The following is a 288358-nucleotide window of genomic DNA, read 5'->3' as shown; positions in this document are numbered from 1 at the left end:
CCCCTCTCTCTCTCCAGGTCCTAACCATTCAATGGTCCTAACCATTGAAACCATGCATGGTTTCAAGTCCGACCTTCTCTGGAATACTGCTGAGCCTCGCTCACCCCAAAGCTGGAGGAGTATATCCAACAAGACTGCACCACTAGCCCGATGGACTTCTCTCCCCATTGAGATGAAACTCCTCCAGCGCTGGAACGATGTTTTCTGAAATTCTGCGCATTGCAGTCAGCACATGGCCCAGAGCCTGGAACCGGGAGCCCAGAGCAATGAAAAGAGAACTTGGACTTTGCACCGAGGCTGACCTGGGTTTAGGCTTGGGCTGACCTGGCTGTGTGCGACCTTGAGCAAATTACGTCTCCCTCCAGGCCTCACCTTCCTCCTACATGAATATAGGAATAGCAGAACCTATCTGGAAGAACTGTTGTAGCTACTAAATAAGATAGTGATTGTAAAAGCACCTAGCAGAGCGCCCAGCACAAAGATAATTTCTTCTCTTTTGTAAAATAATTATTTGTTGGGACGCCTGGCTGGCTCAGTCTGTAGAGCCGTGCAACTCTTGATGTTGGGATGGTGAGCTCAAGCCCCACGTTGGGCATGGAGATTATTTAAAAATAAACAAACAAGGGGCTCCTGGGTGGCTCAGTTAAAGTTGAGTTAAAGCCTCTCAGGGATCATCCCCCCCCCCCCCCCCCCCCCCCCCGCGTTGGGCTCTCTGCTCAGCAGGGAGCCTGCTTCCCCCTCTCTCTCTGCCTGCCTCTCTGCCTACTTGTGATCTCTCTGCCTGCCTCTCTGCCTACTTGTAATCTTAAATAAACAAGATCTTTTAAAATAATAATGATAAATGAACCAGTAAATGTCCAAAAATCCCTTAACTCTGCACGTTATATTATTTATTAGAAACTGCACTATAGGGATACCTGAGTGGCTCAGTCGGTTAAGTGTCTGCCTTCAGCTCAGATCATAAGCCCAGGGTCCTGGGATGGAGCCAGGCGTAGGGCTCCCTGATCAGTGGAGAGTCTGTTTCTCCCTGTCTCTCTGCCTCTGCCTGCAGCTTCTCCTGCTTGTGCTCCCTCTCTTTCCCAGCCCCCTCCACCTCTGACAAATAAATAAAACCTTAAAAAAAAAAAACCAAAAAACCCACTGCAACGTACAAGCACTCTGCTCATAAACATTGACAACAGTCTGAGGAGTTTGGGAGATTCCCGTCTATACGGCCTAGATTCGACTGGTGTAAGTGTTATCGTTGTTGCTGGTGCTAATCTGGAGAGATGTGTGTTGAACATGTGAGAGGCAGAGAAGGGGAGTTTGCTGGTCAGTCCTGGACCTTGTTTATAAAGTCGGTTATTTATTAAGCCTTTAACACTTGCCAGATTGGGCCTCCAAAGCAAAGATTGTTGTCAGCAATCCCGAGCTGGGAAAACAGATCATTCATGCTCTGTGTGCCTCCTGGAGGCATTTCTCTTGCAGAGAAAGGAGATAAGGCACAGTATTTGCGATTGCCTGGCCTTGAGTTTTTTGGATCCCTCCCCAACACAGTCTCCTACCACCCCCCACCCCAAAAAGCCTATCCGTGCCCTGGACTTCCCTGTGTCAATAAATGGTACCACCATCTGCCAGTTCCCAAAGCCAAGTACCCAGAAGTTGTCCTTGCTTCTCCTTTCCCTTGTTCCAGATAGGTCCTTCAGGAAGTCCTGTCAGTTCTATCCCCACCTATCTCTTAAATCCATCCTCTTCTCTCCGTATCCCTCCACCAACCTGGTCCAAGCCCCTGTTGTCCATAGCTTGTTAGAAATGCAGAGTCTCAGGCCCTGACCTAAACCTAGAGAATCTGAATCTGTGTTTTAATAAGATCCCCAGGTGATTCGTTTGCACATTAAAGTTCAAGAAGCACCCCAAATCCTGCAGGAAACTAACTGGTCTCCCCCTCTTTCTGGCTGCCTCTAATCCATTGGTTTGGGATCAGATCTGCCAATCCCCACACTGCTCTGCGTAATTATTTAACTCCACCCCTCCACGTGGCACCAGATTGAGATGTCTTATGATTCTTTTTTAATGCAAGACAAAGACAAGATTTCCAGCTTTCTCCCTGGGTTGCTGAGGGAAGGCATTTTAGCTGTTTCATTAGGGGATGGGGGACCCCTTTGAGGGTCCTAACTTTATGAAGGGTTTTAGTTCTAAGCCCTCTTTACAAGTAGGTCCAACCCAGTCCCTTGTCCCAGCACAAGCACAAAAACTCCAGCTCATACCCATTAGGGTTTGCATTCTGGAACTTTCCTCCAAGCCCATTCCCACCTCCAACCAGCCAGAATCCACTTGGAATGATCTTGCCATGTTTTTAACTCCTCTTTAACCCTCTGGCCCAAGATAATTTGGATTTCTCTCCATCAAACTCAAATACACAGTTCAGTTTAGTTTTGTTTAGCTTTTTTTTTTTTTTAAGATTTTATTTACTTATTTGACACAGAGAGAGATCACAAGTAGGCAGAGAGACAGGCAGAGAGAGAGAGAGGAGGAAGTAGGCTCCCTGTTGAGCAAAAAGCCCAATGGGGGGGGTTGAGGGGGGATCCCAGGACCCTGATGTCATGACCTGAGCAGAAGACAGAGGCTTTAACCCATTGAGCCACCCAGGCGCCCCTAGCTTTGTTTTTTAAATGAAGGCAATTCTGTGTGTTTGTGGCGGGGAGGGGTCTCTAGTGATCCAATTTACCCCATTACCCACCAGAGCCACCTTTAAAACTGAGATCAGATCCCATTTAAAACAGATCAGTAGTTTCTCTTCATGTTTAGGAAAAATCCAAAATCCTGAGTAGGCAGTCTGGTCCCTGCCTACTCAGCTCTTCAGCCATTTACACCCACACAGCCGTCCTTTCGTCCTTTCCGTATCCCCCATGCCGAGGGCTTTCTGGCCTCTGGGCCTTTGCACTGCCTCTGGCCTCTGCCTGGAAAGGTGTGCCCCCACCTCACACTGCCGGTTCCTTCTGCCCTTCAGGTTCTAGCTCAGATGTCCCCTCCTAAGAGAAGTCTGTTCACCCCCTTCTGCCCAACATGTTCAAGCTCAAGCGTCCTCCCAAGTCACTCTGAGGTAACTGCTCATCAAAACCTATAATCACCTTGTATGTTTGGATGTTTACTTTATGTTGTCCTCTCTGGAATGTAATTCCACGCGGTCTCAACTGATGTAACGCCTCACAGGTGCTCATATTCGAGAAATGAAGCTGTGGAAAGAGCTGTGGTCTATGGCTGTGTCATCCACTACAACGGCCACTAACCACACGAGGTTTCTGAACATTCAAAATGTGGTTAGTCCAGACTGAGTTGTGTGCTCAATGCAAAATACACAATGGATTTCGAGGACTTAAGGTGAAAAAAAGAATGTAAAGGGCACCTGGTGACTCAGTCGGGTTAAGCATCTGCATTCGGCTCGGGTCATGGTCCTGGGTCCCACATCGGGCTCCCTGTTCAGTAGAGAGCCTGCTTCTCCCTCTCTCTCTGCCTGCTGCTCACTCCCCCTGCTTGTGCTCTCTCTCTCTCTCTCTCTCTGTCAAACATATAAATAAAATCTTAGAAAAAAAAAAAGAATGTAAAAATACCTCAAAAATAAATTCTCATATTTTTACATGTTGAAATGATAATATTGGGGATCATTGTGTCAAATAAAATTTATTTTTAAAATTAACTTCACCTCCTTAAAAATAGAGGATTTTAAATGATGCTTGTGATATATTTCTATCGGACACTGCTGTCCTAAGAGTGAATGAAGTCCATGGAACCCAAGACGATGGCAGGTATCATTTGAGCTCACACCATTTCTGTTTGTTCGAGTAGTCTCCTTCATGCTTCTGGGAGGCCCAGTGATTTGGGAAGCCATTCATTCCACGACATCTAAACTCATTCCTGACTGTGTTGAGGGATGGACCACCTCCGTGGGGGGAAAAACAAACAGCCCCATCAGGCTTTGTTCTTAATGCTACTCCTAAGTGCTGACGACACCCCTGCTGGGTCCAGCCTCCAGGGGAAACAGTGGGGAACTGATTGACAGCCATTAAGAAAATGGAATCGAACATCTCAGATCAGACATCGCGGTGGAATCTTTATTAAGCAAGCCCTTGTCGTCCTTCAGCTAAGAGGAAGGCTTGTTTGCCTTAAGGAACTTCCTACTTGGGATTATGTGATAGTCTCCTCTCCTATTTAATATTCCAGAATTAGAACTGTAAAAGGACGCTATTGTGGAACTGCTTGCCATTCATTAGGTGTGTAGGCAAGTTAGTTAACCTCTGTGTCCCTCGGTTTTCTCACATGTAGAGTAGTGATAATAATTGCACCTACCTCACCGAGCCGGTAAAGACAAGGGGGAATACCAAGCAGTGCCCTTAGAACACTGTTCAGTACACACTAAGTGTTTGATAGAGATCAGCTGCTGTCATCACGATTGCTATTTATGTTTCATATGAAAATTTACATAGGGGGCCTGGGTGGTTCAGTTAAGTGTCTCACTCTTTGTTTTGGCTCAGGTCATGACCTCAGGGTCCTGAGATGGAGCCCCCCCGGTGGGCTGGGCACTCTGGGCAGCATCTGCTTGTCCCTCTCCCACTGCTCCTCCCCCTGCTCTCTCCCTCTCTCTTTCTCTGTCTTGAATAAATAAATAAACAAAACCTTTTTTTTTAAAAATGTTAAACTAAAGCTGAGAGATGTGCTTCTTATCACCCCACACGCCCGAGAGCCTTTTCTGGAGGCCGGTGATGAATCCATCCAGAAACATTTTGTGAAGAACCATTCAAATGAGGACATTTCTGCTACTGTAATGGTCATAAACCATTTTGGCTGTCACGCATACATACCCTTTTTCTTTCTTTTTTTTTTTTTTTAAAGATTTTATTTATTTATTTGACAGAGAGATTACAAGTAGGCAGAGAGGCAGGCAGAGAGAGAGAGGAGGAAGCAGGCTCCCTGCTGAGCAGAGAGCCCGATGCGGGACTCGATCCCAGGACCCTGAGATCATGACCTGAGCCGAAGGCAGCGGCTTAACCCACTGAGCCACCCAGGCGCCCGCATACCCTTTTTCATAGCCCCCCAGTTTTCTTTTGGGAAATAGAGCTCCCCTCCCGATGTAAGTGCACACCTCTCTCTGTGTCCAGGGACCAAATGCGGCAAGCACATGATCTAAGCTGCTCCCTGGACCAATGTCCGCCTGGGCACCTTGCCTAAAGGAGAAGGGGCCAGTTCCAGCTTAGTCTCTGCAGTGGCAGTGGCCTAACCAGGCGGTCCCTGCCGTGAGACCATTGCTAGGGCTCTCGTGATCCAGCTCTAGGGTCTTTTTCCTCTGAGCTGCCTGCCTCCATGCTATTCTTCTCATCCTTTCCTTTCTGGGTAACTTGATGAAAGTCAGTTTCTGTTGCAACCCAAAACCCCACTGATAAAACCCTTCTTCCTCCCTTTTCTCTCTCCCTGTTCCCCAACCCACCCTTTTCTTTGGATGCCACCAGAATAGAGAGCAGAGCAGATGGTCAAAGGAATTGTACTTCTGTCAGTTCTTCCATCAGATTTGAGGGTGAGGGAGTGGTCCGTGCTCCATCAACAGCCCGAAATCATAGGTCTTCTCGCCTGCAGCTGAAATGTTATGACCACAGCGACAGCATCCGATGTGGGAAGTCAGCTTTGTAGTGAGGGAGACAAGGTTCAGGTCTCAGCTGCCCCTTCTTGGTTACATGACCCTATGCAATTATTTTATTTCTCGGATGGTCTGTTTCCTTACACGTCTACCCACACACACTCACATCCACACACCCATGATGGTGAGGGTTGGTAAGGCTGGAAACTAGGGCAGGAGTTAATGTTGGATCCCAAGGCAGAATTTCTTCTCCGGAAAACCTCAGGTGTTGCTCTTCAAGACTTCAACTGATTGGATGAGTCCCACCCACGTTATTGAGTGTAATGTCCTTCACTTAACTGATTGTAGCCTTCACTTAACTGATTGTAGCCACTAACCACACCAGCAAAGCTCTCACAACACCTAGATCAGCGTTTGAGGAGCTCGGTACTAGAGCCTAACCAAGTTGATACATAGAATCATCATAGGGATCATAAGACAATTTTGTATCCTTGAGGGTAAAATAAGAAATGCATATAAAGGGGCACCTGCATGTCTCAGCTATTAAGCATTGGCCTTCAGCTCAGGTCATGATCCCAGGGTCCTGGGATGGAGTCCCACATGGGGCCCCCTGCTCGGCGGCAAGTCTGCTTCTCCCTCTCCCACTCCTCCTGCTTGTGTTCCCTCTCTCCCTGTGTCTCTCTCTATCAAATAAATACATGAAATCTAAAAAAAAAAAAAAAAGAAATAAAATAAAAGAAATGCATATAAAGTACTTAGCACAGTACCTAACATTTAGTAGATACTTAATTAGATGGTAGACACTATAACAGGCAGGAAAGAATAATGTCGTATATGCAATGTCTTGTACTCTGGACTGTTCTAAACAATACAAATATAATACAATACAACATAATTAACATTTTTTAGTTTTTTTAAATTATTTTTTAAGGTTTTATTTATTTATTTATTTATTTGACAGAGACATAGTGAGAGAGGGAGCACAAGCAGGGGGAGTAGGAGAGGGAGAAGTAGGCTTCTTCCTGAGCAGGGAGCACGATGTGGGGCTCGATCCCAGGACCCTGGGATCATGACCTGAGCTGAAGGCAGACACTTAATGACTGCGCTACCCAGGCGCCCCAAATATTAATTCTTAATTTACTCTCCAGCAACCCTAGGGCTCAAGTGATATTCTTTAAATGATGAATTGGAGGTCCGGGGAGGCTAGGTAAGTTGCCTGAGGCCAGATAGCTGGTATGGTAAGCCCCATGCATGGAATTGTCTCTCTGAATCAACTCCCCCCCCCACCCCTGCTGAGCCATTTCCCCAGGATGTACAACCCAACTCAAAATCTTCACCTACAGTGTGCCTTGCCTTGTCGTTTTAAGTAAAGCCTCACCCAATCCCACAAACATGGCCAGATTTAGCTGCCAATATGTTTTAGAATAATATTTTAGGGTAGAATATCCTACCCAGTGACCCTCCCCGCTTCGCTCTCACCCCCTACCCACGATGATAAAAAGCCAACACCTTTCCATCTATGAAGATTTGGCAGCAGTCCCCACACACATGACGAAGGGCTCCTTCTGCCCACTCCCACCAGGAGCCACACAGAACAAATGAACTTTCCAAACAAAGAAATGTCAAGGCAGAAATAAAATCACTGGTTAATTGTGATTTTTCTGGAATGGATGACTATATTATATCCTGATCAAAGAGTTGGAACCACTCTTGTATTTAGATAAAGGCTTGTTAGAAAAAAAATGGCCATAAAAGAAGGCTCGACACTATGGGTACTTCTCCCAAGGCCAGTCTCCACTGATATGGGCAGGTGCCCAGCAAGTGTCAAGGTGTCAAATTTTGGTCAAGTCCAGGACTCTAAGACTCCAGGAATGCCCCCTTGTGTCTACAGGTTCTTTCAGGGGACCCCAAATTCTTCTTCCACTGTAGCCATTAAAGCCTTCAAGCAGCTCCCCTACCAATTTGCTAGAATCTTCTCTCATAGTGGTGTTTCTTTGTATTTTGAGAATGTGCGGGAATTTTTTTTTTAAGATTTTATTTATTTATTTGACAGGGATCACAAGTAGGCAGAGAGGCAGACAGAGAGAGAGAGAGAGAGGAGAAAGCAGGCTCCCTGCCGAGCAGAGAACCCGATGCAGGGCTCAATCCCAGGACCCCTGGATCATGACCCGAGCCGAAGACAGAGGCTTTAACCCACTGAGCCACCCAGGCGCCCCTGTGCTGGGAATTTATAAATTAACTTATATTAATATTAATCTAGGGTGCTTGGGAGGCTCAGTCGGTTAAGTGGCTGCCTTTGGCTCTGTTATGATCCTGGGTCCTGGGACTGAGATCCATGTTGGGCTCTCTGCTCAGCAGGGAGCCTGCTTCTCCCTCTCCCTCTGTCTGCTGCTCTACCCACGAGTACTCTCTCTCCATCTCTCTGCCAAATAAATAAAATCTTTAAAAATATATATTAATTTGTGCTACTAGTCAGTAAGATTGAATGCCATGGTGAAGATGTTTAAAATCAAGGGCCAAGGAATTCTCTTCTTTTTTTCAAGATTTTTTTTTTGAAATTTGAGAAAGAGCGAGAGAGACACAGAAGGAAAGGGAGAAGCAGACTGGCCGCTGAGCAGGGAGCTTGATTCAGGGCTCCATCCCAGGACCCTGAGATCACGACCTGAGCCGAAGGCGACACCCAACTGACTGACCCACCCAGGCGCCCCAACAACCAAGAAATTCTTAAATGTGACTGCTTTTATTTGGGCAGAAGACAATTCCATATGGTGGGTGTGGGATAGTAAATTCATAAGCAGACATTCCTATGTGTTACTTTCCTCTTGGAATAAGAAAGATCTCCCACAGACCATGGGCCATGCCTGGGTGTAACCATGAAATACAGACAGCTCATCTTTGTCCAACCTCACTTTTTATTTTTAATGCATTTTTTTTAAAGATTTTTAAAATTTATTTGACACAGAGAGAGAGAGAGATCACAAGCAGGCAGGCAGTGGGGCGGTCCTCTAATCTAGGACCCTGGGATCATGACCTGAGCTGAAGGCAGAGGCTTAACCCTCTGAGTCACTCAGGTGCCCCAGCCTCACATTTTTTAATCTCTCCTTGTTCCTCCATGACGTCAGGCTTTGTCTCTTTTCCCCAGAACCTAGACTTGGGAGCCCCAGATCTCCATACTGGGGTTTCTAGTTGGGCAAAGAGCTCCACTAGGTGACAATTCCAGAAGTTACTCTCTGCTTCCAGATCAAGCAGTAGAAATTGGGATTCCAGGCTGACATGATCCTGAGATCTCGAGAATTAATTTGGTAGAGCTTGAATGATACCAGTTACGCCCTGGGGTTTGGCTTCTCTTGTGTCTTTATCTGTCAATGTCAGTGTCAAATTAGGGAGAGAAATGAAATAGGACAAGCCAAGGGCAGCCTTTCTGGGAGTTATGCCAGGCTGGCAAGATAAGGCAGTGTGCTGGCAGGAGGTCACGACCGGGTCAGATGACAGAGAAAGAGGTGTGTGCAGGGAGAGAGACGGCGCTTTGAGTCCAGAGGACTGAGTTAAGGTCAGAGGTCGGGGGGGGGGGGTGATAAACTGGTGTCAGCAATTCAGAAACCCAAACTGGAAAAGAAATGTGTGGTCTAAGGGTGAGCTCCAGGCCAGTCACGGAGAGAAACAATCACAATGCAGCCACGCTTTCCAGGCCTAGGGACAGAGAAGAAATGGAGCACGTGAATAGTAGGGGAACACATATATTTATTTATTTATTTATTTATAACTTTATTTATTTATTTATTTATTTAACAGAGAGAGGGAAAGAGTACAAATAGGCAGGGAGGCAGGCAGAGGGAGAGGGAGAAGCAGACTCCCCGCTAAGCAGGGAGCCAGACGCAGGACTCAATCCCAGGACCCTGAGACCGTGACCTGAGCCAAAGGCAGGTGCTTAACCCGACTGAGTCACTGAGGTGTCCCACGAGGACACATTTCTCTCATTCTCATTCCTGTCAGCGCCTTCAGCAGCACAAGGGTCCCTGCAAAGACTTTCCTAACCTATCTCCCAAGGAGATAGGAGGCCAGAGGAGTTCTCAAATGGTAGCCACTGAAATCAGTGGGAGGGCGACCGTGAGGCTCTCATTTTTCCCTCTCCGGCCTCCGGCCTCCATTCTGCAAGGTTCCCTGGAGGAACCCCCACTGTCCTCACAGCAGTAAGCACTCGCTTCCTCACCAGCAGCCCTCACAGGCCAGGCAAGCTGTCCCCTCACCACACGCCATGTGCCCGGCTCTCTGGGGGACCCTCAGGAGACTTACGTTCTGGTTTTCCACAGCAGTACCTCAATTAATGCATCTTTCCCTGCCTCCTTTCCCTTCCCTGTCCCACTTGCCTGCATCTGTCCTGGCCTTTCTGGGACCCCTGCCAAATATACTTCTCACGCTAAATTGCCTAACTCAGGCTGTGCTTCCAGGTGACCCCATGGTACGTCTCCAACCAGCCTATCTCCTTGCCTTGTCACTGGTGACTCTTCACATAGCAACCCGAGTAGCCTCTGATAACATCCAACAGAGCAGGTCCCCGGACTTGCTCAAAACTTCCCAATGGCTTCTCCTTATGTCTAGAGTGAAAAGGTAGAGACCAGCTAGAGAGCTGCAAATGTTCTGAGCCTGGGTCATCTGGGTGTGTTTGCACGGGCATAAACATATATAAAAATGGATAGGGTTGCACATTTAAGATATATATACAGATAAGATGTGTGTAAACTACAGCTCAATAAAAAAAAAAGTGAGAAGAAAAAAGAAGAAGAGAAAGAGGACAATAGACTGAGGAGGAAACTAGAATTTTCTAGAACCAGCTCAGTTCTCACGTTAGGCCTAATTAATATCAGAGCTGCTATGGATATGTTGGCAAAGAAGAACAAGCTGAAGCCGAAAAAAGGCTCTCGCAATGATTTATTAATTGCAAAGGGAAAATGATAGCTTCATAGTAAAAAACAAAAGCCACCAAAGCTAATATCCCCAATACAGAACCAACATCCTACGTCCACTGATACGATGCCCGAAAAAGGACACAATATCACTTTACTGATGTTTCTGCCAAAAAATGCAGAAGCTGAATCTGATCATGAGAGAAAACCAGACAAGCACAAACTTAAGTACATTATACCGCATAACTGGTCTTTAATCTTCAAAAATGTCAAAGTAAAAAAATACAAAGACAGGCTGAGGAGCTATTCCAGATTAAAGAGATGTGATAATTTAATGCAGTGAGTGATCCTGAAATTCATCATAGACCTGGGAACATATCTATAAAGGATATCATTATAATAATTGGGAAAAAACTTGAATATGAATTACCAAGTAGATGACACTTTTGTATCAATATAAAATTTCTTGATTTTGATTCTCACCGTGGTTATGTGGTTATTTTTAGGAAACATACACTGAAATATGCAGCTATGAGAGGGACACGATGTCTCCAGCTTACTTCTTTATGGTTTAGGAAAAAAGGCAGGGAAAACAAAGCAGTGGGGCAGAATGTAAACAATTGGTGAATTTGACTGAAGGTCATGTGGGTATTCCTTGTCCTATTCTTACAACATTTCTGTAAGTTTCTTATTTGTTTGTCCACTCACATTTCTGTAAGTTTGAAATGACATCAAAACAGACCGCTGCCTTCAGCTCAGGTCATGATCTCAGGGTCCTGGGATGGAGTCCCGCATCGGGCTCTCTGCTCAGCAGGGAGCCTGCTTCCTCCTCTCTCTCTCTGCCTGCCTCTCTGCCTACTTGTGATCTCTCTCTGTCAAATAAATAAATAAAATCTTAAAAAAAAAAAAAACAAAACTATCCTTTAAAACAGAGTGATTCTAAAAATCTAAAGCAAAGCATGATGATTTAATGAACAAAACAACATCTGTCTATATAAATGTAAAGACTTTTTTTAAAGAAGAGGATTATGAATTATGTCTCCCTTTCCCTGTACCATTACTGTGGGAAGCGCAGGGCCAAGGCCTGGTTTACCAAGGAAAGGGAACACCATTTCTGCCCAGGGTAATATGAATTTCCTGGCTTGAGATAGGAAATGAAAGAGGCACTCTTGGACCAGCATATCTGGACAAGCAAACAGAATACAACAGACAGCTGAAGGACCAGGCCCTCAGCTTCAGGGATTTCCTAGCTAACCTAATAAGACATTACAACATTTTCTTCAGTAATAATAGCATAAAAAAAAAAAAAAAAGTTTCTGCAGCAAAGGACTAGCCTGAGACCAAGGTCTGTTCGTCCTGAAGTGACAATATCTCAGAGTTACACGCTAAATGTTAAAGTTACATGCCTTGGAGGAGTTTGTTTGCTCTGGGTTTAAATGCAGGCTCCACCACTTATGACATGGATGGCCTTGGGGAAGCCCATTTGATCCCTGTGGGCCTCAGTGTACTCAGCCTTAAACCAAAGCTTTCAATATATCTACCTCTTACCCTACTTTGAGAAATAAATGAGAGAATGAGCAACAGGCACTCAGTACCATGGATGCCACATAGAAAGTGTTCAACGTGGAAACAAAAATATATTTAAAAACAAAACAAAACAAAACAATCCTGCGTGCCCAGGTTGTGGGGTCAGTTAAGCACCAGAGTCTTCGTTTTGGCTCAGGTCATGATCGCAGGGTCGTTGAGATGAAGCCCTGCATTGGGCTTGCCATTCAGCCCACAGTCTACTTGAGTTTCCCTCTTTCTATCCCTGTTCCTCAAAATAAGTAAATAAATCTTCAAAAAATAATAATAATCATCCTAGAGTCAGACGTGTTTGGATAACTGGTTAGGGGCTGAAGCATTTCCTAAGAATAACTTATAATATTTATTGAATATTTACTCCACACCTGGCACATGGAAGACTTCACATCATTTAATTTTCACAACCACCCAATGAGATAAGCATTGTTCCTATTTTACAGAGGAGAAAGTAAGACGGAGGATGATTAAGCCACTTGCTGGAAGTCATGCATCTAACAGAGTTAAATCCACTCTAGAAAGTCAAGGCAACCTAGTTTGGTTCAAAGACAAAGGGGTGATATGAACACAGCCAACTCTCTGTCTCTGAGATTGTCCTTTAGCAGGTTACCTGGCAGGTCCTGACCTTTACTTGGGGATCAAGTGGGCTCCAGGGTCAAGGGGGCAGCAACAACTTTTGAAGAAAAAGCCATTGCTTATGATACCCCAACCTGGGCTCTAGAAGCTTAGACCACAAGCAAAGATGACTCAGAAATGGGTCTGGCTGCAGCAGGAAATGGTCTTCTTGGCACAGATAGAACAGGTCTCAACACTGGGCCCTGGCAGCCTCAGCAGAGATGCTGACAGGCATCAGCCGCCATGTATCTTTGGTTGGTATCAGCAGGAAACACCTGGTGACAAGCTGGATCCCAGAGCAGGAAGACAGGGCTAGGGTGGGAGGGTAGGACAAGAGGACCAGACCTAGCGACACATATTAAGACCACTGCCGGGGATTCCGATTCCAGTGGGAGAGGAATCAACCACAGCTGGACCTCTCCAGGGCAAGTGGCAGGAGACCAAGCAGTATTACTGCTGGGTAAGAGGATTGTATTTTTCAACCCAGATCAATGGAGGCCGGACGATTAATTATAGCTTACATATCAGAGTAGGATTCTGACGCTCACATTATACTAGCCAGACAGTAGACAATCACCAGACCATTCATTATTCTTATTTCTTACATTAGTGAAAGGTTCAGGGTTTGTCTAAGAGCAGTCTTCATTTAGGTCTTTGCAAACAGCGTTGAATGAGAAATGTCCTTACAGGTCTGGGATTATACTAGACCTAGAAGGGACTTTCTTGGGGTGAGACTTGCCCATTGAACCTCAAATACATGACTTCTTCCTCTTGGCTGGGTAGGAAAAAAATAAATCTCATGGGCTCTAACTTTTAAAACAGGACATTGCTGTTTTTAAGACCTGCATTATGGGTAAGAATAAAGACAATGCTTGCCCACTGGGGCCCAAGGACCACCATACCAGCTTCTTAACACACTAATTTACATGCAGGCTTTCTTATGTACCTGGGTATGCCTAAGACCTCCCCTTATGCACAGTGATCCAGGCATTGTTTTGTGGTCCACAGGGGAGAGAGACCTTACAATGGCAAAAAACCACAAATTCCAAAAAAGACAACTGGTAACTTGCATTTGCCAACAAATCAGATATACCTTTGAAACCAGGGGGAGTTGGGATACTCTGAAGAAGAAAGGGGAGCATGAGGTTGAAGATCTATGAAGTGGTCATGATGGTGGTTCAGAAGAATAAAATATTCTAAATCATTTCTGTTGGTTTGGTTTTTTGGTTTTTGTTTTTATTTTTAACGTTATTTTTTATTTATTTATTTGACAGATAGAGATCACAAATAGGCAGAGAGGCAGGCAGGAGGTTGGGGAGCAGGCTCGCTGCTGAGCAGAGATCCCGATGTGGGGCTCGATCCCAGGACCCCGAGACCATGACCTGAGCCAAAGACAGAGGCTTAACCCACTGAGCCACCCAGGCGCCCCTGTTCATTTGGTTTTAATGGAATAGGTGACATGACTGATTTTGGAGTAGTTCGTTTCCTCATCCCCTTCTGTGATCCTGCACAACCAAGGATTCATTTGCAGCCTGGATCCTAGCCAAGGGTAACTCTTGGGGAGGGGATGCGGGATACAGGTGTGAGATGTGTCCTCTACCATGCCCGATCCCCATGGCCACAGCGTGGATGGAGGCAAACAGATGGTCCTTTGGTCCTTCAGTCCTTCAGCTAGGCGCCCCAGCTGGAGGGGATACAAAGAAGGTAACAGCCTTCCACATAGCAGCCCAGTTCTTAAAGTCTGAGCATTGAGCAATTAAAGAACCAAATACTTGGTGCTTGGCTTTAATAATGAAGGTCTGGGAGGGAGAGGCAGGCTCAGACAGCTCAGGGAAAACCAGTGGGAACTGAGAAAGAGGATTCTGGCTGACTGGGAACTGTTCCCACAGCCATTCCAGGCCATCAGGACCCCCATTCCTTAGAAGGGAGATGGGGAGGTGCCTGCTGCGGGAGCCACTGTGAGGCTGGATCATTCAGAGCCTATAAATATGTATCACACTCCACATCTAGGTCTCATTTCAGAGTGTGGTCTCTCTCACCCTTAACAAATCCTTTTGTCATTTTCAAAAAGTCTCAGCCTAGAGAAAACTTCTACTGTTACAAATGGACATGTAGACCCAAAGAGCCATGCCTGCTAGGGTCAAGATGCTAGTGGTGACAGAAAGCAAAACCCCCCAGCTCTTATCCCACAGAATATTGTTTTAACAAAACTAATCTCCATCAGGGTGTGCTAGGTACATGTATACGACATTTTTCTTATTTTTATTTTGTCACTCGTGTGTGTGTGTGTGTGTGTGTGTGTGTGTGTACCAGTCAGGAATCTTTCAGTTGCCAATGACAGAAAACCCAATTTAAACTGGCTTAACTGTCCCTGGGTGGCTCAGTGGGTTAAAGCCTCTGCCTTCAGCACAGGTCATGATCTTGGGGTCCTGGAACCGAGCCCCACATTGGGCTCTCTGCTCAGCAGGGAGCCTGCTTTCCCCTCACTCTCTCTGACTTTCTCTCTGCCTACTTGTGATCTCCATCTGTCAAATAAATAAATAAAATCTTAAAAAAAGAAAAAAAAAGATATGCTGATTGGCCTACACCAATGAAGATCCACCCCTGGAGCTGGGAATGGGGGCCGCACACCCCCAACCACGTGGAATGTGGAGAGGGAGTGATAGATTCCCCAAGAGAGAATAGGGATGCTGTTGGCTAAGGAAAGGTAAATGAATGCTGGAGAAGCAAGCAACGAAAGGTCATCTCTACATTCTCTCCCTGTCCCAGCTACATGGCTGAAAGCACCAACCGGAGCCAACTGCCTGGGTTGGAATCCTGACCCCAGGCTCATGTATCGCGTGACCTTGGGCAAGTTACTTAAGTTCTCTGTTTCCGCCTCTTTAAAGTGAGGGTAATGCTGGTATCTGTCTCATAGGAGCATGGTGAGAATGATAGAAGTTAGTATTTATAAAGCAGTTGGAATAGTGACTGGCACTTAGCAAGCACTTCTAACCATTTGACAAATAAATGTGGTCAGAACTAGTGCACGATGGTGCACACAGCAGGTGGCCCAATAAATGCTTGTAGAATGAATGGAGTAAGCGACAAAGCTGGCAGAAGTCCCACTACTTTCTAGATTTTTCTCTCCCAGCCCCTTCATCTTTTAGGGTTGGCCCTCCTGCTCCGGGGTCCGTCGTTCAGAAACTGTTTTCCCAGGAAAGTGGCAGCTGGGCAGAGATGGGTACCCCCCTTTCCCCGCATTCTATGATTAAGAAGGCACTGCCCCAGAAGGCATCATTAGAGCAGCAGCCTTTCCTATAAATTGACAAGAAATCTGTAGGGAGGATCCTGGGGGCCCATCAAGGCACTTCTGGAATAAATGATCTACATGTGTCACGATCATCTGTATGACGATTCAGGGCTGGTTTCTCCCCAGCCTGTGACTTTTCACGCTTCTCAAGCTGTATAAAAATGAACTGTAATCAGGCTGATCTATAGATAGACAGTTCCTGTTTCTGAGCCTGCTGAATGAGGGTGGGTGTGTTTATACATTTGCATAAAGCTGATGGATGTAGAGGGCTCTGGTGTTTTGTGTTGCTTTTTTAAAGAGGGGATGGGGTATCCTCCCAGAAGTGGAGCCAGAGAAGGAGAGGTGGAAATAGGGGTGGAGAACATTGGGAGAGAAGACAGCTTTTCCAAACGATGAGGAAAGGGAGAATAAACAGAACATAAAGTTTATCAGTGGTTTGTCTGCAAGGAAAGAAGGAGCTGGTCGAACAAAGAAACTGACCAACAGGTGAATGTGAGGGACAGAGGAAGGCGGGTATGATCTCGTTTTTTCCTGTCTGCCTCTTTCCTGACGTTTTCCTGTATATGCATTAGGGGAAGATGGAATCGGCTCTGTTTTCTATGTACAGGGATATTTAGATATGCAAATGAGCACAGCTTGTTAATGAGCCAAGGGTGATTACACTGCGGGGAGCTGCCAGCCCCGCTGAACAATAGGTAAAGGGATACCAGGTGTCTTCGAGGGGGAAATGGATTATTCTGAACACCCTCCCCGCCCCTGCCTCAATGTCACAGACACGTCTGCCAGATCAAAGCGGTGGGTCAGTGTCTTCCTTTTGTTCATTCTAGCTCCCAGATTCTAAATCTAATAAGGTAAGACAAGAAGTGGAAGACCAGGTAAGACTTGGGGTCTAATCGGGAACTGCCCCAGAGGCTGCTGAACTTGACTTGCAAGCAAGAAGGGTGGACGGGCGGCCAATGAAACACGAGGCTTCCTCAGCCAGGAAGAACCGCCTGCCAGGTGTGCGGCAGAACAGCGGCAGAAGTCTGTCCCCATGGAGTGGGCAGGTCCCTCGGTGCTGCTTCGGGCAGCATTTGGCTCGAAGATAGTGATTGGGAATCCACATGCTTTTCAGAAGTCAGGGCAAAGTTTTGCAGTGGGAAACAGAAAAAAAAAAAAAAAAGAGTCTGCTTTGGATTTCTGGGGCGAGAGGCTCAGCATTATTGAAAAGGGCATGGACTTTGTAATGATACAGATGTGGGTTTGTTGAGCCCGATCCATTGGCTCTCTTGTATCCATGGACCATGGCTGACTGGGTGCACAGCTAACCCTCCCCTGTTGATAATATGTGCCCTGTTCCATACTATTGTCCTGAAACTGCTGGCAGATTGCCTAGCACAGGAGGCAATTCCAGAAGAATCTTGTGCGCACTCACGCAGATGCCCAGCCTGGACAGCCTGGTCAGGAGGAGTGTTCTAAGCCCTGCCCGCTCAAGCAGGATCTGCAATGCACTCTCTGAGTTCTGAGTTCTGAAAGCAGCAGAATAGGACACCACCATTTCCTGTCAGTTTCTCCATCTCCATGATACCCAGATAAAAAGCAAGGGCTTTTATTTTTTTTTCCCCCAAAGATGAGATGTCTCTGCTTGGACTCTTCCTTCTTTCCTTCCTTCCTCTCTTTCTTTCTTTCTTTCCTTCTTTCTCTCTTTCTTTCTTTTTTAAAGTAGGCTCCACCCATGTGTAGCCCAACACGGGGCTTGAACTCACAACCCTGATATCAAGACCTTAGCTGAGATCAAGAGTCAGACACTTAACTGACCAAGCCACCCAGGCACCCCTCTGCTGGAACTTTCATAGACCCCCATGAGAGGCTTGAAACTATTTTGCAACAGCAGAAGTCTTTGTTAGGTCCCCTCAAATCTCCTCCATCTGCCACGTGCCTGGATTGCTGCAGGACAAGGACATATCCCTAACCTTCTGTTAAGGACATCGACTCTGCACCTTCTCATGACAGCATTACTCAACCCTGTCTATAAATATGGATGCTATGCTAACAAGACTTATTGCTAATTTAATGGCAGTGGAGGCTTGCATGCTGCACACATACACAGAGAATGGTATTGAAAATGGGAAAGATAATGAGAGTTTAATAAATGGTAATTTGCTCCTTGCTGCTGTGTATGTCAGGGGTTGGGGAGGGTTGGGAGCCTTCCAGAAAGTGAAATTTAGATGGTGGGTCTACCAATGAGGCTTCATTTTGATTCTAATATTGCCCAGGACTAAAGTTCATTCTCATTTACCTACAAGAGATACTCTTCCCTGAAAATGACGCCCCCTCCAGTGGAACATGAGTCAGAGAAAACTACTAGATCAGAGGGGACCAAATTTTAACTAGAAGTCATAGAATGCAGAGGTCAGGGCTCCAGAGACAAAGTGAGCTGGGAATTAAAACAATTATCTGGATTATTCAGGAGTGGGGGAAATTATCATTTTTGCTTGAATAAGTGTCTGAACTATCCAAATAATTGTTCCCACCCTCTTTTTGGTCTAGTGGCAAAGACGTGGCCAATAGACCCAGTAGCAAAGAATGAAAGTTGTGGGTAGCAAAGAGAGAGAGGACAGGAAGGCTGGTTAAGCCTGAAGCCCCCTGGCTCCCCAGAGGGTGGTGGGCAGAGGCGGGGCCAGTCAGGAGCTGGGGTGGGAGGTCCCTTGGAGTAGGTGGCAAGAAAGTAAACAAAGCTAAAACCAAGGCCCAACAAACCAGAAATGCAGCCTGCAGGGGACTGGATTTGGTGTGGGAAGTCAAGAAGCTGCAAGATCAAATAAAACAGAGCCAGAAGCTGGATGTGTGAATGTGTGTGTGTGTGTGTGTGTGTGTGTGTGTGTGCACGCACGTGTGCACATGTGCACACACACGTTTAGGAAGGGTGAAACTGTCTACACCAGAGGTTCCCAAACCGGACTGCACATCACATGCCCCTACAAGCTTCTCAATACAGAGTCTTGGGGTCCTCTGGTAGACCAGAAGTGGAATTTGGGGGGCAGGGGTGCACTGCTGGTGTGCAAGTGGAAAGTATGATGTCATTCAATGGACCTTGGAAGTCTCCCCTTTTCAAAGACAGCTACTCTACTTAAATGCCCAGTAATCCATCCCTTGAGATTCATTCATTGCCTCCTTGTGTGTTCATTTGTCAAACACAAATTTCCCTTGGAAGGCAACCCAAGTTTCCAAGACTGCCATGGTAATTAAGAAGAGTTAATTGTTGGGGCTCCTGGGTGGCTCAGTGGGTTAAAGCCTCTGCCTTCGGCTCAGGTCATGATCCCAGGGTCCTGGGATTGAGCCCCGCATCAGGCTTCCTGCTCAGCGGGGAGCCTGTTTCCTCCTCTCTCTGCCTGCCTCTCTACCTACTTATGATCTCTATCAAATTTAAAAAAAAAAAAAAAAAAATCTTAAAAAAAAAAAAAAGAATAGCTAATTGCAGTGGATTTCAAATTCCACAAATCATTTTCTCCTTTCAAGAGATGGAACTTAATCTCCCTCTCCTCAAGTATGGGCTGGACTTAGTGACTCACTTCTAACAGAATAGAACAGAAGTGATGGTGTGTAACTTCCAAGATCAGGTCATAAAGGGGATGGTAGCTTCTCTCTTCTTCTCCCTTCTGGATTGTTCACTGGGGGGAAGCCAGCTGCCATGTAATGAAGACTCTCAAGCAGCCTATGAAGGTGTCCATGTGGTGAGGAACTATGTCTTTCTACCAACAGCCATGTGAAGAAGCCATCTTGGAAGTAGATCTCCAGCTTCCAGATCATCAAGCTTCCAGATGACGCAGCCCCAACTGACATCCAATGGCAACCACATGAGGGACTTGAACCAAAACAAATTCCAGGGGAGCCACTCCTGATACCTAGCCCTCAGGAACTGAGTTACCTAATAAATATTTGTTGTCTTAAGTGGCTAAATTTGGGGGTAGTTTGTTGCTCAGCAATAAAGAATACACCAATCATAGCTGAGATTTACTGAACATCTATAGACATATGTTAACCTACTTAAACCTCATAGCACTCCTATGACATAGTTACTATTATCAGCATTTTTTTTTTTAAAGATTTTATTTATTTATCAGAGAGAGAGAAGGGGAGAGAGCGAGCACAGGCAGACAGAATGGCAGGCAGAGGCAGAGGGAGAAGCAGGCTCCCCGCTGAGCAAGGAGCCCGATGTGGGACTCGATCCCAGGACGCTGGGATCATGACCTGAGCCGAAGGCAGCTGCTCAACCAACTGAGCCACCCAGGCGTCCCTATTATCAGCATTTTTAAGATGAAGAAACTAGGGGCGCCTGGGTGGCTCAGTGGTTTAAACCTCTGCCTTCAGCTTAGGTCATGATCCCAGGGTCCTGGGATGGAGCCCTGCATCAGGCTCTCTGCTCAACAGGGAGCCTGCTTTCTCCTCTCTCTCTCTCTGCCTGCCTCTCTGCCTACTTGTGATCTGTCTCTCTGTCAAATAAATAAATAAAATCTTTTTTAAAAAAAGATGAGTAAACTAAAATTTTCAAAGTTTAATGCGGTGGATACTGGTTAGACGCTTTCCTGGGTAGGTGCCACCACTCCCCAAGTGCTGAAAGTGTTGGCTTCTAGAGGCTCCCAGGTGGCACAGTTGGTTAAGTGTCCAACTCTTGGTTTTTTACTTAGGTTGTGATCTCAGGGTTGTGGGATCGAGCCCTGCATCAGGGTCCACACTCAGCATGGAGTCTGCTTGAGATTCTCTCTCCTTTTCTTTCTGCCCCTCCTCCCCTAAAATAAATAAATCTTTTTTTTTTTTTTTAAGTGTTGGCTTCTAATGACTCACAGCCTCCCCCCTCCCCAGAGAAATGTTCTTGGCTGAATGGATATGATGTCACCTGGCCTTTTTCCCTATCGTGACGACCATCAGCCAATGACTAACAGTGATGGGCTGGGACTCTACAAGGTGGGACTAAACTCCATGTCACAATTTCTTGTCCAGAGCTACCTGTGGGGTCAGTTGCAAGACTCTTGGGATTGGACCCTTGCTCAGATCCATCAGCCACCCTTCACCTGCCTCCCGCATCCCATTTTTTCCCAAGAGCACTCTCTCAATAAATCAAATGTGCTGAAATCCTGTCCCAGGCTCTGCCTTGAGGGAACCCAACCTAAGTAATTTGCCCAGAGTTAACCAGCCTGGATTTGTACCCAGCCTGGCTGACTCCAGGGTCCATACTCTGATTAGAGAAACTAATATCAGTAGATACTGAACCTCTAGTCTACCATCAGACAGGTGGAATCTGGCTTAGTTTGGATTTTCAGAAGTGCTAGTCCTGCCTACACATGTCACAGATAACACCACATATAAAAGCCAGCCCCCCACCCCAGCTCCATGGTCTTCATCTCTTAGCACCCCCTGTCCTCCGCCCTTAACAATCTGATCCTCATCCTTGCCACAAGTTTTAGCCTCCTCCCTTGGAAAGAATTTAAACTTTCATCCCTGTAAGTGGTTGAATTGTGTCCCCCACAAAAAGATATGTCCCAGTCCTCACCACAGGCCCCTGTGAATGTGACCTTACTTAGAAATAGAGTCTTTGCAAATGTGATTAAGGTAAGAATCTCAAGATAAGATCATCCTGGATTTAGGGTGGGCCCTAAGTCCCAAAACTGGTGTCCTTATAAGAGAAAGGGTAGAATGGAAACAAAGAGACCCAGCGGGGAGAGCCTGTGAGGACAGGCAGAGACTAGAGTGGAACCAGACCCTCAGGAGCTCAGAGAGAAGCAAGGAATGGATGGATTCTCCTTTAGAATATCTAGAAGGAATCACCCCGGTGGATAGGTTGGTTCCAGTCTTCCGGCCTCCAGAACTATGAGAGTAAGTTCCTGTTGTTTTAAGCACCCCCATGCCCTGGGTTGTGTCCAGTGTCATGGCAGCCACGGGAAGCCCTCTTGGTGTTACTAAGCACACGTTTATCTCACTTGGGTCTAACCACAACCTTGTGATGTTTCTTAGGTAGGACAATGTTATTATTACTCCCTTTTTCCTTTCTTCTTCTTCTTTTTTTTAACAGCTCAGGAAAAGGGCCCAGGAAATTTATGTGATTTGTCCAAGGTCCCCCCAAGAGCCTGGAATTTGGATCTCTGGATTCCGAATTCTGACCTCTTTAGTCCTCAAGAGGAGACTGGCAGGAATATGACAAGGACACTACTAAAGTCGGCCTGTTCACTGTCTACAATCCCTCACTTGACAATGTCAATACTGATTGGGGCAGGCAGGGAGGTGGGATCAAGCTTACCACCCTTCTGCTTTGCACAGAATTACAAGAGACCTTTGAGAGCATCTAATATTTTCCATAAACTGCAGCAGCAAAGCCTGACTTAAACATTGAAGTGACCCCTTCAGATCCTTAATGATGCTGTAAACACAATCCTGGTGTGATTTATACAACTATTAAGATAAACATTACTACCCTCAGTGTATGTTTACTTGCATAACACAGGCACAAACTTACCTGAAATGTGCAAAACACGAAGCATGATGATAAAGGCAGGGAAAGGGGCTGCACACAAAGGAACAGGTTGTTTGCATGTCTTAAGGGCGTCTTTTTTTTTTTTTTAAAGATTTTATTTATTTATTTGACAGATAGAGATCACAAGTTGGCAGAAAGGCAGGCAGATAGGGGAGGGGTAAGCAGGTTCCCCGCCGAGCAGAGAGCCCGATGAGGGCCTCCATCCCAGGACCCTGGGATCATGACCTGAGCTGAAGGCAGAGGCTTTAACCCACTGAGCCACCCAGGTGCCCCAGGGCGTCTTCTTCTAAGGAGAGGTGGTCTTTCAGCCCTGAAGCCCTTGCCTTGCTTCTCGGTTTGGAGAAATGCCTCTGTGGCCTGATGCCCAGCTGCCACTCCATCCATGAATTTCAAATTATGCACGGAGAAGCACTTTTAAAAATGCTCTCCCCGACCTTTCCGCATGGTTCAGCTCACATGGAAAGCCTCACTTGGGTCTTTACCATTTCTCATGTCACAAAGATATCTATAGGGCCTGGGACCGCGGGAGGTTAGGGAGCAGAAGAGGGGCAGGATCAGATTTGTTAATCACATCTTGAGGCATGAGCTTTGGGGGCTCTATTGAAAGGAGGCATGAACCCAGGGCCTGAATTTAATTCATCTTCAACATTACAGTTCTTTGATTCGCTACGTTTGTTCATTATGTGAGACAGGACATTTGAGAAGAAATTAATTAGGTTCTAGCCAATGCCCAGGGGTCAGGGGACTCAATGAAGGAGCAATGGGAAAGAGTTTGCTCTTGTCCCCATCTTGTTCACTGTGACAACACCTGGCACACAGAGCAAGCTGGAAATTAGTGCAGAAGGAAGGGGGACAGAAAGGAAAGAAGGGAGGACAGAGGAGGAGAAGAAATTCTAAATAATCCAGGGCACGCAGAGACCCAGCTTCAAGCCCCAGTTCCACTACTTACTGGCTACCTGACTTTAGGAAAAATTTCTTCATTTCTCTGAATCTCTATTTCCTCCTTTTGAACTGAGGATGACAGTACCTTCCTATCATGAGTCTTACACAATAGCTCTCATATAAAAATATCTAGAACAGGGCCTGGCACGGATTAGGTGCTCTATTCTATAAATGTTTGGTCAATGAAAGAAAGGAAGGAAGACGGAGTGAAGGAAGAAAAGAGAGAGGAGGTGGGGGAGGAAGAAGGAGGAAAAGAGGGAAGGTGGTAAAGCTAGAAGGAAGGGAGGAAGAAAGAAAGACCAGTTGTTTCCCTGTGGATAAATGGCCCTGGAGCATGGGGGCATCGGTCTGGCACACAGAGCCAAGTCAATCACGTCCCCGGGAGTGTCAGTGGAGTGCTGCCTGCCTTGTTATTGATGTGCCAGATCTCCATCATTTACCAAGCATACTTCGGGGATTCATTGCTGGGGAATTGCAGCCTGTAATGTGCCAGCTAGTCAGACAACAACAGATAAGAGGAGCTAAGGCTGTAATTCCTATCTCATCGACAGCCCCTCAACAAAAAGAGAAAGAACGGTTCAACCGGAAGCTTCCATTCAAAGTCAGTAACAGTAGGTTGCCAGGGAAGCCATGGGTGCAGGGCAAGCAAGAAGTGGGCAGGAAGAAGGTGAGGAACCAGCCCCAGCTCTTTGTACCAGCCATGAAACAGAGGGTCCAGTCAACCTGAGCACCATGAGCCTGCTTGGATTTTAGGCAAATGATTGAAATTTTCCAGTTTAGAGAGAAAAAAGTGTAAGAGCTTACTTCTTTCTCCTTTTCCGCTCAGGACCTTTGGAAGATCTACAGCTGTGGCACATGGAACATAAAATGTTTCAGCTGCTGTAGAAAAGAGTCTGGTGGTTCCTGAAAAAGATCAACACGGAATTACTTGATGACCTCGTCATTCTGCTCCTAAGTTGGAAAGAGATTCTCAAACAAGTACATGCACGCACACATGCATAGCCAACGCAACTCACAATGAACGAAAGGGGAGAACAGCCCAAATGTCCATCATCGGGTGAATGGAAAAACAAACTGTGGTATATCCACAAAATGGAGAAGTATCCAGCCATAAAAAGGAAGTACTCACTCAGGCTACAATACCGATGAACCTCCAAAGCATTATACCAAGTGAAAGAAGCCAGATGCGAAAGATAGGATTCCTTTTAGATGAAATCATATAAAAACGAAAAATGAAGGGATGCCTGGATGGCTCTGTTGGCTAAGTGTCTGTCTTCCACTCAGGTCATGATCCTGGGGTCCTGGGATGGAGTCCGGCATAGGGCTCCTTGCTCAGCGGGGAGCCTGCTTCTCCCTCTGCCTGCTGCTCCCCTGGCTTATGCATGAGCACTCTCTCTCTCTGACAAATAAATTTTTAAAAATCTTTTTTTTTAAAGAACATGAACTCTCCAGAATAGGCAAATCAAGAGAGACTGAATGAAGATTGGTGGTAAAATTAATGTACTTATTTTATTCATTGATTTTATTTATTTAGATTTTATTTATTTATTTGACAGACAGAGATCACAAGTAGGAAGAGAGGCAGTCAGAGAGAGAGAGGGGGAAACAGGCTCCCCGCCAAGCAGAGAGCCCAATGTGGGGCTCGATTCCAGGACCCTGGGATCATGACCTGAGCCAAAGGCAGAGGCTTAACTTACTGAGCCACCCAGGTGCCCCCCAATGTACTTATCTTAATAAGTGCACAAGAAAAAGAAAATTCCAATCCCATGGATGGGTATAAATGAAAGATAGGTCTCCCTTCCACACCCGGCCTTCAAATTTGATGATTTCTAGAGACTTCTGTGTTCCTTTCAGAGATATTTGAAGCCTTTGCAAGTATATGTATATAATGGAAGCACACTATATTCACTGTTCTGCAACGGAGAGGTTTTTTTTTAAGATTTATAATTTATTTGAGAGAGAGAGTACACGCATACATTATGGGGAGGGACAGAGGGAGAGGGAGAGAAAAACCTAAGCAGGTTCTGTGCTCACATGGGGCTCAATTCCACAACCCTGAGGTCACGACCTGAACCGAAATCAAGAGTCTGACGCTTAACCGACTGAACCACCCAGGCACCATCGTGGTGGAGAATGCTTTTAAATATAATTTCATGGGCCTTAATCCAGATCCAATCAGAATTTTTAAGGATGGGCCCAGGATCTGTTTTTACAAAGCTCCCCAGGGGCTGTGATTGTGCAGGTGGTTGGTAGGGATGGGGCTGGCCCAACCTGTGGCTTCCCTGCCACTCCTGGGTTCCCTGCCTTCATCTTGGTTGGCCTCCTGGGGTCTTCTTAGAGCTCGCAGTGTGTATGGTCCCTGGCCCTCTGTTCTGCTCCTTAAACATTCCTTGTGCTCACCAGCTCCCTCAGATCACCTTCTACCCCTCCAGGGACTTGGCTCCCAGGGATCCCAACCCACTGTGGCTTGCTAGTCTCCCAACTACTCAAGGCCAACTGTGGCCCTGCCTGTTGGCTTCTCTCAGGCCATTGTCCAGGATCAACATCTTGGAGGCTGGCTCTCTAGAACCTGATGGAATTCTCCCTTTTACTCTATTGGTACCCAATGTGTAAGACACCAACTCACAGAAGACCGATTGACAAATCAGAATATTAATTAGTTTCAAAAATGTCTACCATTCCTTGAGCCCCTACTATGTGCCTGGCACTGGGTTGGGCATTTCTTACAATAGCTCCCTTAGGGTAGATCTCATTAAAACCCATTTTATAGGCAAGGAAGGAAACTGAAGCTTTAAGAGGTTAGGAGCTGACAGGCAGGGGTGCCTGGGTGGCTCAGTCAATTAAATGTCTGCTTCTGCTCAGGTCACGATCTCAGGGTCCTGGGATCAAGCCCCACATTGGGCTCCCTGCTCAGCGGAGAGTCTGCTTCTCCCTCTCCCACTACACCCCCCCTCCACCCCAGCTCATGTTCTTTCTCATTTGCTCTCTCTCAAATAAATAAAGAAAATCTAAAAAAAAAAAAAAAAAAAAAGCCGGGATGGGGGGGGCGGGAAGGAGTCGGCAGGCTAAGAAGTAGGGAAGCCAGTCTAACCCTACAATCCATATTCTTTCCACCATGTTGCTCAACGGTCCAAACCCTGGCTGTCACAATGAGAAGTAGACCTCAGGAACAGGAATAAATATGTCTGTATCCAGCACAGCCCTTCCTGCTGGTGAGCCCCTAGAAACTCAATTATAACCTGAAGATGGGAGTCAAGGAAACAGAGCATCCAAAAGTATTGTCCACAAAGCTATGGCCACAGTAATCTTGACCCACAACAAAACTCTCATCTCCACGGAACTGAATATTGGCATCCCCCCATTGCTGTGAACCCTCCCTTTGCAGAATGCCAGGTAAACCCTGGCAGATTTCTGTCTTGTTTCACTTCTATCAACGTACTGACCAGCCCGATCAGTGGGGAAAACAAGCTTTGGAGTCTGCGAACCCAGGTTCAAATCCCGGCTCTTCCATTTATTAGCCATGTGACTTCAGACTCAAGATGCCTCACTGCTGCTCTGCCCTCCAGGGTCTCCCCATAGCAAATCCTCCAGGATGTTAGCACAGTGAATGTGTGTAAAGCTCACAGCCGGGGAGGTTAGGGGTGCTCCCCGCCCTCTTGCAGACACAGCGTTCCTCCAGGCTCTTTTCTTCTGCCACATTCCAGTCCCAAGGGCTGTCTCCAGTCATGTTTATGGGACTTGGGTAATTCTTAATCCTCTCTGTCCTGGCCCTCTCTCCCCTTTGCCCTCAATCCAAACAGGCATATGATCAGGTCCTGGCCCAGACACAGGGTAGATATAAAAAGGACATTGTATCTGAGACAGGGAGCTTGGAGCTCCTCGGGGGTGGATTTCTACCTCCCACAGCTCACTAATAAGGCTTGGGGTGTCACATGGGGACACGTGACCCCCTCCACCCCCACCCCCAGCCCAGATGGCCTCCCATCTCACTGCAGACTGGACAAGACCCCTGGGACAAAGCAGCTTCCCACTGCCAGACTCCCAGTTAGCCTCACGGCAGGGCTTACCTGAAATGCGGGGTGGCATCTGAATTCATAAATGAAACTGTCTTGTATGCCTAATCATTATCATTATTCCAAGGGATCCTTGGCCGTGGCTTATATTCACCAACCAGACTGTGTCTGCTTAAGATATGGGGCAGAACTAATCTGCTGAGTGTTTACAACATGCTAAGTGAATTATACATGAGTTATTTCATTTCGGCCTCAAAACAATCTTGGGGGTGGATACTGTTCCTATCCCCAGCTCACAGACAATAGCTAACATTTATATAACACTGTGTAGCAGGTCATTTGTTAGTACTGTAGGCTCATTAACTCATTCTATTATCACTGCAGTCCGATAGCATAGGTACTCCAGATGACTCCCTTGACTGAGACTCAGAGAGGTTGAGCAAGTGGTCCAGGTCACACAGCCAGCAAATGACAGAATCTATGGTTCGAGCCCGGGCAGTCTGGCTCCAGAGGCTCCCGGCACTCTGCTGCACACCCTCCCGGCTTTCTCAAAGCAGGTTCCACATGTAATTTCAGCAACCCACGGATACCATGACAAATCAATAGAGTTTGAGCCAGATGAGGCCTGGCTCAGCCATACAGGTTCCTGAGGCGCTGAAGGACAGACCACACTGATTGATTTCTCGGCTGAGTCTTTAAATGTCAGCATGTGCGTGACCACCTCAGACCTTGGGCACAGAAATAAAATGCAAAAGGAAAGGGCATTCTAATGCGGGGAATGAGAGGGAGGCTGGGCAACAGGAGAGCAACGACCGGGGATACACATTGTGCGGGGGCTCGTAGGCATCCTGGGCCATGGGGAGGGGTCCCTTGTAGGCAGTGGGGGAATAGGAGTGGGGCGGTGGTGGGGGGCATTGGTGAGAACTGCACCCTTGACTTTGGGCTGCTGGGAAGCCATTTATAGCATGACACCCACCCCTGAGAGCCGGGTCTTAACCTGATTTAGCTCCTCTATCTGTATTGATCGGTCACTGTTAGCAACTGCTCATTTAGACCAGCCTGGCTGCTGGAGCACAGCTCATCATCACAGATACAGTGTGGAAGAGCAAAGACAGCTCACCCTCCCTCCCACCCCTGGAACTCACCCAGACCCCCTCCTGTCACCAGGCCCCACTCCAGGGCCCTCCCAGCCTGCCTGGTTCAATCATTCACCACTCTAGGAGCTGAGGGGACAGACCCACGCATGACAGAGATGGCCCCACCTACTCTCATGCAGCCAGCCTGGAAGGGGAGACTAGCAGGACAAGGAGGAAATAGGTACATACCTAAGATGAATTTCAGATGTGTTGTGTGCAATAAAGAAAATAAAATGAGGTGAGGCAAGAGAATATTGTGGGGGTCGGAAGGGTGGGGAGAAGGCAGCCCAGGAAGGCCTCTCCAAGGAAGTGACATTTGAGCTGAATTCAGACCATTCTGAAATCTAAGGAAAGAGTTCTAAAGGCAGAGGGAACTGCAGACGCAAAGGCCCTGTGGCAGGAGCAGACTCAACCTTTTGGACCATGAGAAGATTAGTGTTGTGAATGGCAGAGAGGTAGGTGGTGAGAAGCAAAAGGAGGGCAGGATCAGATGGGCCCCGGACCCCTGGTGCTCTGTCCCTATGGGATGGCAACCCAGGTTCATCACCAGGAGTCGACACCGATGGACCTCTTTCTCCTCTTCCCATCCATGTTCCTGGATACGACTTTGGGTTGACCTCTTATGGTTGTAGTCTGCATCAAAGATTACAGAAAGGAGATGACTCTTGCCCAACCCTGCCTTAGAGGGAGATCCAAAATGGGAGGCTCAGAAAGGACCCTTGGGACCTTCCCCACCACTTACACATCCAGATCTGCCCTAGGCCCTGTCTCCAGGCCTCTGCTCCTGCTGGCCCACCATTGGCAATGACCTTGCCCACGTTCCACTTAGGGAAATCCTTCTCATTTGCCTAGCATAAAAGATCCTGACTCTGTGTAGCCTTTCATGACTCAAATCACATTTAATTGCTGGGCTGGGTTTGATTTTTTTTTTTTTTTTTAAATGTTGGGCTGGGATTTGTTTGAAGATCTATTTGATCTTTCATTTCCTTTTGTCTTTCTTACGTTATAGTTTTCTGAATACCTGTCTCTTCCATCATACCGCAAGGTCTGTGGAAAGCAGGACATCAAATATCCTGGCTGCGATGCTCTAGGTGACACACTGAGACTTTCCAGACTTCTGCTTTCTTTGATTCCCGCAAACCAGGATTTAATATCAGAAATTTAGCAGGAAGTGACCCAGGGAAGCCCCAGAAGGCAAATGGAGGAGTGACACAGAGAAAGGCAGAACCCCAAAGAAGGTGCATTACCAAGAGATTGACCACACTGGACACCTGGAATTCAATTCTGCTGGGCCACCTGGGGAGACAAAGGAGAAAACAAGGGCACAACTTGGCTGAACATGGTGATCAGTACGGTTAACTCAGTTCCACCCATGGAGATTTGGAAATAATTGGTCCGGGGTGTGACCTTGGCATCAAAGCCTTTTTTTTTTTTTTTTTAATTCCCCAGGTTATCAAATACACAGCAAAGCTCAAGATCACAGGTGTAGTACACACCTGAGAGCTGAGTTGGGAGGTAAAAAACATGGAATGTTAGCCACCAACTAACTCTTCATTCACTGCTGATTGAAGAGCTACTTCCCAGCTTATTCCGTGAGTGGTCTTAGCATGCGCCCTTGGCCAGAAAAAAATAAAAATAAAAAATAAAAACGAAAACCCCAAACTCCCAGATGTTGGTAGTCAGCCGTCTTGGGGGCCTGAGGGTGAATGTGGGTAAGGTGTGGACAGCATTGCTACACCCTTCATCTCGAATATGGGGGCTTTTTAAAAATAGTGAATTTTTGAGAGGATTAGCGAATGTCTGTTCAGTGCCGGGCACACAAGAGGCCCTCAGTAAATGTTGGCATTATGATCTCTGCCACTGGTTATTGCCGTATTCCCTTCGGCACCCGGCCTGGGGCTTTGCACAGTGACTGCCCAGTATCAGATAATTACTGATACTCTAAGACAGCTGCGCTGGAAACCTGAATCGATGGGGCTGCTGGGACGCATCTTTCAATTCTGCAGTTCCCAAGAATCTGAAAGAGCATCTTCCCCTCCATGAGCTGATACCTTTAACCTTAGAGGCACACTGGACTCACCTGAGGACTTGAGGAAAAAATCCGCATGCCTGGGTCCCGCCCCCAGAGAGTTCTGATTTAATTGGTCTGGGGTGAGGCCTGGGCATTCCGGATTTGTGACAGCTCCCCTGGAGACTTGCATGGTGCAAATGTGGTGCTTATTACCCAAGGGTGGGGGTATGTGGAATCAGGTGGAGGGGAATCAGGTGGAATCATTGGCAGTGGGGGATGAGTAGGGCTAGAATTATGGTATAATTCTCCCCTCCATTCCATCCAGAGCCTGCCCCATCCTCTGTGTCCTGAGGCTTTCAGAGACTCCAATGTCTAGAAAAGAGGCGGGATTGGGACCCCAGTGGGCATGAGCCTGGCTGTTCCCCTCTCGAAGGGTGGGCACTCACCAAAGCAGGTAGCTTCTTGCTCAGGCTGATGTATGTCCTCCTGCCCCATCTGGCTAACACGGCCTCCAGCCCACCTTGCATGCCCCCGCTGGGTGTCACACCTGCCGGGTGCTGAGTGAGGGGCAGAGGCACAGGGATGTCCCGGGCATCACCCACCCGGCTCCGGACGGGAGAAAAAGCAGAAAGGTCAGGGGACCTCGGTGGCAGTCGGTCTCTTTGCCGTAGGGCACAAAGGATGGGAGGAAAGTACTTAAGGCTCGTTCTATAGAAACCCTTTGAGAGAGGTAGCGATTAAGACCTCTCTATTCAAAGGGCACCTGGGTGGCTCAGGCTGTTGAGCGACTGCCTTCCGCTCAGATCATTATCTTGGGGTCCTGGGATTGAACCCTGCATGGGGCTTCCTGCTCAGTGGGGAGCCTGCTTCTCCTTCCCCCTCTGCCCTTGCCCCTGCTTGTGCTCCCAAGCACGTGCTCCTGGGGTCTCTCTCTCTCTCTCTCTCAAATGAATAAACTTTTAAAAAAAATCTTTAAAAAAAAAAAATCTCTGTTCAAAAACAAAAAGGGCACCTGGCTGGATCAGTCGGGAGAGCATACGGCTTGGCCAGGGTTGTGAGTTCAAGCCCCACATTGGGCATGGAGCCAACCTAAACAAAACAAAAGGAACTGAAGTCATCAGGGAGAAGGATGGGATAAACCAGTCTCAGAGCCTTTACGATGCTCCTTCCAGGCACTGTACCCACATCGTTCATAAGAGTAGTCACAGCTCACCCAAGCTGCGGGCCTGCTAGCTGTCAGGACTCTTAAGCGCTCATTTCATCCCCATTACTCCCACGATGCAGATGCTACTGTAACCCCATTCCACAAACAAGGAAACTGAGACTTGGCAAGGTGGAATGACTCACTCAAGGTCACACAGGGGTGGTGCCGGGAGCACAGCCCAGGCTGCTGGGCCTCCTGCCTTAACCATGACATCCTCGGACTCCCATCACCTCCTTGCCTTCCTACAACCCAGTGAATGAGCTGTTGAATTGTTCTTATAATCAGAGATGGAAAAGAGCAAGGAAGCCACGGTCACACTGTGGGGACAGTGCGGGCTCTGAGTCTAGTCCTGGCCTTCCTGGTTCGGAAACCCTTCCTGGTCCTTTGCCCCGGCCTGTTCCCATGGACCCGCCTTCCTTCCCTGCTCCATCCTATTTGGACAATTCTAGGCTCTCTTACTCATCTCCTCGCTGAAGACCAGGCCTGTGCAGCAGACCCCTCCAGTTGCCTGCTTAGCCTCGTGAGGTCTCAGCCACAGCCAGGTCTCCTTCCCCACTCGATGAGCTCCCACAGTCATCAGGTCAGGCCCACTCAGCCCAGAATGGACATCTCTAGCCCCACAAGAATGGTGCCAATGGGTAGGCCCTAGGATGGCCTGATGTTCCTGCCGGGGTGTCTTGCTGTGTCCCATTTCCATCGTATTTTTAACCAGGGCTGAGGGGACACTGGGAAAGATGTGTTTTGCCGGAGTGAGCCCAGCCCAGCCGGTCTCAGGCACCCACCAGCTCCTCATACCCCACTGGGCAGAGAGAGCAGGACTCTACCTCTCCTCCTAGGCTTAGATCTCTGTTCCTTCGCGAAAGTTCAGGGTGGCTGCTTTGCACGCCAGTAAAACACTGTTAGCAATCCAAGGGCTTGTAATGAACCAAATTATGCTGAATTAATTGGTTGTCATTAGTAGTGTCAGGGAGGGGGCTGGGAAGCAGCAGCCTGCGCCGAGCCTGGGAAAGAGAGAGGAGGAGGCAGGACAGCCCACAATACAAAACGCGCCCGCTGCACAGCTTGGGCGGGAGAAGAATTCCTTACTGTCAGCTCTTGCCAAAATAGCCAAGGCACAGCACACACTCTCGCCTCTGACAGCACCTCTCTTCTGAAACTGGACTCCCAGCCTGTGGCTTGGAACACTGGGCCTCCAGGTGCTTCTGTCCCTGTTCACAAGAGCCATGACGCAGCCTTGATGATAAGAAAGGGGCCGTACCAGCCCCCACTGCCCTGGCGGGCCTCAGGGTCATATTTCAAAGGAATCAGGAGGCCCCATCTCTTGGCTGTACATCCTCCTTCCTGCCCTGATGGAACAGGCAAGTGAGGAGCCCCCAAGCTGGTAATCACGTCTAGTTAAGGGTTCGCAGGAAACAGAAGACAGAGGCTCAGAAGAGCGCATGTGATCTTGAGATGGGGCAGAACAGCATTGGCGTAAGGACAGGAGCACCTGCCAGAGGGATTCAGGCCCAGAGGTCTTCTCCTGCCTCTGCTACCGACCAGCTGCGTGGCCCTGGACAAGGTCACTCCCTTCTCTGAGCCTCAGTGTCTTCAACTGAGGAGCGTGGAAATGAAGAACTAATGTTAATCCGTGGGTCTCAGACACTGGGAGAAGGCAGTCCTGCAGCCACCACAAAGATTTAGAAATCTTTGTATGTGTCCTACATACACATGTCTGTGCATGGGGAAAAGGATAGTCTCACACTCACATGTACTATTGTTTTTCTTTTTCTTTCTTTTTTAAAGATTTTTATTTATTTGAGAAACAACAGTGAGAGACAGTGTGAGCAGAGGGAGAGGCAGATGGAGAGGCAGACTTCCCCGCTGAGCAGGGACCCCGATGTGGGGCTCAATCCGAGGACCCTGGGATCATGACCTGAGCGGAAGGTGGACACATAACCGACTGAACCACCCAGGTGCCCCCTGATTCTATGTTTTCTAATATCAGGAGTTTAAAATCAACCTGGTAATTCTTTTTTCTAGAACGAAGATAAACGAAAGTTTACCTTCAAGTTTTTTTCTTTTCATAGGGTGGGAATGTGGAGGGAGAGCCTACAGGAGGAGTTAGCACAGAAGTCGGAGTAGTGGTTTCCTCTGCAGGCCTGGAAAGGGCGCAGAAGAACCTCGTGGGCAGCAGGAATTGCTCTGTATCTTGATCTGCCGGTAGTTACATGGGACGCATGTGAAAATCACTGAGCTGTTCAACCATGAGTTATGCGCTTTGCCGTATGTTGATTCTACCCTGTTTATCCTGATGTGGTTTTAAAAAGGGAGTGAGCCGTCAGTTCAAAGGGTACAAAGAACAACATCACAGGCAGGGACGGCCCACATCTTTCCCTGGGCCGGGTTGTTTCCTGTGAGGGTATACCTTGCTTGTACAAACGGGGCAAGATCTGTTCTTTCCTGAAATCATGCTGGGTATGGATCATTTGTTTATTCATTTGAGAGAGATAAACCATGCCTTCTTTGAACCGGGCCCTTATAGAAGTCCCTGGAGATGAGAGAGGGTCCCTGACCTCAAGGAGCTACATCAACCCTCGCCATCTCCCTAAGCCACCTACAATATACACGGCCAGGCTCTGTGCCGTCCCACCTAAAAGCGCCCACTCAATCTCAGCTCCCTTCCTCGAAGACTCTGTCAGCAGAGGTCATCTTAAAGTCTCTCTGAGGGCACACTGGGAAGCTCTGGCCAGATGATCACCGCTAGGGAGTAATCCTCTTTGGCAAGCAAAACAACCTCTACTCCTTTATAAACCTGCTCCTCTCCAAACCCTCTGACCAAAGCCCCTTGGTTTAACTCTAACTGGGTGGTGTTGCTGGTTATCTGTTTCTGTTTCTCTAACCATGAACTTCTGGAAGACCGGGACTTGCCATAGTCATCGTTGTGTCTATTACATTTACTGCGTGCCAGATAATGTGGGTATCGCCGAGTCTGGCACGTGACAGTTGTTCACACAGTTGACTGAACGGATAGGTGAGTTTACGAGTGGATAAATGGGTAGAGGAGCAGCGAGGCCCGGAGTGGCCACACAGCAGGCCGAGGGTCACACAGCTGTGGCTGGACCACGGGTGACGCTTGTCTGGGCCCACCTTTCTTCTCTTGGCAACCAACAGCCACCCCATAAAACTTTTTGTCTATCCCTTTGAAACGGTGAGTGTGATTTACATCAGCTATCAGGCAGCAAAAATATGGGCCTTCCAACTTTCATTGCCTTTTTATTATTCCTGGTGATGCACAGAAATATCATCCAAAACATTAGCAATTACTTTGAAGGTGCGTGTTCCCGAGGTGCGGGGATGGGGCGTTTTCTAATTTGATAAGTCAGGGTGTTTCTGCCAAGCGGGTACGGGAGCCTCAGCAACACTGGAGCTGATTCAAAAGCAGAAATGATCTTTCAGGCCTCATTTTCATCTCCATCAGCACCCTATCAGACACCTAACGCCCGAGCCAGTTCCCATCCATGTATAATTTATACATTTGATTTCAATAGATTAATCTCTGCTTCATTCACAGGGAGGTGGAGCAGGGAGCGCTCCCTCTTTTATTTTTCATGGTGAGTGATCATGTATATTTCCATAGATTTCATCCTGCTTCCGCCTGGAGGATGATTTTTTTAAGACTGATTCCAAACTCATTCTCCTATTTATTAAGTTTTTAAGAATAGGGGGAATGGTGGCCATGTATATGGTGATTTCGATTTCTGCTGGGGGTGGGCTCGTGGCAAACAGACCAGCCTTTCACCTCCTGAGGTTTAGGGACAGTCATCTACTTTGGGGCTGGAACAGGGATGCCAGGAGAAGGCTGAAGCCATGTTCTCCTGGCACCAGGGAGCCCACTGACCTCCGACACAAGTGTAGTTCCCCATCCCCTAAGCTCCCAGGGCCCTGCTCAAGTAGCTTAAGTAGGTCTCCTGGAAGAAAACCAGAACACCACCAGACAAAGACTAAATGCTATTTCTGAAGCCCAAAAAATCCCCATAATGCCAGACTCTGGGATGTTTCCCTTTCTCTCGATTTTTCTGCCCCATTGTCCCCTATGATAATCTAATCCAATTTTGGAGTTCCAGAGTTTCAAGAACAACCTTGGCCGAGACAGAACCCCCCCTCTCCCACCTCATACCCAAAGCCTCTTTTCAAGGGACTCGTGCTTCTGTGTACACTAACAACTTCCCACCTGGCAGTCCAGCCAGAACCTTCTTTCTGAAAATTCTTCCTGGTGCGGTATCGAGGCGGGTGAGATTTTCCAAGATGGCTGCAACAAGGTCTCCCATCCCCTGTGTCCTTACGCAGTGACACCGATGATTCTCCCATCCAGAGACGAGGTCAAAGTTTCCTCCATGCAGGTCTAGACAGACTTGTGACTAGAAGTCACGGTTTGGTTTCTACTTAGTTCTCTTGGAACTCTCATTCTTGGAGCCCAGCCGCCATGCTGTGAGGAAGCCCAGACCACAGGGAGACGCTCCTGCTGAGATCCTAGCAGATGGCCAGCATCATGTGAGCAAGGAAGCCTTTGATGTGACTCCAGCTCCCATCTGACTGTAACTGTCCAAGTGTTCCTGGACAAGAGCACATGCCCGAGGCCAGTTAACCTATAGCACCACAAGAGCTAATAATAAAATAATCCTTGTTGTTTTAAGTCACTATTTCTGGAGATGATTCATTTCAAAGCAACAGATAACTGAAAGATTCCCAGGGAGCAGAGCGAGGAAAGATAAAAGTGCGCCTCCCGCAGCTTTTCCACCTCCCGAGCTATAAAAACACCCCACATTTATACGAAATCACATGCACGTGAGTGCCGGCTGTCGCAGATCCTCCCTTAGCAGACGTTTGGAAAGGAGGACAAGGTGGGGAAGAAAGAGAAACAATATCCATTCGGTGCCTGCCATAGATGAAGAAAGTGACTTCTTGCCCATTACACAGAGGTAGAAACGGGATGTCCGCAGCAGTTAAGTGACTTGAATATGGTCACACTGGTCTGCATACGTAGCCTATGGTTTAAAATACTTTTGGTGGAAAGAGGTGCTCAGTACATATCAGCTGAATGAATGAATGAGTGAGTGAACGCACTCCGCTTGCCTTCTCCCTCTGGCCTTTTCCTGGCAAATTGAACAGCCCATGAGACAACCCACCTGATTTGCTTTTCCTAGAAAAGGGAAGAGAAGGCAGAGAATGGCTCTGAGCTGAACCTAGGACCCCACCATGGCTGGTCTCACAGAGATAGGCTGGCTTTCCTGCCAGGTGACAGTTGCCATCCTGTCCTGTCTCTCTGGCTGGGGCCTCGGGGCTACCTCCTCTGGTCTCAGCTCTCTCGGAGGTTCGGCTCCCTGCCTGGGGTCCCGGCTGCTCCTTCAGGCGCACCTCAACCCCATCCTGGCTGTGTGTGCCCTCTCCGGTGTCGGTTCCCAGGACAACACTAACACCATGGCGATTGCCACCACAGACAAGCAGGGCAAGCAGACTTCTCTGCGCGAACTTGTCCTCTCCAAGCACAACTGGAATCAGAAATAACTTTCTCCATCGCCACAGGCATTTAAGGAAGGCTGCAGGCCCTGTGGCTTCACTGCCTTTCCCTTGCTCACTTTTTAACCACCCCAGACAATCATATTTTTCCAGGAAAGAAGGAGAAGGCAAACATGCAGAGGAAACGCCCCCAGACCACGAGGACCATGGGCATCTACCATGCCCAAGCACTGTATAACGTACACATATCCTCTCATTTGATTCTCATGACAATGCTACAAGGTACATATTATCATTATTTTACAGATGAAGAAAGTGTGACTCAGAGAGGTTAAGTAATCTTCCCAAAGTCACCCAGTTACTGTGACCTGGAGTGGATTTCAAGCCCTGCCAAGCCTGTATCTAAAGCTCTTTTCCCCTTTCCTGGAAAGAGAATCCTCTTGCCTCTGAAGCCTTTGGGACCATTACAAGCCCAGGGGATAACCCCATCTCTGCCATCCAAATATGGACCTAGGGCCATAAACACTGGCAAAGATCACAAGCACCTGGCTCAGCCCCGCCTGCCCCCTCACCTCCCCCGTCACCCCTTCCAGAGAACCAGGAAGGGACTGGCTGGGAGGCCTTTCCACAGGAAGGAGGATGCTCTCTGAAACTGTCCAGGTGTGGCCTTAATAGTTCACAACCCAGCTGTACCCTTGGTTCCCTTCATGTGGTACAGACTGTTTCACCACATTCAGGCCTCGCCTTGAACCTTCAGATCATTTCCTCCAGCTGCCCGTGCCTGGCCCAGAGGCAGTGCCCCACCCAGGGAGCTGGAGAAACAGCGGCTCATTAGTTTGCCTCCTCCCCTCCTCCCCTCCACTAGGACATGAATCACTTCCCTAGAGGGGACTCCACAGCCCGAGGGTGAATTGGTGACCTAAGCACTCAGTTCACTAGGTTCCAGGCATCCCAAAACGCCAATGACCTTTTCTTTCCCTTTGATGGGTTAATGGGGGGCTTCTGGGTCAGAGGTCCCACCCCCAGGCTCCCAGACCCCCATTCCATCCAGGTGCAGAACCACTCGGGCACATCAAGGGATTCTAGACTCTATAAATGGCACAGGTTAAAGTTTTCTGCGTGTGTTTGTGGTTTTTTCCCCATGGGTACCCTGACTGGGCCCAAGATGCAGAAGCAGAACCCTGATTCTGTATCGGGCCTCTTTCAGCTTAGCCATCCTGACGGCAGCAGGGTAACTCCATGCATCCTCTCATTCACACCACCCCTGTCCCCTGCCTCGGGGGTATAGCAGAGCACTTCATTCCTGGTCCCTTCTCTCAGCTGACCTGTATTTCCTCCTGTATCAGAACTTTTTAAAAAAGATCCTCGCTGAGCTCCTGATTTGCAGCAGGTCATGCGCTAAGTGATCAAGAGGTACTGTCTCGGGACGCCTGGGTGGCTCAGTTGGTTAAGCAGTTGCCTTCGGCTCAGGTCATGATCCCAGCTTCCTGGGATTGAGTCCCACATCAGGCTCCTTGCTTGGCAGGGAGTCTGCTTCTCCCTCTGCCTCTGCCTGTGTTCGCTCTCTCTCCCTCTCTCTCTCTCTCTGACAAATAAATGAAAAATCTTTAAAAAAAAAAAAAGAGGTACTGTCTCATTTATCCTCACAAATACTCTGCAAGGCAGGTAGTGTCATCAACCCCATTTTACTGATGTGGAAACCGAGGCTCAGCGCGGTTAAGAAACTTTTTAGATTTCACATCCAATAAACAAACGGCTGAGCCAGGGTTTGCATGAGGTCTCTCCAACTCCAGAACCCACTTTGGTCCTAGCACAACATGTTGCTCCCTTAACGCCTTATCCTCCCTGCAGATGCGTCTTCACAGCAGTCCTGCCCCCTCCATGATTCAAGGCAGAGGTTCTTTACCTCAGGCACCCAGCCCTACTACACACAGGCCCCTCTTCGCCACTTCTCTGGCTTCACTGCCTTAAGTCGCTTATGTGATTCCGAGCAAGGCAGCTTAAGATTCTCAGTCTTGTTTCAATATCAAGAGGTCTGAGTTCCTACACCTGTGACATAGTCATTGGCTAGCATTGCAAGAAACAGCAAAATTAAAAATGAATAGGGAAAGGGAAACCTGGGTGGCTCAGTCGGCTGGGTGTCTGCCTTCGGCTCAGGTCATGATCCTGGGATCCTGGGACCAAGCACTGGGTCAGGCTCCCTGCTGGGTGGGGAGTCTGATCTGTCCCTCCCCTGGATCATGCTCTCTCTAGCTCACTCACTGTCTCCCTCAAGCAGGTAAATAAAATCCTTAAAAAAAAAAAAAAAAAAAGAATGGGAAAAAAATAACTTAAGTCACTGAAATCTTGTAACGGATACCTAGGTGGTTATTAATATATAATCATTCCTATTATTGTTAACATTTTAAATTTTCATCATGTTTTAAGTAAAGAATTAAATGATTTAAGGTTTTTTTTTTTTAAGATTTTATTTATTTATTTGACAGAGACATAGCAAGAGAGGGAACACAAGCAGAGGGAGTGGGAGAGGGAGAAGCAGTCTTCCCGCTGAGCAGAGACCCCGATGCGGGGCTCAATCCCAGGACCCTTGGATCATGACCTAAGCTGAAGGCGACACTTAGCGACTGAGTCACCCAGGTGCCCCAAGAATTAAATAATTTATGGAAAAGAAAGCAAGATGAGAAACACCAAATTTAAAGACCTAGAGTAGCCCCACCAATAGCTGGATTCAAAATCCACCATCCCAGTACCAGGATCTGAGCATCCCAGCACAGTCACCGAGATTCAGTATGTGAAGAAAGCATAAGCTGCGTTTCCCAAATTCTGCCCTAGGGAACCCTTACCCCAGGAGATGCTATGCCAAAAAAAGTTTCCGTAGTTAAACAGGTTCGAGAGATAGTACATACTCCCGTTCCTGCCTAAGGGTTTACTACACTCCTTAGCAAATTTTAAGTTTGAGAAGTTTTTCAGTAAAGAGATCTGCCTCTCTTTATTTAACTCAGTGCTTCTTCAATTTATGTAATCCCAGAACCCTTTCATCCTTTTTAGGTGCCATGGAATCAGTGTTCAGCGGAACAGACTTTGGGAAATGCTGTTCTGGCATCTCCACCCTCGCCTGACTCAGACCAGGTTCATCTGCAGATCACCAGCCTGCCAGCTGGAGCCACCCACTCGGCTGGCGGTGCCAGTAAGGCCAGCAGCACGTGGCCAGGGCCCGTGGAGCAGAACTCACACTCCCGCTCCCTGCGGGGCCCTCAGGCTGCCTCTCTGACCCCCAGACCCTGGAGCTAGCTGCTGGCCCCAGCCCGCTGCTGACCTCCCTTGACTCGATCCCCCGCCTTCAGGGGCCTCCTGCCTCCCCCCGCTTCCTGGTGCCACGTGCGTGTGCCTACTCCCCACCAGAGAGGACACGCCGGAGAGCAAGCTTGGGTGACAAGCCTGGCTGCTTTGGAGGGGACCCCCCCACACCCACCGCACCCCACCGAGGCAGCCCTTGTGCAGAGCGGGGTGCTGGGGAACCGGCCTGTGTTTGAGCAGAGGCATCCGACAGCTTGCAGGACGAAGACACAAACAGCTCCCAAGCTCCAAACGCCTTCACAAACTTCCAGCGTGTGAAAGAACCCACCTGTCTCTCCAGCACCCCACCCACCAGGTGACACCCGCAGCAGCCGCCTCCGCCCCCGACAGCCAAAGTCATGCGACTGCTACCAGCCTTTGCCCAGCAGCCCGTAAGGACGGGGGCAGCATCCCCGGTACATTCTGTCCAGCTCCAATCCCAGGACATAGGTCGAGAAACAGTAAGGACCATAAAAGTCCCAGGAGGGGGTGGGCTGGGGATGTGTGGTGTGTGAAATCAGGGGAGCCATCCACTTCCTCATGAAATGTGCTTCTCCAAGCATCCTCTTTTTTAAGGACCAGGATTAATAATGTCCATGACTAAAGACCCTGTGCACCTGCTGGTATCTAAAACAATATTCATGGGTCCATGTGAGTCTGCGTGAGCAGGGGGGTAAGTCAAGAACACAGGACGAAGCCAAAAGGGAAAAGTTCTGTTAGACAGAACTGCCTTTAAAAGGTCCATGTTTCCCATGATTGGTAATTAACTTCGGCATCAATGAACTGCTTGCCTTTCCTGCCTCCATGCCCCTACCCATGGATCCCCCCCACCATGAAATTTATAGCCCCTCTCTTGGATTGCTATAGTCTACAGCAAGTGTAGGACTGAAACAACAACTAGAGGGCAAAGCAATTAACCATTTCCCCAGGCTGAAGTTCTAGCCTCTTATTGCCTTGATAATTTACTCTGCAAAGTGGCAGGCACCTTGGCTCAGAGTCACTTTCCAAATCTATTTAAAAGTCCCTGAATTCTGCTGAGTCTGATTTCACTCTATGAACAGGACAAAGAAAAAACAATAAGGTCTTCAACACTTCATTGTTTTGTGTTAAATATCACCCGTGATACTTATTTAAAAGCCTGTAATTATAATACAACTTGCTTTTCCTGCAAAGCTTCCATTTCCTGGTATACTAGGAGACAGAATTAGTGGTTTTATTGTTTCAGTGCATCTCTGGAGCAGTGGACCAAAGATTATATCACGGGGTGTCATCCCTCCTCCACCACATCTTATTTCCACAGAGATCCTGCAGCCCTCAGACCCAGCCTCATGGTTCTTGTGGAAAAGTTGTGGGGGTTCTGAGCTTTCAGGGAAAATACAAGAAATGGGAATGCCAGGACTGAAAGGAGACAAAATTATATCACAATCTGTCCAATTCTGAACCAGTGATATTGTCTACTCTGACCTCTCCTCACCTCCAAATGCATTTTTTCATGCTTCCTATTCACGGAACAGCTCCACCATCCGCCACTGGCTCAAGCCATTTACATGGCAGTCATCTGGAACTTACCTATTTCCCTCACCATTATCCCTGTGCCAGATCCACCCAGTCTCTTAAGTTCTAAGGCCCGTCAGGACTCCTCTTCTTCTCCAGCCTACCACTACCACCTTTATTAAAACCACCATCACTTCCCCTGGTTTAACAAGAGGCCCCTACCCAGTCTCCCTGCCTCCAGGCTTGCTCCTTTCTCTCTATTCTCCACACTAGAGCCAGGATGATCTTTTAAGATCAAAAACAAAATAGATCATATCACTGCTCTGCTTAAGACTCCCCAGAGGGGCACCTGGGTGGCTCAGTGGTTTAAAGCCTCTGCATTCAGCTCAAGTCATGGTCCCAGGGTCCTGGGATCAAGCCCCGCATTGGGCTCTCTGCTCAGCAGGAAGCCCGCTTCCTCCTCTCTCTCTGCCTGCCTCTTTGCCTACTCTCTCTATGTCAAATAAATAAAATCTTAAAAAGAAAAAAAAAAAAAAAACTCCCCAGAAACTCAGGGCGCCTGAGTGGCTCAGTCAGTTAAGCACCTGCCCTTCGCTCAGGTCATGATCCCAGGGTCCTGGGATCGAGCCCTGCATCAGGTCCCCACTCAGCGGGGAGCTTCTCCTCCCTCTGTCTCTATCCCCCACGCCTGGGCTTATGCTCTCTTTCTCAAATAAATAAATAAAATTAAGAACAAAAAGAAACAAAACAGGGATGCCTGGGTGGCTCAGTTGGTTGGATGACTTCCTTCAGCTCAGGTCATGATCCCGAGTCCCGGGATCGAGTCCCACATCAGGCTCCCAGCTCCATGGGAAGTCTGCTTCTCCCTCTGACCTTCTCCTCGCTCATGCTCTCTCTCACTGTCTCTCTCTCAAATAAATAAATAAAATCTTTAAAAAAAAAAAAAGAAAAAAAAAAAGAAACAAAACAAAAAACACCTCAGAAACTACCTGTGTTCACCAGGACAAAATTCAAACCCTGATCTTGGTATATAATACGCTTCACGTTAGCATCCAGGCCCCCTCTTCAGCTTCCCTTCTCGTATCCTTTCTCTTATCAAATATTAAACTACTGCAGTTCTCAGAACACACCACGCCTTACCATGCCTCTAGCCTTTGCACGTACTGTTTTCACATTCTGGAACAAGTTTCCATCTTTCTCCTGGCTAAAGTCCATTCCATTCTCCAAGATTCAACTCATGCATATCTTCCTATGGAAAACTTGCTGGAGAGGTAAAAAGTCCATCTTCCCTTCCTACTCTTCCCAAGGGTTAGCATAAAATCATGCTGTTTTGCTGTTGTTGTTTCTTATCCGTCTGGTATGCGGCACAAAATGAAGCAGATCTCCAAGCAACTCCTGACAAACAGCATTCGTCTTTCCTTTCCTCTTCCCTAACAGGGCCCCCACTTTGTTCTGGGACTCATTCTCTCCCAAGAAGCTCCAAGTCTCAGGTAAAGCTGACTACATCTGATTGGTCCAATGGCAAGTGCACTTACTTTCACAAGAATTGGCTCAAGAATGACATGTGACCCAGTTCTGGCCAATGAGATATGATGTTTCTTGAAAGCAACAAGAGGTGTGAGATGTCCTTGCTCCTTCTTCCACATCAGTGTATATTTGGTGTCAGGGTCCATTTGGCAGTCCGGTGAATACTATGGACCCCTTCTTAGAATGATATTTTGAAATACATCAAATAAACTACATGCAAACAATTATAATATAATATGACTATTAAAATATGAAAACAACAAATTTATGATATAATAATATATGCAATACTTTATTAACATATTCAATATCAAGTTCTAGTGGCAGGTCTAATAACTACTACAGTTTCAAATTAAGCATAAAGTATTTTCATGATATATTCACAATTATAATGCTACTTAAAAATACATATGGTTTCTATTGGCGGAAACCCACACTGCCCTTCTACTACTATAGTTTGTTACCTACATTCATAATTGAAGAAAATAACAAATATTAATTAGAGTTTGGTGATGTGATTCTTTTTCCCATTCAGGCTCATGGATCCCTGAGCATATCCATGGAGCTCAGAAAAGAACCCCTGCTCTGGACTTTATACTCTGTGGTTATGATGGCAGGAGCCACTGCAGCCATTTTGCTAACAACCTAAGGATGAACTAGTATGGAGGTTAACATAGCAAAAAGATGAAAATAAACTAAGTCCTTGATGCTGATGCTGAGTAAACCAACCAACCAACCCCAGAGCCCATGGACTTCATTTATAAAAAGTTATAAAATTACTTACTGTTCAAGCCCATCTGAGCCAGGGTTTCAGTCTCTTTAGCTAATTTACAAGAGAAAAAAATGTTTAACTTTATATCAGAGTCACAGTCATAGGACAGAACAAATGCAACATCTACACTGAGTTCCCAGTCAAAGCAAGAAGCTCCTCTCCTGACTAAAATCCATGTATTTTATTTTTTTATTTTAATTCCAGTATAGTTAAAATAGACTAAAACCAATTTAAACCACCCTGCTATGTTCACAGTGCAAGACAGCACTGATCTCCCCGAAATCACGTCAGCCCTGAGCCCTATGCCACAGAGGCTAGAGAAGCACCTGTCCCACAGCACCATTTTGCAAAGCTTATTGGTTGGAGGTGAAGCCTTGCACAGAGACCAATCAACAAGAATACTTTTCCTAACTACTGTACATTGAGCACGCCTGAAAGCCCTAACAAGGGTTCTGAACTTAAAAGCTGACATTCTAGTATATGTGCTGCCGAAGCGAGCACAAAAGCTGACATTCTAAAGACTATACTTTCAGGGATCATTTCTATATTTCATTACTAGAGAAGTTTCTCTGAACGTGTAGAGTACCTGAAATCACGAAGAGGAGATGCAGGGTCCCTTTCTGCGTGTGAAGCTGGCTCTGGGCGTGGCTTCTGCAGCTGCCCTCTGTCATTAATGATGGTGTTTTTCCTCCTTTGGGGGAGTAGGAGGGAAGGGACACCATCTGAGTGGGTTTTTGGGGGGGGGGCTGACACCCCATCACCCACAGGGAGGGGTGAGAACAATGTGGGACACCCAAAAAAGCAATGTTATTCAAACTATTAGTCCCTAGAAAAGATGGACCTTGAGCACTTGTCAGAAACACCTTGAATACACATTAGTAACATGGGAGAGAGATGTCAGGGCCCTATCCCCACAGGCTCTGATTCAATAGGTTGGCAGTGGACCCCAAAATTTGCATTCTCAAAATGTCTGGGGTTATCCTGATGCTGGGGACCACACTTTGAGAAGCACTAGCCTACAACCTCCGCAACAGCCCTGAATTATTTCCTCACCCATGTGGCAAATGATAACACTTAGGGAAGAGGAACTGGCTTAAAAATTCATCAGATATTAACATTCAGAGACAGCAATCTAGTTTTCTTTACCAAATATGGTTTGAGCCAGGATTGTGGCTTGATACTATCTTTGGTGGTGGAGTGCTGGATAAGTATAGGTATACATAAGTATATCATATATCCTTATAATGAAATCAATTATGGTAAAAACAAAAGTAATAAATACTTAGAACACCTCACTTTCCAATTATTTGAGTACATTTTATTATCATCTATGCTCTTGAGATTATTTACACCTAGTCTGTGTGGCAGAAATACTATAGATAATGTCATGCTATTTTACATCTCTTTCCAAATCCACATTCCGTGACTTACAGATGGAAGATTGAAATCAGCCATGGTGAGAGTATTTGCATCACGAAAATTGTTGATTGCATAGATTTAAAGAAAATGACAGAGAAACATCAATAATGAAGATTCGATTTAAATGCACATTGTATCTATGATTATTACGTTGTGACTGGCACAGAAAATTCAGGAAATGTTCTCCCAGAGCTCAAAAACCACTAGCTGATTCATCAAAGAAGTCACTATGTCATTAGTGAACAAATGAAGGTCCAATAGACATCTTTGTTGTTTCTCTTCAGCCTTACTCCTCAACAGAAAGGAGAATATCAACCCATACTCACATTGGAATTATACTCACTTATTTTGTGACATGACCACCTTCTTTGCTGAATGGGATAGTAATCAAGTATTTATTCATAGTCTGATTTGGTCAAATCATGGTTGAATTGCAATCATAGTTTGGCTATGGACACAGGAGTTCAACAAAGGTCAAGCTTCCTGAGAATCATCATGATAACCAACTGCCCATTTGGAATTTACAGTACTGCACTGTTATTTGTAAATGGTGTGCTACATTCCTTTTCTATCTATAAAATTTATAAAATTTTATAATAAACATATATAAATTATGTAAAGTTTATAATAAATATATTTTTTCCTGGAGAGCTGGTTTTTTAACATTTATCAGCACCCTCTTTTGATCATCTTTGACTCCTGAATGGGGTGGGTCCTTGCTAATCATTAAGGTTATGATTCTGGTGCCCAGAGTAAGCAAAATGGGGTAGCAAGTAGCAACTCCCTTAGAGAACTCTTTCACCAAGCTGATTTCTTTTGAATGTGCTGGCTCTAACAATAGTATCTTTCATCCTTGTTGAACTTGTCCTTGAGTGGGGACACTGGTGCTTTCATCCTCATAGGTATAGCTTGGTGCACTTGCCTGTTACAGGGGAGACGCCCTGAAAGTAACAAAACTCACAGACCCAGGGCCACACCCAGCCTTCCAGTAGTTGTATTTTCCTACAGGTGTATTATGACACACAGTAGACAACTCCCTGGGGAGTCTTTCTGTGAGAACAGGACTGGGGAAGGGAGCTTCCATCCTCCTCAAAGGTCCGGGGCAGCCGGGCAGCATGCTAAGGGGGGTTGGGGAAAGAATCCAGACTGGGGGCGGGGAAGGGGGGGGGGGACTGCCACACAAACAGGGCATTCTGGGCAATGGTAACTACTGTGCAACATGAGGCCTTGAGCTCCGCGGGAGCAGAGGTTCTTTCCAGAGCTGTGGAGGTGATGTCAGACTGGATAGACCTGTTCACCCACACCCTCAAGGACTCCCAGATATGCTACAGAGGGGATGCCTAGTCCTACAGTTGGACTACCCAGCCGCCACCTTCCAGAGTGGAACCTTCCAGTTCCACTGCTCAAGAGATCTCATTTGTACCTCAAAATGAGGCTTGCCTCATTTTGCAGACAAGAAAGTCCATCTCAGGAGGGAGGTGACTCAACCAAAGGAGTCACATGGTGAGTCGGAGTCCAATGCTGTGAACGTGTCTGTTTTGCCCAGTCTCTGCTTGAGGCAAGAATTCTCCTTGAAATAAGCAGGGGAAGCATCAACAACTTGCACAGAAACACGGAGGGCCAGCTGGCCTGTCTGTAACTCAGCATTTGTGCCTCTCCCAGACCATTTACAGATTCTGGGAAAGAGAGTGCAGGGTGAGGAGGCTCCAGGGGCATGGTGCCCACAGCTTTTCCACAAGGGCCAAGCTCTCCCCACCTTGGCTCATCATCCACCTGTTCCATGTGGGTTGTTCTGACAGCCCAATACGGTGGGAGTTCCTGTAGGCAGGGAACGTGATGTCCACGGGCTTTGGGGTCAGAACTGGGTTCCAATATTGCTGTTGCCATTTACTAGCTGAGACACTGGGCAGGTCCATCAAAAGGGAAAAAAAGTAAAGGAACAAAATGTATTGAACGCCTGTATAAATAGGATCTTTATGATTGTAAGTGGTCGAATCCCAATTCAAACAGTATTAAGCAAAAAAATAATAATTTACTGGTTCAGCAATCCCACTAATCCTGGAACAGGTATCATTGGCTCCAGATGTTGCTGAACCCAGGGGAATATCTTCAGGACCCACATTCACTCTCTCTGCCTCTGGAGTCCCCACTCTCTGGGCTCCATTATTGCACAGGCTCTTTACTCAGAGTAGGAAAAGGACTGCCCAACCTCCTGTTATACACACTGTCCGACTCATAATAAGCAGAAAGGAGTATACTTTTCTTAAAAAGGCTCACAAGAATCCAAGGAGTCACTTGGATTGGACGGATCTGAGTCACATGCTGTACCTCTGAGCCAATGACAGTGGTGAGGTAAACTCAGAGCACTGATAGGCCAAGCTTGGGTCACATGCTCCTTCCTTAGCCAATGACTGGTGGGTTAAGTTCAGAGCCCTGATTGGCCATTCTTGGGTCACATGCTCCTCCCCAGGAGGCAGGGATGAAGCCCGGCGCAGGCCGGGAAAAGTTTTCCCAGTCAGGACATCTCTCTGAAAGCAAAGGGAGTGGATTCCAGAGAGCCGAGGAGATGTGGTCAAAGGCTTGCTCTGCCTACCCTCTGCCAGGCCCTTCGTTCGCTATTTTCATCAAGGTCTTACAACAATGTAATTTAGCCTTTCAGATCTACAGTTTCCTCTTTTGCAATGAGAATGATAGTATCTAATAAGAATAGCTACCACTCGCTTAGTGGCCCAGGCACTGGGCTAAGTGTTTTATATATTCCAACCCAATTATTTATGTCTTAAGATTATTGTTAGATTGGGCGCCTGTGTGGCTCAGTTGGTTAAGCAGCTGCCTTGGGCTTGGGTCATGGTCCTGGAGTCCGGGGATCGAGTCCTGCATTGGGCTCCCTGCTGGGCAGGGAGTCATTTGCTCTCTCTGATCCTCCCCCATTCTTGTGCTTTCTCTCACTCTCAAATGAATAAAAATCTTAAAAGTAAAAATTGTTGTTAGATTAAAGTCCTAGGCATGGTACCTGGATGGAATAGGTGCTAAATGCTTAAATGTGTTTTTATTTGTATCAGCCACTCACTTACTACCATATTAAACATCTAACTGGTACATATCGCAAAAGTTGCATTCATGAATGAAAGTACGGATTATTTCTGAGTTTAATTATTTATATTCTACATAGTTGCACAAAGGATGTGGTATAACACACAGGATACATTCAGCAATATAGTGCAATATATAGAGGAAAACAAAATCAGAACCAACAGACTATGTAGATTAGAATAACAAGGTAAGTGGAAAAGTAAAATGCATTTATGGAGACCATGACATTAGTTTTCGAATTTGGCTCTGAGTTTCCTGGTAAACAAAGAGAAAAGGGAAACCCCAGTACTTGGCAGTTCTATAATTCAAGAGTGTGGGGGTGGGGGATGGAATATCATTCCTCAGGGAAAAGAATTCAACACACTGGATTTTAAGATAAAGGAATTATGGTCAGGGGTGGGGCGGGTCCAGGGACAGTTAGCGATAGATCCTGCCCAGGGACAAGGGTGGCAGCTCCAGCACAGAAAGTAATCGGCAAGGCAGTATTTCACCTTTTGTGGGGCAAATGCCTGCAGTACTTTTGATAACAGGATGAGATGCCACTTTTGGTCTCTGATAAGAACTCCATCTCTGGAGGCACAGGGCTTCCTACGGCCTTGGAAGAACTTCCCTCTGACAAGAGAGTCCACATTTAGAGAGGAAGCAGAAGCCTTGTCTCTAGGGAGAGGCTGACCCTGAGGTCCTGAGCTCCCTCCTCACAGCCCAGAAAATGTTCTCCAGGAAGCTTTTGGAGGAGAAATCAAGGGGTTCTCACCTAGCATCTCTCCTAGACAGGGCACCTCCTTTGACTCCAAGGATCTGGCCTGCAGCTGGGAGAGAGTTAATTGTGGTGACCCAAATCTGCAGTCCCATTTTCAGCATGCTGAAAATGACTTTTTAATCCTGGCTTTCAAGGCTTGCCTGGGGAACCATCTGCTGCACCCTCCCCCACCCCGGGCACATGGGATTACTCCCACCTGCCCCGCCTCACTTGCTTCTGTGGGGCCTCATTCTGCTCCTGCCCATCCAGATAATAATAATTCGCAGGATGACAGTTTTATTTGTGGGGTGGGAAGAGAGCCTAGATTTTCAAAAAACAAAAATCAAGGTCTTCCAGCCCAGATTAAATAGAAAGCAATTGGAGAGGTCAGAATTCGTAAATGATTTGAGGGTCTAGGATAATCAGACCTCCCAGCCTCTGGGATGCAGGGCCATCTGCTGCAAGCTTCTGGGGCTGGACAGTGTGGAGCTTGGGGTTTTTCTGGGCTCCAGTGGGTTACAAATGTGGGTGATGCACCCATGATTCCGGGTTCATTCCACCCAAGGAAACAGCTGAAATCCCTAACTCCCATTGGACAAGAGCCAGAGATTAGGGACCGATTTGTGTAGACCACCTACTGTGTTCCTCAAGCTACACCCTTAAGTACCTCACTAACCAGCAGAGGACAGAGTTGGGTCAACAAAGTGGACCCAGTATGAAGTGTGATGTGTGCTAGGAAAAGGGGTCTCTGGGAGCACAGAGAGCACCCATCCCAAATCTGGCTTGGGTGGAGTTGAAGCTAAGCCTTAAGGAATAGGAGTGCACCAGATGGACAGGGTGAGACAGGATGTCCCAGGGAAAGGGAATAGCATGGTCAGACGTCTGAGAGGGGATGGTGCTTCTGAGGGAAGTTGCAGGAAAGAGCTCTCATCCACATGGCTGATAGAAGCCTTGACTGCTTGGGTACCACCTCTATAAAGTATAAGTCAGCAATAATTTTTGAAATTTTAAATACATATCCTTTCACACGGAAATTCCACTTCCGAGAATTTATCTTGCAGACACACTCCCACCTGTGCAAAGGGACGTACTCAACAAGGTTATTCAATAGCGAAATGTTTGGAATGACCTAAATGCCCACCAACAGGAGGCTGGTTAAGTGAATTCTAGTAGAGCCTTATAAAGAGTACTCCACAATGGAAGAAAGGATGAAGTAGTTCTTTATGTTTGCTATGAAATGATCTCCAAGAGTATTGTTAGGTGATAAGAAAAGAGGGATCAGCACCTCCGAGGTGTAGACCTTATTCAAGTTTTTGTTTGAATAAAGCAGCATCTGTTAAAAAGGGGGAGAGAGAGAAGGAGGTGGGGGGACCATCAGGGAAATCTGAATGCTGACTGGATAGCTTATGATATATTTTTTTACATGTGATAGATATTGTGGTTATATTTTAAGTCTTTTTTTTAGTGATATATACTGAATTATTTATAGATGAAATTATATGTATGTCTGGGATTCGTTTTAAAATAATCAGGAGTGGGTCAGTTGGTTAAGTTGGTTAACTCTTGGTTTCAGCTCAGGTCATGGTCTCAGGGTCCTGGGATCAAACCCCGCATAGGGCTCAGTGCTGAGGGGGGGAGTCTGCTCAAGGATTCTCTCTCTCCCTCTGCCCCTCCCCCTGCTCATGCTCTCACTCACTCTCTCACTCTCTAAAATAAATAAATAAACCTTTTTAAAAAATAATCAGGGTTAGGGCTGGGGGTGTCAATGAAATAAGATCCACCATGTGTGATAACTCTTGAAGTGGGCCGATGGGTGTATGGGGATTCACACTATTTTCTCCTCTTTTGCATATGTGTGGGGTTTTAACTATAATAAAGAGTTTTTAGAAAGCAAGAAGCAGAGTAGTGTATTTAATATGCTGCCACTTAAAGAGAGCAGACACACACACACACACACACACATATATATATATACACACACACAGATGTGTATTTATTGAATGAATGAATATCTTCCTGGAACTATCAGACTATTTGGGGGAAAAATTAGCTTAAAAGTAATTATGGCATAGTCTGAAACATGAGAGGATATGAAGAAGGAAATGAATAACCATAAGCCGGGAGAGGGGGGAGTTGGGGAAGATTTCTCAAGAGGAGATGACATCTGGGCTTCAGCCCAAAAGATGCCCAGCAGCTTGCCAGATGCAGAGTGTGAGGCGTCACACGTTCTGAATTGAGGGAAAAGCAGGAGCAAAGGCAGGAAACTTGAAAGAATGTAGCATGTTTAACTAAAAATATGACTTAAGTTTAAAAATTTCCAAAATCAATACCACACTGTTGTCTTCTCTATAGAAACTTAGCAATAGCTCTTCAATTAAAAAAGATGTATGTGCCCACAAAAAGAAAAAAAAAAGAGAAGAAACAATAGACTTGCCTCTTTGCTCATATGTGTGTCATAAGTCCCTGGAAGAAACAGATGCAGCTGGTAAAATCAGTCCCCTCCAGGAAGGTGGACGCGGGCTGGAGGACTGGGCAGGAAGGAGAATTTTCAGTTTTCTTTTCTGCATCTTTTGAATTTTTTTTAAAACATAAGACTATTTTATTTATTTATTTCCCAAAGCCCTACCCACAACATGGGACTTGAACTCATGACCCCGAGACCAAGAGTCATGTGCTCTACTGATTGAACTGACCAGGCACCTTGCTTCTTTTGAGTTTTGAGTCAAGTGAATGCATTACCTATGCTTTTAAGTTCATTTAAAATATATATATATAAGATTTGGAATCAGAATTACCTGTCTAGCTCGAGCAAGTCCCTCAGCCTCTACCTCTACGAACCTGTTTTCCATCTATGGGATGGGGACGATAACATTAGGATCTTCGTTGTGGGATTAAATGAAATAATCAACAAAATGAAATAATGTAATAAATGAAATTCTGCATGGAGAGCACTGTCTGAACACCAGCTACCATAAGTGGCAAGGCCAGGACTCAACCTGTGACAATCTGACTGATTCCACAGCCGGTGTGTGCTTTCCAATCCAAAAGTTAATTACCCAATCAAGTTCAAGAGCTTCCCCAGGTTGAAGATGGGAATGGGATCGGTCTGAAGCTTAGATGCTATGGCCTCATGGGTCTTCATTATCCATGATCAGCTCTGCCGGAAACCATGTGCTGGGGCTCATCATCAGCACTCCAATGTTTTCAATGGTCTTGTCTCTCCTCGGGAGGATCACTGAAGGTCAAATGGATGAAAGGCGTATTCTTGTCTATACAACCACTACCAAATCTTACTTTCTGAGAGAAGTGGTTCTTCCCAGAGCTGTTCACAGACTGCTGGTTCCAACAGCAGGGAACCCTGGCCGGAAAGTTACAAGGTTTGAGACCCAGGGTTGGGAGTTTAGGTTTGTCTTTATTCAAAAAACATATAACCTAGGGCACCTGGGTGGCTTAGTGGGTTAAAGCCTCTGCCTTCGGCTCAGGTCATGATCTCTGGGTCCTGGGATCAAGCCCTACAGGTGGGGCGCCTGCTTCCCCCTCTCTCTCTGCCTGCCTTTCTGCCTACTTGTGATCTCTCTCTCTGTGTCAAATAAATAAATAAAATCTAATATATATATATATTAGATATAAATATATATATATATAAATATATATATATATTTTATATATATATCCTAAATCATATACCTTAAGTTCACCAGGCCTCAGTTTTCTCATCTGCAAAATGGGAATAAAAATGTCTGCCCTAGTTACCTTTTGGGGTTGACAGGAATAGTTAATGCAAAGATATGTGTGATATTACATCTTCTAACTCAGACTCAAGACTATTGAGATCTTTTCCAATCCACTTTACCCACGCGTATTCTTTGGTCCACAGAGATAGAACTTCTAAAAATGTGATCAAAGGTAAGTTGAAAATGCTGACCTTCCATTAGCAAGTCAAAGCTGTCACTTTGAAGTTCCCTAAACTGTCCTCCTCTCCTCTGTCAAAGAGATTACAACACACACAGGTGGGTGGGAAGGATCTTGTGCCCCATAAATACATGTAGGCGATATCCATCTATTTCAAATGTCTGTCCTTGGTGAGAGCTGCAGCTGTCTTGATGTGGCTAAATGAAGTAGGGAAAAATCAGAAAAATGCAAATGAGATTCTTATTTTAGGCAAATCAATCTCAGCAATGCTCATATCTGATCAAGCTTATCTTTAGGACGATCATTAGGATAATGGATTAATGCAAAAGTTTATTTTTGCCCTGTCTGTTCTCAGCTCTTAAGATTCTTCAAAACATCTTGACTCTGCCAGACTCCCCCCCCTCCAAAACCCCTTACAAGTCAGTTTGGTGACAGTGCCCCCAATATTAATGCTGGAGGGGACCCTGGCAATCACAGGGTCCAGCTTCCCACCCCTCCTCACTGACATGAGCCAACTGCAGCCACCCTTGGACTGCAGGGTTTCCCATGAGGAGCCCCAGAAAGAGGATGAGGAAGCCATTTAGGACTTTTCTTTTTCATGAGGTCTTTGAGGGACAGTGCAGTGAGGAGGTTAGGGGCATGAGCTTGGAAATGGCAGTCCTGGTTGAATCCCAGCTCTCTCACTTACCTACTGGGTGAAAATGCAGATAATAATAACATCTGTTTTATAGGGTTGCAGCGTGATCTAAATGAGAATCACATGTGTAAAGAGCTTTGTGACATGTCTGACATGGGGTAAAAATGAGAACTACTGGAGTGCCTGGGTGGCTCAGTCATTAGGAATCTACCTTCGGTTCGGGTCATGATTCCCAGGTCCTGGGATCACGCCCTGCATCAGGCTCCCTGCTTAGCAGGAAGCCTGCTTCTCCCTCTCTCACTCCCCCTGCTTGTGTTCCCTCTCTTGCTGTGTCTCTGTCAAATAAATAAATAAAATCTTTAAAAAAAAAAAAAACAACAAAGTGAGAACTATTGAGCCATTCCTATACATCAGCATTGTCCCACATCCTTTATGTGCACTTTTGCCTTATGGCATAGGTGGTATTAGTCCCCTTTAAAAAAAAAAAAAAAAAAAAAAGAGGAGGAAGCCAAAGACCCTGAGAGGTTGAGGTACACACAGAGAGGCCAAGTTAAGATTTGAACCCATGGCTCCAGAGCCCAAGTTCTTGCTCCCACTTTTCAGCTACTGCCCACCCACTTTTTGAACTGGCAAAGATGGAAAAAGGGTCTCCCCGCCCAAAACAGAAGCTGGACTTGTCCTGAACCTTTCCAGAAGTCTGTATAATGAGAAAAAGAGGGCACCCTGTCAAGAAGGGAGAGGCACATAAAGGAGAAGTTAGAGGGGACACAGTGCTTTCCCAATGCAATATTGAGAGAGATGCAGAGGCATCCCATTGGCAGGCAGCCACCTTCTGGTGTGGAAAGGCTGTAACCCGGCCGGAGCCCCCAGTACCCCTGTCCTGAGCCTGAAGCTTTGGCTAAGGTTCTCTGTCCCTTGCGTGGTGGGAAGGGGGCTGGAGAAACTTGGTAGGTCTCTGCGGAGATGAAAGTCAAGGCACACTCCCAACGCCTTTTTCATTTCAAGCATTAGATCACTTTGAACCAGAGCCACAATGGGACTGGAAGGTGGGAGTCAGACCGGGGAAAATGGTATTTGGAAATATCCTCCCTCTGAGTCCAAAAATGTCTGGCTATGGAAAAGCCCAGATTCTTAGGAACAGCATAATGATTGAGACTAAGGACTCAGAACTCAGGCCTATTTCAGATCCAACATTTACACAGATCTGTGACTTTGGGACATGGTCTTAACCTGAGGTCTTGGTTTTCTCATCAGTAAAGTGGGGCTAACAATATCTTCCCATAGGGTTTTGAGGATTAAATAAGAGAATTTTTACAGAGCCTAGATAGGGTCTGACACAGAACAAGTGGCTAATAAGTAGTAACTAGTTTTTGTTATATGTGGTGGTTTTAAATCTCTGGAAGACAAAAATACTGAAACAAAACAAACACAGCAGGAGGTGGGGGAAAGAGGCAAACCAAGAAACAGACTCTTAACTACAGGGAGCAAACTGAGGGCTGCTGGAGGGGAGGCAAGACAGGGCGGATGGGGGAAACGGGGGATGGGCATTAAGGAGGGCCCTTGTGATGAGAACCAGGTGTTATATGTAAGTGATGAATCACTAAATTTTACACCTGAAACTAATATTACACTTGTATGTTAAATGAAAATTGGGAGTACAGGGAAAAAATAAAAACCAGTTGTCGGGGGCGTGTCGGTACGTAGATATAAACATGCACTTATAACTGGTTTCCCAGATAGGTCACTGAAAAACCAGCACCTGCTTGAATCAAAATGGGGCACATTCTACCTACTCCTCAGTCCAGTGGGGTGTGTGCCAGACAGCGATTATTACCCCCATTTTAGAGATCAGGAATCTGAGGGACTCAGCATGATCTAGGAAGCTTGCTCAAGAATTCAAGGCTAATCCAATGTCCCTTTTAGCCTTTTCTTAACCCTCCTCAGAATTTATGCCCACCCTCCCCTCCCATGCAAATTCTTTTTCAAACAAAAGGATTATGGATTCCCCCAAACAGGGTCTGGTTATGGGGAGAAGACGCTTAAGAAGAGGGGAGAGGAAAAAGAAAGCAAAGAATAAGAGGGTGAGGTGAAGGGAGGGGCAATGTCTTTGTTACTGAGACCCGGGTCCCTTCTTTCAAGGCCAAGAGCAACACCCACCCACCCTGCGTGCCCCGCCCCCCAGCCTTGTGTCTGCCCCCACCCCCACCCCGGTGCTTCCCTGCCTTGTTGTCCTCCCGAGGGGATGCCCCAAACGTCCCCCCCCAACACACACACACAGAGCGGGGTCCCTGTGAGGGGCTCTAGGCTCCTGGGAGCCTGAAGTTCCTTCCAGGGCCTCTGTCCCACCCTGCTGCTGGCTCCCTGCTGCTGCCCGCCTCCTGTGAAGGGCTTGTGGTACAGCTGAGATTCCAGAAGGGAAGGAGCAGCTCTCTGACGATGAAAGCAAAGGTGAAGGTTCTGCAGAAAAGAGACCAGCGTGAGGATTATATGAGGTAGAGTGTGCAGAGAGGGCCCAGCACAGAGCCCGGCACACAGTAGGACTTCAGACCAAAGACGGTCCTCCCTGCCCAGCCCCACCAAGGAGCTCCGGGAGGCCCCCACCTGCCAAAGCTGCGTTTCAATTTGTCTCATACACTCAGGCTTCACTCCATTACGCAGGGAAATTTGGCTTCATTGATATGAAGGGGCTAATTACTACATGAAACATAATTACAAGACAGGAAATGGATTTATAGACACTCTCAGTGGGAGGGGGAGCCGCCTCTGCGGCTGTGCTGCTTCTGGGTTCCTATAGGTTTGAGACCGCTCTGCTTCTGGCCCTGAGAGTTCTCGCTTTGCAGAGAAATGTCTTTCTAGAAGGGTCGGCAGTACCACAGATTTCGGGAACTCAAATCCAGTTTTCCCTCTGCATTTGTTCCACAGTTGGCGATATGTTCCCGCAGGATCCCGCGACGTAATAAGCATCATATTTAAAAATGAAGTTAGTCTTAATGGCATCACTTATAGAGAAAAATGACAGGAGAGAATAGTTCTTAAAACTAGCAAAAAGGAGAAGGCCATGTAGGAAATATAGGGCAGCTGTGGCTGCTTTTCTCTGGGCATTGTGAGCCCCAAGAAAGAGCCCTATGTGCAGTGGGTTGCCTGAGAAATATGCTCTTTTCAAGTTCTTTATGGTTTAGTTTTTTTGGCTCTAAAGTAATATATCTTAATTTATACGTGCATACACACGCCCGTACGCAAATATAAACAAACAATAAACACAAGTCAAAGGGTCCATCTTTGTTGATAATGAGAGAGACAAATTAATTGCCGCTAATATTTATGGACCACACTCTCTGCCAAGCCCTGAGCTTTGTGTACATTGATTGTCCATTGCTGCAAGGGCCCCATGTGGAGGATTCAATCACCCCTAATTTACAGCTAAGGAACTGAGACTTAGGGGAATGCTGGGCCAGGGTGCCCAAGATCACACAGGTAAGTACCTGAGCAGGGGTGTGCGCTCAGTGTGTCTGAATCCCGAGCCTGGATTCTCAGGAAAAACGAGAGAGTCCCCCCAGTTAGCAATGACATATTTTCAAGAATCTCAAGAATTATCCCTCTCTGAGATCTCAAGCCTTTGACCCTTGATCACCTATCTTGAGGAAAGAATCTTAAACACGAAACAGGTTTAATGCACAAAGATTGTCTTGGCAGACTGACTTACCTATAACAGGGAAGAAATTGGAAGGTAATTGATCAACAACAGGGGAAAGGTTACATAAATATGGCACATCCATAAAATGGAGTATTATTTACCCACTAAACCTGATATTTATAAAGGGTTTATAATAACACAGGGAAATGTTTGTGTTATATAGAATTTTAAAAAGCAAGATTCAAAATATACATACACTGCAGTCTCTACAAGTAAGAGATATGCAAAGGAAGACACACCAAATGTTAGTTGGGGTTTTTAAAAGCATAATCATGACTGAGAAACAATTTTCTGTCTTTTGTAATAGCCCTTCATTGTTTGTATTCTTAACAGCCTTTCCCAGGCTCTACCCACAATTGTAAGGCCTTTATGGTGAGATCTTGCTTATCTTTCCTCACAGATGTCTGTTTAAAAGAACCACCATCATCATAATTTATTATTCCCATAACTGTAAGTTTTCACACAATGGGCTTCCCTTAAGCAGAAGATATCTGTGCCAAAGTTACCTCCGTTCTCCTGGCTAATGACATCAGGTCCAGAGTAAGGGACTTTTTTAAGACCAGAGAGAGAGCTGTCTCAGAGGGCAGAGCTGCAGGTACCCGTGAGTCTCCCCCACATCCGAATGGTCACTGATTCATTCATTCATTCATGCAGTCAACAAACCTTCACTGGATGCCTACCATGTGTCAGGCACCATACTAGATTCTGGAACATGGAAATACGAAACATGTCAAAAAGTTTAAGTCATGTTTGCTTGAAGAGCATAAGGCATGCACGAGAAAAGAGGAGGAAGCTGAGGCCAAAATTAATAACTGAAGCTGTAGCAAGTCATTGGCTGGAGTCAGAACTCAAGTCATCCAACACTTTGCATTTACTCCTTTCTTGGTTGAAGGAAAAGGGGAGCAGGGGAACGTGAAGTTCTCTTGCTGGTCTGGGATGGTGGCTTCTTTGCAATAGTAATCCATTCAAGCCTGTAGTGGGATGAGGAAGACAGTGGCATGAGTGGCTTGTCTTCCACAGGCCAGGCCTGTGCCTAGGTACTCACAGACTGGGACACCTGAGTCCCGGTGTTCCTAAGACCGATGCCTATGGCCTCTCAGGATGGTCAGTAGGCTTGGTCTTTCTAGAAGCTCTATGCTTTTCAATCTGGGAGAACACTGCCTTCCCCACTGTGCAGGGGTTTTCGTGCTAGAGTAAAGCGACAATCACAGATTCTGCCCCCTACTCTACCACTTGCTAGCTGGGTGACCTTGGGCAAGTTGTTTTTTCTGTGATTCAGGGTCTCCAGGATTAGGGTTGTGGCCGAAAGCCACAGCACCATTTGAGGAATACTTAGCCTGCCTGTTAGTTCCAGGGCTTTTCCCCAGGCCTACTGAATTGGATTTCCACAGAGGGGCTTAGAATCTGTATGTTTAATGAGCATCCCAAGTGGTCCTTATGACCTCATCATAAGTGTTCAATAAATGGTAGCTTTATAGGGTTGTAATTTTCTTATCAATATCTACCATCAGTTTAACAATGATGTCACTATTTCCTTCAGGAACAACGAAGGAGTTCAGTGTTTTACATTTACATTTACATTTGGTCCAGTGTTTTACATTTACATTTACAAAGAAAAAAGATTTTTTTTTTTTAAGATTTTATTTGTTTATTTGACAGAGAGAGACACAGCAAGAGAGGGAACACAAGCAGGGGAGGTGGGAGAGGGAGAAGCAGGCTTCCCACAGAGCAGGGAAGCCCCATGAAGGGCTCAATCCCAGGACCCTGGGATCGTGACCTGAGCCGAAGGCAGACACTCACAGATTGAGCCACCCGGGCGCCCCTGAGATTTTCCTTTAAACAGCAATCTTCCCCAAAGGTGAATTAAGGTCTCCAAATCCAGATACTGAAAATGATGATCTATAAATGGCAAATGAGCACTTTTTCTGCTTCTACCTACTAATGCTTCAAACACTTTAGCGCCTGATCTTATATGGACATTATCCCATCAAGCAATCTGTAAGGCCTGGTATATAATATTTCATCTTCAGAATTACATTAGATTCACAGATGCAACTTCAACACTTGCATAATTTTCAAAATGTAGCAGACTCAGGAACATAACCCTTGCGTGCTTTGGGAAGTGGTCATATATGTTATTACTCAGTTTATTCATCCCTTTAAATCTTTACACCCAACCATGATCAATCATGGCTATCCTTTATTATTATGGATTTTCTGCAGTCTTTCCTACAAATACTTTAATATCCTTCCTGAAACATCCCTTCTCTTCTAACATTATCTTGTTTTCCAACTTGTTAGACTGATACTTTCTTCTCCGTGTAAAATTGCTGACATCAATGAGGTGTGAATTCACTCTCCTGGGTTTTGTTCCTGTATGAATTCTCTGGAGAACCATGAGTCATGACTTTTAGATGAAAACCTTTGCCTATTTTTGCTCATTGATTTTTTAGAATAAGCTGTCTATATGAGCTTCTTATGTCATATGAGACTGTATCTGGAAATATAACCCATGTTCAGTAGATTACAGGACTTTTTCGTATGAATTCTCTTTAAGTTTCAATTCCCTTTTGAGGTGGTCTCTTGGCATCTCCAGTGACCTTTTATTCATGCCTTTGTTTTTCAGGGAGGGGCTCATCAAATTGTCCTCCACAACCCTGCTTTGGAAGACCCTGCTGCTCTCTACCACTTGCCTAGACCCCAGCATAAACACTCAAGACAGGACCTCCAGTTTGGTTTCCTTCCAGGAATAATAGCAATAGCAACTATTCATGGGTGTTCTGCTAAAAGCTTTACCAGCATTATCCCATTTAATCTTCAAAATAGAATTTCAAAGTGGTATAATTTCTTTTTTTTTTTTAAGATTTTATTTATTTATTTGATAGAGATCACAAGTAGGCAGAGAGGCAGGCAGAGAGAGGAGGAAGCAGGCTCCCTGCTGAGCAGAAAGCCCGATGTGGGACTCGATCCCAGGACCCTGGGATCATGACCTGAGCCGAAGGCAGAGGCCTTAACCCACTGAGCCTCCCAAGCGCCCCTCAAAGTGGTATAATTTCTATTTTGAATATTTAGTTCAGAGTGGTTAGACAACTTGTTCAAGGTCACAGAGCTAGTAAGTTGCAGAGGCTGGTCCTTCGGACGTCAATGGCAGTGATTCCAATCTCTGTAGTGCTGCCTAAAATCCCTCTCACTTTTGATCTTGTCCCTTGTGACCTGCTGTGAGCCCCAACCTTGCCAAGGCAAAGTCCACAGTCTTTAAAACCTGAAGTCCAATGTTGGCATTAAGGCCTTGCCTGGCCCAGCTGGACTTGCACCACCAAGAAGCTTTATTCTCCAGCGTCTGTCCTCCTCCATGGCCATTCTCTGAGGGATGAGATCATGATGAAATTACTTCCTGCTGCTCCAGGCACTCTCTTGCAACTCCAGTGCCCTCAACACACTCCAGTCTCCCCATTCTAATTATCATCAGGCTGAGTGGACCCTTGGAGAAGCCTCAAGGCAGAAGTAAATTAAAAGCCCAGGTGGCAAAGATGCTATATTATCTTTCTGTATAAGAAATTATCCCCGAAGGTTAGAAGTTTAAAACATTTATAATCTCACAGCCCCCATTGGCTAGGAATCTGGATATAGCTTAGCTAAGTGCCTCTGGTTCTCTCATGAGGTTACTTACAGCTAAGCTGTTGGCCAGGGATGTGGTCTCATCCAAAAGCTCAACTGGAACCAAAGGTTCAATTCCAAGCTCACTAACATGCTTGTTGGACTGAGAATGTCAATTCCTTGCCATGCCATGTGGACCTCTCCATAAGACATTTACACATAGCAGCTTGCATGCTCCAAAAAAAGTGACCTAAGGGAGAGAGCAGGAAAAAACCCATCTAAGGTATAAGCCACGGTCTTTTTATAACCTAATTTCAAAATGCTCTATCACTTTTGCTGAGTTCTATTTGCTCGAAGTATGTCACTAGTCACTCAAGGGGAGGGGATTACACAAGGGTACAGATACCAGGAGATGGATATCACTGGGGGCCTACTTAGAGGTGTACTAGACAGCATTAGTGGAACTAATTCTTTACCACCATCAACCCCCCCAAAAAACATCACACTAACTTTGTTCCTCTCTCCCTGAATTTTAATTTCTAAAGCAAGTTGTTTTTTTTTTTTAAAGATTTTATTTATTTATTTGACAGAGAGAAATCACAAGTAGATGGAGAGGCAGGCAGAGAGAGAGAGGGAAGCAGGCTTCCTGCTGAGCAGAGAGCCCGATGCGGGACTCGATCCCAGGACCCTGAGATCATGTCCTGAGCCGAAGGCAGCGGCTTAACCCACTGAGCCACCCAGGCGCCCCTGAATTTTAATTTCTTCTCTAGACAATAGCTTTTATAATTTCTTCTGCTTGACTTTTGGAGTCCCCTACCAACAGGATAGTATAACAGTTGATACAGTTGATATCTGCCAACGTTAGTGCCTTCTAGATGCTGGGTCAAGCATCTCAAACTTGAAAGATGTAGAAACTGAAGCTTTGAGAGATGAAATAACTTGCCCAAGATCACATAGCTAGTAAAGAGCAGGTGTGTGGTTTAAAAATAAAACCATCTGGGGGGGGGGGGCGCCTGGGTGGCTCAGTGGGTTAAAGCCTCTGCCTTCGGCTCAGGTCATGATCCCAGGGTTCTAGGGTCAAGCCCCACATCGGGCTCTCTGCTCAGCAGGGAGCCTGCTTCCCCCACTCTCTCTGCCTGCCTCTCTGCCTACTTGTGATCTCTCTGTCAAATAAATAAATAAAATCTTTTAAAAAAGAATACAAACACACAAAACCATCTGACTCCAGAATCTTGTTCTCTTTACTATGCTTGTCCACACACACCCCTTATTTTTCTTTCTGCTGACTCTCACTTTATAGTGACTATGACTCCTACAATTTGGGAGAGAGAGAGGATACTTTAGGCAAAAAAAAAAAAAAAAAAAAAAAAAAAGTTTCATTTTAGGGATCTTCCAAACCTGCCTGTGAAAGGTAGAGGGAACACATTTGGGGGGGCTAGATAAGTGAGTGCTTAGACTTGCAGGAAGTCCCTCAGAAGTTTTAAGTATAGTAATAAATTGAATATGGAAGGGAAGATTATCCATTGGAATCCCTTTCTCCTTCACTCCATTCCTAGGCAGATGTTGTCAGGCTAACTTCTTTTCCAGGCTCCTGAACTGTGCTCCCACAAGCTTCCATCCACTTGAGATCCTAGGGTCAATGCTAAACAAATTGCTAATTGATTGCTCCCTGTATCTCAGACACCATGCAAAGAGTTTTACCTACATTGGGTCATTTAATTCCTACAAATATTTCTGCTGATATGCATACATCGTCTTGAGATGGCTCAGCTGGAAATGATCACCGTAACAAGGGCAATGTGGCTCTAAGAATGACCCCAGTATAAGCTAGATGGTTTCATTCTACTCCCTCAGGGAACACATATAATCTTGATCACAAGGCAAAAGAGGATGAATGGGTCAGGGAAAATCCATCTTGGACCTCATTCAGGCAGGCTCAGCCATAGAGTGAGTTGGGACCACAGCCACATACCCGGTTAGGAGCAGGCAGAAGTATGAAAAGGCAGGGGCCAAGCTGGGGAAGCTGAATCCCTAAATGCATCCTGGGATAACCACATGGCTGGATGCAAACTGAGAAGTTCGTGCTCCCCGGTGGTTTAGCAAGCATAGGCACCAAGGTTTCCCAGTTGTAGGTTAGGGTGTAGCAGAAAGAATCCAAGTGAAATCAGGCTTCATGGCTTCAGATAACTTGTCCCTTCACAGCAAAAATCAGGCCAGAAGAACTTAGTATCTTTCCTTCCCATCCCAGAAAAAGAGCTTCCAAGAATGAAGTAGGGTGTTGGAACCCCAACCAAATAAGCTAAATTTAGGGAGTGTTTGAACTCCCACAGAGAGCTTGAGTTCTCTGCAGGTCCCCCAGGCAGAAGCCCAGTCATCAGAACAGTACCAGCATGGTGGGTTGGGGTGGGAAGATGGGAAAAGAAAGAAAAGGAAGGGAAACCAATGAGAGGTTCATTTTGCTAAGAATTCAAGAATCTAAGGTTCCAAGCATGTTATATTCAGGTCTTCAGAAGTAAGACTAATTCCAGATGGGCTGAGCCTGCAGATGGAGGGAGCCTTTGACCAGAGAAAAGAATGGGGGTCTTGGCTTCCAGTTGTGACTTTGCCATTACCTGTTTTGCAACTCTGATCAGGTCACTTATCTTCTCTTATTCTTGATTTTCCTGTGAGGAATGAGCCCCTAGACTATAGACTCCATGGGGACAAGGATCTTGTCTGATGTAATCACCTCTGTACCTATCAAAGACTTAGCAGAGTACTTGGCACACAGTACTAGCTTAATGAGTACTTGCATATTAATGAATTAATTAATTACACTATGTCAAAAGGTTGTGAGAATCAAACATGATAGTTGAATATTATAAATCACAGAGACTTAATGCTACAGAATGACATAAAGGTCTGAACATCAAACAGAGATGGACTAAGGCATGCTAACAGGCAGAAAACTACCATTCTCCTTTCTTTCTCTGTCTAAAGCAAGGATCTCCCTTCAGGATGGAATGGCCTTGAATTACCTGTTGTTTACATGGTGACTTTCTTAACTTTTTTGTTTCACACCAAGTCTACTGCAACTTAACTTTCCTTCATCTCAATTGTTTTATGGCCATGCTAGAATCCAAACTGTCCTATTGGATGGATAGCACATAGGTAACTTAAGGGTCTTTGAAGCATAGTGGTAGTCTTTTTTTTTTAAAGATTTTATTTATTTATTTGATAGAGATCATAAGTAGGCAGAGCAGCAGGCAGAGAGAGAGGGAGAAGAAGACTCCCTGCTGAGCAGAGAGCCCAGTGCAGGGCTCGATCCCAGGACCCTGGGATCATGACCCGAGCCAAAGACAGAGGCTTTAACCCACTGAGCCACCCAGGCGCCCCACATAGTGGTAGTCTTAACAATGGCAGAAAACTCTGGAATTGAGGGCAAGATTAGTGATGCTATCTATTATGAAGAATCTGAAGGAACGTAAGTGCCAGAAAGGCAACCATTGGATATTTTTTCTCTTACTCTTCATTATGAAATAAGGGTTTTTATGGGACACAGGGAAGAAATGGGAAAGATAGTGGCAAAATCATATCTACAGAATCTTTGTGAAGTCTCCTCATCAATGAGCTTGAGATATCATATCATTTATTCTTCTGTGGCCTGTTGGCTTCATGGAGTTAATAAATTCCCCAAATCTCTGCAAGCTGAATTATTTCCCCTAAAAGTCCTTGTCTAAGAGGAAAGATTCCTTATATAAATAATGGAAATAAGGAACAGAAGGTTCATGGAGCAATGTGTCTGTCTGTATGACCCATAGACTACCGGCACCAGTTCACCTAAGGAACTTGTGAAAACTTAGATGCTACGTCTTCATTCCAGCCCTACTGAATCAGACTCTGGGGAAGAAAAGGAGGAAAGGGAAGAAAGCTCTCTAGTACCCCTTTGGTAGGAAGGTCGGAAGAGGGTCAGGAAATACCTGTACATCATGAAGTTCCAAGAAGGTAGGATGTTATCCAAGGCAGACTAACTGGAGATGCAGGAGCATCCTTGAGACCACTATAAGTCAAAGTAGAGATGCTGCATTTCATCTTTAAACTGCAAAAAACAAACAACAAAAACAGGAGCAGTGCTGAAAGCAAGAAACTAAGCCAAAGGGTCAGGAACTTAAAAGATTCTTTCATCAGTCAAGAACAGGAGCTGATTGAAGGCTTGGCTAAATACTGATGATGGAAAGGGGCTTTTAAAATTTTTTCCAGAAAGGGGTTTCTTGTCTGCCATGTTGGTGTGGTTCTGCCTAGCCTAAAGAGTTTTCTTCAATTGTTGCACACCCAGGAGGAATGCTGTCGTGGTCCACCATTTCCCCTGCTGTCACCCTCCATGACTCTGACTCAAATTTGGGGAGATTGATAGAGCTGCCAGAGAAGACAGCCTAACTTCTGGTACATGTAGTTAAAAATAATCTTTAGTGATGCCTGGGAGGCTCAGTGGGTTAAGCCTCTGCCTTCAGCTCGGGTCATGATCTCAGGGTCCTGGGATTGAGACCCGCATCGGGCTCTCTGCTCAGCAGGGGGCCTGCTTCTCCCTCTCTCTCTGCCTGCCTCTCTGCCTACTTGTGATCTCTCTCTCTCTGTCAAATAAAGAAGTAAAATCTTTAGAAATAATAATAATCTTTAGAGTCTTCTAAGCTGGCTTCTGAATATCTGTGGCTCTAATTGATGGGTGATCTTCATGTGCCATATGAATTTGAAAACTGTTGTTTCCAGAATGCATTGTTGCCCTGACTGCCATCTGCCACGCCTCCCCATACTGTCCCTGTCACGTGCTGACTCCAGCCCCACATAATCTATCCCTTCCAGGGGCCACAACCTATGCTTTGATCCACTGGGTTCCAAGTCTTGTCTTGCTTACCAAAAGATACCTAAAAACCAGCATGAACTTAAAAGAGTAACAAAGGGGTTTTACCACAGTTTCCCGTTTTGTTTATTTCTTCTCTGGGATTTCTCTGCTCCAGCCACCTCAGGGGGCAGGTACAACAAAATGACAGAAATGAAAACACTGAGCCACATTAAAATGCTCTACCAGCAACTGCCAAATCCTGAGCATTTGGAGAATAAGCGGATGGAAAGTACAGCTGTCCCTCTACTAGCAACAGGGTGTGTAGGCTCAGATTGATGGTTTTGGACTTAAGCCCAGGAGTTTAATGATAATGATAATGATGATGATAATAATTATTATAATACTAACTAACATTTATTGAGTGCTTTCTACGTGCCAGACACAGTACTACACATTGTGTGTACATATCTGTATCTGTATCTAACTATATCAAAAAATCTCATTTAATTCTTACTAGAGTCCTAGGATGTAAGTACTATTATTACCTCCATTTTACAGAGGAGGAAACTGAGGCACTGAAAGATTCAATAGCTTGAACAGAAACCCAACCCAATCTAGCTTCATCCAAGAAGGAGATTTTTTTTTTTTTTTTTTTTTTTTTTTTTTTTGGCTCATATAGCTCAGAAGGATGGAGTAGAATGGAGGAAGGTTAGGGATAGCTTCAGGCACATCTAGATGCAGGGGCTCAAATGATGTCCCTGAGAAACTTTGTCACTTGCTCATTGTCAATCTCCCAGGTCTGCTTCCCTGTGTATATTGACCTCATTCTTTGCTGCTACAGTTGGGCTTCCAGATGACCACAGGCAATTCTAGGCTTGCCTACATCCTGAACCCACAAGGCTATGCTTGTGAGTAGGCAAGTGAGTAGGCTTGTGAGAAGAACTGATGGACTTAGGAGGACATGCCCCTTTGATTTGTCTTCTCACAGCTGCCAGACCCACAAATCCAACCATGTCATTCCCTTCCTTAACACTCATCCTTTCCCCTCCATTGTCACCTACAGGATTAGGTCACAACTCCTTAGCCTATTCCTATGATCTTAGCCTAGCCCCCGATGATCTGCTTCTTGTGTTTCACCTCCCATGACCTACCCACAGACACCCTGTGTTCCTGGTAGACCACAGTACTGACACCTCCTGGATGTTCTTTTACACCTTCATGCCTTTGTTCCTGCTATTTCCTTGGCCTGCCACACCCTCTCCTCACTTCTGATTCCTCCTGGAAAATGCTTATTCATCCTTAAAGATTCAATAGCTGGGCTTCAAACAGCAGACTGTATGATTGGGCAGGAACTCTTCCTGGTTCAGGCTCCTTCCCTTAACCTCATCCACCAGGACTTAAGGTAGACCACAACAAGTTTACCGCCAAGAGAAGCCACACCATGAATTGAGCCATGCCCAGGTTACTGACAATGACTGCCAGGGTAACTTGTGGTTTCCTGGGGCCCAGCAACAGCAGGGAGGATGAATGAGCAAGTGATATGGCCTGGATAATAATAACCATTAGGACCACAAAACCTGTGATTCCCAATTCCCATGGTAAAATCCTGAGTTTGGCCACCTTCTTTCCCCTCCTTAAAGCCTTCCTCTTTTCCTCCACCACTATCTTGCTCCATTCCCAGCCCCAGGAGAGTCCCTGAAGGGCTCATGAGCTATCTTCACTGCAGAGATGTGAGGACTTATGCAGAGGACCCTGGCTGAGAGACAACAGTCAGAGACTGAGTTCCAAGAACCCAGGAACTGGGGCAACCAGCCCAGAGCCAGTCATCCTTTTTCTTTCACTGAATTGGTCAGGATTTTGAGGCCAGTGTAATGATAATAATAATTAATAATAATAATAATAATAATCCTTTGCACTTGCAAAGTGCTTTTACATCTGGGATGCCTGGATGGCTCAGTCAGTTAAGCGTCTGCCTTCAGTTCGGGTCATGATCTCAGGATCCTGGGATCAAGCCCCTCAGCTAATTGTAAAGGATCCAGGACCAGAAGGCTGGTCTCCCGCTTTGGGATCTATCCCATCTAACCATAGGATAGGATCTATCCTATCTAACCATCACTAATGGTTTCCCAGCAGGCATCACTCCCAGTCTCTCAGTGGAGGACAGGGGAGCTCAGATTCAGAATATAGAGAGTTTCCCAAATGTCAACATTTTAGCTTTAACAAATTTATTTGAAAACACATTTCTTCAAAATGATTTATTCCTAAACAAACAGTTAAAGCAGGGTTGGGGGGTAGTTGTCAAAGAATGAATTGAACAGACGGGATAACAGACAGGTTAAGGGGAATAATTAGAGGTTTTTTTCTTGTTATTCAACTGCCTCTTTTTAAGGCCTGTCAATCACTGTTTATCACACTTGAACCAAAACAATGATTTTTTTTTTTTTTTTTTTTTTTTTTTTTTTACTTCTCTGAGGCCAGGAGGACCTACTGGGGAGATAGTTGCTAACAATGAAGTTGGACCAGCATGACATATAGGCTGGAGCTAGGGTGACTTAAAAGTATTTACAGCAACATGGAAACCAAGATGCCCTTGCCGAAGGGAATAGTCCATACCAGTAGCTAATGATACACCTGGCAAGAAGGGGAAGCAGACGTTTTCCAAGATCATACTGTGGACTGGCATTCTTTATTTTAATTTATCAACAACCCTGCCAGACAGACACTCTTGTCCCCACTTCACAGATGAAGATGCTAAGGTTCAGAGATGTTAAAAATTACACATGAAAAATAAAATGCACAGGCTAAATGCAACAAAATTCAATATTAAACAGAACTGCACCATGGTCCCAGAAGAAATGTCCATTTTTGCAACCAAGATGAGTGTCAAGATCCCAGTGCAGGCTGTGGTTCAAGGAAGTTCCTGTCCTCTTGGGACTCTGGGGACTAAGGCAGAGCAATCAACATGATTCTAGATAAGGCATGAAACAGAGGAAGAGCAACTACTTAACTCAGGGGGCAGAGGGCTGGGGACGGGGCTCACCCCTGGCAGACGAGATACTTAACTTGGCTAGTGGCACAATCACATTCCAAACCCCCACCCAATGAAGTCTTGGGCTTTGGATGGAGTTTAGACATAGACCCACCTTGGAAAGACTCTGCATGATAAGGAAAGAGAACAGAAAATGTCAAGGGAACACAGAGGTAAGAATCTGGCCCAGAAGGAGAAGAGAAGACTTCCTAGAGGAAGGAAAAATTCAGTTGAGTGGTAGCCATGTAAGTGAAAGTGGGAGAGAGGAAAAGAGAAGAAAATCCCCAGATTCCCAGCAGAAAAGACAGTAAGCAACGGCGCACATGCCAGAAACTCAAGGAGTTGGGAGAAAACTATGGTTGGATATAATGTGAGTGTTAAACTTGAAGCAAGAGGTGGCCATTAGTAAGACAATAGCTGGTAATAGCTAACTTCTACTGAATGATTACCCACATGCCAGAAACTTCTCTAAGATCTTTACATGTATTATTCATTCATTCACTCCACAAATATTTATTGAGCACTATAAGGCTGGCTACCTGATGTGTGAGGCTCAGTACAGTGTGAAAATGTGGAAGCCCTTGTTCAAAAGCAAGAAAAACTTTTTACTTTCTTCTGCAGTCTCTCTCTCCACTAGTCATGGAACTTTATTTACCATTTAATGTTGCATTCCTGGAGCACAGAGATACTGGCAGGGCAAATAGAAAATATCACAGGTACCCAGTGTCCTGCCCTGCAACTTGGACCATGGGGACACATATGTCTGACTCTGATCTTCCCTGTGGCCATACTGAAATCTCCTCTGGGACACAGTGACAGTGGTTGCTGAGTAGGGGTGGAGGGCAGGTAGGCAAGAACCCATCCCAAAGAGGTAGACAGCGATAGGGGCAGGATCACATGTGAACTGAGGCTCCAAATCCTGGGGTGTGCTCTACTGTTCCATTATACTTCTCTTTTAAACACAGATACAAAGATAAAATTATTATGAATTTCAAGATGGTGACCACAGAGCATTAACCTCCAAAAATAGGGGCCTGCATTCTGAGAGTGGACCCTGTGCAAGTGGTTTCAGTTTTGTGCCCAGGACGTTGTTCCCAGAGTACCGCCATGTGTGAGGTTCTGTGCTTGACTGTAGGGAAAGCAGTTGAACAAAGCAAACAGGTAGCAATACCACCTTCTGGCAGCTTACATTCAAGTGGGGGTAGCAAGCCAATGAAACAAATGAGGCAAATAGGCGGAGATAAGTAAAAGGGAGGAAAGCTATCTAGGAAGAGGGCATAATGGTGCTAGGAAAAGTGCAGTTTTTATATTTTATTTTTATTTTTAAAGATTGTATTTATTTATTTGACAGAGAGAGACACAATAAGGGAGGGAACACAAGCGGGGGAATGGGAGAGGGAAAAGTGGGCTTCCCGCAGAGTGGGGAGCCCAATGTGGGACTCGATCCCACAACCCTAAGATCATGACCCGAGCTGAAGGCAGTTGCCCAACAACTGAGCCATCCAGGCACCCAGAATTGCAGTTTTTAAAAGGGAGCCCAGGCACAGGTTTACTAAGAAAGTAATTTTTTGGGTGCCTGGTGGCTCAGTGGGTTAAGTCTCTGCCTTCAGCTCAGGTCATGATCTCGAGGCTCTGTGATCGAGTCCCACGTCGGGCTCTCTGCTCAGCAGGGAGCCTGCTTCCCCCTCTCTCTGCCTGCCTCTCTACCTACTTGTAATCTCTGTCTGTCTAATAAACAAATAAAATCTTTTTAAAAAGTTAAAAAAAAAAGAAGGTAACTTTTGAGCAAAAATTAGAAAGAAATAAGAGAGTGAAGCAGGAGCATAAGAAGAAGACCTGCATGCAAACAAAGCAGCAGATACAAAGGCCTTAAAGCAAGAGTGTTCTTGGCTTATTCAAAGAAGCCAGTGTGGTTAGAACTGGGCAAGTGAGGGGAAGCTGGTAGGAGATGAGATCGGAGAAAAAGTAAGGAGTGCAGACCACGCAGGTCCTTATAGACCATTGGAAGGGGTTGGCTTTGACTTTGAGTACTATGGGAACTTTTAGAGGGTTTTAAAGAGAGAACTGATATGGTCTAATGTAATTAGTTTCTAAAGGGATCACTCTGGCTTATACGTGAAGAAGAGATGACTGAATTGACTTGAGTCTCAAATATTGAGCGGTAGCAATGCAAGTGAAAGTGGATGGTAAGGACTAGGTAGACAGCATGAACCAGAGACTACTGCAATAATCCAGGTAAAAGAGGATGGTGTCCTGGGCCAGAGGGATAGCACTGAAGGGCATGAGAAAAGATTGGATCTTGGATATATTTTGAAAGGAAAATCAACATATTCCCTCACAAATTAGATATGGGATATGAGAAAAAAGGAGGACTCAACAATTATTCCAAGAATTTTGGCCAGAGCAATTGAAAGCATGTTGCCATCAACTAAGATGGGGAAGAATTTGGATGAAGCTGGTATTAGGAGAACAGTGTTTTGAAGAAGAGAGATTTATCCTCAACATTAAACACTGCTGATGGATCATTGTGAGGAATGAGGTATAACCTTTGAATTTATCAACATAGAGTTCATTGGTAACCTCAACAATAGTAGATTCAGTTGTGTGTATGAGGGGAGATATGAAATCCTTATTAGAGTATGTTTAGAAGAAAATGAGAGTGAGCCAACTCATTATCTTGAAAATTAGTTTTAAAAAAGGGGGAAAATCAAATATTTATCTTCTTTTTCCTCAGGATGACCATATAGTTAATGAGGAGGAGTTTCTTCTTATAGAAGTATTCAGCTAGCTTATAAGGAAGGAATAATAGAATATCATTATTTTGCAGACCCTGATGAATAAATGGATCTTAACAATGCTCACCATTGGCATTGTAAAAAGACATGTACTGTTGAATAAAAAGGAACCTGAATGTGATTAAGCCTCTAGATCTAACTATCAATTTACAAAAGCCATAGGAAGAGAGGAACCCATTTAGCAACACCACAGGAAGGCAATCAGGAAAATCCAGTCTATGGAAAACTCTGCAGGAGAAATGGCTGGTTTCTTTAACAAAAACATTTCAAAAATGGAAAAAAAAAGATGGAGGGAGAAACTTATACATTAAAAGAAATTTAAGGGTAAATCAACAAATTATAGTGAATGACCCTTATTTAGATCTTAACTCAAACAAACTGGGAGGGAAAACTTGGCATTTGAAATAATTGAACATTTGAAAGGAGTTGGATATTTGATTATATTAAGTATTGCTTTTATTTTTTTGGATGTGATAGAGTATTGAGGTTTTTGGTAAAGCGTTTCTATCTTTTAGAGGTGTATAATAAAATATCTACAGTTGAAATTGTATATCTAAGATTTGGTGCAAAGAAAGCTAGGAGAAGGGCTGGGAGATAAGACAACATTAATCATAAATTAATAGTTATTGAAAATTGGGTGATGGGCACATGGGAATATATCAAACCATTTTCTTTTCTGTGCATGTTTGAAATTTTGTATGAAAAAATATTTGTAAAAAATAGAAATCTGAAGGAAAGAAAGAAATTGGAGATTGTGGATAGAGACACTTCTTTATTTCTTTTTTTAAAAAGTTTTTTTAGGGGCGCCTGGGTGGCTCAGTGGGTTAAGCCGCTGCCTTCGGCTCAGGTCATGATCTCAGAGTCCTGGAATCAAGCCCCGCATCGGGCTCTCCGCTCAGCAGGGAGCCTGCTTCCTCCTCTCTCTCTGCCTGCCTCTCTGCCTGCTTGTCATCTCTCTCTGTCAAATAAATAAATAAAATCTTTTAAAAAAAAAGTTTTTTAAAATTTATTTATTTGACAGAGATTACAAGTAGGGAGAGAAGCAGGCAGAGAGAGAGAGGAGGAAGCAGGCTCCCTGCTGAGCATAGAGCACAGGACCCTGGGATCATGACCTGAGTCATGAGGCAGAGGCTTTAACCCACTGAGCCATTCAGGCATCCCAAGACACTTCTTTCAAGGAGTTTTGCTGTGAAGGAGACTAGAGAAATAAAGCAATGACTGGTACTATTTTTTTTAATTTTTTAGTGTATTTATTTGACAGAGAGAGATCACAAGCAGGCAGGCAGAGAGAGAGAGAGAGAAGAGGAAACAGGCCCCCTGCTCAGCAGGGAGCCCGATGTGGGACTCGATCCCAGGACCCTGAGATCATGACCTGAGCCAAAGGCAGAGGCTTTAACCCACTGAGCCATCCAGGCGCCCCAATGACTGGTACTATTATATTGAATCCTCAACAACAACTTTTTGAAGTAGGCACCATTATTATCATTCCCATTTTACAGACGCAGAAACTAAAGTATGCAAAAATTAAGTAATGTGTACAGGGATACATAGTAAATGGCAGAGCTGGGATTCAAACCCCAGTTGTCTAGCTCCAGAGTTTTCACTCTTAACCACAATGCTCACTACATTATAGGGAGGGGAATAACATAATTGGCTTTGCATTTTTTAATTGTTTTGAGAGATTAGTGGAGGACCAAACTGGAGGCATGGAAACCAGTTCAGAAGTTTCTGCAATAGTCCAGGCAGGAGATGATGATGACTTGAGCCAGGCCAGTGGCAGTAGAAATGAGAGAAATGAAGAATTGCAAAGATATATGGAGAAATGCCCACCAGTAGATTTTGGTACAGTTAGCAGAACAAGTGTGAGGAAGGCATATATATGGATCTCAGATTTGCAGCTTGGTTTAGTGAAGCAGATGAGACAGAGAAGATGAGGAAAAGTAGGGTAAGGTGAGGAATTAGTTCATTTGGGACATATTAAATGCCCCAGTGCTCTCTATGCAGGGAAGGATATCAGAATTGAGATCACCTCCATTCATTGGCAGAGTTGTTCTTACTGATAAACATCTTGTTTTTAACTACAAGTGATGGGTTTCTAATTGAAGAGGAAGATGAGCATTATTTTCACCAAATGTCTCTATCAAAAAGAAAAGAGGCAATGGAGTTAACATGGTGTCTTCAGATTCTGGCCTTAATACCTATCTCATAAGTATGATTTCCCAGGGCCACCCTCCTTTCCGTGTAATAGGCATAGTTCCACTTTGGTCTTGACGTCAGCCCTAGGTAAATGTCAGCTGGTAAAAGGAAACAAGCTAGGAAGTGAGACACATTTTATATGCAGAACCTGGATTTAAAAGAGGGGGACACACCACTTATTAGCTATGTTATACTGGGTAAATTTACTTAACCTTTCCGAGTCTTGGTTTCCCCAGTTGAAAATGAGAGTAATGATAATTGTGTCTTAAAGGTAAAATGAGTGATTCAGAGTAAAGAACCTACCAGAAGCAATTAGGTGCTCAACAAATATCAGTTACATCCATTCCTCTTCCCCTTTGTGAGATTCTTGGTATGTGATATCTCCCAAGGCCTTTGTGGTATTTGTGGGTCAATTTCTACCTTTGGGCAGAGCAAGGGCATCAGGCTTTAACAGTCTTACCTGATCCAGTTGCATTCCATCATAATCTAGAGTCTATGCCCATCCCCATCTGGGGTGCATAAATTCACTAGGTAAGGCTCTTCTAGGACTACAAGATTGTTGCATAAACGGCTTCTGCCTGCAGTTGCACAGTGGGTTCCCTGCTGGGGGTATCAGCACCAAGGGCGTGGACAGCTCCTTCCCCAGGATTTCCTTACTCTAATTCCGGAACCTGGCCTCTGCCCATGGTTCTGATCAGGATTTCCCTGCCTTCTTGCCACAGCTAAACACTCAAGTTAGAGTCCATAGGTTTGGCATTTAGAATACCAGAAAGTACCTGGTTCCAAACAAACCAGATTAAACAATATCTTTTAAAAATTGCTCAGATAGATAAACTTTCTAAACTTGTACCACTGTCCAGCTGTTAAGGAAATGTTGCATAGCTATTGAGGTTGATTCTCACATAAAGCTTATGTTTTGCAAATAGTATAACTTTTGAAGGTTTTTTAATGAGCCCCTACTGGGTTGAAATTAATGCCTTTTATAGTTTCACTTTCTGTGGCTTTGTTTTCCATGTCTTAAGAAAATACTTGTATAGCTGCCGTAACTTTTCACAAATTATCAATGGATTAAGGGCACATCTGGGGGGACTTGCGTCTTATAGACTTACATTGAGAGGATACAGCTTAAATAATTCTTTTCTCTCTTTTCCCCCAGAGACAGGCATGGACTATGGAAGGGAAAAAATAGTAACTGTTGCCATAGGGAATAGTTTTGTTTTGTTTAAGGGAACTAAACAGAATGATACATACATTAGCAAAGATAGTAGATACTTAAATGTTGACATATAAAGCTAAAATGTTAAATGCTGCATGTTGGTTTCAGGCCTCCTTAAGTTGAAGTCTTTTCTCTCTTTGCATAAGTCCTGGGCTGATAGCAACACTCTGATATTAGGGTGTCTGCAGGAAGAAGCCTGATAAAGACTTCCTAAGAGTACTCAGATGATCCCACTTCTGGAAGGTGAGCCAGAATTTACTGCATAACTGCTGTGTACCCAAGTTTCAGTTAGATGCTTTATGCATGTTATCTCAAAAGTCCTTATAGCAACTCTTGGAGGTAAGAATTAGAACCCCATTTCACAGATGTGGTTGGAACTCAAGGCTTGAAGACTTAAGACCACACTGTTTGCAAATGGCAAAGGCAAGATTCAAACAGTTCAGTCTTAACACCAGATTATACTACCTACCTGTGGCTTCAGATACTCCAATAAGACAAAAGGTTCTGTTAGCAAAATAGGGACTGAATGTGGGGCACAAGGTTGATGGTTCCAGGATGAATGTGGAAGTTTCAGGGGCATCCTTCACATCTGTGAGCCAGTGCCTTTCAAAAGTTTATCTTAGAAGCACAAGCTGTTGCTAGGTTGGCTGTATCAGAATCACTTCTACAGACAGATTCAGGAACCACTTCTCTTGGCAATATTAAAAGCCTCAGGCTTTCCCCTTCAGCCTGCAGTTATAAAACACTATTCAGGAGACTCAGAACCAAGGCACTACAAAGACCTACAATTCCCATGGAAATGGACACACAGTACTTAAAGATTGGCTAGGTCAGTAGTTCTTAATCTGAAGGCCATGTGTCAAAGCCAGGGACATGTTCTTTTTAAAAAGATATTATTTATTTATTTGAGAGAGAGAGTGAGCAAGAGAGAAAGCATATGAGCAGGGGCAGAGGGAGAGAAAGAGGAATGAGCAGACTCCCCTGCTGAGCAGGGAGCCTGACATGGGGTTTGATCCCAGGACCCTGGGATCATGACCTGAGCCAAAGGCAGGTGCTTAACCGACTGAGCCACCTAGAGCCTCCAAGGACATGTTCTTAACCCCAACATACACCATTTGAGAACTACCGCATATCCAATGAGCCTAGAAATGAACTTACTGGAAGGAAGAGATAGCCATTTCCTCGGGGATTTCCTCAGGGATTAACTTCTTCTGCACTATTACAGAGCAGCCACTACATTCTTCACCATCTGGTATATCTTCCAGGAGGGCTTCTAATTAACCTCCAGGGAATTTTCCATGTGTTCCCCCCATTACAACTTTAGGGGTTTTGCACTTGGAGGTTCTCTTTGGGCTTTTCTACATAGGGGACTGATGGGTATGTCTCTTCTCATTTTTGAGTGTTCTGGAGCACAGAGCTACTCCCTGAACACTGAAGGAGGTCTGAATTTAAATAGGTATAATAGCACATCTACGTGTTACAGGAGTAGTGGGAACTAAGGTAAACAGTCTAAAGGGAAATGCTGCTTTCTCAGTACCAGTCAATTCTTGCTATATAGAAATACAAGCTCAGTATTACCAGAGGTTCTGATTTAAAAAAATAAAATAAGGCCAGAAATAGGGATTTCTAAAAGCTGGTTCAATTTAAAATTTAAAAATAGCATGTGCGCAAACAAAAGATTCCTGTAGATCACATCTGGCCAGTTTACAAACCAAACTCAGCAGAAGACAACCGCTTCTTGATTTTTGGTTAGCTTGAGAGCAGGTTGCCACACATGGCCATGTCTGCCAAAGGAATCAATTGCATTTTGGAAGCTGCAATTCTAAAGCACTTAGTCACTGCCGTGTGTTTTGGCCACCAGTCAGGAAGAAGCTCTTAGTGTGGCCTTTGGTTTTAGGGAGACAAGTTAAGGAAGAAGGTCTGGGACAGAATCACTTCTTATCATCACCAAACATGCTATAGGTAGGTTATACTATAGCATCTTACTGACATGCTGATGGCCTTAAAAATTCCACTGCTGAAAACCACTCATACCTTACTGTTGTCCAGACCCCCAAAAAATCAAATGGCCAACTCAAAGCTGTTAGAACTCTAGCAGTTAGACTGGTTCCTTTTCCTCTTGCGCATATTCCAAATCTCCCATGGAAAAGAGTCATCTCCATTGACAGGAACCACCCTCTGCAACCGGAACAATTTGAAGGTGGCATCACATTCTGCTTAACCTGTCAACCCAGATGCTAAGGGAGTTGGGGTATTTGACATTTGTGAAGAATATTTAACCTGCTTCTTTACATTCTACCATCACAAAATGACTGTGAATTCATTCATTTTCTTTCACTTTCTAAAACCCTTTAGTCAATCTTTTCTATCACAAAGAAGTAGTGGTGCAGGCCATGGGGGGTGGGGATCAGTCACCAGAGGAAAAATATTCCTCTTGCCTTGCAACTCCCACTTCCATCAGTCCTCTTCTTTCCCACTCTCTGGTGGGTGAGAACTCTGGTGGATAAATGCTTTTCCTGAGAAAGAAAGCCTCAACTAGGTGGGTGGTTCTGAAACAGAAATAGTGGCAAAGACCTGGCTGATGGAGAAGTATCCAAGGAAGTTTTATGGGATCTTCCTGTCTCTTCCAAAGCAGCTGGGCTCTGGAATCATAGCTTAAAGGTGTAGTTCCTTTGATGAAAGGGTCTGTGGGTCTCACATTCCCAGCCATAATCAGTGACTCCCTTGAAATGCATGAGAGTTCTCACAAAGATGGAAAAGAAAGAAAAAGACTTATAGAATCACCTCTGGAACCCATCCAAAATACTCATTCTTGTCCTTTCAATCCACCCCAATCCTCTGGTCTAACAGAGTTGTCAATAGATAGGATGTCAATCATGTAAAGTTCAGAAAATCTCCCTAAGTGATTTGACTCACTTCCCTTTCCACTCCCACAATATCCTCACTTCTGGACTTAATTGGAAATCATTAAACTGAGAATTACCCAGCCACTTGGGTTACTTTGAGAGTATAGTGTCTACACAGAGTCTATAAATGAGTTGCCCATTAACACACACACACACAAGCGTGCACACACATGCACACACACACACACCTTGGACCCTAAGTAAGATAATGGATGGGATTAGACATATGCATAATCACCTGAAAGAGACAGGGGTGACTCCTTTGCATAACTAAAGTTATTAACAAGACTAAAGAGTGGGTCAAAGTGAACAGGTGGGTAGTGCAGAGGTAAGAGAAAGTTGGTCAGTTAAGAGAACACAGACAAAAGAAAGTTGCTGAAGCAAGGGGTTAGTAGTGCCCTTCTCCAAGGGAGCCTCATCAATCAGACTTGGAGCATCATGGACCATTGGCAAAGTCACCTCTGCCATGAGTAGAACAGATCAGGCCACCCAAGGCTGGTATCAATAGACATCCATCAATCTATTACCCCTGGGGCTAATTCCTTGTTTCTTCAAGCAACCTTCTGACCTCCTCTCTTATAGGGAGAGAAAGTGCTGGTCTGTATTTCTGGCCTCTGAGACAGTGGTCTTTCATGGTAAATGGCTTTTGATGGATCATGATTTGGCATCTCATGAAGCTTGATCCTAAGGCCCTGCCTGACATGGCTCAAGCTGCCTCTTCAACCTAATCTAAAACCACGAAAGGTGGCACAATATGACTTTCTTTTGAAAAGGACTATTCTTAAAAAAAAAAAAAAAAAGTGAAACTCATGTAACACAAAATGATCTATTTTAAAGTGAACAATTGAGTGTCATGTAGTATGTTCACAATGTTGTGCAACACCATCTCTATCTTCCAAAACATCTTGATCACCCCAAAAGGAAACCCCATGCCCATTAAGCAATTGTTCCCTATTCTCCTTTCCCTCAGGCCCTGGCAACCACAATCTTCATTCAGTCTCTATTCTGAATATTTTATATAAATGAAATCATGCAGGGTGACTGATTGGCTCAGTGGGTGCAAGAGGCAACTCTTTTTTTTTTTAAGATTTTTTTTTAAAGATTTTATTTATTTATTTGTCAGAGAGAGAGCGAGTGAGAGCGAGCACAGGCAGACAGAGTGGAAGGCAGAGTCAGAGGGAGAGGCAGGCTCCCCGCGGAGCAAGGAGCCCGATGTGGGACTCGATTCCAGGACGCTGGGATCATGACCTGAGCCGAAGGCAGCTGCTTACCCAACTGAGCCACCCAAGCGTAACTTTTTAAAAAGATTTTATTTATTTATTTGACAGACAGAAATCACAAGTAGGCGGAGAGGCAGGCAGAGAGAGAGAGGAGGAAGCAGGCTCCCCGCTGAGCAGAGAGCCCGATGTGGGGCTCAATTCCAGAATCCTGGGATCATGACCTGAGCTGAAGACAGAGGCTTTAACCCACTCAGCCACCCAGGTGCCCCAAGAGGCAACTCTTGATCTCAGTGTTGTGAGTTCAAGCCCCAGATTGGGCATGCAGCCTACTTAAAGTAAATACATACATAAATGAAATAATGCCATATATGATCTCTCTGTCTGGCTTCTTTCATTTGGCATAATGTTTTCTTTCTTTTTTAAAAAAATATTTTATTTGTTTATTTGACAGAGAGAGAGATCACAAGTAGGCAGAGAGGCAGGCAGAGAGAGGGGTATAGCAGGCTCCCCACTGAGCAGGGAACCCAATGCGGGGCTTGATCCCAGGACCCCAAGACCATGACCTGAGCCGAAGGCAGAAGCTTAACCCACTGAGCCACCCAGGTGCCCCTGGCATAATGTTTTTAAGGTTTATTTACATAATAACATAAATCAGTACTTCATTTTAATAGCTGAATAATACTGCATTCGACATATGTGCCACAATTTGTTTCTCTACATACTCACTGATGGACATGTGGGTTGTTTCCACCTTTTGGTTACTGTGAATCTACCCCTATGAACATTTATGTATGTGCTTTTATTTAAGTACTAGCTTTCAATTTGTTTGTGTATGTACCTAGGAGTAGACTTTCTGGGTCAAATAATTGTATGTTTAACTTTTATTTTATTTTATTTATTTATTTGACAGAGAGAGAGATAATGAGAGAGGTAGTACAAGCAGGGGGAGTGAGAGTGGGAGAAGTAGGCTTCCTGCTGAGCAGAGAGCCCAATGCAGAGCTCCATCCCAGGACCATGGGACTGTGACCTGAGTCGAAGGCAGATGTTTAACCACTGAGCCACCCAGGTGCCTCTATGTTCAACTTCTTGAGGAACAACCAAACTGCTTGCAACAGTGCCTGAGCCATTTCCATCAGCAATGTAAGAGAGTTCCAATTTCTCCACATCCTTGTCAACACTTGATATTATCTGTCTTTTTTATTATTGCCATCCTAGCAGATGCGAAGTGGTAATTGTGGTTTTGATTTGCATTTCTCTAATGACTAATGCTGTTGAGCATCTTCTCTTGTGTTTGCTGGCCATTCATAGATCTTCTTTGGAGAAATGTCAACCTACTGCATAACTTAATCAATACCAAGAAAGAAAAGAAGAAAGACCTAGTACTTCTCAATAATAATAGCTAGTATTTATTGAGTGTAAACTCTGCACCTGGTGCAGGGTAAAACGTTTTACATCACCTCATCTAATGCTCACAAGCAATGTAACATTATAAGGCCCGAGGCACTATTTTTTCCGTGCTAGGGTCACATGCTTTGGAATGCAAGCTTGTGTATATAGCTAAAGGGAACAACTGAGATGGGTACATTAATTTATTTAAGTGAATATATGTCAATGTCATTTTTTTCAAAGGGTGCTGACTTGTGCCAGCATAAATAAAGCCTTGGAGGGGCGCCTGGGTTGCTCAGTGGGTTAAGCCACTGCCTTCGGCTCAGGTCATGATCTCAGGGTCCTGGGATCGAGTCCCGCATTGGGCTCTCTGCTCAGCAGGGAGCCTGCTTCCCTATCTCTCTCTCTCTCTGGCTTCCTCTCCGTCTACTTGTGATTTCTCTCTGTCAAATTAATAAATAAAATCTTTAAAAAAAAATAAAGCCTTGGAGAATCATGCAGTTGGGTAAATGAGTAACTGCAAGTTAAAAAATTCACTAGGCAATAAAATATATGGAGCCCTACCATACACATATTGGTAAGGGTGAACACAAGACAGAGAATATGGACTTAGCTGGGGAGAGTTGGAACTAAAATGGGGATGGGTCATCAGCAAGCTCTGGAAATCTGCCTATTGGTAGCCTCTCTCTCCCACTATTAATCTCAGGGGTTCACACAAGGCCCTGTACAACTGAGTATGGTTTGTAAAGGCTTCTAAATAATACCCCACCTAAAAAATTCCAAAAGCCAACCCACAGTGATCTGTATTATAATGGAGGCTCCAAAGTGGGTGCTGTTCTGAGGGGAAAGGCCTTGCTAAAGAAGATAAGAAGCTATGTCAAAAGGACACCCTGAGGGGCGCCTGGGTGGCTCAGCGGGTTAAGCCGCTGCCTTCGGCTCAGGTCATGATCTCAGGGTCCTGGGATCGAGTCCCGCATCGGGCTCTCTGCTCAGCAGGGAGCCTGCTTCCTCCTCTCTCTCTCTGCCTGCCTCTCTGCCTACTTGTGATTTCTGTCTGTCAAATAAATAAATAAAATCTTTAAAAAAAAAAAAAAAAAAAGGACACCCTGAGTTGGGCTGCGCTTGGTGACTCGCTCTCAAAGAGTCTGGCATGGAAGGAGGGGTGTAGGGAGTAACTTTACAATGGGGAGATTTGGCAAACACTACCTCCGCAGGTGACTGGTCAACATCAACAGTGGCATGTCATGTGAAGCCATGTGCACTTGTTATGATATGATGGGAATGGCAATTTACCTCAATGGGAAGTTTTTCCTACCCAAACCCCATAGCCCCAGTCTAACACTGAGGAGAATACCAGACAAACAGAAACTGAAGGACATTCTACAAAATAACTTATCAGTACCCCTCAAAGCATTCAAGGTCATCAAGAACAAGAAAAGTCAGAATGCCAGGGCGGCTCAATTGTTCAGCACCTGTCTTTGGCTCGGGTCAAGATCCCAGGATTCTGGGATCAAGTCCCATATCGGGCTCCCTGCTCAGTGGGAGTCTGCTTCTACCTCTCCCACTCCCCCTACTTGTGTTCCCTCTCTGACTGTGTCTCTTCTCTTTGTCAAATAAATAAATAAAATCTTTACCAACAACAACAAAAAGAATAAGAAAAGTCTGAGAAACTGTTACAGACCAGAGGAAGCTAATGAAATGTGATACCTAAAAATTTTCTTTAATTTCTTTTAGTGACAACTGTTTCGTTTCCTTTTTTTTTTTTTTTTTTTAAGGATTTTATTTATTTATTTTGACAGAGAGAGACAGAGGGAGAGAGGGAACACAAGCACAGGGAGTGGGAGAGGGAAAAGCAGGCTCTCTAAGCATGGAGCCTGATCCCAAGCCTGGAGACTCAGTCCCAGGACCCTGTCAGCATAACCTGAGCCTAAGGCAGACACTAAATCAACTGAGCTACCCAAGTGCCCCCAAATGTTCTGTTTCAAGTGTTTATATGTCTTTAGTGAGAGGCCCTGTAATGTTGTGTTTAAGACTAAGAGCCACAGCATTAGCAGGGCCTGGATCTGAATACCAGTTCCCTCTACTTATTAACTCTAAGAACTTGGTCAACTTAAACCCCGTGAGCCTCAGTCTACTCATCTGAAAACAGAAATAAAAGGATAATACCCACCTCATAGAATTGTCATGATGCTCTACTTAGTAAAGACTTGTGACATGCTTAGTATCAGGTCTGGCATATAGTAAACAGTAATTTGAGTTATTGAATTCATCTTTATTTATTTCAGTAAATGGTACAATATAGGGATTTAACTTTTTTTTTTCCACGCCACATTTTGAATCAATATATCCCAGCATCTTCTGAATGATCCACCATTTCCTAAGTGATCGGAAAATGCCACCTTCAATGACTGGTACTTAATATATACTTTTAATTGTTAGAGGCTTTCTATTCTGTTTCATTGATTTGCCTGTTTATTTTTCCACAATGAGCACACTATTTTACTTTGTAATCTTGTGTAGGTTTGTAACATGTTTCACAAATACGAGTAGTACAAGTACTCCCATGGCATCATTCTTCATAATTTTATGTTTGTTTTTATTCGAAATTTACTGAACAATTTCCATGTGGACCACTTTCATAAGCTCAGTGAAAGGGGTACTAGAATTAGAGCAGAGTCCCTGCAATGAAGGCTGTGTGTGTGTGTGTGTGTGTGTGTGTGTGTGTGTGGAGAGAGAGAGAGAGAGAGAGAGAGAAATTGATTCTAACATTAACCATTCAAAAACATTTCATGAGTGTTATTCTCACACCAGGCACCGTGTTTGGTTTTGGAAATACAATAATAAGACGTGGACTCAGCTCTCAAGGAGCCTTCAGTGTAGGGGCAGAAACAAGCAAACCTATCATTCTCAGTACTGAATGGGTTTAAAGAGGGCTGTGGGAGCGCAGAAGTGTGTCAACTTAATGAAGAAGCAAGAACTGATAGGACTTTTGAAGGATTTAACTGTGATGCTATAGCAGAGGGAAAGTGAGGGCAGGGAGGGGGTACTGGGGGAGGGCTCTCCAGTGAAGGGGAACAGAATGAGTGAAGGTATGTCAGTTTGTGGAAAAGGACAACCTGCTCAATAAGGCTGGAGGGCATGAGGAAGGCAGGAGGAGAGGGGGAGTAGGAGAGAGAGGGCTAGGGGGGAGGGGGAGGTTGTTGGACTGGAATGCACATGAACATAGACATAGAATAACTCCAGGATATTTAAAGGGCAACTTCACTGCCTAAGTTCTAGCTGATGTCCTTTCTTCTCCCTGAAGCTTTTCAGCACGTTCCGTTCTACCAAGATCTTGTCAATTCAGATCACCAAGGAGGAATTATGTGATATTTTGCGACATCTCTGTTCATTTTTATTTAATTTCCAACTCCTGTGCCTTGAAGGCAGTTTCTAAATATATTTACATATCAGACGTTCCTCTTGAAATTGGCATAGAACAAGGAACAAAACAAAACCCCTGCCTTCATGGAGTTGATAGTTTTAGTAGAGGGAGACAGATAATAAATAAACAGGTAAATATGGAGTTTGTTGGATGGCAATAAAGGATGCTGTGGAGAAAAATAAATTAGGATGAGAGCGAAAAGCATGGCTATTGTGGTACTTGCTACTTTGTATAATGAGCTGCTTCTCCCTCTTTCCCACTAGATAGAGCTTTTTTTTTTTTAAGGATTTTTTTATTTATTTGAGAGGGAGAGGGGCAGACGGAGAGGGAGAGAGAGTCATAAGCAGACTTCGCACTGAGTGCAGAGCCCCACAGGGGGCTTGATCTCATGATCCCTTATCAGGACTTAAGCCAAAACCAACAGTCGACCCGACCCCTTGGCCAACTGTGCCACCCACGCGCCCCTAGATAGAGAATTTTTTGAGGGCATTGATTTGATTTTATTAATCCCTGTAGCTTACTGGTTCAGTACCTGGAATAGAGCATGTGTGTAATAAAAATAGAGGAGCAGTGTAGGTTAAACCTGGGTGAGACCGCCTTATTCGAATCTAGTTGCTGTCATGTATTATGACTGTGGGTAAGGTACTTAGTTCTCTGTGTTTGAGTTTCCTTGTCTTAAAAATGGAGATAATGATAACACCATCCTCAAGGGCTGTCAGGAGGCTTAAATAAAGTAATACATTAAACCACTTAAAGTAGTTCTCCTGCATAGGTAGCCTGAATAAATAACCTTTATTATTAAAGAACCAACTATGATCTGAATATATTCTAGCAGTACGGACTTCAGGGCAATTAAAATAATTTGTTGGTTGAAAAATCTGCTCAGGCTAAGATAGATCTTCAGGTGAACCTTCTGAATTTATACCAGCATATCCTTGCAGTTCAAATATGGTCTGAGAAATTTACCCATAATATAAAGGTATGAGCAGCTGACTCACTCATTCCCTGGCTGTCCTTCTGTGAACCTCAGACTCCACGTTGCATCCAGCATCTCGCCAGAGCTGAGCCTTTCTGCCTAGTTACTAGGTTTGGGAACATGGCGTTAAAAATACGATTATCCAGATTTATTTGGTGATAACATGTTCTGACAGTATTTAGCCTACAGGCCATGTACATTTCCATCATCTCTTCTCTGTAAAGAGATTGCCTGAAGCTATAGCATGTGTCTAGAAATATTGCCTTCCCAATTGTCAACAAAGTAAAAGGGAATCATTTCTTAAATTTGTCTGGGACGCTGTAGTTTGCAAAGCACTCTCCTATCCATTATCATTCAATCCACAGGCAAACACTCCAGAGAGACAAGGCAGGGTGATCATTTCCACTTAGCAGCTATGGAAACGGAGGCTTATAAGGTTAAGCCTCAGCCAAGTTGGCTGAGCTTCTTCTCACTCATGATTCAGTCTTTAATGCCCTACACCAGGCTTCCCACAAATCCTGGGTTCTCTCCCAATATTCAACATGTGAATATGGGTCCTTTCTCTTGCTGTTTATCCATTTTTATATTTGCTTCAACTTGTCCTTATATCCCTCTGTTTAGAGCAACAGTATTGACAATTAATACTTTTTTTCAGGTCAGGTGAAGTTGACCTCAATCCATTAAAGCATCAGAGGCCCTCTGCATCCAGTCCCTTGCATTTCTGTCACTAGGGCTGACACCCTCTAGTTGGGGGATGGAGGCTAAAATTCTGCAATGTCTCTAAGCAGGTCGATGGTTGCCCTAAGTAATAATGACAATAGACGATCTATTACCATAGCATGGCACAAATCTAAGAAGACTGAGGTTATATATTCTCTAATTCTCAGACTGGTAACATTTTTTTTTTATTGGTAGTCTGTGGTAGATTAAGATAAATTTGCTAACTTATTTTACCAAATAATGATACAATAATGTCATCATCATAAAATAACGACATAGGGACATTTTCACACCAAAAAGGTAGGAGAGCTAGAATCTCAGAATAAGAGACAACACATTTAGCTTCATGAAGAACTCACAAATCATCCTTATATTTCTTGTTCTGCAGAGGTCTGTGTGAAACGCTTCATCAAGCTCTTGCTCCAGGGCTGGCATTTGGAATCACCGCTCTGGGAGTTATAACATCATTTTTACACTTTTTGTCCTAGTATCCTTAACTCCTGCTGTGTTCGGAGCTAGAGAACTCCAGGTCTAAGAAGATGTGTGTATGAATTAACAATAAAGTTTCTCTGTACATCTGAACTGGAGCCAAGACTTATGAATCATTCTTTCTGGATATACTATTAAAAGCATTGAACGTGATATAATTAGGTATCATTTGGAATAGTGCATTTGTTTTCATAGTAGTTGGGATAACATGTTAATCCCAGGAAGTCTTAGTCTGGGAATAATTATGGAATCTTCAGTCAGCAGAGGGAAGTGCCTGATTGGATATCAAAAGTTACTGCGACCCATGGAGTTGTCATCTGCTGATGACCTTCCTATATGGCCAGTACATAATAAAAAAAACAACAACCAGGGCACCTGGGTGGCTCAGTGGGTTAAAGCCTCTGCCTTCGGCTCGGGTCATGATCCCAGGGTCCTGGGATCGAGCCCCGCATGGGGGTCTCCGCTCAACGGGGAACCTGCTTTCCCTCTCTCTCTGCCTGCCTCTCTGCCTACTTGTGATCTCTGCCTGTCAAATAAATAAATAAAATCTTTAAAAACAACAACAACAACCCTATTTTGAAATTTGGGCAGACATTACAAATGTCATTATTAAGTCAAAAGCATGTTACAAATAGAAAGCAAGAGATGAAAGGAAGGTAATAATATTTTTGAGTGTCTACTATGTATCAGATACCTGCAAGCAAACCAAATATCATTCACAATAAACCTGAAATTCTACTTACTTATCTTTATTTAACAAGTGAGGGAGTTGAGGTGGAAGATAGAGAACTTGAATATGGTCACATAATTATAAAGTGGTAGAGTTTGAGCCTATTCAACTCCAAAACTATACTTTCTCTATAGTAATGCTAAAGAAAAAAGAACCAAGATCTGGAGTCCCAATAACTTTTAGCATAGTATAACATAAACACAAATACTTGAACTAAAAATACTTGCAGGTTAAAACTAGAGAAAAATATCTTAAACTGGGTAAGAATCATCTATGAAAAACCAACCGATAACAAAATACTAATGCTGAAAAACTGAATGGTAGAACACAATTTCCTAAGATTGGGAACAAGGCAAAGAAGTTGGCTCTCATCATTTCTATTCAACAGTTCATTGGAGGTCTTAGCCAGGGAAATAAGGCAAGAAAAAGAAATAAAAGGCCTTAATATTGGAAAAGAAGAGCTAAAACTTTTTATTTATAGAGCAGTAAGATTAGAGAATCCTCAAAAATTTAGAAAAAAAAACTATTAGAACTAATAAATGAATTTAGCAGGGCCACAGAATACAGTGTCACCATAAAAAAAAAATCTATTATGGGGTGCCTGGGTGGCTCAGTCTGTTAAATGTCTGACCTTGGCTCGGGTCATGATCTTGGGGTCTTGAGATCAGGCCCCGCATTGGGTTCCTTGTTCACTGGGGAGTCTGCTTGCCCCTCTCCTCTTCTGCTGTCCCTCCCCCTGCTTGTACTATCTCTGTTTCTCTCTCAAATAAATAAATAAAATCTTTTAAAAATTAAAAATTAAAAAATCGATTGTATTTCTATATACCAGTGATGAAGCAGTGCAAAATAAAATGTAAAAACCAATACCATTTATTATTATTATTATTATTATTTTTAAAGATTTTATTTATTTATTTGTCGGAGAGAGCGAGCACAGGCAGACAGAGAGGCAGGCAGAGGCAGAGGGAGAAGCAGACTCCCTGCTGAGCAAGGAGCCCGATGTGGGACTCGATCTCAGGACGCTGGGATCATGACCCGAGCTGAAGGCAGCCGCTTAACCAACTGAGCCACCCAGGCATCCCACCAATACGATTTATCATAACATTAAAAATCTTGAAATAGGGACACCTGGGTGGCTCAGTTGGTTAAGCAGCTGCCTTCAGGCTCAGGTCATGATCCCAGTGTCCGTGGATCGAGTCCCATATCGGGCTCCTTGCTCAGCAGGGAGCCTGCTTCTGCATCTGCCTGCCATTCTGTCTGCCTGTGCTCGCTCTCTCTCCCTCTCTCTCTCTCTGATAAATAAATAAAATCTTTAAAAAAAAAATCTTGAAATACTTCCAGATAAATTTGACATAATACATTCAAGACCTATACATTGAAAAATATAAATATTGCTCAGGGAAATCAAAGAAACCTAAACAATTGGAGAAATATACTGTTTTTATAAGTTCAAAGACTCAGTGTCATTAAGATGTCAAGTCTTCTCAGATTGATCTGTGGACTCAGTGAAATACCAGTTGCGTATTTGTTGATGCCTTATTTGTAAAAGCTAAAAATTTTAAGCTTTATTAAATAAAATTTTATAAAATTTTTATTAAAAATTTATTAAAAACTTATTTTAAATTTTTATAAAATTTTATAAAATATAAAATTTATTATAAAATAAAATTAAATAAAATTTTACTTTATTAAATAATTTCCTTAGATAGGAAATAATTAATTTCCTTAAATAATTTCATTAAATAATTTTAATTATTTAATGAGCCTTAAATAGGAAGTTATTTCCTTAAATTTCCTTAAATTTAAATTTAAATTTCCTTAAATTTAAGGAAATTTTCTTTAAATTTCCTTAAATTTAAGGAAATTTCCTTAAAATTTCCTTAAATAGGAAATTCCTTAAATAAGAAATTATTTAATAAAGTAAGGCAGTGTCAGCATTCTACCCACATAAGCTGGGACTTGCCATATCTCTGTATGCTGTCAGACTTCCAGCTGCTAACACTAGCATGTACTGACTAAGGACTTTCTCTGGCCACCAGACCTCTCTCTGCCCAGGTACATGGCAAGCCATAAGTACTAGGGAGTTGATGCTTCTCTGAAGCAGCCCTCAACCAATGGTAGATGAGGAACTAATGGATAAATACTTCAGCTCTCTTTAGATGAAGGGGTTATGCATTCATGTTATATATTGGCTCCTAGAGTTCCCCAGTGCACTTGAACTCTGGTTACCTACAGTAATGACTTGCTTAATGAAACACTCTTTACTGACTTCCTTTCTCTTCCTTGTCTCACTTCCCCACTTCCCTACTGGTATTTTCTGGAATCACTTCTTACTTGAAGTACCTGCACTTGAATTCTAGAATTCACTTTAGAATTCAGCATTTTGGTTGTTTTTTTTTTTTAAGATTTGTTTATTTATTTGAGAGAGAGCATAAGAGCGAGCATGAGTGGGAGGGGCAGAGGGAAAGGAGAACGAATCTCGAGCAGAATCTGTGCCAAGTGCAGAGCCTGACGTGGATGAGAGTCAAGGGAGATTTTCACTTAAATAACAAAACTTGGAATTTGTAAAACAAAAATGTATTTGTCAATTATTTGTATTTTTAAAAGTAAGGGTTTTTTTTAAAGATTTTATTTATTTATTTGACAGAGAGATCACAAGTAGGCAGAGAGGCAGGCAGAGAGAGAGGAGGAAGCAGGCTCCCCACTGAGCAGAGAGCCTGATGCGGGGCTCGATCCAAGGACCCTGAGACCAGGACCTGAGCCAAAGGCAGAGGTTTAACCTACTGAGCCAACCAGATGCCCCAAAAGTAAGTTTAACATACTTTATAACCTAATGGATGAATTCAGTTTCCTTTAGCAAAGAAAAAAACAAAAAACAAAAAACAAAACAAAACAACAACAACACTGGGCACCAGGCTAGTGGAGAAAAATAAGAACAGAGTCTTCACCCTTAGGGAGCTCCCAGAGCTTCAGACAGGTAAACATCTATAATGCTGTGTGATGAACACCATGACAGAAATAAGCAGAAGACACTGCGGGAATCCAGAGATGGGACCCAGCCAGCCATCTATCAGAAAAAATGTGGAGGAGCATCTGGGTGGCTCAGACATTAAGTGTCAGCCTTCAACTCAGGGTCCTGATCCCAGGGTCTCAGGATTGAGCCCCGCATTGAGCTCCCTGCTTGGTGGGAAACCGGCTTCTCCCTCTCCCACTCCCTCTGCTTCTGTTCCCTCTTTTGCTGTGTGTCTCTCTGTCAAATAAATAAATGAATCTCATCCATTTATTTATCTATCTATCTATCTATCTATTTATTTTTTTTTTAAGATTATTTATTTATTTGACAGACAGAGATCACAAGTAGGCAGAGAAGCAGGCAGAGAGAGAGGAGGAAGCAGGCTCCCTGCTGAGCAGAGAGCCCGATGCAGGGCTGGATCCCAGGACTCTGGGATCATGACCTGAGCCGAAGGCAGAGGCTTTAACCCACTGAGCCACCCAGGTGACCCAATAAATAAAATTCTAAAAAAAAGAAAAAAAGAAGAAAACTTGGGGGTTTAGGTACACTTCAACCAAAATGACTAGCGCTCAGTCAGCACAGATAAAGGCATAACAATTGAGAATTAAACAAATCAGGGTGCCTGGGTGGCTTAAATGGTTACGCATCTACCTTCGGCTCAGGTCATGATCTCTGGGTCCTGGGATCAAGCCCCACGTCAGGCTCCCAGCTCAGTGGGGAGTCTGCTTCTCCCTCTCCCTCTGCCTCTACCTCCTGCTCATGCTTTTACTCTCTCTCTGTTTAAATGAATAAATAAAATCTTCAACAACAACGGCAAAAAGAATGAAACAAATCAAGTGCTTGCCACCTGGTCAGAATAAAGATGGTTTTAACTGATAGGTCATGACATCCCTGGAAAGGTGTCCTGGAGCAGAAATTTATTGGTGTTTTTAGAGTCACCAGGAGTTTCCAGTCAGTTACACTGGCACAATGACCCTGGCTCTTCTGTTCCCTTAGCAGCCTCCCCTCCATGCTGGTACTCCCAGCCACTCCATGCTCCAAGTGGCCTTCCTTGGATGATCTATATTTCCGTGGAGGCTTGCCTAGTGGAAGAAAATGTACTCGCTTGAGGAGGCAAGCGTTACAATCTAGCTTCCTGTTGTATTTGTCACTGAAAGGCAATCAACTAGCCTGTTTCTTGTTTCTGGCCCTCATTATGAGGCCCCTTAGCCCAGAAGTCCCAAGTCTTGCTGCAGCTGATCTACTGGGAAATTCTTACTGACTAAAAATTCTGATGTAATGAACACTGTGATGCAATGCACACTGGGTATTATATAAGACCAATGAATCACAGTCCTGTACCTCTGCAACCAATAATACATGATATGTTAATTAAGTGAATTTAAATAATTTAAAAAAAGAAATTGGGTAAGTAAAGATGTATCTGCCAGAAACGTTTTGACCAAAAAACTCATTGAATGCGATCTTAAAAAAAAAAAATCCAAAAATAAAAAACATTAAATCCCTGATGTCCAGCTCACACCCTATACCAATTAAATGGGGGTGGATTCCAGAAGTGGTCAGCTGCTACTTGACTCATAAGACCCTATCGTGTATGTTTCTGTCCATCTCCACCTTCAGTGAAGTCATACTGGGAGAAAATTTTCACACCACAAGAATGGGCTACTGATCAGGGCTTCTTTTTTTTTTCCCCCCATCTTTCTTTCTGTATCAGGGAGATTGTATGATAATTGTCTTTCTCTGATTGACTTATTTAGCTTAGCGTACCATCCTCTATCTAGTTCCATCCACATCATTGCAAATGGCAAGATTTCTTTTTTGTTGGCTGTATAGTATTCCATTGTGTGTGTGTGTGTGTGTGTGTATCTCTATATATAGATATAGATATAAATATAGATATATATCTTGCATCTTCTTTCTTTCTAAAGAACCAATTGTTAAACATTTACCAGTACATCCGTGAAACCAGGCATCAGTAGTTTTTAAAAACCCCCAGGTAGTCCCAATGTGCGGCAAGGTTTGGGAAGCAGTCTTAGTCTTTGCTTGCGCTGTGTTCAGTGCTGTCTCAGGGAACTTGGTTTCACTTACTAACTCTAGGAATGGCTCCTTAAGGCTCAGGCCTCTTTCTAACTTGGAGACTTCCAGCAAGGGTAGCTTTTATTCTGTTTTGGAGGCTGAGCTCTGTAATTCGATGTGTTCAGGGTGTATTGTTGGAAGATTTGTGCAAGGCTCATTGTTGCCTTTTAGTAAAAAGTATCTTATTGTATTTTGAGTCCAAGCTGAAAAGGGATCCACAGTACATTTCCTGTATGACATGAGGAAGCATCCCTTATATTATCATATGTCCTCATGTGAGTTATACATTTTTATATTGACTTAAGAAGTCAAAGGAATAAAGGGCACATACAAATGTTAAATGTAACAATTTTATTATGTATTTTAAACCTTTATTTAAAAACCAATTTTAAGATAAAATATTCATTGCTGGGGCGCCTGGGTGGCTCAGTGGGTTAAAGCCTCTGCCTTTGGCTCAGGTCATAATCCCAGGGTCCTGGGAACCTGCTTCCGCCTCTCTCTCTGCCTGCCTCTCTGCCTACTTGTGATCTCTGTCTGTCAAATAAATAAGTAAAATCTTTTTAAAAAAATATATTCATTGCTGACTCATTTGGGAAGGGGAAAATACTGGACATTGTCTGGCCCTCCTGGCCAGAGATATGTGGGTCAGGGCTAAGGTTTTTTCCTGGGGTTTGGAGATGGGACAAACATCCAACCCACGGACTGAAAGACAGAGAGGGGTAAGATGAAGGCAAAGTCCTCTGATGCATGCAACAGGAACTCTTGTGTAGTTTAGGTAGTGTTGTTGAGTTGAATGGAGGCCTAGCTGCAGGGAAAGAAGTCCAGGCCTTCAGAGGAGAGACTGGACAACACATGAACTTGAATTTGGCTGGCTTTCTCCAAGTCCCCAGTTTGTTACCATGCCCCATCTTGCTCTTAGTTGCTACTGACTACTGACACCCTACTGAGCTGCAGACTGAGTCTTCCACTGTCCTGTCTGGCTTCCCTGGCTATGCCTCCCTGTCATTGATTGCGGACATGGTATTTATCCCATAGTATCACCAAATGCTGAAAGGCTCACAGCCTTGCTCACACTCTCTTTTATCAAGCCTCTGGCTTTACTTTGGCACTGACAGCTTTATGCCCTGTCACAAGGCTGATAAAGGGCCACACGAAAATAGATGAGGGGAAAAGGGAGAAGCAATTTACAATTTATTAAGATTTAAGTATCATATTTCATTCCCCCAACCCCAACTCCCCAAACTGAAGAGCACTTGAAATGGAGACACCAAGAAAAAAAATCGATCAGTCAACAATGCATAGAGGTGGGAAGGAAGCTACCTGTCTTGCATGGTTTCTCTGTGTCAGGTACCTTACTAGGTATCATTCATTAGCATAGAAATGTATTTAATCCTCTCACTATCCCTTCAAAGTAGGTATTACTTTATATTTCAAAGTAAGTATTGCTACTCCCATTTCACAGATGAAGAAACTGAAGCCCAGAAGTGTTAGGGGTCCGAAGTCACATAGCTGAAAAGTTTCTCACAGCATCACATGTTTCAAATAAATGTTGCAGACATTGCATGTCTAAGTTCTTCAGGGAAGGAGACATACAAAGAGCCTAGGGTAAGAAAAAGACTTCAAGAAAGATCTGAGGTTCCAGGAGCAGAGCCTTAAAAAGTGAACCGAACTTGCATAGAAGAAGAAATAGAAGGATATTCCAGGCTTGTGGAAAAGGAGTCAGAGCATGGAGAAGGCACCACCCAGAAGTGGTCCTACCTGCCTGCCCCTAGGGGTTCGGATAACAAATACTGGGAAGATCTCATGGACTCAGTGTCAGTGGCCTTTGGCTGCCAGACTCCTAAATGGAAGCATTTCTACCTGTTCTTCCGCATACTTCGTAGCATCACTTCTTGGCCATCCCCTCCAGCTGTGCAGGGCAATGCGAAGACCATGACCCAGGGAGCTGGCCACTCCCTCTCTCTTTGAGGTTCAGATCAGTTACTTGGGTTTCCTAACTCTATTTCTTCATTTGCAGAATAGAATTTAGGGACTATTTATCACATGAAATAACAGGCGTTGAGCACTCAGCTCTGCTGAATGTGAGTTGCTCCCATTGTGGTCCTTTAACACCACCCCCACCGCTCACCCTGGCCCAAGTTCTACAAAGTCTCCACAGACAACGCTTGGGGGGAGCCAGTTCTTGGAAGAAAGGGAAGATCACCTCCCACTTCCTGTACATTCTATTCCTGCTTAAGCATTCTGATGTCCTGCTTGCTTTTTTAGGCTCTAAGTGCTATCCTGCTGACTCACTTCCGACTTCTCGTTCATCATGCTCAGCTCCTGAAAATGGAACAGAATGGAAAGGGCCGGATATTGTACTGTCTGGTGATGTGTTTAAGGGGAATTGGGTGTCTGTCAGGCTGGCCCCACGTGGATGGAATGCTGGGGACATGAACCAAGAAGTGCCCAGAGTGTATTTCTCATCTGACACTTAGGACACTTTGCCTTGGATTGTAATACTAATAATAACCACCCCTCTCAGTGCCACTGATGAGGAGCTAGGCAGGCCCCAGGCTATGTGCTTTCCATGGTTGTCAGTTTGAATCACCACAACTGGGAAAGTTAAGGATCTTCTCTATTTTATGAACAAGGAAATTCAGACTAAGATAGGTAAAGGAATTTGCCCAAGATCACAACATGTAAGGGACAGAACAAGGATTCAAACCCATGATCAAGGTTTGTGCTGTCTAATATGGTAGCCACTAGCCACATGAGGCTATTGAGCACTTGAAATGTGCCTAGTGTGACTGTGAAAATGGAATTTTTAATTCACTTGAGACATGTTGCAAATGCAAAATATACATCAGATTTTGAAGACTTAGAATCAGAGTATTTATCATATATACACATCTTTTTTTTTACATTGATTTCATGTTTAACATAACATTATTCTGGATATACTGGGTTAAGTAAAATATATTAAAAATGATCCTTCTTATTACTTTCAACTTTTTTTTAAAGATTTTTATTTATTTATTTGACAGAGAGCGAGAAATCGTGAGACAGAGAACATAAGCAGAGGGAGTGGGAAAGGGAGTAACTGGCTCCCCTCAGAGCGGGGAGCCCCATGTAGGGCTTGATCCTAGGACCCTGGGATCATGACCTGAGCTGAAGACAGATGCTTAATGACCAGGTACTCTACTTTTAACTTTTTAATGTGACCACTAGACTATTTAAAATTTCATATGTGGTTCTCATATTTCTGTCAGAGAGCTATCTAAACCATGGACATTAAATGGTTACAAGCTAGTGATTTTAAAGATTTATTTCTTTATTTTAGAGAGAGAGAGTGAGCTGGGGGGGAGGGACAGAGGGAGAGGGGGCAAAGGAGTCTTAAGCAGACTCTGCTGAGTGTGGAGTTGGGCACGTGGCTTGATCTCAGACTCTTGAGATCATGACCTGAGGTGAAATCAACAGTTGGACGCTTAACTGACTGAGCCACCGAGGTGACACAGATTTCTCAATATTTTTGATAAAATTTTTTTAGCATTAATTCCCAATTTACGTATTTTTGTTTATTTATAAGTTATATACATTACACTACACTGTATATTATGTATATTATAAAACACTGACAAAAGAGACATTTAAAAAGATGAAATAGGGGTGCCTGGGTGGCTCAGTCAGTCAAGTGACTGACTCTTGGTTTTGGCTCAGCTGGTGATCTCCAGTTCTGAGATAAGCCCCGAGTAGGGCACTGGGCTCTTCGAAGTTTGCTTCAGATTCCGTCCCCCTCTGCCCTCTATTTGCAGGCATATGCACGCTCTCTCTCTCAAATAAATTAATAAAATCTTTAAAGAAAGATGAAATAAAAACTAGGCAGAAATAGAAGTTGTACTAATTTCCTCCTGGTGCCTAATGGCTCGTTTCGTGCACCACTGGGTGTGTGCCCACACCATTTTGGGAACTCCTGCACCAGACTTAGAGCTCCTGAATGACAGAGGCTCTGTTAGGCCACGTATCTTCCCTCCCTCATACTTGGCCTTAGCATCATGCCTACATATAGTTGGTGCTCAATAAATGTTTGTGGCAGGAATAAATAGTTCCTCACATGCAATCATTTTCTGGTGGATTGGATGTATTTCTTTATTTCACACATATTGAATACTTTCTAGGTGCTGAAAAGTAAACAAAGTTTAAGACTCAGCCCTTTTCTTCCAGGCCAATGCTTCTCAAACTTTAGTGTGTAAAAATCACCGGGAGGGGGGCACCTGGGTGGCTCAATGGGTTAAGCCGCTGCCTTCGGCTCAGGTCATGATCTCGGGTCCCCGGATCGAGTCCCGCATTGGGCTCTCTACTCAGCAGGGAGCCTGCTTCCTCCTTTCTCTCTCTCTGCCTGCCTCTCTGCCTACTTGTGATCTCTCTCTGTCAAATAAATAAAATCTTTAAAAAAAAAAAAACCTGATTCCTGCCCATGAGATTCTGATTCAGTAGATCTGGGGTAGAACCCAAGAACCTGCATTTCTAAGAAGCTTCTAGGAAACTATACCTTGGAGGAGGCTGATACACATTGGGAAATTGGAAAGATATCTTAAATATTATGTGAGGATGGGCATAGGGAAGGAAAATTATCATATTTTGAACTTTTACTACTTGCCAAGAACTTTTTTTTTTAAGATTTTATTTATTTATTTGACAGACAGAGATCACAAGTAGGCAGAGAGGCAGGCAGAGAGAGAGGAGGAAGCAGGCTCCCTGCTGAGCAGAGAGCCCGATGCAGGACTCAATCCCAGGACCCTGGGATCATGACATGAGCCGAAGGCAGAGGCTTTAACCCACTGAACCACCCAGGCGACCCTGCCAAGAACTTTTAAATACATGACCTCATTTAACCCTCAACTCGATTTGATGAGGCACACTTTATTTTCATTTTCAGTTGAGACAGCTGGGACTGAGGAAGGTTAGTTAAACTGCCGAAGTAAACAGCAGAGCTTGCATTGGTATCCACCACTCCTACACTCAATAACTTGTGCAACTTCTTAATAAGTGTCTCCACCTTTTTTTTTAAATTTTTACTTTTTATTTATTTATTTTTTAAATATTTCATTCATTTGATGGAGAGAGAAATCACAAGTTGGTAGAGAGGCAGGCAGAGAGAGGGGGAAGCAGGCTCCCCGCTGAGCAGAGAGCCTGATGCAGGGCTCGATCCCAGGATCCTGAGATCATAACCTGAGACCAAGGCAGAGGCTTAACCCAATGAGCCACCCAGGCGCCCCTATCTCCACCTTTTAGACACTGCCCCAGGAACTGGGCATACAGCGCAGAGTGGGACAGACCAGCTTTCAGTCCTGGTCAGACTTAGTAAACAATTAAAATATAGAGTTTTCAGTGCTATAAGGGAGGCAGTGCAGTAGAGATACATAACAGAGATACATACTCTACAATAAAGTCAGGAAAATTTTTCCAGAAAAAAAAGAAAAAGGTAAAATTTATGTGAAAAGTAAAATTCATCTGAATGATAGATTAAAAGAGTGGAGGGTGGATGGGGAGTGTTTGGAGCAAAAGATATGCATGAAGGCTTAGAAGCCACAGACCATTTGTGGAACTGAAAGTTCAGAAGGTCTGAAGTATAGAGGGTGGAGGTGATAGATAAGGTTATTGAGCAAGATGAGAACTAGATCTAATAGTGCAATTAATTGACTTTTTTCAAAGGTGGGGGCATGGTCAGACTTGTGTTTTTAAGAGATTGCTATACTCTCAGTGGAGGATGGAATAGAGGGGTGCTAGCCTGCAGGGAGGGAGATACTAGTTAAAGATACTAGTGACATAAATTGGGGTATTAGTGTCCTAACTGGGGAGAAAGGGCGGTGTTTAGAAGTTTGTTGTTGTTGTTTTATAAAAAGATCTTTTTAAAAAAAGATTTTTATTTATTTATTTGACAGAGAGAGACACAGCGAGAGAAGGAACACAGCACCGGGATGAGAGAGGGAGAAGCAGGCTTCTTGCTGAGCAGGGAGCCCCATGCAGGGCTCTATCCCAGGACCCTGGGATCATGACCCCAGCGGAAGGCAGACGCTTAAGGACTGAGCCACCCAGGCGCCCCTAAAAGATCTTATTTATTTATTTGACAGAGAGAGAAATTACAAGTAGGCAGAGAGGCAGGCAGAGAGAAGTGGGGTGCGGGGAGAAGCAGGCTCTCTGTTGAGCAGAGAGCCCAATGTGGGGCTGGATCCCAGGATCCTAAGATCATGACCTGAGCTGAAGGCAGTGGCTTAACCCACTGAGCCACTCAGGCACCCCTAGAAGTGTTTTAAAGTGTTTAAGACGTGATGATTGATTAGAAGGGAAGGAGTGGGCAGGCAAAGAGAAGTTAAAGCTGATCTCCACGGTTCTGAGCGCAGTTTTCATAAGAATAAAGTTCTGTGAGCTTATTATTTCATATTTTAAAGGAAAATTCAAAATAAGTGTTGTTACGTGATAGGGAAAAGATGTTATTTTAGTAAGATTTCAATGACGAAAACTCAGAAAATACAAGAGAAAATTACGATCTTTGTGGTTAAGTTTATTACTTATGTTGCTTTAGTTTGTATCAATAGCTTTATCATCCATTTGAGTGGAGAGGTGAATGCTGGAGACATCACCTCTTTTGGCCAAGATCAGGATTCGCCATGGAGGACCAGCCACAGGCTATGAACTACCAGTCTACTGAGTTTCTTCTGTGACTGTCTTGTTGGATAACCTTGGACCTTGAGTTTCCGAAGTTCGACATCCCTTTTTGCTCCCCCTCTTTCTTCTCCACACTTGACTTAAGAAGGGATAGGACATGGCTCCCATCAATGGACCAGCGACGATTGGGACTCCGCCTTCTAAGTCTCAATCCCGCCCACCTCTCCTTAGACCACACCCCTTTCACTTGGCCCCGCCCCCAAAGAGGTCGTCTCTGATACGACAGAGAATTCTCCACAATCCTGACCTGTAGTAGACCTGAAGGGTGGGATCGAGATCAATCTTTTTTTCCATTTGTCAAATCAAGTGTCTATCTGGCCCCAGTCCCATCCCACTTCGTCTTCAAGCCAAGGATTGGTTGATCTGTTCTTGGTCTCCGGCTCATAATTGGTTCTTTTATTCCACCCTCTCTTCCAGCTTTTGCGGGCGGGATTAGCACGCAGCTTCCTGCTCCTGCCAAAAAAATAAAAGAAGAAAAAGAAAAGAGGAGAGAGGCGAAAGAAAATGTCACGGAGATCTTTGGGTTTTAATTCGCTTTTAATCTTGTCGGTCAGGCCAAACTCTGCCTTTTGATTGGTCTCTCTATCTGCCCATCCCGGCTCGGGGGCGGGATTTCCCCAGGAGACCCACACCTTGTTGCCACTGGCCGAACAGTGCGCCTGTCTGAAGCTACGGGCCCAGGATTGGAGGCAGACGCAGACAGGTGGGCGTGGATTGGCTAGGGCAGCCGGTCAGTGTGAGGCGGGGGCGGGGCCTCGGTGGCTGGTTGCGCGTGTCCGCCGCTGGCTCCGCTCTATCCGGCTTTGCTAGGGGAGGTGAGTCCGGCCGCGGCGGCACCGGCGGCTGAGGAGGCGGCGGCTAAGGAGAAAGCGGCCGGCAGCGACTGAGGAGAAAGCGGCCGCGGGGACGGGAAGCCGGGTGGGGGGGAGGGGGGGAGACGGAGCAGCCTTGAGCCCTGCGGGGGCCGTCGCGCGGGGGGACCCACCCGCTCTCCCCCCCAACCCTCCTCAGCAGAAGCAGCCGGCGGCGGGGGCAGGAGTCAGCCCGCTTCCGACTGCACCCCGCCCGCCTCCCGGGGCTCCTATTCTTTGGCCCCGGGACCCTAACCTCATCCCGGGGCGGTTCCCTCTGTCTGCGCGTCCGAGTGTTGCCCACCTCTCTTTCATTCCTCCCTGCACCTTCTTACCTTTACTTTGCCCCGGTTCTCTTTTCTCCTCTCCGTCCTGCCCTGTCGCCTGCTCTGCTTACCCCGTCCCTCCTGCCTCCTTCCCTGGCTCTTTTCTGTTCTGGAAAGTTTAGTACCCCCCTCCAATCAGGTCAGCCTGACTAGGAGTAGGGGGAGATGTAGGAAGGCCTGAGAGTTCGAGGGGGGGGGAAGCTGGTTTCCCTAAAAATTTTCCCCCCATCTTTAGAATTGGGGTGGTTAGAATTTTTTTTTTTATATATATAAAATTGTATTTTTGAGGAGGTGGTAGGTGTTTAGAAAAGGATGTGGGAATGGAAGGGGTAGATGAGTCAAACCTCTTACAAGATTCCAAGGGTGGCGTGTTACCTGATCCTTTTCGTGTGTGGAGTTCAGGGGGTCGGGAGGTTTGGCCTTTATTCCCACATTCAAAGTTGGAACCTCCCCCCAATTAAGGATGGAGTTTTAGTACCCACTTGTGGCAGGAAACCTGGGGGGAAGGGGTCCCTTTTCCTTTTTCTTTTCTTTTCCTTTTTCCTTTCCTTTCCTTTTCCTTTTTCTTTTTCTTCTTTTTTCTTTTTCTTTTTCTTTTTTTTTTTTTTTTTTGGCAGTCCACTCCCTTCCACACACGCTCACCCCAAAACTAAACACCAAGATCCTCTAACTTGTTTGGATTGACTGATGAAGACATAAAGCCAGTTACGCTCCATGTTTTTTGAGGTGGAGTGCGTGGTTTTTCTTCATTTTTAAATGGCCAAATGACAGCTTGACCCAGTTTGCTTTCCCATCAAAGGGCATTTTTTTGAATGTCTCTTTGTGGTGCAAGAGCCAACGCAAAAATGATGGCGGCTTACAATGGCGGTACATCTGCAGCAGCAGCAGGTCACCACCACCACCATCACCACCACCTTCCGCACCTCCCTCCTCCTCACCTTCACCACCACCACCACCCTCAACACCATCTTCATCCGGGGTCTGCTGCCGCTGTCCACCCTGTACAGCAGCATACCTCTTCGGCAGCTGCGGCAGCCGCAGCAGCGGCTGCAGCTGCAGCCATGTTAAACCCTGGGCAACAACAGCCATATTTCCCATCACCTGCACCGGGTCAGGCTCCTGGACCAGCTGCAGCAGCCCCAGCTCAGGTACAGGCTGCCGCAGCTGCTACAGTTAAGGCGCACCACCATCAACACTCGCATCATCCACAGCAGCAGCTGGATATTGAGCCGGATAGACCTATTGGATATGGAGCCTTTGGTGTTGTCTGGTGAGTATCAAAAGAAGAACGCAACTTCTCGTGGTTTCTTCTCATGGTTGTGATTGGGCGCGTCAACAAGTCATGCTTCTCTCCATGTTGACCGAAGTGGAGCGCGTCAACTGAAGGAAGCCACCCTCAACCAGAGGCCCAGTGTGTTGGCTGGCTGGGCTTATGTTTTCGAGTCCTGGGAAATCATGGGAGAGAACACCCTCTGAGGATTCACACACATGTTTGCTGTCTACCCGACTTTTGGTTTAGAACCTAAGCAAGCCACTGAATGTAGGATCATTGGGTGGATGTATGAAATGTGTATTGCTACAGACCTTGGTCATCTCTTAGGTTGGATGGAGTTTGAATCAGTTACTCAGTTGCTGCAGATGTCACAGATGACCCAAACTTGATTCCTTATAATAGTCTTGTCATTGGGTCATACTCTGCATAAGTACTTCGCTCTCCTTTTTCCCTTTTCATTCCTTAATTTGTGATCTTGATCCCCAGAAGGAAGATAGGGTTCATACTTGAACCAGTTAAGTCATTGCTTGAGTGGTTTATTTTAAACCATAAAGCTACAGTTGGGAAGTATGTAGCTTGAGCTTTTTGATAAGAATGCATTAAATATAGCATCACACATGAGTACCACAAATGAGGTCAGTAGACTGTAGCTATGCCGTGGCCCACATTCTGTGTAATGTTCTAGTGTCATTTAGTGTCATTTAGTGTCTCTTAAGTTGCTGTTATCCCTTGGTTGGTTGCTGAAGTAGTATACTTTTTAAACACATGAAACTGCTTCACTTTGGCTAGTGCTAGGATATTTTTAAAAGTTTTGAGTGCTTCTTAAATGCCACATTTTGTCTATTTGCTCTTCTTAGTAGTCTGGAATAAAATGAATTTATCATTATAGGGCCTTTTGTCAAAACTAGAACAAACTGAATTTTTTTCTCAAGGGTTAAGTAATCTGGTGTGGACAAATGAATTGATGTTTTCAGTGCATTCAAAAATAGATTCTTGTTAATGTCTAGAAAAGCCCCCATCACCACAGGAAAATGAACTTTTTGGAACTAGCCTGGTAAATGTCTCCTTTTGTCATTGTTTTTCAGGCTGTAATTAATACAAGTGTCATGTTTGCTTTGTATCTGGGCATCTTTATATTTCAGATTTATAATCTAGACTACAATGTGACCTGTTTTTGTTTTGTTTTGCCTTGTTTTGTTTTTAAATTAGTCGGGTCTAGTGTTTTCCCAGCTAGCTCTCCAAGGAGGTTGCTGTAGTGCTCCCTCCAAGGTGTATGGGATTCCTGGTGGGAAGAAGTGTAGCCCGTAATGGTGCCTCTTCAGTCAGTCTGCTCAGGGACCTGTCTGTTCCTGCTTTCATCTCTTCCATATCCTATCTCCAGGGATTGCACTGTGAACTTCCATTCCTTGCCTAACACTTGAGGATTAAAGCTGTGGGGCCTGGGAGGGTGTAGACAGGAAAAAGGTTGTTCCTTGCTTTACATTTTGTCATCTACTGGCTGAGAATTTGTTTGGATTTTCTTAGACCTGGATGCTCTCTTTCATTTTAGTGCTTTACATACAATGCTAAGAACTAGAGCTACTGAAGGGGAAGTGGATTGCAGCATTCACTGTATTCTAAAACTGTTCTACATTTTTCTCGAAAGATGATATGACTTGTAGAAGTTTTCGCTTCAAGCCCGTGCTAAAGGAAAAGATTCTTTTTATGGGGAAGAAGGTGAGAAACTGGAGTGCTGAAACATCTCCCACAGCAAACATTCTGGTAGTAGCTCTTCTGAAGTACTTTCATATGAAAAACCGAATGGTTTACATTTGAGTCCATTCTGTATTCTTTCATTGATTGACCCCTTCCATCACCAGCAGAGTTCATTCCTTGTGCTTGAAGTGTACCTCTTCTGTACACCATCTTCTGTTTTATGCCAGTTGTTTTGTGTTTGCCTTGTCTCACAACATTTGTAAGCCCCTTGAGGGTACGGACTGTATGTACCAGAGTACATCTTTTTCTCCCCTGCACTTAGCACAGTGCTGTGGAATCTTTGCTGCTTGATTACTTGATCTCCTGGTCAGGTTCTTTTCTTCTTTAACCACATTTTTTCCGGTTAGCTGCATTGAGTGTTTTTAATCAGTTGTTACAGGTGAAGTACAATTCAGTATGAAAAAAAGGAAGACTTCCAGGTGTGTATTCTAGTATGCAAATCCTTTTCTATTTTTATATTTACATATTGATGACTTGCTATCTGAATTGCTTATTACATTTGGAATTTAACTGCTATATAACCTGAGTAAAATTGTTAAAACTAGTGATTTGAACACCAAACCAGAGTGAATTGCACTAGTATTCTGAAATCCAAGCTAAAGATATTAGTGAGGTTTTTTTTTTTTTTTACATATTAACTAGCTGAACCATAATTTTCTTTTTAATTTAGGGAACACTTAATGAACCTGAAACTCTTTTATAAAATGATTAAAATGGGACATAAAAAATTTCCCATATGACTACTTGGGCATCGTAAGATTTACTTAGATTCTTATATTTATTTAATGCATTTTTGCAAGTATTTTTCTTTTGGGTTACTACACAAAAGGAAACTGCATTTGCTCTTGTCTTTTTCTGGATATGGACCTAAAATTACTAACTGATGGCTGAAAACATTGCATGTAATTTTGAGAGATCCTGTTTTTCCTCTGTGTAGACACGGAAAGATATAGAAGTGGTAGAGCATTTTACCAGTCAGATTTATCACTGAACAATTTAGTCAACCATCCTTGATTTATCTCTCTGTTGAATTTAACTATTGGAATAACTTATCAGTATTGGACAGTTGTGTAAAAGTAGTGAATTACCTATTAGCTTACTGGTAAAGATGGTGCTTTGACAGTTCAATTAAGGTTTCATTAACAACTGTCTGCTGTATTTTATCTCAAAGTAAGGGTTCTAGTTTACCTGGTAATATGATCATGTGGTAGCCTGAGATACATTCATTCCAATGACAGAATATTGTTCATGGGTTATCAAAGCATCATATATAATTTGACCTTCCTTTATCAGATGTCAGGTCTTCAGATGTCCATATGGACATTTTTGTAATGAAAAACCAAAACACAAAACAACCCGCAAATGGAAACCTCAGTCATTTGGTGAGGATAATATAAATACCTATTTGTCCATAGTTCACATTGGCCAGAGGAAAATGTACTCACTTAAACTTAAAAATGTGACAACCTTGGAACAAAAAGTGTTATAGCATAAGGCTTCAGGGACTCATGAAGTGTATAATTTTGAGAGTTGGAGGAAGTTGACCACATGAGAGAGGTTTGGGGACTGCTAAACTCGACCAGTTTTATCAATGACAACCTGAAATACTGATTGGATTAATGGCACATAGTGCCACGTTGATAATGAGTCTGGGAAAAGCTTCCACTTAGAATATTAGTGTTTTGGTTTTTAATTTATCTGATTAATTGAAAGATCAAAGATTCTGGGATTCATTTGGTCTCTTTTCTTTGTACTCCAGGTAAAGTTGGAGAACTTTGAATTTTATTATTCTAATATCTTCAGTGGGTTACTTTTATGTCCGTCTTTCAAAACTTCAGTGTCACTGTAGTGATACTTACTTACTAGCTGTGTCATCTTAATAAATTGTTTAACCTCTCTGTTTCTCATTATAAAATGAGGATAATAATAGCACCTCTCCTAGGATTGGTATGAGGATTAAATGAGATAATCCTTGTAAACCAATGATTACACTGTATAGCATACAGTAAGCATTCAGTGAATGTTAGCTGTTTTTATTGTAGTTATTATTGGTAGAAAAAAACTTGTTGTGTTAATGTATGGAGCAGTGGCTTCATGTATGGCCAGATTTATCAGGTGAAATCAACAACATGCAGACCATTTTTGGAAGCATGACTTCACATACCATAAAGTGCCCCTTAGTTGTGCTATGTGCTATATATCTGTTATTAATTAACAATTAAAAAAACACATTAAAATATACAGAATACATGTTTGCATGGACTTTGCAGGTATTCTAGTCAGTTCATCTGCACTGTTCTAGAAAGTATTATGGATTTATGTAGTGGGAAGGAAATTAATTTTTTCTTTCTCAGAATGTAACAAATGAAGGACATTCTTATCGTCAAAGTTCAGCTTTAGTGGAATCTCATTTTACTTGTGTTTGGATGTAAGAGTGTGAATTGCTAAAGAAGATCCCAGTGAGGTGGGGGAAATATGTGTGATTTAATGAAAAATTATTCAGTGTAAATTCTCATGTGTGGCAGATATCATCTAGCTTGCTCATCTTGTGAAAATTAGAGGCATCATTTTTTTGTGACGTTTTCTTTGGTCCTTTTATGCCTCGGATAGCCAGCTTTAGTTTGGAAAAATGGGGGATGCTTTTGGGATATGTTTGGGGAAAATCCTAGAGTTAGTTGCATTAGAAAGTATACTGGAGTAAAAAAAAAAAAAAAGTATACTGGAGTATATTCTGTTAACTGTGTTTTACAGTTTAAGAATTTGTAGTATTGAGAAGTTTCTCTATCAGCCAGGATTAACTGCCACAGCTGGATTCTTTGGTGGTGGTAGGGGGGGTTGGTGTGCTCTGCTTTGTGAAAAGAGCTTTGAAGAAGCAGAGCCTGCACCATAAAAAGGAAACGGTCTCTCTTCTAGACATAACAAAGCATCCGTGTGAAACTAGAAATGTGGAAATCTATATTGTTAATTTTAACTACAAACGAATTTACTTTTAGAAACTGCAAGTTCATGGTCATAAAGTAGAAAAGTCAGAGAGAATAAAAGTAACACAATCTAATGATAATGAACTGTTTTTTTGGCAATACAAATGCTATAGCCTTTAACATTGGAAGTCATTTTGTACTTGGCTCCTGACAAGATTTTTCCAAATTATATTTAAAAACCAAAAATAAAATAAAACCATAATACAACAAAAGAACTCCTTTTATTCACAACAAAAGAAACTCTTTTTATTCTTGGGCAGAAATTTTATGTTACTGATTACTAGCTTAGAAAGAAAGATAAATATTTTTTATTAAGAGAAAACGTTTCAGAAAGAATTGCCATTTCAAACAAGCTAAAACAACAATATCCTTCAAAACTACATGCAACTTTAAAAAAAAATATTTTATTTATTTATTTGAGAGAGAGAATGAGAGAAAGCATAAACGGGGGAGTGGCAGAGAAAGGGGGAGAAGCAGGCTTCCCACTAAGCGGGGAGCTCATCTCCGGGTGCTTGATCCCAGGATCCTGAGATCATGATCTGGGTCGAAGGCAGGTGCTGAACTGACTTAGCCACTCAGACACCCCTACATCCCACTTTTTTAGGCATCACTTAGTACCACCAGTACATGTTCTGAAAAAAAGATGGGGGCAGATAAAGTTAGCTTTCAGATGCTTGCTGGAAGAAGAATATTTGCAAAATGTATTAACTGAATGTTTGTTTGAATTTAAGTTTTGGGGTTTCTGGGGCTTTACCATGAGCAATTATAGAAATGTTGTTCCATGATACAGAAGGCCATCCTCTAATACAGTATTGGAATATTTCATTATCTTCACAACTTGGTGTATTAGAGTTTTCATTGACTTCTATATTGTAGAATTGAGTGACTGTTCTTGGTTGTTTTTATTAGATTTGCTGATATTCTAGCAGTTAAAGAATCAACTGTTTATGTGATGTATATTTCTTTTTTTTTTTTTTTTTTTTTTTTAAGATTTTATTTATTTAACAGAGAGAAATCACAAGTAGATGGAGAGACAGGCAGAGAGAGAGAGAGGGAAGCAGGCTCCCCGCTGAGCAGGGAGCCCGATGTGGGACTCGATCTCAGGACTCTGAGATCATGACCTGAGCCGAAGGCAGCGGCTTAACCCACTGAGCCACCCAGGCGCCCGATGTATATTTCTTTTTTATGCTAATTTTATTTCTTTGATGGTAATTGTGAAGGCCAAAGAAACTTTCCCATTTGTCATCCAACCAAATGGAAAGAAGTCATTGGGTAGAAGCTCTTTCATTATAAAGTTCTATTTGGGTTATATTTATGATTCCCTGTGCATCCATAATACTCCAGTGAATTATTTGTTGATTGGGTCATCTAAAGCAGATCAACAGTGATTTCCTAACTAATACAGTTTGTCAGTTTGATCCGGTTGTTGCTTAGGGGTAACACAGAGAGTGCCTGAGGCAACAGTTGTAATACTGTCAATAAGCATGTGACACGTCATCATAGACTTGTTGGTAGTTCTAAGGTACCTAACCAAGAGACATTGGAAAAAATTCTAGCACTCTGGCATTATGAAAAGGAAACTAAGGAAATTATTGAGTTGTACTCTAACAGTTAAGTATAATGGTGTGAGTAGAGGAAGTGTGTACAGTGATGTCTGTCATTGATTATAATTGGCTGTTTTTACTTATACCTAGCTTCATATCTGAGTTTTGAATTAGTTTTTTCTAATTGAATCATACCTACTATCAGACAGAGGGTTTTGACATTGCTGGAACTCACTAGTCAGTGTATTTTTATTATCAACCTGCTATGGCCCAGCACCAGTGTAGACTGTAATGAGGATATTTAGTTCTGTAAATAATTTTACAAACTCTGTCAAGCTTCTGCTATTATCTATTCTTTGCTTGTACTGGCATATAGAGTTTAGTTATGATACTGCCCTAAAGGAGCTTACAGTTAAGTAAACAGGGTGTAAAATAATACATCCCTGCTTTCAGGGAGTCTTGATGGAGAGTTGAAACTCAATTTGAAATAAAAACAAAAGGATGGGGTCCCTGGGTGGTTCAGTCAGTTAAGTGTCTGTCTTCAGCTCAGATCATGATCCCAGGGTCCTGGGACCAAGCCCTGCATCAGGTTCTCTGCTCCGTGAGGAGCCTGCTTCTCCCTCTCCCTCTGTGTGCCCCCCCTGCTTGTGTTCTCTGTCTCTGTCAAATAAAGAAATGAAATCTTAAAAAAAAAAGAAAAAAAATGAGGATATATTTTCACTTGTTCTTACAATACTTATTTATTGGTGATAAGAGGGATTTAAAGAAGATTATGATCTAGTGGAAGAAAGAGACTCATAAATGGATAATTATAATTCATTCCATTGATACAATAGTAGTCGATATGTAGTAGTAGATATGATTCAATAGAGATATTCCCTGGATATTACGGAAAAAGGAGGGATTTCTGTGGAAGGCATGAATCTTTCTTTCTTTCTTTCTTTCTTTCTTTATTTTTTAAAGATTTTATTTATTTATTTGACAGAGAGATCACAAGTAGGCAGAGAGGCAGGCAGAGTGAGAGAGGGGGGAAGCAGGCTTACCGCTGAGCAGAGAGCCCCATGTGGGGCTCGATCCCAGGACCCTGGGACATGACCTGAGCCGAGGGCAGAGGCTTTAACCCACTGAGCCACCCAGGCGCCCTGGTATGAATGTTTTCTAGAAGAGGTAATATCTCAACTGAGTTTCAAGAACCAGAGCTAATGGGGAAGAGCATTCTAGATGGATGTGTTCCTACGCAAGAGACTGTAGGTCTGAAGTTACTGAAATTAAAGTGCTGTGGAGAGGGTGGGAGGTGATAGGGTGGCACAAACTAAAGCTGGACCTGGAAGTTGGAGTGTTCTGCTGAAGAGACCACTGGTAGTGGGAGAGGGGCAAAGCTTACACTTTTTATGAATAAAGCACGTGTATACATAACAAATGTATGGCATATCTATGGTGTTAAAATTTCATGGGGAGTCCGGGGGAAAAATATCTAAAAAAGTTGAAATACTGGGAATGGCAACTATGGAAAGTTTTTAAGATTAGAGAGTGACTTGTTCAGAGATACATATGTGTATATTTTGACATATAAAGAGAGAGTGGAGGTAGCTGAGGCCTGAGCCTGAGGAGGAATGTTCTCAGTTGTCAGTGGAAATTATTGGAGGCAGAACTAAAGGGCAGTCAGATAGGAAAATGTGTTCATAGTGATTGACAACCTATGCATGGCAGAAGATTGTTAGGAAGATGGGAGTGATCTTTGGTACAGATAAAAAAAAGTCAAAATGACGGGGAGAAAAGACCATTGAATTTAGCAGGTAGGTCATTGATGGTATTTGAGAGCACAATTGTGTATGTGGTTTTTTTTCCTCTCTGATATATAAATGTGTGTGTGGTGTGTGTGTGTGTGTGTGTGTGTGTGTATACACATTTGATTCTAAAGAATGTCTTGGGGCTCCTGGGTGGCTCAGTGGGTTAAAGCTTCTGACTTTGACTCAGATCATGGTCCCAGAGTCCTGGGATCGAGCCCCGCATCAGGCTCTGCTCTGCTCTGCAGGGAGCCTGCTTCTCCACCTCTCTCTGCCTGCCTCTCTGCCTACTTGTGATCTCTGTCTGTCAAATAAATAAAATCTTAAAAAAAAAAAAAAAAGAATGTCTTAAGTATTAGCAGCATTCTGCTTTATTGTTAATAAAATTCTCCCAAATCCCAAGTTTTTATTTCCAGTTTAATAAACCAGAGAATTTAGTGTTTATCATGTTTAAGGTGCCATTTGTTTGCAAAGTATTTTTTTAATGACCGGGTAATAGAGTACTCAACTAAACTTGTTAGGAGACAAGTTTCTGGTCCTGCCTTGCTGCCAACAACCCTATGACCTTGATAAAGTTATTTAAGTTTTCTGGGTCTTGGTTTCCTCATTTGTAAAAGCCTGTGTTTCCTAAGTTTCTATTGTAAAATTGCATTAATATTTATAAAGCATTGTAGCTTTATTTGTGGACAAATCAAGTCTGTTATTGACCATATGACACCTTTCTTCAAGACTACAGATGTTGGGGCGCCTGGGTGGCTCAGTGGGTCAAGCCGCTAGGGTCCTGGGATCAAGTCCTGCATCAGGCTCTCTACTGGGCAGGGAGCTTGCTCTCTCTCTGCCTGCCTCTCTGTCTACTTGTGATCTGTCTGTCAAATAAATAAATAAATAAATAAAATCTTAAAAAAAAAAAAAAGACTACAGATGTTGAATAGCTTCTAAAATTATTTAAAGGAAGAATGAGATAAATGTCACCCTATTCCAGTGTTTTGACTTTCATAGAGTTTTCAAATTCGGGATCACATTTTAAAAGTGCAGTTTGTCCAAGACATTTATTTTCTTCTATTGGCTTACTGGTAAGGATTATAAATACTTAGTTATGAAGAGCCTGCCTGTTTGCAGATGAACTATCAGTTCCTTCCTAAATGTAAATTTGATACTGTTTTTCTGGTAATATTTTACGTTTTAGCATTCTAGATTTATATTCTTGCTTTCCTAAATATTTGGAGTGATTTTAATTTTTTTTTTTTTTAAAGATTTTATTTATTTGACAGAGATCACAAGTAGGCAGAGAGGCAGGCAGGGAGAGAGGAGAGTGGAGGAAGCAGGCTCCCTGCCGAGCAGAGAGCCCCATGCGGGGCTCCATCCCAGGACCCTAGGATCATGACCTGAGCTGAAGGCAGAGACTCTAACCCACTGAGCCACCCAGGCGCCCCTGATTTTTAAAATCTTAAATGAAATTTAATATTAAATACTTTGTCTTTTTGTGTGCATGTGGGTAATAGCTATGGTGATTTGGAGGCCAGTGCTTACATTAGCAAGTTGATTTACAGTATCTCGTTTTTAGAAATCTCTCTCTCTCTCTCTCTTTTTTTAAAGATTTATTTATTTGACAGAAAGACAGCGAGAGAGGGAACACAAGCAGGGGGAGTGGGAGAGGGAGAAGCAGACTTCCCACTGAGCAGGGAGCTGTATGCAGGGCTCCATCCCAAGACCCTGGGATCATGACCTGAGCTGAAGACAGATGCTTAATGACTGAGCCACCCAGGCACCCTTCAGATGGGTTTTTGAGACACAAATATTTTGACCCTCAACGTGATGTTTTCAGTCAACATTTATTAAGAAACAAATATTTGTGTCTCTCTCTCTTTTTAAAGGAATCTCTTTTAAATTCTGAATTTGGGTAGGGAATTTACTAGTTGGGGGATTCACCTAGCACAAAATGAGCTGTGTCACAGCTTTAAGGCTGTAGCCATTTGGGCATACAATGCCCAGAGAGAGAGCGGGAGTGTGACTTCCTAAAGCTTCTACACAATAGAAAAGGGAGCATTTTCACAGAAGCCCTCAGCAAACTAGCAGCACTGTCCAGTAGATACATAATGCAAGCCACATATGTGATTTAAAATTTTCTAGTGGCCACATTAAAAAATGTGTAAAGAAACAGGTGAAATTAATTTTAGTAATATATTTTTATTTAACACCTTTAGCCAAAATACTGTCATTTTAGCATGCTATTACTATGAAAATTATTAAGTAGATATTTTACATTCTTTTTTCTTTTTTCATATAAAGTGTACTGACTACCTTATTGTCCAGCACAGTAGTAGAGTCTCTTTGACCTTTATTGGGTTGTATACTGATTTCTGAACAAATGATGTCAGTAGAGTTAGTATTACTTTTGGAATAATTAGGTCCACCCTGGACCTGGAGAGGAAGTCAGTTTTAAGTGGAAAGGATGAATTCCTGCAACAGATGCTAGGAAGGCAGTCATTAGTTACCAAGAATGCATTCATCTAACTTATATTAGACTCAGAAGATCTTGACCGGGTGCATTTATTTGTAGAGCAAAGTGGAATGATGCTCTCTGTAGAGAAGTTGTCCTGTCTGCCTTGAATCATTTGGAGTCTTTTCATTTTCTTTTCTGAAGTCTTGTTTGCCTAAGATACCAGAAGGTAAAATTGGTACCTGATCCTTGCCATGTTTGCTTTCCTTCCCAGTTAGATCAAATACCCTCCATTGATTTCTTTCCTCTCTCAGTGTTGTGGTTTTGTTATCTAGATAAAGTTCTCAGTCTTGTTTTCAATTTCAGTAGTGTTGGGCTCAGTATTGTCAGGCAGCAACTCCTTACAGGGGAATGGACAACATAGAAACTTACTGTTTATCCATTCCTTGACCTAAAATTCTTGCTCTGAGCTACAGAGAAAAGGTGAAGAGAGACATTTGAACAAATAGATAAAATTAGTCATTTGACCCAGATTGCAGCTGTTTTTTTTTTTTTCTGTCTGCATGGATAAAAACCATCCTCCAATTTGCATAAGCAGGTGATTTTTCTTACATGCTAATTTTCTTAATGTACCATGGCAGAGAGCTGCAGATTTGCAAATTGTGTAAGTAAATTGAAATAAACCAGGTGACTTTGTTTCGCTTTATTATCTTACCAGTACAGAAGTACCCAAAGGGTGCAATTATCGGGTGATTATCTCATTGCACATCTAAGTTAACTGGCAGCCTGGTGCAAAGGTTTTTGGTTGTTTTTTTCCCCCCTCTTTCTTCTCTACCTCTCTCTCATTTTAGTTTTTAAAAATAGGAAACTGTTGATTTCTATATTTACCTTGACATGGCTAAAATTTTGGTAATACAGATGTGGGGAAATTGAACTTTATTCAAAGTAATCCAGAAGCCAAAAAAAATTGGCAAGTAATGTAGGTACTGTGCAGGAAAAGGGACACATGTATACTTGGTTTGTGTTTGAATTGCCTGAGAGAATTAGGTGAGAACTTCAACCATATTTAATTGGTTGGCTTCCTCTGTTTTCCTTTTCCCAGGTTCTACATGTTGCAGGAATTGGGATTATTATGAAGGTAACTGGGTGGGTATTAAAGCCAGTATTCAAAACGAATATTATGTGTATCCTTTTAAAAAATCAAAATAATTATAATACACTTTGAAATATCATTTCAATATGTCAGACATTTTAGAAAGGTACAACAGTTAGTTTAAGGGGCTCTTTTCCCAGAAGATTTACAAGGACAAAGAATATCAATTAAAGTGACTTCCTTGTATTAAAAACAATATTTACAGGGGCGCCTGAGTGGCTCAATTGGGTTATGCCTCTGCCTTTGGCTCAGGTCATGGTCTCAGGGTCCTGAGATTGAGCCCCACTTCCGCTTCCCCCTCTCCCTCTGCCTGCCCCCCTGCCTACTTGTGATCTTTCTCTCTCTCTTTCAAATAAATAAATAAATAAATCTTTAAGGAAATTAAAAAAACTTCTTTTAAAAAAATAATATTTCCAAACAATAAATTCCATTATTAATCTTAGCAATTAATTTTGTTGAATTCCTCAGATGTTACAGTATTATTTACCTAGGGATATGTATGGAGATTAAATTATATTCCTTGTAGCGTGGAAGTAATGATTTTGAAATGAATCATAATTGTAAGCTAGCAAATTAAAAGTTTGGCCAGGCTTTTTATCTCAGCACTTACGTATTATTTCTTTTCAGTTTAAAGAAAAGTAGTTCAGAAGAACTTTGAGAACAAAAGCAGGGAAAGAATGACCAAAGAAGGACAAAATTTAAGTACAAAGGGACTGTATGGGTTAGTAGTTAAGAGCCAGTACTATGATTATAGACTGGATTTAAATCTTGACTCTGCTCTCTCACTTAACCTCTGTGTGCCTCATGGTCGTAGTGCATAGAATGGGGATAGTAATAGTGTATCTGTTTCAAAGTGGTTATTATATGGATTATATGAATCCATATATATGTAAAGTCAGAGAACTGTGCCTGGCCCTAGGTATGTGTTGACTCTTGTAATCTATTACCAGTTTGAGTGAAAATGTAGTACCTCCTTAAAGTTTACTAATTTAGGGTAAATAACCCAACAGCGTTTGACTGTTGATAGATGTGTGACTATCTCAGACATATATATTTTTTTTACCGATTAGCTCCTGCCATTTTTGAAAAGTCATTTAAATTGTAGAATGCCTTCCAAATGTAAAATTACTTTTAGCACATAAAAGGAGGGTTTTCCCTTTCTAACTCCAGCTCCCTCCTCCCAGCTCATTATCAAAGTAACAATACCTTTATTGTAGGAAACTTGAAAAATACAGAATTGTAACCTACAACTCAGAGATAGCACTGATAGATAGCATATGATACTTTATCCTCCCCCCCCAATTTTGCATCTGTAAAGTGTGTTTGTAAAGAGTTGGGATCAAGATTGCATTGGGTATTTACATTTTTGTATTCTGTTTGTTTCACTGCATTACAAAGATTTTGGGTGTTGTGGTGGTGGTGTTTTGGAGAGCTAATTTTTTCATTCTCGGAAGCCTAGAGCTCTATCTTGAAAGGAATTAGAGTTTGAAGATACTTTAGAATGCATCTAGTGTAACTGCCTCATTTTTTAAATGGGAAAATTGAGACCCCGGGAAGCTAAGAGATTAGTTCAAGGTCACACAGCTGGTTAGAAGCTGAGCCAAAACCTTTGCTCTTTTGCTGCTTTACTAGTAATACCTGTTCAACTTAATGCCCATTGAAACTGGAAGAAATGTTCTTATAAAAGCAAAACAAACAAAAAACAAAAACTCTGAATGGAGTCAGGAATAGTGCATCTGGGGGGAAAAAAAAAGAATATTTACTCCATTGATTGCTTTTTGTGCACCAGTGACTCTAAGGTTTCTGGTAAAAGTTTAATGTCGTGAGCCACAAGGCTTTTGGTGGAAAACAGCTGGGTCTCTTCATATTATATATAATTGTGTTGTATATCCTCTTTGAGAGTATTGTGCTCCCCTCTTACTTTTTGAAAAATTTTAAACCTCAGGGGCGCCTGGGTGGCTCAGTGGGTTAAAGCCTCTGCCTTCGGCTCGGGTCATGGTCCCAGGGTCCTGGGATCGGGAAGCCTGCTTCCTCCTCTCTCTGCCTGCCTCTCTGCCTCCTTGGGATCTCTGTCTGTCAAATAAATAAATAAAATATTAAAAAAAAAATAAAAAATAATAAAAAAAATTAAAAAAGAAAGAAAGAAAAATTTTAAACCTCAGAAAATATAAAAGAATTGAACTGTGATAATTACATAGACTATTCTTTCAGATTAACATTTTGTGACTTTTGTTTTATCTAGTTAGAGGCTATTTCTACAGAATTTGCTGAGATTGGGTTAATGGTCACTGCCTCAACTTGTTGTTCCATGTAAGTTTTGTAAGTTCTCGCAACTAGAGAAGGAACTGGATATTTTCAAGCTTGTGACTTTTGGAATGCTATTTATTCTTCTAATACTTAAAGGAAAATTCAGTGTGAATCAAATGTGTAACTGAAACATATACCAGTCAAAACTAGGCTTCAGGCAGAATAGAAATATTCCATTCTGCAAAGTTTTTCTTTTTTGTGGTATTCATCTCAGGTTGGGAGTAAAGGGGCATTTTAAATAATCTGATTTCTGGTTTCACAATTTTATGACAGAGGACATCATTGAGGATACAACATTGTTGAAGCTAAATTTTAAGTTACTGTAGTTTTTTTTTTTTTAAGTAAATTACCCTGTTAGTCACATGAGCTGACGATGCTGTGATTTGTGTCACCCAATTCACTGCTCTGTATTTCTCAGTACCAAATAATTCCTTTGTTAAACTCATTTTCAGTAAATGAGCCATTGTTTCCCAAGGGGTAATGATTATTTCTATATATAGCCCAAATTCCTAAGAAATAGCTTTTAAAGTTTAAAATATTAGTAATTGGTTGTGGTTGAAATCATTGCTCTGTGTATATCAAGGCACAACTATGTTTATGAAAAGGGCAGCTGTTGTGTTTGCTCCCTAGGCTACAATATGAGATATTATGCTTACTGGAAACCAACTGACAAGTCTTTAAAAAAGAAGTCTTTTGGTTTATGTGCAAAAAAAGGGTTGTTTTATTGAATCTACCCAGCTCTTACATTACATAGTTTCATAACGTAAACACCTAGAATGAGGTAGCTGGAGTTCAAATCTAAATGGCTTGTGACAGGTAAGGAAATATATAGGCAGCAGATACTGGTTTACTTGATACAGTTGATGTCAGTATCTGCAAATAAATTGTTGACGACTTAAAGTAACTGAGCAGTAAAGACATTACATTTGGGACACTGATGTTTAACTGGTGTAGATGCTGAAGATCTAGTTTTCAGCATGTATCAGCTTATCTCCCTAGGTGGGCAAACTTTAAATAACTAGTTTTTATACCTAGATTTTTTTTCCTTTTAGAGTAGATGCTTGTTTCTTAGACAAATTAAAATCGGCTTCTGTCCTTTCCCTCTCAATGCAAATAAAAGCAAATGCTTACAACCACTTATGACAAACTTTAAACCCATCGATACACTGAAAATGATGAGTGTTTCGAGGACTGGGGCCATGTCTCATTTGTATCTCCAGTGCCAAATATGGTCTTGGTGGGTACTTATTGTTTGTTGTGACCTTGAAAGTTGCTAATGCTAAATTTGATGTGGTGACTGTCAAAGAAGAGTACTATCATTGGCCCTTGCCATTATATAGATCCCTCCTTCCTCATACACTGCAGGAATTTTTAGGAAGGAACACTTGGAGAGTGGTATTCAGACTGCCCCATGATAGTGATTTTGTTTTATGGGGTTTGGATTTTTTTTTTTTAAGAGTTAGGAGCCCTAATCTAAAAATAGTATATAGTAACCAACTATCCCTCCAAATAGTCATTATTTTGCTACTGCTTTCTGTAGTCTACTTTTTGGGGCAGGAGGCAGAGAGAAAGTAGGGAAGAGAGAGATAATCTTTTTTTTTTTTTTAATTTTTTTAATTTTTTAATTTTTTATAAACATATATTTTTATCCCCAGGGGTACAGGTCTGTAAATCACCAGGTTTACACACTACACAGCACTCACCAAAGCACATACCCTCCCCAGTGTCCATAATCCCATCCCCTTCTCCCAAACCCCCTCCCCCCAGCAACCCTCAGTTTGTTTTGTGAGATTAAGAGTCACTTATGGTCTCCCTCCCAATCCCATCTTGTTTCATTTATTCTTGAGAGAGAGAATCTTAAACAGGCTCCACAACCAATGCGGAGCCCAATATGGAGCACAGTCCCATTATCCTGAGATCATGACCTGAGCCGAAATCAAGAATCAGTTGCTTAACCAACTGAACCACCTAGTTGCCATCTATAATCTACTTTTAAGTTAAGAATGCTGTTGAATAGTTTAGAAAAAATACATTCTTGATGCAGAACTGTGATCTCATGTTATAAAAATGGAAACTATGTCTACAGTCGCATCTCCTACATAAAAACATACCAAAGTCGTCTCTGATGCTAGCACAGGAAAAAAAAATATGTTCAATTCTAAGCTCCATATTCCATTCTATAAGCTTGTGAATAAATGACAGATTAATATGTGGTAGCCATGCTCTTTAAAGTTAAGTGAGAAAGAATGGTTTAATTCAGTGGTGTGCTGGTTTATGTTTCACAGGGTCTCTGAAAAATAAAATAGCCCTGGTTTGTAGGGCCTGCCAAATTCCTGTGGTGTAAATATTCCTGTAATGGCCAATTTCAGGCTACCAATGTGAAGTCACCAAATGCCTGAATTGGAAAAAGAAACATAATAGCACACCATTACAAAGTATTTTTACCCTATAGGTAAAGAAGATGTTAACCTTGAGAGTATAATATTAAGATAATTAGGAAATGATGATTTCAGAGTATTTATTACTTTTTTTCTGATTTATTACCCTGTAAGTTTATATAATTTAATTTTTAATAATGCCTGTGTTTCACAGTCCGCTTGCAAAATACCAGAAAATGTAATAATCTCTCAGGGGCCAGTATGAACCAGCTCTAACACACCACTGATTTATTAAATCTTTGTTGGGAGGGTTCGCTAGTGTTGGGGAGAGATGAAATTGGATCCATATTTATCAAAAAGTCCCAGGTGGATTAAAAATTTAAGTGTAAAAATATAAAGCCAAAAATAAGAAAATATGGATAACTATTATTATCATCTTACAGGGGAAGACTTATTACCTTGATTTCAAAGCAAGAAAAAATATCAGACTTGTCTGTGTAGATATTTGAGGTGTATTTGGTAAAATACACCATAAAAAGCCTAAAAGGGAAAAAAAAAATGCTGGAGGGAAATATTGGCAACATATATGAAAGACAGAAGTTAATATCTTAAATACTTAAAGAGCTCTTAAAATCAGTGAGAAGTAAGGGTGATTAACCTAACTGAATATGGGCAAAAGCTAGAGAATGGGCTGTTTGTAGAAGAAATAAAATTTGTTTAAAAACATTTGAAAAAGATTCTTATTTTCATTCATAAAGAAATGCAGAAATAGGATATCACTTTTAACCTGCTTGATTGACTTTTAAAAAAAAATTATTTATTTGAGAGAGAGGTCTAGCAGGCATGAGTAGGCAGGGGCAAAGGAAGAAGGATATGGGTATGTTTCTTTTGGTGGTGATGAAAACGTTAAACCTGCTAAACCTAAAGTGGGTCTCGACCCCGGGACCCCAAGATCATGATGGTAAATGTCAGAGGCTTAACCAATTGAGCCACCCAGGTGCCCTGCTAGGAGATTGACATTTTTTTAAAAAGTGATAGCTCTTTCAGTTGTTACAGATGTAATAAAACAGATAATCAAACTTTTGATAATAGTGTAGTTGGGTAGAGACTTTCTGGGAGAGCAGTTTCTCAAAACTGAATGTACATACCCTTTAACTGGAGATGTCATTGAGCTTACAGATGCAAAGATGTATTCACAAGGAAAGCAACCTAAATGTCTGTGAGTAGTGGAGTGGTTATCTTTGAAAGATACTCACAATTTATTAAGTGAAAATCAGTGTCAAAGATTGCCCCCCCCTTTTTAAAGATTTTATTTATTTGACACAGAGAGAGAGAGAGAGAGAGAACACAAGAGAGAACTATAAGTAGGGAGAGTGAGAGAGGGAGAAGCAGGCCTCCCAATGATCAGGAAGCCCAATGCAGGACTTGATCCCAGGACGCTGGGATCATGACCTGAGCCAAAGGCAGACGCCTAACAACTGAGCCTTGTCCCCTTTAAAAAAAAAAGAATTACTCCTATGTTCCAGGAAAGTCTGGGACGATATCTGCCAATAATGGTTTTAGTGAGGTGAGAGTATAGCAGATTTTCACTTTGGAGTTTATAGTAACTTCCACTTTAAAGAAACACTAAGAATTTCTTTACAATAAAGAATAGACCTAAGGAGGTACATTATAGTGTCGCTTTTTTTTAGAGGAGGAAGCTACAGATCAGAGAGGTCTTAAGTGACTTGCCTGAGGCGTCAGAGCTAATTAAGAGATCCATAAAAGATATGTGATAGAGGTTATTAAGAGTAATAAAGTATCCAGGGGTGCCTGGGTGGCTCAGTTGTTTAAGTGTCTGCCTTCAGCTCAGGTCATGATCCCAGGGTCCTGAGACTGAGCCCTGCATCTGGCTCCCTGCTCAGCAGGAAGACTGTTTCTCCCTCTTTTCCCTGCTTGTGCTTGCTCATCTCCGTCCTGTTCCCTGTTGCTGTCTTTGTCTCTCTCTCAATCTCAAATAAATAAATAAAAGCTCTTTAAAAAAAAAAAAGAATAGAGTATCTGCAACCCAGCCTGAGAAATAGAACTTAAAACCAACACTGTGAAGCTGCCCCTAAACATTACGTCCCACCTCCCCATTCCGTCTTTTTGCCTTACCTGCCTGCCAAGAAGAAACTACTCTCCAGAATTTTTGTTTTTTATTCCCTGCTTTAAAAAAAATAGCTCTCTTGATGATATAAGTCACATATCCTATAAATCACCCATTTAAAGTGTATAATTTAATGGCTTTTAGTATATTCACAGAGTAAATATTCTTTTAGAACGTTTTCATCACCACCAAAAGAAACATACCCATTAACAAATTACTGTCTGTTCCCTGTGCCCCTGGCAACCATTAATGTTTCTGTTTCTATAGATTTGCCTATTTTGGACATTTCGTATAAATAGAATTATTCAGGATATGTGGTCCTTGTAACTGATTTCTTTCATTTAGCATAATGTTTTCAAAGTTCATCCTTTTTTATTCCTGAATAATATTCCATTGTATGGCTATACCACATTTTGTTTACCAGTTGGATATTAGGATTGTTTCCACTTTTTGGCGATTTTGAATAATAGTGCTTATGAACATTTACAGACAAGTTTTATAAGAACATATGTTTTCATTTCTCTTGGTATATACCTGGGAGTGGGATTGCTGGGTCATCTAGCATCAGATAGCTATGTTTAACTTCTTGAGGAATCACTAAAACTGTGTTCTGGCTGACCTTTTTACATTCCCACCAACAATGTAAGAGGGTTCCAGTTTCTCCACTTCCCTGTCAACACTTCTTATCTGCCTTCCTGATTATAGGCATCTTAGTGTGAAGTTACCACTTCACACTGAGTTAACACTATACACTAAGTTACCACAACTCATTGTAGTTTTGATGTGTATTTTCCATCAATATGATGGTGATCATCTTTTCTTGTGCTTATTGGCTAATTGTATGTTGTCTTTGGAGAACTATCTATTCAAGTCCTTTGACCATTTTTAAATTGGGTTGTCTTTTTATTGTTGAGTTATTAAGTTCTTTATGTGTTCTAGATGCTAGTCCCTTATCAGATATATGATTTGTAAATATGTTCCCCCATTCTGTGGTTTGTCTTTTTACTTTCTTAGCCATTGGTATCCTGTAAAGCATAAAAATTTTTGATTATGGGGGCGACTGGGTAGCTCAGATGGTTAAGCATCTGCCTTCAGCTCAGGTCATGATCCCGGGGTCTGGGAATGAGCCCCGCATTGGGCTCCCTGCTTGGCAAGGAGCCTGATTCCCCCTCTCCTGTTCCCACTCCTTGTGCTCTCTCTCTCTCTCTGTCAAATAAATAAATAAATAAATAAATTTGATGAAATCCAGTTGATCTATTTTCTGTTGCTTGCCCTTATGTCATATCTGAGGTTTTACCTAATCCAGAATTATAAAGATTTACACCTGTATTTTCTTCTAAGAGTTTTATAGTTTTAACTCATATTTAGGTCTTTGATCCCTTTTGAGTTAATTTTTTGTATGTGACATATGGGTAAAACTTTATTCTTTTTCCTGTGGGTATCCAGTTGTCCCATCACTATTTGTTGGAAAGATTATTATTTCCCAATTGAATGGCCTTGGCACCCATGTTGAAAATCATTTGGCCATAAATGTAAGAGTTTTTTTCTGGATTTTCAATTTTATTCCATTGATTTATAAATTTCTCCTTATGCCAGGGCCACACTGTTGATTACTATAATATTGTAGTAAGTTTTGAAATAGGGAAATGTGAGTCTTCCAACTTTGTTCTTTTTTAAGATTGTTTTGGTTATTTTGGGTCCCTTGCATTTTCATAAGAATTTTAGGATTAGCTTATCTGTTTCTTTAAAAAAAAAAAAAAAAGGCCAGATGTGATTTTGATAGGAAATTGCATTGAATCTGCAATTTAATTTGAGGAATACTGTCATATTAACAGTATTAAATCTTCCAATCCATGAACATGGGATATTTTCCCATTTATTTAGATCTTCCATTTCTTTCAACAATTTTGTAGTTTTCAGGGTACATTTTACACATCTTGTTAAATTTATTACTGCGTGTTTTATTGTTTTTAACAATATTGTAGTTGGAATTGTTTTCTTGATTTCATTTTTAGATTGCTCATTGCTTGTGTGTATAGTTGATTTTTGTATATTGATGTTGCTCTGCACCCTGATTGAGCTTGTTTTTTGTTTGTTTGTTTTTTTTTAAGGATCTTATTTATTTATTTGACAGAGAGAGAGATCAGAAGTAGGCAGAGAGGCAGGCAGAGAAAGGGGGGGAAGCAGGCTCCCTGCTGAGCAGAGAGCCCAATGCGGGGCTCCATCTCAGGACCCTGCGATCATGACCTGAGTCGAAGGCAGTGGCTTAATCCACTGAGCCACCCAGGCGCCCCAAGCTTGTTTTATTATCTTATTTATTTTAAATAAACTTTATTTTTTAAAAGCAGTTTTAGGTTCACAGCAAAATTGCATAGAAAGTACAGAGAGTTCCCATAAACCCACTGACCCTGGGCATATGTAGTGTCCCTCACTATGAACATCCTGAACCAGAATAACATTTATTACAATCAGTGAACCTGCATTGACACATCATTTTCACTCCAAGTACATAGTTTACATTAGGGTTTACTCTTGGTATTACGCATTCTATAGGTTTTGACAAATGTATAATGACATTCTATCCTACAGAATAATTTTGCTGCCTAAAAATCCTCAGTGCTCTACTTGTTCACTTATTCCTCTCCCCTAACCACTGGTAACCACTCTTCTTTTTACTGCCTCCATAATTTTTCCTTTTCATATCATAGAGTTGGAATCAGTGTATCTAGCTTTTTCAGATTGCCTTCTTTTACTTAGTAATGTGCATTTAAATTCCCTCCAGGTGTGTTCATGGCTTGATATCTCATTTCTTTTTAGTGCTGAAAAATATTCTATTGTCTGGATGTACCACAGTTTATCTCTTCATCTCTTGAAGGGTGTCTTGGTTGCTTCCAAGTTTTGGCAATTACAATCAAAGCTGCTGTAAACATTTATGTGCAGGTTTTTGTGTAGACATAAGTTTTCAGCTCCTTTTGGTAAATACTAAGGAGCATGATTGCTGGATTGTATGGTAAAACTATGTCGAGTTTGGTAAAAAATTGCCAATCTGTCTTCCAAAGTGGCTGGACTATTTTGAATACATTCTCACCAGCAGTGAATGAGGGTTCCTGTTGCTCCATGTCCTTATCAGCAGTTAATGTTGTTGGTGTTCTGGACTTGGCCATTCTGAGCATTCTGTGTAATGGTACCTTCTCTTTGCATTTCCCTGATGACATAAATGTGGGACATCTTTTCATATGCTTATTTGCTATCTGCATATCTTCTTTGGTGAGGTGTCCGTTAAGGTCTTTGGCCCAGTTTTTAATTGGGTGTTTCTGTTTTCATATTTACTGAGTTTTAAGACTTTTTTTAATAGATTTTAGATAACAATCCTTTATTAGATGTCATTTGCAAATATGTTTTCCTTGGCAGTAGCTTGTCTTCTCATTATCTTGATACTTTATTTATGAAAAGTTTATTGAGTAAAATATGCATGCTGTAAAATTCTCCCATTTAAAATATGTAGCTCATTGAGTTAGTAAATTTATACAGTTACGCAGCTATCACCATTATTAGTTTCAGAACAGTTCTAGCATACCTCCCCATCCTCCCTAAAATTCACTAAACAATATATTGTTTAGTTTTGCATATTTGGGGACTTTATACAAATGGTAAACAGATTCTAGAGTACTTGAAACTCCTTAGAGAAAAGTATAAATACAGAATGCAATAACTTTAAACTTTGGGTTCTTTTTCTAATTAACAAAAGTGATAAAGATGAGATGGGTTTGTTCTTTCTTCATCAACGATTAGTGAATCTTTGAGGGAACAGATGAATCAGAGTTTATACGGAATCTGTATACTTTAGAGTATGGTTGCCCTATTTATTCAAGTTCCTGAAAGTGGAGGAAATGCTTAACTAGGTTAAATATAAAAGTGGTTCTTTGAGGCATACCTTTAAATTTCTCTGTAGCTAACTTTTTATGGTGTCCATGATATCTTCAAAGATATTTGCATAAGTATTACCGCCTTGTTAGCCTTAGCAAATAAAAATCATTCTTTTCTATTAAAATAAACTTAGTTGGGTTTTTTACTTAAACTAATGATTCTGTTATTTTTCAAATCTGAGTTTTGGAGAATTTGGTTTTAGGGATAACCCCTGAATTTCAATACTGAGCAGCTTTTATTACTTGACAGCTGCATCCTCAGATAACTTGATTCTTTGCAGAATGCTGTGGGAATGTGGTTTATAAGAGATGGTGGGAGGAACAGTTTTACAGACTTCTCCAGTGATTCAAGTTGTTGAGATTTAAAGGTTGAAGTACTAGTTTTTCCAGTTTCAGTGTTTTACCATTCTGTAATTCCATGAGGTATTTGTGAAAGGAGTTCCTAGTCTTTTTTTTTTTTTTTTAGATTTTATTTATTAATTTGACAGAAAGAGAGATCACAAGTAAGCAAAGAGGCAGGCAGAGAGAGAGGGAGAAGCAGGCTCCCTGCTGAGCAGAGAACCCGATGCGGGGCTCAATCCCAGGACCCTGAGATCATGCCTGAGCCGAAGGCAGAGGCTTAACCCACTGAGCCACTCAGGCACCCCCGGAGTTCCTAGTCTTATTGTTAGAAGAAAATTGAAAAAAGACATTTAAAAAAAATGATTTTTGCACAATCCTGGAGATGATTTTTTTCTTTTGCCTTAGTTCTGATTCAGTAGTACCAGTGACAAAAGTAACAGCAACTAATTTGGGTTGTAATTCAATTCACTTGAGTTCCTAACGTGAATTTGAGAGTGATATAAGTGACCATATGGTTTGTGGGGTCTCTGTACTTCATGGGGTCCATTCTTCCTCAAATCAAAATCAGCTTATTTCCATAAAAACTTTATTTTGTGGTTGTAGAGGTAGAAGAGACACAAAGATCATTTCATCTAATATACTCAAATCATGCTCCAGTAATTGATGATTCCTTCCTTCAGTTTTGCTATACAGGAGGATATATTGGATTTCTCAAATATTATTAAGTTATTTTTTTAGAAAATAAAGTCATGTGACTAAATGGGCAAGGTTTGAAAGATGATGCCTGTTGAAACCGTGTAAATTAGAATGGGGTGTTGAAACTCTGCAGAGAGAGAGAATAATATAGACAGGACAGGTTTTGACATTTTTTTTTTTTTCTTAAGATCCCTATAGTGGTGACTCTATAGTCCTCATTTAGTGACTTTAATTTTGAGTGTTATTGTCCTCTTGACTTTCTGCTCAAAAGAGTTCTAGATCTAATACTAACTCTATGCCCATTTCCTATCTTAGTTTTCTTTCACTGAATGTTAATACTATTATTAAGCTTCCTATGACACTTAAAAAGTGAGGGTGAAGGTGAGGGTGCCTGGGTGGCTTAGTTAGTTAAGCATCTGTCTTTGGCTCAGGTCATGATCTCTCAGGGTCCTGGGATCCAGACCCACATCAGGCTCCCTTGCTCAGTGGGGAGCCTGCTTCTCCCTCTACCCCTACGCCATGCTTGCTCTCTCTCTCTCAAATAAATAAAAATCCTAAAAAAAAAAAAAAAAAATGAGGGTAAATAAGGATTCTCAAAGTGACTTTCTGGATTTAAGGAAAAATCCTTACTTAGTAAAATCAAAACCTGGACTTGTACTATGTTCTAGGTAAACATTCTTAATTTTACTAAAATGTACTGTGGTGTCTTTGGATAATGATGAAAAGTTCAATATTAAAGTCGTGTGTGGTATAATTAACACAGTAAACTATGGAATAAATGCTTTCAGCAAAATTATTAAATTATGATAGATTGACAACTGTTTTATCATTAAGACAGTAACCAAGTCATCCCATATCTTTTTTTTGATTGTTATGCTCTCAGTTGGGTAACCCAGCTGGAATAATTTACCCCCAAATAAACTTGGTTGAATAATATTAGGGTCCGAAGATAGCTTACTTCAAGTATAAAGCTTGATATTTAGCCTCCAAAAGGAAAAAGAAAATTAAAGATGATTTATGTATGTACACCATTTTTCCGCAGTCTACCCATTTTCTAAGTTGATTTCTCAGGGTTTGGGTTGTAAAAACAAGTCATTTTATCATATCTTTCTTATTAAACTTCGCAAGTGTTTTCTTTTGCGAGTGTTTGCTAAAATGCTTTCCTGAAAGGGGAGATAATTTTACAGTATAAAAGTCGTTTATACTTTGTCTGTATTTGTCTATATAAAGGAAGTTCCTAATTCCTTTCTCCAACGATGTTTGTAGTGTCAACTTGTGGAAGATTTATCCTTTCACTCTCATAAAAGTTCAATTAGTAATATGGAACATCTTATTCCCCACTCTTTCTTCTGGAGCTTTTATGACAAATAGGGGATTCACAGGAAGGAATCATGATAAAATGAGAAACCCTGAGAGGTGCATTTGGAGACTAATAAATAATTAAAAACTGAATGAAATGACCAAGGAGTGATTATTCACCTGTTGAAAAACTGCAAAACTTAAGAAAAGTTAAGGCAAAATAATATTTTATTGAAAACCTTACCAAAGGGCGCCTGGTGGCTCAGTGGGTTAATAAGCCTCTGCCTTTGGCTCAGGTTATGATCTCAGGGTCCTGGGATGGAGCCCCGCATAGGAATCTCTGCTCCGCAGGGAGCCTGCTTCCCTTCCTCTCTCTCTGTGCCTGCCTCTCTGCCTACTGGTGATCTCTGTCAAATAAATAAGTAAAATCTTTTTTTTGATAGGCAGAGATCACCAGTAGGCAGAGAGGCAGGCAGAGAGAGAGGAGGAAGCAGGCTCCCCGCGGAGCAGAGATCCCGAATGCGGGGCTCGATCCCAGGACCCTGGGATCATGACCCGAGCCGAAGGCAGAGGCTTTAACCCACTGAGCCACCCAGGTGCCCCTAAATAAGTAAAATCTTAAAAAAATAGAAAAGAAAAGAAAACCCTACCAAAGTAATGGTTCTATTCTTTGACCATTTAAATAGCTATGATTTCAGTTGAGTAGTTGGGTGAATGTACAGATTTAAGATGTCAAAAATAATTTTTTTAAATGTCAAAAATAACTTTCTGAACCCAAATATAAGACTAACATTTTTATTGCTAATTTGGACAATAACATAGAAGGCTTATCAAATTTCCCAGTCAACAGGAGCTAGGAAAGATGGCTAATATAGTAGATGACAGGTATTCAGGGAGAGAACTCTAAGAATGAGAGGCAGAAATTGACAAGTGGAAATTTAGGAGGGTTAAATGTAAAGGCCTGACTTTAGAGTCATCTTTAAATTAGCAGACGTTTATTGAAGACCTGTGTAGTAGACTCTGAGCACGGAGGGTGTGTGGGGAACAAAATTTATATGATGTTAAGTAAGGAAGACACATTTAAAAATCTCCCAAGATAATTTACTCACATTCACAGTCAGCTCCTTATTGGCCATGTGACTTTAAGCAAGTTGCTTTGTTGCTCTTCATGTCTCAGTTCCATCTTCTATAAAATAGAAATTATAAAGGTACCTATCTAGGGTTCTTTTGAGAATTAAATGAGATATATAAAATTCTTAATGTAGTGCTCACCTATAGTAAACAATAAATATCAGCTGTTTTTATGGTTATCTCTTAACACTTGCCATCTTTTTTTATGAAGGAAAATAGAGTGATTATAGTACCTAGTCTAACTGGTGAGGCCCAGAAAGTTTCCCTAACAAAATCCCTACCTTGAAGAAGATTGTACTTGAATCTTTGTAAACAGATTTCAGTTAAGATACGCATACAGGTAGGCACAGGATGCTTACTGTGGGAAGACATAGGTGGGATACCCAGGCCCTCAGTTTGTACAGTTTCAAGGGGAGACTTCTTACAGCATTATATTGTGAATGATAATCCCTGTAGTTATGTAATTTTTTAAATTTTTTTTTTTTTTTGAGTAATAGGCCAGATTAAGGGAGGAGCCATCTGAGTTACCTGTTGGCAAAGGTCAAGGGATGAACAACAGAGGGAATTTCATGTACAGAGTAATGGGTACATGTGAGACCATGGTACGTTGGGGACCTGAAATTGCTTAATTATGACTAAAGTTAAAGATGAGCTGTGATGGTTGAGAGTGATTGCTAAGAGATGAAATAAAGAAGGACCTTGTTTGCTATTTTAATGTTTTCAGATTTTATCTGAATCTAGGAAGCTATTGGTTAAGTTAAACAGAGGTTTAAGTGATCAGATTTATTTTTATAAAGTGCTCAGGGAGTACCAGGCAGTACTGAGAGGGAATGGTCTGCAGTAGGAACAGGTCTAGAAGTGAGGTAGTTTAGGTCAGTGCTCCTCCTAGTGTGGATCACAAACTTCATTACAGGCTAGCAGTGGTGAAAGTACCTTTGCCTTTGCTTGCTTGAGGCTTATCCCTAGATGTTTAGAAAATTGATGGCAGCTTGACATAGTTCAAGGTTGATAACCTTTACTGAACTTTGAGTGTTCTTTAGCAAGTCTTACACTCATCTCAAGACAGCTCTTTTCTCCACTGCCCACAGCAGCTATTTCAGACCTCTGTCACTCTCCTCAAGTTCCTACTCCACCTCTTCCTCACTTTCCACAGATGACTTCACCCTCTATTTCACAGAGAAAATAAAGCTAAAGGATGCAGGAACTGGATAACTTCCTGTTCCACCCACAGACAAATATACATGTCAATGTTATTCAGCTTTCCTCCACTTCTCAAGTTGTCTTTAGATCCTGTTCTCTCCCTATTATTTTCCAGGGCCTTTTTTCCTTTTATTATCTTGGGTTTTCAACCTCTGCCTCTCTATAGTACCTTTACCTATACCTCTCTATAGTGCCTATACCTGTATAGTACCTTTACCTATACCTTTAAACTTGCTCAAGGCTCACCCCTAAATTCAGTCTTTATCTTTTAGATTACCAACCTAACCTCTCTTTCCCTTCATAGCCACATTCCTTGAAAGATTAGTTTTCTTTTTTTTTTTTTTTAAGATTTTTTTTTTATTTATTTATCAGAGAGAGAGGGGGGTGGAGAGAGCAAGCACAGGCAGACAGAATGGCAGGCAGAGGCAGAGGGAGAAGCAGGCTCCCTGCCGAGCAAGGAGCCCGATGTGGGACTCCATCCCAGGACGCTGGGATCATGACCTGAGCCGAAGGCAGCTGCTTAACCAACTGAGCCACCCAGGCGTCCCGAAAGATTAGTTTTCAGTTATTATCTCCACTTCGCATTTTCTCGCAACTGCTGTATGATCCTTTCTTGCACAAACTGTACAGCTCAAACTGCTCTGACAAACTAGCAGGTAGATACTAAATCCAGTGAGCACATTTTAGCCCTATGATTTATTTTCCTAATGGCTAGTGATATTAAATATCTGTCTTGTTTGCCATCTCTTTATCCTTTTTGTAAAGTACCTCTTCAAGTCTTTGCTCATGTTTAAATTGGGTTGTTTGTTTTCTTAATATTGGGTTTTGAGCCGTCTTTATATATTCAGGATATATGTCATCTTTTAAGTATGTGATTTACAAATATTTTTCTCTGATTCTCTAGTTCTTTTTAAAAAATATTCTCTCAGCAGTGTCTTTCATAATACATTTCAATTTTGGTGAAGTCCAGTTGATCAGTTTTTTTCTTTCACAGGTCCTGCTTTTGGTGACGTATTTACAAAACTCCTTGCCTGTCAGGTCATGAGGATTTCTCTTGTGTTTTCTTCTGAAAGTTGTATAGTTTTATGGTTTATGTTGAGATCTATAATCCATGCATGAGTTAATTTTTGTACAAGTTGTAATGTTTAGGCTGAGCTTCTTTTCTTTAACATATGGCTATCTAGTTTTTCCAACACCATTTGTTGAAAAGCACATTCTATCTTTTCTCCATTAATTTGATTTTGTATCTTTTTCAAAAATCAACTGGCCATATTTGTATATATCTCATTTTTTCTTTAACTGGTAGTTTATTTAGAAGTGTGTTTTTAATTTTAAAAATTGATACTTATTTTTAGTTTACTATCTTGTCACATTATTTTGTTATGATTTGAATATGTCTGCATGATACCTTTTCTTTGAATTTGTTGAGATTAACCTATGATGTAGTATGTGATCACTTTTTATAAAAATTTTTTGTGTCTGAAACATGTTTATTCTGCAGTTGTTTAGTGAAATGTTTTGTATATGTTCACTAGTTTGCTAATTGTGTTGTTTAAATGTTATATGCTTTATATAATTAAATATATAATAAAATATTTTTATATGCATAATCTTTCAGTTGTTAAGTACTGATAAATATATTGTTAAAGCTTACTCTGGTGAATTTTTATTATTTCTTCTCTTGGATCTCTAATTTTGCTTTTATATGTTTTGAAACTTTTCTATGTACGTACGTTTAGAATTTATATCCGTCTATTATATTGAGCCTGTAAGCATGTAGTCCCTCTTATCTCTAAAAATTCCTTTCCCACAAAGTTTATCTTTTAATAATGTAGCTAAAACTTTATTTTCTCTTTCTTTCTTTCTTTCTTTCTTTCTTTCTTTCTTTCTTTCTTTCTTTCTTTCTTTATCAGAGAGAGAGAACACAAGCAGGGGTAGCAGCAGGCAGTAAAAGAAGCAGGCTCCCCCTGAGCAAGGAGCCCAGTGGGGGATTTGATCCCGGGATGTTGGGATCATGACCTGAGCTGAAGGCAGACACTTAGCTGACTGAGCCACCCAGGTGTCCCTTTTTCTTTATTTTTAGTTAATTTTTATTGAATTGTAATTTACATGCAACAGAATATACTTATGTATATAATTTGAATTTTGACAAGTAAGCAAGCATCACCCCAGTGAATATACAGCTAATTTCAGTACCCCAGGAAGTTCACGACGATGTACTCTCCTCCTCCAGCCCTAGGCAACTTTTTTGTTGCTATCATCATTGATTAATTTTACTTGTTCTTAGATTTTATATATATGGAATCATACTGTACCTACTCTTTTGTGCCAGTCTTACTTCACTCTGCATGTTTTTATAATTCATCTGTGTTGCATACCTGACTCCAAAGTTATGAAAGTATTCACCTTTACTTTTTTTTAAAGAAATTATATACTTTTAGTTTTTGTTCCATTTCAAATTAATTTTTGTATATGGAATAACATAAAGTTGTGAAGATTTTTTGTTATTTTGTTTTTTAGTACTAATAACCTTGTCTTAACAGTACTTTTTGTTGAAAAGACTTCCCTTTTCTTATTGAAATGGCTTGCTCTGCAGGGAAAATCACTTGATTGTGTAAATATAATCTAATCTGTACTTCAATTTCTTTGGTCTTTTTGTCTATTCTCATGTTAATGCCTTACTATCTTGATTAGTGTAGCTTTACCTCCGCACTGTTGATATGTATTTGTCATGTTGTTGTGAAGGTTCTCTTTATGTATTATAATGATGTTTAGCAGCATCCCTGGCCTCTGCATGCTAGGTGCTAGTAGCATTCCTCTAGTTCTGACAACCAAAAATGCTAAATATTCCCTAAGGGACAAAATCACCCTCAGTTGAGAACCATTTTAAAGTAACTCTTGAAGTCAGATAGTGAAAGTCCTCCAACTTTCATGGTCTCATTCAGGATCATTTAGCTATTCTAAACCTTTGTATTTCTATATCATTATAAAATTAACTTGTCAATTGCTATTTAAAAATCTGTTGTGATTTTGATGAGGATGATGTTAAATATATAGATCAAACAGAAGGTAATTGACATCTTAACAAAATTGAGGCTTCTAATCCATGAATATGGTATGTCTCCACTTATTTTTGTGTTTAATTTCTCTTGGCAGTGTTTTGGAGTTTTCATTATAAAGGTCTTGCACATGTTCTATTAAATTTGCTCCTAAGTATTTAATATTTTCCAGTGCTTTTGAAAATGGTATTTTTATTTTAAATTTTACTGTTTAATCTCATTGGCTAGTTATGGGCCCTCTTGCTCTATCGCCAACCTTATATGCAGTTAAAGCACCACAGCACTTGAAGGGGATCTTTTTCACTATTCCTGTTGCTTGCTGTATCCGAACGTCTTATGGGAAAAAAATTGGCAGATAAGGTGTGGATGTTGGGTCTGCAGATCCTCAAGTTTCTAGTCAATCGAACGAACCCATTTTCAGCAAAAAAAAGTTTGCTAAAAAGTTTTTTTTCTCCTTAGCATTCTTAGTGGTCAGTTTGCTTCTCTCACTGTCTTAGGATGAAAGGATATTTGGATGTTTTCTCTCTTAGCAAGGGCTTATCCCTTTCTGGAATTTAGTTTATTTACATTTCTTTGAATTCTTAACTTTCATGTATACAACCAACAGGGAACTATGTTATTTCTTTTTCCTTTGATAGGAAGGAGTACCTTGTAAATTTCTATACCCTAATTGGAAATGGTTACGTGTTTTCTTTGTTCAGTGTTCTGGTGTCTTTTAACTTCTTTCTTATTATCTTTTTACTTTCAACATTTTCATGTATTTATTATATGTCTCTGGTAAGCAGCATATGTTTAAATTTTTTTTTATCTAGACAATCTTTTAAGTGAAACATTTAATTCATTTACGTTGAGCATGAGTGCTGATCTTTCTAAATTTATTTCTGACATCTTATATTTCTGTATGTCCTGCTTTTCTTACTTTTGTATTTCTTTTCTTTACTTGCTTTTGAATTGCTTGAGATTTCATACCCCCTTTCTCTAATAAGTTTCATCTCTAGAAATTTTATTTTATTTTTTTTAAAGAGTTTATTTATTTATTTGGGAGCGAGCAAGTGAGAGAGCATGAGCTAGGGGAGAGCAGAGGAAGAGGGGAGTGGCACTCTCAGCTGAGCAGGGAGCCCAACACGTGGCTGGATCCCAGGATCCTGAATTCCTGACCTGAGCCAAAGGCAGACACTTGGCCAACTGAGCCACCAAGGCACCCCGTCATAGAAATTTTAAAGTGTGAATTTAAAGTCCATAGGCAATAATATTGCCTGTTTTCAGATTTCTTCAGATTTTATTTTTAAATAATCTCTGTACCTAACATGGGACTCAAACTTACAACTGCAAGATCAGGAGTCACATTCTATACCAACTGAGTCAGCTGGGGGACTCTGGTCAGTTTTTCTATTTTTATTTTTTATTTTGTTTATTTATTGTCTTTTAAATATTTAGTTGATTTATTTGAACAGACAGAGATCACAAGTAGGCAGAGAGGCAGGCAGAGAGGAGAGGTGGGGAAGGGGGCTCCCCGCTGAGCAGAGAGCCCAATGTGGGGCTCTATCCCAGGACCCTAAGATCATGACCTGAGCTGAAGGCAGAGGCTTAACCCACTGAACCACCCAGGTGCCCCAACTGGTCAGTTTTTTTTTTTTTTTTTTTTTTTTTTTTTTTTTTTTTAAGTAAGCTCCACGCCCAGCATGGGGCTTGAACTCACAACCCCAAGATCAAGAGTTGCATGCTGTACCAACTGAACCAGCTAGTTGCCCTCAAATGTGGTCAATTTTAATAGTCTCCTATTCCTGTATCATACTTCTTTCCCGGTCTTATTTCTTCATATTAAAATACTTATTTTTACATTATGTAATACTTATTTTACATTAGGTAAAATGTACATTATTTGTAGTCCTTGTTGGTCTTATTCTATAGTTTACTATTCATTGGCTCAGATTCATAGATGCCTTTTTTTTTTTTTAAGATTTTATTTATTTGACAGAGAGAGACACAGCGAGAGAGGGAACACAAGCAGGGGAAGAGGAAGAGGGAGAAGTAGGCCTCCTGCTGAGAAGGGAGCCCAATGCGGGGCTCGATTCCAGGACCCTGGGATCATGACCTGAGCCCAAGGCAGAAGCTTAACAACTGAGCCACCCAGGCGCCCCCCATAGATGGTTTTTGTGATTTTTAATTGCGAGCTTATGACTTTTGGAGCTTTTTTGTAATTTTTTTGAGGCTAAGAATCAGATCTTTCTTTAGAGATAATATGAGTGCCTAGAGGAATCACCTACTTTTAAGTAAATTTTTGACCTTAGTTTTTTAGGTCAAACAACTAGTTTGAATTGTAACACCATAAGGGTGCAGCCTTGTGGTAAAGAATTCACAGTGAAGACCTGTTTCTACCATGAACCAAAGCCAATAAAAACCCTATTCCCATCATCTCCCCCTGCAGAATGAGTTTTGTTTTGTTTTTTACCTATTTTGCCCTCTTAAGGATGCAGTTTTTTGGGGCATCTTGGCATTAGACAGGTGTTAATCCATTCTGTCTCCATGGTAGTGCTCAAGGTAGCCTTTTCTTTCTCTCTCTCTTTTTTTTAAAGACTTCATTTTATTTACTGAGAGAAAGAATATGTGAACACTTGCTTGTGTGCACACATGGGGAGGGGGTAGGGAGAGAGGAAGGGAGAGTTTGTTTTGTTTTCAGATTTTATTTATTTGAGAGAGAGAGAAAGAGAAAACGAGCCGGGGGGAGGGCCAGAGGGGTGAGCAGGGCTGATCCCGGCTTGATCCCAGAACCCTGGGATCCTGACCTGAGCCAAGGCAGAACTGACTGAGCCACCCAGGCGAGGTAGCCTTCTCATCTCAATCAGTAGTCCATTAAAACCAAGTGCCCCTCCACACAGGCCGCCCCCCCCCCCGCCCCACAAAGTTAGCCATATATTTAAAAGCAGTATATTTTAAAATATATTTTATCCAGCATTCTAGGTATATTTTTCAACCTGATCTCCTATTACCATATACCAGTATATCTTTGGTAGTTAGACCTGTATCTGTTTTCGGAGTATGACGTGCAACAAGGTATAATACAAGAGGAAAAAATAAAGTCCACATTCAGTCCTATCTCCAAGCTTGGAATATCCTTCTGCTTTGATGGTGGCAAAAGCATCATACACTTCACTCACTTCAGTTCTTTTTCTCTCTAGGTATTCTTCACCTCTGGCTCAGCTCCCATCCCCATCTATACTCCCAGACAGGATGAATTAATCTTTTATATTTGTTTCCATACTGCTTTATATATATATCTTTTTTAAAAGGGGAGATATCCCTGTAGATACAAAGAAAGACTGGGTTTTATTTATTTCTATGTCCCTAGCATGTATTAGGCATTCATTAAGTTTGTTGAATTGAGTTCTCAAAATCTTTGTAACTTAATTTATTGTTTATTTCTAGGAAATAACTTTTTAAGTAGGTGAAGTTTATTTTAGCATATTGAAGATAAAATAATTTTATCTGGTGTTTGCTAAATTGCTTGGGCTGATTATATTTAAGGAAAGATTAAAGTGATTAAAATGTTATCTCTTACAATCTCTAGAGGGACTGGGGTGGTATGATTTTGGAACAGATGGATATTTAGATCCCAATTCTGAATTCTAATTTACTTTAAAATTATGGGATATGTAGGGGCCCCTAGCTGGCTCAATTGGAAGGAGCATGCAAATCTTGACCTTGGGGTTGTGAGTTTGAGCCCCACACTGGGTGTGGAGATTATGGGGGGAGAAAAAGAAAGAAAAGAAACTTTTAAAAAATGAAATCTAGAATATTCTGGAAGCAGCCTTTGTGTCTGGACCATCGAAGGGAATTTTTGCCTTTGGGGCACTATTTTTCTATTATAAGATTTTTTATTTATAGTTTGTCAGAGAGAAAGAGTGCACACAAGCAGGGAGAGCAGCAGTCAGAGGGAGAAGCAGGCTCCCTGCTGAGCAAGGAGCCTGATGTTGGGGTTCCATCCCAGGACCTTGAGATCATGATCTAAGCCAAAGGCAGATACTTAACCCAACTGAGCCACCCAGGCATCCCAGGGCATTGTTTCTTAAAAATGAAAAAAGGGGCACCAGTACCAGAGGTTGGGGGATGGACAGGAAGCTGGCTTATGTTGTTCAAAGAAATGTGTTTCCCATGTAAATGTTTTTCTGATAGTGCACATTTTGTTTTGAGATCTCCACAATCAAGATGTTTCTTACCATCAGTCATAACCCATATTAATAAACAGCATGTTTGTTTTTCTTTTTGGTGGTACCTAAAATAATGGCACATTTACCATTAGTGGCATTTTACAGTTAATGAAATAGGGTGTAACTTTACATTGCTCATGAGGAGGAATATTGGCTGTATTAACCTGCTTACATTATGTGATCTGGCAGACAAAACAGTTATCTTAAAACATTCAGAAAAAGATTCTCAGCATTAAACTGATTCAGACAGCTGACTCTTGATGTTATTTCAGTAAAAATCTCTGTCTAAGGTGGTTTATGTGTAATGATCAGCTACTTTTGTAAAATGTCCACCACTAAACAAGCTGTACTTGCAATTGCCAGAAATTGTGAATCTTGTGTAAGCAGTCACTAGACAGAAATGAAAGTGACCTTTCCCCATCCTTGTTAGTTGGGGGGCTGTTTTGCTGTAATACCTAATTATTCTTTATTAGGCAAGAAAAACTTGTAACTTCTTATTGGCATTGCTTAGATAACATCTTTGCAAAATTTATCCCTCAAGTTCATCTCTGTATTTTGTTGTTGAATTTCTTTGGAATTTTGACATTAACTGTTGAGCCCATGGACTTGCATTGTTTGAACTGGTCATTTCAGTAAAAATAACTCAAAAACTATTCTTAAGTTTTCCTCTTTTGTTTTGGCATTGTTGGACAGAACTGGTCATTTCAGTGAAAATAACTCAAAAACTATTCTTAAGTTTTCCTCTTTTGTTTTGGCTGCTATCAAGCTCATAGCCAACTGTGCAGCCTTCTTAGTTAAGGAATGTAGAATATTTTAGCTTATGTTTTGCATACAGACCACCTTCAGTCCCCCTCATCCTCACTTCAAAACTTTCCTACCCATTTTTTCCACTTCCCAGACTTATTTCCTCCTTTTTTTTTTTTTTTTAAGTCCTGTATATTTGTTTTTTTCTTAGCTACTTCCCGTTTGTTTTGGAATGAGCAGGATATAAAAAAAGGCTAAAAACACCAACAATAAAATCCATCTTTTAAAACCTTTTTTCCACATAGTGAAAACAGCAAATTGAAACAGTTGAAGCAGAAAGTCCATTTTGGTTTTCCTTTCCTCATACCTGTATTAAATGAGGTGAGTTGTTTTGGGGAAAGGAGAATTTTGTTTTGCTGAATCATTTGTTACTGTTCTCACATTTGGGGGCTAAAAAGGATTGTGAATTCTTTCAAGTTATTTCTAAGTTAGAGACTGGATTTTTAAAGAAATGGTAATGACAATTAAACATTTGAATAACTTTTATTAGTTAGTAATTATTGATTAGCTGAAGTAGTGTGAGAGAATTACATTCTTTTCTAACAGGAAAGGTGCTTTTCTTCTGGCGTTTTGCCTGAGAATGGAAAAGACAGAAAAGTACCCTTATTTCTATACATCTGTGGGCATGTGTTTTAAGTTGAGTTAATTATGTGAATAAAATACAGAGAACCTGTAGTTCATAAAACAGTGGAAGGAAAGAAATGGGGATGGGCAGGTTAACTGTCATTGGTGTCTGCATTTTTTTTTAAGATTTTTATTTATTTATTTGACAGATCAGAAGTAGTCAGAGAGGCAGAAAAGAGAGGAGGAAGCAGGCTCCCCACTGAGCAGAGAGCCCAATGCGGGGCTCGATCCCAGGACCCTGAGACCATGACCTGAGCCGAAGGTAGAGGCTTTAATCCACTGAGCCACCCAGGCACCCCTGTTGTCTGCATTTTATTCAAACATTTGTCCTCTCTTTAACCAAACTGAGTCCAAAATGGGAATTGGATTCCTTTCACCATTGGCATATTTTTCTCTTTCTCCCAATTTCTTCTGCCTCTGAAGTAACAGTGTGGCATGAAAGATTGAGAATTATAGCCAAAGATACACATAAGTATTATATTAATATAATATGTTGTGTCATGCCAACTTTCTTTTTTTAATGTTTGCTATTCTTGGTGCTTTCTCTTGTTAACATCAATGTCCCCTTTCCTCATTTCTCCTATTATCTTTTTTTTGCTGTGTACTTCTCTTTCTTATACTAGCTATAAACCTCCTTTCCCTTTCTTCCCCTGTTTGCCAGCCCTTGGGGATAGAAATCATTCTGGAGAATTGTCTTGGAATACTGAAATTAATCTAAAACATTAATCTAGAGATTAAGATCAGGCTTCTTGACCAGTTTGGTGCAGAGAACACTATTATATGAACTTTGCATTAATATGGAAGGAGTTAATAAGAAAATGTTTGGCGGGGCGCCTGGGTGGCTCAGTGGGTTAAGCCGCTGCCTTCGGCTCAGGTCATGATCTCAGGGTCCTGGGATCGAGTCCCGCATCGGGCTCTCTGCTCGGCGGGGAGCCTGTTTCCCTCTCTCTCTCTCTCTCTCTCTCTCTGGCTGCCTCTCCGTCTACTTGTGATTTCTCTCTGTCAAATTAATAAATAAAATCTTTAAAAAATTAAAAAAAATGTTTGGCAACTTAAGCCAGCTTCTTGTCAGTGATATTCATACTGGAGATGATAAATGATTTCTGGATATTTCTGTTGTATAACATTAACCTTACATTGCTATCATAGTCTCTTTCCTGTAAGCTTTGAAAGAAGATTAATTCTTTTTAACAAATATAAATTCACAGAAAATTCAGTCTTTCTCAAGCATTTATAGTTCAAATTGTGGAACAGAATAGTATATGTTGTTACTTAAACACTGAAAAGAATAAGCAAGTAAAATGACATTGAATGGAGCTTATTAATGTATTCAGTCAGTTAAAATTATGAAAGAATACTGGTTCAGTCTGCTTCTCTATATTATTTTCTTTTCTCCTAGAAGGTTTCAGCGTGCTAATTTTTGGTAAAGGTAGCTGAATGGGAGTTTAGATCACTGCCTCTCTAAAAGAAGAAAATTAAAATTTATTTACTAGAAGATTTCCTGAAATAATAATAATACCATTTTTTAAGCACTGCAACAAAAATGTCTGTAAAACCTTTTTTGATTATATTATAAAATAGATCATGTTATTTTTTTATTTTTTAAAAAAGATTTTATTTATTTATTTGACAGAGATCACAAGTAGACAGAGTCAGGCAGAGAGAGAGGGAGAAGCAGGCTCCCTGCTGAGCAGAGAGCCCAATGTGGGGACCCAGAGATCATGACCCAAGCTGAAGGCAGAGGCTTAACCCACTGAGCCATCCAGGTGCCCCAGATCATGTTATTTTTAAAAAGGTAACAGACTTTATTTTTTAGAGCAGTTTTAGATTCACAGCAAAATTACATTGAAAGTACAGAGTTCCCAGTTCCTTACCTTCCCCTTCAGTTTTCCCACTTCCAGTATCACATACCATTATGGAACATTTGTAACAATTGATGAACCAACATTGGCACATTATCATCATCCAAAGTCCACAGTTTACATTAAGTTCCTTCTTTGTGTTGTGTATTCTGTGGGTTTTGGCAAATGTCTAATGACATATCTAAACTTAAAGTATCATACAGAATCATTTCACTGGCCCCCAAATCTTTATTCCTCCTTCTCCCCAAACTTTTTACTGTCTCCATAGGTTTCCCTTTTCCTGAATGTCATATAGTCGGACTCATGTAATATGCAGCCTTTTCATATTGGCTTTTTTCACTTAGTAATACGCATTTATGTTTCTTCCTTGTCTTTTTGCTGCTCGATAGCTCATTCTTTTTAGTTTCGAATAATATTCCTTCGTAGGGACTTAGCACAGTTTATTTATCTGTTTACCTGTTGAAGGACATACTGGTTGCTTCCAAGTGTGGGTTATTAATATGAATAAAGTTTTTGTAGACATTCATGTGCAGGTTTTTGTATGGTTGTAAATTTTCAGCTTATTTGGGTAAATGCTAAGGAGTGTGACTACTGGATTTTATGATCATGTTACTATTTGTTAAAAAAGAAATTCTGTAGAACAAATAAAAACCCCGCAAAATCTTCCTTTTGCTAGCAGAATTAAACCTGGTCCAGGAAATTATTGAAGACTTTTCTGGGGGTCATTTCAGTTGTGGTGCTAGCAAGTTTTATCACTGCTGTTATTTCCTTATGCCAGCATTATTGCAGTGTTCCATAGTTGATCTCCTTATAGGCACCCCTCCCCCCAACTTTCCATTTTATTTTGTCCTCATTTGCAGGCTTAGTGGAAGATTAAATGAGATTGTGCATGTAATGTGCCTAGTACAGGGCCGGAATCAGAGTAATCAGAATATTTGGTATAGCACACTTTACCCCATTTCGTCAATGCATTTGTTCATCCATAGCCCTAGCATGCCATTAAAGGACTCCTAAAAACCCACCTCAGACTCTCTTCCTAGATTTATTATACTATTATGGATTCTTTCCTTGCTGTCTCTTTTTTTGTTTTGTTTTTTGTTGTTTAATTATAAAAAACATGATATAAAATTTTCCCTTTTAGCCATTTTTAAGTGTAGTGTACACAATAGTGTTAACTATATGCACATTGTTGTTTAAAAGACCACTAGAACTTTTCATCTTGCAAAACTGAAGCTCTATATCCACTGAACAACAACTTCCCATCCCCCACCCTCCCAAACCTGGTATCCATTTTCTACCATGTTTCTATGAGTTTGACTACTTTAGGTAGCTTATATAAGTGGAATTATATGGTATTTGTTTTTGTGACTGGCTTGTTTCCCTTAGCATAATGCTCTCAAGTTTCATTCATGTTGACAGGATTTCTTTTTTTAAAACTTTTTAGCACACACATACATGTATGTATGTAAAGGAATATAATATATATACACATACATACAAACATACATGTATGTATGTAAAGGAATATCACATAGGTATATACATATTTTCTTTTATCTATTATTTTGATGGATAGATACTTCTACTTCTTGGCTATTGTGAATAATGCTTCAATGAACATGGGTGTGTAAATAGCTCTTCCAGATCCTGTTTTCAGTTCTTTTAGATGTATACCAAGAAGTGGAATTGCTAGATCATATGGTAATTCTATCTTTAATTTTTTGAGGTACCTCCATACTGTTCTGGTTTTTTTTGTTAGTTTTTGGATTTATTTATTTATTTGTTTGTTTGAGAGAGAGAGCAAGAGAGCCAGTACGAGTGGGGAGAGGACCAGAGGGAGAAGGAAAAGCATACTTGTTGCTGAGCAGAGAGCCTGAGGCAGGACATGATCCCAGAACTCTGGGATCATGACCTGGGCTGAAGGCAGAAGCTTAACCAACTGAGCCACCCAGGTGCCCAAGTTACCTCTATACTGTATTCCATAGCAGCTGCATCATTTTACATTCCCAGCAACAATTCACAGGGTTCTAGTTTTTCCACATCCCCACCAGTACTTGTTTTTTTCTTTTTTGATAGCGGCCATCCTAATGGTGTAAGGTAATATCTCATTGTGGTTTTGATTTGCATTTCCTGAATGGTTAGTGGTAGATTTTCATATGCTTGTTGTCCATTTGTATATCTTCTTTGGAGAAATGTCTGTTCAAGTCTTTTGCCCATTTTTTAATCAAGTTATTTTTTGTTGTTGAGTTGTATGAAATAAAAAATATATGTATTTGTGATATTGATCCCTTACCAGATACACTGTTCACACATACTTCTCTCCCATTCTCTAGGTTGACTTTTCACTCTACTGATTGTTTCCTTTGCTATGCAGTTATGTTTGATATTATTCCATTTGTCCATTTTTACTTTTATCACCTGTGCTTTTTTTGTCATCTGAGAAATCATTGCCAAATCCAGTATCATGAAGCTTTTCCCCTGTGTTTTCTTCTAGGAGTTTTATAGTTCCAGGTCTTATATTTAGGTTTTTAATATATTTTGAGTTAATTTTTGTATATGGTATAAATAAGGGTCTAACTTCATTCTTTTGCATGTGGATATCCAGTTTTCCCAATATTATGGATTATACTATGACCTGCAGGTCAGCAGCTTCAGGAGATCTATGAATCCCTGACATTGTATGCAGTGCTGTGTGTGTGTGTGAGACTTTTTAAGAAGATCCATTAACTTTCATCAGATTCTGGTGATTCTCTCTACCCATAAGGCTAGGAGGATGACAGTCTCAAAGAGGTAATTATCTAAATGTAAATTTGTTTTTGAGCCTGGTTAGGGAAAATTGTGGTTATCATCGGAACATAGCACACTTACGAATACAAGGTATGTTCATCCTACTAATGAAATAGAGAGTCTTAGTGAGAAACAGGATGGGAACCACTATTCAGTGCAGCATCTGCGGGCACTTTAGTTCTTCAATTAGTTTGTAGTATCATGAACCTGGTTGGCAGATTAGCATAGTATATATTCTTGTTAAATAGTCTGAAAATTTGTTGAACACAGAAAACCAAAATTCAAATACGAAGCACAAAGAACTGGAAGAAAATCTCTTCCATTGTGGGGCAAGATTGAATAAAGCTTACCTTTGACCTTTTTGTCCTGAGGCCTTTTTAACCCTTCACATAGATCACTGATGTATATATATACTGGGGGAGCAAAGGTATTTGGCTTTTATGTTGATATGAAAGTTACCTGTAAACAGGTTTGCATTTGATAGATGCTTTCAAGCAAATTCACCCTTCAGGAGCATGTGTTAGGAATGCTTTGATTACTAAACACCCCCCTTTTCTCCCTGCCTCTTCCTGCCCCCCTCCACGTCCCCAAAAACTTGTTAACTGCACAAGGGAAAGCTTCCCCCTGCCCCAAATGTCATGCCTTTTTTTTTTTTTTTAAGTAACTCTTTATATAGAAATGTTGCATCTGTATTGCACTAGTAATGGCTTTTTCTGACAGGCTTAGCCAAAGAAAATAGTTCTCTGTGTAATCTTTATCTTAAAAACATTATTGGCTATTAAAAAGAAAAAGAGTGCTATCATGGCATATTAAATGCCTTTGAGACACCTGAATTACAAGAAAATATTTTGGCAAAATTCATCTTTACAAGTCCCGGATACCTGATTATGAGTTTCTGTTAATATATTCATCTAACTTCTATCAGTTCCTTTTGTCTAAAACCAGGATGCCTCCCTATCCTTGTGAATAAGAGTCTGGGAAAAAGGGAAGATGGGGTTAAAAGGGAAGCACAGTCCCCTGTGTTTCCTGTAGCTCTTTTTATTGCAGGATCAGTTTGGATTGTGAGATGAAATTGAAGAGCAGAATTTAATGTCGACCTCTAAAGTTGATGGTCCAAAAGGGTTTATTTATCTTGACTAAAGCCTGTCAGTTGTTGAATTGAGTAGAGTGCTTTTGGCTGTAAAAGCTTTAAAATGTAAACACTGAGGAAATAGCATGTTTGTAATGACTAAGTAACATAACATATGCAGGTGCACATCTTAGAATTTTCTCATTTATCCTAAAAGTTACACATAAGCAGTCTTTTATAAGGGAAATTTTAACCATTAGAATGGGTTGTACTGCATAGTTTAATGCCAAAGTTCTTTTTATGGCTCTTCCTAAAAAGTATTTTTGTTATCATAAAAGCTGTGTGCAGAGGACTATTTGAAATAATAGACACATGGTTTAGAAATAAGAGGAAAAGAGCATCCTTATGTTGTGTATTACATCTACCTTTCCCCACACTATTCTTTGTTTGAGAGGTAGAAAATAGTCTTGTGTTAAGTCTTCCATCTGTTTCCAGAATCATTTGTACCAATGAAGAGGATTGATTTCTAGAATCTAATCGTATTTGTTTAATTACTAGATTGAAAAGTTCTTGATGTCAAGGTGGGTGTCTGTTCTCTTTGTATATGTTGATGTTGCCTAACAGCAGCTTATAGGTGATTTATAAATATTCATTGAATTAATAAAGTAATGTACCATCCTTCTTCGGATAACACCTCTAAAAATGAGTTTGTGTTTGAAGATTTTAATTACTTTAAGCAACTATTTTCTTGGAATAGAAAATAATATGATTTTGTGTGATATTGATAAGAAATTACCTTTATATCACACTGAGAAAGGAAAAGGTTGCAGTTCTGGATTATTACATAAATTTGAAACCGAGTCTAAGCCTTTATAGTGAATGTTAGCCAGGAATGTGCCTCAGATGTCTACTTCTGATGTCCTCTTCCTAGCCCAGACCTGCTAAATCCTAATCACTGGAAGAAGAGACATTGAAATAACTATCAGAAATTTGAATGTATTGTTATGGTTTGAAGGTTCTTTTTGATGATTTTGTAGCAATTAAATATTGCTTTATATGACATGGATTTTCATATATTTGGAGTTTGAATATAAGTCAAAAGCACAATAATTCCTTTAAATCTTATTGGCCATTTATTAGATATTATTGTATGTTTCTTTTATAGGTGGGGCTTCTTATTATCACATAACCATGAAAATTCTTTGTGTGACCTTATGAGAGAATATAGAGAAGTAGCAACAGAGAAGCAGTTTAAGATATGTTGAGTGGCCCCACATTTTTCCCTCAATTGATAGCTTATTGCACAATGCTTAGCACAAAACTATGTGGAAAGAATGAATTGTGTTATGACACAGTAGGTTAGGACAGTGTACAAGATCCATTAGGCCAGTATTTGAGAAGACTGAGGCCCATTAGGGTTACATGTAGTAGGTCTAGCCCAGGACACAGAGGCAACAACCTGACTTGTATTGAAGTTCTGCATTTAGTAGTTGTGTGACTATGACCACCTTCTTTAATACCTCAGTATTGTTTTCTTGTCTGTAAAATAAAGGTAAACGAATCTACCTTACATGTTTATCATAATAACTGAATGTTGCTGCATGCCTTCACTAGCATATAAGGATGTTCAAATTAGAAAATACTGTTTTGTTAAATGTCTAACCCAAAGTCTGAAAGCTGCTGAGTGGTAGAGCTAGTAATAGATAGAACCCAGCCACCTAACTGCCAGTCCCAGAATGGGGCTGGAGTGATGGAGATAAAGTCTTCTAGGCTTCTGAATTGTCTGGGCTGTGACTTATTAATAGGACTAAAAGTTCTAGTCATTGCATTTTGTAATTTTTCGGAGTATTGTGTGTGCTGGAGAAACCAAATTTCACTGCATTAAAGTTCTGTTCAGTATATGGGATGCCTGACTGGCACATTCTGTGGAACCTGTGACTCTTGATCTCAGGGTTCTAAGTTCGAGCCCCACATTGAGTGTAGAGTTAACTTAAAATAAAGTCCTTTTTTAAAAAAAGAGTTCAGTATTTGATTAATCAGAAAAAAGTATAGCTAGGAAAATTGTTTTATTTCAGCCACTCAACATTTTTAATTTACTTGATTAAGTAAGAAGGATCATATATGCCTTATGCTTTTTCTTTCCATTGACACTATTCTGTTAGTGAATTTTCTGATATTCATGTAGTAAATAAATTGACTTCAACTTGCAAAAAGGAAGTTTGTGGTACTTTTCCTCTCCTTCTCCTCAAAAGACACCTTCCACAGAATCTTTCACAGATAGATAGATAGATTGATTGATTGATTGATTTAAACTTAAACTAGATACAGGGAAATATATATTTCCATGTGTTAGGTTTATTCTGGGAAGATAGCTCAGGTTTATTTTTTATCGTGTTTGGACCTCAAATATACTCATTTAGAATATGTTTTTAAAGCACATAAGATTCAGAGTAGTAGAATGTTGTGTTGTGTTAGAAAATTACTGCTTTCTTGTAGAATGGGTGTACTAATTGGTTTATTTAGCTAGTTTACTTGGCATCCACAGCAAATATCTCTTCTGATATTTGGAAAAGATTGAAATAGCCATTTTTCTTCACTAAACCTATAATAGTTGTTTGTAGTTACTATAGTCTTTTTTAATGTGTGGGGTTTTTTTAAGAAAGAATAAGTACGGGGCACCTTGGTGGCTCGGTTGAGTGTCTGCCTTGGGCTTGGGTCATGAGGTCCTGGGATCAAGCTCCTGAGGCAGTTTCCCTGTTCAGTGGGGAGCCTGCTTCTCCCTCTGCCCCTCTCCACTGCTTGTGCACGAGCGCTCTCTCTCTCTTTTTGTCAAATAAATAAAATCTTTAAAAAAAAAAAAGACATTTACATTTGTCAACACTTAAAATATACTGAAGTTTATACAGTTTTCTGTCTCCCCAGTCACCCAGTCACCCCTCTTAGAGGCAAAGAAAAGCATGTTGCTAGTTTCCTTTTAAGGATCCTTCCTGAAAAATCACACAGTATTCCATCTGTATTTCACTGGACAAAACTGGATCACCTGGCCAACTAGCTGCAAAAGAGTCTTGTAGCTGATGCCTTGCTCCCTTGAAAAAAGGTGGCCGTTCTGTTTCTTAGGAAAACGAGAAGAAGATGGTATTGAATGGCAGCCAGGAGTCTTTGCCTAAGATGGTTCTGATTTACATTTACCAACAATGTATGAAAATACAAGTTTACAGTATTTTTGTTTTGTTACTTTTTACTAACCATGCATAAGAATTGAATTGTATAAGCTAAAGAACTTATGTTTTTTGCCTTAACTTGAGAATCAAATTTCAGTATAAAGTGTGACTCTGATGAAGTTTGAAAGACCTTGGTTACACTTTCATCTCATTTAAAAATGAGAATCAGGTAGATATTAGGTAGATATAACTGCGAGCAAAATACTTCTTACAAGGATTATAGGTGAGTCTTTTGCTCTTGGGCAAAATAAGTGAGTTTTCACAGAGACAGAAAAGCTCATCGTATATTTATGTATGTGAACATTACAGTCTCATTTCTAGCATGCCTAGAGTTTATAACTTCAAAATTACCTAGGTTGAGGGCGCCTGGGTGGCTCAGTGGGTTAAAGCCTCTGCCTTCGGCTCAGGTCATGATCTCAGGGTCCTGGGATTGAGTCCCGCATCAGGCTCTCTGCTCAGCAGGGAGCCTGCTTCCCTCTCTCTCTCTCTCTGCCTGCCTCTCTGTATACTTGTGATTTCTCTCTGTCAAATAAATAAAATCTTAAAAAAAAAATTACCTAGGTTGATTTTTTAAACTTTGTATAGGCTGGATATATGTACCAAATGAGAAGATAGTTCGGGACATATCGGTCAGAGATGAATTAGAGCTACCTAGGTATGAACAAGTGTTGGTGTCAAAGATACCACAGAAATGTTAATCATTTACCATTATTATTGTATTTAGGAATGTAAATCAGAAAAGAAAACTATTCGTAGTCCTATTATGGGAATATTTCAGCTAATGGAAGTAGTAGGTGGGGGTGGGCAGGGAAACAAATCAGGCAAGGGCATGTAGACTTGGGAATAACTATGCCTAGTTTGGCAGTGTCAAAGAATATATGTAATAGAGAAGAGAGACAAGACTAGAAACAGATTGGGCTTTGAATGTTAGGATAAGAAACTTGTATTTTATTCAGTTTAGTTCTGTATGTTCAGAGTTTTTGAAGAAGAAAGTGGCCTTATTTGCATTAGATGAATATATTACGTGGGGGTTTAGACTGGATGGTCTCTTAGATGCTGTTAGTACTATGAATCTGTAACCCATGATGGGGCTGGGCTATACACATGTCACCTCTGTGGTGTCAGTTGGAGAGATTTAGTCATTAGTCATAAGGTTTATAGCATAATACAGTGGATATGGTACCAATGAGGAAAGGGTAGAGTTCCCTGAGAATGCCCACATCAAGAGAGTGGTTCCTTCTAGTTTCTCCTTTTTCTCCCCTTAGAATTTAATTTTAAGGAATCTAGGTGGCTGTGTCTTAGAGTTTTCTGAGATTTTCTAGTTGTGTCCATGTGGTTTAGCATGCTATTCTGTTTCGTTTTGTCTTCTGCTCATTAGTAGTTGGATCTAGAGGCTTGATCCCATTCATGTTTTGTTTCTTTTTCTTTTTTTCACAGATGGGCATGACTGCTTCACTGGGTAGTGGTATATAGTTAATCAACAGACTCATAATATTGGGTTGTCTCACCTTTGTGATATTAGTAGATATTGATGATTCATCCCTATATCCATTGATTTGCTAAGGTTTGCAAAATGGTGATATCCTATTATCCCTCTTCATTTATTAGCTGAAGTACTTCTATAAAGTGAAACTTTGTCTTTTTGATTGCCTGTTGATTGATACAGTTTGTATAGGAAAGGTAGGATAAGTGCATGATTTGTTCCCTATATCTGTTTTAAAAATGATGAATTGGCTTACTAGCATCCTCCAGCAACCAATTAATACTAATTTATGGATTAAAAAAATTTGATATCTTCACTTCATTGCAGTTATTGTCTTTGCTATACAAATTAAACTGTTTTGCACTGGGCTTCTGAATCCTTTCAGCATAAATCTAGTAATGTAGATATGACAAAATGTTCAAGACTTATCCCAAACATTTCTCCAGGTCCCCTGGACAATAGAGGTATTCATTCCTTTTGGACTGGACATTTGTTTCTAAGGCTCATTCTTTCAGTAGACAGATCTTTTTAAAATAAAATATTAGGAGTTCATACTGATAACGTCAAATCGAAATTACTAAAACTCTGATTTTAGACTTGTATCTTCTTTCTCACATTCAGATCCTATTTTCAGTGATAGCAGAAATGACAGAAGTAAAACCTCACAGAAGTATGCATTTATTTCATTCCACAGTATGTACACAGAACTCAGCATACCAATGCCAACAATGTGATTAATGAAAACAGCTGAAGGTTTTTCTTTTCAGCTTTATTGAGATATAATTGACAAATAAAATTGTAAAATATTTAAAATGTACAATGTGATTATTTGATTTATGTACACACTGTGAAAGGATTCCCAAAATTGAATTAATTAACATATACATCACCTCATATACTTTTTTCCCCACCTTTTTTTGGTAGAAATGCTTAAGTTCTCTCAGTTATCCAATACAGTATTATTTATTATTTTTTTTTAATAAACATATATTTTTATCCCCAGGGGTACAGGTCTGTGAATCACCAGGTTTACACACTTCACAGCACTCACCCAAGCACATACCCTCCCCAATGTCCATAATCCCACCCCCTTCTCCCAAACCCCCTCCCCCCAGCAACCCTCAGTTTGTTTTGTGAGATTAAGAGTCACTTATGGTTTGTCTCCCTCCCAATCCCATCTTGTTTCCCAATACAGTATTATTAACTATAGTCACCATGTTATATATTAGATCCTCAGAATTATTCATCTTACAACAGAAAGTTTGTACCCTTTTAGAAAATAGGTTAAGATTACTTAAACAGATTTTTTAAAATTGAAGTGTAGTTGACACACAGAGTTACATTTATTTCAGGTGTACAACATAATAATTTGGAAACTCTGTACATTATGCTATGCTGGCCACAGGTGTAACTTCCATCTTCATCTTACAATCCGCTATTACAATGCCATTGACAATATTCCCTATGCTGTACCTTTTATCCCTGTGACTTCTTCATTCCATATCTGGAAGCTACTCCCCCTCACCCATTTTGCCCAAACCTCTGCCCTTCTCCCCTCTGGCAACCATCAGTTTATTCTCTGTTTTTATGGGTCTGTTTCTGCCTTTTGTTTGTTTATTCATTTGTTTTAAGATTCCACATATAATTTCACATGTGGTATTTTTCTTTCTCTGACTTATTTCACTTAGCATGGTACCCTTGAGGTCCATCCATGTTGTTGCAAATGGTAAGCACACTCGTTCTCTTTCTCATTCTCTCTTGTGGCTGATTTATATATGCCACATCTTCTTTATCCATTCATTTGTCGATGGACACTTGGGTTCCTTCTATACCTTGGCTATTACAAATAATGCTATATAAACTTAAGGGTGTATTATCTCTTCAGTTTAGTGTTTTCTTTTTCTTTGGGTAGAAACCTGGTAGTGGAATTACTGGATCATATGGTATTTCTATTTTTAATTTTTTATGAATCTCTGTACCATTTTCCACTCCACAGTGGCTGCACCAATTTACATTTCCACGAGTGGTGCACAAGGGATCGTTTTTATCTACTTCCTTGCCAACACTTGTCTTTTTTATTTTAGACATTCTGACAGGTTTAAACAGCTTGTTAAAGTATAATTGATATACAGTGAACTATGTATATTTATTTATTTTTTATTATCCCCATTTTATATTTTTAGGGCTTTTAAAAATTAACATATATTATTTGTTTCAGGGATACAGGTCTGTGATTTGTCAGTCTTAGACAATACACAGCGCTCACTGTAGCACATACCCTCCCCAATGTCCATCACCCAGCCACCCTATCCTTCCTACCCCCTTCCGCTCTAGCAATCCTCAGTTTATTTCCCTCTCTGGTTTCATCTTGTTTCAATTTTCCCTCTCCTGACCCATGATCCTCTGCCTTGTTGCTCAAATTCCACATATCAGTGAGAGCATATGACAGTTGTCTTTCTCTGATTGACTTATTTTGCTTGCATAACACCTTCTAGTTCCATATGCATCATTGCAAATGTCAAGGTACCATCTTTTTAATGACTGAATGATATTCCATGGGGAGATATATAGATATATATTTTTTTAATATAATAATTTTTTAAAGATGCACGACATCTTTTATATCCATTCTTCTGTCGATGGACATCTAGGCTCTTTCCTTAGTTTGGCTATTGTGGACATTGCTGCTATAAACATTGGAGTGCATGTGTCCCTTCGGATCACTATTTTTCTATCTTCAGGGTAAAATACTCAGTAGTGCAATTGCTGGGTCATAGGGTAGTTCTGTTTACAACTTTTTGAGGAACCTCCATACTGTTTTCCAGAGTGGCTGCCCTGGCTTGCATTCCCACCAACAGTGTAGGAGGGTTCCCCTTTCTCTGCATCTTCGCCAACATCTGTTGTTTCCTGACTTGTTAATTTTAGCCATTCTTATTGGTGTCACGTGGTATCTCATTGTGGTTTTGATTTGTATTTCCCTGATGCTAAGTAATGTTGAGCACTTTTTTCATGTGCCTGTTGGCCATTTGGATGTCTTCTTTGCAGAAATGTCTGTTCATGTCTTCTGCCCATTTCTTGATTGGATTATTTGTTCTTTGGGTGTTGAGTTTGATCATTTCTTTATAGATTTTAGATACTAGCCCTTTATCTGATATGTCATTTGCAAATATCTTCTCCCATCCTGTGGGTTATCTTTTGGTTTTGTTGACTATTTCCTTTGCAAACTACACATATTTAAATTGTACAATATGATAAGATTGATGTATGTGTACATTCATGAAACTATCACCCCAATGAGGATTCTGAACATATTCAACACCACTAAAATATTTCTTTGTCTCTTAGTAACCTTCCCCTTCTGTAGCTCATGGCCTCCTCCACCATTTCTAGACTTTTGGTCTCTATGAGTGGTTTGTATTTTCTAGAATTTAATGAAAATGGAATCATATAGGATGTACTCTTTTCATCTCATTTATTTCATTTAGCATATTTATTTTGAGATACATCCATGTTGTACAAATCAATAATTAATTAGTTTTTATTGCTCAGTAGTAGTCTATGTAAGGATTTACCATAGTTTTGGGTTATTTCTATATGGGGGCTGTTATAGGTAGAGCTGCTATGGACATCCATGTCTAAGTCTTTGTATGGATATATGTTTTCATTTCACCCAGGAATGAATGGCTGGGTAATAAGGTAAGTATATGTATAACTTTGAAAGTTAAAGTGTTTTCCAAAATGTTTTTTACCATTTTACATTTCCAATAGTGTGTGAATTCTGGCTCCTTTACATTCTTGCTGATCCTTAGTAGGATCAGTCTTTTAAATTGTAGATGTGGTGATAGCTTACTGTAGTTTTAAGAGGCTCTTATTCTCAATATAAATCCTTTATCAGTTATATGATTTTCAAATAAGTTTGCTCATTTGTTAACATCTTTTCATTCTCTTAATAATGTCCTTTGAAGAGAAGTTCTTAATTTTGATGACTTCAGTATATCAACATTTTTATATGGATTATGAGTATTTTTATTACTCCATTTTATGTTTTTTTTGTTGTCTTTTTAGCTATAAACCTATCCTTTGTTATTTTCAAAGTTGCTTTAGAGTTTATAGTATACGTCTTTAACTTACCACAGTGTGTATCTTCAATTGAGGTCACTTTATGAATAGTGTAAGAACCTTACATAGTCTGCTTCCATTTCTCCCCTTCTGATCTTGGTGCTACTATTTTACATATGTTTTAAATCCCACACTACATTGTTATTTTGCTTTAAACAGTTGATTATCTTTCAGAGATTTAAGTAACAAAAAGTCTTTGCCTGTGTTACTGTGCCTTCATTCCTTTGTGTAGATCCAGGTTTTCATCTGGTATCACTTTCCTTCTGCTTATGGACTTCTTTACCACTTACAGTACAAGTCTGCTGGTAATTAATACTTCCAGTTTTTGTACAGCTGAAAAAAATCTATGTCATGTGCAGTTTTGAAAATTATTTTTGTTGGATATGTAATTCTAGGGTGACAGTTTTTTTCATTTAAATACTTATAAAGATGTCAGTCTTTTGTCTTCTAGATTGCATTGTTTTCAGTGAGAAATGCTATAATCCTTATCTTTGTTTTTCTGTTTATAATATCTTTAGTCTTAAATTCTAATATACCATATACAGTATACAGCAATGTTAACTGTAGTCATCCCCAGTATTTACTTCCAACTAAAAGTTTGTACTTGTTTACCACCTTCATTCAGTTTTCCCACCTCCCATCCCAATTTAAGCATTTTGATTATGATGTGTCTTGGAATAATTATCTTCATGTTTCTTCTGCTTGGGGTTCAGTGAATTTCTTGGATCATAAAGAAATGAAAACCTCTGATCACTGTGGTTTATTGGTTTTTCATATAGTAGAATATTATGCTACAAATAAAACAAGTCTGCTAGGATGGATCAACATGGATAAATTTTTAAAACAAGGTCAGTTGTGGGGAAAAGCAAGTTAGAGGTTAAACTTTAGGCCAGTGTGATTCCATTTATGTAAATTTTTAAGACAATAATTATATATGTTTTTATGAATATAGTTTTATGTATCAAACACTAGAGTCAAAATAATGGTCAACTGTGGGGAGGGGAGGGCTCCTGAGTGGCTCAGTCGGTTAATCGTCTCCATGATCGCAGGGTCCTGGGATAGAGCCCCACATTGGGCTCTCTGCTCAGCGGGGAGTCTGCTTCTTCCTCTCCTTATGCTCTCTCTCATTCTATCTCCTTCAAATAAATAAATAAAACCTTGAAAAGAAAAAACAATCTCTGGGGAGGCGTTTGAGGGAGAGGCAATCTTCTAATGTGTCTATAGCATTTAATGTCTTAACAGAAGGTCTCTGAAGCAAAAGTGGCAAACATTTTATCTGGGCAGTGAGTACATTGGTGTTTAATTTCTGTACTTACATGTGTCTGAAATATATTCTCACTGTTTGAACAAAGGTCTATATAGTTCTTATAGCTTCTATGGCTTCATTTTATTAAATGTATAATAACTGCTCCCACATAAATCTTGTCCACATGGTTAGTTACATTTCAGTAATCTGCCAACTAAGTTGCTCACACAGATGTAAGACCTGTTTTCTAGTAGTCTCTTTCAAAACATAGACCAAACTTGGGACACCTAGGAGGCTCAGTCGTTAAGTGTCTGCCTTTTGGCTCGTGTCGTGATCTCCGGGTTTTGGGATCGAGCCCCGCTTCGGGCTCCCTGCACAGAGGGAATCCTGCTTCTGCCTCTCCCACTCCCCCTGCTTGTGTTCCCTCTCTCGTTATGTCTCTCTCTGTCAAATAAATAAATAAAATCTTCAAAAAATAAATAAACTAATAGACCAGACTTTTCATAGTACTCTAAAAAGTGAGAGTATCCATTCTGTGGGACCATTCTTTTTCCTGTAGGAAACTCTTGTTGATTTTACGTTGAGGTATCCCAGAAGACACATTGAAAGTTTTATGGCATTTAATCCAAGTAAAACAGTTCATACTGGGTAATGTCCCTTTCTTAGCTTTGTTTTCAGTAATGTGGTTGTTACATATCTTCCAAAATAAAAAGCCTTTGTCCTGCTGGCATCAGATTTCTTTTCTCTTTGGACAACTAGCCTGTCTTCTATGTCCTGAATGTCATTTTATCATTTTTTGAAATGTTGGCAGGTAGGTGCTCCTTGTTGAACAAGAAAGACTTAGAAATCATTGTAAGTACCAACATACAAGTTTTTCTCAAATGTGCTGCCAAAGAGCAAAACCTCTTTGGATTGGTGACATGTAGCACGTGCACAGCAGCTTTTTCTTCTCATTTCAAAAGTAAAATGTTTCTCTGTCAGGACCAGCTTTTTCTATGCTGTTAATACATTCTGGTCTTAATACATTAAGACTGATGTATTGCTTATAGCTTGGGAAAACATTTAAAAAAAAAAAAGTAGAAGGAAGAATAGAGGGTAAGAGAATGAGTAGGCTTGTCAGCATTTTTGTCTTCAGAAAAGACTTTAGATCATTTTATCAGTATGTGGTAAGTCTTTCATTTGTGTGATACTTAATCTTTTTGGAGGAAGCCATAGTTTGCAAGGGATTTTCTTGTTCCCCTTAACTACATAAATATTTTTGGAACATTATTTTAGGATTTCTCTTACCTTTGTTAAGGTTACTCCATCTTAGAACTCAGTGAAAAATATTTTATAAAACTTGTTTTCTAACCAGGTTTACATTAGAAAAGCCCTTCCTTTCAACAAACACCTACTGTGTAACAAGTGGCATGGAGATAAAGATGAAAGGAAACTGGTCCTATCCTTGCATAGAAACAGCTCAGAAACTGAATGGCTTTTGTTATATTTGTGATTTTTGTTGTATTTTTAAAGTTTTCCTTAACCAGATTTCTGAGAAATGCTCTCTCCCAACTAATGAATAATAACCAGCTGGGAAGATAGTTGGGTGAAGAGGGGACATATATTAATGAGACAAAGGACTTTGGTTTCTTTGAAATATTCTTGTGACCAGATGCTAGAAAAATATACAATGGGTTTCTTAAATATAATTCTGGCTCTGAAATACATACATACTTAATGAAACCAAAATTGAGCACTCCTAAAGTAGGCTGATCTATATATAATAGAATAGCATTTCTAAAAGTAGAACTTTTGTGGGCGGTCCCCATTAACTCTCCCTCCATGTCCTCCCTGCATATTCCCCTTAACTTACTCCATAGGCTTGCCAAAAGGACTGATTTATAATAAAAAGGAGAATTCTGTGAAATGTAATTGTGGTCAAAGGGGTCCTTAGGAAGTATAAAGGGAGAGCTTTGTAATTGCTGCTTCATAGAACTTCGGAGTTCAGAGAGAGCAGCCTAGTATAGAAAAAAGAACACGTACTGTAGAGTCCAGCAGACTTTAATCCAGTCCCAGTTCTGCCATTTATTCTCTGTGACCCAAGGCAAATTTGTTAACTTCTCTGTGTATCAGTTTTCCTTTTTGAAAAATGAAGGTAACAATCTTTCCCATGAAAATTGCACATCAAAGGCTCTCACTATTCATTTATTTCATTTGTTCAGCTAATTTATTGATGTTGTACTAGACTCTTTAATGGTTTCTGCTAGTGTTAATAATTGATGAACACTATGTCAGGCTTTATTCAGCTGTTAGACTGCCTAAGTCAGGGTATGGTCCGCATTAGAACACATTAGAATTTCAACCCAACATCTCTAAAAAGAGAATGACAAGAAAGATGGCAAAAATTGGCTATTGCTCAGTAACCAGGATAGCAGAAAGGAGCTGTAGTCTTTTACTAAAATATGATAAATTCGCAAGTTTTGGCAGTAGCAGTTATATTCTCGTCAGATGATACTTAATAACTTCTGAACAAGCAAAATGATTTATTTTTGTTTATGTGTGGTGAAATTAAACTCTCTGAAAAGGCTATAATTTTTCACAGCTTCCTTAGGATTTGCTATATAGGGAATGGTTAGAGATTCTTTCTTCAGATTTCTGAGCAAAAACACCACCAAAACAAAACCAGAAGTAGTTTCAAATCCAAGTAGCTTGAAAGTTGATGGTAGATTGTTTCTGTCCTAAGAATCTTAAAAGCAGGAACACATTTCAATAAGGCTGCCTTTCTTTTTTGTACCTTTGAAATGACTGTCATGGATGTATTTATAAATAGTGCATTATAACCCAGCTATGATCACTTGTCCTTTGCTGATCAAGTTCAAGGCTTGCATACTAGGGAAGGGAAGTAGTTTTGGGAGAGATGAGGGGAGTTCTTGATAAAGGAGCTACTGATTTGTATCCATGGTAGCATATAATGTAAGGTCAGTGATGGAAGATTAAATGCCAGAAAAAGATTATATATATATTTTTAAAGTTTTTATTTATTGAGAGAGAGCAGGAGTGAGAGAGCAGAAGCAGAGGGAGAGGGAGAAGCAGGATCCCCACTGAGCAGGGAGTCAGATGTGGGGCTCAATCCCAGGACTCTGGGATCATGACTTGGGCCGAAGGCAGATGCTCAACCATCTGAACTGCCCAGGCGCCTTGAGGAGCAAATTATAATGTTTATGATATGGGAAGGGAGGAGGATACAAAAGGTAATAATTTTACACAGGTGAAAATGAGTATCTAGTAAAGGTTGGTATATGAGCTGGGTCTCTTGGATTATAAAAGTTCAACTCAAACTACCAGAAAAGAATTGTTGGCTCACATAACTGGATTTAAAGATAAAAGTAGAACCAGCCTTATGTATATGTGAAATGTAAGACTTGAATATTATCTTATATTCTTGTCTCACTTCTCTGCAAATTGTGTTTATTTTCTGGAATTATTTTTTCCACATAGCCGAGGCAAGCTCAGTGTACATTCTTACAGCTAGCTGCTCCTCTTCCTTCTTCCTCCTCCTCCTCCTCCTCCTTCTTCAGCAGCTGTTGCTGCTGTTGCTGCTGCTGCTTCTACTTCTTTTCTTCAGATAGAGAGAGAGAGAGAGAGCAAAGCTCCTGTGTGTGAACTGCAGTGCGGGATGGGGAGGGAGAGGGAGAGAGAGAATCTTAAGTGGCTTCCACACTCAGTATGAAGCTAGGTGTAGGGCTCAGTCTCATGACCCCGAGATCACTTGAGCCGAAATCAAGAGCCTCCTGTTTAACCGACCGGAAGAGAAAAGGAGATCTTTCCTACCTTCAATTTTAAAATTTCTAAAGAAGTCTTTTTGGATGGTAGAGGATGGATCTGTTTATCAGAATAAATTGAGAAAGAACTTTGGGAAGGCATAAATGACCATTAGCCATCTTAGGTGGAAATTGTTGCTGCATGTGGTAAGAAGAGACTGTTATATATAGTGGGATTAAATGTTAACACCACACTGTTAACACTGTTGCTGCCTCCCATTCCTAGTCCTCCTGTTTGATCTCCCTCTCTCGCCTAAGCAGTGCAGTACCCCCATCAAACTGGGAGGGTAGTCAACTTGGACAGTGGCCTGGCCCAGGGAGGAGTTTGCTGACCATTCTACCTGGTAGTGTATTTCATTCATGCCATTCCTACCTCACATTAGTAGCTTCTACATGTGATAAGATTGTTTTACTTTTATTCCCCCCCTAACTATAACTCACAGAGTTCTGGAAGAAGTTAGAATTCTTTGGAAAAGATCCATCTCTCTATCCAAGTGTCCCTTCTGGAGTCAGGGATCCTACAGCTAAGGATTGTAGTATAACTGTATTCTAATCTTCAGAGGCGTTATTATAGAGTGAAGTGTTAGTAAAATTCACTTTTTTTTTTTTTTTTTTTAAGATTCATTGGGGAGGGGCAGAGGGAGAGGCAGGGAAGTAGACTCCTGCTGAGTGCAGAGCCTGCTGTTGGGCTTGATTCCAGGACCCTGAGATCAGGACCTGAGCCGAAACCAAAGTCAGAGGCTTAACCGATTGAGCCATCCAGGCACCCCTAAAATTCATTTTCTTGATCAGGATGTAAAGTATTCTATGATTCCAAATTTTCTATGATTAAAATAAATACACTTGAAGTGTTTATAAGGCACTAAAGTTACATTTAAAAATTACATCGGGGGCGCCTCGGTGGCTCAGTGGGTTAAGCCGCTGCCTTCAGCTCAGGTCATGATCTCAGGGTCCTGGGATCGAGCCCCACATCCGGCTCTCTGCTCAGCAGGGAGCCTGCTTCCTCCCCTCTCTCTCTCTCTGCCCGCCTCTCTGCCTACTTGTGATCTCTCTCTATCAAATGGATGAGTAAAATCTTAAAAAAAAAATTACATCAGTAGTGTAGCTAGATGGCATATTGTAGGATTTTCTAAAATAGAAAAGTCATCTTTCCCCCAGGTATGTTCCTGTCCTTTTTTCTTGGTTGTGTGTCCTAACTGTTGCATTTGTCTTAAAATCAGAAAACCAGAATGGAGAATATAACTTTCCCAAACTTCCCATTTGTTTTTCCATCCAAGTCTCTCTTCTGAAAGAACTATAATTATATGTTTACGATGATGCCTTCCTTATTAAATAGTGATATTGAAGACATAGTAAGCATTAACATTCTTTTATAGGTCAGGAATATGCTTCTTTTGAAAAAGTTGGAAAAGAATCATAGCTACTTAACTAATTACAGAAGAATCTAGTTTAAACAGTATTCTGGACTTATACTGACTCACTAAAAAATAGGAATTAGTTTTTTTTTTTTAAGATTTTATTTATTTATTTGTTAGAGAGAGGGAGAGAGAGAGTGCGCGAGCACAGGCAGACAGAGTGGCAGGCAGAGGCCGAGGGAGAGCCAGGCTCCCGCTGAGCAAGGAGGCCGATGTGGGACTCGGTCCCAGGACACTGGGATCATGATCTGAGCCGAAGGCAGCTGCTTAACCAACTGAGCCACCCAGGTGTCCCAAAAATAGGAATTAGTTTTGAAGAGGATAACAAAATGCATAAATCCTTGATTCTACTATGTAAAATTATAATTTTACACATGAGACACATTACTTTTAGTGTAATATACATAATTAAACCTAGAAAATGCAGGCTGACAAAAACTTTGCCGAACTGTTATTATTGTGATTGAGTTGGTATAGCCTTGAGTTTTTGAAAATGTAATATTCTTATGTATTTTAAGTCTTCCTACAATATAGCCTTAGATCTCTAGACTGAAGGGAATATAATCAAAGGAGGTGTGGAAGGAGGAGAAAATGTCTATCAGTCATTGCGTTTGGACTGAGAAGGTCATCTGAACTTTAATATTGGAATCCTGACACCCGGGCTTCAAAGGAGAGACTTTCGATTGGTTATCGATATAAATTAGTAAAAAACCTATGTAGATCTTGAAGACACTTCTCTAGTTCCCCATTCCCACTTGTGTTTCCATCTGGCAGAGAGAAAAGGAAGGAAAATATTGAAACATTTTCATTTTCTTTAGTAAAGAAATGAGACCTAATAAAAATGTACTTTTACGTATCACTGAGGGAACTGAGGGAAATTGTTTAAGAAATCTCTTGCTATTAGGGGCACTTGTATGGCTCAGTCGGTGAAGCATCTACCTTTGGCTCAGGTCATGATTCCTAGGCGCTGGGATCAAGCCCCACGTCCATCTCCCTGCTCAGCGGGGAGCAGCTCCTTGCTTCTCCCTCTCCCTCTGCCTGCCGTTCTGTCTACTTGTGCTCTTTCACTAGCTCCCTATCAAATAAATAAATGAATAAATAAATAATCTTTTTTTAAAAGGAGGGGGGCACCTGGGTGCCTCAGTGGGTTAAGCCTCTGCCTTTGGCCTAGTTCATGATCTCAGGGTCCTGGGAGCCTGCTCCCCGCCCCCCCCCCCCCCCCCCCGCCTACCTCTCTACCTACTTGTGATCTCTCTCTCCCTCTGTCAAATAAATAAATAAAATCTTTTTTTTTTTTTTTTAAGAAATCTCTTGCTATTGGCAGATAAAGAATCATTTCCTTTTCTGCTAGAAAATAAGAGATACATTCTTCTCAGCAGTTGCTTTCTAGAATACATAAGTGAGACACTGTGGGGTCTAAACAGCAGTAGGATGGAGCCTTTCCCTTGTTTCAGCTTTGTTTGGCTGTGTCTTGTATGTTGCAGCGCCACATCTCGTTACCACTATCTCCATCCAGACTTGATGGTAGTTTTATTTTCCCATCTAATGCAGTTTTTGCTTGGGCCAATTGCTTGTATTTCAGTTTGGTTTGAGTTATAATTTAACTTAAAAATGAGGCACCAAGGTATAAGGACCATACTACAAGTTATTTTCATTGTGTAATTCATGAAGACAGCTGCAGAGAAGAATGTTCAGATAACAAAATATTTACTTGATTATGAGAAATTGGCTATTGTCCTAAGAATATTTAATAAATGAGCTGCATTTCATGTGTGTATGTATTTAACTTAAAAAAAAAGAAAAAAGATTTTATTTATTTATTTGCTTATGAGAAAAAAAGCCCTAGTAGGGGACAGGGGCAGAGGGAGAAGCAGACTCCCTGCTGAGCAGGGAGCCTGACTCAGGGCTTGATCCCAGGACCCTGAGATCATGACCTGAGCTGAAGGCAGACAGTTAACCAACTGAGCCACCCAGGTGTCCCTATATTTAACTTGTTTTCTTGGATTTGGCATTAAACAAGTAAAACTCAAGTCTTCTTTCTTTACAGTCAACTTTACAAGCGTTTTGCGTAGATTATTTAACTCTCTTTGAATTAAGATATGCTTAATTGCAGGGTAAATTTGTTAGACTTGGTACTATTTGTTAAGTGGAGAAGGAGGTTGTATTTCATTTTTATAAATGAATTATCCTTACTTGATGTGAATATATGAACCTAGTTGAATTGGGAAACATTATTTTAAAGTAGGCACAATAAATTATTAGTCTTGAGTAACCAGTAGTATATTATTCTTTCCTGTTTGAAATCAGCTGTAGATGTGGGACTATTAGACATCTTTTTACCTGATGCTGATGTGGTTATAATGACAGATGCTCCATACATTTTCACTGTCTTCAAGCAAGATAATTGACTTAAAATTTTAGCAACTAGGAAACCATTGAGGATATATCACTTTTCAGTTGTGATTCCTGCCTTTGTTAGTCTCCTTGATGACTGATTTTCCATTTTATGTTTTTTGTTTTTGTTTTTGTTTTTTCAAAAGATTTTATTTATTTATTTGACAGACAGAGATCACAAGTAGGCAGAGAGGCAGGCAGAGAGAGAGAGAGAGAGAGAGAGAGAGGGAAGCAGGCTTCCTGCGGAGCAGGGAGCCCGATGCGGGGCTCGATCCCAGGACCCTGAGATCATGACCCGAGCTGAAGGCAGCAGCCCAAACCACTGAGCCACCCAGGCGCCCCTCCATTTTATGTTATAGTGAATGTTCCCTGGGTTTAAATTCACCAGGACTTAACAAAGATCCTAGTCCTTTTTTTAAAAGTGATTATTTATAAGGAATACCAGACTCATTGACAAATGCTTATTTCTGGGCACTTTGCATTTGCCAGTTCTGTAATTTTTGAAAGTGTTGACAGATTTTTTTTATTTTTTAAAGATTTTATTTATTTATTTATTTATTTGTCAGGGATAGAGGGAGAGAGAGCGAGCGAGCAAGCACAGGCAGACAGAGAGGCAGGCAGAGGGAGAAGCAGGCTCCCTGCCGAGCAAGGACCCCGATGTGGGACTCGATCCCAGGACGCTGAGATCATGACCTGAGCCGAAGGCAGCTGCTTAACCAACTGAGCCACCCAGGCGTCCCAAAGTGTTGACAGATTTTTAATAGATTACTCTTCCTTAGAACTAGAAATGACCTAATTCCACAGCCAGCCATTTTCCTTTATAGGTAAGGAACTGAGGCCCAAATAATACCTAGAAAGTATATACCAGAACCTTCTGTTACTCCTTTACCACAGAGCAGACTGTCAGTAAATTATTAAAATAACTAATTAAATTTTTCATTTCTTTTGAAATGAAATAGTTGCTCATGTCAGATCTTTTGTGATAATACTATTTTGTGGTAATACTGAGTCCAAAGATTATTTTTTAATTTATTATTATTATCATAAGAATTAAACAGAAAATATAGCCTCATATGCTAAAGTGGTATAAAACAGGGCAGGAGTGATTAGTTCTTCTTCTTCTAATGATAAAGATCTAGCAGTTAGGGCAGTTATTAGTTACTGTTTGTTTCATAACTTGTACAAGTGAAAGATACTGGCATAGTATGCATTAAAGGGGAAAAAATACCAACATTGAGTATATCTTCATACATCAGTAAGGACACATGTTTGCAACTAATGAATCACCAGATTTCTACCCCTGAAAGTAAGAATACATATAACATACAGTTAACTTAATTGAATTTAAATAAAAAATTTTTAAAAGACACATGTATATTGTTCACATAATTTTAATTGGATGGACGTTTCATTATTTAACCAGTCTCCTATTGTTAGACGTATAGGGCTTTTTTCCTAATTACTTTTCACCATTATGAAAGGCTTTCCAAAACCATTTTCGTATATAGTTTTACTTTCAGTCTGATTATTTCTGTAGTGAAAATAATTGCTGCATCAAAAAGTCCACTCATCTTTCAAGAGTTTAGGTATATATTGCCAGACTACTCTATAGAAATATACTAATTAGCACCTTTTATCAGTAGTGTAATTTTGGCTAAGTCTATGGAGAAAAAAAAAAAACCAATGTAGCTCATGGTAACATTTCAGTGTTAATGTCATTCCTTTTATTGGTGAAGTAGAGCACAGTTGCCTTTGTTTTTTAAATTTTTTTTAGAATTAAAGTTATATTGGGGCACCTGGGTGGCTCAGTTGGTAAGCATCTGCCTTCTGCTCAGGTCATGATCTCAGAGTCTTGGGATCGAGCCCCACTTCCCCTGCTTAGTGGGGAGTCGGCTTCTGCTTTGCAGTCTTTTCCACTCATGCTCTCTCGTGCTTTCTCTCAAGTAAATGAGTAAAGTCTTCAAAAATAAATAAATTAGTTATATTTATGTACAGTAAAATTCATTCATTTTAATTACACAGTTTGATGAATTTGGGTAATTATATACAATCATGCAACCACCACCACAGTCAAGACATAGAATGGGTCTCTAACCCTAAAAAGTTTCTTCCCATGCCTTTATAGTCAGTTGTCATTTGTAACCCCAGGCAACCATTGATCTGCTTTCTGTCACTAGTTTTGTCTTTATTCTAGAGTTCGAAACAAATGGAATCCTATAGTACATGGGTTTTTGTGTTTGGCTTCTTTTAGCATAATGTTTTGAGATTCATCCACATTGTTTTGTTTAGTACAGTTTCATTTGTAATATTGTGTTCTGTAATATGGGTGCACTAAAGTACATTCAACTTGATGGGCATTTGGATTGCACATTTTTGGCTATTGTATGAATCATGCTGCTATGAATGTCTGTGTACAAGTCTTTATGTGGATATATATTTTTTAATTGCTTTTGGAAAAACACCTAGAAGTGGTTCACTTCACATGTGAAGTATATACTTAAATTTATAAGATACTGCCTTACTGTTTTCCAGAGAATCTGTACACTTTATATTTCCACAAGCAACATATGAGAGTTCGAGTTGTTCCACATCCTCACTATCACTAATTGTCAAGTCTTTTTTTTTCCTCTAGAGCTTACATTTTATCTAAATAGAGAGATATTCATAATTACAATATAGTGTGATTAGGACCAAAAATGTCACTCTTTTTAAATGTTAACCATTCTAGTGGGTATGTAGTGGAATGTCACTGTGGCTTTAATTTGCATTTCTTTGAATATCTTTTCATGGGCTTATTCTCCATCAGTGTATCTTCTTTCTTAAAGTGTGTAGATCTTTTGCCCATCTTTGATTGGATTATTAGTCTTCTTACTGTTGAGTTGAAGGAGAGATATATATTCTGGGTACACGTCTTTCATTGTTTTAGAAAATATTTTCTCTTATTTGGTGGCTTGCCTTTTCATTTTCTTAATAGTTTCTTTGGAAGAGCAAAAGTTTTTAATCTTGATGGAGTCCATTTCATCTTTTTTTTTTCTTTTATAAAAAGCTGTGCTTCTTCGTATCCTAAGAAAACTTTGCCTAACCCCAAATCACAAAATTTTCTATTTTTCTTTCCTGAAAGTTAATAGTTTTAGCTGTTACATTTAGGTCTGTGGTCAACGTTGAATTAATTGTGTCTGTAGTGTAAGAATACAACATGGTTCGTTGTTCTCCATGTGGTTGGTTATCTCATTGTTCCAGCAGCACTGATTGAAAAAACTCTTTCACTCTATTACCTTCACCCCTTTGTTTAAAATCAGTTGACATGTAAGTTTGTGTCTATTTTTGGACTCTACTCTCATGTTTTATGTCTGTCTATCATTATGCCAATACCACACTGTCTTGATTTCTGTAACTTTGTAATAAGTCCTGAAATCAGATAGTGTAAGTCCTTCAAATTTGTTCTTCAAAACTATTTTGTGTATTTTAGATCTTCTGTTTTTCCATATGAATTTTTAAATCAGTTGTTTGGTTGGAATTGCACTGATTCTAAAGATAAATTTTTTTTTTTCAAGATTTGCTTTTTGTTATGAGAGAAAAAGAGCATGCAGGTGGGGGAAGGAGCAGAGGGAGAGGGACAAGCAGACTTCACACTGAGTGGGGAGACGGACACCGGGCTGGATCTTAGGAACCTGAGATCATGACCTGAGCCGAAACCAAGAGTTAGTTGCTTAACCAACTGAACCATCTAGGTCCCCTCTAAAGACAAATCTTGGAAGATTTCCTGTTTGAACAGTATTCAGTTTTTAAAGCCAATGAACATGAAACCATGGACATGGTATTTCTCTTTATTTAGGTTGTCTCTAAGTTCTCTTCACAATGTTTTGTAGTTCTCAGTATATATAGATCTTGCACATCTTTCATTAAATTTATTCTTAATTATATTATTTTTTCATTTTATTATAAATAGGACTTTTAAAATTTTTATCTCCTAATTGTTCATGGCTAGTATTTAGAGATACAGTTGAATTTTGTATATTAACCTTACATCCTAGAACTTAGTTAAATTAATTTATTAATTCTAGTAGTTTTGTTGAGGGTTCTGTAGAGTTTACTACACGCATGATCATGTCATCTGTCAATAAGGACAGTTTTTCTTAAATTTTCTCCCATACGCCTTTTATTTGTTTTTCCCCTTATTGTGTTAACTAGGTACTCCAATATACTGTTATATAGAAGTGGTGAGAGTGAACATCCTTGCCTTGTTCCTGATCTTAAAAAACATAGAGACTTTGATCATTGAGTATGGTTTTTGTTGTCCATTTCCATCTGGTTGAGGAAATTATCTGCCTTTAATCATGAAAAGAGTATTGAATTTTGTCAGATGCTTTTTCTGCATTTATTCAAGTAATTGTGTTCATTTTCTCTTTTATTCCAATGTGCTAAATTGATTTTTAGAAGTTAAACCATCCTCACATTCCCAGGTTAAGACCCACTTGATTGTTATGAATTTTCCTCTGTATATACCATTGGATTCAATTTGCCAACATTCTATTAAGGATTTTTGCAGTTTATGTATGTTCTTGAGGGGCATTGGTCTATAATTCTCTTATGATGTCTGTGTCTGCTTTGATATTGGGACAATACTGACCTTATAAAGTGAACTAAGTATTGTTCTCTTCTTTATTTTCTGAAAGAGTTTATAGAATTATTTTGTTATTTTCTTAAACATTTGATAAAATGTATCAGGGAAGCCATCTGTGTCTTAAGTTTCCCTTAAAGGAAGTTTTAAAATTATGAATGTAATTTCTTTAATTGATATAGGTTATTTGGGTTATCTGTTTCTTTTTGAGTCACTTTTGGGTAATTCTGTCTTTCAAGGAATTTGCTCATTTCATCTAGGTTCCTAAATTTATGAGCATAAAAGTTTTTATGATATTCCCTTATACTTTTTTTAAAGACTTTATTTGTTAGTGAGAGAGAGCACAGGCAGGGGGGAGCAGCAGGCAGAGAGAGAAGCAGGCTCCCTGCTTAGCAAGGAGCCTGACAGGGGACTTGATCCCAGGACCCTAAGATCATGACCTGTGCCGAAGGCAAATGCTTAACTGACTGAGCCACCCAGGCATCCCTCTTTTTTAATGTAATGAAACTTGTTTTACAGCTCAGAATATGTTCTGTTAAACATAGCCTGTGCTCTTGAAAAGAATATCTATTCTGCTGTTGTTAGGTGTGATGTTCTGTAAATACTAATTAAGGAAAGGCCAGATATGTCTTTTTCTCTTTCTTTCTTTCTTTCTTTCTTTCTTTCTTTCTTTCTTTCTTTCTTTCTTTTTTAAGTTGAGGAGAGGGAGAATGAGTGAGAGTGTATACATGTGCTTGAGTGAGGGCAAGCAAGTGGAGGGGCAGAAGGAGGAAGAGAGAATCTCAAGCAGACTGCACTGAGCTTGGAGTCTGATGTGGGGCTGGATCTCACAACCCTGACATCATGACCTGAGCTGAAACTAAGAGCCAGGTGCTCAACCAAGCCACCCAGGCATCCCCAGGTATGTCTTATTTGATATTTTGGCTAGCTCTTCTGCCAATTAATAAGAGAGGTTAAAATCACAGCTATAATTATAGAATTGTCTAGTCCCTTTTTAGTTCTGTAAATTTAACTTTGTTTATTTTGAAGATAGGTTATAGGCACAGGCACACTTAATGATTGTTATGTTCCCCTGATGAAATGCCCTTTAATGTATATGTCTCTCTTTATATCCTATATAAATTTTGTCTTGAAATCTATTTAATCTACTATTAATATAACCATTCCAGACTTCTTATTATAGAAGTGGTATGATACGTCCTTTTTCATTCATTTACTTGTAACCTATCTTGATTGTTAAGCATGTGTCTCTTATAGACAGGATATAGTTGGGAATTGTTTTAATATCCATTCTGATAGTCTGCCTTGTGACTGGATTTTTAATTCATTAGTGTTTAACATAATTAGTGATATGGTCAAGTTTGGGTTTACCGTTTTATTATTTGTTTTCTATCATCTCTTGTTTTTTTTTTTTGTTTTGATGCTCCTTTTTGCCTGCCCCCCTCCCTACTTTCGGATCATTTGAACTATATTTTTAAAATTCTATTTCAATTTTCCTTTTGCCTTTTTGGCTGTATTTATTTGCATTGTGTTTTTAGTACTTGCACCAGGGATAGTAGTATATATCCTTACCTTTTCACAGCTCACCTACAATTAGTAATGTGCTACTCACAAAATATCAAAATTTTGCAACATTATAGTTTGTAAAACATCTCCTCATTTATGGCATAGTTGTTATATGTAATGCATTGTGAGTTCCGCAGAGTCGTTTTATCAGATTTTCCCAAAAATTTTGTTAGTGTTAATTGTAATTTTGTTAAATTTACAGATGAATCAGTACTTTACATGCTAATAATATTTTCCCACTTAATTAAAATGCCTGTGTAATGCCACTTGAGAATTTAGGGCTAAAAACAACATGCTTTTTGAATCTGCAGTCTGATAAGGACTCAGTTGGGATACTTAGTTGCTGCTTCATTTGGTGTTAGCCCTGACAGCTCTAAGGCTGGAGGTTGGAATTACCTGAAAGTTCTTCCTCAACATAAATGGTGACTAGGCTACAACAGCAAGGGCTCCTACCCAGGTATCTGTGTAGTCACTTCAACATGGTTGCCACAGGAGAGCCAGACCTCCTTACATGGTAGCTCAGCTCCAAGGGTCAAAAGAGAACTTCGATTGGCTTATGTTTGGGAGAATTTAAGCATTTGAATAACATTATTTGTTACAAGCTTCCCTCAGATTCAAGGGAAGAACGTAGGGCCCATCTCTCATGAGAGGAACAGTGAAGTTTTGAAGACTTCATTGGTAATGTGGAATTGGTGGCCATTTTTGAAGATAATATCTGTCACCCCCTTGTCTTTCAGGAATGTGGTTGATTTTGCTTATTCAAGTTGTCTCTTGTATTTTTCAGTAAAACGTTATATATTTATATATACTCATCTGTTACCTATCTATCCTTCATCCTTATTAGATTTATTCCTGTATATTTTGGATCATTGAGAATCTCTTTTCATATTACTATTTTTTTCATATTCAGTATGATTTTGACATTGAAAAAGGCTGTCTTTGCAAAGTAAAATAGAATATTTCTAACGTGATATAAATTTATTCTACCTTCATGTGACATACTAACTCTTTAGAGGACTTTTAAGCTATATGTTTAAGAATTGCCATTTGGAAAGGAAATTGAACTTTTGCTTCTGGTCCAGCATCAGGGAGCTTAGAAGTTGCCATCCCATCCTAAGCATTGGTGAAGTGGAGGGAATTTTATTTTGTAATATGTGATTTCTGCTCTGTTTCTTGCAACTTTATATGTAGTGTTAAAAATGTGTGAGAAGAGTGACAAGGATAAGTCCTATAAATAACTCTCTGGAAGGAAAGAAAGCTTAGTAAACCAGCCACCTTTGAGATTATGCATGGAATTATTATGGAATAATATTATGGAATTATTATGGAATCTTTGGGCACTCAACTTTCTAAGATGATGCTTTACCCCTTTTTCTGAACTACAGACTTTTCTGATGTTAAAAAAAATATTTTGAAAGTTGTTTGTATTCTCCATCTATTAAAAATATTTCAGGGGCACATGGGTGGCTCAGTCAGTTAAGCATCTGACTTTTGATTTTGGCTCAGGTCATGATCTGAGGATGGTGAGATTGTGCCCAGCATTGGGCTTGCTGCTAAACTTGGAGCCTGCTTAAGATTCCCTGTCCGGGCACCTGGATGCCTCAGTCAGTTAAGCAGCTGCCTCAGCTGCCTTTGGCTCAGGTCATGATCCCAGAGTCCTGGGATTGAGCCTTGAGTCAGGCTCCCTATTCAATGGAGAGTCTGCTTCTCCTGCTCCCTCTTCCCACCAACCCACACCCCTCCAACTCCCACCCTGGTTCGTGCACATGCACTCTATCTCAAATAAATAAATAAAATATTTATTTATTTATTTATTATAAACTTATATTTTTATCCCCAGGGGTACAGGTCTGTGAATCACCAGGTTTACACACTTCACAGCACTCACCCAAGCACATACCCTCCCCAATGTCCATAATCCCACCCCCTTCTCCCAAACCCCCTCCCCCCAGCAACCCTCAGTTTGTTTTGTGAGATTAAGAGTCACTTATGGTTTGTCTCCCTCCCAATCCCATCTTGTTTCATTTATTCTTCTCGTACCCACTTAAGCCCCCATGTTGCATCACAACTTCCTCATATCAGGGAGATCATATGATAGTTGTCTTTCTCTGCTTGACTTATTTCGCTAAGCATGATAAGCTCTAGTTCCATCCATGTTGTCGCAAATGGCAAGATTTCATTTCTTTTGATGGCTGCATAGTATTCCATTGTGTATATATACCACATCTTCTTGATCCATTCATCTGTTGATGGACATCTAGGTTCTTTCCATAGTTTGGCTATTGTGGACATTGCTGCTATAAACATTCGGGTGCACGTGCCCCTTTGGATCACTACGTTTGTATCTTTAGGGTAAATACCCAGTAGTGCAATTGCTGGGTCATAGGGCAGTTCTATTTTCAACATTTTGAGGAACCTCCATGCTGTTTTCCAGAGTGGCTGCACCAGCTTGCATTCCCACCAACAGTGTAGGAGGGTTCCCCTTTCTCCGCATCCTCGCCAGCATCTGTCATTTCCTGACTTGTTTATTTTAGCCATTCTGACTGGTGTGAGGTGATATCGCATTGTGGTTTTGATTTGTATTTCCCTGATGCCAAGTGATATGGAGCACTTTTTTATGTGTCTGTTGGCCATCTGGATGTCTTCTTTGCAGAAATGTCTGTCCATGTCCTCTGCCCATTTCTTGATTGGATTATTTGTTCTTTGGGTGTTGAGTTTGCTAAGTTCTTTATAGATTCTGGACACTAGTCCTTTATCTGATATGTCGTTTGCAAATATCTTCTCCCATTCTGTCAGTTGTCTTTTGATTTTGTTAACTGTTTCCTTTGCTGTGCAAAAGCTTTTGATCTTGATGAAATCCCAATAGTTCATTTTTGCCCTTGCTTCCCTTGCCTTTGGCGTTGTTCCTAGGAAGATGTTGCTGCGGCTGAGGTCGAAGAGGTTGCTGCCTGTGTTCTCCTCAAGGATTTTGATGGATTCCTTTCGCACATTGAGGTCCTTCATCCATTTTGAGTCTATTTTAGTGTGTGGTGTAAGGAAATGGTCCAATTTCATTTTTCTGCATGTGGCTGTCCAATTTTCCCAGCACCATTTATTGAAGAGGCTCTCTTTTTTCCATTGGACATTCTTTCCTGCTTTGTCGAAGATTAGTTGACCATAGAGTTGAGGGTCTATTTCTGGGCTCTCTATTCTGTTCCATTGATCTATGTGTCTGTTTTTGTGCCAGTACCATGCTGTCTTGATGAGGACAGCTTTGTAATAGAGCTTGAAGTCCGGAATTGTGATGCCACCAACGTTGGCTTTCTTTTTCAATATCCCTTTGGCTATTCGAGGTCTTTTCTGGTTCCATATAAATTTTAGAATTATTTGTTCCATTTCTTTGAAAAAGATGGATGGTATTTTGATAGGAATTGCATTAAATGTGTAGATTGCTTTAGGTAGCCTAGACATTTTCACAATATTTATTCTTCCAATCCAGGAGCATGGAACATTTTTCCATTTCTTTGTGTCTTCCTCAATTTCTTTCATGAGTACTTTATAGTTTTCTGAGTATAGATTCCGTGTCTCTTTGGTTAGATTTATTCCTAGGTATCTTATGGTTTTGGGTGCAATTGTAAATGGGATTGACTCCTTAATTTCTCTTTCTTCTGTCTTGCTGTTGGTGTAGAGAAATGCAACTGATTTCTATGCATTGATTTTATATCCTGACACTTTACTGAATTCCTGTATAAGTTCTAGCAGTTTTGGAGTGGAGTCTTTTGGGTTTTCCACATATAGTATCATATCATCTACGAAGAGTGATAGTTTGACTTCTTCTTTGCCGATTTGTATGCCTTTAATTTCCTTTTGTTGTCTGATTGCTGAGGCTAGGACCTCTAGTACTATGTTGAATAGCAGTGGTGATAATGGACATCCCTGCCGTGTTCCTGACCTTAGCGGAAAAGCTTTCAGTTTTTCTCCATTGAGAATGATATTTGCGGTGGGTTTTTCATAGATGGCTTTGATGATATTGAGGTATGTGCCCTCTATCCCTACACTTTGAAGAGTTTTGATCAGGAAGGGATGCTGTACTTTGTCAAATGCTTTTTCAGCATCTATTGAGAGTATCATATGGTTCTTGTTCTTTTATTGATGTGTTGTATCACATTGACTGATTTGCGGATGTTGAACCAACCTTGCAGCCCTGGAATAAATCCCACTTGGTCGTGGTGAATAATCTTTTTAATGTACTGTTGAATCCTATTGGCTAGTATTTTGTTGAGTATTTTCGCATCTGTGTTCATCAAGGATATTGGTCTATAGCTCTCTTTTTTGGTGGGATCCTTGTCTGGTTTTGGGATCAAGGTGATGCTGGCCTCATAAAATGAGTTTGGAAGTTTTCCTTCCATTTCTATTTTTTGGAACAGTTTCAGGAGAATAGGAATTAGTTCTTCTTTAAATGTTTGGTAGAATTCCCCCGGGAAGCCATCTGGCTCTGGGCTTTTGTTTGTTTGGAGATTTTTAATGACTGTTTCAATCTCCTTACTGGTTATGGGTCTGTCAGGCTTTCTATTTCTTCCTGGTTCAGTTGTGGTAGTTTATATGTTTCTAGGAATGCATCCATTTCTTCCAGATTGTCAAATTTATTGCCATAGAGTTGCTCATAGTATGTTCTTATAATAGTTTGTATGTCTTTGGTGTTAGTTGTGATCTCTCCTCTTTCATTCATGATTTTATTTATTTGGGTCCTTTCTCTTTTCTTTTTGATAAGTCGGGCCAGGGGTTTATCAATTTTATTAATTCTTTCAAAGAACCAGCTCCTACTTTCGTTGATTTGTTCTATTGTTTTTTTGGTTTCTATTTCATTGATTTCTGCTCTGATCTTTATGATTTCTCTTCTCCTGCTGGGCTTAGGGTTTCTTTCTTGTTCTTTCTCCAGCTCCTTTAGGTGTAGGGTTAGGTTGTGTACCTGAGACCTTTCTTGTTTCTTGAGAAAGGCTTGTACCGCTATATATTTTCCTCTCAGGACTGCCTTTGTTGTGTCCCACAGATTTTGAACCGTTGTATTTTCATTATCATTTGTTTCCATGATTTTTTTCAATTCTTCTTTAATTTCCCGGTTGACCCATTCATTCTTTAGAAGGATGCTGTTTAGTCTCCATGTATTTGGGTTCTTTTCAAACTTCCTTTTGTGGTTGAGTTCTAGCTTTAGAGCATTGTGGTCTGAAAATATGCAGGGAATGATCCCAATCTTTTGATACCGGTTGAGTCCTGATTTAGGACCGAGGATGTGATCTATTCTGGAGAATGTTCCATGTGCACTAGAGAAGAATGTGTATTCTGTTGCTTTGGGATGAAATGTTCTGAATATATCTGTGATGTCCATCTGGTCCAGTGTGTCGTTTAAGGCCTTTATTTCCTTGCTGATCTTTTGCTTGGGTGATCTGTCCATTTCAGTGAGGGGAGTGTTAAAGTCCCCTACTATTATTGTATTATTGTTGATGTGTTTCTTTGATTTTGTTATTAATTGGTTTATATAGTTGGCTGCTCCCGCATTGGGGGCATAGATATTTAAAATTGTTAAATCTTTTTGTTGGACAGACCCTTTGATTATGATATAGTGTCCTTCCTCATCTCTTATTATAGTTTTTGGCTTAAAATCTAATTGATCTGATATAAGGATTGCCACTCCTGCTTTCTTCTGATGTCCATTAGCATGGTAAATTCTTTTCCACCCCCTCACTTTCAATCTGGAGGTGTCTTCGGGCTTAAAATGAGTTTCTTGGAGGCAACATATAGATGGGTTTTGTTTTTTTATCCATTCTGATAGCCTGTGTCTTTTGACAGGGGCATTTAGCCCATTAACATTCAGGGTAACTATTGAGAGATATGAATTTAGGGCCATTGTATTGCCTGTAAGGTGACTATTACTGTATATGGTCTCTGTTCCTTTCTGATCTGCCACTTGTAGGCTCTCTCTTTGCTTAGAGGACCCCTTTCAATATTTCCTGTAGAGCTGGTTTGGTGTTTGCAAATTCTTTCAGTTTTTGTTTGTCCTGGAAGCTTTTAATCTCTCCTTCTATTTTCAATGATAGCCTAGCTAGATATAGTATTCTTGGCTGCATGTTTTTCTCGTTTAGTGCTCTGAAAATATGCCAGCTCTTTCTGGCTTGCCAGGTCTCTGTGGATAAGTCAGCTGCCAATCTAATATTTTTACCATTGTATGTTACAGACTTCTTTTCCAGGGCTGCTTTCAGGATTTTCTCTTTGTCACTGAGACTTGTAAATTTTACTATTAGGTGACGGGGTGTGGGCCTATTCTTATTGATTTTGAGGGGCGTTCTCTGAACCTCCTGAATTTTGATACTCGTTCCCTTTGCCATATTGGGGAAATTCTCCCCAATAATTCTCTCCAGTAGACCTTCTGCTCCCCTCTCTCTTTCTTCTTCTGGAATCCCAATTATTCTAATGTTGTTTCGTCTTATGGTGTCACTTATCTCTCGAATTCTCCCCTCGTGGTCCAGTAGCTGTTTGTCCCTCTTTTGCTCAGCTTCTTTATTCTCTGTCATTTGGTCTTCTATATCACTAATTCTTTCTTCTGCCTCATTTATCCTAGCAGTGAGAGCCTCCATTTTTTATTGCAACTCATTAATAGCTTTTTTTATTTCAACTTGGTTAGATTTTAGTTCTTTTATTTCTCCAGAAAGGGCTTTTATATCTCTCGAGAGGGTTTCTCTAATATCTTTTTCGAGCCCGGCTAGAACCTTGAAAATTGTCATTCTGAACTCTAGATCTGACATATTACCAATGTCTGTATTGATTAGGTCCCTAGCCTTCGGTACTGCCTCTTTTTCTTTTTTTTGTGTTGAATTTTTCCGTCTTGTCATTTTGTCCAGATAAGAGTATATGAATGGGCAAGTAAAATACTAAAAGGGTGGCAACAACCCCAGGAAAATATGCTTTAACCAAATTAGAAGAGATTCAAAATCGTGAGGGGGGAGAAAGGGGATAAAAAGAGGTTCAAAAAGGAAGAAAGAAAAAAAAAGAAAAAAGAAAAAAAAAGAATTTAAAAAAAAAGAAAACACCTAAGAAAAATATAAAAAAGAAAAAAAATATATATTAGATAAACTAGTAAAAAATCATTAAAAAAGAAAAAGGTAACAGTTAAAAAAAAAATTTTACCCGAAGGTGAGAAAAAAAAACAAAAAATGAAAAAGAAAAAAATTAAATTAACTGCAAGACTAAAAAAAAAATCACAGGAAAAAGCCATGAGTTCCGTGCTTGGCTTTCTCCTCCTCTGGAATTCTGCTGCTCTCCTTGGTATTGAAACCGCACTCCTTGGTAGGTGAACTTGGTCTTGGCTGGATTTCTTGTTGATCTTCTGGGGGAGGGGCCTGTTGTAGTGATTCTCAAGTGTCTTTGCCCCAGGCGGAATTACACCGCCCTTACCCAGGGCCGGGGTGAGTAATCAACTCAAGTTTGCTTTCAGGGGCTTTTGTTCCCTGAGCGCTTTCCGTAGAGTTCCGGAGGACGGGAATACAAATGGCGGCCTCCTGGTCTCCGGCCTGGAGGAGCCGAGAGCCCAGGTCCGCACTCCTCAGTGCGCCCTCAGAGAACAGCGCCCAGTTACTCCCGTCTGCCTGACCTCCGGCCGCGCTCCGAGCTCACTGAGCCTGCGACCAGTTCAAGGTCACCCCAAGTTGCGAGCTTACTGTCGGCTCTGTCTCTGTAGCCGGCTTTCCCATTCCAATACCCGCAAGCTCTGCGACACTCAGACACCCCCCATCCTTCTGTGACCCTGCGGGACCTGAGGCCACGCTGACCCCGTGTGGGCTTTGCCCCGGGTAGCCTCTGGAGCGATGTCCCTCAGCGGAACAGACTTTTAAAAGTCCTGATTTTGTGCGCGGTTGCTCCGCCGCTTGCTGGGAGCCGGCCTCCCCCCCCCCGTCTATCTTCCCGCCGCTTTGGATTCACTTCTCCACTGGTCCTACCTTTCAGAAAGTGGTTGTTTTTCTGTTTCCAGAATTGCTGTTCTTCTTCTCTTCGATTTCTAAATAAAATCTTAAAAAAAAAAAAATTCCCTCTTTTTCTTCCCTCTGCCCCAATAGTTCAACAAGAACTGCTTTAGGTAGTCACTATGTATTTAAAGTCCTGAAGTTTTGTTTTTTTTTTAAAGATTTTATTTTTATTTATTTGACAGAGATCACAAGTAGGCAGAGAGGAGGTGTGGGGGCGGAGAAAAGCAGGCTCCCTGCTGAGCAGAGAGCCTGATGTGGAGCTCGATCCCAGGACCCTGAGATCATGACCTGAGCCTAAGGCGGCCGCTTACAACTGAGCCACCCAGGCGACCCAAAGGGAAATAGTTTTAAGATCGCTAAGCTCTTAGGAAAATTTTCTGATCACTTTACCTGCTAGTTTTTTGACTCCTATATTTATCATACTGTATATTCTCATTCTATTTCTCTTATTGGTTGTAGTTGCTACTTAAATTGGTGTAACACTTCAGAATTCCTTTTCAACTTGAGATTCCCTTTTGACATTGTTTGGTGATAAATATATTTCCAACCTGGTGTTCACTTCATTATATTGTTCACCAAAATTTCTATATTCTTTAAGAACAGACAGGGGGGACGCCTGGGTGGCTCAGTTGGTTAAGCAGCTGCCTTCGGCTCAGGTCATGATCCCAGGGTCCTGGGATCGAGTCCCACATCGGGCTCCTTGCTCGGCAGGGAGCCTGCTTCTCCCTCTGCCTCTGTCTGCCTCTGTCTGCCTGTGCTCGCTTGCTCTCTCTCCCTCTGTCTCTGACAAATAAATAAAATCTTTAAAAAAAAAAAAAAAGCAGAACAGACAGGGATTTTGAGATAGTCTTGGAATAAAAGTATGTGAAGCTTTTCTAGCCTCTTTCTTGGACCATGGCAGCTTCTTTTCTGGGAATTTGTTTGACCCAATAACAATGTATTGTTTCTCCTGGGAATTTGTGTGACCCAGTAACAAATTGCTGTATATAAACAATCATTTTTACTTTACCATAGTGGAACTTTTTCAGTCAATGGAAGACAGGGACTAGGTTTTAGTTATTTTTATTAGATATTTTAAGTAATAGTTTTCAGATAGACTTTCTGGCAAACAAACTTGACATTTCTCATCCTTTATGACTTGATGGTTAGTTTCATCTTTCCTGAAGCAAAACTAAACTAACAACAAGCAGAGCAAGGCTTTCAAGGAGAGCGAGTCAGGATCCACGTGAAAGTAATTTACATTTATTTGGTAGGCAGTAGTAGTAATAATCTTGAGCTTTTGACGTGGAACCCTGTACCTGTGGGTTCAGGAAAGCCTCTCTTTTTCCCTGGGACGGTAGTTTGGATTTAAGTGGCAAAAGAAAACTCAGCAACAATCTGATGGTGTCCTAGTTCTAAATCCATTTTATGGTTTTCTTGTGGTCACCTTCTCTGACCTCCCACTACTGAAACTCTTGCACCATTAATCCCACTTTAGTTCTGCTTGATTTAATAGCCTTCCAGTTTTCTGGTGATTTTGTTAGGTGTTCTCTCCTCAGGAGAATCCCAGGCAGCAGACCATTTTCTTTATTCAGCCACATTTTGCATGACTGTCTCTGGTTGCTACCTTTGAATTTACCTTGGTTCAAGGTTTTCTATCTTCACTGAAGGGAAAGGAAACCGGCACCTCTGTCACCCAATGCAGGCTTTCTAATTCACATCCCAAAGGAGGATTGAAAATCCTCTTACCATGTAATATACACCTGAAATTCTAGCTGTAGTATAACAGGTGGCTTCTCTAACATGGCTAATGAGCTGTAGCTGAAGCAAACGCATCCCTTCTTACCTGAGATTTTATAGTTTGCAGTTATATAAATCTCTATATTGTATTAACTTATAAATATATTTTAAACTGGTAATATAAAATTCTTAAATGTGTATTTGATCCAAAGGCTGGTGTGCTTTAGATCTATACCTGGGATGGTGTTTTCATCTCCTTTCCTTCAGCTAGCTTTCTTTTTAAGTGGGAGAAAATATGGATTATCCTTCAAAGGGTTGCAGGTGTTATTTGCTGATGAAAAATGGATTTGAGAAAAAGTGAGGTCTCAGTCATCAGATACATCCCTGCCAGATGTTTGAGCAGCCAAATCCTCCCTTTACCCCTTAAGTGAGGCATGAAGAAGATCTGGTAATTTAACCATAGATGGACCATAGAAGAAAGTCCTTTTTATCTCTTACTAGCAACATTGAAGCCCACCCCTCTTTTCCTAGGTGGATCTGAGGTAGACATTTTTAGCTGATTATGATCACTTTGCGCATTTAGAGCTGTTTTGCTCCCTGCATCATGCCAGCAGGCTTCAATGCACAGAGCCAAGGTTATGTAGAGCCCTATGTTAGAACACCAACATATGAATGTTTATTGTTTGTAATGTTTGATGTTCCTGTTGTGGGTGATTTACTTCATTTCCTTTATTGTTCTGTTTATAATAATTAAAAATCAGAGGTAGAATAAATTACAACCTTTGCCATTCCATTTTTCCAAGTATGTGTTCCAAAATTTATCCTGTATCAAGTGTTCATATTGTGGTTGAAGAACCAGCATGAAATACATAGAATAATGATTTGTGCACCTCACTCTACCTATTTTATTGAAAATACACTTCAAACAAGATAAATTTCTTATTTTTTTACTTTTTAGAATGTTTTCTCATATTTAGAATTTATCCTCAACTAAAATAGCATGCTTTATTTATATAGGCAAATACATGATCACTGTAAAATAATTTCCAGTTCATTTACAGTGAAAATATATAAAGTATTTATCTCACAATTTCATTTATAAAATTGGTATATAAGTGTATAAGTGTCAAGTGTATAAGACTTTGCTGCCAGCAGATGTGTTCCAGATTACATAACAGAAAAACATGGGAAACAAAACCTAATAAATGCAAGAGCTATATATATACACCAAGAACACTTGAGTAGGTGACGGTATCTCACAATCAAAATTTTAATTCAACTGAACCAAAAGTTAATTGTTCTCTAATAAATTTTTTAAAGAATGAAATGAAATAGTAGGAATATATGCTCTATTTAAATTTAAATACTTCCAGTATTTCATAAATACTTTCAGCATAAATTTTACATGTAGCATCCTTAGGTTATGGTAATCCTTATATAATCCTTAGATTATTAGGTTATAAACGAGTAGCAAAACATAGCACACTTTCAAATAGATGAGAAAGGGAAATATATACTACAGAAAGGGAAATATATACTACTATATATAGATGAGAAAGGGAAATATATACTATACTACTACAGAAAGGGAAATATATACTACAAAGCTATACTGGAAAAACATTTTAAAAAATAACCAATTATTCAACTCTTAAGGCTGACAAAGCTAAGTTTTATTCAACTCTATATGCCTGTTTCAGTGAGAAAAAAATATATGATGGACTAGTTAATCTCAAAAAGATCTAAGAAAATAGTAATAATGTAAATAAAATTAAGATGAGAATTTTTTTTTAGAATTTATGTAATTATTTGACAGAGAGAAAGGGGGTGAGAGTGAGAGAGGGAACACAAGCAGGGGAAGCTGAAAAGGGAAAGTAGGCTTCCCACTGAGCAGGGAGTCTGATGTGGGGCTCGATCCCAAGATGCTGGGATCATGACCTGAGCCAAAAGCAGGTGCTTAATGACTGAGCCATCCAGGTGCCCCAAGAACCTTTTTTTTTTTTTTTTTTTGGATGTGTATAATGTATTATTGGTTTCAGAGAAACAGGTCTGTGATTCATTAGTCTTATATAATACCCAGTGCTCATTATAACCCTCCCCAATGTCCATCATCCAGTTACCTCATCCCCCAACCCCCACCCCTCCAAGATGCAAACTTTTGAAACGGTTAATTTTTTGTAAAAATTTAGAAACTAGACAAAAATTTAGAACAGTATGCTAAATGCTTTGAATAAGTCAGCTGCAGTAGGAAACACAAGAAAATTTGCTGAAATCACTGGTGAATATTTTTCAGCAGATAATACCTCTATCATATAAATAGCTACTAAATACTGAAGGATGCTGTTTTATTTTGTGAGGCAGATAGATATGGTACTTGATATGATTGGAACATGAAAATGAAAGCCAATCTTGTTGATGAACACAGATGAAAAAGTTCTAAATAAAGTAATGAAATAGAATGCACATTAAAAGGTGTTCAGTATTTTTTAAAAAAATATTCACTACAACCAAGTGAAATTTAGTGTAGACATTTAAGATTGCTTCTGTGAAAGGAAAAGTATTTACATAATCCATTTTCTTTATTAGGAAAAACAGTAAAATCAATTAAACCAACATTCATTGACCTAGGATAGAGAAAGTATTGTTTCAGGCACTAGGAAGTTTTGAAAATATATCTAGTAGAGTCCTTTTTCCCCAAGGATTTATAATCTGGTAAAATTAAAAAGAAAATTAGTAAAAATCATGATGTCTCCACAATATTTTTAAATATTCTAAAAATATTTAGTAAAAATCAACACTATTTCTGACAACTCTGAAAAGTATAAAGGAAATACATTTTCCCTATATAAAAAGGTTTTCCCGGGGTGCCTGGTGGCTCAGTGGGTGAAAGCCTCTGCCTTCAGCTCGGGTTGTGATCCCAGGGTCCTGGGATCAAGCCACACATCGGGCTCTCTGCTCAGCGGAGAGCCTGCTTCCCTTCCTCTCTGCCTGCCTCTCTGCCTACTTGTGATCTCTGTCTGTCAAATAAATAAAAAAATCTTTAACAAGGGTTTCCCTATATATTTGTAACTAAAAGTCCACATTAACCAAAATAAAAAGTAAAGGCATCAGCGAAATAATGCTGTCTATTATGGAACGTCAGCTAGTCTAAAAAGGTAGAGCAAAATAAAGTATAGATATATGCAAGAAGGAAATTAAGTTATGACAATGTCAATGATAGTTATATACCTAGAAAATTCTCAGGAATTCAACGGCATAACAACTGAATCTAGGAAAGTTGCAAGTTTTAAATTAAAATATGTTAACAGTGCCTTCTTCGAGCAGTAGGCAGTGCGTTAGTCTCATAAAAGTCTGTTAACAATAGATTATAAAACAGTAAATGTACACTTATTTATGGTGATACACATTAAATACTGTAGCTTAATGTTATGTGTATGTGAAAAAAAGCTTTAATGGCAAGCAGAAAAGAAGTTTGAATAAATAGGAAGTTATACCCTAGCCAAAGGAAAAGCCAAATGTATTAAAATCCCATGCTTACTCTATTAGTATATTTAATATTTAACCAAGTAAGATACCGACATATCTTAAAGGCCTGCCACTAGCATCACCTGGGAGCTTGCTATATAAATGCAGAAGCTCAATTCCCCACCCCAGACATAGTGAATCAATGTACCTTTTAAGACTTTTAAGAATTCCAGATGAGGGCGCCTGGGTGGCTCAGTGGGTTAAGCTGCTGCCTTCGGCTCAGGTCATGATCTCAGGGTCCTGGGATCGAGGCCCGCATCGGGCTCTCTGCTCAGCAGGGAGCCTGCTTCCCTCTCTCTCTGCCTGCCTCTCCGTCTACTTGTGATTTCTGTCTGTCAAATAAATAAATAAAATCTTTAAAAAAAAAAATTCCAGATGATTGTTAAGTACATTAAAGTTATGAATGCATGCAGTAGTTCTTGAATCTTGTTAAAAGTCAAAGTCTGGGGCACCTTGGTGGCTAAGTCGTTAAGCATCTGCCTTCTGCTCAAGTCATGATGCCAGGGTCCTGGGATCAAGCCCCACATCAGGCTCCCTGCTCAATGGGAAGCCTGCTTCTCCCTCTCCCACTCCACCTGCTTGTGTTCCCTTTCTCGCTGTCTCTCTGTCAAATAAATAAATAAAATCTTAAAAAAAAAAAAAACAGTCAAAGTCAGCTGGGAGCTCATTAAAATACAAATTTTTAGGCCCTGCCATCAGTTTAGTGAAATAGAATTGCTTCAGTTTTTGTGTTCCTTTTCCTAAGCCCACAGTTGGTTATGATATACTAAATTTGATGGTAGCTGCTTTAAAGAATTTGATAAAATGGCAATAAAGTATAAATGGAAAAGTCATAAGACATTGGTTGACCATAGAACAAAGTAGCAGTTGAAAAAATTGATTCAGGGCACCTGGGTGGCTCAGTGGGTTGAGCCACTGCCTTCGGCTCAGGTCATGGTCTCGGGGTCCTGGGATCGAGTCCCACATCTGGCTCTCCACTCAGCAGGGAGCCTGCTTCCCTCTCTCTCTCTCTCTCTCTGCCTGCCTCTGCCTACTTATGATCTCTCTCTGTCAAATAAATAAATAAAATCTTTAAAAAAAAGAAGAAAAAATTGATTCATAGTTTATATTATTAACCATTATATTAACTATATTATATATTAATTAACCATTAATTAACCATAACCAATATAATATAACCATATTAATTAACCAGTATATTAATTATATAACACATTATAGAAATTTCCAAGTCCATTAGCATTAAACCAGATATTAAAAAAGAGGAAGAAATACCATTTCTCTGTATTTCTCTGAATAAGTGATTAATATGTGATCTGTGTGGAAAAATGGAAAAACTGTAAATATCAAGGGAAGAAACTATACAAATAAAATCAGAATAGGACCTAGAATATTATAAACTGTTTATACTCTGAGGTGATAATTTGTTTTTGTTCTAACAGCCTCAGGAGGCATAATTTAAATACCATTATGAATACAGTACCCCTGTGATCCACAGGGGTTATGGGTATGTTCCAGGACCCTAGTAGATGCCTGAAACTGCAACTGCAGGTTGTACCATATCTTTTGTATGTATAGATAGAGACACGCCAACACACACACACACACACATTTTTAAAGATTTAGATATAAAAGTATAATATACTTATAAATATGTATTTAAAGATTTATTTTATATAAATATATTTAAATATTTAGAGATATAATGTATCTATATATTTTATTATATATAGATTAAATAGACTAAAATAGACATAGAATTAAAGATAATATATATTTATAAATATATATATTTAAAGATTTATTTTAGAGAGAGAGCAAGCATGCCTGGGGAGGGGCTGAGGGAGAGAGAATCCTCAAGCAGTCTCCCGGCTGACCACAGAGCCCAACAGGGGGAGTCTGTCCCAGGACCGCAAAATGATGACCTAATCGGAAATCAAGAGTCAGCTGCCCAACCTACTCAGCCGCCCAGGCACCCTCCCAAACCTTACATATATTGTGTTTTTCCCTATACATACAAACCTATGATAATATTTATTTTTATATTTTTTAGCTTTTTTTTTTTAAGTTTTTATTTAAATTCCAGTTAACATGCTAAACTAATATTAGTTTCAGGTGGTAGGGTTTAATTTATAACTTATGCATAGCAAAAGATGAACAGTAATAATAATGGAACAATTATAATAATACACAGTGAACAGTAATAATAATGGAACAATTATAATAATACACAGTAACAAAACTTATGAATGTGGCCTCTCCCTTCTCTCAAAATATTGTGCTACATTCATCATTCTTGTAATGATAAAGTGATGAGGTGAGGTGAATGACATAGCATTAGGCTACTTTATTGACCTTTTGACATTGTGTCAGAAGGAGGGTCATCTGCTTCCAGACAGCAGTTGACCACAGGTAATGGGGAACTATATGTAATTCAGTGATTTTTAGTAAATTTCACTGTTAGGCATTTATCACCACAACCCAATTTTAGGACATTTCATCACCCTCAAGAGACATTTAATGCTTAAAGTCAATCCCCCATTCCATTTTGAATCTTAAACAGCCACTGAAATGCTTTCTCTATAAATTTGTTTTTTCCAAAAATTTTTTATAAATTCAATCATTGTGTCTGGCATCTTACCCTTAGAATAATGTTTTTGAAGTTTATCCATGTCTTAATAAGTAGTAGTTTGTTCCTTTTTATTTTGTTATATAGGTGGACCACAGTTTCTTTATCCATTCACAGGTTGGTGAATTTGACCCCATGTTTTGGCTATAATACTGCTATGAATTTTGATATGTAAGTCTTTGTGTGAACAGGTATTTCGTTTTTGTTTTTGTTTTTAGATTTTATTTATTTATTTGGGAGAGAGAACACAAGCAGAGGAAGTTGGCAGAGGGAGAGGGAGAAGCAGGCTCCCCACTGAGCAGGAAGCCTGATACAGGGCTCAGCCCCAGGACCCTGGGATCATGACCTGAGCCAAAGGCAGATGCTTAACTGACTGAGCCACCCAGGCACCCCATGAACAAATATTTTCATTTCCATTGTGTAAATACGTAAGAATGGAGTTGCTGGGTCATATGATAGGTACCTTTATGAAACAGCCAGACTGTTTTCCAAAGTGGCTATTCCATTTTACATTCCCATCAATGATATATAAGGATCCCAGTTTTAACTGAGACTGCAGTGAATCTCTAGATCACTCTGGGAAGAGTGCTGCCTTAACATTGAATTTTCCAATTCATGAATTTGAAATGTTTGGTATATTTTAATCTTCTCTAATTTATCTCAGCATTATTTTGCAGTTTGCAGGGTATACATCTTACACTTCTATTAAATTTAGTCTCTATATATTTTATTCCTCTTGATTCTGTTGTGAAATTTTAATTACATCCTCAGATTGTTCATTACTAGTATATAGAAAAACAGTGTGTTTTTATGTAATGATCTTGTATCCTGCAACCCTGATAAATCTGTTTATTAGTTCCAGTAGCGTGTTTGTGTTCCCTAGGATTTATTACATAGAGGATCATGTTATCTACAAATAAAACCAGTTTATTTTTTCCTCTTCAGTTTAGGTGTCTTTACTCTTTTTTCTCTTTTTTGACATTTTTCCACTGACAAGACCTTTAGTAAAATTTTAGTAGACATGGCTAAAGTAGACATTTTTACCTAGTTTCTGATCTTAGGGGGGAGTGGTCAGTCTTTTATTATGTAATAAGATATTTATTAGCTCTATATTATTCATAGATGCTCTTTGTTACATTGAAAAAGTCCCCTTTTATTTCTAGTTTGTTGAATGTTTTTATTATGGGTTCAGTTTTATGTTGTTAGATTTTATTTCCTACTCGTTTGTTTATGGATTTTCCATCTATATTCGTGAAGGATATCGAATTGTAATTTTCATCTCTTGTGATGTCATCGTCTGACTTTGGCTGCAGAATGAGTTGGGAAGTTGTCTCTTTTCAGTTTCTAGAAAAATTTGTGAAACACTGGTACTATTCTTAATTGTTTGTTATAACTGATTAATGATGGGGTAATCATTGAGACAATATGTTGAATTACTGATTCAATTTCTTGTTCTGGGTTTATTCTGATTTTCTGTTCTTGAGATATTTTTTAGTAATTGATATCTCTCTTGGACTTTTCTGTTTCATATAAATTTCCTGATTTGTTAGCACAAAGTTGCTTTTCACATTTTCTTTTAATTTGTGTAGGCTCAATAGAGATGTCCCCTTTTATAGTCCTGATTTTGTCAGTTTATGTCTTTGTTCTTGATCAGTTTAGCTAAAGGTTTATCTATTTTTTTTTTAATCTTTCAAAGAACCATCTTTTAATTGATTTTCTTGGTTTTTTTTTGTCGTTGTTTCCATTCTGATTTTATTACTTCCTTTTGCTTGCTTTGGGTTTAATTTGCTCTTTTTCTAGTATTCTTTAAGTAGAAACTTATATATTACTGTCTGGAGTCCTTTATTTCCTATATAGCTGTTTAAAGATACAAAATTTCTCTCTAAGCACTGCATCCAATAAATTTTTATGTATTATATTTTAATTTTCATTAAATTTGAAATATTTTCTAATATCTCTTCTTATTTCCATTTTGACTCATGGATTATTTAGAAATGTTTTCTGGGACACCTGGGTGGCTCAGTTGGTTGGGTGGCTGCTTTCGGCTCAGGTCATGATCCCGGGGTCCTGGGATCAAGTCCCACATCGGGCTCCTTGCTCAGCAGGGAGCCTGCTTCTCCCTCTGCCTCTGCCTGCCACTCTGTCTGCCTGTGCTCACTCTCTCTGACAAATAAATAAATAAAATCTTAAAAAAAAGAAAAGAAAAGAAAAAGAAATGTTTTCTTTAATGTCCTAATATTTGAGGATTTCCAAATTGTATTTCTGTTATTTGTAATTCTGTTGTGGCTAACAATAGATACTTTGATTTCAATCCTTTCCTCTTATTGAGACTTTCTGACCTAGCATTTGGACTTTTCTAGAGAAGGTTCTAAATGTGCTTGGAGAAAAATATGTATTCTATTCTCATTAGGTACAGTGTTCTATAAATGTCACACAGGTCAAATTAGGTGATGTTATTTAAGTCTTTTCTGTCCTTTCTTAATTTGTGTTTAGTTGTTCCTAGTTTTGAGAGTAGATATTAAAATGTCCAAATATAATTATTGAATTGTCTCTTTCTTCTTTTCTGTCAAGTTTTGCTTTGTGAGTTTTGGGGCTCTATTTTTAAGTATATATACATTGATCATTGTTTATCTTCTGATATACTGACTCTTTTACCATTATGGAATGTCCCTTATTGTCTACAGTAATATTTCTTATCTTAAAGTCTTTCCTGCCTTTATATTAATATACCTTCTCCAGCTCTCTTATTGCTATTATTTGTATGGCATATCTTTTCTATTCTTTAACTTCTAACCTATATCTGTTTTTTAATATAAAGTATGTCTTTTGTAGGTAGCATGTAGTTGAATCTTGCTTTTTAAAAATTAAATCAGATAATCTTTGCTTTTTTTTTTTTTTAATATTTTATTTGTTTATTTAACAGCTAGGGAGAGAGCACAAGTAAGCAGAGTGGCAGGGAGATGGGGAGAGAGAGAAGCAGGCTCTCTACTGAGAGCCTGATGCGGGGCTCGATCCCAGAACCCTGGAATCATGACCCGAGCCGAAGGCAGCCGCTTAACCAACTGAGCCACCCAGGCCCCCTAATCTTTGCTTTTTGATTGAAGTGTTTAGTCCATTCACATTTAGTGTACTTATTGACATAATTAAATTTACATTTGCCATTTTGCTATTTGCTTTCTATATATCTCACATTTCTTTGTTTCTACATTATTTATTTCTTTTGTTAAATTTATATTTCAAAATTATATTCTTTTACATTAAACTCTTTTAATTCATCTCTTTCTTTTTTTTTTTTTTTAAGTTTTATTTATTTATTTGACAGAGATCACAAGTAGGCAGAGAAGCAGGCAGATAGAGAGAAGCAGGCAGAGAGAGAGAAGCTCCCTGCTGAGCTGAGAGCCCGATGTGGGACTCAATCCCAGGACCCTGAGATCATGACCTGAGCCGAAGGCAGTGGCTTAACCCACTGAGCCACCCAGGCGCCCCTCATCTCTTTATTTTCTTAATCCTCTTTTAGTTTTTAGTTATTTTCTCCTTGATTGTTCTGAAGACTGTAGTATGCATCTTAACTTCTGAACAGTTTATTTCAAATTTATACTATTAATTTTCATAAAATTCAATAATATTGCTTTAATATAGCTCAATTTCCTTCCCCCCTGTGTTACTGTTATGTGTATTACATGACATATATAATGTATACATACATTTATACAATGTGATATGTTAAAATATTTATAAATATGTTTAATTTGTATATTTTATAAATCCAACAGTATATTCTTCTATTCTACAAGAGACTTGTTTCAGACCCAAAGAGACCTGCAGACTGGAAATGAAGGGTTGGAGAATCATTAATCATGCAAATAGAAGTGAAAAGAAAGCCAGAGTAGCAATACTTAAATCGGACAAAATAGACTTTCTTTTTTTCTTTTCCCTTTTTTTTTTTTTTTTAAAGATTTTGTTTATTCATTTGACAGAGAGAGCACAAGCAGGGGGAGTGACAGGCAGAAGGAGAGGGAGAAGATGTGGGGCTTGACCTCTAAAGACCCTGGGATCATGACCTGAGCCAAAGGCAGACACTAGCCACCCAGGTGCCCCAGACAAAATAGAAAAATAACTTTATTTTTTTTTTTTAAGATTTTATTTATTTATTTGAGAGAGAGCAAGAGCCAGGAGGAGGGAGAAACAGGATCCCCACAGAGTAGGGATCCCAATGAGGCTCCATCCCAGGACCCTGGGGTCATGGCCTGAGCCAAAGGCAGATACTTAGTCAGCTGAGCCACCAGGTGCCCCCAAAATAGACTTTAAAACAAAGGGTGTAACAAGGGACAAAGAAGGACATTATATAATCGTAAATGGTACAATCCAACAAGAAGATCTAACAATTGTAAATATTTATGCATCCAGCATGGGAGAACCCAGATACATAAAGCAGTTAATAACAAACAATAAATAATTGAAGTAATACAATAGTTACAGGAGACTTTAAAACCCATTTACATCAATGGGTAGATCTTCCAAGCAGAAAATCAACAAGGAGACAGTGGCTTTGAATGACACATTGGACCAGATGGATCTAACAGATACATTCAGAACATTCATCCAAAAACATCAGAATACACCTTCTTTTCAAGTGGGGATGGAACATTCTCTAGAAGAGATCACATATTAAGCCATAAATAAGTCTCAACAAATTCAAAAAGACTGAAATCATACCATGCATCTTTTCTGACCACGCTGTGAAACAAGAGATCAACCACAAGAAAAACCTGGAAAGCAGGAAATACGTAGAAAGACCTGGAAATACACAAAATTTAAATAACATGTTACTAAACAATGAAAGGGTCAACTAAGAAATCAAAGACAAGATAAAAAAATACATGGAAATAAATGAAAATGAAAACAAAATAGTCCAAAAATCCTTGGATACAGCAAAAGCTGTTCTAAGAGGAAAGTTTATAGAAATATGGGCTTATGCCTCAAGAAGCAAGAAAAATCCCAAATAAACAACCTAATCTTACATCTAAGGGTAAGAGATGTTCTTTTTTGGAAAAAGAACAACAGGCAAAACCAGTAAAAGGAAAGAAATAATAAAGATTAGAGCAGAAATAACCAAAATAGAAGCTAAAACAGAACAAAAACAAAACATAACCCCCCAAAAAAACAGTGGAATAGATCAATGAAACCAGGAGTTGGTTTTTTGAAATGACCAACAAAATCAATAAACCTTTAGCCAGCCCCATCTGAGGGGTGGTGGGGGACGACTCCAAAGAAATCAGAAATGAAAGGGGGAAAATAACAGCCAACACCATAGAAATACAAAAGATTGTAAGAGACTATTATGTAAAATTAAATGCTAACAAATTGGACAACCTAGAAGAAATGGATAAATTCTTAGAAATATATAATCTCCCAAAACCGAATTGGAACGAAATAGAAACTTTGAGCAGACTGATTACCAGAAATTGAACCAGTAAGCACAAATCTCCCAGCATGCAAAAGTCCAGGGCCACACAGCTTCACAGGCGAATTCTGTCAGATGTTTAAAGAGATCTTAATATGTGTTCTTAATCTATTCCAGAAAGTCAAATAGGAAGGAAAACTCCTAATTCATTCTGTGAAGCCAGCATTACCCTGATACCAAAACCAGATAAAGAAAAAAAAAGAAGAACTACAGGCCAATATCTCTGATAAACATAGATGCAAAACTTATTAATATATTGGCGGACTGAATCCAACAATACATGAAAAAACCATTCACCACAATCAAGTGTGATTTATTCCTGGGATTCAAGGGTGATTCAGTATTTGCTATCAGTGTGACGCATCACATCAATAAAAACCATATGGTCATTTCAACAGATGGAAAAAAAGTGTTTGTAAAAGTACGGTATCCATTCATGATTAAAAAAAAAAAAAAACCCTTAACAAAGTAAAATTAGAGGGAATATACCTCAACAAGCTGTTCTATAAATGCTATATATAAAAACCCCACACCAACATCAGGATGAGATGCATTTCCTCTAAGGTCAGGAACAAGACAGCAATGGCCACTTTCATCACAGTTATTTAACATAGCACTGGAGGTCCTAGCCACAACAGTCAGACAAGAGAAAGGAATAAAAGGCATCCAAATTGGTAAGGAAGAAGTAAAATTTACACTGTTTACAGACAACATGATACTTTATATAAAACCCTAAAGACCCCTCCAAAAAAACTACTAGAACTGATAAACTCAGCTGGTTGCAGGATGCAAAAATTATTGTGCAGAAATCTATGACATTTTTATATACCAGTAATGAGGCAAACAAATTAAAAAAGCAACCCCATTTACAGTATTACTAAAGATAATAAAATACCTTAGAATAAACCTAACCAAGGAGGTAAAAGACCTGTACCCTGAAAACTATAAAACATTGATGAAGGATATTGAAGGCAACACAAACAAATGGAAAGATACTCCATATTCATGGAGTAAAAATAAATAAAAATAAGCATTGCTAAAATGTCCATACTGCCTAGAGCAATCTACAGATTTAATGTAATCCCTATCAGAATGCTAACAACATTTTTCACAGACCTACAACAGACAATCTTAACATTTGTATGGAACCACAGAAAACCCCAAATAACCAAAACAATCTTAAAAAAGAAAAATCTGGAGGTATCACGACTCCAGATTGTAAGTTATACTACAAAGCTGTAGTAATCAGAACAGTAAGGTACTGGCACAAAAGTAGACAGATCAGTGGACTAGAATAGAAAGCCCAAAAATAAACTGACGTTTACATGGTCACATAATCTTTGATGAAGGAGGAAAGAGTACGCAATTAGAAAAAGACAGCCTTTCCAACAAATGGTGTTGGGAGAAATGGACCACTGGCCTATACCATACATAAAGATAAATTCAAAGTGGGTTAAGGACCTGAATATGATACCTGAAACTATAAAAATCCTAGAGAGTACAGACAGTAATTTCTCTGACAGTGGACATACCAACTTTTAAAAAACATGACTCCTGAGGCAAGGGAAGCAAAAGCAAAGATAAACTTTTAGGACTATATAAAAATAAAAAGCTTCTGGGGTACCTGGGTAGCTCAGTCGTTAAGCATCTACCTTCGGCTCAGGTCATGATCTCAGGGTCCTGGGATAGAGCCCTGTATCGGGCTCCCTGCTCAGCAGGAAGCCTGCTTCTCCCTCTCCCACTCCTCTTGCTTGTGTACCCTCTCTCGCTGTGTCTCTGTCAAATAAATAAAATCTTTTAAAAAAGTAAAAATAAAAAACTTCTGCGCAGCAAAGGGAACAAACCTACTGAAGACAAACCTACTAAAAGACAACCTACTGAATGGGAGAAGATGTTTGCAAATGACATTTCTGGTAAAAGGTTAGTATCCAAAATATATAGAAAACTTTTACAACTCAACATTCAAAAAACAAATAATCCAGTTAAAAACGGATAGAAGACAAACAGACATACAAAGAAAGACATACATACATACAGAAAACATACAGGCAGGGTGCCTGGCTGGTTCAGTCACTTAAACATCCAAGTCTTGGTTTCAGCACAGGTCATGCTTCCGGGGTTCTGGGATCAAGCCCCACATTGGGCTCTATGCTCATTGTGGAGTCTGCTTGTCCCTCTCCTTCCCTCTTCCCCTCTACTACACCCTGTTCAGGTGTACCCTCTGTCTCTCTCTCTCTCTCTCTCAAATGGATGAATAAAATCTTAAGAAAAAAGACATACAGATGGCTAACAGACACATGAAAAGATGATCATCACCCATCACCAGGGGAATGCAAATCAAAACTACAATGAGATATCTGCTCACATATGTCAGAATGGCAAAAATCAAAAGCACAAGAAACAGACCATGTTGATAAGGATGTGGAGAAAAAGGAACCCTCTTGCACTGTTGGTGGGAGTGCAAACTGGTGTAGCCACTGTGGAAAACAGTATGGAGGTTCTTCAAAAAGTTAAAAATGGAACTACCCTAGATCTAGTAATTGCACTGCTGGGTATTTACCCAAAAAATATAAAAGCACTAGTTGAAAGGGATACATGCTCACCTATATTTATTGCGGCATTGTTTACAATAGCCAAATTATGAAAGCAGCCCAAGTGTGCATTAATAGATGAATGGATAAAGAAAGTGTAGTATATGTATTTTTATGACTAATTCTTTTTTATGGCTGAAATAATATTCTGTGTGTGTCTATATATCTATATATAAAATAAGTCAGTTGGAGAAAGACAAATACTATATGATTTCACTCATATGTGGAATTTAAGAGACAAAATAAGCAAAGGAAAGGGGGTAGGCAAGAGAAATAAACCAAGAAACAGACTCTTGACTATTGAGAACAAACTGATAGTTACCAGAGGGGAGGTGGGTGAAATAGGTGATGGGGATTAAAGAATACGTTTATACTGACCACTGAGTAATGTATAGAATTTTTGAACCACTGTATTGTATACCTGAAACTAGTATAACACTGTTATTAACTATACTGCAATAAAAAATAAAAATAAAATAAACATATATTCCTCTATTTACCCACATATTTGCCATTTCTAGTTTTTCATTTCTTCTTGTGGATTTGAATTACCATTGGGGTTATTTCCTGTAAGGCAGATCTGCTGACAACAAATTCTGTCCACCTTTTCTTATTTTGTAATGTTTTTATATTTGAAAGATAGGGTCTTTTTTTTTTTTTTTTTTAAGATTTTATTTATTTGACAGTGAGATCACAAGTAGGTAGAGAGGCAGGCAGAGAGAGGGGGGGAAGCAGGCTACCACTGAGCAGAGAACCCGATGCAGGGCTCGATCCCGGGACCCTGAGACCGTGCATGACCTGAGCCAAAGGCAGAGGCCAAACCCACTGAGCCACCCAGGTGCCCTGGATAGGGTCTTTTTTATTGCATATGGAATTTTTGCCTGCTCACTACCACCACTGCAAATATGGCATTCCACTGTCTTCTAACCTCCTTTGTATCTGATGGGAAGTCAGTCAACCATTCTATTGTTTTTACTCATTATTTTCAGGAGTTTGTTTGACTTGATAGATCTTTGACTCTGACCTGTCTAGATGCAGTACTCTTGTGTATATCCTATATGAGATTTTTGAGCTTTTGGAATCTATACATTTTCATTAACTTTGGGAAACTTTATTTTTTTTTAAAGATTTTATTTATTTATTTGACAGAAATCACAAGTAGATGGAGAGGCAGGCAGAGAGAGAGAGAGGGAAGCAGGCTCCCTGCTGAGCAGAGAGCCTGATGCGGTTCTCGATCCCAGGACCCTGAGATCATGACCTGAGCCGAAGGCAGCGGCTTAACCCACTGAGCCACCCAGGCGCCCCTGAATTTTTCATTTCTAATACTGTACTTTTCAACTCTAGAATTTGATTTCTTTCTTTTTTAGTTTGTTTCATTTGCCCCAGGGGTACAGGTCTGTGAATAATCAGGCTCACACATTTCACAGCACTCACCACAGCACATACCCTCCCCAGTGTCCATAACCTAGCCACCCTCTCCCCACCCCCTAGCAACCCTCAGTTTGTTTTGTGAAATGAAGAGTCTCTTATGGTTTGTTTCCCTCATGATCCCATCTTGTTTCATTTTTTCCTTCCCTACCCCTCATCAGACCCCTACCCTGCCTCTGAAATTCCTCATTATCAGAGAGATCGTATGATAATTATCTTTCTCTGATTGACTTATTTCACTCAGCATAATACCCTCTAGTTCCATCCACCTCATTGCAAATGGCAAGATTTCATTTCTTTTGATTGCTGCATAGTATTCCATTGAATATATACACCACATCTTCTTTATCCATTCATCTATTGGTGGACATCTAGGTTCTTTCCATAGTTTGGCTAAAACTAACAAGTCAGGAAACAATAGATGTCAGCAAGGATGCAGAGAAAGGGGAACCCTCCTACAATGTTGGTGGGAATGCAAGCGGGTACAGCTACTCTGGAAGACAGCATGGAGGTTCCTCAAAGAATTGAAAATAGGGCTACCCTACGACCCAGAAGTGTCACTACTGGGTATTTACCCTAAAGATACAAATATAGGGATCTGAAGGAGCACGTACACCCAGATGTTTATAGTGGCAATGTCCTTTAATTCTTTGAACATATTTGTAATAGCTGCTTTTGAAGTGTTACTGAATACAACTTCTGGGCTCACTCAGAAACGATTTCTATTGACTGCTTCTTCTCCTGAGTATGAGTCACATTTTACTGTTTATTCACATGTCTTATAATTCTTTTGTTAAAAACTGGACATATTTAATAATATATTGTAACAACTCTGGATCTGATTCCTCCCCAGCCTCCCTCCCATCTGAGGGTTGTCTTTATTGACATACTGCTGTTACTTGTGTATGTTTGCTTATTTCAGTAACCTGACTGGATTTAATGTGCACAGTCTTTCTCCCCCATGGGGTACAGCCACTCTAGTTGTTAAAAATTATATTTTAATTTTTAGGCTGGCCTGCTTGGGGTGCCCGCCTTTGTGTCTCTGTAGCTTAGTGTCAGCTAGTGATTGGTTGAAGATTGTGCTCAAATATCTTGAGCCAGTAAGGCTTCTATCCTTCGATTATGTTAGGGAGCTCATCTAGTTTTCAGCTATGCCCCAGCTTTTATTTTCTCCCAAGCCTCTGAGTTCTTCCCTTCACATGTGGCAAGGCTCTCATTCAGTCACGAGTATGTGCAGAGCTTAGGCCCCCTCAGATCAGCTCTGAATATATGAGCAGCCTCCAGTTAGCCAGGGATGTGTGGAGAGTTTACCTAGCCCACTGTGACTCTCATTTCCAGAATCTCCTTGTTAAATTTCAGGATTTATGTCCCAGCTGGAATAGCAACCTCAGATTCGCAAATTTTTTTTTAAAGATTTTATTTATTTGACAGAGATCACAGTAGGCAGAGAGGCAGGCAGAGAAAGAGATGAGGAAGCAGGCTCCCCGCTGAGCAGAGAGCCCAATGCGGGGCTCGATCCCAGGACCCCGGGATCATGACCTGAACCAAAGGCAGAGGCTTAACCCACTGAGCCACCCAGGCGCCCCAGATTTGCAATTTTTTCTTCTCCAGTTGAGTTTAATGCTTTCATGGTCAATGCTACTGGGTGTGGGGTTTTCATCCTCCACTTCAGATCACATCAGCAACCTCAGGCAGTGAAATTGCTGCGTTTTATGGCCAACTACTGCATGGACTGTGCTTGGGTGGGGGTAAGGAGCAGCCAAGCAGTAACATCACTGACTCTCATTGTTCTTCTTACCCATAGGTCCATAACTTTTCATAAATAAACACTTTTGAATTTGTTGTTTGACTTTGGCTGTTTTTCTGGAGTCCTGAAATGATTGTTTTTGACATTTTTGTCCAGTTTTATAGGAGTTTTGAGGGGAAAGGATTTGCTGACCTCTTCAGATTGCCACAGCTGGAAGTCCTGCCTCCTGCTTTATATTTGCAGCATTTTTGGTTTTGGTTATTTTTAAAAGACTAATTAAAAACCTGAAGCACATCTATATATTGTAGCTGCTTCAGCAGTTTGCTTTACAATGGAAGAACTTAGGAGATTGTGATTAGAATAGGGGTGGGACTGTAGTTCTGCTATAATTCTGCTGACAGCACTCTCCTGTGGAATGTTTCTTACTAGCATATTCTTGTGTAATGATGAAGAAAATGTTTATTTTTTTAAGTAAGCAAATTCCTTTGGAATTCTACCAAAACATAAGAAAGATAGTATGTATACTCCTTACTACAAAATAAACCAGTGGCACAAGGAAATAAATGAGAGTATTCATTGGGCTGGTATAGATGTGTATTTTTACAAAAAAAAAAAAAAAAAAAAGAATTGTCCTCTTTAAAAAAATTACCTATACAGACTTCAACCTGAAATGCCTTTTTATGCTCAAAAAAAATTTTTTTTTAAGATTTTATTTATTTATTTGACAGAGATCACAAGTAGACAGAGAGGCAGGCAGAGAGAGGAAGGGAAGCAGGCTCCCTGCTGAGCAGAGAGCATGATATGGGGCTTCATTCCAGGACCCTGGGATCTTGACCTGAGCCGAAGGCAGAGGCTTTAACCCACTGAGCCACCCAGGCGCCCCTATGCTCAAAATTTTAATTGAGAAATTTATTTTTACCTTTTTAGTTATATAATAATAGAAATATAGAAATGTACAGAAAACATATAGCTCAGTGATTTATCATAAAGTACACACCTCTGTTGCCACCATTCATATAAAAAATAGGACATCGCTAGCTCACACAAGTCCCTTCTAGTCTCCCCCGTCATCATTGCCTCCCCAAGATAACCACTATACTGATTTTATGGTAACTACTTCCTCTCTGAATAGTTTCTGTCTCCTAAGTATACACCCTAAACATTAGAGTTCAACTTTGCTTATATTTTTAATATTATGGAAACAAAATCTTACATTATTTGTGACTGGTTTCTTTTGTTCAAAATCAGGTGTATGAGATTCATCTATGTTGTTGCACATAGCAGTAGTTCATTTTAATCAATGTAGAGTTTTCCATTATATGAATAGACAACAATTTGTTAATCTGTTCTGTTCATGGATATTTGGATTGTTTCCATTTTTAAGGGTACTGTGAACACACTCATATGTTTAGTGATAAGTGTGCACATTCCTTTGAGGTATACACATTGAAGTCAAGTTTCTGGGTCACATTGTATTTATAACTTCATTTTAGTATATGAAGCCAATCTGTTTTCCATAGCGATTATATCAATTTACATTCCTATTAGCAGTCTATAAGAATTGCCATTGTATCACATTGTCACTAAAAATTTGGTGTTGTCCAAATTTTTGTCATTTCCCAAATGACTAATAAGGTTAAGGTCCTTTCATATGTTTATTAGCTGTTTGGATTATCCTTTTTTGTTAAATGCCTATTTAGCACTTTTAAAAATTGGTATGTGTGAATTCTGCATGTCTCTGGATAAGCACTTTATTCCTTATATGTGTAGTACAGATGTCTTCTGCATGACTTGCATTTTACTCTTAACAATGTACGTAAAATGAAAAGAAGTTCTTGAATTTAAAGTAGTAAAATACATGAATTTTTCTTTTGTATTATGATTTGTGCTTTTTGTGTCCTACTGAAGAACTCTTTCCCTGCCCCAGTGTTTTAAAGATATTCTACTACATGTTATCTTCTAAAAGCTGTATGATTTTGCTTCTCACATTGATTAACTACAATCCACCTGGAATTTGTGTACAGAATGAAATAGGAGTAAAGATTCATTTTGTTTTTCCATATGGATATCTAGTTGTTCTATGCCATACATTGAAAAGAATGTTGTATCTGTCAGGGTCTAGGGAGGAAAAAGAAACCATACCAGTTATTTAAACAGAGTTTTTAATGTGTGTGTGTGTGGGGGGGTACTGATTACCTGTAAAGTTGTTTGTAAAATTTTAAATTGTAGGTAATAAAAAAGACAAGAAGAGTACACTAACAGCTACCTCCTGCTATAGTTAGAAAAATACCATGGAAGAGCTTGGAATTATTAAGACTTAGAACATCGTGCAGCAGTAATTCAGTTATCTAAGGAGAGAATACAAGCTCACTAGTGCTGGTATCTGGGGTGGAGGATGCAGTGAGGCTTGTTCTGCAAACGGGGACTATAAACTGGGCTCAGCTGCAGTTACAGGAAGGCGTTGCCACGGCTGAAGTGAAGAAGTGTTGCTAGGGTGACCCAGAAACAAGAGACAGGCAGGTAGCCCACAGGAAGGGGCAAGTCCCCTTTTACTCCTACAACTCTGTAGTCTGCTCTAAAGCCCCATATTGGGAGATCCCAACATGGAACTAGTTGGCAAAACCAAAATGTGGTTTGCGGAGTTGTAGCCGCAATATTATAGAGTTGTGTTTAAACAGATGGGTTTGAACCTGAGAGACAATAGCTTATGGCACAGCCTTCCTTTCTACAAAGACACCTTTATGACAAGCCAAGTGGCTCTGTATATGTGAGAGTCTGTTTTGGGGTCATATTTCCATTTCTTTGGTCTTGCTCCAGAGTTATGTTATCTAAACTATTGTGTCTTTATGTTAAGTTTTCATATGTGGTAGAGCAATTTTGCCCACCTTCTTCAAGAGTGTTTTAGCAGTCCATGGCATATTTGCATTTCCATAAAGACTTAAAACTAATTTGTGTAGTTTCATGAAAAGAAAACCTTTTGGGGTTTTGGTTGGAATTTCACTGAATCTATAAATCAGTTTGGAGAGAATTGAAATTTTTATAATATGAGTTCTCTAGTCCGTGAATATGTTATGTCTCTTCATTTATTTATGTCTTTAATTTCTCCCAATAATGTTTTTTAGTCTTTATGTAGAGGTGTTGCTTACTTAGCTTTTGTTAGCTTTAATCCCAGATACCAGATATTTTTATATTATAAATAGTATCTTTAATTTTTTTCACTTCATTGTTTTTATTTTGAAAAATTTTAAACATGTATTTTCTTTATTTTTGAATAGTTTGACCTCATTACACCGATCACCAGATTCAGTAATTATCAACATTTTCTTCATTTGTTTCAACAGTCCTTGATGAAGTATTTTAAGGGAAATCTTTTTTTTTTTTTAAGATTTTATTTATTTATTTGACAGACAGAGATCGTAACTAGGCAGAGAGGCAGGCAGAGAGAGAGGAAAGGAAGCAGGCTCCCTGCCGAGCAAGAGAGCCAGATGCAGGGCTTGATCCCAGGACCCCAGGATCATGACCCAAGCCAAAGGCAGAGGCTTTAACCCACTGAACCACCCAGGTACCCCAAGGGAAATCTTAAGTCTCTTATCATTTCACCTATGTATATGTAAGTATACATTCCTAGAACATATGGACATTTGATTTATAACCATAATTCCAAGCCATATTCAGATTTTCCTTTTTATTTCAAAATTTACATTTTACTGGTATGTTGGTTGGTATGTTCACTTTACTTTTAAACTAACAGCATACTAGGACTTAAATTTTATGTTAAGTAATTATTAAAATATTAGCCTCTAAAATATTAAATAATAAACAATTAAACACAGATTTTTCCAGTCATGTGAACTTTGCATTTCTTTTTTAATTTTTAATTTTTTATTAACATATAATGTACTGTTAGCCCCAGGGGGTACTGGTCTGTGAAACTTTGCATTTCTAAATTCATTATAGTTTTTCAACATCATCAAAATTGTGCTGCTATAAACCTGTGTAAATAAAACCATTCTTTTATTTGGTATCTTCTATATTTTTCAATCTAATGTGCAACAAAAATTGCCATTCTTTATTTTTTTTTTTTTAAATCTCTGTATTTCTCAGTATTCCTATTACCGAACACATCTTTCAAGAAGTCATCGGTGGGATTAAAAGCAAGCACATTTTTGTGTTACATAGTTTTTGTTTTGGTTATCCCTTATAACCCTTTTTCAGCATAAATTGTTAAAATGTAAGAAGAAGGTGCAGTTGTGAATTTTTTTCTTTTATCTTTGTACAGAAACCTGTCTTTCATTGCGGGTGGTTCTCCTTCCCATACAATATTCGTGGGTCTGTTTCTAGGAGAGGACTGTGGGCAGTGGGCCATGGAGACTTCCTAGAGTTAGTATGCTAGGCTGTGTCATGTTCACCCACCAATGTGAGAAAATCCCTACTGAAAAGACAGTGTGGCAACTTTCCTGCAGGCACGTCATACTCCTCACAAAGATATTTGACAGTGACTAAGGAGTAAGAGTCTCTATGTCTTTCCCAGCATCTGGAGCAAGGATGAAATTATTAATTCATGGTTTAAAGGACTAATATTCTTTCGGGCCAACAAGAATTAATAGAAGAGGATTTTGCATCTATATTTTAACTTAACCAATAATAATTGGTGGGGGGCTGGGGTCTTAAAAGTTAGATCTTATTCATTAGTAACAAGTATTTGAAAATAAATATGACAGCCTGATATTGGGTGATTTGCCTGTGTCTTATTTCTCCTCCCTTACCAGCACCCCTGGGGATCTCACTACAGATCAGAATGGCTCAGGGATGTCTCACCTGCTGGGATCACTGCTATTTATACTTATTTAAACACAGAGTTAGAGGATGTTTAAGTTCATATTTAACTCTTTCAAGTAAATGTAGATGTTTTGCTTCTTCTGATCAATATTGGAATGTAAAGATACAAGGAAAAGAATGAACAATTTTACTGCTTCAGTTTAGCTGTTACATAAGTCTTTTTTCCGGGGCGCCTGGGTGGCTCAGTGGGTTAAGCCGCTGCCTTCGGCTCAGGTCATGATCTCAGGGTCCTGGGATCGAGTCCCGCATCGGGCTTTCTGCTCAGCAGGGAGCCTGCTTCCCTCTCTCTCTCTGCCTGCCTCTCTGTCTACTGTGATCTCTGTCTGTCAAATAAACAAATAAAATCTTTTTTAAAAAAAATAAATAAATAATAAGTCTTTTTTCCTTATAATATCAGATTAACAAATTTGAGGATCAGCTCAGTAGAAGTATCTTGGGGGAAAAAAAAAGGAACTCTTTCTTATATGTTATATGTAGAACTAACTCAACAAATACCAAATTTGGATGAACATAAAAGAGAAACCAAACATCAGAAAACCCCAACTGATGGAACAAATTACCTAACCATGAGCATCTTTTTTCATAAATCTTTGGGTGGAAGCAGGGAAAGTTTATTCCTCTGAATAATGTGCAACTTTATGAATTATGTCGAAGTACACGAACTATAGCCTGTTAAAATTATGGTTAGAAAGACCAAAGACATGTAAAAATAAATTCCTCATTCCTTGGGGCGCCTGGGTGGCTCAGTCGTTAAGCATCTGCCTTTGGCTCTTTGGGCTCGGGTTGTGATCCGAGGGTCCTGGGATAGAGCCCCACATCAGGCTCTCTGCTCAGAGGGGAGCCTGCTTCCTTCTCTCTCTCTGCCTGCCTCTCTGCCTACTTGTGATCTCTGTCTGTGAAATAAATAAATAAGATCTTTAAAGAAAAAAAAAATTCCTTATTCCTTAACCTATGGGGTCCTTGAACATATAAAAGGGACTAAGTTACAGATAAGATACATTCTTTTTTAAGATTTATTCGTTGTCAGAAATTTTACCTCATAGTTTGTGATTATTTTCTCAAGCTGACTTAATCTAAATACAAGTAAAGATAACTTTTAAGGAAATGAATTTCAAAATGAATGCAAAGGCAATAATCTAAATATTTAGTCTAGTTAGGAGGTTCTGTTACTGAGGTACATACTGTATTGGTACAGTTGACGTAGTAATTGTAGTGTGTATAGCAAAAAATAGAAGATTGCTGATTACAAGTTTATGTGAATAGAATTAGAAGAACCTGATTTTCTCAATCTGAGTGAAACATTCTCATTATAAATTATTTATTTGCTTTGAATAGTTAAGAACCTGTACCAGAAAAATGAACTTGAAAACTGCTAACCCAAGTGGGGGAAAGTTTCTTCTTATAAAATGAATGTAGAGCATATAATTTCTTGGAAATTCTTGCTTAGTAGTTATACTAATCTAAAGCTGTTCTAATGTTGGGTTCAAGTGCTTGGGAAAGTATCCCCAATAAGCTTCACTCTCGTTTTATTCCAACCCTTCTGCTTGTCCATAATTTAAGCAGATTTGTGGCAATGGTCAGAGTTCCTAGGATTAAGAAAGCTCTACAACAAAACAACCACACCAGATCTAAAAAGCTTTCTATTTTGGTTTTCTGCTCTTTTGGCTGACTATATTTCTCTGAAGAAAGGCTTGTCGATTCTTCTGCTTAAAAAACAGTTGAACTGGTATTTGCAAGGCAGAGAAGGATTGATGTACTCTGGGCAGATGTAAGAAAGGATTCTTTTTCCACAGACCTTAAAACTGTATTTTTTAATATACTGTTTACAGAATCAAACATTGATTTAAAACCTAAGAAGTAAATACCTGTTCTAGCGTAACTTGATTGCCCATGAAGATAATGAGGTGAAATGACAGATGCACTGTTCTATGTAGGGCTTCCAGTGTTTAGTAGAGAAAGTAACTGACCAGTAAGTGAATTGTAGATCAAGGGATGGCTCCTTTTTTTTCCTGAAATGAGGCAAGTTGCCCTAAATGTTGTTCATTATTTCTACAGCTGGAGCTTCATTAACAAGTACAGTTGGAATAACCAGGGTGTTGCAGACACAGAGGAACTAAGCACGGCAAGCCTTTCCGTAACAAAGAAAATAAAAGAATTCCTGTGTAACAGGCTTCCACACTTATCTGTGTTCTGTGGTACTGTTTGAGCTGAATTGAACTAGAGCGTCTGCTACCTCAAGTTGAGAGAACAAACTCAACATGGCGTGAAATTACTGCACAGCCATTCACATTCATTAGTGTTATATTGTTACCAGCCACAGGCATGACTGGCTTTTGCATGAATAATAAAATAAAATTCTACTTTGTGAATTTTACCTTAAAACACTGCAAGGCACAGTACTAACCTTGGGCCAGGAGTAGTAGAGTCAAGACCAATAGAAGTCAGAAGTTGGGAAGAAGTAGTGCTATATGAGGCCTGGGGAAAGGGCCTTGTGTTAAAGCAATTTACTCACTTTTTTAAAACAAGTATTTAATATGTGTGGACTAGCTATTTGGAGACGTTAAAACTATTAAGCTACCATTTGGCAACCATCATAGTAATAGTTGACTCAGGCAAAAATCATCAATGGATGCTAAAGGTCGTGAGTCAAAGTTTGATGAGGAATAGAACAGTTACACAATTACCAAGGGGAAAAGGAGTAATTTTGCAATGTGGCAACCTGACAGACACCTCATCCAAGTGACCAAAGTTAATCACCACAAACGGGGAAAATTGACATCATGTGCCTCCTAATATGTTCACTGAGAAGACTTCACTTCTGTGAGTTATTCCTGTTAAAAATGCCTAATCTGAATCTAATCATGAGAAAACACCACACAAACCCAAATTGAGGAGCAGTTTACAAATAAGTGGCCTGTACTCTTCAAAAATGGCAGTGTCATCAAAGACAAAGGAATGCTAAGTAACTATTCTACATTAAGGAAATCTCAAGAGACACTGGCAACAATGTGTGGTCCAAATTTTTCCTTCCTTCCTATTTCATTGACATTTTTGTCTTCTAGTCTAGTTATAGAAGTGGTGTATTGAACAGGAAAAAAATACTTTTAACAGTCTGAATATAATAATATATCCAGTTTCCTTCTTATTTTATGTTTATGTGTATTTTTAGGCAATGTTGTAGATCTGTTTTGGGTTTAGGTTGTTTTTTGTTGTTCTGTTTTTGTTTTTAATATGGGACACTTCACAAATTTGCATGTTATCCTTGTACAGGGGCTGTGCTAATCTCTGTTATGTTCTAGTTTTAGTATATGTGTTGCTGAAGCCAGCACTGGGTAGGTGTTTTTTAAGCGTTAATCGCCAATGTTAAGTTCAAGTTCAAGCTATTGAAAACCTAAAAATTATAATTCTTAATTATTTTTATCAGATTTTTAGTCAACAGAAGAAGAGTCTTCATGCTATTTTTTTTTTAAGATTTTATTTATGTATTTGACAGAGAGAGACACACCGAGAGAGGGAACACAGTAGGGGGGGTGGGACAGGGAGAAACAGGCTTCCCACTGAACAGGGAGCCCTGTGTGGGGTTCAGTCCCAGGACCCTGGGATCATGAACTGAGCCTACTCCAGGCACCCCCTCATGCTGTTTAAATAGTAGAATGCACCATTTAAAAGTTTTCATGAGCACTTAGGAAGTAAATGATCACTAAGATCGCAAAGATGAATTTATAAAGAAGTCGTGGTATTCGTAAAGAAGTTTGGTATAGTCTTTAGACAGGTTAGTAGGTAACAGGAATGCTTCGTTTTCAGGAAGGCAATTTGATAAGTGATTTCTTGTGGACAAGATGAAGAAATAAACTAGGTGGTTGTAGTTAAATAAGTAATTCAATAATAATTGGATGTTAGGCTCAAAGATGGTTTCTAGTGTTGTATCTGTTGTAGAGATCTATTCTGTCCTGTTCTAAGTTTTAATAACTTGGATAAAGTCATTGATAACCTCTGGAACAGACTTCTAAATGACACAAATCTGGGCAGGATAGCCAAAGCATTGGGTGACTGAAACTGGAACTGAAAGATGATGGTAGCCGAGAATGACAAGCAGGAATCAGCAAAATAAATTTGACAGAAATAAATTCTACAAGGACAACCAGTCGTATATATTGGGTGAAAGGAAAAGACACGTTAAGATAATTTATGGGCCGGGCGCGGTGGCGCGCGCCTGTAGTCCCAGCTACTCAGGAGGCTGAGGCAGGAGGATCGCTTGAGCCCAGGAGTTCTGGGCTGTAGTGCGCTATGCCGATCGGGTGTCCGCACTAAGTTCGGCATCAATATGGTGACCTCCCGGGAGCGGGGGACCACCAGGTTGCCTAAGGAGGGGAGAACCGGCCCAGGTCGGAAACGGAGCAGGTCAAAACTCCCGTGCTGATCAGTAGTGGGATCGCGCCTGTGAATAGCCACTGCAGTCCAGCCTGGGCAACATAGCGAGACCCCGTCTCTTAAAGAAAAAAAAAAAAAAAAAAAAGATAATTTATGGAAAATCACTTATAAAATGGTCAGTTGGCCATATTTAACATTTATTGCTTTGTTTCCTTTCAAAATAAGTAAATTAAGTAAATTAAGTCTGAATTCTCTATGTTTAACTAAACAAAATGACATCTGAATGAACATCTCTTCCATTTTGAATTTGGTTCCAAAAATGAAGCATAAAACTAATTGGACTTAAGTTGTATTAATCTGTACTCACCCCTCATTTTTAAAATGGCTTTACCACTAAAACCCTCCTACCTGAGATGAATTGTTAAGTGACCTCTCAGAAAAAGTGTTTATAAAAATTTAGAGAAGGATTTAAAAAAAAAAAAAGCATGGCAATTAAGTTGGATGGCCAAAACATTCTCTTTGATTTTAAGTGTGTACTTGTTTTAAATCTTCTTTCTCACTGATACTTTTAAACATTAAGTGGATTGAGTAGTCTAAGATAAAGATGATTGTCATGTTCTGAAACATTGAAAAACAAAGCTTGGAATTGATTTCTTTTTTCTTTTTTTCCTTCTCCCCCAAATATTGCTTCTTTAGGTCAGTAACAGATCCAAGAGATGGAAAGAGAGTAGCACTCAAAAAGATGCCCAACGTCTTCCAGAATCTGGTCTCCTGCAAAAGGGTCTTCCGGGAATTGAAGATGTTGTGTTTTTTTAAACATGATAATGTAAGTGAAGTTGATGTTTGAGATAGACTGTTTCCTATGCATGCTTAATTGTATTAGTAGAAAGCAAAAGAGAGTTAAAAAGGGAATGTGTAAGTTATTAAGTTTAGGAACCTGAGACAAATTAGACTATTTTTTGTGAACAATGAGCAAATTTATGTGAATTCTAAGGTGTATCAATCAACAGATAAATATTAATTGATGTAAAACAAATGTTAATAGTTAGCTGAGGAACGATCCTAATATTAAACATAAAAAGAGTGCAGTATGTACTATGAGTGATTTAAGTGGAAATAATTGGTCCCTGATTTTTTTTTTTAAGATTTTATTTATTTATTTGCCAGAGAGATAGAGTACAGGCAGGCAGAATAGCAGGCAGAGGCAGAGGGAGAAGCAGGCTCCCCTCGGAGCAAGGAGCCCGATGTGGGCCTCGATCCCAGGACACTGGGATCATGACCTGAGCCAAAGGCAGCTGCTTAACTGACTGAGCCACCCAAGCATCCCGGTTCCTGATTTTAAATGCTTTATTCTTAACTTTTAATATTTTAAATCAGAGATTAATATAAAAATGTAGGGAAACAGTTTCTTTTCTTAAAAACCAATATAGCTGTTAAAGTAACGTAGGTTAGCTTATTTATGGCTGTGTTTAGAGGATACTCATGGTGTACTCACTCATGATGAAGAGAATCACTGTGGTTTGAGAGATAGTTTCTCCTCAATCCCGAAGTAAACGTTTGATACCTCTAAAACTTACCTGGGGATGTTATGTTAGCATTAGACTCAAGTTTTCGATTTCATGTGAAAAGAAAAACTGCCTCACATTCTTCATTTGGTACTCAACCTATGTTATTTAAATTGCCAAAATAAGAACTTTATCAGAAATACAATAATTACTTGTGAGTCTGACTGCTTGTTTGCACAGGAACTTTAGAACTTTGGCCAAAGTGTAAGTCTCACTTTAAGAGAGAAATTTGGAAAAGTTTGAGGTATTTGGTAAAACTAGGAATATCAAATAGATAGGTTTACTTGAAATTCCTTGCTTTGACATATTTCATTTTATTGATTACTCCTCTTGACATCCATTTTCCTTAAACTTTGTTAAAAAAGTTATTGCTGTCTTCCAGTCAATTGGAACTGCCTAAAAATTGGTTTCAGTGACTTTGAAAATACCACTCGAGTTGCTAATTTATGACTGATCCCTCAAATTTTGTAAGTGATTTAGAAAGGTATCTAGTGCTTGCTTAGTTATTTCTTGAGTTTGAGTACCATCCCAACATCAAAGAGGCCAAACCTTATTTACACTGTTAGAGACTCAAGTAAAGGTATCCATGGTGAAGAAATTTTTTGAAGGAGGGAGTAGTAATTTGCTTAGTAAGGATTTCAGTGGTTTATTATATTCGGACCTAAGTTGGCTTCTTTTATAAAGGAGGGATGGTATAATAGGCTGCTATCTATATATACTGGTATTTTTGCTCGTGACTCATTCCTGTAAGTAACTAATTAAGTTACAAAGGTGGTGTCAGTGAGTAGTGTAAGAAAAGAAATAAGTGAAATTCTTGAAAATCATACCTATCAAAACATAGTAACCAACTGGAGCTCCTGAGCTCTCTCATTAAGTGAGTGCGTATGACTTCTGTGAATATTCAAAAGTGAGACAGATGGTTAGTGATGAAGATGGTATGGCACCACTGTTTTATAAATCATGAATTTATGCTGTGCTCTGAGATCTCCAAAAGCTCCTCAGTGCCACATACCTGGTATGTATGGAATGCCAGTCCAAGAAGCAGCTGGTATTTGATGTGGTTAAGGCAAAAAATGTCTATTACGTCCTATATAGAGGCAGTGAGACATCATGTGGAGGATACAAAACAGGTTTAAAATGTCCTATTTTGAGGAATCAGGTATTTAACACTTATTACTGCGTGTCAGGATGTGTGGTAGAGGCTTTCCATACATTAATTCATTTAATCCTTAAAAATCTTGTCAGATGGGGTTTGTTATCCTTACTTTGCAAAGGAGAAAACCAAAGCTTAGAGTTAAGTAACTTGCCCCAGGTCAGGGTGGCACAAGATTGGAGTCTGTCTTGCTTCAGAGCCCATGTTCATTAATTCAGAAAACATATATTCTGTACATCCTATATTCCTAAACTATTTAGCTTCTAGGGCTTTCTACCCTTAAGGAGTTTAGTAATGTGAAGAATACTATGATTACAGTGCCTTGGGGGGACTGCTTGCATGGTTAAGTATTAAGGCAAGACAGCCTGTTTTATGTATGGAAAAAGCTGGGCAACCAAACCTAGAAGTATATTACAGTCATCAAAGGTGATTCTTAAAAAGACGAATTCATGAGTCTCATCCCAGACCCACTAAATTGGAATCTCTGGGATTGAGGCCCAGGGATCTGTACTTTTTAAAGCTCAGGTGAATGCTGCTACACAAGTACCATAATATTAAGGAAAAGAGAAATTGTTGTAGACTTACAAGCTCAGAGATGCTTTAAACATGGAGAAGATAAACCTTAAGATGAACCTTTTGAGATTAAGATTTGATTGAAAGAAGGAGAAGAGAAGAATGTCATGATGAAAATGGCATTTAGAAAAGATTACCCTGGCCATTGTAGGAAGGTTGGATTTTAATTTGGATGGCATCTAATGTGTCAAGGAATAGTTACAGAGCCCTCGGAGGCTTTGATTTTTCTTTTGAATAGAACTTTCAAAGTCACTGTATCAGGGGCGCCTGGCTTGCTCAGTCGGGGGTCATGAGTTCAAGCCCCATGTTGGGCATAGAGCCTACTTTAAAAAAAAAAAAAGTCACTGTATCAAATTCATTGGTTTTAGCTGATCTAACTGATTGAGATATATACACACAAACTTTTTTTTTTTCTTAAGGATGCATTCACCTTGATACAGTAATGGGTTTAACTTTCTAAAGGTTGTTGTTAGCTAGGCTTATCACCAGAGTCTAGTCAGAATTGGAGCTATTATAAAACCTGGCAAAAATGTTGTCTACTTTACCCATCTATGCACTTGTGCATGCGTTTATGCACACACATAATTGCATATTACCAGCATGGTAAAGGCATGATTGAAGGGGTTTTGTGTTTGGTTTTGTTCTGTTTTGTTTTCAGTTTTGTGCTCCTTTGAGAATCTGATAAAAGCTATGCATCCTCTTTTAGAAAAGTGCACATACACATAATATTTATATCATGTTAGGCTTTTGCTAGTCCTCTAAAGCCCATTCAGAGCCCCCTTAAGGGTCCACTGATTCCTGCAAATATCCCCTGCAATACAAATCTGGGGCTTTTTCTTGTCCTTAGGCAGTAGCACTAAGTATACAGTAGGCAATCAATCTATCTGAAGAATGAGTAAGTAAATGGAAGTGACAGAAAAAAGAAATCTCCCAAGTCTGGCTTGAGAACCTCAGTGATCTCTCTCAGAGTTACTTTTTCCCAGTCTTTTAATTCTGGAATACTCCAGAGGGGTAGAGAAGACAAAGAGGAGATAATAGAGCCAAAGAAGAATGATTCGTTTTTCTTTGTATAGTCTGACCTAAATCAGGGCCTTGGGTTCATAAGTAGGATAAAGAATCATATCAATATGAGACCAACAGGACGCTTCTCTGAATGTAGACATGCTGTTTAACTGCAGTCATTATTAATGCTAATGTTTCTGCTGCTGAGGAGAGTAAAAAGGCAAAGGATGCTATAGACTGGCTTACTTTTCATGGATTTGGTTTTGTTTGCTCTGTACCTAAAATTTTGTGGTACTGGGCAGATTCTTGATGTATTCAAAATAATACATTCTTGTATTCATGAATCAAAAAAGTCAATTCGGTTAATATGCATGTTCTCTCCAAGTTGAGCTTTATATTTAATGATATACCAACCAAAAATCAGCAGGATTTTATATATATGTGCGTGTGAGGAAATTGACAAACATTCTAAAGTTTGTGGAGATTGAAAAGACCTAAAATACTCAAGACAGTCTTGAAGAAGCTGGACAAAGTCTTATCTCTTAACAGATAAATTAATTCAAAATAGATTATAAACTTAAATGTGAAAGGTAAAATAATAAAGCTTCTGTAATAAACATAGGAAAATAATCTTCATGACTTTGAGATATGCAAAGATTTCTTAATGAGACAAGTGAAGCATTAACCATTTTATTTATTTGTTTTTTGAGAGGGGAGCACAGGCAGAGGGAGGGGGCATCTTAAGCAGGCTCCGCACTCAGTGTGAAGACTGATACGGGCCTTGATCTCACCATCTGAGATCATGACCTAAGCCAAAATCCAGTTTAACTGACCTGAGCCAGCCACCCAGGCACTCAAAGCTTTTAACCATTAAAAAAAAAAAATAAATTGCGGACATGAACAACATTAACCTTAAGAATTAATGCTCATCAAAAGTTAAGAGAATGAAAGGACAGGTCTTAGACATATATTCCACAAAAAACTTGTTCCTAGAGTGTATTATGTTAGGCAATTTTAAAACAACTATGTGAGAAAGACCATTAGAAGTAACTATTTTACTTGACATTTTTTGAACTGTAAATTCTGTATCTGAACATCATTTATTTTATAAAGAGCTTCTACAAGTCAAGAAATTTTGCCCATTAGTAAAAGACTTAAGAATTTGACAAAAGAGGATAACCAAATGGCTAATAGGCATGTAACAAAGTGCTCAAAGTCATTAGTCCTCAGAGAAAGGTAAATTAAAAGCATGAGATAATAATATACCCACCAGAGTGGCTAAAATCAAAAAGACTGACAACATCTACTGTTGACAAGAATGCAAATCAACTGAAGTTCTTAACATTGCTGGTGAGAGTAAATTTCTAAAACCACTTAGGAAAACTGGCAGTTTCCACTAAATTTAGGTAAATACACACCTACCCAATGATCCAGCATTTATATTCTTTGGTATACTCCAGACAAATCATATATCCTCCAAAGAACATGTACAGGAGTGTTCATGGCTGCTTTATTCATAATACCTAAAAATTGGAAACAACCCAAATGTCTGCCAGCAGACAGTGGAGTGTCTGGATAAGTACATTGTGTTATAGTCCATTCACATGATGGTATAGTACACACCAATAAAAAGATGAACCACTGATCTGCACATCAATACGGATGAATCTCATAGGCATGACAGTAAAGGAAAAAAGTCATACACAAAGGCTTCATTTTTTATGATTCAATTTGTATGAAGTTCAAGGACAGGCCAAATGAATCTGTGGTGATGGAAATGAGAATAGTGGATACCTCTGAGCAGGGATGGGATTTGACCAGAAAGGGACAAGGGGACCTTCTGGGTTGTTGAAATGCTTAACTTCTTGATCTAGATGTTAACCATGAAGTAAAAATCCATCATATTATATACTTTGTGTAAATATTAATCAGATTACATACTTGGCAGCTGTATTTTACAACTTTTTAAAAATAGTAGTAATTACATAGTCTCCACCTTAAAGAACTTAAAATCTCTTGGGGAGTAAGATTGGGGAAGGGGTAGTTCCTTTGCTAAACATGGGATTTAATTGTATTTTATGAATAGTTAAATTTCTAGTTTTTATATTTAGGATTAGGATTATTTACAGCAGTTGTTTTATTGGTAAAGGGCTAAGAAGAAGAAGCCAGTTTTGTATTGCATAACCAATTTATAGTGAATCTCAACATCACAGAGGTTAAAATTCTAAAAAACTACCACCATAATGGGTTTTTTGTCCAGTTCTTGAAAAGATAAAATAACAGTAATATAAAACAACAGGCATTTAAAAAATTCCAAGCAGAATTTAAAATATTGTACCTTTGAAGCTAACAATCACAGCTAAATGCTTTAGTGCAAATGTCTGACCCTGTTTTTGAGACACTGTTTGGTAATGACCATTATTGACAGATGTATTTTAGTCCATTTTTTTTTTTAATCAGACAAGTCGGCTTGCTTTTTTTTTGTATTTGAGATCCTTTGAAGAGTTGGTGGTATTTGGGGAATACTTTGACTCTTTACAAGTCAAAGTCTTTACAAGAGTCCTCCTATTTACATCATAAGGCTAATCTCACACCCTTGATTCCCACAAATAATGGGGTTATAGAGGGACTCAGGCTATTTAAATAGGGAGTCAGGCATGAAGTCTGGAGTTTGAAACTGGTACTATTCCTTCTTACTTATTTATATCATTTCTGAGATTCTTGGATCATTTCTACTGATCTAAGCACTGGTTTTGCACCTCTGGAAACACTGTGGAATGCCATCCTCTGATAAACATTTTGAGATAAAATAACAGTAATATAAAACAACAGGCATTTAAAAAATTCCAAGCAGAATTTAAAATATTGTACCTTTGAAGCTAACAATCACAGCTAAATGCTTTAGTGCAAATGTCTGACCCTGTTTTATATGGCTTCTCTACAAAAAGCCTCATCAAATCTGGAATAAGAAAGCCTCATTCTTCTCCATCAAGGTTTAAAATGTATGGTTGTCACTTTCTCTAGATAACCTCTAATTATAGCAGATAGATTTGAAGTGTAAAATAGCTTTGTCTAATGGACGCTGTCACTCATTGCATTCTGGTTTCCTCCAAGACAGGATGTGTGTTGTTCAGATACAGAATGGAGAGTCCGAAAGATGTCAAGTAAAACACTAATTTCTGTCTTCCTCAAACATCAAATATTCATGTTAAAAATTGTTCTATCGCATAATCAGAAATGAATTTGTGTGAATTTGTGACTAGCTAATTATAGGGTTTTTAATTTATAGAAATGAAATAATTTATCTTTTATATGTTAAAAATTATTTTTGAAGAAACCAAAAAATCTGTTATCTTTCATTTATACCAAGATTCTAAGTATAAACATTTTAATTCAGAAAGGAAGGATCAAGATTCTTTATAAAGCATCTAAACTATTTTCAAACTTTCATGTATAACTGGTTTTAAAGTGAGTGAAGACTTTCATTACAGGAGGTTTTAGTTTAATTTAGAATTTTAAAGTGACAAATGCTTGGCTGAAAAAAAATGAGCAAAGGTTCTTCCACATGTAAATTGCAAGGGGAAAAGAAAAAGAGGAGAAATCTGTAGGTTAAAACTTAAAACACAAATCAACCGTAAATTGTAAGTCTTATTTAGGTCCTAACTTAGACCAAAAATTAAAAAGAAAAAGAAAATTGTAAATTTCAGAACTGGATATTTGATGGTATTAAAAAACATATAATTTTTGCTGTGAAGTGTGTAAACCTGGTGATTCACAGACCTGTACCCCTGGGGATAAAAATATATGTTTATAAAAAATAAAAAATTAAAAAAAAATAAAAAAATAAAAAACATAATTTTTAGACTTGATAATTATATTTTTTAGAAGTTTTTCTCTTTGGGGCGCTTGGGTGACTCGGTGGGCTAAGTGTCCGACTCTTGAACTCAGGGTTGTGAGTTCAAGCACCACATTATTTAAAAATAAATAAATAAACAAAATAAAAGCTTTCATCTTTTAGTGATGCTTACCGATGTATGGCTGAAATAAGTTTGCTCTTTGCTTCAGAATTATATAGGGAGAGTGGGGGTATAGAAGCAATAATAATTGCATACGTGGATTACTAAGACTGGGTATTGATTACATGAGCATTCTTGATACTGTTCTGTCTACTTTTGTATGTTCGAAATTTTCCATAATAAAAATTTTTTCTTCAAAAAAAAAAAAAAAAACCTTAGCTAAAGATAGAAAATTTGAATTTGTACCACAGTTTATTTCCTGTTAAAAATTTCTTCCCTATTCTTTCACCCTCAGGTTTCTTATTAGTTAGGTAGGTCAGATTCTTCCATGTGAATATCATAGATGGGACTTAAAAGAATAGCTGGACAGCTGGTAGGGGAAGTAGGCCTATTTGTTATGTTTCAAAGGCAGAACTGACTTTGTTAGTATGCTGCTTTATAAAGGACTTGAATTTCAGATGCCTTAAAGTCTTTCCACCCTGGTGACTTCTTTTTTTGTACTTGGAATAAAATCCAAAATGCTTAACAAAAATTTAAAGAGATTTTTATGTGATATATCCCCTGCCTTCCTCTTCTGTTTTATCCCAATCTGTTTTCCTCCCACCCTCTATGTTCCATAAGCACTGGCATTTGTTTCTAGAATTTGCCTGGTTCCTTCTTGCTTCAGTGCCTTTACAGTACCTACTCATTGCCTGGCCAACTCCTATTCGCCCTTCAACTCTTAGTGTTACTTCAGGGAAAAAAAAATTTTTTTTTTAAAGATTTTATTTATCTGAGAGAGAGAGAGAGAATGAGAGAGAACATGAGAGGAGAGAGGTCAGAAGGAGGAGACTCCCTGTTGAGCAGAGAGCCTGCCGTGGGACTTGATCCCAGGACTCCAGGATCATGACCTGAGCCGAAGGCAGTTGCTTAACCAACTGAGCCACCCAGGCGCCTTTCAGGGAAACTTTTGTCCCCATTCCTCTTGACTTTTTCCCTTCAAATAATATTTGTTGTGTAACTGCTTGTTTCTTTAATGCCTTCATAATTACATAGTTGTGTAACTGCTTGTTTCTTTAATGCCTTCCTCACTACTAGTCATGAGAGCAGGGGTAGTATCACTTTTGTTTATCAGTATAACCAAAGAGCCTACTATGGTGCCTGCCAGGTAGAATGTACTTGGTAAACGTTTTTTGAATAGAGGAGTAGAGGAATGAATGATAGATGTGTTTCCTCATGCTCTTAGAGCAACACTGATTGTTAAAAATAATGGCGTTTCAAAACACTTGCCATGTAGCAGTCTGGTGGCATGTGGTAGAGCCCAGTTGGCCCTGTCATTTTAGTTTAGATAGAATTGTCTTTTACATAGTAGTTTTACAAACCCATCTTAGTGTTTAGGACTGTAACTTGACTGATAAATTTAGTTAATCTCCATGAGCAATTGTAACTAAACCTTACATCATTAAAAAGTTAATAGCATTTACTTGCATTTATGTCATATTTTGCTTCCTTTTTAGTTCTCTAAATTTGACTTTTTTTTTTTCCTTTTCTCAGGTACTCTCTGCCCTTGACATACTCCAACCTCCACACATTGACTATTTTGAAGAAATGTATCCTAACCAGGGAATGTGAAAGAAGGGGACAGTATTAATTTATTCTTCTAGCACCTTTGGGGGTTCATGCTTTAAGGTGTATAAAATCTCATCCTTGCAGAGGTGGTTGAGTACCTGGAACCAGGTAATTTTGAAATCCGACAGAGCAGTATTATCGATGTATCCTGAATTGTGATACCATAAAATGGGACTTTGGAGCACATTTTTTTACTTAATCTCCACACAGCCTATGAGATAGGTTATTACCATCCGCATTTTGCAGATGAAGCCAGTGAGGCAGCTATGTTGTATGGAACTCAAGAAAGTTACTCTTGTTGCTATACAACAACTACCTGTCAGTTAAGAAGATAATACTGCCCTTTTTTTCTACCACTTGGTCTAAGGTGAAAATTAAAGAGATAATGTAAGTTAAATCCCAAGTTCTTTGGAGTAATAGTGATGGTGCTGGTAATAGTCATTACTTACGTAAGTTTTTAGCAGATGCCAGGCACAATTCTAAGTTATTTACACATACAAGTTTATTTAATCTCTATAATAACCATCTGGGAGAGAGACTTTAACTGTTCCCATATTACAGAAGAGGAGATTGAGGCACAAAAGATAAAAAAGACTTGACTAAGATCACAGACCTTAGTAGATATTGAGATCGAGGTTCAATTCCAAATGGTGTGACTCTGTGGTCTTTATTTCAACTCCTACATGATTCTCTCAGGATAGAGGCTTTACCATTATATTACTACTGTTAATATGTAAAAATGGTATGTAAGGTATCATGGATGATAATAAACTCTTAAATAATGCCTAGTATTAACTCCTGGGACTGTGCATGAAAATAAAAAATTGGGACATAGGTTAGCCCTAGGAAAAGCATCACGATTTACCATTCTGTATATAACTGGGTAAAACTTGGAGTGAAAGACAGGGAGTCCTAAATCTTTGAATTCAGTGAGCTCAGGACACTAGTTTATTGACCCAAAACTTGTTATTAACACTAGGCCTATGACTTAAGAGTGGAAACCAATATGAAAGCAGGATAGTTTTTCAGACTTAGCAATGAGATTAAAAATCTCATTCTTACACAGGTGGTAGGTAATTCTATACTAGACAATTATCTTTGATAATTTCTTTAGTAACTGGGAACAATTAAGAGCTTCCCTAAGGGAAGGAGAATAGCTAAGCTGACTGGGGAATTGGGAAACGTTGTAAGGTGATAGAATTATCACTGATCAACACTGCTGGGATATTGTGATCTGATAAACCTAGAGCTCTTGAATGCTGTAACCCTTGGTGATATTTTAACCCATGAGTCTTTTACGGAATTAATAAAGGCTTAACTCAGTGGACTTGGGGTGCACCAACCTTGCACTTTCAGAGAAGGGACTGGGTCTTGACCAGCTTCTGGATAACAAGAGCGTCTTTGTATACCTGAGATTTTGGGCCTGGTCAGATAGTTCTTGACATATGCTTATTTAAAGAATTGAGGAAGTTCTTTTCTCCTCTACTGTAGATCAGAAGTAACAACTGAGGAGAAAGCATTGATAATTTCATTTCATAGACTTCCTGAAAATTACCGAGGTAGGGAACTCATGGGAGTGGAGCCATACTTGTGTCATTCTTCCAAAGTAACTTCCTACACCTGGCCAGGAGTCATCTTTATCCTTTTAGTTTGCTGGAAAGGAACCTACATGTTAGAAGCATTCCTATGAATGTGTAATGCTGTTTCTACCTGTTTGTTATTGACGTTGCTGACAACAAACCTTGAAATTAGAAGAAATCTTCTTTATTAAATAAGAATTTTATTGGGCTCCTGGGTGGCTCAGTAGGTTAAAGCCTCTGCCTTTGGCTCAGGTCATGATCTCACGGTCCTGGGATCGAGCCCCACATTGGGCTCTCTGCTCAGCAGGGAGCCTGCTTCCCTCTCTCTCTGCCTGCCTCTCTGCCTACTTGTGATCTCTCTCTCTGTCAAATAAATAAATAAAATATTAAAAAAAAAAAAAGAATTTTATTGTATTGTAGGTTGTGTCACGGGTCCCCAAAATTACCCTCAGGTTCCATGATTTGCTGAAAGAACTCACAAGATCCAGAAAAGGTATTCTAACCATGGCTACAGTTTATTACAGCAAAAAGATACAGATTAAATCAGCAAAGGAAAGTGGTGCATAAGGCAGAGTCCATCAGAAACCAGGTACAAAGTTCCAATTTGGCCTCCCCATAGAATTACACAGATCTTGCTTAATTTTCCCAGTAACAATAGATGACAACACAGATAAATGTTGTCAACTGGGGAGGCTCACTTGAGCCTTAGTGTCCAGGGTTTTTAATCAAGAGGTCAGTCAGGTAGGCATAGAGCACCCACAAGGGCAGACCTTAGTTACTCAGTCTCCAGCACTCCTCCTCTTCTACACCCAGAAGTTAAACTAATACAGCTGGCCCAAGGCCCCAGGCAAACAAAAACAGGTGTCACCATAAATCATACTGTTAGCATAAACTGTCTGATGTGACCAAATCCCCAGCTATACTAAGACACTCTTATGAGGCAAGACATTGCAAGGGCTCAAAGGTTATTTCCCAGGATTTGGTCCTGATTCCAGTCCTAAAGACTTTTAGAATGTGTTGGGTTTGGGTAGCCTACATCTGCTAAGTTAACCCTTGACTGCACCTAGGCCATCTGTGAGGAAAGAATGTTTTCGAATAATAAATTGGTGAATATGTTTATATATTAATAAGTGCCAGATATATTTAGATTCTCTTCAGTGAGCACTTAGCTAATTTGTAATATCATTTTCTGTTCTATAGTTCAAGCATGAATTGTTTATATCAGGCATTAATTCTGTATACTTGGGTTTGTCATTCTTTTAAAACTTTGTGTGCTTCTGTAAGCTAGGAGTTCTCAATCACGTATTAGTGACCATAATTGGAGTCTGGGAGATCCTTGATTGATTATTATTTCAAATACTTGCAGAGCAGAGGGAAAGTTAGCATAGTTATAGTTTAAAACCGTGAGTAGCATAGATAATGTAGTACCTGTTGGTGGCTTATTTCAGCCCATTTTATTAGTTAGCATAATGTTTCTGTGCAGTTCCTCTCTCCAAAATTGTTCATGAATGTTGAATTAAAAGACCTTGTCATAAGTATTTGTGGAACCATCTGGTACACCATTTACTTAAATGTTTTACTTTCTTATTTAATTTTTTTACCTTCAGGTTAAAAAATGGACACCTGTTGTAATTAGTTAGCTACAAAAGAGTCTTTCAAACCTAAGCCTCAAATATTCTTTTTTTCTGTTGTATAATTTTTAGCTATAGATAGAATAATGCACAGAAAAAAAGGTGTTTTATACTGGTGGTGCTATTTGGAAAACACTGAAACCTTTCAACAAAAAAAGGAATTGTTCCTATAGTTGCCCCAGGATTATAAAGACTTTGTAGGAAGGCAGTTAGAATTGTTCCTATAGTTGCCCCAGGATTTTAAAGACTTTGTAGGAAGGCAGTTATTCATCTGTGTTAGCAGCTCCCTCTGTAGTATCTCAAAAACATGGCATACACATTACACACGGTTTTAGACAGTGGCTTTTTTTTTTTTTTTTTAAGTTAGAGGATTGTTGTGTCTTTGCAGATTTTAGAATGGATAATATTTTGAGTTTTAAATGTATGATCATGGAATTGTGCTTTGAAGAAACTCTTGAGGTCTGTTTGAGGCTCTGTCATTTTAGGTAAGTTCTAAGTATGTTGCTATTCTAATGGATGTTCTACTATTTAGTTAGTTGATAAAGGAATCAGTTCATAGAGTCAAAAATATATATTTATCATATTATTTAAGTCATTAAAAGGAAATAAATAATCTTAAACAACCTTCTATTATACATACAGTACCATTTATTTTTGTACTTTTTTCTAAGATTAAAAAATTGTGCTGTTGTAATTCATATGTAACTGTTACTACAGAAACATTTTAAGATCTCTTTACACTGATTTTAAGATTTTATTGATTTATTTCATAGACAGAGATTACAAATAGAGAGGCAGGCAGGGAGAGAGGAGGAAGCAGGCTTCCCACTGAGCAGAGAACCCAATGTGGGACTCGATCCCAGGACCCTGAGATCATGACCTGAGCCGAAGGCAGAGGCTATAACCCACTGAGCCACCCAGGTGTGCCTCTCTTTACACGGACTTTTTTTTTTTTAAGATTTTATTTATTTATTTGAGAGAGAGACAATGAGAGAGAGCATGAGCGAGGAGAAGGTCAGAGGGAGAAGCAGACTCCCCATGGAGCTGGGAGCCCGATGCGGGACTCGATCCCGGGACTCTGGGATCATGACATGAGCCGAAGGCAGTCGTCCAACCAACTGAGCCACCTAGGCGTCCCTCTTTACACTGATTATAATGGTTAATATCATTTTAGAAAATCTGAGTCTATGAACATTTTGATATAATCAAATGTACAATAAGAGTATGATCATATAGTATGCAGTTAATCATACATTTTTCCTTGACACTGTAATAAAATGATTGCAAGAGTGCCCATCATCAGTGGCTGAGTTTTCTTTAGATAGCTCCTTAAGCAACTTGTAGAAAGATAATGTCTAGATTTTAACTGTTGACAAATCTACCTACAGGGTCCAATAGATTTAGCAGGAGTCCAATATGGAAGGAGCAATAAATTCTCCCATGTTCTCTGTATCTTGTAGCTTTTCTATTTTCATATTTTTTAAATCTAATGTATCACCCTGCAAAATATGTTCCTTAATAATTAAGAAAGATTATTTTTTAACTGAACTTTTGGCTGTTAAAGGATTACATCATTCATTTTGCACTTCGACTTTTCTGTTTGGAAAACTGTGTGAAAATACTTCAGTGCTAAGTTACTTTGAGCCTACTGAAAACCCAAGAGAAAACAGTTATAATTATTTGATTGAAAATTGTTTATCATGCTTTAGTAAGAATCTTGAATTCTGTACATAAACATGCCTTTTCCCAGGAAGTACTGGATGCCTGCTGGATTAGAAATAAAAATTTGGCCTGCCTTGGGGAAAGTTTACTTTTACTTTGAAATATAATGAAACATGCTCTTAATGTTTTATGGAGAAGAATACTGGTAGAACAGGTTATTTGTACTAGAAGCAACTACAGCGTAAAACCAGTAGAAGTGAGAAGTCTAGTGGGGGATCATGTGTCCCTGTTTATCAGGACTCCTGGATTTTACCTGATGTCCTATATAATTATTAATAAGTTCCTCCTTTTACTATAGAAGTGTTTCTGTAATAGGTTTGGCCGGTGCAAGGCATTGTTTAAACAGGAATGTCTTGTCATAAAGGCAGCAAGGGAACTTCCATCCCCATTTTGACCAGTTAGAGTTCTTGGTGAGCAATAATGTAGTTTTGGACTCCTCAAATGCAGTCGTTTTAAGTTTAATAGTATTTGTATAGTATATTTTATAGCAGCATTTTGTAATTTAAAGAATACACAATACATGATTCCTTGGTGCTGTGAAACAGCTCTATAGGGATGCCTGGGTGGCTGAGACGGTTAATGTCTGCTTGGGTCATGGTCCCAGGGTTCTGGAATCGGAGTCTCGCATCAGGCTTCTTGCTCAGTGGGGAACCTGCATCTCCCTCTGCCACTCTCTCCCTGACAAATGAATAAATGAAATCTTTCCAAAAGAAAAGAAAAGAAAAGAAAGAGCTCTGTAAACCTTAGGGAATCTTAGGAGTCTGTGAATTGCTAAGAACAAACAAAATGAAGTATGTTTATACATATGTAAGTGCACTCATACTCTCAATCAGACCATACCAGCAAGAACCAGAAATCTACATCTGAAGAGCTTTGAAGCTCCTCCATCTTATGATGAATTTCCTCCATCATATATATATGATCATATGATATATATGTCATATATATATATGATATATATATCATATGATCATATATATCATATGATATGCCATATGATCATATGATCATATATATCATATATATCATATGATATGCCATATATATATCATATGATCATATATATATGATAGAAGAAATTCTAACAATATGAGGATCTTCAAAGCTTCTTCAAAGATCTTCAAATCTTCAAACATATATGTTTACATATATATATATATGGTGGGAAGTTCTAAAAGAATATTAGCAAATGGTGTGGAGTTTTAAAAGGAGAGATCACTTCAGGCAGGAAAAAAAAGAAAATTTGAAAAAAAAAACTAAGACTTCATGAAGAAAATGACATTTCAGCTGAGTATTGAAAGATGTGGAGGATTTGGACAGGTAGCCTTGAGGAGAATGGATATTCCAGATGGAGAGATTAAATATCAGGATCATCTTTTAGGGAATGGCAAGTCGTCCAGTTGGCTAGAATTTAGCTTGCATGGATAATGAGAAATTAAGCTAGTTGGGGTAAATCATGGGGGGCCTTGAATATTAAACTAAAAACATTCATCTTTATTCAATAGGCATTTGAAGGCACAGTGAAAGATACTTGTGATGAGGAATGACAGAATCAGAAGTGTCCTTTATAAACTTAACAAAGAGTTTCTGTTTGGGCTAATGAGGAAGTTCTAGAATTAGTAGTGATAGTTGCACAACATTGTGAATGTACATAATGCCACTGAATTGTACATGTAAAAATGGTTAAAATGGTCAGTTTTTTTTTTATGTGTAGAGGCCACTTTTAGACAACAGACTTGAGCAATGGAAACTTGATCAAGGTCTAAGGGCCCACAGCGACCACCTGGCTGAATACAGACAGGCCCATCAGGTAACCCACCTCAAAATATCCATTGGCCCAAACTGAGGAATGGGCTACTTACAACCAGGGATAATTACCAAAAAAGGGAAAATTTCATACATCCCCATACCTCCTCACCTTCCCACTTTAAATAGAACCCCTACTCACTGCCACCTTGAAGACAGTCTCTTGTTTGCTGTTCACCCCGCCACTACCTTCAATTTATTCAGTAAACTTCTATCTCCCTTGTTCTGCCTCGGGTGAATCTTTTCATCGCCTGCACCACTGGCTTCCCCCTGATCATTGTCCCACATCTGGGGGCCTGCATCTGATGGTGAGGGACTCCCCATTTATGTATATTTTACCACAATTAAAAAAGAAAAAAACCTTAAAAAGGACGCAGCTCTTAGGACTGAGAGGTAGCAACTGTGATACAGACCCAGAAGGATTCTTGGCAATTCATTGGGACCTCTTTAGCCATGTAGTCAACAGCCTGGGCTTTGATGTTGATGGCAGGTTGGGTATTCACAGAGGCAGAACAAGGAAATGAAAAAAATGGGGAAGGGCCTCCCTAGATCATCACAGAATGGCTGGCTACATTGATAGAGAAGGAGTTAATATCAGAAGACGAGTTGGTGTACCCCAAGAAAGGAGAGGTGAGATCCAAAGGCAGATGTTAGGGTGATAGCAAGCAACAGGTTTAGAAGGAGTAGTAGTGTGGTTAGAATATGGAGACTGTGCTCAAAGAAAGGAATTTGTAGTTACAACAAGTTGTAGTCGTTTCAAGAGATAGAAAGTAGAGTCACGCTTTAAGTTAGATGAAGTAGAATAGTAACAAAAGTCCTTAGAGTTCAGACAGTTGAGAAATTGAGGGATAGAGATTCTCTACCCTGGTTGCTCATTGAAATCATCTAAGGAGCTTTTTAAAAAAAACTTCAAATGGGGGTGCCTGGGTGGCTCAGTTAAGCGTCTGCCTTTGGCTTGGGTCATGATAGGTCATAAAATCTTTAAAAAAAAAAATTCAAATGCTCAAATCCTATATTCTGAGTTTGGTCCAAGGTATCAGTAAGTATTTTTGAAAAGTTCTTCCAGTGATCTGAATGTGCCCTCAGAGTTAGTATCCACTAGACTAAACTCACCATAATAATTATCAGCATGAATGTTGAAGTTACCAGTGACCACCTAAGGGACTTTTAAGAAGCAAATGTGAACCAGCTGATTGTGTCATCTAGCTAAGATCTGGATTACTGTGAAGACTGCTAGAAAAGACAAAGATAAGAGACTATTAGTCTTTTTGTTTCTGATATTTTTTTTCTTTTATTCTTTATGTTTTTTTAAGGAGAGGTCTTTGAGCATTAGCAGTGGGACCAACCACAGCCTGGAAAAGGAGCGGAGATGGAAACAGCTTACTCTGTTTCCACTTGTTAGCTCTTTACATGAAGACTGCTTCTCAGAATGGTGTCGATGCTGTTCATGTATTCATCATAAATGCTTTTTGATGACCAAATTAACTGTGATTGATCTACCAATGTTTAAAAACATGAGGATGTAATTCATCTTACGTTTAAGCTTTAAGAAAGTTAGAATGTGTTTTCTATTTCAGGCAGAAAGTTCCAACCATATTTTCATTCTGACACAATAGTGGTAAGGATTTAAAATGAAGTAGCAGAAGTTTAAGGCTATGTGTGTCTTTGACTTGGAGCCTTGAACTAATCACCCCAAATCTCTGCTTCATTCATTCTTTGACTTTTTAAACACGATTAAAATTGGTAATTACTTTGTGTCCCATTCCATTCATTCAGCAGATTTTCCAGAGTGAGCATGAGCTAGGAATCAAGAATGTGCTGTTCCCTCAGGTAATTTCAGCTCCCATAGGCTTCACTAGTGAGAGAATGTCCCCAAACTAAGCATGATGCTGTTGAGAGAGGTAGTTTTATATAGTATGACCCCTTAACAAGAGCCAACTGTTTCCTGTGGGGTTCAAAGAAAACAGCATTCTGCTGCAATGCCAGAGAACACAATACTGTTGAATTTAATGTGAATTTGACATATTTGTCTCCAACATGTTATCTTCCCAGATGACTTATGATACTCAAAGTTCATTTTATGCGTAACTTTAGAACTTTATCTTCAGGATAGAAGTACTAGCAGGTGGTATGAAGTATAATGGCCATTGTTGTTATCCTTAAGGGGTTCATGGTTCAATTGTGGATGATTCATGATTTTCAAATAATTATAATACTAGAGTAATTTTCTTTTTTTTTTTTTTTAAGCTTTCCCTTTTTTTTTTTTTTTTAAATTTTATTTATTTTATTTGACAGACAGAGATTACAAGTAGGCAGAGAGGCAGGCAGAGAGAGAGGAAGGGAAGCAGGCTCCCTGCTGAGCAGAGAGCCCGATGCGGACCTCGATCCCAGGACCCTGAGATCATGACCTGAGCCGAAGGCAGCGGCTTAACCCACTGAGCCACCCAGGCGCCCTAGAGTAATTTTCTTAAGCAGAAAAAACTGCTCTGCCCTTCTCTTGTTCCCAAAAAGAGTTTGGAAGACTTACCTAGGACTTAAAGTTTTCATAGAATAAAATATTTTCTCTGGTCCTTCCTTACAGGAGCTATACAAGATCAATGACCTATTAGTAGGATAAATTATATTTTCAGTATTTCCAGCTGCATTTTTATTTTCCCACAAAGTTTTAGGCAGTATCTGATTTTGTGTTTGTGGTCCATGTAACTTTCTGCATAGCTCTTCTAATTAAGTGGTGTGGAACAGTGCTAATAGGTTGCACATCTAAGTGTATATTAGATCATTCATTACACAAATGTTAGAAAGTGAGCACTCTGAGCAAATGAAAAAGGCAAAACTTAAATCTTTTTTCTTACATCTTTTTAAAGATAAAATTGACATACAACAAACCTTCTATCTTGACAGAGAGGCAGACCCCTTTACATGGACCACCATTTTATTTCATCTCATCTTACTGCCATAAAAAGTACTCAGACTTCTCTGATATATCTCTTCTAGATTCTTTCTTCTTATAGATTTTTGTTCTCTATATATTTTGAACCCTCCCTGCCCTTCATAACTGGTTCCTTTTATAACTTTGTCTTTTAAAATGAATTTCACTTGGTAGGTAAGGAAGCATCTGTAGCTTGTCATATTGAGAGGCTTGTCTTCCCTTTAGAATGCTGTTTTGGGTTGTTTATACCACTGATAGCAATCTGCTTTCAGGTTTTAATGACATCATTCTTGCAGCTTTACAATAGATCAGACTGGAGTAAATTGCTCTCAAATTCTGTTGGGCAAAAGGATATTTGAAACCAGATTGTCTGGACACAGAAGTAAGTTTTTAGACCCGTTAAGAAAGGTTGGTGGGTCTAATTTGAAGGCTCATTGTCCTTAGAGAAAGTATTAAGATTTGTTATGATGGCAGTAAGGAGCATTTTATATGACTGATACAGGCATTTATCCCCTAAATGGATTAAGAGGTGATTGAAGAATTTGCCCTTTCTCTACATGAATTAAAATAACCGTTTCTAATCTAGGCAAAGGCTCTTCTTTCAGATATCTTTTTTAATATTCAGAAAAAAATAGTGACTATTTCCAATCATTTCTTTTGGCATCTGTTTCTTGACTCTTAGTCTCCATTTTTGTGTGTATGTGCATTTGCTTTGGAGAGTTATGATGGTGGGAAGTTAATCACCAAGCTTTACCATCTCTGTTTGACGCACATGAGCTTGCCTTTGCCTTCTTCAAGACACTTTGGGAAGAAGAAAGCTGTTTAAAGTAATCTTTTTTTTCCTCTAGGATGCTCTTTCTGTTTATAGCCTTAGTGACAAGGACTCAGCCAACAGAACCTTTTGGGATATGACAGAGTATGTAGAATGAAGAACGTAGTATGTATCTTTCCAGTGATTTTTCCCTTTTTTCTGGTGACAGAATTGATATTTTTAATTAGTTTTAAATTGCAAATTAAAGGTGGTTTTAATTTCTAAATTTTTGACATTCTATATACAACAGATTAATTACCTTAAAAATAAAAGGAATTTGCCATTGCCTGGGAAAGAGATTGTTGTATTCAAACATTTTAAAAACATGACCTTTTATTCCATTGATTTCTATAGAGAAGCACAAGCATGCTTCAGAAAAGGTCAGTGATTCTAATTGAAGCACATACTGATTTTCTTTTTTTTTCTAGTTGCAAAGGCGCCCATGCTTTTTGTTCCAAAGAAGATGATGAGATTTAGGGCTGACCATTTGTTACAAGAGAAAGCAATTCTCTCTGTGATGCGTTGCTGTTTTTCTTCCACATGGAAAGCATTGCTTGAAATCAACAATATCCATAAACCAGAGTTTCATTATCCATGCTATTTAATGCCCTCATTTTTATTTCAGAGGCAGTTACATATCTGAGATCTAGGTTGAAATTTCCCTCCTCTATGGACCTTATTTGGGGGAAGGGGAATATGAGTCTATTAAAATTCTCCCATATTTATGGTTTTGAGATTTTCTTCTTTCAAACAGGAATGGCAAGATTTCAGAATTAATGCTTAATATGGGTTTGGGCATGTTTTCACTGTCATTCTTGGACTTTTCATATAAGAGAATTCATGGCTGAAGGAGCCAGACCATGACAATCCGTGTATTATAACTTATTAAAGTACAAATTCGCTGTGTCTTTTTGGAAAAATCACCAGATTCCTATTTGTTCCAACATGTATCACACAAAGATGAAGACTCTTAAAAAAAAGGGTTATAGAACCTTTGACCAATACAACACCTACTTGATAAATATTTAATACTGCAAGATTTCTTTTTGGTCTGGCTTAGTGTTGGTTTTTGTCCAATGTGCAATGAAAAAAAGAATGATCAATTTTCATTATCTGAAGTCAGTAAAGACTGTTTAGGGAGTAAAATTGTGTTTTCAAAGCTTTCTGTCCGTATTCATTCTTTTGGAAATAATTTGATACAACAAATTCTCAGTTTTCTTCTCCCAATCTGGCTAAACCAGTTAAATACCCTTATTTTGTTCTCTGAGAGCTTGTAACATATCATTAATAATTTTTCTTACAAAATGAGTTGCTCATTGCACATAAAACATTAAATGTGTTCTCAAACTTCAGTTTATTTGAGCAAGCAGGTCAGACCACTGTAGTTCTGAACTGCAGATGGTGAGAGTTTTAGAACCTGATAGGTAGTCATCTACATAAGACCGTATTACAGATTCCACAGTTACACGCAACTTGAGCTGTCCAGGATGATGAGCTCTCTATTATTAAAGTGTTCATTTAGCAGTGCTTTTTTATGACCTATTTGCACAACACCTTATTAATAAACATTTATTCCTAATAACTTCAGATTCCCCCAGTATTTATTGATAGTGGAAGCTGTGTAATGAATCGGTTTTATTCTTTCTCTTTTGTCTGAGAGGTGGGAATGATCTAAGTCAGAGACCATTTGGCAGGCCTGAATATGGGAATGTGGAATATTGACCTTCATCCCATATTCTTGTTATATTTGGAAAACTGACTGGAGAGTGTCTCTATTTCTTCCCCCTGCAAAGCTTTGATGGCTCCTTCAGTACTAGATACTAGAACTTTAATTGATATTCTTGATACTAAAGCACTTTAAAATCAGTCCCCTTCTCCATCCTTCTGCCCTGCCATATTCATCATCCCTTACTTCTGCTGCCCAACAGTAGCTTTCTTGAGTTTAATAACTTACTATCACATCATGAAACAGGAACAGGGGTCCTCCACCTCTGTTTATTTCAAAATCTTAACAATTACTCCAGGGCGTACCTAATCAGCATTCTAACTTGACGTAGTAGAAAATCTGTTGTAGTGGCAAAGAGTATGGAGTCTGGAGCCATACTACCTAGATTTGAATTCCAGCTTTGCCTCTTACTTTCTGTGTGACTTTGTGATCTTATTATCTATAACTTCTCTGTGCCTAAATTTCCTGGTTAATGAAATGAGAATAATAAACGGCATCTCCCTCATAGAGTTATTTTGAGGATTAAATTGGTATAGATTGACAGACTGACTTAGAACAGTGCCTGGCACTTAGTAAGTGCTATAAAAGTAGTAGGGGAAGGCCTTGCAGAGGAGATAGAACTTACTGAAGCTGAAAGACAATAGGCATCTATTTGAATTTTCTGATGCCTACAAAATGCGTCAAGGCAACCACCAGCTACCAATAGATGGCATTAGCAAGTACTTGTCGCAAATAAATGGATGTTCATAACAAACATAGCCTGTTTTTAGAGAGAATTTTTATTTTTTAAATAGGCTGTGAACTGTTAATGAGGAGTGAGTTGATAACTTCAGTACCTCATGTTTACTTACCTGCTCTCCTCTTCCCAGAAGAATGTATTCCACATACAACCCACTGGCACTTCCAAGACTTCATCCAGACTGAACCCACGTTCTGTGCTTCTTGGTCCTTTCTCCAGTAACTCTCCCAAACCCTTCCTATTAATTAGAAAGATAAGACATAATTTCCTACTTCAGCCCACTGTCCCAAGAACCATTCCCTTTCTTCTGCCCCATGGTTATCTCTCCCAGTAGTGTCCTTTTCTGCCTGCATGCGGATTACCCACCCAGGCTTAGCATATTAGCAAATCCTAAGAATGTTTTAGAGAATGTTTAAAGTTCCAACTCACAGTTGGAATTTTTTTTTCTGCTTTGAAGATAGAGATAGATATCACTATAGATAGAGCAACTTATTCACACCAGCTCTTTGAAATACATGTGTTCCAGGTGAAGCAAAAAAAAAAGGGGGGGGGGCTTGAAATCTAGTCTTTTCACCTTTACCTCTCCATTAAAAAATAAATATGTTTCTAAATTCCCAGCTGTGGGAATGAAATGCTGTCAGTCCTCCCAACTATTATTGGATGACAACAAAGCCACACCTAATTTAAGCTGTTGAAAAACCTCATAACCCCATTATCATTCTCCTGAACTGCCTAACCTTCTGTTTAACCTTCTGATGATTAGCCTCTTGACATACTTAATTCAGGTGTGAGCATTTAGGGAGACTCATAGGACCATTTATTTTATCTTTTTTGTATATCCCACTGTTCCGACTTTTATTTCTATTTTTTAAGGTTGGTAGATACCAGGAGGCATGTGTTACATGGAGACCCAGAGGTTTCAGAAGCCACTAAATATATCAAACCTGCCTTAATTGGAGGATGTGGGGAAGCAGTGGGGCTTTTAGCCACTTGATAGACCAGCTGAGTCTCCTGCTACCAATTCAATTTATTTGAGAGCAGCACTTCAGGGAACCTCACAGAGCACACTAGCGCAAACCTGTATGTTAGCCAGATACAATTTATTTATGTACTACTTAGTATATCAGTTTGCTCTCTGCATACTATATGAGTGTCATTATTAAATATTAAGAGCACTGATTTGTGCAGTTGGTAATAGGTTTAATAATTATGTTTAATTGATAGTCTTTTCTTCTTACTGATACATCACTTAAAGGTGGCAGGAGAACCAGATGGTAGGAAATACGATTAGGTTGAAGTAGCTTTTTCCAAAGGAAGTCTGTTATGCATGAGCTGAGCAGTTTTGTTTTGCATGTGTTTGTTTTTATTGTTTTAGTTATGTGGAATACTAATCATTTACTAATTTTTACCACCCTGAGATCAAAACGGAGAGACCCATTAGGTTACTAGAAGCCCTTTACCAGAAGCAGGGTCCCTGTGTGGAGGTTCTCAAAAGTCTCAGAGACTAGCACTTTTATAATTGCTCCCTTGGGTTTCCAATCTGTCCAAAACCACCCCTAGGTCTCCCTCAAAAATAATATGTCCTGTAGAAAACTTTTCGTGGTCTAAAAGGGTTTTATGTCCACATATGAAGGAACGTCTCTATGATTGACATGTTTAATGCCCCAAAAAACCCACAAGACCCTATTTAATAAGTGAATAAAATTTTCTTTATTTTTATTTTTTAAAAGATACTATTTTATTTATTTGACAAACAGAGATCACTAGTAAGCAGAGAGAGAGAAGGAAGCAGGTTCCCTGATGAGCAGAGAGCCCAATGCAGGGCTTAATCCCAGCACCGTGGTATCATGACCTGAGCTGAAGGCAGATGCTTTAACCCACTGAGCCACCCAGGTGCCCCCAAATTTTCTTCTTTAGCAATGATAGCCTTAATCTTCCCTTTTACAACCAGTAACTTAAAGGATCTTTTGTATTTATTTTTTTAAAGATTTGATTTTATTTATTTGGCAGAGCAAGAGAGCACAAGCAGGGGGAACAGTGCGGGGAGAGAGAGGGAGAAGCAGACTCCCATTGAGCAGGGAGCCTGACATGGGGCTTGACCCCAGCCAGGATCATGACCTGAGCCAAAGATAGACACCTAACCATCTGAGCCACCCAGGTGCCCTTAAAGGATCTTTTTAAACTTTGTGTGTTTTGTTTAATTTTTGTGTGTTTTTTGGTACTTGCATTCTTTTGCCTTTTTCTTCAGGGAGGGGGAAATGTTGGGAAAAATAAGAACACAGTCAGTCATACATTTTGGCAAATGCGTGGACTTTGATATTGGGCATTCCTGAGTTCATATCCTGTGTCCCTTCCTCCCATTAGCTTTTTGACCTTCAAAAAATTTTGTTGCTCTTCCTTGAGGCTCACTTTTTCTCAGTGATAAATGGAGATATTTTTCTTTGAAGGACTGTTGCGGGGCCTGGGTCGCTTGGTGTGTTAAAGCCTCTGCCTTTGGCTCAGGTCATGATCCCAGGGTCCTGGGATTGAGTCCCACATCAGGCTCTCTGCTTGACAGGTTGCCTGCTTCCCTTCCTCTCTGCCTGCCTCTCTGCCTACTTTTGATCTCTGTCTGTCAAATAAATAAATAAAATCTTTAAAAAAATTTTTTAAAAAGGACTGTTGCAAGGAATAAGTGAATTCACGTATGTAGTACATTTGGCACAGTGCCTGGCTTATTGATACTTAATAAATTCAGTACTCTTCCTCCTGCCCATCACAATGATGATGATAGCAGCTACCAGGTAACTTTCGTTCCCTGTGTGCCAGGCATTTTTATGTGATCCACACACAACGTCTAAACCCTGGCAGTAACCCTGTGTGGTAGATATCATTGTGCCTATTTTATAAGTGTAGAAACAAACTCAGAGAAGCTATTTAACTTGTCCAATGTAATCAAGCAAGTAAGTAGCAGTTGAGATTCTTAACCTGGCCTTTCATTCCAAAGGGTAGGCCACACTGCCTCCCACTACCTAAATTCATTTAACTGTTCATATTTAAAACAAGGTTCTTAGTCTTCTCTTCTGAAGTAGAATTATTTCCTTCACCATTTTCCCCGAAGTTTATCTTTTGAAAGACAGAGCACAAGTTAAGAACGAAGGCCAGGATCTTGTATTTACTCTGCTGCATACTAGCTATGACCTTTGGTTGGTTCCTTTGCCTCTCTAAACCTCTCGACTTATTTGTATAATGGAACCAGGATATACTTATTTCTTAGCATAGTTAGCAGTACATGAGGCTAAATAAGTTTAAAGCTGGATGCTTAATCTATAGAAAAGTCTCAATAAGTATCAGCACTTTTCTTCTCAGTAAATCTTTTTCTTTTCCAGTCAGGCTTCTGTGGCCCTGTATTGTACATTAAAATCTTTATGCTTCCTTGTTGTCTCTACTTGATTTTTTACATAGCAATCTCGGTCTTTTCTAACCTCTTGAATGTTGCCTTGCCTTCATCTGGCTTTCCTCACTGTTTTGTCGTTGAGTTAGCGTGCTCTCTACACCCACTTGGTGCCCAGTCAGTATTTATGGATGCTAATGATGATGGTTACACAAAGATGCTGCTGGCACCAGCCCTGCAGCCTCTGAGACTGCTTTGAATAATCATGACTTCCTAAAAACAGAAGAGGAGTCAGTCATCTTCCTCATAATTGAAGGTCAGAATCTGGTGTCAGCATTTGTTTCTGTGGTGATTGTGTAGCTTTTTCTGCAAAATTACCTTTCAGGTTTTCTGACATGAGGCTGATTATCATACATTCTTACATTACTTCCTAAAATAGATGCAGCATCACAGAGGTGAGTTAAACAAATACTGATCATAGTACAGGTTTGTTTTAATTGGAGCAAGAGTTCGGGGGAGGCTTACCATTGAGGGTATGGTGGGCTTGCTAGGCTCTAGAGAGTTTCCTACTCTTCTTGCCCATAATCATTTTTGCATCGAAGAAAACTGTGGAGAACCAGTTTTAATCTTAAATACTTCTCTTTTCTCAGCCTTTCTGGCATCTCTAATATAGGCCCACCTCATTTAATTGATCCCTTGAAGATTCCTTATTTCTGCTTTTTTTTCCTGCTTCAATCTCTATCCTTCCTGAACACATCTTCATACTCAGCAACTTTTGTGGAAGTCTAGCAGGGCGTCCTGTATACTATATTTGGGCACTATGCACTAAAAATTCTGCTAATGACGCTGATGTGCATTTTTCTAAAGAATGTCATGATGTTAAGGTTGAATTTATAACTCACTAATGGTGATATGCTTCCATAATTTCAATAGCCAGGTTTTTGAACAAAAAAGGAAAGAAATGAGAAAAAAAAATTTATTAAGGAAAACTTTGTTCAAAGAAAAGGAGGATTATGACTAAAAGCAAAATCAATTAAAAAACCTGTCTGTGGCAGACTTCATTTAGTAGAAAATACAGATTATTTCTTATCATATTTAATGATTCCCAAGCTTACATTCTCAACTTAGACCTCCCACCAAAGGCCTGTCCTATATTTCCAGCTATCTCTAGTGAATACTTTTTTTTCTTCTCATTTTCTTGTCAAGGGCTGCTAGCCCAACCCTCTACTCCTCCACACACATTATATTACCTGGGAGTCCCTATTATTTTTATATTTACATACTTATGGATAGTAGGCTAACATATACACACATATGCAAATTTTTTAAGTTCTCATCTACTTAAGAAAATAGGGAACATGAAGCTATTCAAGAAGCTATTTCAAGTAAGCATATGTGATTCATAGGTACAAGGAAATGTTTGTTGAATATCAATTTTGGCTTTATAATTTTACTAATGAAAGTAAAAGGAGTAAGCTTTGAAGGAAGTGGAATATTCAAGGGGTAGAAAAAGATAGAGGCAAAGAATGTGAGGTAGAAAAACTCATCTCTGATTTTTTAACATTTGTCTTGTTTTTCTGTTGTTGGCAAAAGGAGTATCATTATTTCACCTGTCAGCCTCCTTCACCTCCAGTCTTGATCTGTTACATGAGAATAGTCCCAGGTTGTTATGAGGATTAAATGAGAGGACCTATGTTAAAAAATGGCATTTAGGGGCACCTGGGTGGCTCAGTGGGTTAAGCTGCCTTCAGCTCAGGTCATGATCTCAGGGTCCTGGGATCGAGTCCCGCATCGGGCTCTCTGCTCAGCAGGGAGCCTGCTTCCCTCTCTCTCTCTCTGCCTGCCTCTCCATCTACTTGTGATTTCTCTCTGTCAAATAAATAAATAAAATCTTAAAAAAAAAAAAATGGCATTTAGTAGGCCCAAAAATGCTTTTCAGCAAACTGAGATAATCCCCTGACAAACTGTGGGGTTATTTCTTATTTGAGGTTGTGGCCTACTAGTGACAGAACTAAGATTAATTCGGGTGCTAGAAGAAATGAATAAGAGTACTTGTGTGGATTTGGGCAATTACTTGAGACATCTTTGGATTCAGTTCCTTCCAAAAGGAAAGACTCAAACTCAAAAAGAGAACTATTAGTTCTTTATAATAGCCTGTGACTTGTGTTCTAAGAATTCTTTGAGATAATTCAGAGTGCTTAGAATGTGCCTGGTGCATAGTAAGAACTCAGTGAGTGTTAATTGCTTTTATTTTTATTATTTCTCATGTGTTTAAAAAAAATTAGGTGAACCATTTTAAGGAAACCAAATGTATGTAAGTGTTTCCATAGATAGAGGTAAATTGCCAATTAGAATGTTCATCTAATTTAGAAATCCAGTAGGAGCTGAAGAAATCTCAGTGGTTTTTCTCACATTTTTTAAAAATTTATTTTTAGGCAATCTCTACATCCAGTGCAGGGCTCGAACTTATAACCCCAAGATCAAGAGCTGCATACTCTACTGACTGAGCCAGACAGATGCCCTGGTTTTCTTACATGTTTAAAGGTCTAAATCTCTGTAGTTATTGGAATTTAGCAGTCCTAATAATTCAGAGTTTTATCTCTTTAGAAGAGTATCTCTTGGTTGGGCTACTTAGTTTCTCTTATTTCTATTAGCTATGTGATGCAAGTCTGGTATAGTCAGTTGCAGATTAGTGTCTAAGGGGCTTTACGAGATTAACAGCAATGACGTTGTTGTAATTTTTGAGCAAATCTGTTTTAATTGCTTGTTTAATCGTCCCTCTCCCTTGTTAGATTATAAAGTCAGCGAAGGCAGTGACATTCTTGCACCACACTATTGTATTTTCAGTGCCTAGAACAGTGTCTGGCACATGCTTCTATTCAGAATATTTGTTGGAGAATAGAGAATGACTTCCCATTTGAAAACCAAGGAAGGGATTCTAAAAGATGTATCATGTATTATAGTATTGAATTTCTGATTTTTGTTTGAAAACTGATTTTGCAACATTGCAAGTAATGGCATTCTCATGAATTTCATTTTTCTCTCTCAATAGTAAACAAAGTGAAGGAAATTTCATGGAAAAGATCAGACTGCGGAATCATTACAACCTAGGTTTGAATCCAAGCTCTGTCTTTACAGCTTAAGCTCTCCCAGCCTCTGTGTGCCCATCTCTTAAATAAAGATAGTTTCAAATTAGGCATTATAAGAATTGAATGAGGTGACTTAAATTATGGCACAAAGAAGCTTCAACAAAAAGTTGGGCTCCTTTCTCCTTTTCTTCTCCTCATCGCACATAATTAAAAGTGAGTCGGGGGTGCCTGGCTGACTCAGTCAGCAGATAATTCAGCTCTTGATTTCAGGGTTGTAAATTCAAGCTCCATGTTGGGTGTAGAGATCACTTAAAAATAAAATCTTTTTTAAAAAAGTAGTAATTCTGGGGCACCTGGGTGGCTCAGTGAGTTAAGCCGCTGCCTTCAGCTCAGGTCATGATCTCAGGGTCCTGGGATCGAGCCCTGCATCGGGCTCTCTGCTCAGCAGGGAGCTTGCTTCCTTCTCTCTCTCTGCCTGCCTCTCTGCCTGCTTGTGATCTCTCACTGTCAAATAAATAAATAAAATCTTTAAAAAATAATAATAATAATAATAAATTTTTTAAAGTAATAATTCAGCTTTTCTTTATTTCACAGTAATCTGCATACTGTGATGATACTTGGATAAGAAATGGGAATACTAGCAGTCAGGCTCCTAGGGAAAACAGGTTGGTGGGGTAGAGAGTGCACTAAACCAGAAACTGGGAAACCAAACCGGGCTGGGAATGTGACCTGGGATAAATCACATAACCTCCCTGGCCTGAATTTGTTTCTATTAAGTGATTTCCCCAGTGACTAGCAATATTTGAGAAAACATCAAAAGCACTGTTTTCTACCTTGTTAAAAATAAGTTTCTAAAATGTCAACATTAGCAAGAATAATAGATCGGCAACAAAAAGGTCTTTAAAACAATGTGGAAACACTGTTGTTTGTCTTGGGTGCTTGAGGCATCAGAGATGCCCCTCCCAATTTAATTGTTAATTTGCATCGCTCATTTTTCTGAAGCAAATCAGTACATTTAGAAATCCATATTTCGTGGAGCTACTTAACTAATTACTGCAATCAGCAGCAATTTATTTTATAACAGCGCTGTTCAGATCACTCTGAGGTTGGTATACCGTGCAGTGTTTTTTTATGATCATATTTTTAATGATAAGATTTAATAGGGGAAAATGGTTAATCTGTTAATATTCTCCTGAAAATCCTAACTTTAATCCTATATTTGCTCTTTACCCAAAGGTAACTTAAACGACCATAGCAAAGTCATTGACCCAGTGGGTACACCAGCTGTTGGAGAGGCTGTCCCATTTAGAAGGACCAAGAGAGAAAGCATACCCTGTTTTCCCTCTTATTTGGAGACCCTCATTAAATTACTCAGAAACAATAATCAGATAGCTGCTGTTCAAGTTAATGGCACCTCTGAGTCCCTGTCAAGAGAGCTTTATTTAATGCGCAACAGACCTGGAGTGATGCAGGTGCTTTTTCGGGCCCTCATTTAATTTAAGCTGCTTTAGTTGGCATGGCAACTAGTTGAGACATCTGGGAGACATTATGCTGGGGATTGAGACTTCAGAGGATTTTTGCCGGAGCAAAGCAGAAACCTTATCATAAAGTGGTGTGTGTTGCTTCTAAATTTCTGAAGCTGTATTGTTCAATTTTCAAATTCAGGAATTGTATTATACAGAGAAATCAAGTTTTTAAAGGTTGGCCTGTTCGTTGGCTTGTTTTCTAGGAAGAAAAAAACCCTTTATTTGTGGAGTGAAAAATGTATTTCCCCTGAAGAATTTACTTTGCTAAACTAAAACTTGTAAAACTTATTCTCTGCAGAGTCATCATTTTAATCGCTCTCTAAAAATAATACATTTAAAATCTTTCAGTCTTTTGTGTTTAAAATATTTTAGAGGCAGTGGCTCAGTTGGCTAAGCATCTGCCTTCAGTTCAGGTCATGATCCCAGGTTCCTGGGATCAAGTCCCACATCAGTCTCGTTGTGGAGCCTGCTTCTCCCTCTGCCCTCCCCCTGCTCATGCTCTCCCACTCTCTCTCTCTGTCTCTCTCTCTGACAAGTAAATAAATAAAACCTCTAAGAAATAATAAACATTAAAAAATAATATTTTAGAGGAGAGGAAAGCCCCTCTGCACACAGGTAATAAACAAAATGGTAAAGGCAGACAGGGGCTCTATAAGGTTTTACCCTAGACTTTCTGGTTAATTTAAGAGTTTATCAACCTACCCCATTCAAATTTTTTTTCATTTTTATTAAGCTTTTTATTTTAATTCTAATGTAGGTAACTTACCGTGCTATTAGTTTCAGGTGTACAATATGGCCATTCAACAATTCTCCACATCCCTCAGTGCTCTGTCTCATTCTCTTGTAAGTTAGCTTATCATCTTAAGCAAAAGAATAAAAGTAGCACTCTCCTTTCTTAAGTAGTATAACAGGCAATTGAATAAAAGGTTTTTCAGGTACACAGATCCTGAAGACAGTGACATGGTAATCTAGTCATTTGTGTTTCGCAGGGGGAATACATGATGGTTTATATTTTATAAGAAATTATACACATATGTATGTAGTCTTAGTAGAGAAGAATTGACTTTACCATGTGAAATCATGCTTTATATTCATTTTCAGTGCCTTGCTTTTTTTTTTTTTTTAAGATTTTCTTTATTTATTTGGCAGAGAGAGAGATCACAAGTAGGCAGAGAGGCAGGCAGAGAGAGAGGGGGAAGCAGACTACCCGCTGAGCATGGACCCTGATGTGGGGCTTGATCCCAGGACCCTGAGACCATGACCTGAGCCGAAGGCAGCGGCTTAACCCACTGAGCCACTCAGGCACCCCTTTGCTTTTCATTTTGATACCTGATATACTTTTCTCTGTGTTAGGGTTGAACCATATGAAATTATTATTTTTCTTGGTCAGTAATGGTCTAGTATTGTCAGTTCAAATCCAATAGATTTAGAGTGAACAATACCCTGATCTGGAAATAATATGTTTCATAATGCTAAATGAAATGTAAGAATTTTTTCTGAAATGAATAATTATTTATAAAATATCTGGTTATAGAACCAACCCCTTCCAGCCAGCCAATGTTTTCCTTTTCCCCTTTCTTTGAAAATGTAGTCTCTGTTAGAAGAAAGCATATGACATTATTTCATACTTCCCTCGGTTTTTGGCTTCTGTGTCGTTTACTCCCTTTATAAGTCAAAGCAAGATTTTTCGAGTGCCAGCAATATGAATTCAGCCCAATAACTTGAAGATTAAGATGTTTTCTCTCTACTACTTGCATGCATACCAACTGTCACTACTAACAGTAAAGATTTTGGCATCACAACTTGGCTGCCTGTTGTGTAGATATGAAAGGCAGAATAGATTATAACCTGCTCTTCACTTCCATGTGAGAAATTTTCAATCCTTACAGGAACAAAAAGTTACCAGACTCAGCAGACATGACTGACATGTGTCATACTGTCTTCAGGGACTTTTTTTTTTTTTTTCCTGAGTAAAATCTCAAGTTAACAACACTTAATAGAGTGATGGCAGCTGCAAAGTTTTTCTGTTTTTGTTGTTGTTGTTTATGTATAATGTTTCTGGTTTTGGTCCCTTGAGATTTTGGAACCAACTCAAGAATATTGGGACTTTGGGTTAAGGCTTAATGGTACAAGTAGAAGTTTTTTCCTGTCTCTATGATTAGATTTTCTAGTGGGTGGAAATGATGAAATAGAGAAAACAAAAAGATTTCCTAGGGGCACCTGGGTGGCTCAGTGGGTTAAAGCCTCTGCCTTCGGCTCAGGTCATGATCCCAGGGTCCGGGGATCAAGCCCCACATCGGGCTCTCTGCTCAGCAGGGAGCCTGCTTCCTTTCCTCTCTCTCTGCCTCTCTGCCTCCCTGTGATTTCTGTCTGTCAAAATAAATAAAATCTTTAAAAAAAAAAAAAAGAAAAGATTTCCTATATACAAGAGGGAAATAGTAAGATTCATATCTTCTTTTTCTGTCTTGCAGAAGACTAAATCTTTATTCCCTAAGCCAGCAGAGCTGAGCTGTGGTGTCTTTGGCCCCTTCCCCAACTCATACAGAACCCTGGCAGCCTGGCTTGTGCCTTCTAAGACAGAAGTTTAGAAGGCTCTTCTCCAGAGAAATGGATTTACCCAAGAGAAAGGATCTATACATGACTGAGGATCCCTCATGAAATGAAACTATAAAACTCTAAGCCGTCTCACAAAGCTACATTACAGTCACACAGTAATAACCTAAACGACCAGTGACAGGGATTGCTTAAGTCATGACATATTCAAAAAAATGGAATACTATTTAAGCACTTAAATTATGTAAAAGAACTATATATCGTGGAAAGTATTCACAAATTACTTGAAATAAAAAAAGGTATATGTCATACATTCTACTTCAGCACCGTAATTCCACTTAAAGGAATGTGTGAGAAAATAATCAGATTCACCTAAAAAATATGGGCAGATGGAGATACATGATGTTTATCTCAGGTTTATTTAAAGTTAAAGTCAGAAATAACTTGGATTTTCAACAATGATAGATTGGTTAAATGAATTCTATCTGTACATTAGAACACTATAAGGTCATAAAAATTCTGCTTTATTAGAATAATAACAGGAGAAAATCCCTATATTTTATTAAGAAGACCGGCAGCAACACCGTGTGTATGTTATAATTCCAATTTCAAATATACATATATATAGATAAATATACGTGTACAACATTTTCACAAAGATGTAAGTTCATTCAAAGAGCTAGGATTCTGGGTAGTTTTTCTTTTCCTTGGTTTTTTTGTATTTCCCTAGTTTTCTATAGTGGAATTTCTTTTTTAAACTTTTTTGGAAATTTTCAAAAATACAGAAAAGTAGAGACAATAGTGTAATAACTGTCACATTTACCCAACACCCAGATTTAACAATTATTCATCATTTTTCCAATCTCATCTCCTCCCTTTTTATTGAGGGTCTAGAAAAGGAAGGCTGGAGTTATTTTAAACAAGATTCCAAACATCAAATTATTTTACCTACAAATACTTAAATATGCATTTCTAACTATTAAGGACTTTAAAAAAACCTAACCATTATGTCATTATCACATCTAATAAAATTATCTAATTTCTTACTGTTCCCTGATTTCCTCAAAGATCTTGTTTTAAATCAGGTTTGTTTGAATCAGGTTCTAAACAAAGTCCATATATTGCATTTGGTTATAACATCTTTTGAGACTCTCTTATCCCAAACATTCCTACTTCCTCTTCCCCTCATGTATCCATCCCCCTTTTTTTGTTTATTTATTTGTTGGAGAATTTTTCCTGAAGAGTGTTCCACATTGTGTTTAGCTGATTACTTCTTCATGGTGTCTTGTTCTTTTATTCCCCGTATTTCTAGTAAACTGGTCATTGGAGCTAGAGCATTGATTATATTGAGGTTTGTTTTGGGGGGGGTTGTTTTGTTGTTTTTGTTATTTTGAGAGAGGCTTCACGGGGTGGGGGAGGGACAGAGGGAGAAAGAATATTATGCAGGTTCCGTGCCCAGCACAGAGCCCAAAATGGGGCTCAACTTGGGACTTGATCTCACAACACTGAGATAATGACCCAAGCCGAAATCAAGAGTCAGGCGCCTAACCAACTGAGCCACCCAGGCACCCCTATATTGAGGTTTTTTAAAGACATGAATATTTTCTGGCAGTGGTGTGAATGTCACAAAGACATAATACCACAAATTAAGTGTAGCTGTGGTTGAGTGGTGGCCTGAAGTGATGCTGATCAGTTTCCCTTTCAAATGGTTTTAGCAGCCATTGATAATTGGTGCTTATATCCATGATGTCATAGAGGTTGGAAAATGGCAATTTTTTTTTACTCATGTAGTATCGCTTCTGCATTGATTAGCTGAAAGTCATCTATAAGAAACACAGTGAACATTCAGTATATTTTATTACAGTTTTTAAAATGATAACTCACAAAAAGAAGGGAAGATAAAATCCAGCCATTGAAACAATCTTAAACATAGTCAAGTCCAATTTTGCTACTGTGTAAACTTAGGTTCCTTGCCTTCTGATGGCCTCAGTTTCCTCATCTATAATTGGGAATACTACCATCTCCTTGCAGGAATGCCATGAAAATCAGATGAGGTGATATATTTAAAATACTTAGTAGAGTACCTAGTGGGTACTCCGTGTGTGTGTGTGTGTGGGTGTGTGTGTGTACATACACACACGTACTGTATATATAGTTCATTCACCCAACAGTTGTTTATAGGAGACTTAACTGTGTGCAGACATGTGTGTCTGAGAATTTGGGAAAGACTTGTGAGCAACAGACAAAAACACTTTCCTTCTTGGGGCAGGGTTGGGGAGACAGATAAACAGTAAACATAACAAGTAAATTATATAGGATAAGTACTAAAGGAAAAGAGACAAAGTAGAGCTGTGCAAGTGGGTAGCTATTGTAAAAGGCATGCAAGATGCAATATTAGAATGGTCCAGGTAGGCCTCCTTCAAAAGATATGGTTTGAACAAAAACAAAAGGAGGTGAAAGAGTTATCCATGGTGTCTGGGAAAGCCCATTCCAGGCAGAGGGAACTGCTAGAGCAAAGGCCTATGGTCAGAGTGTGTCTAGCATGTTTAGAAAATAGCAAAATAGCAGAAATGATAGTAGAGAAGGTCAGAGAAGTAAGGAGGACAGATCATTTATGGCCCTGTTAAGGACATTTTAATGACTTTGGCTTTGACTCTAAATGAAATGGGAAACTTTTGCAGAAGAGTGACATAATCTGGCTTTCATTTAAGAAAATGTCCTGTGAAATGTAGCCAAGGAAATAAGATGAATTGATGAATGGAAAGAGCCAAAAATAAACATGTACTAAAGCAAATACGGCAAAATGTTAAGTGTAGAATCTAAGGGGTGGCTGTATATATATGGGTGATCACTATTTAAGTTTTTCAACTTTTCCAGGTGTTTAAAAATTTTTATAAGAAGAAATTTTAAGTGGGGCGCCTGGGAGGCTCAGTGGGTTAAAGCTTCTGCCTTAGGCTCAGATCATGATCCCAGAGTCCTGGGATTGAGCCCTGTATCCAGCTCTCTGCTCAGCGGGGACCCTGCTTCCCCACAACCCCCATGCCTCCCTCTCTGCCTATTTGTGATCTCTGTCAAATAAATAAAATCTTTAAAAAAAAGAAAGAAAGAAATTTTAAGCTATTAAGAAAAAATGTAAATCTAATCCTGGTAATAATATCATAATTTACCTGATATGTATTGTTTTATAGAATGAGTCTAACATGTCACTGAAGACTCTCCTTAGAAAATTCTACATGTAAAATCCCATTTTCTCACTAACCTTCATTACGGAGTAGATTGTGATTCTTTGGAAAGAATCTGATTAATAAAACCTAGAATAAAAGTAACAAGAATATGAAAACATTAAAATTTCATATATATGATATATGATTTAAAATAGAGTATATTTCTTATAATATATATTCTGTATATATTATATAATCGAGTAACTCAATATATAGACAATTAGAAATAAAAGCATCAAAATTTATTCTGGTTTATGTGTCTTAGAAATCTAAAGGTCTTGGGCCAAGGGAGGTAACAGTGGACATGATAAGAAGTAGTCTAATTCTGTGACTAAATTTTGAAAGAGCCAACAGGATTTTCTGATGAATTAGAGGTAGAATAAGAAAAAGAGAAATCTAGGATGACTCCCAAGGTTTGTGGCTTGTGGTATGAGCAGCTTGCTGGAAAAATAGATTTACTCTAACAAAGCTTACGACTAGAATAAATGATTTGGTGAGGGGGATGGAGAATACACGTTTGGACAGTTTTGACAGTTTGAGATGTCAGACATCCAGAGGAGATGATGGGTAGACAGTTTGATAAGCAAGGCTGGACTTAAGGAAACAAGATTAACTAGGGATATAAAGTTGGGAGTCACCTGCATGTATATTGTTTAAAGTCTTGGGATTGGATCCAGTTTCCCAAGAAAATGAGTGTGGAAAGACAAGAGAACCAAACCCTGAGGCATTTCAACATTAAATGATTGGAGAAGGGAAACAACAAAGAATTGAGAACAACCAGTGAGAGAAAAGAAAAGCCGACAGTTGGGTGTTCTAAAAGCTATTTGAAGAAAATGTCTCGAGGGCATTTTGACTGTGTGTCGAGTGTTACCAGTTATTAATTCTCCTCCCTACTCTCAAGTTGTTACCACTTGCTTTTGCTAAAATGTTAAATTAGAAGAGTTTTTAAATCATTCTGCCCAGATAATGACCACTTGTTTAAGAGTTTTTAAAGCTCATAAAGGTAAAATCCAAAGCCTACCAGCACTTTTTAAAAATTTAAGTTTTGAAGGCAGACTCCTTCTCATCTTTATTTTTATATTCGTAGCATTTACCCTTACAGCGAGCATATAAGTGCTAAAATAGGAGACCTGGGACTGTCTTAGTTCATTTATAGTTCATGCTAAGCACACTAAGACTACATCAGCCTCTTAAGATGGTCTGTCTTCTAGGACTAGCTGTGGGACAATACTGATACTGTGTTTTACAGACTGTCAGATGGGTTGTCCTTTCAGAAGATTCCATAATACCGCCCTGGAAGAAGAAAGTTAGGATCTGAAGAGCTAAGGAAGAAAGCAGAAGAACTCTGCAGCCCAGTAACAGCTCTGCTTTGTTGTTGCTATTTTGCCTTTCCCTGCTTTCAGTTGTACAGGGCTAGGGGAGTTTTAGTGTTTTAACTCAGAACATGAAACTGACTTTCTCAAGGTGTCCAAAGAATTTGAAACCTGGTAGGAATCTCCTGAAATCAAGGGTACTCTCCCCTTGTCTTAAGAAGGTTAAATTTAGGGGCGCCTGGGTGGCTCAGTGGGTTAAGCCGCTGCCTTCGGCTCAGGTCATGATCTCAGGGTCCTGGGATCGAGTCCCGCATCGGGCTCTCTGCTCAGCAGGGAACCTGCTTCCTCCTCTCTCTCTCTCTGCCTGCCTCTCTGCCTACTTGTGATCTCTCTCTGTCAAATAAATAAATAAAATCTTTAAAAAAAAAAAAAAAAAAAGAAGGTTAAATTTAAATTATAAAATTCACCCAAACTTGTGACAAGTCCTTAACTGTGTGCAGGGTAAGACATGAATTTGCCCTATTTTAAATATAACAAAAGAGTTATCTTCACAAGAGTTCTGAATTCCACCTCTTCATTGCTCCCTGGGCTCCATCCTTCCAGGCTTTGATCATCAGCCATGTGTTGTTTGAACAAAACCCTGAGGGTATTAAAGTACAAAGCATAGGAAGCTTCAAACTTAATAAAGGAGCCATAAATGTAAATAATAATAATAATAATAAGTTAAATAAAAGAATTAAGATTGTGGGTAGATTTGGATTTTAACTAATCATTTTGCACATTTCTATGAGTACTATTCTTTGTAAAGTATACAAAGATGGGTAGGTTGTCATCCTTTCCATGGGTGCCATGGTGGCCTAGAGTGAGACCCCCATCACCCCTCTCTTGTTTGGATTCAAAGGATGCTCCAGTAACATGTTTGAATAGACCCGAGACTATTTGGTCTTCACATTCTTCCTGGCCTGGCTGTCATTTAAAACGTTTATCCTTGGGGCTATTGGGTGGCGCAGTTGGCTAAGCATCTGCCTTTGGGCTCAGGTTGTGATCTCAGGGTCCTGGGATCGAGCCCTACATTGGGTTCCCTGCTCAGCTGGGAGCCTGCTTCTCCCTCACCCTCTGTTGCTCCCCCTGCTTGTGTTCTCTTGCTCATGCTGTCTCTCCCTTTCCAATAAATAAAATCTGTAAAAAATAAGTTAAAATGTTTATTATATTTGAGAAGATATTTGCCAATGACATATCCAATAAAGGGTTATTTTCCGATATATAAAGAACTTATGCAACTGAACTCCCCCCCCCCCAAAAAAAATCAGTTAAAAATAGGCAGAAAACAGACATTTCTCCAAAGACATACAGATAGTCAACAGACACATGAAAAGATTCTCAACATCTCTTGTCATCAAGGAAATGCAAATCAAAACTACAATGAGATATCACCTCATACCTGTCAGAATGGCTAAAATCAACAATGCAAGAAACAACAAGTGTTGGCATGGAAGTGGAGAGAAAAGAGCCCTGGTGCACTGTTGGTGGGAACACAAACCAGTATAGCCACTGTGGAAAACAGTATGGAGGTTCCTAAAAAAAAAATAAAACTGCCTTAGGATCCAGTAATCTCACTACTGGGTATTTACTCCCAAAATACAAGAACACTAATTCAAAGGGATATGTGCACCCCTATTTTCATTGCAGCATTATTTACAACAGTCAAATTGTGGAAGCAACCCAAGTGTCCACTGATAGATGAATAGATAAAGAATATGTGGTACGTAGATACCCAATAGAATATCAAGAGGAATGAAATCTTGCCATTTGCAACAACTGTGGATGGATCTAGAGAGTATAATGCTAAACAAAACAAATCAGTTGGAGAAAGACAAATGCCATATGATTTCACTCATCTGTAGAATTTAAGAAACAAAACAGACGAACAAAGGGAAAAACCAGATTCTTAACTATAGAAAACAAATACCAGAGAGAGGGTAATTGGGATCGGTGAAGGGGGATTAAGAGTACATTTATTGGGATGAGCACTGAGTACTGTATAGAATTGTTGAGTGTACACCTGAAACTAATGTTGTACACCTGAAACTAATAGAACACTACATTAACTACATTGGAATTAAAAACTTAATTTTAAAAGTCTTTATCCTTATTTTTCTTTTATAATGCTGATTAGAGAGACTATTTCTGCTGACTTTGAATGGTGAATTCTTTAATTTTGGCCTTTTGTGTATGTATGTGTGAGGGCTGGAATTTTTACTTCTGTCATGCTGTCTAGAAGCTTTTTTCCCTAAGCTTTTTCCAGCTTTAAGAACGAAAGTTATTCTTTACACATACTGCCTACTTTGGGGGATTGGGGTCTGAATTCTCGGAATTCTCCTTAACTTAAAACCTCAAGATATGTTGTCACAGAATTGATGCAGAGTGACCTACATAAAATTATCGTCTCTCCTCAACCACTCAGCTCAGATCATGTCAAAGTTTTTCTTTATCAGATTTTGCGAGGTAAGCTTTTCTTTGTGAAGAAAACTGTAGTGTCACGGTATAAAGTGAAATGTTTTGCTTTTCATTTGAACTTTAATCTGACCTTCCAAGGCTTTTTTCTTTCCTAACGACTTTTTTCTTTTGACCAAGTTATATTTAATAATCTCTACACTTGACGTTAAATAAGAAGCTTTTAAGGGTGGCCAAATGGTTCGTATTTCCATGGATGGAAGAGAAAGGCCTAATTCATTACTCAGTTAAGTAGGTTAATGTAGGGAAGGTAAATAAGCAGGATGGTTTGTGGAACCCCGTGGTCTGTCACAAAGTTCCCTCTAAACAGGAATCTGTGGTGATTCCTGTGAATCAGGTGAATATGCAGGTGATTCCATTGAAAAATAACTCAGTTCCCTTCCCTACGAATGACGTTTATTCTTCAAGTTTTGTCAGTGTTGGTTGGAATACCTGAGTCCAACTCCAAAAAAACCAAAATGACTCTTAAAAGCCAAAGGAGCGAGGAGGCTGAGAAAGAGCCAGCTAGGTGATTCTCCAGACCGGCTCATTAGAGAGCTCCAACTTGAGAGAGAGGCAGTGTGAGCCGACATTCCTGGAGCTGCGTCTGGCCATCAGGTTTGTCCTTTGGAATTTTGCTGTTACAAATGGAGAATTGTTTAAAGCTGAAACAGCTTTCTTACCCAGTGAAATATTCTCCCTCAGCTCCCACACCAGAATTCATAGATTCAGGTATTCTTTATGGAGATTAAAAAGCATCTGCCAACAGAATGAAAACACACACAAAGTATTAAAACTAGGATGTTCACTCTCCATAGATTTGTTGCTATTCTATGGCAGAACGAAGATATTGGATATTGGATTTTTTTTTTTTTACCCTTGTAAAATACATATATATTATTTGCTGTGTTTTATTCAGAAGACTCGGCCTTGAAGCTGTGATCTTTTTCTAAAAGCCTGCTAAAGTCAGTCTTTTAAGATGTAAAAAAATAGTTGAAAGTAATTAACTACCCCTCTTGAATATCAGTGATGGGGAATACTACTGACAAACCTGGGCAGGTCACTGAATTTCACTGATCAGTGAAATTCTGCCCTGGGAAGGGCTCCCTGGTGGGTGATGAGGATCTGTGGGAGCTGGCTCAGAATTATAGGTTGAGCGTACCAATAGCCAAGCTCCAGTAGCCCCCCACCTGTAGGAGCAATCCAAGAATATTGGTATGGTCAACTTTAATTCCAGCGCCTGAAAAGCTTATCTGTAGGTTGTGTAAACCTTTGATGACACTTTATTTTACAAAATTACAGTTTTTTGAGGTAGGACTAAGTCAAGCTTTTAATAATGTTTATTATGTCATTATTTAAAGAACAATCTTAAATCCTGAATTCTCTGTTACTGTGGTTTTTCCCAGATCGTTGGTTGAGTGAAAAGAATTAAATATCTGCAATTAAATCCATTTGCTATTTCAGGTTTGAAATATCTCCATTCAGCTGGCATTTTACATCGAGACATTAAGCCAGGGAATCTCCTTGTGAACAGCAACTGTGTTCTAAAGGTAGCTTTTCAGTTTCTTTAAATATCTGAGAAAAATTCAGAATGTCAAGGCAAGTTTAAGAACAATGTGTCTTTGTGAAAGAGTTAAAGTTATTTTCGTCACTACCAAAAATTAAAGAACTGAGTTTTCTCCAGCAATATCACTAGTCATGGCCATAGTAATGATTTGTCATCTTGACTCATGATTTCTTCATGATAGTTTGCATATGTTTTGGAAACACTGAAATTGGATTTACAGTGTGACCAGGAAGAAGATAGAGAAGGTAATTTCTTTTTAGATTGCTCTATTGCTAAAGAAAGTGTATATCTAAAGAATTATTTCAAGACTAGTAAGTTATTTATATGAGAATGAAGTATAGCTTTTATAAAGACTGTGTTTTGGGGGCATCTGGTTGGCTCAGTTGGTTAAGCGACTGCCTTCAGCTCAGGTCATGATCCTGGAGTCCCAGGATCGAGTCCCACATTGGGCCCCCTGCTCATTAGGGAGTCCGCTTCTCCCGCTGATCTTTCTCCTCTCATGCTCTCTCTCTCTCTCTCTCTCTCTCTCTTTCTAATAAATAAAAATCTTCAGAAAAACAAAAGAGACTGTTTTTGCACAGCTAACATTTCTATGCCCTGTGTGACAGGTAGCAAAGTAGGGAAGTGAAAACACTGAAAAGTGAAAATACTAGGGGCGCTTGGGTGGCTCAGTTGGTTAGGCACCCGCCTTTAGCTCAAGTCATGCTCCAGAAGTCCTGGGATCAAGCCCAATATCAGGCTTCCTGCTTCGCAGAGAATCTGCTTCTCCCTCTGCCCCTCACCCTGTTCATGCTCTCTCTTGCTTGCTCTCTCAAATAAATAAAATCTTTATTGAAAAAAAAGTTAAAAATACTATGCCAGAAAAGGGTCAAATATATAGTAGCCAATTCTGCTACTCCTTCTAAAGGGGAATTAATTACAGGATTTAATTAGAGTAGTAGCCCCAAAATTTCAAGCCATCAATTTCAATTTTACTTTCCCTAGTATCTCTACCTACCCTCCACCCGTTGTTCCTTGTTAGAGTGTCTCACAAATTGCAAAATCCACATTTTGCATTTCCCTGCCTCTAATAGATGTATTAGCAAAACTCCTAGTGAGAGGCCCAGCATATTTTCTCCATCATAGAAATGAGAGGTAAGGGCCTTCCTAGAGTTGTGTCCTCTCTGTGTAAGCAAATTTAAATTCTATTTTATGAGTGGCTACGATATTACATGGTGCTTCAGACTGCAGTAAATATTCTTCTTATCATTAAAAACTGATAGTATTTGAAAAAGAAAACTTTGTTTTTGTTTTTTGTTTTAATAAAAAAAATAAAGTTTATTTATATTTAAGTTTAAATAAATAAATATTTGTTTATTTGGAAGAAGGTGCACAATGGGGAGGGGCAGAGAGAAAGGGAGAGAGAGTTCCAAGCGGACGCCATGCTGAGCACAGAGCACAGTGCAGGGCTTGATCTCACTGAGATCATGACCTAAACCGAATACAAGAATCAGATGCTTTAACTTACTGTGCCACCCAGACACCCCAGGAAAACTGGCTTTTAGATGTTGCCTCCTTTATAAGTTACCAAATTGTCATTGTTACTTAACTTGGTGGCAGTTAAACTAAATATTAAAAGCAAGTATATAAATGAATATCATTTTATATTTTAAAAGCTTTCTTTAAACTCTGGGCCAATTTTCATTAAAAGCTGGTATGTTGGGACACCTGGGTGGCTCAGTAGGTTAAGCCTCTAACCTGAGCATGCCTCCAGCTCAGGCCATGATCTTAGCGTCCTGGGATTGAGTCCCATATCGGGCTCCTTGCTCAGCGTGAGCCTGCTTCCCTTTCTGCCTCTGCCTGCCACTGTGCCTGCTTGCACACACACGCACACGCTTGCTTGCTCTCTCTCTCTCTCTCTGACAAATAAATACATAAATAAAATTTTTTTTTAAACTGGTATGGGGGCACCTGGTTGGCTCAGTGGGTTAAAGCCTCTGCCTTCCGCTTGGGTCATGATCCCAGGGTCCTGGGATCGAGCCCCGCATCGGGCTCTCTGCTCAGCAGGGAGCCTGCTTCCTCCTCTCTCTCTCTGCCTGCCTCTCTGCCTACTTGTGATCTCTGTCTGTCAAATAAATAAATAAAATCTTTTAAAAAAATAAAAATAAGTGAAAAACTGGTATGTTAATACTGTGAAAAAAAAAAAAACCTCCCTTCATTATAGCCTTGAAGAACTGTTCCTGATGTAACTCTAGAAAGATTTTTTTTTTTAAACTATCTTTCAGGGGCGCCTGGGTGGCTTACTCCGCTAAGCATCTGCCTTCAGCTCAGGTCATGATCTCAGGGCCCTGGTATCCAGCCCTGTGTCAGGCTTCCTACTCAGCAGAGAGTCTGCTCCTCCCTCTCCCCTGCCCTCACTCATGCTCTCTCTTCTTTCTCTCAAATAAAATCTTAAGGAAAAAAAAAAAAAAAAAGCTATCTTTCATATCTTTCATATTTTCCCTGAGAACAACTAGTATTGTAGTTCAGTCTCTTTCCACAGAGAAATGGATTGTTCCCAGTGTCCACTAAAGTAAACATTCCTTCTATAGGTCATTGAGTTCATTTCCCCGATACCTTTCCACTTTTTAAAGAGAGTTGCGGGGCACCTGGGTGGCTCAGTGGGTTAAAGCCTCTGCCTTCAGCTCAGGTCATGATCCCAGAGTCCTGGGATTGAGCCCCACATCGGGCTCTCTGCTCAGCGGGGAGCCTGCTTCCCCCACTCTCTCTCTGCCTGCCTCTCTGCCTACCTGTGGTCTCTGTCAAATAAATAAATAAAATCTTAAAAAAATAAAGAGAGTTGCACCCAATCCCCATAACCCTAATTTAATTTTAAAAACAAATTTTTTTAAACCTTAGGAATTCTTTATTCTGTTCAGACCAAATCAGTTTTATGACGGCTTAGGCCAGTTTCTTCTTATTTTGGTTTCTGGTTGGAGAACTTCACAATGCTGTTTTGCTTGGTGCCATTACCTGCTTGAGGTCCATTCTTCAGATAATCTCTTATGGTATTATAACTTCTAGCTACATGGACAAGTAACTAGAGGAATATGTCATTAATGAATAAATAACACAAAGATCAGTATAAACTAAAATTGTGCCCCACTCCTTTGACTTGTCTTAGCAGCCTACTTTTAAGACCCAAAATGGAGTTCCAAGCTACAGACACTGATTCTCTTCTCAAATGTACAAATTCATCAAAAATAACTATGATAAAACATTTCTTTTAAATTAGTATCCTTTCATATTCTGAATATATTTTGTTTCCTAATCAGCACAAGATGTATAATTTTGTCGGAAATCTCATTATCTTTTTGGTTATCTGATCATATAAGCTTCTTACTTTGGGTTTAGCTTGTCTTCCAGATAAATTGCCAAAAATGACTCCAGACAGACTGGTCTTTTTAACAAAGGACTTGCTTTATAACAGAAAACATTTCCTGTCCGGTGGGTGGTTGCTTGGTTTTTCTTGTTTTGTTTTCTGTTTTTTTACTATAAATACAATAAAGATAGAGGAAAATGGATTTAAGTTCTTTGGTTTTGTTTTGTTTTAAAAGATATCCTAAAACATCATGGCCAAGGAAGAGAGTTTTTTAAAATATGTGTTATTTGAACACTAGCCTTTGGGAGAATTTGATAAACAACTTGGGGTTTTGGGGTTGGGTTGGATTGTTTTGTTTTTCCTTTTCGGTATGGTTTTCAAACATTTCTTAAAGCTGCCAGACTCTTTTTTTCAAATAAAATCTTATGCTGCCACCTCAACTTAGAAAACAGTGTTAGTTCATCACTTAAAATATTGACTCATGAAGTTGATCAGTGAGGATGCTGGAGTTTGGAAAGCCGTTACTCTCTTAGCTTAACCTCTGTGCTCCCACTTTTTTTTTGGTGGTCCAGGATTAAGAAAATCTTATTTTCTTAATATGAGAAATTCCTGAAAATAAGCCGAAGTTGCTGGTGGTGCTGCTGCTGCTGTCTGCCAGCAGCTCACCTTCCAACCTCAGCATCCTTTTCAATGAAACAGAAATAAGAAAAGATTTATTCCCAGGTCTGCCAATAAATTAACCAATCGTTCTTATTTACTATTGTGTTACCGGGCTCTAGCATACTATCCAAACCATAAGAGGCATTCAGTTAAATATTTATAGCACAAAGAAATGAGTGAAACTAGTAACACTGGTATTCTACAGTGTAGTACATTTTGACATATGTATTTAAGTGTGAATAGTATTTTAAATAGATAGGTACAGGGGAAGTTGAGGACTCAGTTTGAAACCCATAGATATAAAGAAATTTTACTATGTGTATTCCATAAAGACGGTGAACATAGCTCAGGAGGTCTTTAAGATAGACCCCCCTTTTTTTCCCTATAATTCCTTGATAAGCCTTGAAAATACATAGTTTGGTTTCCACATTAAACCTAGAAATATGCATTGAGCTGTCTTTTTGCTTTGCTCATCGGTTAAGATGAGCGAGAAGAATTTTTTTTTTTAAGATTTTATTTATTTGATACAGGGAGAGCACAGGCAGGGGGAGTGGCAGGCAGAGGGAGAGAGAGAAGCAGGCTCCCTTGCAGAGCAGGGAGCCCAATGCAGGATTCTGTCCAGGACCCCGGGGTTGTGACCTGAGCCAAAGGCAATCGCTGAACCAACTGAGCCACCCAAGCACCTGAGAAGAATATTTTTAAGATACATCATTTTATGTAGAAATAAGGAAGTTTGAGACCTTTTTTCCTCCTTTACAAATAAGAGCAAATCATATATTGACACAAATATGCAATACCTGTATCATTGAAAACTTTTCAATGTTCAGAGATCAAGATTCTGAATTTTTGCTTATTGTGTTTTACTTTATATATCTGTAAATATATTTGTCTCTTAAATATTTTGATAATCTTTTCTATTTAGATTTGTGATTTTGGATTGGCCAGAGTGGAGGAATTAGATGAATCCCGTCATATGACTCAGGAAGTTGTTACTCAGTATTATCGGGCTCCGGAAATCCTGATGGGCAGTCGTCATTACAGCAATGCTATTGACATCTGGTCTGTCGGATGTATCTTTGCAGAACTACTAGGACGAAGAATACTGTTTCAGGCACAAAGTCCCATTCAGCAGGTATGATTTTACTTTAGGCTCTAGTAGCTTTCAATTCTATTACAGATTTAAAGGAAAAACTGTCTTGCACACGTGTCTTGGGCTTATTCGTTGTACTGTCTAAATTGCTTTTGGCAAATTGAGGTTCACTTAAAATTCAGAAAAGTTAGGAAGTTGAAGATGACAGATTCTTTCTGTAACTTACGAACCTATTAGAAGGAGTGTTGACTTTATTACATGCACTGATGCATAGCACCTGACTGCTGTAACAATTTGCACAGGTGTAATCTTCCGTAGTTAGAGGGCCTCTGTTCTTTCTGACTGAATGGGTCAGACCTGAAAATGTATTTGATGGCTTCATGTACTTACACTTTGTGCTTAGAATATAAATTGTGAATGTTGATTTCCTTAAATCTGAACATTTAAGAACATTTCTAACCTTTATTTTGGAGCTAACATATTTAAATATGGCAGAGAACATTAGAAGCTTATTAAAACGTAGCTTTAGGAAACCATTTGTGATACTTTATCTGCCCTAAGAGTGAATTCGTCACCCTCCATGTTTTCTTGGGATAATTCCTAAGTACTTTTTTATCCATAAATCTTAACAATAGTGTTTGCATGAGAATAATGTAACAATGATGTGCTTAGTCTTCAGAATCAAATTGGTGGGTTCAAATCCTAGCTCTGACACTTACTATCTATTAATTCCTGGACAGATTAAACCATTCTGAGGATTTTGTGCACGTCAAAAGTAATAAGTTGAAAATGAGGCCTGGCACATAGTGAGCTCTCAACAAGTGTTAGCGGCGGTGAAAGTGATGCCAGGATGCTTGGGATGCAATGGTAATTAAGACAAAGTTAGTTCTCGCCTTTGTGCGACTTTCACATGCGACAGAAAATAAATAAGTACACAAATAAATATAAAGCTAAGTAATAATAAATTCTGTGAAGAAAAATTGAACCAGGTTAGGGATAGGAAATGATGCTAGGGCAAATTAGTGCTAAAGGATTCTCTGAATGGATGACATTCGAAGAGTGGCTCAAGTGAAATGAAGGAGCGAGATACTGGGTAAGTTCCAGGAAAAGGACAACCAATATAATTCAGCTCCTGAGGCAGGAACAAATGTGGCCTGTTGGAGGGATGGCATGATCCAGGGAGAAATTGTAGGAGACCAGGTCAGAGAGAGAGAGAGAGCCTGACCATGGTGACTGGATAAGGACTTTGAATTTCATTCTGTCCAAAGTGTAATGGAAAGCTGTATGAAGGTTTTGAGCAAGGAAGTGTTTATGACTTGATTGATCACATTTTTAAAAATCACCCTGACTACTGTGTATCTTTGTAAATAATACCTGCACTTGACCCAAAATGGAGTAATTTCTTTTATGCTCTTCTAGAAAAGAATTAACTAATACATTAGAAACTGTATCTGCTATGATCAGCATTTGAAATTATTTCTCTGCTATACATTCAGTCTATTTTTATCAAGTTTACATCTTAAAAATTGATCCTGGTGATAAAAAATTATCATATATACTAATAATGTTGGGTACTATTGACAGTACCCACTTTACTATTCAGTTTTTTTAGAAAGTAGATTTTAATGGACTACCTGTAATACCCATCATGTCTGGACATGAGACATGTCTACCATACAGAAAAAGCTTAAATAGGGGTGCCTGGTTAGCTCAGTGGTTTGAGCCTCTGCCTTCAGCTCGGGTCATGATCTCAGGGTCCTGGGATCAAGCCCCGCATCAGGCTCTCTGCTCAGCAGGGAGCCTGCTTCCCCCCCTCTCTCTCTGTCTGCCTCTCTGCCTACTTGGGATCTCTGTCTGTCAAATAAGTACAGTCTTTAAAGAAAAAAAAAAAAAAGGAAAAAGAAAAGCTTAAATAAAAGTTAAGGGGTTGGGGCACCTGGATGGCTCAGTGGGTTAAGCCTCTGCCTTCAGCCCAGCTCATGATCTCAGGGTCCTGGGATCAAGCCCTGCATCAGGCTCTCTGCTCAGCAGGGAGCCTGCTTCCCCCCTCTCTCTCTGTCTGCCTCTCTGCCTACTTGTGATCTCTCTCTGTCAAATACATAAATAAAAATCTTAAAAAAAAAAAAAAAGTTAAGGGGCTGTTCGGGACACCTGGGTGGCTCAGTCAGTTGAGCATCCGACTTGACTTCAGCTCAGGTTATGATCTCAGGGTTGTGGGATCAGCCCCACATCGTACTTAAGATTCTCCGTCTCCTTCCCACCCTGTGTGTGTGTGTGTGTGTGTGTGTGTGTGTGTGTGTGTGTGCATATGCGCGCACGCACACACGCAAATGTTTATTCTCTCTCAAATAAATCTTTTTTTTTTTTTTTAAGATTGATTTATTTATTTGACAGAGAGAGAGACAGCAAGAAAGGGAACACAAGCTGGGGGAGTGGGAGATGGAGAAGCAGGCTTTCTCTGAGCAGAGAGCCTGTTGCGGGGCTCTGTCCCAGAACCCCGGGACCACAACCCAAGCCGAAGGCAGATGTTTAATAACTGAGCCACCCAGGCATCCCTCAAATAAATAAATCTTTAAAAAATGGGGAGTTGTTCAATTCCTGTATATTGAACAAGGATCTTGGATTGCTGCTTGGAAAAATACATATATATATTCTTATATATATGAAGCAACTGGCGTAGGTAGGATTCAGCTATCTTATTTCCCAGAGAAATGCATAGGGTCTTGAGTTTGCCAGTCTGATGTAGCCACTGACAGAGAACTCGCATCTTTCTATCATCAGTATATTTTAGGATGAGAAATCAAGACATAAAGTGGGAAAAGAATCTAACTTCTAAATGGAAGTAGTTACTTTCGGTAACATTTTCTCTGTATCTCTAAGAAATAAAAACCCTAGGAGACTTCATGAAAATGTTTCTCATCCATGGATCTTACCCATTTTAGACAACTTTCTGAATGTTCCCATTGGTTTTCATGAGCCAGTCATTCTCTTCTACCTTTGTGGTAGTTGTTGTTAGAGGTCTAAAAGTATAACCAACACACTTTTCCCAAAAAGCTTTGTATAGAAATCTTCTGGGGAATACAGCTGCTTGATCATCTCCGTTATCCTGGAGGGCAGTGATCCTTGTCTAAACTTAATTGGTGTTTTGTTTTTGTTTTTGTTTTTTAAGATTTTATTTATTTATTTGACAGAGATTGAGTGCATGAGCAGGGAGGAGGAGCAAGGGGAGAGGGAGAAGCAGCTCCCCACTGAGCAGGGAGCCTGATGTGGGACTCAATCCCAGGATCCTAGGATCATGACCTGAGCCAAAGGCAACTGCTTAACCAACTGAGCCACCCAGGCACCTTAAACTTCATAGTTTTGATAAGTGCAGAAAATAGGGCTTTATATCAGGCAATCCCAGTACAAGGAAAAGAAGTATTCTGTAGGTAAGAATTTTCCCTCCTGGAGGAATCTGAATGACATGTTATTGCTAATTAGGTTATGAAGTTAGAATAGTTTTCACACCACAGAAAATTGTGAAGGTGGTTTCCTATCTACCAAAACTTGAGAAGACCATTTTCTGTCATGCTCAGCTCACTAAGGTGGTCTTGTGCAGTGTTACAATTTTTTCTAAGAATGACCATTTTCTGCCAGTGTAAGAGACTTCTAGAATAACTAGAATGTAAATGATGTGTATAGGCCCAAACATCAATAGCTTAGCTTTCATTTCAGATGTAAAAGTTCTGAGTATTTACTGAGTCACATCTGCCTGATTTATGGATTAATTCCTTGATGAGCCTGAATCCATTTGAAGCATCAGAATCCATTCATTAACTGTTTGAAAAGAAGAGTCATTAGCCATGTGCAAAAGAGCAGTTTACCCCGCAAGGATCATAGATACTGTCTTATCAAGACCCAGGGCAGGTACATGCAGATTCTTATTTCTATAACCTTAGAATGCCCTGCTTGCCAAAACGCATTTAATTTCTGTCCTATGGGTTCCTAGTAAAAACATTTTTTTCTGGCTTTTTTAATGTCCAGAAAGTGAAAGTAGGGGCTCCTATTAGTTAATCTAGAACTTACCTTAAAGGCTTGTTTTCATTTCATTGTTTACATTTGTTCCTTGTCTTTAAGGGCAGTGATTTAAGAGTAACGGAAAGTTGTTTCCATGAGCTCTTACTATCTGTGTCTGTATTTCATGTTTCCTTGCAGCTGGATTTGATCACGGATCTTTTGGGCACACCATCGCTGGAAGCAATGAGGACGGCTTGTGAAGGCGCTAAGGCGCATATACTCAGGGGCCCTCATAAACAGGTAAATGAGAGGGCGGGGCCTATAGTTGGTAACCACCTGGGCAGGACTTCTCTTCCAATAGAATAATGACTTGAGACTTTTTAAACAAAAACATGACTTACAGGTTTTATTTAGTTTTTTAGGTCACAGTCATAAATAAGAAATTGTTAAATATTTGTTAAACCAAATAAAATATCATCATTCCCAATGCTGTGGGAGAGAGTAAATACTTCTGTAGCACTGTTGCTAAGAAATGACTCCTGGCATTTTGTCTCCTGGTCTTTGATTTGTCTGGGAAAAGTTACTGGGGTGGAGCTTTCACTTCAGTGCCATGTATATCAAGATGTCTTTTCTGAATACTGAGCCAAAATACCTGGTTTCTCTTATTCCAACCAGGAGTATGAGGCTGATTCTATTGCACTCTTAACCACTCACACAGAACCATGTTTGAGCTTTTAGAAAGGAAGTATGAAGAAGAGATTGCCAGATTTGCACTGATCAATATTGCTTGTAACCAGTCACTGCTGAGAAAGACAAGAAGATGGCTTTTATCTCCACATAAGCAGCATTTTTTTAGGAGAACTTTTCCTAATCTACTTTGGACAGAACAGCTTACTGATGTGAAGAGTGAGCAAGGGAAATAGTTTTCCTAGGAACAGCAAACTGAAACAGAAAGAAGGCTTGAACAGAAAGACTCGGCATCTAATTTTCATGGGCTCTGCCTTGGTTTCTTTTAAATTAGTCATTTATGGGGGCACCTGTGTGGCTCAGTGGGCTAAAGCCTCTACCTTTGGCTGGGGTCGTGATCCCAGGGTCCTGGGATCGAGCCCCACATCAGGCTCTCTGCTCAGCCGAGAGCCTGCTTCCTCCTCTCTCTCTGCCTGACTCTCTGCCTACTTGTGATCTATGTCAAATAAATAAATAAAATCTTTAAAAATAAATTAGTCATTTTTATGCTCTGATTGATCATTACATCTGATTAATCTGAATGACCAAATGACAGACAAGAGTTTGATACTCCTCTCAAATTAGCAGCCAGATATTTAGGCAGGGCCTTGTGCCTTGCCCCTGCAGTTTCTCTCTCTAATTCCAGTGTGACTCCAAAGCTCCCATTTTTACATCATAGGGAGGGGGCAATGGGTTAAGTGTGTTCTCTTCTAAAACCAGTCAGAACTAGAAAAACAGAGATGTGAATGCTGGTATTTTAAATAACCCCCAGTTGGTTATATCTTTCTTTTGTATTTAATTTATAAACTGTGAAATAATTTGAGCCCTAATTCTCTTAGAAGAGCACACAGTAAGTCTTATCCTAGAGGAAGGTTCTGTATTAATGGAAGGAACTCAAAAGATCTATTATGTTCTATTTATTGGCCATTATCAGGAATATTAAAGTAATTTATCAATACTTCATGGTAAATGTGTCCTTGGAACTAGCAAAATAATTTTCCTCTTTCCCTGACCTTAGGTCAGTAAATCTTTCCTGGCTAAATGTAGCCAGTAATGAAATGTGATTAAGATCACATACCCTGGTGCCACCCTTCCATCTCTAGAGGAATTTTAACTATTGCTAATGGTTGCCAGCTAATTAATCCTTTGTGTCAGAGCTGCTGAAGTGCAGCTGAGAGAGCAAGGCTTCCTAAGGAGTTTCTTCCCTGCCTTCCTCCCTCCCTGCCAAAATGGTAACATACTGCACCGAAGGTATCTGTGTTCTCCTTTGAGCATTCCTGGCAAGTGAGTCCTTTTCCTTCTAGAAATTTTTAAAAAATCTGTTAGTTGTAAAAACCTTAAATTTTCAATTAATTAAAAAATAGTTAAGTATCATATTACTGTCTAAAACAAAGGAGGGAAGAGGGGCGCCTGGGTGGCTCAGTGGGTTAAGCCGCTGCCTTCGGCTCGGGTCATGATCTCAGGGTCCTGGGATCGAGTCCCGTGTCGGGCTCTCTGCTCAGCGGGGAGCCAGCTTCCTTCTCTCTCTCTCTGCCTGCCTCTCAGTGTACTTGTGATTTCTCTCTGTCAAATAAATAAATAAAATCTTTAAAAATAAAAAAAAATAAATAAAACAAAGGAGGGAAGAAAGGAAAATTTAAAGTCCTATGTTTATTTAACTAGTTAAGTAGGTTAAGATGTTAAGCAGAATTTTTTCCTTCACATTTTTACATGAACCGGCCTCTTAACAAGAATGCCTCTTAGAATTTATTTTGTTTATTATTAAGTTTTGTGTGATGGTCTTAAGAGAGCACCACAGCTACCACTAAATATAAATCAGCTACTAGAATATTTTGGTTTTGAAGAGAAGACTGGTAGGGTGGAAACAAATTAGGTAACCATTTTTCCTCAAAGGCTAGATACACTTTGCACAAAACTTTAAAGTCTTTTTTTTTTTTTAAGATTTTATTTATTAATTAGAGAGAGAGCACAAGCAGGGAGGAAGGGCAGAAGGAGAGGGAGAAACTGACTGAGGAAGGATCCAGATATGGGGCTTGATCCCAGGATCATGACCTAAGCCAAAGGCAGATGCTTAACCAACTGAGCCACACAAGTACCCCAAAACTTTTAAGTCTTATCTTTAGATGCTTTTAACCAGGGCTAGAAATGGTCTCCTGAGTCAACTGTTCATGGTCTTTGAGCAGTAACCCAGGTAGACTGGTATAGAGTAAGTTATGCCTACCATATATAATTAAAGGTAAATGAACTTAACATATTACTTAGTTCCAGTTTTTCCCCAGTTTAGAACTTTAGGTTTTCATCTACATTTGCTAGTTGATCTGTATACCATTAGTGCTCTCAAGAAAGGTTAGCAGACCCTTGAAGCTCTTTACTTAGACCATCATTCAGACTCTACTTTTTCCCTTTCCACTCTCTATTCCTTTCCGTACCCCATGATGCTTATCTTTTATGCCTCTTGTTGGCCTGTTAGAGCTGTTTGAAGGTATCTCCATTCATGTTCTACCTGTTTAGAGCTGAGATCGGAAGACACATACATACCCATGCCCAAGTATATTGGTATGTAGCCACTTGGTTTTGTTTTGTTTTGTTTTGTTTTTAACTTTAAAAGATGAATTTGGTCCCAAATCCAGTATGGACACCATAGCTTGTGTAGTTCTGTACATGATGACTGTTCTGCAAAGAGCATAGTTCTTAGCTCAGTGTCCCACACCAGATATATGCTCGTTTATTTCTTTGGTCTGTAGTGATGAAGAGTGCAGGCTGCGGTGGCAGTGTCAGGCTTAGCGCAGTGCACAGCATGTTGATGGTGTCCCGGGAGTTGTATGCTACAGTTTTCAGACAGACTGAATGTGAATCCTGCCTCAACTGGTAACTCATTTTGTGATCTTGGGTAAATTATTTAACCTCTGTGTGCCTAAGTTCATTCTTCTATAAAAAGGGAATAAAAATGGTTCCTACCTCATTAAATTGTTATGATGATAAAGAGATAGTGCATGCCAGGAAGCATAGAATAGTGTCTGGCATTCTAAACATTTAATAAATATTAATAAATATTACCGGTTAAAGTTACCACCCTAACATGGTATAGCTGTAGCTTGTGATTTTTTTTTTTTAATATATACAACATTATGATCAAATGGAGTTTGTTCCAGGGATCCAAAGACGATTCACCTACAGAAAATCTAATAATGTATTTTGACATTTTATTTTTTTTTTTTTAAGATTTTATTTATTTATTTGACAGAGGGAAATCACAAGTAGATGGAGAGGCAGGCAGAGAGAGAGAGGGAAGCAGGCTCTCCGCTGAGCAGAGAGCCCGATGCGGGACTCGATCCCAGGACTCTGAGATCATGACCTGAGCCGAAGGCAGCGGCTTAACCCACTGAGCCACCCAGGTGCCCCGTATTTTGACATTTTAAATGAGAAAAATCATGATTATCTCAATTGATGCAGAAAAGGCATTAGATAAGGTTCAGTCCTTTTAATGTGCTACCATGATGAAAGTTCTTTACAAAAACCTATAGATAAATTTATAGATAACTACATGAACAAGGCCGAATAAGCTGTATTAACACATTACTAATTAAATGAGATAAAAAAGCATGCACAGAGAAAAAGCCTCTAACTTTTAGAAAGGACTCAGAATTCTTTTTTTATTTAATTTTTTATTTCTTTATTTGCCAGGCAGAGATCACAAGTAGGCAGAGAGGGGTGGGGGAAGAGAGAGGCGGGGGGTTGGGGGAAGCAGGCTCCCTGCTGAGCAGAGAGCCCGATGCGGGGTTCCATCCCAGGACCCCGAGATCATGACCAAAGCTGAAGGCAGAGGCTTTAACCCGCTGAGCCACCCAGGCACCCAGGACTCAGAATTCTTAATGAAACTGCTTAAGCTATTGGAGGTCTTCCCAGGGCAAGATATACCTTACTGTACTTATACTAAATTACTGGATATAGGAGTTAGATAAACTATATATAAACTCATGAGGAATACTTCTAAAATTTCAATACAAGTTTTTGAGTTTGGACTATAAAAAGAAAAACTTTTTTCAAGTAGATCCCACTTAAGTAGCTACTTAAAGTTAGATGGAAATAGCCATCTTTACTATTAATAATTATTTCTAACAATATTTAGAAGTGTGCTATATACTAGTCACTGTCCCAATCACTACATTAGTTCATTAAATCCTCACAGCCCTATAATATACCATTTGTTCCTTTTTACAAACAGGAGATAGGATTACTGAGGTCAAATAATAAGCTTAAGGTCATAAGCCAGATCTCAAATGTAGGTTTTTCTACTTCTAAAACTTACGTTCTTAGCCAGTATACACTGCCTGACACATATACTTTCACAGCAGATTTTTTTTTATTAATTTCACTTATACATATGCAAGTAATGTGAGTATATGTAAAATAAAAATTTTACAGTTAGTCATCCATAGCTACCCCCATACTGTCCCAGTCACCTCTAGATTAATGTGAGAATATCTTCCCAGACATATTTTATTTATTTATATATATTTATATAAACAAAAATAAGTTCTATTGTTTGTTGGGACTTCTTAAAAAATACAACCATACATATACAAAAGGAGAATCTAATTGGCTATTTTCTTAGAGTACAGATTACTGTCTCAAATTAATTTTCTTGTGTGGTTGATTAATATACATATTCCCATGGGTGCCTGGGTGGCTCAGTGGGTTAACCCTCTGCCTTTGGCTCAGGTCGTGATCTCAGGGTTCTGGGATTGAGTCCCACATTGGGTTCTCTGCTCGGCGGGGAGCCTGCTTCCCCCTCTCTCTCTGCCCCTTTGCCTACTTGTGATGTCTGTCTGTCAAATAAATAAATTAAAATCTTATTTTTAAAAAAATATATATATGTATATACACACACACACACATACTCCCATACAGTTTATCAGTCAGGACTCTTTTCGGTGAAACTCAATTAAAACTGGCTTAAGCAAAATAGGGAACTTACTGGTTCATAGCACTTTTCATATGAAGTTGTTGATCTAAAGCTGATTCAGTCTTTGCTGGATTTAAGTAGTCAAGTGATGTTCCGAGCCAGGAATCTGATTCTTCTCTATTTTGTTTTCCTGTGTGTTGGCTTCATTTTCAGACAAACTTTCTTTTCCCCTGTGTGTTTGTAAAATGCAACCAGTGGTCCAGACCTATGTTCTACTAGCATATCAATCCTTCAGGAAAGAACTTTCTCAAACAGATCTAGAAAAATATTTGGAAGGTCTCTGATTCAGTTATGAATATGTTTGGTTATGAGCAATAGAAAATCTTGCTTACTATGGTTTAAAGACATAGGAGTTCATTTTTTCCTCATATCAAGAAGCCCAGAGGTTTGCAGTCTGGAGCTGGTATAGCAGCTCATTTTACGTCATCAAGGACCCAGGGTTTTTTTTCTTTCTTTCTGCTCTGCCATCTGTAGAATATTGATTTCATACCCTCTAGCTTATCTCCTCCTGGCCACAAAATGACTGTAGCTTGAAATCATATTCACATTCAAAGCAAGAAAGTGGAGGAAAGAGGGAGCACTAGTTGGTAGCTGTCCCTTATGTTAGGAAAGGATATTTTCCCAGAAGCCTGCCTAGCAAGGTTCTTCTTCTATGTCATTGTCTAGAACTGTGTAATATGTAACCTCCCAGATGTTAAACAAGCTTAAAAAAAAATGAGTGTTGGGGCACCTGGGTGGCTCAGTTGGTTAAGCAACTGCCTTTGGCTCAGGACATGATTCCAGGGTCCTGGGATCGAGCCCCGCATCGGGCTCCCTGCTCAGCAGAGAACCTGCTTCTCTCTCTCCCTCTGCCTGCCTCTCCGCTTACTTGTGCTCTATCTCTCTGTCAAATAAATACATAAAATCTTTAAAAAAAAAAAAAAAAAAAAAAAAATGAGTGTTTCCTATCTTCTGTAATAAAGGTAGGTAAAGGAGAAGAGGACTGGGGTGGGTATGTGTGTGTTGGATTAGCCAGTCCCTTGGCTATCTTCTGTTTTAGAACCTGTATCTTTCCCAGAGTCAGTCAGAGGTGTTCAGGGGAATATTTCATTTGATTGGCCAGGCCTGGGTCACATGCCCATCCTTGGAATTGAGAGATTGAAATCTGATTTATGAGTGAAGAGGGAGTGATATTCTGTATTTTTTTTTTTTTTTATTGTTTCTTTTCTACAACTCAGAATCTTTGGATGAATGCAATCTTAGTTGTCATGACCCAAGTATCTTTTAAAGTAGATACTTGGGAGGGGCGCCCGGGTGGCTCAGTGTTTGGGCGTCTGCCTTCTGCTCAGGCATGATCCCAGGGTCCTGGGATTGAACCCTGCATCAGGCTCCCTGCTCAGCAGGAAGCCTGCTGCTCCCTCTCCCACTCCCCCTGCTTGTGTATCCTCTCTCACTGTGTCTCTCTCTGCCAAATAAATAAATAAAATCTTTAAAAATAAAACAAAAAAATAAAAAATAAAGTAGATACATGGGGCACCTGGGTGGCTCAGTCAGTGAAGCCGCCAGCTCCTGATTTCAGCTCAGGTCATGATCTCAGGATCTTCTCAGGGTCGTGGGATCAAGCCCCGCATTGGGCTCTGCGCTCAGCACAGATTCTGTGTGAGATTCTCTCCCTCCCCCTCTCCTTTTCTCACTTGTTCTAAAATAATGAAATATTTAAAAGAAGAGAAGAAAGTAGATACTTTTTGAGGCACTGACTTACTGGTAGGATTGAAAAGTCTATTACCAGCCCTTAGTCCTTTTGTTCATCTCTTATAAGGTTTAGATTTTCCTTTTTCTTCAGATTGCTCCAACTAATTGTGACAGAAATACATGTAATATTTTCATTAAAGTGAAAATGGTTCTGTCTCCTGACAGGAACCGTATCTTACATTTAATAGATTATGTTAGAGAGTTCATTCAATTCAAACTAATTATTTTTCAGGTCGGGATTTCTTTTATATAATCCCCGCGTGCTCACCATATAGTGCACTGCACATTGTGCATACTTAATTAACGTTGCTGACTGATGATCACAGCTTTTTTTCCACTGGCTAAAAACTTACAGGACAGGACACAAATGGCCAAGCCAGCCTAGCCAACTCTATTGTGGTGACCAGCACTCTGCCCTTGGCTTATGATGACTGTGACATATCATTTAGGGCCCCTCACCCAGGTCCAGAAGCTCATCCTTGCTTCATTTCACTGACAGTTAATCATAGTCATTAATGGAGGACTCTTTATAAACCTTCCCATCCTCATGAGTCAGCACTGGCGCCCACTCACTCCTACATTGCTACATGGCTTATAAACTTGCAAAACGAACAGAAAATGGCCTGGCATGTCTTAGAAGGGAAAAAGTAATGTCTGTGAATGCTGAGGGAATTGACAAAAACTTTTTCCCAAATGAAGTATTGAGGGCATATTTCTAAGCATTCTGTTTTTTCATTCAAATGGATTCTGTTGTGCTTGATTGAGAAATATGAACTTCTTATCTAGTTCTGATACATTGTGCCCAGCTGGTTTCAACCATAATGGCTGATGAATTAGAGGGGAAGAAAATAGAATTAGATATTTGGCATCTCTAGTACAGCATCTTTCCCATGGAGCCAGTGCTAGGAACTAAATTATTAGTGGCTATCCTTCTGGAGAGGTATTGGCATAACAGAACTGACTTCTTTTTCTCTGTGTCCCTTCTGAACGTGCAGCACAGAAAAGGAGAAAACATAAGTTGATGGTTCCAGGCTGTGGTGAAACTTAGCCTTACTTTTAGTGTGTTTGTTAGGGTGTAATTCTATAAAGAAAGATAAGATGGGAGAGGGTGTAAAATTTCAAGTTACCTTAACATCCACTCATTTGATTTTCACAAGCTCCTCATGTATCCAGTTGTCCTCATGTCTTAACAAATTTTGCCTTCTAATTTGTCCTCTATTCTCCCTCCTCTAGAACTGTTTGTTCATATGTTTTCCTTGCCCATGCAACACCCAATATTCATCATTGTTACTCCAACATCTAACCCAGGCCCTGGCATTTTGTGGATGGTAAATGATTAACAATGCTTTGGGTCAGTAGGCTGATCTGTGCCAGTACAATCTAATAGAAGAGAAGGCTGAGGTTTTAGCAACTTACTTGGCCGTAGTGATGGCAAAGTTAGAATTGGAACCCACCTGTTCTAGTATTCATCTCAGTGTTCCTGACCCTGACCCTGACCTTAAGCTATAACACCATCCATAGATGTTATAGATGTTATAACATCTATAACACTAGATTCACTTAGAAAGTGGAAAGGAGGGGCTCCTGGCTTGCTCAGTTGATGGAATATGCGACACTTGACTTCAGGTTTATGGGTTTGAGCCCCGTGTTGGGTGTAGAGATCACTATAAAAATTAAATCTTAAAAATTATTTTTTAAAAATAGGTTTTTTTTAAATGGAAAGAAGAGATTTGCTTATGGTGAGATATTTTGGTCAGTAAGAATTGGCTGAAATTTGGGTGCTAACCTGCATAAACCATTGAAAAGGACCAGCTATTTACATCAAACCAAGAATCAGAATCTTTAAAAAAATATAAATTACTTCATTTTACACAATAAAGAAATTGTTAGGGGAAATCTGTAAATCAAAACCTCCACATGCCACTCCTTGACTAATGCAGATAATTTCAGGACTACCACAGACTTACATATTTTTAACAAGAAATACTTCTCTATTGGCAAACAAATATTTGAGTGCCTATTGTAAATGGGTTCTGTGCATATATTGCTTTTTCTGTCATAATCCTATCGAGTTTCCTATAATTTCTGAGCTAAAGTGAACTTCAGAGATCATTTAGTTCAGTCATCTCCTTCTGTGCTTAAGAATACTGGGATTCTCACATGTTGATTTATCCAATCAGTTAGTGAATTAGAGCCTCATCTCATCTTATCTCTGTTAGTCCTTGATCCTGCAGAAAACTTCTATGAGGTAAATAATTCTCCCGCGATGATTCTGAGACACCTTGCTGCTATTCTTACTGGGTTTTTATTATGTGGCTTTGTTGGAAATAGGCGACGTGTAAGACAGAGTTCACATGCACAGTCTCCATGCTTGACTTTGCACGTACCTGTGGTTTTAAATATTTTTGCCTCCCAATCCCAGGCATGTTTGGTATTCCCTTCTTGCCTGAGCATTTACAGTATAAGACTAACAGGAGCACCATATTTACAGGATTAGCTTTCATTTTTTGCAGGCTCCTTTGTGAGCTAACCTACAATAGGTAATCCTGCAATATAAAATATTCTACTGGAAGTCAGTGACAGTTTCTGCTTCTGAAGATTGGTTAATGAGGGGAATACCCCTTCCCTTTGAGGTTATATGTATATGCACACAACTTTTGAGCTGGATACTTGTAATAAATTGGCTCTATTCTGTATCTATGTACACAGAGACTCACATATTTTAATTCTTCATTTCTTACAGCCATCTCTTCCTGTACTTTATACCCTGTCTAGCCAGGCTACACATGAAGCTGTTCATCTCCTTTGCAGGATGTTGGTCTTTGATCCAGTAAGTAGTGTTTATTTTTATATTGTTTTAATGAATTAAAAATACATGTGTTCTAAGAAAAACATCCTGGCTTTAAATAGATGAGCAATGTAAAGAATGACTTTTCAAAGATAAACTTCAGTCCTCAGTTTTGTGTGTACCACTGTGCTCACTCACTGCACAGAAGTTTGGCTATTAATACATAAACATCTAGGTGAAAAGAGATAAGGAACTGCACCATCCTTATTTATCTCAGGATTTGAAAAAAGAGTTTGACACCAAGGTAAATCAGGAGAAAGGAATTTTAACATTCTTGGAAAAAATCTGCCCATTATATTGCATAAGGAACTGTTGACTTGTTTGGTGGTTGAGATGGTAGCTTTATCAAATGCCATTTGTAGTCTTGACTCTTCTGGGACAAAGTTCAGGTCTTCATTTACCTATTCATTCAAAGAGTATTTATTACTCATGTCTGTTCTGGTAACTATTGCCAAAGAAGACTCAAAAAGGAAAACATTTAGAAAAGAACGTCCTACTTGCCAAGAGTATAAGAATTCCTCAAGTACAAACACAGCAGGTATTTAAAGAGGGAAAAACCACAAGAGTACCATTTATGAAATTTACATTGGTATGTTCATAATGAGAAAACAGCTGCATTGCAGGGGACGGAGTGAATTTTTTCTTCATTTGGTGTCTATTTTTTGATTTCCATTTGTTTACTTCAGCCTGTGAGGTGCCCATGATATGGGAAGCAGAACAGCGTGGCCCTTCTTGTTTCTGCACCCCCTCCCTGTGGCCAAGCTTCTACCATTGAGGACAGTTTCTAGCACATTACTTGCTCAGTGAGCTAGTGATTTAGTGTCATTAGTTTGATTTTTTTGTTTTATTTGGCAAGCCTATCTACATAGCTAAACTATTTATAAAACAGATGTTAATACCTAAAGACCTTTTACATATTTTTTATATATCTTTTGTGGTTAACAAAACTAGAACCACATCAATTTCAAGCTTCAGAGGTCATTTCTGTATGCCTCTAAACAATATATAACAAATATATTTTGTATATTAATATATAATAAATAAATTATAATAAAGGCCCTGAGGTTAAATTTTATGTTTATGTGTCAGAAATATGTTACTCTTTTTATTCTGTTAAGATTGGGAACCAAGAACCACATGGTTCACCAGTACCAACTTTTACTTGCAGTACTTAGAGCTGTTGGCTGTCCTATTTCTCCGAGATCCTATGATTATTAATGATCCTGTCCTGCCAGGAATTCCTAATCTTTACAGCTCTAAGGCTGGAATTTCCTAAGCCACAGAGTGGATACCAGGCATTTTTCCTGGGAGGCCTTTTAGACATCAGTTCTACACATGAAATGTCCTTTTTCCTTAAGAGTGGGATTGTCACACCTAATTAAAATGAAACTTTTGGTGTGTTCATAGTTATACATTAGGTTTATCTATAAGAAAGAGGTAAGGTTTATCTGGTAAAAAAATAAAAAGAGGATCAATTCATATTGGACCTATGCAAATAACTCCATTTATTAAAAAAAAAAGAATTCTATTAACGCACCCCATGTAATATTTACCCATTTTTATCATTGTCTTATAGAACAAGGCCAACCAAAATATATTATTATTTATTTACAGAATCATTTTTAAATTGGCCTGATGCTTTATTAGTTTATGACTGAAATTAAGGATTCTTTTCTTTCTAATTCTGAGGGTTCAATTAGAAATAGGTTTTTAAAGAGTGTTTCTGATTTTAACTTGTTAAATTGAGGGCTAGAGATACATTAAGAAGAAAGAAATGAGGTTTTTAAAAATATCCTTTAAAAATAGAACATTAGCCATAATTAAATCAGTTTATTTAGTCCGGTGAGTGTGAGATAATTATTTAATTACTTTACTGATCTTGGGTTAAGCATGTGTCTGCTCTTGGACTGACACATTCTGAAATCCTGACTCGTTACTTGGTTTAATCTAGGTGATGGCTGTCTGTGGTGATAATACCAGCTGTTCCCATAAGTTTATGTCCTGAATTTAGTAGTCAGGAGTACCTGGTGTAACAGTCCTTTAGTGAGATTCTTGTGATGTTTCTCATGGGAAATTTAATTCCTTAGCTTGTAGTAGAAGCCTTTAGGCAAATATAAGGAGAAACGAGAAGCCACTAAAGGAGAAGGTGAAGGGCTCTGGTTCTTTTATTCTAATAATATCAATAGTGTTAGAAAGGACGGGTTGTAGTAATCAGTTTATAAAGGTATAATTAACAATTAACTCAAATAGTGAAGGCATTAAACAAATCTCCAGAGACTCTATCTAAATGCAATAAATAGTTACAAGCGGTATTTTTATTTTTTTTATTTTTTTTTAAAGATTTTATTTAATTGATAGGCAGAGATTACAAGTAGGCAAAGAGGCAGTCAGAGAGAGGAGGAAGCAGTCTCCCCGCTGAGCAGAGAGCCCGATGTGGGGCTCGATCCCAGGACCCTGAGATCATGACCTGAGCTGAAGGCAGAGGCTTTAACCCACTGAGCCACCCAGGCGCCCACAAGCAATATTTTTAAAGCACAGCAATAATTATTAGGAAGTTAGACAAAATTATTCACTTTTTTTCTCTTGCCAGATATATCTGTTATCTTGCATACACATCTTCCTATTATCACATACTCTTTTATACTCTTTACAAAATACATAGTACTTTAACCCAAAGGTACTTGTACGTCTCTTTTAACTGTTTATGATGGCTCCTCTATGATATATTAATGAAGAGTTTTTGTATATTAAAATTATGTTGTCCAGGTATCCCAACAACTATTAACTCAAATTAATTATTGCCAAGGTCTTAATATTAACTAAGAATCAGATTAAAATTTAAGTTGACAAATTAAGTCCTTATGAATTGTAGCATTCTAAAAACTAATTTCTTAAAAAAAATCTAAAAATTTTTTAAAAACCTAATTTCTTTATAAAAGCACATTACCTGTTATCATTCATCTAATGTTGAATACATAATTTTGCAATTCTGTAATCTTACACAAAGGGATATTAGTTTATCTGACCAGCAAAATCAGTGGAAAAAAATTAAATTCTAAATGATTAGGCTTTTTGTGAGAAAACAATCCCAAAACTTATAGAATATTGTGATGGCATTATGTGTACATGGCAGTAAAATCAAAAAGAAAACAGAGATTTTAAAATATTTATAACTATTAACTCAGACTGATATGTCCAGAGTCACCTTGCATAGTAATACCATATGACCTCTTTATCTTATACAGTTATATACCAGATATTAAAACTTTTTTTCTTAAGATTTTATTTATTTATTTGACAGAGAGAAATCACAAGTAGATGGTGAGGCAGGCAGAGAGAGAGAGGGAGGGAAGCAGGCTCCCTGCTGAGCAGAGAGCCTGATGCGGGACTCGATCCCAGGACCCTGAGATCATGACCTGAGCCGAAGGCAGCGGCTTAACCCACTGAGCCACCCAGGCGCCCCCAGATATTAAAACTTTTTTAAGTTAAGAGAAATATTTTGCTTTTTACTTTGTAACCTGCTAAACCAAAAATATTATTTTAATTCACAGTTAAAGCTTTATTTAATCTTTGAGTTACAACTTTTTTTTTTTTAAGATTTTATTTATTTATTTATTTGAGAGAGACAGAGACAGAAAGAGCAGGAGCAGAGGAAGAGGGACAAGCAGACTCCACAACTGAGGGCAGAGCCTGACACAGGGCTCAATCCCAGGACCCTGAGATCGTGACCACAGGTGAAATCAAGAGTCAGACACTTAACTGACTGAGCCACCCAGGCACCCCTATGGGTTACAACTTTAGCAAGAAAAAATTTCAAAGTAGCCAATACATTTAATACATAAAGAAGAATAGTGTTTTAAAAATCTTTTCATTTCTTTGTATATGTCTTTAATGTGTTGATATTGGTTCTCAAAACCAGTTAGAATAGGAGTTTGCCCTATTAGCTTTTTAAGAGATCTCATAACATGATGTATTAACTCCCCTCAGAGGTATACAAAGTACATCAATGTGTTTGCTTAGAAATGTTTTTTATTTGTAAAATGGAAATTTTTATCAACTATTGAGAACTAAAAGTGCCACAATTCTGATGAAGCAACAAAATCTAGGGTAGAAACAAGTGTCCACATCTATTATAAATGTTGATCAGTTAAACAACGTGTGTACAATATGTCATTAAGAATATTATATGAACATGGGACGCCTTGGTGGCTCAGTCAGTTGAGTGTCTGAATCTTGATTTTGGCTCAGATCATGATCTTGGGGCCCTGGGATCGAGCCCCAAGTCGGGCTCTGTTGCTCAAGCAGGGAGTCTGCTTCTCCCTGTCTCTCTGCCCTTCCCCCAACTTGTACATGCACGCACACATGCTTTCTCTCAGATAAATAAATCTTTTAATATATATATAATCTTTATATATAAATTTATATATATAAATCTTTTAATATATTATATATTATATATAATCTTTAATATATATCTAATATATACATATATACATACACATAATATATACATATTAGAGAGAGAGAGAGGACATAATTAAGCACCACTAGGTCCTTCCAAAGAACATTATTGAAAAATCTGAGTAATTTTGTGATCCCTTTTTCAATTTAGTAAAGCAGTTTTTCTTTTCAGTGTTCATACCCTTTACAAAATGACAGTCTCCTTTCTTTGCAGAAGTTCTAAAGAGACATTAATTTATTTAGAAAAATTAAAGCTGATCATTGATTGCATGCTAAGGATTTGATTTACTTTTTGTTCAAAGACTTCTCTTAGGTAAAACACTTCAGAGGACCCCATGTTGGTGCACACAGAACGTACAAACACGGGACATGCTCTCAGTCATTGGGATAACACCAAAATCTTTTCAAACCTCATTCTGGAATTTTAGGAAATATCAGAATCCACAGACAAAAAAAACTAACAGGAAAACCAGATTCCAGCTGCTGGCGGCAGCTGAGAGGGGCCCAATTTCTGATATCTGCCACCTGACGGAAATGACTTAATGGTCAGATGATAAACTTAAACCCCAGATTCACCCACTGCTAACCCCTGTGTGTTCACAATTGGCCTTGCTCAGTCAGAAACAGAAATAGATTTGTCCAAGAACCAGCTCTAGTATGCAGAAACCAAGGAGCTTAGTCCCTCACATGAGACCAGCCAGGGTCACTGAGGACTCCCAAGGGGCCAGGTCCCAGGCACAATGTACTGTCTAGCCAGCTTGTTTCCTTTGGTTCTGACAATAGACCTTTATCCCAGTGAAACCTCTAGGAATAGCTGGATCCATTTAGAAAAAAAAAAGAAGCTTACTTGCTAAGAGTACCAGCGAGTGAAGCTTCAGAAGGGCTGGATCACCAGATATACCATATGACAGGTAGTGAAAGAAATAAAACCAAGGTTGGCAAGTTTACATTTGTCTGTTCATGGTGTATAGACGGCAGCTTTCTTTTGTGATTATCATATCCTAAAAAGTCATGACATGCCTTTTAACATCAGCATAGCAAAAAATTAGAGATAGAAGTGTTTTTAGGGAAACCAGGTTTAATGGGAAATATTTAACATTTTGTTATTTGGGGGACCAGAACCAGTCAGGATGACCCATTTATTTTTGGTTTGAGCACCAAATGGTTTCCTTTGTTTTAAATTGTGCTGTGTGTGAAGTGGGACAGAGTGTCCATTTTTGTTACTATGTACTGAATCCATCCTTAAATTCTTTAAAATGTACATGTATGTCCACTAAGCTAAAAAGAGGAGCAGGGTTGTTTTTATTTTAATGGAGAAATGATTTTATGATTTATGTAAACCTGAACCTACTACAAGTATTCTGATCTGAAGTGCTAGAAAACCACAGGCCACTGATACTCAGACGGTGCTGGCTGTCAAAACATGGCATTCAGACCTTATCTGCCGCCTGACCCCAGCAGTTCCCCATAGGCTTTTGCCCTAAGTTCAGTTGGCATTCTAAGAGAATAAAAGTTTCAAGCAACTTTGTAAAATTGCCACTGTGATCACATCTCTACCAAATGCTGAAACACATTTAGAAAATATAACTGTTATTTAAAATGTAAACTTATCCCCTCCAAAGCTTTGCATATTTAAATGTCATGGTATTTGCCATTTTTGACCATGCATATATCTATTTCAAGGTAGGAACTCTTCGGGATCTTAGCAGAGTCACTTCTAAATGCTTTCTGGTGTGGGACGCCTGGGTGGCTCAGTTGGTTAAGCGGCTGCCTTCAGCTCAGATCATGATCCCAGCGTCCTGGGATCGAGTCCCACATCGGGCTCCTTGCTCCGCAGGGAGCCTGCTTCTCCCTCTGACTCTTCCTTCCACTCTGTCTGCCTGTGCTTGCTCTCATTCACTCTCTCTCTGACAAATAAATAAATAAAATCTTTTAAAAAAAATAAAAAAATAAAAAAATAAATGCTTTCTGGTGTGTCCCGTGGTTGGTTGTCCTACATTATACACTCTGCTGCTGCATTAACGTGCCTCTGCGTTCAGGCATCCCTCTTTATACAAGACACACTATAAATTAGGGATAAGCTGTGAGAAGCAGTTACTGTGTCTTAATGAAAGATCCTGTGTGGACAGTCATGTTTATCTGTGGTGTTGATGTGCTGGTCTCTAAATTTGATTTCAGTCCAAAAGAATATCCGCTAAGGATGCCTTAGCCCACCCCTACCTAGATGAAGGCCGACTACGCTATCACACGTGTATGTGTAAATGTTGCTTTTCCACCTCTACTGGAAGAGTTTATACCAGTGACTTTGAGCCCATCACCAATCCCAAATTTGATGACACTTTTGAGAAGAACCTCAGTTCTGTTCGACAGGTTAAAGGTGAGTATCTTTTTTGGCCTTTGGCCAGGCAAGATGAATAATAACATTTTCCATTATATGGCTGTGAAAAACTGAGTCTGGATGGTGACCAAAGTTCCTCCATATGTGTATTTTACAACCTTGCATATAGCTGTTTGTCCAGGGCATATATGCCAAGAAAGCTATGTGTGTTATAAAAACAGATTTAATATTGCATCCAGTGAAGGGTCAGGCAGAGGAGCTTTTCAGACTGACTTATTTAGTGAGTGTGAGACTCAAAGCAGATAATATGTATTCACTCAGTGTAATTTCATTGAATGAAACACGTTGGACTTTTTTATATAATGTGCAGATTTTAGGAAGGATAAACACCCACTGAGGGAATCATTCCTTGAATGATCACAAGAGAGGAGAATTTCCAATAGTCTACTCATAAAATTCCCTGACACAATCTCTTGCTGGGGTGGAGATGGAGGTTAATGACACCCCAAATTCTGAATGATATTAGACATTTTAGGGCATTTTAGAAGAGAGTAGTCACCAAGGTAAACAGGCCAAAACTATGTACCTAAACAACTGTGGGGGTTTTTTAAGTGATTTTCAAAAGAGCAATAACTACCATCAATGTAGAAAATCGATTCATAAGGCCAGCTCTGTGGAATCACTCTCAAATTTGTAGATCCTTTTACTCCTCCCTTGGATGGAGTTTTGAACCCATATAAATGCCATTTGGTCAGGGAGGTGGGGAAGTTGCCTGTGTTTAGCAGCCACTGTCACTTTAGTTTCAGGAAAATTCCACTGGATCCTGCCTTATACATGATCTGTGTGCTTGACCTCACAAAACCAGTAGGAAATGCTGTTTGCAGATGCTGGCCAGTTAGCTGAGAATCCAGTGCTCACAGGCCTGCAGATTGGCATGGATTGTATGATGTTTGTTTTCTCCACAGAAATTATTCACCAGTTCATTTTGGAACAGCAGAAAGGAAACAGAGTGCCTCTCTGCATCAACCCGCAGTCTGCTGCTTTTAAGAGCTTTATTAGGTAACTATATGTATGTAATTCTTACTTTCTTGTTACTAAAAGGATGTCATTGTGATTTGATTATTCAGCATATTTCTCTTTTTATTTAGATTAGATAATACAAAAAGATGGTTTCTTTTATGAGTTTTGGCTTTAGTCAAAAGCAAGTAAAAAATGTGAGCATTGGTTTCTACACTGATGCTGCTTCATGGTGGTTGATTGGGTGGTGGAGGCGGGGGTGTTTTGGCAGTTTCGTTCACAGATGACCGCTCTGCTCCCTGCTCGTGCGCATGCATAGGGATCCTCCTGCAGGAGCAGCATGGCGGCCACTGCCCTCGGAGTAGACGTGGTCATCTTGGTTCCCACTACCATCCCCACCACCTTAATAATAATGCAGGCAAGATGATTTTATAGGTAGATGCTGGTGTGTCCTATCTAAGAGTTTTGTTTAAAGAGCTTCAAATCTGCTTTGGAACCTGACAGGTCTCATTCACTTTGTCTCCCACCCTGTCCCTTCCTTCTCAGTGTCTTTTTCCCTATTCCTTGCATCAGTTAAAGTACAGCCAGGAGAAAGCACACCAGTAATGTGAACAGGGAAAATTTAGTAGTGAGAAGTATTAACTAGGAAAAGATGGTTAACTTCCAAAAGGTGCATAAGAAGATTCTGGAGGGCCCTGAAGTAGCAAATGCAGAAAAGCAGGTACTCCCTCTAGACTAAGGAAGAGTGAACAAGGAAGATATTAAGAATTTGGAGGGGCGCCTGGGTAGCTCAGTGGGCTAAGCCGCTGCCTTCGGCTTGGGTCATGATCTCAGGGTCCTGGGATCGAGTCCCACATCAGGCTCTCTGCTCAGCAGGGAGCCTGCTTCCTCCTCTCTCTCTCTCTCTCTGCCTGCCTCTCTGCCTACTTGTGATCTCTCTCTGTCAAATAAATAAATAAAATCTTTAAAAAAAAAAAAGAATTTGGAGAAGGACCCTCCACCCAAGGCTATGACTGCCACAAGAACACACACAGCTTGAGGGTGGTGAAGAAACTTTGCAAAAGATGTGGGCAGAACTGGTCCCTCAGAGAGGCCTGCTGGGTTGCAGAGAAACTTGCCAGAAAGTTTGGGTAGAACAAAACTGGGCCTTCCACGTCAGAAAACCACTCCAGAGGGAAGCTGCTTCCTGATGCTGTGGCCTTGCAGTGTCCTTCCAGCATAAGCCGGGTGGCAAAGGATAACTGTGAGTAGGGTCTGGCTCCAGTATCACAAAGCAGGACAGAGAAGGGTGGATTTAGATCTGGAGGCCACACTCTTCCTCCTTTCTTCCCCACCTGCCTTTCTGCCTTCCCCTTTCCCTCTTCTTCTTGCTTCCCTTTTAATTGGCCTTGACATGATGTTGAAGTTGATTAAAGTTATTAAATCAAGGTCAAGAATTTCTGTTTAGAATTTTTTTAATCAGACTGACTTTCATTTCTTCCATGTATTTTTCTGTGGAAAGAAGGAATTAGGTTGCATTTTTACTTTTCTGTGCTTTAAAATTACTTTATTATTTTCCCCTAAGAGTTAGTGACCCAGTCAATCATGTGTTTTAATACCTTTCAGGTGCAAGTTATTCATTATCCTGAGCCCCTGGGAAGCAAAATGGTTACACACACACCCGCAAGTTTATAATCTAGTTAGCAAAATTAGATACGTGAAATAACTGAGAAAACTGATCCGTGGATAACAAATGCTAAATGATCGTCCATTACTGTTGAATTCATACTTCTTAAAAGAGTGCCTGTAAGGCTCATTCACATAGGTTCCCACTTAAAGTCACTGTATTTTGAGAGGCTGCTTTTAAATGGATAATTCTGCATCCCTTGAGGTTATTTTCTTGGTTGATTATAGACATTACTGTAATACCTTCCACCTACTTCATATTACAAAGTAGGCACGGTAGAAGGCACTTTACCTACATTATCTCATGTATTCATCACTGTCCTGAGACGGATGGCAGGCATCATCCCTTTCCAAAAGAGGATTATGCTCGGCCTCCCACCTCGAGTAAATGACTTGTCATCTTTAAGCCCATCACTGTAGTCTCACTTATCAGCCCAGATTCTTGAATGAACAATTTGGAACAAATGCAGCTTTAGAGAAGTTAAATAAAAATCCAGAAATGGACTTTATACTTTTTTTAAAGGAAGAGAGGAAAACACAGAGCGTTGACTCATCCTCTTGCCCTTTGTGGTGTCACACCTGGTTTCACTGTGTCTCCATTTTTTTCCAGTTCCACTGTCGCCCAGCCGTCTGAGATGCCCCCATCTCCTCTGGTGTGGGAGTGACGGTGGAAGATAATGTACTACTGAAGATGTAATGTAGCTTTCCACTGGAGTCTGGGATTTGCAATTCTGGAGGTTAATCATGCTTGTACTGTAATTTTACTAATGAAGTTTTAAATTAACAACCACTACTTGTATGATATGAATAATATTTAGAAATGTTACTAGACTTTTAATCTTGTAAAGTGGTTGTGCTTTTAGAAGAAAAATATTTTACCCAGAGTTGCACATGTTTTATGAATTTAGTGCAGCTGTTATGGCTCACCTCAGAACAAAAGAGAATTGAACCAAATTTGGGATTTTGGGGTTTTGTGTTTTTGTTTTGTTTTGTTTTTCTTTTTCTTAAATGAAGTGAGATTGTTCACACACACACATACACACACAGAGGACAGTCGTACATTTTGATATTTGAGCCATTCCTGAAAATTTGGGGTTTTCTAAAACAAAAGAATCTAGAAACCTTGCCTGCGACCAATCATGGAGCCACATGAGCTGATCGTGGCTGCACCTGGGGGGGGTGGGGGGTGGGGCATGCCACCTAATGATCAAGCCCTATAATTAGCTTCTCATTAGAGCCGTGACGGTGATGTGTGCTGTCTAAAATCCAATGTTGTGGGTAGAGAGAATGAGTTTGTGACTAGGAGAGACTAAACTTCTGTTTTCCTTACCCAGTATAAATATATATATATATATTTAATCTATTTTTATTAGAAGTTTTTCTGCTCTTTCTTACATAAAAGAACCCCCAAGCATGCATCTTTCATGTGTGTAAATAATTCATTTCTGGGCTAATTTCAAAAGAATCCCAACATTGCTGTATAGAGAGAGAACTAGCTTGCACATTTTAGGTCTGTGAAATTTTGTGAGACTTTTCCTGCACTGGACAGTTAAAAAATAAATAAATAAAGACAAAAACAAATTTTAAAAAATTTTAAAGCCACAAAAAAAGGCACATAGGGAATTATGTCAAATGTGTTTGTGTCCTTAGGCAAAGCTGTGGGAGTCTTGAAATGTCACAGTAGTAAATAACTTATTACTTTTTGACAAATTTTTTTTTCTGTTGGAACACTGAATTCTTCTGTGCATATGTATATATGAATACAAATTGAAGGCCTCTACCTCCTGGAGTTATACAACTTGGCTTGTTTACCTCCACATGCTGATGATGACTATTTTTTTTTTTTTAAGTTCAATGTGGAGACTTGAAACTTGAATGTCCCTTCCAACTTTTATATTAAAAATAAAAAGACAAGAAAATTGAAGATCGTTTTTCACCTGTACAAGGAATAACTAATGGATCGTCTTAAAATTGGTCTAGGAAAAAACCTTGGTGTGTGTTATGGACAATTAACTGTTAAAGTTACTGTAAGTTATCTGTATTTAGCAGAGTATTTTCATCTTGAGTGATCTGAGCTGAATTTGAAGACTATTAATAAGTTATGTTTGGAAGTTTTAACTTCAATGAAGTAATTATTTGCTGTGAAAGAAACAAACATTGAATTACTAAACAAAGATGGTGCAATATCTTTGTTTTTTTTTTATGAGGCTCCTGAGAATCAACCCAACTGAAGCATTTCAATTCACTTGAATGAGAAACGTGTTTAGTATCAAAAGAGCCCAAGAAGACACTGGTGTGAAAGGTACAATCTCAGAGGTTGGTCAATTACCGTGGCACACTTACTGGTCACTTTGTACAATGTAGATTTGAAGTACAGTGGTGAAAACATTAAATGTGACATTTGAAAAAGATGTGTCATCCGTTTTCTTTCAATTCTTTTGTTTTCTCGTCAGTACAGCTTTTATTCTTGATTTTGCAGTTTTAAGACATTTCTTATTTTTCTTATTTTTATTTTGATCTTTGAGGAAATTACGGTTTTTGAAATTCTTCCCAGAAACTTTACATTGCCAAAAATATACCAAAAACTTAGTTAAGCAATATTAAAGATATTTTGAGTCATATATAATTTGAAAGTCTTTCCAGACCTTAGAGTCTAATCCAGTGGTTTTCAAGCCTTTTTTTTTTTTCCTTTTTTGAGCAAAGAGCCCTATTCTCATGTGAGATCAAATTTCAATACACTGGAGACGAAAACATTAAATCAACAAACTGGATGAAACAGGTGGCTGGGGACTTGACCTCACCTTCTCTTCCTTTCTGCCTCCTGCCCTCTGGCAACCCAAAGGTAGTTCTAGCAAAGGAAGAAGTCCTAGCTGGAGCGCCTGGGTGGCTCAATCAGTTGAGCATCTGCCTTCTGCTCAAGTCATGATCCTGGGGTTCTGAGATCGAGCCCTGCATCAGGCTCCCTGATTAGCAGGGAGCATGCGTCTCCCTCCCCCACTGCTGCTGCCCCACCCCCTTGTGCTCTCTTGTTCTCTCTGTCAAATAAATAAATAAAATATTTTTTTTAAGGGTTGGGGGGAAGAAGTCCCAGCTGGGTGGTGGTGTAATTATGACCTGACACCAGACTCCCTAACTTCAGAATACCTTCCCTGTGGCAGATATGGCAACATGACTCTTGAATTTGTAGATGGCATGTATTTCCCCCTATCTTTCCTTGATTTAGCAAACTGAATGGATTTTTTTTTCCTGACATGGAGGGAATTGACTGTTCTAACTCATATAAATTAATACACATAAGTTTGTTCATCCAATAGACTTTTGAATACCCATTGAGTGCAAGAATTAACAAGGACACCTTGTTAATATCAATAGTACTAGCTTTTTTTTAAAATATTTTATTTGTTTATTTGACAGAGAGAGAGGTCACAAGTAGGCAGAGAGAGGGAGAGAGGAAAGCAGGCTCCCTGCTGAACAGAGAGCCCGATGCGGGGCTTGATCCCAGGACCCCGGGATCATGACCTGAGCCGAAGGTAGAGGCTTTAAACCACTGAGCCACGCAGGCGCCCCAAGTAAACTAGCTTTTATCACAAGAGAACATTATGAATTGTGCATATAACAGTTTGAAACAAATTCTTCACAGATAGATAGTTTGACCTGTTCCCACTAGAACCTGCTAAGCTAACCAAAGGATGTGTGCCCTGCTTTTTTATTTATAATTGTTGATAATTGCGGGGCACCTGAGTGGCTCAGTTGTTGGGCATCTGCCTTCTGCTCAGGTCATGATTCCAGGATCCTGGGATTGAGCCCTGCATCGGGCTCCCTGCTTAGCAGGAAGCCTGCTTCTCTCTCTCCCACTCCCCCTGCTTGTGTTCCCTCTCTCGCTGTGTCTCTCTCTGCCAAATAAATACATAAAATATTTTTTAAAATAAATAAATAAAATTGTTGATAATTGCAAAAATGGGGAATTTCTACAGCCAGTGAGTCAGTATGGACAGATACGTTAGGGCTCTAATCAGCTACAGTTTGTTTGCCGTTTAGGTATAAGACCCAGAAGATGGAAGTAATTTCTTGATAGTTCATAAGGTTTGGAATTTTTATTTTGTTTTTCTTCTATGGTATATCATTTAAAATATTATTATATTAAAACAAAAATATATTCAAGAATAGAATACGACACTTGCATGAATTTTGAAATAAAGGCCACATTGGGGGGAGCTGTTTCCCGCTATGCTCTAAGGAGCATGGAAAGGGCATGGGTAGTAAATGAGCACTTTGAGTCTTCTCTCCACCTCTCCTTCCTTAAATGGTCTTTCCTTGGCTTCCGTAACACCACTCTGTTTTTCTCCCTTCTTGGGGCCCACAATCTATACAGGCTTCTTCCTCTGCTTAATCCTCACAATGTTAGGTTCCCTGGCCTAGGGGTCCATCCTGAATCCTGACTTCTTTTAATGCTCTGAAGCCACAGGTTCTTGACGTTTCGCTACTCTCCTCTTATGACTTCATCTGCCCTCAATGAGCATAATAGAATGAACCCAAATCTCTTACCTATAGATCCAGATTTTTTTGCTAGGTGCCTATCCGTAATCTCCACTTGATTATCTTATAGGCATCTCAGACATGTCAAAAACTGAAATTAATAATGGTTCCCACACAACTTTATTATTAAATCCTTCTCACTTTTCCATAGTGGTTCTTTTTTCCCTCCTTCCTAGACGAGGGCCAACCTTAGCATATCGTGAGAAATTGTGGAAGAGAAAGGAATTGTATGTTTGTGGGCAAGAGGAACCGAGTTGGGAGCTGGCCCAGGCTCCCTCTTCACATTAGGTTAGGATCTGTGCCAGGGTGGTGCTCTTGGCATCAGAGTGCCAGGTTTTCCTTTTGTGGCAGGAGAGGTAAAAGAAAATGGCTCAGGGTACACTGTTCATCTGCTCGCTTCCCCTCAGTCCTGGTCCAGGGCTTCATATCCACCCCGTTACTTAAGCCAGAAACCAGAGTCCTCCTCACCCCCATCTTCACAACAGAATTCGTGCACATTTTTCATTCCATTCTTTAATATTCATTTATCTTGGGGCTCCTGGGTGGCTCAGTGGGTTAAAGCCTCTGCCTTCAGCTCAGGTCATGATCTCAGGGTCCTGGGATCGAGCCCCGCATCCAGCTCCCTGCTTGGCGGGGAGCCTGCTTCTCCCTCCCTCTCTGCCTGCCTCTCTGTCTACTTGTGATCTCTCTCTCTCTCTGTGTGTCAAATAAATAAAATCTTTTAAAAATTCATTTACCTATATGTTCTAAATTACATGCCATAAAAAAATATAAAACGTGCCTAGCTGATGAGTTAGATGCTGTTGAATCTTGTTTTCTTTTTTGGAAATCAGGGCTGAACTGAAGAGACTGCTACTACTTGCCGAACGAACTTAACAGCCAGTTTCTCCTCTCTCAAGATTAAAATATTTTGAGAATCAAACCCATAAATGGTGACATTTTTCCTACCCTTTCTTTTGTGTCAGGTGTACAGCTCTATAATTCAACATCTGTATACACTACAAAGTGATGACCAGCAAAAGTGAAGTCACTGTCCATCACTATACAGTTGTCCCACTTCACTTGTTTGGCCCACCTTCAACTTTCTTCTCTAACCGTTAGTCTATTTTCTCTATCTATGAGGTTTTGTTTTGTTATTGTTGTTTTTAAACTCCACGAGTGAAATTAGGCATTTGTCTGCATCTGACTTATTTTGCTTAATGTAATACATTCAAGGTCCATCTATGTCACAAATTGCAAGATTTTTCTTTTTTATGACTGAGTAGTATTGCATTATATAAATATACTACATCTTCCTTAACCATCTCTTGACAGATGCTTAGGTTGTTTCTGTAAGGGTTTTTTTTTTTTTTTAGATGTTATTTATTTGTTTTTCAGAGAGAGAGAACACAAGTAGGGGGAACAGCAAGCAGAGGGAGAAGTAGGCTCCCCACTGAGTAAGGAGGCCAACATGGAACTCAATCCCAGGACCTAGGACGTTTGGCTACCAATATTCCCAATATTTGGCCTAAGCCGAAGCCAGAGGCTTAACCAACCAAGCCACCCAGGTGTCCTGGTTGTTTCTTTATCTTGACTATTGTAAATAATGTTGCAATGAACATAGGAGTGTATCTGTCTTTTTAGAGTAGTGTTTTCAGATTTGTCACCTAAATACCCAGAAGTGGAATAGTTGGGTCATGTGGTAGTTCTTAATTTTCTGAGGACTCTCCATAGTGTTTTCAATAGTAGTTGCACCAATTCACAATCCCACCAATAATGTACAAGGGTTCCCTTTTCTCCACACCCATTCTAACACTTATTCCTGTTGTTGTTTTTTTCCTAATAGCCATTCTAGTAGTTGGGAGGTGATACCTCATTCTGCTTTTGATTTGCATTTCCCTAATAGTGATTTTGAACATCTTTTCATGTGCCTGTTGGCCGCCTTTATTTGTTCTTTGGAGAAGTGTTCATTCAGATCATTCTCCAGTTTTTTAATTGCATTGTTTTTCTGTTGAGTTGTATGAGTCCTTGTATATTTCAGCCGTTAACCCCTTATCACCAAAGTTTTGCAAATGTCTTCTATTGATAGGTTGCCTTTTTGTTTTGAGAATGGTTTCCGTTGCTGCACAGAAGCTTTTTAGTTTATTTTTGCTTTAGTTTCCTGGACCTTTGGAGTCTGATCCACAGAGATGCTGCTAAGACAAATGTCAAGGAGTTTACCACCTGTGTTCTCGTCTCGGAATTTTATGGCTTCAGGTCTTATATTCAAGCCTTTCGTCCATTTTGAGTTAATTTTTGTGTGTGGTGTAAGATAGTAGTCTAGTTTCATTCTTCTGCATCTGGCTGTCCATTTTTCCCAACACCATTTATTGAAGAGACTATCCTTTCACCATTGTATGTTCTTGTCTTGCATGTATGTCTAATCTGTGTCATAGATTAAATGTCCGTGTGTGTGTGGATTTATTTCTGGGCTCTTGAATATGTTCCTTTGATCTGTTTATCTGTTCCATTGATCTGTGTATCTGTTTCTGTGTCAATACCATACTGTTTTGATTACTGTAGCTTTGTAGTATAGTTTTAAATCAGGGGGCCTGATACCTCCAGCTTTATCATTCTTTCCCAAGACTGCTTTGGTTCCATACACATTTTAGAATTATTTTAGTTCTGTGAAGCATCCCATTGGGAATATTGGTAAGTATTGCATTGAATCTGTAGATTACTTTCAGTGTTATGGACAGTTTAACAAAACTAATTCTTCCAATCCTGTATTCCAAGAATACAGAATATCTTTCCATCTGTTTGTGTCCTCTTTGGTTTCTTTCATCAGCATCTTACAGTTTTCATTATACAAGTCTTTCACTTCCTTTGTTTAATTTATTCCTAGGTAATTTATTTATTTTTTTTAAGATTTTATTTATTTATTTGACAGATCATAAGTAGGCAGAGAGGCAGGCAGAGAGAGGAAGGGAAGCAGGCTCCCTGCTGAGCAGAGAGCCCGATGCGGGGCTCGATCCCAGGACCCTGGGACCATGACCTGAGCCGAAAGCAGAGGCTTTAACCCACTGAGACACCCAGGTGCCCCAGTAATTTATTCTTTTTGATGCAGTTTGTAAATGGTATTGTCGGGGCACCTGGGTGGTTCAGTCCATTAAATGTCTGCCTTTGGCTCACATCATGATCTCAGGGTCCTGGGACAGAGCCCCGAAGCAGGCTTTCTGCTCAGTGAGGAGTCCACTTCTCCCTCTTCCTCTGCCTGCTGCTCTGCCTACTTGTGATCTCTATCAAATAAAAAATAAAATCTTTTAAAAATAAATAAAATAAGTGTTCTCATTCTTTTTTCAAGTAATCGCTACACCCAGTGCAGGGTTCAGACTTAGCACCCCAAGATCAAGAGTCCCATGTTCTACGAACTGAGCCAGCCAGGTGCCCTGGTATTGTTTTCTTAATTTCTCTTTCTGACGTCTTGTTATTTGTGTATAAAAATGCCACAGAGGGGCACCTAGGTAGCTCAGTGGTTAAGTGTCTGCCTTCGGCTCAGGTCATGATCCCAGGGTCCTGGGATCAAGTCCTGCGTTGGGCTCCCTCCTCAGTGGGGAGCCTACTTCTCCCTCTCCTGCTCCTCCTGCTCGCTGTCAAATAAAATCTTTATTAAAAAAAAAAAAAGCCACAGTTATCTGTATATTGATTTTGTATCCTACAACTAACAATTCAGTTACTAGTTCTAATTGTATTTTTGGTAGATTCTTTATATATATATAATCTGTAGATAGTGGGAGTTTTATTTCTTCCTTTCCAATTTGGATCCCTTTCTTTTTCTTACCTAATTGCCATGGCAACTTCCAATACTATGTTGAATAAAAGTGGCATCCTGGTCTTGTTCCTGATTTTAGAAAAGGAGTTTTCAGTTTTTCACCATTGAGTATGATGTTAGCTATATATAGGATTCTCATATATGACACTTATGAGGTATGTTCCCTCTGTACCCACTTTGTTGAGTTTGTAATTATAAATGGATGTTGAATTTTGTCAAATGCTATTTCGGCATCTATTAAGATGATCATACGGTTTGTCTTTTGTTAATGTGGGATATCACATTGATTGATTTGCAGGTGTTGGACCATTGTTCATTGTCGAACTATTCTTGCATCTCACTTGATTATGGCATATGATCCTTTTAATGTATTTTGGACTTGGATTGCTAATATTTTGTTGAGGATTTTTGCATCTATGTTCATGAAGAATATTGGTCTGTAATTTTTTTTTGTGATGTCCTCTGGTTTTGGTATAAGGGTAATGCTGGCCTTGTAAAATGTGTTTAGAAGCTTTTCCTTCTCTTTAGTTTTTTTCAAAGAATTTGAGAAAGATCAGTATTAAATTTCTGAGTGTGTGGCAGAATTCTCCAGTAAAGCTGTCTGGTCCTAGACTTTGTTTCTTGGGAGATTTTTCATTACTGCTCCATCCTCCTTACTGTTAATCTGTCTATTCACATTTTCTATTTGTTTATGATACAATCTTGAAAGATTGTATGTTTCTAAGAATTTTTTAAATTAACATATAATGTATTATTTGTTTCAGAGATAGAGGTCAGTGATTCATCAGTCTTATATAATACCCAGTGCTCATTATATCACATGCCCTCCTAATATCCATCACCCAGTTACCCCATCCCTCCACTTCCCTTCCCTCCAGCAACCCACTAGGAATTTTTTTTTTTTAAGATTTTATATATTTGTGGGGCGCCTGGGTGGCTCAGTGGTTTGGGCTGCTGCCTTTGGCTCGGGTCATGATCTCAGGGTCCTGGGATCGAGCCCCGCATCGGGCTCCCTGCTCCGCAGGAAGCCTGCTTCCCTCTCTCTCTCTCTCTCTCTCTGCCTGCCTCTCTGCCTACTTGTGATCTCCGTCTTTCAAATAAATAAATAAAATCTTTAAAAAAAAAAAAAAAAAGATTTTGTATATTTGTCAGAGAGAGAGAGAGAGAGCTCAAGCAGGGGGAGTGGCAGGCAGAGGGAGAGGGAGAAGCAGCCTCCCTGCTTAGCAAGGACCCATATGGGGGACTCAATCCCAAGACCCTGGAATCATGACCTCAATCAAAGGCAGGTGCTTAACTAACTGAGCCACCCAGGTGTCCCTGTTTCTAGAACTTAACATTTTTTTTTAGGTCGCCCAGTTTTGTTGGTGTATAGTTATTTTCCCTACATTTTTAAGTAACCTTATTAGTAAATGAACAATGCCCAGAATCTTGGAAAGAAGTGGTAAATTGCTGTTCATAGAACTTTTAACAAGTAGACCTTTTTTGCTAAGAGGTCAGCTTCTATATTAGGTAGCAGGTAGCAGATTTCAGAGGTCTGCAATCCAGTGGTCAGTTTCCTCATGTGTCAGGGAAATACCAAAGATCTCTAGGGTGCCTGGGTGGCTCAGTGGGTTAAGCCCCTGCCTTCGGCTCAGGTCATGATCTCAGGTCCTGGCATCAAGCCCCGCATCAGGCTCTCTGCTCAGCAGGGAGCCTGCTTTCCCCTCTCTCTCTGCCTGCCTCTCTGCCTACTTGTGATCTCTCTCTCTCTCTGTCAAATAAATACATAAAATCTTTTAAAAAAAAAGATCTCTAAAGAAAGATGGGTTCATTTTATTTACTTATTTTAATGTATTCATGAGAGAGAGGCAGAGGGAGAAGCAGGCTCCCCCGCAGAGCAGGGAGCCCAATGGGATACTCGATCCCAGGACCCCAGGATCATGACCTGAGCCAAAGGTAGATGCTTAATGGACTGAACCATCCAGGCACCCTATTTTAACTTTTATTTGGATAAAACACTGGTTTTCAGAGCTCATCATCCTCATAGCCAACTTCATCCAGTTCTTAATTGCAGCAGCTATCATAGTTTTTAAGAATTAATAGCTTTAGAGTCTTTGAGAATCCTTATCCAATAAAAAAAAAATCTCGTACAGACAATATTGTGGGATCCTTTTAAAAATGATAGTGGTTGCATGTGTGTATGTGTGTGTGTGTTAGTATTACATTCACATGGTACAACCTACAAAGGGACAGTGAAAAGGGAATCATTCTCCCTGAAGTCAAACCACTGTTTCCAGTTTCTGTGGATCATTCCAGAGATACTCTGCATAATCAAGCTTATGTATTTTTATAGAATGATATCATAATCTGTACACTCTCTTGCCTCTTGCTTTTTTCCATGTGATATATGTAGAGATTGTTCCACATGAACACACACAGAGCCGAGGCTTTTAATTTGAACCACTTTTTTATTACGAAAGTAAACAATGAATAACTTGAACTAATTACCCCTTATCCATGTTTTTATCCTTTGTCATGACATTGTTTTCCATGAGGACAAATAATTCAGGGTAGAACCAACTTACCCAGTTTTAGTATCCGTCCTTTAAATTATTTTTATTTCATTAGCAGATTTTCTTTAAAAGTATTCAAGCCACTTTTTTTTTTTTTTTTACCCATTTCGTCTCCCTAAACACATTTGTTATATAAACTCTCACTTGACAATTTCAGATGTGGCCATTTCCACTCATTTCTGTACCGTTTTTCATTCCATTATGTTTCCCAAAATTCAAGAGCCTTAAAAATTAACATGACTTCACACACATCATCACGCATATGGCAAATAAAGGCCAAGGGAATGACCATATCTTTAATACCCATGTTCTCAGCTAACTATCAAGAATCAGGTGAAGCTGGGTTTTGCAACCAGTTGTGTTCATATGTCTTTTTAAGTACAGCAAAGATGGGCTGCTTGGGTGGCTCAGTGGGTTAAAGCCTCTGCCTTCAGCTTAGGTCATGATCTCAGGGTCTTGGGATGGAGCCCCGCATTGGGCTCTCTGCTCAGCAGGGAGCCTGCATCTCCCCACCACTTGCTTCTCTGCTTCCTCATGCTATCTGTCAAATAAATAAAATCTTTAAAAAAAAAAAAAATTTTTTTTTTAAACCCTAAAACCTGTAAAAGATTACCAAGAATACATTACCTAGTGTACAGCAGAAACACAAATATGCACAGGAAATAATAAAAGACGTTAAGAGACTTGGGGGATAGGGTGAAAAAGATTGAATCTATATAAAATGGGAGTTCCGAAGATAACACAAGAGAAGCAAAACTAAATAACAGCTGAAATTTTTCTAGATCTCATCATAGTAGGGAATCATTGGATTTAGGGAGCACACAGATCATGAGAACACACAGATGACAGTGTTCTAGGGGGGCTGCAGGATGACAAAGCGGTCTTAAATGTGACAAAGAAAAATTGCCTAAAAAGAAAAACATTGAGAACTTGACTTCTCAACAGCAGCAAGTAAAGCTGGAAGACAACAGAATGATAAAAAGTTTTGAGAAGAAATAAATGTTCACCTAAAATTATAAACTGTCATTTAGTGCAGAGACTTAAAGATATATTCAGAACGCGGATTCCGTTTACTATGAATAGATTAGCACCGAAGGATGTACTTCAAGAAGAAGAAAAAGAATAACTAAGCAGATCTCCAATGCAAGAAAGGTGAACAAAGAATCCAGTGAACATGTAGGAAAACTAAAGAATGCAGGTTGCATAGAGGAATAATAACGTCTCGTTGCAAAGGGGATAAAATCAGACCAAGATTCTCTGAACGGGAATACACATACCTGTGGAAAGAAATGAAGACTCTGGGAGGGGCAGAGGCACATCTATTTTTAAATCAGCTTCAGGGAGCACCTGGGTGGCTCAATGGGTTAAGCCTCTGCCTTCAGCTCAGGTCATGGTCCCAGGGTCCTGGGATCGAGCCCCACATTGGGCTCTCTGCTCAGCAGGGAGCCTGCTTCCCTTCCTCTCTCTGCCTGCCTCTCTGCCTACTTGTGATCTCTGTCAAATAAATATTTTAAATAAATAAATAAATCAGCTTCAGTATGTTCCTGCCATAGTTCTCCAGGGTGTCCTCCACCTCCCCCTTCACAATCACCATTCTCCTGCTTCACAAAAGACAGACAGACTTCTTACACTGTAATTATTACTGTGGCGCAATGGCCCTATGTGTAAAAAGCCTGGTTGTTAAGTAGAAGAGACAATATGAAAGTTTTTGTTTATAAAGCCCCCACCCTTCATCTCACTGCTGTCAAATAATACGTCAATCCTGAAAGATAACCTCTTGGAAGGAAAGAGCATTAGTAAGAAATATTGAGACTGGCAGAATTTGACTTCACTCAGGCAACAAATTCACACCACAGCTCTGTCTTAAGATTCAGAAGTGAGAGCGTTTTGGGTTGGTTTTTGTTTTTTTGTTTTGTTTTGTTTTTTTGTTTTTTTGTTTTTAATGGAAACATGTATAAAATGAAGCCAGACTTTTTCTAACAGAAATTAAATCTATTTTGACTGCTTGGTTTGCCAATAAGGACTTTCCAATCAGTTCATATGGTAGTCATTTTTTCCATAATTAGAATTAGCTGGAATCTGCAGCTACCAAGTGCTGACAAAAATAGGCAAAAGATTTAAAAATTATCAAAAAATATTGTACAAGTGTTGGCAAGAATGTGAGGAATTGGAACCCTTGTGCATGGCTGATGGGAGTGTGAAATGGCATAGCTGCGATGGAAAAGTGTGGTGGTGGTTCCTAAAGTTAGAATTAATTTTTGATCCAGCAATCCCATTTCTGGGTATATACATTAAAGAATTGAAAGCAGGGATTTAAACAGATATTTAGACACCAGTGTTCATAGCACTAATTCACAATAGGTCAAAGGTGGGAACAGCCCAAATGCCCATTCATGGATGAATGGATAAAATGTCATACACACACACCTATGTACACACACATACATACATACCATGTAATATTATTCAGGCTTTAAAAGGAAGGAAATGCTGAATACCTGATACATGGATGAGACTAGAGCACATTATGCTACATGAAATAAACCAGACACAGGGCGCCTGGGTGGCTCAGTGGGTTAAGCCGCTGCCTTCGGCTCAGGTCATGATCTCAGGGTCCTGGGATCGAGTCCCGCATCGGGCTCTCTGCTCAGCAGGGGCCTGCTTCCTTCCCTTCCCCTCTCTCTGCCTGCCTCTCTACCTACTGTGATCTCTCTCTGTCAAATAAATAAATAAAATCTTTAAAAAAAAAAAAAAAAAGAAATAAACCAGACACAAAAGAAGAAATATTGTATAATTCTTCTCATATGAGGTATCTAGAATTCACAGAAGGTAGTATAGTAGTCCCAGGGAGAAGGGAGGAGGGAGGAGTGGGTGGGGAATGGAGAGCAAACGTTTCATAGGTATGAAACCTCAGTTTCAAATGATGAAAAAGTTCTAGAAATGTATAGTGGTGCTGGCTGCATAAAAATGTGAAAATAGGGGTGCCTGGGTGGCTCAGTGGGTTAAAGCCTCTGCCTTCGGCTCAGGTCATGATCCCAGGGTCCTGGGATCGAGCCCCGCATCAGGCTCTCTGCTGAGCAGAGAGCCTGCTTCCTCCTCTCACTCTGCCTGCCTCTCTGCCTACTTGTGATCTCTGTCTCTCAAATAAATAAATCTTTAAAAAAAAAAAATGTGAAAATAATGCCACTGAACTGTATAGCAGTGCTGTCCCAGAAATAGAAAGATGTTTAATTATTGTCTCTTTTCTAAGTCAGAAAATCATTTTAAGAATATAAAATAAATCAATTATAAATTTGAGGGTTC

The 288358-nt window shown here is 39.9% G+C and overlaps 1 protein-coding gene across 1 annotated transcript; it reads left to right on the top strand.

Moving 5' to 3' along the window:
- Positions 1–99965: 99965 nt before the first annotated feature.
- On the top strand, positions 99966–276586 carry NLK (nemo like kinase). Its single transcript, XM_082707137.1, has 11 exons — positions 99966–101682; positions 204037–204166; positions 213183–213238; positions 243678–243784; positions 245237–245322; positions 250262–250471; positions 254624–254725; positions 264592–264678; positions 271336–271534; positions 272461–272554; positions 274788–276586. The coding sequence occupies exons 1-11, from the start codon at positions 101225–101227 to the stop codon at positions 274840–274842; spliced, it is 1584 nt and encodes a 527-aa protein (XP_082563263.1). The 5' UTR covers positions 99966–101224; the 3' UTR covers positions 274843–276586.
- The last annotated feature ends 11772 nt before the right edge of the window (positions 276587–288358 follow it).

This window comes from Mustela nivalis (genome assembly GCF_964662115.1).
Source record: "Mustela nivalis genome assembly, chromosome: 17".
Taxonomy (NCBI): domain Eukaryota; kingdom Metazoa; phylum Chordata; class Mammalia; order Carnivora; family Mustelidae; genus Mustela; species Mustela nivalis.
Note: the sequence above shows the minus strand (reverse complement) of the source record. Positions and strands in the feature narration are given on the sequence as shown.

Excerpts from the sequence above, each read along its gene's own strand:
- NLK (XM_082707137.1), top strand. The coding sequence starts at position 101,225 with ATGTCTCTTTGTGGTGCAAGAGCCAACGCAAAAATGATGGCGGCTTAC. Across the intron at positions 243,785-245,236 it reads TCTTTATCAGATTTTGCGAG|GTTTGAAATATCTCCATTCA; the intron begins GTAAGCTTTTCT and ends TTGCTATTTCAG. Across the intron at positions 272,555-274,787 it reads GCTTTTAAGAGCTTTATTAG|TTCCACTGTCGCCCAGCCGT; the intron begins GTAACTATATGT and ends ATTTTTTTCCAG.